This window comes from Dromiciops gliroides, chromosome 4 (assembly GCF_019393635.1).
Source record: "Dromiciops gliroides isolate mDroGli1 chromosome 4, mDroGli1.pri, whole genome shotgun sequence".
NCBI lineage: Eukaryota > Metazoa > Chordata > Mammalia > Microbiotheria > Microbiotheriidae > Dromiciops > Dromiciops gliroides.
In genome coordinates this window covers 324307145-324595502 of record NC_057864.1, presented here as the reverse complement: position 1 = coordinate 324595502, position 288358 = coordinate 324307145, and the positions used below count along the sequence as shown (strand labels likewise).

The following is a 288358-nucleotide window of genomic DNA, read 5'->3' as shown; positions in this document are numbered from 1 at the left end:
ATATTTCATGGACCAAACGGATGACATTTTTTAGCTCACAGTGACCCTTTCAGGCTTATCTATAGAGAAATGGGGCAAAAACTGGATAAAGAAGGCAATGTTATCAGTTTCATGAAACTACTCTTCAACATTAAACAGAGCAAAAGACACAATGACATAGTTAGGGGTATACTGGTAAATATTTCTCAACTGGCTCCCAAAATAATAGACAACAAACATTTGTGCAGTGCTTACTATATGCTTACTATAAACACTTAAAATTATTATATCATTTAATTTTTACAACAATCATCACAGGAGGTAGATGCTATTATTATACAAATTCTATAAATGAGAAAACTGCCAAAAAAAAAAAGTTTAATGACTTACCCAGGATCACACAAACAAAAAAATATATATACATAACAAACTTTTAAGTTTAATCCGAACTATTAAAATTTCCCCATCACCTTATTAAACCTGTACCATCATCATCATCATCATCAACAAATAAAGTCCTGGTTTACAGTGTTTGCTGATTTCCATAGTGTAAATATTCATGCTGATCATTTTAAAAGTGGCTATCGGGGCAGCTAGGTGGTGCAGTAGATAGAGCACTGGTCTTGGATTCAGGAAGACCTGAGTTCAAAGTCAACCTCAGACACTTGACACTTACTAGCTGTGTGACCCTGGGCAAGTCACGTAACCCTCTTTGCCCCGCCAAATATTAAAAAAAAAAGTGGCTATCAAGACCTTCTTAAAACTTAGGTGCCCATGAAGAATGCTCAGAAAATTCATATAACTAACTGTTACTGAAGTACAAGCCTCTGGGAGTTCATTTTCTTCTTTATTTTTAAATTTTGTTCCTATTTTCTATAGTGTTGTAAATTTATAAATAAATACTTCAATATACAAAGAACAAGAAAGAGGGTTGTAAAAGGAGCAACTTCTATTTAAAATAATTTAATATATGTAGATATATACATTTATATGTATATCAAATTCAACAAAAAAGTAAAAAATATAATGCCTGTGTTCCCTTCTGTACTTTTTAGGATTGATTTTTCTTTTGGTATATTTTTAAATATCTTACTCATGCTTTTTCAAATTGCACGTCTAGCACTACCCAGGAACACTCAATAGAAGCCCTTCCTTACAGCAAGTATGTCCAGTGGAGCAAAATTTTCACTATCAACTTCACACACACTTTTCTTAAAAAAGAGATATTCAGGAGCTCATTAATAGTAATAACCCTAAACCTAAACCTAAACCTAAACCTAAACCTAACCCTTTGGGGGGGGCAGCTAGGTGGCACAGTGGATAGAGCACTGGCCCTGGAGTCAGGAGGATCTGAGTTCAAATCCGACCTCAGACACTTAACACTTAATAGCTGTGTGACCCTGGGCAAGTCACTTAACCCCAATTGCCTCACCAAAAAAGAAAGAAAAAGAATAGTACTTTATACATGTATCTCTGATGGCTCTCTCTTTGTCTAAAAAAAAAGCATTTTAATACAAATTTTAAATTTTATTAAATTTTATAAAAATGTTAATTTCTTGCTAAACTTTAGTGTTACAAAGCTTTATTGGAGTCCAATTAGGGACAAATTAAGAAAGTTAGGGTCATTGATTTAAATGATGATCAATTTTCCAAAACTTATATTTAAGTCTTAGGTGTCACAATTAGAATTTATTTTAATAAGCTTGGAGGAACATCAACATTATTTCAGTTGAGCTAATCTCGATGAAATGAAAATTAGTTATTATACCGTGCCAGAGTGTACTGTCTTTTTTTTTTTATCGAGTTACCTATGCGAAATTTAGGTTATATTTATAAATAATTTATTTCAAAATTAGGAACAGCTGGTTTTGTGAAAAGAGCACTGGTTCCCAAAGCAGTGGTAACTGAGAAGGTTAATATTGCTCTGTCCTTCTCCTACAACTGAAGTGATGATGAAATAAGAAACAACGTTGGTGTAGTAGAAAGTACTATGGAGCTAGAAGGGCTAGGTTCCAGGTTCCAGAGTCTCAGCTCTGCTTATTCCCTGCATAACATTAGACAAGGCATTTTCTGTGCCTTTGGCTTTCATTAGTAAAATGAAGTCAAACTAGATCTCTGAGTTTTATAGAGCCTATAATGCTCTGATCTTTTGGGTGTTTGGAGAGTTTTAATCAGGTGTGTCTTGTGCAGGTAAGGAATGATTGCCTATTAATGCTTAGACAGGTGAGGTTTATCCAATTATATCCTTTCTGAAGGAGTGGAGATAAACTTTGGGTAGCTTTTGAATAACCATATTTGTGGTCATAAGTTCTCTGATGGCAGGAACCCTGTCTTTTCATCTTGATACATCTAGCCTTTAGCACAATCTTTCACACAGTTGTAGCTGCTTTAAAATAGTTTGTTGAATTGAATCAAAGACAATTGCACATGACAGGTCAGCGTTTGAAAAATTAGCAACAATAAAGGTTCCTATCAACTAAAGAATGCCTGAAAAAATTTAGTATATGAGCACAATCATGTATGTTAAAGTTAAGAATAACAACAAATACAAATTAATAAAGTATGAAAAATAAGAAATGATAAGTATAAGAAATTTAGGTCAACATCATGACTAACATTTATATTGCACTTACTATGTGCTAGGCACCTTATAATTATTATCTCATTTGATCTTTACAACTCTGGGAGATAGGTGCTATCATTATCTCCCAATTTACAAATGAGGAAAGTGAGGCTAACTGACTTGCCCAGGGTCACACAGCTAGTAAGTGACTGAGGTTAGATTTGAACTCACGTCTTCCTAATCCAGTACTGGCATATTAACCACTGTGCCACCTAGCTGCCCTTAGGAAGACTTGTATACATTGATCAGAGTGAAGTAAGCTAAATTAGAACAATATACATATTGACTACAATGAGGTAAAAGAAAAGATCATTCAAAGGAAGCTCTGACCAATGATACTATCATCAATCTAGTCCTGAGGAATGTGCTTCTCAAAGCACCCTATGATCCTGTTAATTCTTTCGTCTATTTCAGTATTTATATATTGAATTTGTAGTCCACTGAAATTTGCAGATCTTTTTCAGTGTCCTATCTAGCCACGTTTTCCCCATCCTGTATTTGTGAAGCTAATTTTTTAAAATGCAAAATTATGCTTGAGTTTATTGCTATTAAATTTCATTCTTATTAGATTTATCTGGGTTTTTTGGAATCTGACTCAATATATATTTATTTATAATTGTTATATTTATTTTTATTTATATAACTTTAACGCTTCATCATATTTATCTAATTACGGCAACCTTAATATTATATATTTATACTTATATGTCTATATTATATTGTCTATATTTATATTTATTTTTATTTCATAATAATGTATTTATTAGTAAACTCTCCTAGCTCTGGGAGGAATAGAATAAATATTATCTTGAAGCTATTATACAAAGAAACTACAATTACTTCATATAGAAAATATCTAGTAACTAAATATAAGTAAATCCAAACTAACATTAAAGTTAAAATTAAATTTTAATTTTAATTTTAAAATAGCACTAGCTGATGTTTATTTGCAGATCAGTGCCACAGACACTCCAAATCTTGTGATCACTCCAACTTCTTCAAGTATTTAGAGAGTTGTCACATGGAAGTGGGTTTAGATTTCTTTTGCTTTTCCCTAAAAGGCAGTGCTAGGAGCAAGAGATGGAAGTTGGAAAGGCAGGTTTTGATTAGATGTAAAGAAAAAGACTTCCTAATAACTTCCAAAAAGTGGAAGAAACTACATCGGGAAATGGAGGTCTTGTTATACCTTGTCAGACCACTTGTCAGGAATATCATAGAGGGGATTCCTCCTTGTGTATGGGTCTGAGGTTCTTTCCAAGGCTGAGATCTTGGATGATTCTGTGAAGTATCATCGTCTTCTTCTACTACTGCTGCTGCTGCTGCTGCTGCTGCTGCTACTGCTACTACTACTACTACTACTACTACTACTACTACTACTACTACTACCACCACCACCACCACCACCACCACCACCACCACCACCACCACCACCACCACCACCACCACTACTACTACCACCACCACCACTACTACTACTACCACCACCACCACTACCACTACTACTACCACCACCACCACCACTACTACCACTACTACTACTACCACCACCACCACCACCACCACCACCACCACCACCATTCCCACATAACACACACAGCCTCTCCCAAAATCCCATATTTCCTAATCCTTCATTTGGCTAATTGGGTACTGCTTCTAATCTGATAGTGGCAGTTAGGTGGTGGAATGGATTGAGTGCTAGACCTGACTTCAAATCCTGCCTCAAATACTAGCTGTGTGTCATTGGGCATGTCACTTAACCCTATTTGTCTCAGTTACCTCATCTTTAAAAAAAAAAAAAAAAAAAAAAAAAAAAATCTGGAGAAGGAAACAGCAAACCACTCTAGTACCTCTACTAAGAAAACCCCAAATGAGGTCACAAAGAGTTGGACAAGACTGAACAGTGAGTCTATTCTGATGCATACATACATATACATGCATACATTCATCGTCATCATCATTATCTTTTTTTTTTTTTTTTTTAGTGAGGCAGTTGGGGTAAAGTGACTTGCCCAGGGTCACACAGCTAGTAAGTGTTGAGTGTCTGAGGCTGGATTTGAACTCAGGTACTACTGACTCCAGGGCCAGTGCTCTATCCACTGCACCATCTAGCTGCCCCCCATCATTATCTTTCTTGACCACCATGTCCTCCTGGATAATCTTTCTTCTTTTGACTTTTTGGGACACCAATCTTTTGTTGTATTTCTTCCTACCTCCATTTCTTCTGGGTTTTTTTTTGTTTTTTGTTTTGTTTTTGTTTGTTTGTTGTTTTTTTAGTGAGGCAATTGGGGTTAAGTGATTTGCCCAGGGTCACACAGCTAGTAAGTGTTAAGTGTTTGAGGCTGGATTTGAACTCAGGTACTCCTGACTCCAGGGCCAGCGCTCTATCCACTGCCCCACCTAGCTGCCCCTTCTCCATTTCTTCTGAATCTCATTTGCTGTATCATTATCCATGTCTTGCCTCTTAACTATGAGTATACCATAAAGCTCTGTCATAAACTGTCTTATCTTCTTTTTCTATATTCTCTCTTGGTGCCCTGATCGGCTCCAGCGGGTTTAATTATCATCCTTACACGTAATTCTCAAATCAATATATCTAGGCTTTGTATTTCTTTCTCCTCAATGCCAGTCCTAAATTACCAGCTACCTAATGGACATTTTCAACTGTATGTCCCATAGGTCTCTCAAATTCAACCTGCCCCAAATAGAACTTATCTTTGCCCTTCCCACTCCTAAAACACACAGACTACTTATGAACTAAGTCACCATCATCCTAAGTCACCTGGTCATCCTCAACTCCTTACCACATCCAATAAGTTGCCAAGTCTTGGTGATTCTACCTCCACAACATCTTCCATATCCATCCTCTTTTCTTCCTCTACATGGTCATACATCAGAGTCCTCACCTCTTACCTGAGTTATCACAAAAGGATACTAATTGTTCTCCTTTTCTCCCATATGTACTCTCTTCAATCAACTTCCATAGAGCTGTCAAGGTAATATTTCTAAATCACAGATGGGACTATGTCTCTCCTTTGCTTCATCAGTTCCTGTGGCTCCACTTTCTTTGTTTAACATTGAAAGACCTTTAAAACCTTAGCTCCAACCTCCCTTTCCAGCTCTATTATACATTGTTCCCCTTCACAAAATCTACAGTCCCGCTAACTTATTCTTGCTTTTTCTTACATAAAACCTTTAATCTCATGCTTTTAAAGCATGTAATGCCCTGTAATGCTCTGTAATGCCCTGCCTCTTCAAATAATAATATATAATAATAGCTTACATTTATATAGTGCTTTAAGGTTTGAAAAGCACTTTACAAATATCATCTCATTTATCCTCACACCTGTCTTAGGTGGTATTATAATCAAAATTGTACAGATGAGGAAAGTTAAGTCACTTTCAGAGATAGCAAATGTCTGAGGCTGTAGTTGAACTCAATTTTTCCTGACTCCAGGTTCAGCATGCTATCTACTATGCTATCTAGCTCCCTTCTAAGCTCAACTAAGGTGCCTCCTGCTGCACAAAACTTTTCCTTATCTCCTCCACTGCCTCTTCAACCCAAAATTAACTTGCATTTATTCTATGTATATATTTTTATACATGATGCTCTCTCTCTCTCTCTCTCTCTCTCTCTCTCTCTCACACACACACACACACACACACACACACACCAAATAGAATAATGCTCCTTGAGGTCAAGGGACTGTCATTTTTGTCATTCTATCCACAGTTTATTCTGGCTCACAAAGGCCAGTTGTTAAACTTTCAGTGTAAGTATTTACACCTGGGAAATTGGCTAATGTTACAAATCGGAGCTTGATTGCTTTGTGGTTCGTTTAGACTTGAGAAAGTGATGGAGAAAATGTTAATTATACACATTATACTTTAAAATGTGTCATGTTTACATTTGTATATCAGAGAGCTGGTTGTTAAACATTTACCAGCACATGACTAATTATGGCCCTTCTCACAGTTCTATTCTGACACCGGATCTGCTTATGACTTCCCCCATCTCTTATTCTTCAGCTCTCTCTTTTCCCAAAGTTAGCAGGCTCAAAACTGTACCCCTCAGATATAGCACATTCACCGTTACTGTCCAAGTACCAGAACTGTTTCACAATCCCACTGTATAAACTCTATCTCACAGAGTGACCACATAGTAGAGAGGGACTTGTCTCTACATTCCACCTTAACCTCCCACTATCCCCCAACCACAAGTCCACTCCACAGGCAATCCCAGCTGGCCTTCTAGAGTTCTACAACCAAAGTTGCCCACATACTCTTGGTTTTCTGCACCCAGACTTGCCTACAAACTGCCAGGTAAATGCACTTGAAACATCCACAAACTACTGAAACCTCTAAATGTAGCAAAACAAAACAGGGGAGGTGGAGTCAAGGAGAGTTTTAGACTCCAAAACCCCTCTGAGACTTACTCAAGACACTCAACCTCTCTGCCCTTTGGTTTCTGCATCTGTAAAATGGGAAGAATCCAACAATACTTACCTCCCTTAGCCATTGTAAGGATCAAAGGAGAAGATGTCCATTAGGTGCTCTGGAAGCTTTAAGTACTTCAAGAAATGTCAGTTATTACTGATATCGCTTTCACACACTCATGTCAATTTGTTTGAAATGTTTTCTTTCTCTCTTCACTCACTCTCATTGACTGACGTACTGTTTTCAGTATATTCAGCCTGGAAAGTAATTAACAGCTTCAGACAGCAGAGAACAGCTGCTCTTCCTACAGTCACTGGAGCAGGGGTGGGAGTGGTGAGGAGGAAGAGGGAGGAAGGCGAATGGAGAGGTTGTCAGGGGGTCCAAACTAGTTATGAGCAATCTGGGGGGTGGGAGGGTGACAAGTTTTATCAATAATACTAACAAATGCTCCAGCTTTTTGCCCACTCTGATAATGCCTGCATGGTTGTGAAAAACAGAGAATGACTGAACCTCTGGGCTGCTATTTAAGCTGGTCCATTGTTAGCCACCACACCAGTGGCTAATCTATGTTTTTTGGGGAAAGGGTAAGGAAGAAAGTAGGCAGGGGGATGGCACAGAGGATAGAGACCTGGGCTTGGAATCAGGAAGACTCATCTTTCTGTATTCAAATCTCTCCTCAGACACTTAATAGCTGAGTGACCTTGGGTGAGTCATTTAAACCCGTTTGCTTCAGTTCCTCATGTGTAAAATGAGCTGGAGAAGAAAATAGCAAATTAATATCTTTGCCTAGAAAACCCCAAAATGAGGTTACAGAGAGTCAGACACAACTAAACAACAAGGAAAAGAATCAGGTAAGATGTTGTGGTAAGATGATATAATTCTGGAAAGTTTGGTTCCCTAGTTTGACCGCCTTAGCAGCTTTCGCCTGGCCAGTTTCAATTGTCTCCTAATCACTCTCGTTGCATCCACTTTTGGGGGGAGGCAATCCGGTTTAAGTGACTTGCCTAGGGTCACACAGCTAGTAAGTGTCTGAGGCTAAATTTGAACTCTGGTCTTCCTGACTCCAGGGTCAGAGCCCTAACCACAGTGCCATCTGGCTGTACCTTTTTTTTTTTTTTAATCCCCAGGACCTAGAGCCCAGCCTATACTAAATGCTTTCTGGATTGGATTTCTCCAGTCCTTTCTCCAATCCATCCTCCACACAACTGCTAAATTGATACTCCTCTATAGTGTATTTCTGCATGAGACGCTTCAATGGCTTCCACTTGCCTTTAAGTTAAAATACTAACTACTTTTTTTTTTTGGCATTTTTTAAACTTTCAGTCTATCTCTAGCCTACCTTCAGAGGCCAGTTATATTTTATTACCCCCTCATTCATTCTAAACTCCAATCAAACTGGACTGCTTCCTTTTTCCAGTACACAGCATTCCATCTCCTACCTGCCTTGACAAAGCTGGGGACTCTCTCACATTTTATTTTATTCCACCGTTTGGAAGGTAAGGAGATTCAGATTCAACCTCCAAGATTCAGGTGAAATACATCTCCTTGGAGAGAACTTTGCTAATTATCTCAGCTTGTAAGTGTTCCCCACTCCCATCTCCCATTATCCCTCAGGAGGAAATATACCCTTTACTGTCTGTGGCTATGTTGTCTCCTCTAATTGAATATAAGCTCCTTCAAGGTAGAGACAACCTTTCTTATATATTTGTATCACCTAGAATAATTAGGATGGGGTTGATTTCACTACAAGTTGATGTCATTCCAACTGGCCCTCAAAAATAATGGTCAAAAGGGCCATCCTTCTATGTGTAAGGGTTCTAAAAAATATACGTGAGATGCTGTTAACCTTCATTTCAATGTAGTTGACTCTGGGTCTGATCTATGTGTCTATGTTTGTTCTTCATTCTCAAAGAGAACCATAACACTGGGGTGATGTCATGACTTGTAATGAATTGGATTTAAGTGAAGGAAAGTTGTCCAAGGTCATCAACCTCACTCTCTCCTCCAGAACTATCTGAGTAAAATGGCAAAATATTCATGAGGATGACTAGAGATGGCCCTAGATGTCTAAGGCAATTGGGGTTAAGTAACTTTTCCAGAGTCACACAGCTAGTAAGTGTCTGAAGTGAAATTTGAACTCAGGTTCTCCTGACTCCAGGGCCAGTGTTATATCTACTATACCATGGAGCTGCCTCTCTGGGTCTGATAGCTTTTAATAAAAGGCACCTACAAAATTGATGGAGGACCCCAAATCTATGATGGTGGTTTCAAAAATGGGATCCTCTCTAGATAGAATTGGAGGAAAAAAATGAGCACCATTGTGTATTGTCCCTTACCAGTCATTCCCTCACAGGCCAAGATAAGGTTTTCCACCAAGGGTGGGAGTTCAGGGACCTCAGAATAGTAAAATTACAGAATCAAGAAGTAGAGATTTGGAAGGGACTTAATTCCCCATCTAGTCCAACCCATACGCAAAAGGATTCTCCACTGTAACATACCTAACAATGGGATATCCGGCTTCTCCTTGAAGACCTCCAAGGAGAAACCACCACCTTATAAGTCAGCTAATAATTACTTTGAGACAACACTAACTGTTAGGAAATTTTTCCTGATTACTAAATCGAAATTTTATTTTTATAAACTTATACTCATTGTTCCTAGTTCTGTCCAATAGGACCAAACAGAACGAATCAAAATTCTCTTCTACCTGACAGCCCTCCACACATTTGAAGACAAAGACCATGTCCTGCCTATTCCAGGTTAATTATTGTCATTTCCTTCAAGCACCCTTTCTATGACAGAGTCAACACCCTTCACCATTGTTTTTTTGCCCTTCCCTGAACACTCGTCAGCTTGTCAATGTCTTTCTTACATCTTGGTTTCTAGAACTAAATTTAGTACTCCAGTTGGGGTCTGATGAGGGCAAAGTGTATAAGGACTGTCACTTTCCTGCTCCTGAAAGCTACACTTCCTCTTTAAATGCAGCCCAAGACTTTTATCTTTTTGGGTTGTGGTACCATTCATTCTATTGACTTAAACCAAGCTTGTTATCCACTAAACCCCCCAAATCTTTTTCAGAATGATTTGCCAGCTGTGTCTTCATAGGAGGAGCAAGCAACCAAGCAAGCAAGCAAGTGAACTAGCTTCCCTGCCTGACTGCATATTCCTGGTTGCTAGGATAGCCAACTTCTGGGCCTTCCTGCTGCCGTAGCTGCTGCTGCTGACCCTGATCTCTGCTGCCCATGCATAGTGCAAACCCTGCCTCATTGGCAGCCTCACCAAGGCAAATGAGAACTAGCTAACCTTGCCTCCCCCATCTTATACAGGTGAAGTTGATGTGTTTTTGTATACAAATGCAATATTTTACATATCCCTACTGATTTCCTCATCTTACTCAACTCAGTTATCTCTATTATCTCCAATGCTCTGTAGTACAGAGTTTCCAGGTATGGTGATAGTCAAGTCAAATCAAATCAACATTTATTAAGCACCTACTATGTGCCAAGCACTGTGTTAAGTGATGGGAGTGCAAAGATATACCTGCAAACAAACAACATCAACAACTTTAAAACTGGGACCCAGGGAAGTTGCATGACTTGCCTAAGGTCACTCACACAGGTAGAAAGTGAAGAGCTAGGATTCAAGCAGAGGTACTATGATTCCAAGTTCAGCACTTTCTCCCCCAAGCTCTTGTCTATTTCTTCAGATGAAGCCTTATCTAAACTCTGTACCCCACCCCAGCTTTCCCAGTGCCTAATATATTGTTTGGTATATAATTCATACAGCATAAATATTGCATGAAATTAGCTGAATCATTGTCCTTGACCTTGGCATATTTTTGTTTAATTTTAGCTACCATAAAAGTCATTCACTCTCTGTGTCCTCCCTTTTCCAGATTCAGCATTTGATGGCCTGGCCCCTTTCAAGTACAATCAACCTCTCTGCTTTTGGCCCTTCAGAAACTTAGCTTGTCTGCCTATCACCCTTTCTTTGCTGCCTGGTCCCAGCACCCATAGCAAAAAAACTCACAAATTCTCTCCATGAAGCTGGAAAGACCAGGGAGGTGTGTGTGTGTGTGTGTGTGTGTGTGTGTGTGTGTGTGTGTGTGTGTGTGTGAGTGTGTGTGTGTGTTTAATGGACTGCAAGCTCAATATGAATCAACAGTATGATTGAATTCCTTTCATAACTAGGTTACCACCTGATCTCATCAATATGGGATCTTTTCCTAGTGATGAAGATCACAGCCTCTCTACTCTATTTCGTCTAGTACAACTTGTAATCTTCTTTATGGAAATGTTCTGACCTTTAATAATTCAGGGAGTTAATAAAGCAGTTTGGGGACTTTCCATCTGTGATCCCTTATGCTTGTTACATAACTAGGTCACTTCCTTTTCTATATCCTCCCCCCTACCCCCATGCAACTCATCATTTTCAATGTGCTGCAGCCTACTTACATTCAACAAGAATTTTTCTGTTGCCCTTTGGGTCACCTAGTGCCAAATTCTGCTTTAACCATTCTGTGCACCAAAATGTCTCCCAATCATATTGATGTAAAAAGATCATACATAGCCTCTGATCTTGTCTATCTCAAACAGACCCTGGCCTGGCTGTGTTCCAAGCTACAACTACAACCTGTAATCTCTGCTTTCTGTCCTTGTCTGTCTCAGACAGACTCTGGCCTTAAGGTATCCCAGCTACAAGTCCAAGCCTCCCTTAACCCTCCTCCCTTAATGGTACCCCAGCTGCAATGACAAACCTCCCCTAACCACTAGGCGCTACTATACATCCTTTGTTCTGTGAATAACTGACCTCATCTTTGTTTGATAAACTTGCCACTATGCCATGCCTACTCTTTTTGTATATAACCAGGTGGGCTACAAGACTCACTGCCCATTGATGGAGGATTGAAACCCACTTTGGGCCCCCACATAATAAACTCTCTCTCTCTCTCCACCTCGAGTACCTGGATGAGTATTTTCTGTGTCAATTGTGCCATAACAATATGTTAAAAATCATATGGGCAGCTAGGTGGCACAGTGGATAAAGCATTGGCCCTGGATTCAGGAGGACCTGAGTTCAAATCCAGCCTCAGACACTTGACACTTACTACCTGTGTGACCCTGGGCAAGTCACTTAACCCTCATTGCCCCACAAAAACAAACAAACAAAAAATCATATGAGAATCTATAATAAAAGTGACTATAGGGACAGCTAGGTGGCGCAGTGGATAAAGCACCAGCCCTGGATTCAGGAAGACCTGAGTTCAAATATGACCTCAGACATTTGATACTTACTAGCTGTGTGACTCTGGGCAAGTTACTTAACCCTCATTGCCCTACCCAAAACAAAAAAGTGACTATATATTGTAAACTTTCCTCTCTCCCTTTTCTATATTGTTATTAACATATTGTTGGTTAGCATAGGGTATTATATTCTGTTATTTTTTACTGTTTCATCAAGGAAACACCCTGTGTTTCTTGAAGAAACAAAGGGTGGACTGTAATGATTGGAATAATGCCACCTGATGGAGTGACACTGTAGAAAAGCTCCACCATGAGAAGACCTCTGAGGGCAAGGTATGCAGTCAAGGCCCTTCGCATCAGGAAGTGACGTTTGTTCGTGGGTACTGTCTATCAAGGCTACCAGCCAATCAACTTGAGGAGCCTCCCATTTCTGGGAGGAGGGCATGAAGGAGGAAGGAGACGCTTGTGGGACTGTGCTTCCTCTTTGGCTGCAAGACATCGGCATGGTGGCAGGGAACTACAGAAGTGGGAGATTAGGAAGGCTAGGATTGCCAGGTTATAAGAAATCTCTTCTCAATCTTTCTCTTTCTTTTACTTTCAATAAACCCTTTAAAAAAATTCTAAACTCATTTATCATGATTTTAGTCAGTTTCCCCCTCAAAACTGGGGTGGGGGGGGACAGATTAGAACCCACATTTAGAATTTTAAATTACACAAGATATAGCTTTGCTTGACGATCTACTGAGTATTAATAAGAAGGTATAAAGCGGGGAAACAGGCTCACCCATGTCATAGAAGATGTCTTTCAGAAAGAAGACAGGAATATTTTCATGTAGGAGGTAGCATGTGAACAAATAAGGAACCAGAGGCCCTGAACCTTACTATGCCACTATCAGTCACATAGTTAATAATTTTTTTCCTTTTTTTTTTTTTTTGGTGAGGCAATTGGGGTTAAGTGACTTGCCCAGGGTCACACAGCTAGTAAGTGTCAAGTGTCCGAGGCTGGATTTGAACTCAGGTCTTCCTGAATCCAGGGCTGTGCTCTATCCACTGCGCCACCTAGCTGCCCCTCATAGTTAATAATTATTAAAGCAGAACCCCAAGTCTTTCTGATCCTTCAGCTGGAGCTCTTTCCATTATAAAAGCTTGTGATTTTTTCCCCTTTTATTTTAATACATACGTAGTTAAGTAGTATAAGTGCATGCTTTCAAAAGTGTGACATAAACACACCCATCTCTATTTCATGTTTGCCTGGCAAAAGACATTCCCATCTTTGTGACATTGCCACTGAGGACAGAGGAGCAGCCCATGGGTGAGAGGGACAAGACTTCCCCCTCTCGATCAACTTGCACTGGGTACTCCAACCTCACAAGCTTAGTAATTCAGAGACACACTGATAGGTACTGACAATAAGCATATTGAATTCTTAGTGGGCCACCATTATACATGTCTGGCCCCTCCCTGGCATCCTGCCGAGATAGCCATTTAGTTCAGCATAGCAACATTTGAGCAAATTCTATTTTATTATAGAGTAGACTAACATAGCTCATAGCTCTTGTTAAAACAATTATCCCAAGAATTGTAGAGAGTTAGCAGAACCTAGTGGAAAGAGTACTGGAGTTGGAGACAGAAGTCTAGTGACTTCATAGATTCATAGGATCTTAGATCTAGAGCTGGAAGGGAACTTTCTAATTATATAGGCAACTCAACCCCATTCATATTAAAGACCAGGAAACTGAGACTCAGAAGTTGCCATGTCCCAGGTCATAGAGGTAAGAAATAGCAGAGCTAGGATTTGAATCAAAGTCTTGTGGCTCTGACTTCACTACTTAATAGTCCTGTGACCTTGAGCAAATCATGTCACCACTCAAGGCTTTGTTTTCTCATCAGTGAGATGAAGTTCATAATAGAATCATATCATCTCAGAGCTGAAAAGGACCCCAGAGGTCATATATTCTAACCCATACCCAAATAGTATCCATCTGCCACAAACCTAAGAACTGGGTGCCCAGACTTTACTTAGACATCCTGTAGGAGTGTAGAGAACAAATTCTTTAAGAGCTGTGACTGCTTTGTATCCTTAGCACAGTGCCTAGCATATAATAGGTGCTTATGCTCCTTGAATGACTGATTGATTAACAGAGAACTCATCACCTTCTGGGACAGCCCATTCTACTTTTTTTCTTACATTCAACTTAAATGTGTTTCTTTACAACCCCTACCCATTGTTCCTAGGACAATGGCCCCCCTCAGGGCTAAGCAGAACAAGTTTAATCTTTCTTCTACAAGGCAGAGCTTCCAATATTTAAAAGACTGTCAACAGTTATGTCCCCTCTATATCTCCAGGCTAAACATTCCCAATTCCGGCAACCAATTGTTTGTTTTGTTTTTGTTTTTGTTTTTTGCAGGGCAATGAGGGTTAAGTGACTTGCCCAGGGTCACACAGCTAGTAAGTGTCAAGTGTCTGAGGCCGGGATTTGAACTCAGGTGCTCCTGAATCCAGGGCCGGTGCTTTATCCACTATGCCACCTAACTGCCCCCCCTGCAACCAATTGTTGCACAGAATGGTCTTGAATCCTATTACATCCTGGTTGCCTTCCTTCTGGCACTGTTTTTTGGAAGGAAATGAACATAGATTAATTTTTCTTTTGAAAAAATAGGTGGCATCACTGAAATTCAAGGCCGTTTAGTAAGGAGTAATAATCAGTGTAAGTTGCTATGCAACAATGATCATTTCATTTGGGGTGGGAAGAGTTGCCTCAGTATCCAAAACTATGATTTAGTTCAGGGACTAGTCTGTAACTGATAGTTTAGAAAGTTGTATGGAGCACTAAGAAGTTGAGTGAGGTGTCCATTGTCATGGGGAAAATGGGGTAAGGGGTAGGGGTAGGGCATAGGGGTTTGGGGTCCTTAGGAATTCCTCTTTAAAGAATTACACCCTCTTGCACACAAAAGCAGTTAGAATAAGATGGTAGTTTATTTAGAGGAAGGGGAAGGGAAGGGAAATCATGAAAGAAGTCCTTGGACTACTCATGGGGTGAAGACATGGCACAGAGTGTGGCTCTGAGATACCAATCTCCTCGAGCAGGAGACAGGCAGATACTTTTATAGAGGACTGATGGGGGTGACCATCTGACTGTGGAAAGTTCCTTTAGTGAGGGAGCACCATCCCCCACTGGTGGTGGCTGGAGGAATTGGGTGAGGGGTGGCTGCAGATCTCTCAAACCATCTCCTCTGGACACAAAGGAAGCAGCCATACCTAATCTTATTGCCCCAGGGTTGAGGGAGACTAGAATGAAGGGTGGGGGTCGCTGAGCTGGAGCTAGCCCAGCTAGCTCAATCCAATCTGGTTCCACTTATCTCTCTAGGTGTGTCTGTCCTCTGGTTTAGTTTCTCAAGGAGAAGGTTCTTTAATGTGCCCAGAGAACTTCTGGGCTACTCTGGGCCCATAACACCATGATCACACAGATAGTTTCTATCAGAGGCAGGACTTGAACAGAGTCAGTCAGTAAACATTTATTAAGCTCCCTACTGTGTACTAGTCATCATGCTAAATTCTAGGGATACAAAAAAACGGGGGAGGTATCAGATAGTCCCAGTCCTCAAGGATTTTACAATTTAATGGGTGAAGAAAACAAAGGGGATTATTCAGGTCAAGACCTTCAGCCAAAGTGGGAAATAATCTGAGGAGGTGTGAGTTACAGAGGTGATTCCATCTTGCAGAATAACGAATTTCTGGAGATCATAAAATCCAGGAGATCAACCAGGTGGGAAATGATATAGTGAATTCCCTGAATAACCTCTTAAATGGCAAAGGATTGGGAAGAGGTCTCCAATGTTCACCTTCTACCCTCTCAAAGCAGAGATGGGGAGGGGTCCCAAACATTGGCATTTCTTTTTTTTTTTTTTTGCAGGGTAATGGGGGTTAAGTGACTTGCCCAGGGTCACACAGCTAGTAAGTATCAAGTGTCTGAAGCCGGATTTGAACTCAGGTACTCCTGAATCCAGGGCTGGTGCTTTATCCACTGCGCCACCTAGCTGCCCCAAACGAGAACTTTTTTTTTTTTTTTTTTGCAGGGCAATGGGGTTTAAGTGACTTGCCCAGGGTCACACAGCCAGTAAGTGTCTGAGGCTGGGTTTGAACTCAGGTCCTCCTGAATCCAAGGCTAGTGCCTTATCCATTGCGCCACCTAGCTGCCCCCAACATTGGCATTTCTGATTCCAAGTCTAGTTCTCATTCGTTAGTACCCATTTTAAATAACCACTGGATCAACATACTGAAGATGTATTAGAAATGCTGGGAGGAGGATGGGAGAGAGAGGATTTCAATAGGAAACAAGTGTAAGATTCAACTAGTTTAGAATCCATCTCCTAGACTTGAATCATTGAGTGTTGGAGCTTAACGGAAAGTTAGAGGTCATTGAATGCCTCATTTTACAGATAAGGAAAGTGAGGCTCAGAGAAATGAAGGGATTTTTCCAAGGTCACACAGCTATCTATTGACAGAATCTGTGCTAGAACTTAGGTCTCATAACTCTGAGTTCACAACTCTAGGCCACCTCCACAATAAAAATTTTAAACCTGTTAAATCTTGTTGATTAAAATCATATATAAAGCACAAAAAGATTAAATCAAAATCTTTCCAGGAAAAAAATAAAAAGACAGTACTCTGAGTTGGCCACTTTAAGTAGAGCATTGATCCCGTTTTGACAGACTAATGTACTTAGTAAAATGCTTACCTTGCTCTAGGGAAAAACCTACACAACTAATGCAGTAAATTTGTTTGGGGGCAGACTTACAATTAAGTGCTCCCTCTTGAGAGGATACCCAGCTGCCATTAAGGATAATGGTGACAAATGCATTTGCACAACAGTGTTCAAAGAGGAAGTGGACACATGGAGCTGATGTACAACTATGCCTTGTTTTAAGCCAACTTAACATATGAAAATCGAGATTTAGGTAATATCTATATGGAGCAGGGTGGTGGAACTGTGGCAGTGAGTATTCATTTTATAAAGGTATTCACAGGGGCAGCTAGATGGTGCAGTGGTTAAAGCACCGGCCCTGGACTCAGGAGTACCTGAGTTCAAATCCGGCCTCAGACACTTGACATTTACTAGCTGTGTGACCGTGGGCAAGTCACTTAACCCCCGTTGCCTAAAAAAAACCAAAAAACAAATAAAGGTATTCACAGTTTGAGAAACAGCATGACTAGAAAGCCAGTCTAGTAATAAGGAAGACCTAGTTTCAAATCTAGTGGTTGACAAATATGACCTATATGACCTTGGTCATATTACAACCTCTCAGTGCTCCAGGTAACACTCTGTCTTTAATTATAGACAAGTTGTGTATTTGTTTTGATTTAGGGGATTTTGATGCCATGAGCTCCCTACAATGAAAAAAATCAAGAGGAAAAGAAGAAAAAAAACACACGCAAAACAGTCCTCCTGCCCTCCCTTTGATGGATTCATTGAGCTACGGCACAGTGGGAAAAGTGCTGAGTTTAAATTTCCAGGACCTGGGCTCCATTTCTTGCTCTATCTCTTATTAGGTGTTTCTTAGTCATTTAATCTCTCTGGGCCTCAGTTTCTTCAACTATAAAATAAAGGAGCTAGACTAGATGATCTCTAAGGTCACTTCCAAATCTAAATATATGATCCCATTTTCCTAAGGTATAATTTCTATAATTCAAATGCCAAGTTTATTGATAGTATTATTTAACTTGCAAAAACTAGATCAATGTACAAATACAATCAATGTATTGCAGAGAGCAAAGTACACATATTCTGCAATATTCTAGACTCTGCTCTGCTTTCAGGAAAATCACGAATTAGGTTAGAATTTTTAAAATGTCTTCTGTATTGTGCCACCCCTCACATGAGTCAAACTTTCTCCAGCTATGACCATGAGACTTAGAATTAAGAACAACTTGTTCAGTTCTTGGCATTACCACAAACTTGCTATGTAGCCTTGGAATAGGAGCTGGAGCTCAAGGATCCTCATTTCATATATAGAAGGAGGAATACATTACAGTGCTTAATTCAGCACAAGCTCCTGCTATGTGACAGGCATGGTGCAAAACACTGGGGATACAAATACTTTTGTATTTGTACATGAAACAGTTGCTGCCCTCAAGGAGCCTACATTTGGCTAAGACAAAGCGCGGAAAGAACAACATGTAAACAATTAAATATAATACAAGGAAAATTGAGGAGAAAGAACATGCTAAGGACAAGAATACCAACCATAGGGGGCAGCTAGGTGGCGCAGTGGATAAAGCACCGGCCCTGGATTCAGGAGGACCTGAGTTCAAATCCAACCTCAGACACTTGACACTCACTAGCTGTGTGACCCTGGGCAAGTCACCTCATTGCCCCGAAACAAAGAAACAAAGAAAGAAAAAACATACAAACATCTTCCTGAAGGTATTATCTGAGTTGAGCCTTGAAGAAAGAAAATGATTTTTTGAACTGAGATGAGACAGAGGAGTATTCCAAGCATGGCTAGGGTAGAGGGTGGGAGGTAAGGGGGAGGGTAGCACATGGGAATGCACGGAAGCAATAGGTGAACTCTGAGGAAAGTTTAGTGGCCTGACTTGGTAGGAATGGAGTGTCTGAAGGCTGGAAAGGTAGGTAAGAACAAGACCATGTAAGGTTTTAAATATTAACACAAGGAGTTGTATTTTACCCTTCAGACAATTTGAAGGCACTGAATGTTTTTGAGCAGAGGAGTAATGTGGTCAGACCAGAAACTTTAGGAATATCACTTTTGTAGCTAAGTGGAAGATGGATTGGAGGGGAATAAAAAGGGGAGTGGGATGGCGATGAAGACAATCTGGAAAGCTATTAGAGTAGTCTAGGTCCAAGCTTCTTAAACTGTGGCCTGTGACCCCATATGGGGCCTCAGAACTGAATGAGGGGGTCACAAAAATTTGGCAATATATGTTTGATTTGTATACCTATTTTATGTACCTATAAACCTGGAGTCGCGTAAAAAATTTCTCTGGTGAAAAGGGGCCAGGAGTAGAAAAAGTTTAAGAAGCCTAGTCTAGGCAAGAAATTATAAGGCTCTGAATTATGGGGATGACTGTATGAGTGGACAGATAACAAGTGAAGAGAGTATTTTGGAGTTGAATTCATAAAACTTATTGACTAATATAGGGAAATGGAGAAGGATAAGGAAGGAGGAAGACAATGTTAGGAATGACTCAGTTTTCACAACTGAATGACTGGAAGGAAGATAATGTCCTTTACAAGAATAGGGAATTCTGGAAGAGTAGAATGTTTAGGGAGGGAGAGAATGACTTAGTTCTATATGAAACATACTAAGCTTGAGATGCCTGTGGAATATGCAGGGGGACATATACAACAAGAAGATGTGAGATTGGTGTTCTGAGGAGAGAGAATTGTGTCCTTTGCATCAAGATAATACTTGAACCCATAAAACAGGTGAGAACAACAATGGAGAATACAAAGGGAAAAGAAAAGAGGGTCAAGGTCAGAGCTCTGAGGTACACCAGGTTCAAAAACTTGGTGTCATCTTCTACTCTTCACTCTCACCATGATCCCCATATCCTATCAGTTGTTAAATCTTCTTGTTTCTTTCTCCTTGGTATCTCCTATCTACATCCCTTTCTCTCCACTCACATAACTACCACCCTACTTCAGGCCCTCATAATTTCCTTACCTGGATTATCGTACTAAACTCCTAATTGATCTCCCTGCCTCAACCCCTTTCTCATTCCAAATGATCCTACACACTACCACCAAAGTAATTCCTGTAAAACACTGATCAAGTTACCCTCAATAAACTTCAGAGGCTATAAACTCCTCAGTTCAGCATTTAAAACTCTCCACAACCTGGCCTCTTTCTACCTCCTTAAATATTACTCACTTCCATGCACTCTGCAATCCCACCATACTGCCCTACTTTTTGCTCCATAACTGTACTAGTAGTCTCCTATGCCTGGGATGCTTTCTCCTCACTTCTGCATCTTGGAGTATCTGGTTTCCTTCAAGAAAACTCAAGCACCATTTTCTTTTCTTTTTTTATGTTCTCTTCATCCCACTCCTTCCAATAAATTGCTAGTGCCTGATTATAGGACTAAGTATGGCCATTTAAAGTCTTTGTGCCTCATTTCCCTCATCGCTAAAACAAGGAAATTTGATTAAATAATCTCTGATGCTCCTTTTCAACTTACAAATTCTATATTCTAAGCTCAAATTACAGGCCTCTTAAGCAATATTTTACGGAGGTACTGCTCACCAGTACCTGCTTCTAGATGCATGCAAGTACTCACCTCACCCTCTAGGGAAACCTTTTCTTTTATGGGGCTTCAGTCACTGAAGGGGTTGCTTGGGTGACAGCTATTTATTTGGAAGCAACACAATCTCTTCTTCATGTCAAACTTTGAAACCTGTGAGCTTAATTATCAATAAATAGGTCATTGAAATTCAGTGTGATTAAAAGACATACTGCTTGGATTTATTTTAGAACTACAATCCAGTAGTGGCAGCTAGATATATGGAATTGAATGCTAAAAAGAAATACAATAGAGTCATATCTTTAATATTTAAATATAAAAAATGTATATTTTCCTGGGATTTACACTAGATTATTGGTTAATTTAGCTACCAAATCATCCAATGTATTAAGGTGATTTTTAATTGTTGAAAGTATTTTGAAATGGGCGGCTAGATGGCACAGAGGATAGAATGAGGAAGTTGTAAGGAAGACTAATCTTCCTGAGTTCAAATCTGACCTCATACATTTACAACCTGTGTGACCCTGGGCAAGTCACTCACCCCTCCGTGTCTCAGTTTCCTCAAAAGGACCTGGAAAACCAAATGGCAAAATCACTCCAGTACCTCTACCAAGAAAACCCCAAATGGGCCAAACACTACTGAAACAACTGAACAACAAAATTTTTAAATGGTCAGTCAAGCAGACTAAGAAAATAATTTCATTTTTCTAAAACTTTGCATCTAATTAATAAATTGTGTGTTTCTGACACTGCACAGAGAACAGGTGCTTAATAAATAACAATAGCATAGAAAAGTCTAGGTATTTTTCTATGTACTAACTATAGCTATTTTGGAAAGTAATAAGTAAGAGTTAGAAAATCAACCATAGGTCAATAAATCAGAAGTTTATAAAATCAGGGCTTCTTAACTTAGCAGTCCATGAATAATATCAAAGGGGTCTGTGGATAGATTTCAGGTCTTTAAATTTGGATAAGAAAAAAATTATCTATAAAATTGAGCATTTCTTTCAAATATTTAATAATCATTAATGGAAAGAGCTACCTTTATATAATGCTTTAAAGTTTGCAAAGCACTTCACAAATATTAACTCATTTTATCCTCACAATAATCCTGAAAAGTAGCTGCTATTATTATCTTCATTTTTCAGATGAGGAAACTAAGGCTGAAAAATATTAAGTGACCTGCCCAGAGACACAGAACTACCAAGTGTTTGAGGCAGCATTTGAATTCAGGTCTTCCCGACCCCAGATCCAATGCTTTATGCACTGAGCTGCCTTAAATGATTTATTAACTTAAAATTAGTAATAGTTAATTAAGAATTAAAACTAGAGTCAAATTAATAATTATTTTAAAAATATGATTCTGAGGAGGCATGCATAGGCTTCACCAGACTGCCAAAGAGGTCTATGACATAAAAAAGGCTAAGAACTCCTGAAATAAGTAAACCATGAGTATCTAGAATAATCATATAGGAGGGGAAAAAAAATTAGTCCATTCCTTAGCCCAAGGGCTGGAGTTCCTACAGGTTATATTGTCACACATCACCCTCCTCTACTGCCTCAAGTGACTTTTGACAAGTTTCTGTATCCATAAAATGAAGGCATTGGATTAGCTTTTTGCTACCATCCTTTTGAACTCTAAATCTACATTCCTGTGATGTCCACAAATCAAATTGAGCAAACTCTTTATAACTGGCTAAAGGCAAAGTTTCCTAGGATGGCAGACTTGGGCTCCCTTTTCCCAGTCTCTGGAAGAGCAGGTTACCTTACAGCTACCAAGTTGTTTTCAGTTACATACTGAAAAGGTTCTGTCAGCCAGACTAGTAAAGAAATGATGAACATTTCAGGATGATGTTGTGGAAAAAGATCCAACCTCAGTAGCAGGGAAACTTGCCTCTATCATATACTGGCTGTGTAACCCAAGGTAAATCACTTAACCTCTCCATGTCCCCAGGCAACTCTACATTGGTGGCAGTTTTTTCACCTGGGAGTTCCCATTGGTATCAATGAAATCACAAATCCACTCCCTATTTCTATCTTATCCCTTAGATTTATTCTGACATTCCTTTAAGGAAGGAAATTAAATTATCAAAAGTACTGGTAATTATATAAAGTGTTTGAAATAAATATCTCCATTAAATTCCTCTTTTTGATTCCTTGTTGTATCATAGAAATGACCAAAGGTTGTGGCAGTGGAATAGCAGCTCTAACAGATTCTATCAAGTGAGAAAGGCACGGTGCCAGAAGACTAGGCTATGTCATCCGAACACAAGTTCTGCTAGATTCATCATCAGGTTAGACATAAAATGAGGAATTTTTCAGCTATCAGAACTCTCAAAAAAAAAATCTAGCAAACTTTAGAGAGATGGCAATCTGCACTGGCAGAGGTATTACCCCCACCAATGATATAAGATTCAAATAGAAATTCCTGCTGCCCACATATTGACTTTTTAAAAAATGTTACAAATGTTTTATTGTATTTTTATTTCTTTTGTTAACCATTTGCCAATTACATTTTCATCTGGTTCAGGTCACACTTGTGAGTTTTGGTCACATGCAGCCACATGGGCTTCAACCTGCACTTCTTTTTGTTGGTTTCTGTTTTTGTTTTTGTTTTTGAAGGGCAATGAGGGTTAAGTGACTTGCCCAGGGTCATACAACCAGTAAGTGTCACATGTCTGAGGCTGGATTTGAACTCAGGTCCTCCTGAATCCAGGGCCAGTGCTTTATCCACCCAGTGCTTTATCCACGACCTGCACTTTTAAAAGCCAAAATCTTCGAATCCCTGAAGGATGAAGTTGACATAAAATATAGTATTCTGAGACACTGAGATATAAAATAAGCATAAAAGGTAACTGTATGATATGGGAGTTTTGTCAGTTAATCAGGTTATAAAGCAGTCGGCCACACATTAATAAACTATATAGTCACTTACTAGCTGTGTGACCCTGGGCAAGTCACTTAATTGCTTAAATAAATAAATTGCTTAATTGCTTACATAAACAAACAAATAAATAAGTGAATGCATAAATAAAGAGATGGATAAATGAATGAATGAATGAAAGAATAGATAAATAAATCAGTAAACAGATAAATGAATGAATTAATAAAAAATAAACTATATAGTACCAGAAATTTCAAATGTGAGAAAAGCTTCTGATAACCAGAACCCAATAAAACAAAATGCCTTGAGAATGGAATAGTGACCATTTAAGGTGTTAAAGAGACAACTGGATTATCACCCCCCTCCTATTCAACACACTTCAAGATTTATTAAGTAAAGATATTAGTGACTTTTCAGCATTTCTTTTGTTTTTTTAAAGTTTGGGTTAGGAAAATCTAGCAAAGGGAATAAGCATCTCACTTCCGCAATCAAATATAAAGTCCTCTGTTTGACTTTTTTTTTTTTTTTTTTGCAGGGCAATGAGGGTTAAGTGACTTGCCCAGGGTCGAACAGCTAGAATCAAGTGTCTGAGGTTGCATTTGAACTCAGGTCCTCCTGAATCCAGGGCTGGTGGTTTTTCTACTGTGCCACCTAGCTGCCCCTACACCTTTCTTTAAAATGATGAGACTCTTAATACCTATGTTATTAGACAATAGATAATCATTCATTGCAACTCTAAGACCCACCAGCCAGGTAGGACCCCATGCTGTTTCAATTTCCTCCATACCTAGAATTCTCTCCTTTCCCATCTCTGCTTTCCTGCTTGCCTTCCTTCCTTCAAGTCTTCCTTCAAATCCCACCCCCTCCAAGAAGGCTTTCCTGGTTTTGTTTTTGTTTTTGTGAGGCAATTGGGGTTAAGTGCCTTGCCCAGGGTCACACAGCTATTATTAAGTGTCTGAGGTCACATTTTAACTCAGGTTCTCCTGAATCCAGGGCTGGTGCTCTATCCACTGCACCACCTAGCTGCCCCTAAGAAGGTTTTCCTAATCACCCTTAATGCTATCTCCTTCCCTCTGAAACTATCTCCAATTTACCCTGAATATGTTGTGCATGCAGTTGTTTATATGGGTGTTCCTTGAAAGCAAGGACTGTTTTTCCTCCTTTTGCTCTTTATCCCTAGTAATTAGTACCCTGATGTGTCAATAATCACTTAACAAATGCTTGTTGACTTGACTTGTGAGTGATGTAGTAGTTATTGCTTCTATAACTCATATAAGGAGAGCAAATTAAAAGATTATGAGGCTGTGACCTGAGTTTACTTTGAAAAATTGAAGAAACCATGGACAACTTGGTTGGAGCCCACTTCTGAATTCATATTACAGAGAGCAGTTGCACCATTCAGTGGGGAGAGACTCCATGGCCAGTGAAGTAGAATCTAATGATTCTGTGAATAGTTTGGGGAAAATTTGTTTCTCCTTTTCAAACTGCTTTGTCGATACCAATTCAGTGCAATAGCACAAATAGCTTACTTTCTGTTCTACTAACTCTTTATCTCAATAATGTCAACATGCTGGCTTTATTCCACTATTGAGTAATGCGTTCAATACCACTCTTCAATACCATCACACCACCCTGAATGCTTTTGCATAGGATACAAATTCACACACACAAATACTGTATTTTCTTTGTATCTTTTGAGTTGCTAAGATGCATACATGTAGTTGAAAAATCAACACAAGAACCCACCCACTCAAAATTGATGGAACTATCTAAGTCCTTCTTGATAAAAGAGAATATGAATTTTAGAAAGAGCATATAGAGTTACAAAAGGAGAACAATGGGGTAATAGTTGCTAGGTTTTCAGCTTTTTTAAATTAAGAATTCCTGGGGCAGCTAGGTGGTGCAGTGGATAGAGCACTGGCCCTGGAGTCAGGAGTACCTGAGTTCAAATCCAGCCTCAGTCACTTAACACTTACTTGCTGTGTGACTTTGGCAAGTCACTTAACCCCAATTGCCTCACTAAAAATAAAAATAAATTCCTAACCCTTTTCATGTCTGAAGCACCTGACTACTTAGAAATCAATCAATAAGAATTTATTAAGCCCCAACTATGTGCCAAGTACCATACCAGGCACTAATAGATAGAAAGACAAATGAAATTATCCCTGCTCTCAAGGAGCCTAAGTCCTAATCAATTTATGAACCATTCTGTGAAGTGACTATAAGGGAATCTCTAGACCTACTGTGATGTGTTTGGAATCAATTCCATCATTCCCCGGGCAACATTCATTTTGCATCTATCCTCTTTATCCCCCCATAATATGCATGATATCTTTTCAGTTGACAGTATTTGGCATCTTACTTTGATGGAAGAGGTAGAGAAACAAACAGGTGTGGAATGAACATTACCCACAAGGCAGGATATCTATAAAAAGCTTCTAGATTGAGAGATAGTGGAATGTGTACCTTGATTACCACTTCTGGCAAGATAATTTCATAAACAGAGAGTGTACCAGAAGACACAACGCAACCTGGATTAATTTCAGCTATACCCTACCAAAACATCGATTGATAAGGATGTGCCAATTACAAATAAAAACAAAACCATTCAACTCACAGTGCTCCATGCAATGATCTGCACATTAGAATGAAGATCCACAAAATTTGAAAATCAGAAGCTCATAATACTATATATCCCTTCGTGTGATGAAAAGGACAACACACAACACCTCTCTGTGAAGTCACATAACAAATGAGGAACTCTGCAAAAGCCCCATGACATATATCGGATCTGACCTATCTTTTAAAAAAAAACTATGGTCTGAAAATATAGTGTGTATAATGGACAACTATGACGCTAACATTTTAGATCTTGAGGTAAGTCAGGAAGATCAAACTTAATGACTTAAGCCAATCATTTGACTATATAGAAAGAGAGGCAAACCATAAGTATGGGATTATCTATTATACCATTGAGTGGATCTGTCTTCTCATCATGATCAGTAATGACAGCTACGAACCAGAATATATAAAAAACAAATGACAGGTACACTAGATGAGGTGGGTCTAGAGGACAGAAGAGAAGGATAAAATCAAGCAATTAGAGAACAAGAATTTGGAATAACAATTCCAATACAAGTAAATGCAACCTATGTGAGAAAGTGCCCTGCCCCACACATGGCCTGGCCCAAGAGTGGGTTCTACAGCACTTGGTGTCCAGGTGTCTCCTTCCAGAATGGCACTGAGATTTGAACTAAGCAAAGAGTGGGACAGAGGGTTAAATGAGATCGAGTGTCAAATGATTTGTTCATGGGTACTAGTATGGTGATTTGTCTGAGTGGTACTGAAGAAATCAGTACTGGCTGGCAGAAATCAGGTCTGAGAGGGCAAAAAGCAAAAGACTGTGTCTATGTGTAGCAAGAGTAAAAATTGTTATCAGGGGCAATGAAATCAGAAAAGGCAAAGATGAAATGAAAATGGAAGGTCATAGCAATATGTCAGAGAAACAGGAGACAAGAAGCATCAAAGACAAGTGTTCCAAATAGCAGCAAGGAGCCTGAGGCAATTTCCTTCACTCAACTGGGGCACTCTATCAGCATACTTTTAAATTGGGTGCATGGAGTTAGCCTTACCTACCCAGTCTACCTAATGTGCTTCAATTTCAACTTCAAGAACCATTTAATAAGTGCCTACTATGTTCCAGGCACTGTGCTAGTCACAGGGGATCCAAAGACAAAAACAAAACATGCCCATTCTAATGAAGGGGCACCACATGTATTTATATAAGTAAATACCAAGAGAGGAGAGGAGAGGAGAGGAGAGGAGAGGAGAGGAGAGGAGAGGAGAGGAGAGGAGAGGAGAGGAGAGGAGAGGAGAGGAGAGGAGAGGAGAGGAGAGGAGAGGAGAGGAGAGGAGAGGAGAGGAGAGGAGAGGAGAGGAGAGGAGAGGAGAGGAGAGGAGAGGAGAGGAGAGGAGAGGAGAGGAGAGGAGAGGAGAGGAGAGGAGAGGAGAGGAGAGGAGAGGAGAGGAGAGGAGAGGAGAGGAGAGGAGAGGAGAGGAGAGGAGAGGAGAGGAGAGGAGAGGAGAGGAGAGGAGAGGAGAGGAGAGGAGAGGAGAGGAGAGGAGAGGAGAGGAGAGGAGAGGAGAGGAGAGGAGAGGAGAGGAGAGGAGAGGAGAGGAGAGGAGAGGAGAGGAGAGGAGAGGAGAGGAGAGGAGAGGAGAGGAGAGGAGAGGAGAGGAGAGGAGAGGAGAGGAGAGGAGAGGAGAGGAGAGGAGAGGAGAGGAGAGGAGAGGAGAGGAGAGGAGAGGAGAGGAGAGGAGAGGAGAGGAGAGGAGAGGAGAGGAGAGGAGAGGAGAGGAGAGGAGAGGAGAGGAGAGACACAGCAAAAGAAAATAATTTCAAGAGGGAAAGAGAACTGCCACATGGGTAGACTCAGCTTGCCTCCTCATTCTTCAGAGGATGTCAATGATGGCTTAGATGTAGGTTCAGAAAATAACCCACATTTATATATGTTTACTTTCATTTATGTATTATAAAATATATTATATATATAATGTATGCATGTATTTATATTTTTTATTTTTGCAGGCAATGAGGGTTAAGTGACTTGCCCAGGGTCACAAAGCTAGTAAGTATCCTCCTAAATCCAGGGTCAGCGCTTTATCCACTGCACCACCTAGCTGCCCCCATATATGTATTTATAAAGCACTTTTGTCACAATAATGCTGTAACTTAGGGAAGTCAATTTACACATTTGGACCTTAGTTTTACAATCTGTAAAATGAGGAGTTTAGACTAGATGATCACCACGACCCCTTATTGCTTTAAGTTGATAATACAATAAGGTAGATAGTAAAAGGATAATTTTATCCAGTTTACATACAAGGAAACAGAGGTTAAGTGACTATACAATGTCTGAGGCTGAATTCAAACCAGAGCTGTAATGAAGGCAGGGCAACTAGGGCTTTATCTCAGGATAGAAAATTTAGAGATTGCTAACAGTTTGCCTCAGCCATATACCAGCTGAGTGACCTTAGGCAAGTCATTAAATCTCTCTAAACTTCAGTTTGTTCAATTGTAAAATGAGGGAAATAAAAACATCTATCTCCTAGGGCTATTGTAAGGATCAAATGAAATGTATATAAAGCAGTTTGTAAACCTTAAAGTGGTAGATAAATGTGAATTTGTTGTTGTTGTTTTTAATTTTTTTTATCAGACTCTTGCTTTTCATTAGAGTAGGAAGCTTCCAAAGAGGAACAACTACCAGGGCAAACCAGCCTCTTCTTTACAACTTCTCATTTTAGAGAGGTGCCTGGAACACTGAGGATTTAAGTGACTTGCCCAGGGTCAAATAGCTAGTATCTGTGGTAGGGCTTGAAACCACATTTTCCTGAATCTGAGTAACTCTCCAATGTAAATCATTACTATTATATCAGGGTAGGTATGAAAATCCCACCTGAGGCATTCCAACTAATGGTGACATCTTTTTTGGTGGGGGGTGTGAGGCAATTGGGGTTAAGTGACTGGCCCAAGGTCACACAGTTAGTACGTGTCAGGTGGCTGAGGCCGAATTTGAACTCAGGTCCTCTGACTCCAGGGCTGGTGCTCTATCTACTGTGCCACCTAGCTGCCCCTAATGGTGACATCTTGCCATCCTCTATCATACAACTTCCTTCTGCCCTTTATTCCTTCCTCCTTTTTTCTTCCCTTTATTCCTTCCTCCCTCCCTTCCTTCTTTTTCCCTACTTTTGTTTTTCCTTCCTTCCTTTCTTCTTTCTTCCTTCTTTTGCTTCTTCCTTTCTTCTTTCATTTTCTTTCTTATTTTCTTCTTTCTTTCCTCTCTTCCTTTTTTACTCTTCTTCATTCCTTTCTTCCTTTCTTCTTTTCTTCTTCTTTCCTTCCTTCTTCCTTTCATACATTCTTTTTTTCTTCTTCCCTCCTTGCTTTCTTTCCCCCCTTTCCCTTTTCTCCATTCTTACCATTTCCCCACTTTTCTTCTTCTCTTATTCCCTTTCTTTTTCCTCTTCCAAAAGAAGGCATTTGTCTGCTATGGTCTGCAATCACAAACTGTACCTCAGAATATTATTTGCCAGGAATGTTCAGGGGCATTTAGAAAGAAGAAAGGGAAAGGAAGGACCTTCTGCTGCAGTATTTCCACTGGCTATGGTGGTATCATGTGGCCACAGACCCAAAAAGAGAATGAAGCTAGAGAAGACATTAGGAAATAAAAATAGAAATATCTTGAAAATGAGAATCTCAAGGAAGACATGGTCTAAAATAGCTACGAAAGAAATTAAGTTGCCAGACATTAAAGCTATGAGGAGCTGCCAGACATAGTTCTAAATTAAACTTTTTCCCCTCTCTGAACTATTTTGAAAATTAAAAATATCTGATGAACCACTTCAAAGATTTATGAGAACAAATCCACTAATCAACTTACTCTGAGGCAACATCCTTCATTTAGACAGAGCTTGGACCTGGAGTCATGAAGACCCCACCTCTGATGTTTACTGGTTTTGTAACCACAAACAAGTCACTTAGCCTCTAAACTTCATACAACTCTCAAAGACAGATCTAATCTCATTTGCATGATAAAATCACAGATAATCAGTTTACCAGAGTCATGTGTGGAGGTGTGCTGACAAGTGAAACCAGTACTAGAAAAAGTAGTCTTGAACTGTTTAACTGAAGCATTTATTAACATTAATATTGGGGGCAGCTAGGTGGCACAGTGGATAGAGCACCGGCTCTGGAGTCAGGAATACCTGAGTTCAAATCCGGCCTCAGACACTTAACACTTACTAGCTGTGTGACCCTAGGCAAGTCACTTAACCCCAATTGCCTCACTAAAAAAAAATACAAACAAACATTAATATTAAATGATAATTTATTATTGCCTTGTGCTAGGCATTGGAGAATCATAGAGAAAAGTGGAAAAAGTCCCTTCCTTCAAGAAGCTTACACTCGCTAGAGGAAGAAAATCTATATCCATATAGAAGAAAACATATGTACATTTATAAGTATATATAAAATACATAAAATGTGGTTTGGGGGTACAAGCAACAGGAGCTGAGGCATGCAGGAAAGGTATTGGATGGATTGACGGATGGATGGATAGCTAGATAGATGAGACAGAGAGATAGATGATAGATGGATGATAGATTAGATAGATAGATGTGGTAGTTAAGGATAATTTTGAAGGAAAAAGATTCTAAGAGGCCAACAGGAGGGAGGGCATTTCAGTAAGGGGATCAGGCCACTCTGTGCAAAGACACAAAGCCAGGGGATGGGTGGAATGAATGTCTATCATGTATAAGAAATGCAAGAATGCCACAAAGTATGTGAAGGAGAATAAGATCTAAGTTTGTAAAGGTAGGTAGAGAAGAGAAGGGTGTGGAAATGATGGCATGTAAAAGTTTTAAGCCATCTGAAACACTGAAGAATATAATTATAAAGTATAAGTTAACATACTATTGTCCAAAAGGTAGATGAACTAAAGAATTGGTTCAACTATGATGCCATAAAACATAGCCACAACTGTGTGCAGAGTACAGTGTTAGGTGCTAAGGGACATATCCTTACTCCAATGGAGGAAAAGCCTAATAAAAGAATATACAATGATATCAACATCAATGGAGATAGCTGATGCCCAATATTATCAATTAATCAACAAGGATCTCTTGTGTCCATTATGTATGAGGCACTGTGCAAGGTGCTAGGAATAAAAACATAATCAATGAAACCATTCCTACTGACAATGAGCTCATATTCTAATGGGGGAAGAAAAAAAGAACCAGATAAGTACACAGAGAATAAATATAAAGTGAATGAATACATAAAGTATTAAATAGTTAATTACAAAATAGTTTGGGGAATTAGCAGCTAGGGGCATCAGGGTGCTGCTTGACTTGCATCTTGAAATCAGGATGGCAGTGCATTCCAAACAAGGAAAGATGATCAGTTCAAAAGCACCAGACAAGATATGGAGTGTAATGTGTGAGAAACTTGAGAGAAGGCCAATTTGGCTGGATCACAGAATGTAGATGGGGAAGTATTGTGCAATCTGTTTGGGATGATAGAGTGGGGCCAGGTTATGAAGGGATTTAAAACCTAAATGGTGGAGTTTACGGTTTATCTTTGAGGCATTAGAGAGCCACTGGAGATTATCAAAAAGAAGAGTAATATGATGAGTTCTGTGCTTAAAGGAAATATTGCATGATAAGTATATTATATGTCTAAACGTGAAGTATGAGAGGGTAAGTTATTATCAGTGAGTAAAATTAAGAAGTTTCATGAGGGGGAAGACAGAATTTTATTTTGGACTTTAAAGGATAGAGGAACATTTTACAAAGTTAAGGAGGAGAGAACATTTCCAGGTATAGGAAAGATAAGCAACGGTATGGATGAAAGAGAACAGAGATAGAAAGATCAGGAAGGAGAGTTGCCATAGACTAAATGGGTAGGAGTTAAGGTTTATAAAAGACTGGTTCCAGTGGGAATAGAGAGAAATGAGATGGACCTGAGAGACATTGCAAAAATGTGGGAACAGGACCTGGGGCATAAATGGATATGACAGAAGGAAAAAAGAAAGTATCAAAGATAATCCACAAGCACAAAAAACAAGGTGAGCAATGGTTACACAGTCAGAAGTAATGAAATCAGAAGTATAAGCATATTTAGGAAGGAAAATCGTGAATTTTAGTTTTGTCATATTAAATTTGATGTGGTAGTGGACATCCAAGGGAAGATATCCTGTAGGCAGGAGATGCATTTCAGAAAAAAAGAACAGACTGGTCATAGAAATTTGGGAATCATCTATCAGAGATATTAGTTAAAGTCATGGGAATGAAGAAAATTGTCTAGAGTATAAAGAGGGAATGGCCAAAGACAAACTCATAGAGAATATGTGGATTAAGAAGCTGAAATGTGAATTATTATAAAGTCCTATAAAAAATTGAAGGCACATGTTTTGTTTTGTTTTAAGTATGAAGATCTAGTCAAAGTAACAACAAAATACATAAAATATAAAGGGGTGAAGGATGGTTTTGGGGGGGGGTTGCTTTTGTACAGCTGTTGCCACTCATATGAACGCTACTCTTGATAACTATGCCAGAGTAGGGTGTGGGAGTTGTCATTGGGGAAAGGGGCACCACAATACTGAGGCCTGAGTCTCTTCCACTTTGCCCCTGCCTTGCCCCTCCTCACCTCAGCAACCCTGCCCTGTGCCTTATATGCCAGGTTGTGGCCCCTATGGTATATGCTAGACTGGATCTTTAAGGGGGAAGGGAGGATATTTAACTACTCTGATAGGTCAGGTATAAAAAGATGCAACTAAATAAGGATTAGTGTCAGAAGTTTCACTTGAAGTCCTGTTGTGCTCCTGGGAATGTGTTCTGAATCTAACTGACTCTGCTGCAATGACTTAGGGGAACAAGGAAGGAGAGGAATAGGATTCTATTTTGACATTATATTCTTTTAAATTGATTATTTTGGGGCGCCTAGGTGGCGCAGTGGATAAAGCACCAGCCCTGGATTCAGGAGGACCTGAGTTCAAATCCGGCCTCAGACTCTTGACACTTACTAGCTGTGTGACCCTGGGCAAGTCACTTAACCCCCATTGCCCTGTAAAAAAATAATAATAATAATAATAAATTGATTCTTTTAATCTCTTATTAGTACGACCATACATTTCGAGATCAAAGGGACCCTCAAGCTCAACGTTGTCATGTTACAGGTGAGGAAACTTGGGCCAAGAATGGAAGTGACACCCAAGTTCACATAAGTAGTAACAGAGAGGGAATTCAAATCCTCCTGCTCTGATTCCAAATCCAGTGTTCTTTCTCTTATATCACACTAGGGTTTTAATTGTATTTTGTGACCCACGATTGCCTCATTGCATTGTAACTCTCAAGCCTGACTTATCTAACTAGACTAATTTAGGCTTGTCCTACAATATAATGTTAAACTGCTAAAATATATTCAAGACTACACAGCAGTCCTCAATTTTAACTCATATGTATAAACAAGGAGTTGGGTGAAGTGCAGGGGAGATAGCAGGACTAACCTACAGTTACACTTGGTGAATGTCTTAAGCATGACAAATTTTGTAAAACTTTCCAACTGTTCTATTCTGTCTACCTCCCTGGTGATCTATAGACATATCTCTTGCCTCTGGCCCATTTATTGAACTCTCTATTTGCTGACCTCTTCACTTTTCATTAACTCTCTCCATTACCTCTAGTCCCTTAAATTTGGCCTATGGCACACTGTCTCATGAGACCTGAGCCTGCACCACGAAGGATCCCCAATTGCACTAATCTGCTTAGTTACCCATGATACTGCCCCATTCATAACCAGAGATGACAGGAGAAAGGCACCCTATTAATCTATTATAGTTTTTCCTTTTCTAGGAAAGAGAACCTACCTCTTCTGTACCTGATCACAGATTGGGTGGGCTACTGCTCTCTTTCTTTGAATCCAACCCCTGCCATCTATTCCCTCTGCCCTAAGACTCACAGATATATATATATATATAGATATATATATATATATATCATATGTTTTTAGTAGAGTGATTTCCTCTTTTCTACTCCACTTTCATTTAATACCTCATAAGGCATCTGTGGTAAAATATGAAAGTTTTTAACAGTCGGTTAGGATAAGTGAAAGACGCCAGTTTTTCAAGGACCACCCTTTTGGGGAGGAGATGAACAGTCTGCCTGCTGCGCATGTCAGACTGCCTGCCGGGTACAGTCCGCCTGCTGCGCATGTCAGACTGCCTGCCAGGTACAGTGCGCCTGCTGCGCATGTCAGACTGCCTGCCGGGTTTTTTTGACTTCCGGGGTGGAGAGAACGGGGGTAGCCTTTTTTGCCGGCTTGGCGGGACTCCGGGCGGCGCGGCACAGACGGTCTGACTCACTCCAAAGGTGGCCTAAATCGGTTTGGTGAGTTTTTATAAGGAATATAGACAGCCTAGATTTAAGACGATTTGTACTGTATTTCTGTTTTCCTATCCTTCTAATCAACAACACCTTATATACAATAAAGGCTCTATCTAGAAAACCAGAAGCTTCTTCCATTTACTAGTCTGGGAGATGAATTAAGGGAAGGGTTAAGTAGGGGAGATTTATGATCTAATATCCAATTTTAAATCTCACAGTTTGGCGACCCCGAAGGGACCTTAAGGACCCTCCCACCCTCCCTAGTTTGGCCATAAACCGGCTAATTCGGTGGATTTTCCAAATACCCCCCCCCCCCCCCCCCCGCGGACTTTCCCTTTGTCTAATCTCCCTTAAAGACTTTAAGCCTCTAAAAGTCTTGCTTTAAACAGAAAAGCCAGCCCAGTTTAAAGGGCAAGATGCTCGAATATTCTACCATCCCTTTGATTTTTCTCATCGGAATGTATTGGGACAGCATAACATCCCGACTTAGAGGAATAGTTTATTCAATGGTCCTTCATAACATTATTGGTTTTTTCCTCATTCAGGCAGCAAAAAGTTTTTTGTATAATAGTATACGTGAGAATCTTTGGGAAAATACGTTTAATATAAGTAGAAATTTTATGCCTGCAATTGAAATACCTTTTAATACCACATCCATAGTTCATACGACTAAGGATTTTATTTTTTTTTGTTGTTTTTTTTTTGTTTTTGTTATTATCATTGTTTTTGTTATTATCATTGTTATGATGTGGGGGAAACTCTCACATATGGAGAGAGACCTCAAAATGGCTGTTTCTACTAGAGATGATCCAAGTTCAGAATCAGATCAGCAGAAACTACTCCCTCTGCAGGAAGCTATAGAACATAGTAAGAAGGGAGTGCCAATTCAAGTCAGAAAATATAGCCCCTTTAGACCAAGTGACTTGAGCGCATGGAAATCAATCATCCCTAGTTTTGAGAAAAATCCAAACACTGTAATTTCACAGTTAAGGACTATATTTAATGCATATCAACCCAGTTGGGCTGATGTTACTTGCCTTTTGGAAACTTTACTGTCCCCAACTGAGATTACAGATATTATCTCAGCAGGAAATGCCCTTGTTGCGAAAGGTAAGGCCGATGTGGAATGGCCTCTAAAGGATCCAGAGTGGAATTATAATGATGATAGGGATTTCCAAAGATTAAAAGATGCTAGAGAAACACTTCTGAAGGGAATGGAATCTTGCTCTAGAAAACCGGAAAACTGGCAGAAATTTTTAAGCCTACCTCAGGAGGCTAATGAAAGACCAAACAGATTTTATGATAGACTTTGTGAGGCCGCTAGACAGTACACCAGATTGGATCCAGTAGATTTAAGAGATTCCTGTATCATTCTCAACACATTTGTTTATAATTCACTGCCAGAAATACGCAGATACTTTCTGAAACAATGTCCAGACTGGAGAAATCTCTCAGTAGATAGAATTAAGGAACTTGCAAATTATGTCTTTGACTCACGTGAGGAAGATCCAGATCACCCTAAACAGAGCATTCTGGCACCAGCGATTCCTAGTCAGCCATGTGGACACCGGAACAAGGACACTAAGGTGTGTTGTTACTGTCGTAAGGAGGGGCATGAATTGAGAGAATGTAGGACTTGGAGAAGAAATTCTAATTCTAATTACAGGCGAAATCAAAATAGAAATAGATCTTTTTGGAGGAATACAGAAAGGCAGTACCAGAATAATGGTAACCAAGACCCCCCTCAGAAGAGGACACAGGAATGATGGTGTCTTGGGGAGGAATGGAACATAGATAATGAAAGCCATATATTCCCAGATCCAGATTTTTTGAATGCACTTGTGCCAGTCCATTCACCTCCCCAGAGTAATGAACCACATGTCACCTTAAAAGTGGGGGAGACTTATTATGATTGTCTGCTAGACACAGGAGCCTCTAAATCAGTATTAGTAAGCAAACCAGATGCTGGGTGTAGACCTGTAGGATTTTTGAATGTAGTGGGAGTCTCAGGAAAGAGCCAGAGAGTGGCAAAATTGAATCCTCGCATGGTATCTATGGGGCCCTTAACAGTGGAACATTCATTTTTACTCATGCCTGATGCCCCTGTAAATTTATTAGGTCGTGATCTCCTTTGCAAGCTTAGAGCAACCATATCTTGTGCTCCAGATGGGGCTGTCTCCTTACAATTGCCAGAGGATACTGTTCATTTATTACCAATTTTACTTACAGAAGCTCAAGGAACAGCAGGGGAGGTATCCAAAATCCCCTCTGACATTCCTGAGTCTTTATGGGCCTCATCCCCTAATGAGGTGGGGCTCCTTAAGTCTGCCATGCCTGTTACCTTTAAAGTTAAGGGGGGACCACCCCCCTCCATTCCACAGTATCCATTGTCTAGGGAAGCAATAGAAGGGATCACCCCTATAATTGAGGCTTTGAAAAGCCAGGGTATTATTATTCCATGTCATCACTCTCCATGCAATACTCCCATTTTGCCAGTTAAAAAACCCAAGCCTGGGCCAGATGGTAAACCTGTTTATCGCTTTGTGCAAGATCTTAGAGCGATTAATAATTATGTTATTCCTAGACATTCTATAGTCGCAAATCCGGCTATGATAATTTCCTCAATTCCCTATGAATCTACATGTTTCACAGTGGTAGACCTTTGCTCTGCCTTTTTCTCCATACCAGTACATGAGGACTTCCAATATTTATTTGCTTTTACCTGGAAAAATAGACAGTGGACCTGGACTAGACTCCCACAGGGATTTGTAGACAGTCCCACATTATTTTCCCAAATTTTACAGCAGGATCTGGCCTCTATTACCTTTAAGGGCTCCACACTAGTACAATATGTAGATGACTTACTTTTGGCCTCTCCTAATGCTGAAATTTGTCAGGAAGATAGCCGTCACTTACTGCTGGAGCTGCACAAGAGAGGACACAAGGTTTCCAAGACAAAGGTACAATGGTGTTTGCCCCAGGTAGAATATTTAGGATTTATTTTGGCTGCTGGAACTCGCTCTGTCTCTTCTAAGAGAGTCCAGGCCATTCAACAACTCTCTGCCCCCACTACTAAGAGGCAGTTGAGAGCCATTCTGGGAGCAGCTGGGTACTGTAGACAATGGATACCCTCTTTTGGTGAAATTACTAAACCCCTCATAGCTCTTACAAAAAGTTCTGTTCCAGACAGTTTACAGTTGGATCCCCAGCATCTCTCAGCCATAAAAGAATTAAAACGGGCCTTGTTATCAGCACCTGCCCTAGGACTGCCAGATTATAGTAAGCCTTTCACTCTCTTTGTGCATGAACAAAGGGGGGTGGCTTCTGGAGTCCTGACTCAGTCACTGGGGCCTAACCAACGTCCTATAGCCTACTATTCAATTCAGCTGGACCCTGTAGCGGCTGGAGCGCCACCTTGCCTTAGAGCAGTGGCGGCCACAGCGCTTTTGGTAGAAAAAGCCTCTGATTTGGTCCTAGGTAACCCTCTAACTGTGCAATGCCCTCACGAAGTGGAGGCTCTCTTACTACGTCACAGGACACAAGCCTTTTCAGATCAAAGGCTGGCTAAGTATGAAATAACCCTGTTAGGTAATGAGAATATCACTTTAAAACGCTGCACAGTTCTTAATCCAGCAACACTACTCCCTAACTTACCATTCTCGGGGGAACCGTTGCATGACTGTGCTTCTTTAGTTGATATGGCTGAAAAACCCCGTGATGATCTTTTTGATACACCTTTAGAAAATCCTGATCTTGTCCTCTATACAGATGGTTCCTCATTTATGAGAGAGGGAACCCGTTTTACTGGAGCTGCTGTAGTTTCTGATTATGACACCCTCTGGGCAGCTTCTCTGCCTTCCCATTTTAGTGCACAGGCTGCTGAACTTGTGGCTCTTACACAGGCCTGTAATATAGCTAAAGATAAGAGTGCCACCATTTTTACTGACTCGAAATATGGCTTTGGCATATGCCACTTTATTGGTATGATTTGGCGTCAACGAGGCTTTCTAACATCCTCGGGCAAGGCTATTGCCAATGGGGACCTTATCAAGGACCTCTTAGATGCCCTAAAACTGCCTTCTTCCCTAGCCGTTGTACATTGCCCTGCCCACACAGGGAATAGTGATCCTGTTTCAAAGGGAAATGCACGAGCCGATTCTGCAGCCAAGCTTGCTGCATTAGAAGCTCCTGAACATGTATTTAACCTTTCACCTTCTGAGGATATTCCTTCCAACCTAACCTATGACGATTCTGAAGTAGAAAAGTGGAAAAAGAAATTTAAGGCGAAACAGATCAATGGCATCTGGGTGTCTCCGGAAGGTAAGCCATTTCTTCCCCGGAAATTCTACCACCAGGTATGCCTCTCTGTTCACAGAAAAGGCCATTTTGGTACACAAGGCATTGTAGACTCTATTAAGAGAACCTGGATAGCACCAGGTGTGACTAATACAGCATCTCGAATCTGCTCGGGCTGCTCCACATGTCAGTCTTATAATCAGTATGCTTTTAAGGTCAAAGCTTATGGAGGGCGTCCTCTAGCATATACACCTTTTGAGCACTTACAAATTGATTATATTACTATGCCAAAAGCAGGACATTATAAATTTTGCCTTGTTATAGTTGATCAGCTCACTCGGTGGGTGGAGGCCTTTCCCAGCCCCCGAGCCACAGCTGCCTTTGTTGCCAAAATTCTTCTTAAAGAGATAGTACCTCGTTTTGGCCCACCAGCCCGCATCGATTCTGACAAAGGCACACATTTCACTGATTCGATTTTATCCCAAATCTACTCTTTCTTGGGAGTGACTCCAAAATTCCACACGCCCTACCATCCACAAAGTTCAGGCCAAGTCGAACGTATGAATAAAGAGCTTAAGAGTATGATTGGCAAATTATGTACTGAAACCCATTTGAAATGGCCTGATGTTCTACCATTGGCATTATTCTATCTACGAAGTAGACCAAGAGGAGAACTTCATATATCTCCTTATGAAATGCTTTTTGGTCACCCTCCTATCCAAGCTAAAACTTTTTCCCCAGTTTATACATCACTGGTGGGAGGTGATACTTCTGTTGCTTCCTATATACAGGAATTACAGACCAGGCTACGTGAACTCCATGAGGCAGGAGCTGTGGTCCAGGCAGGACCATTAGACTTTTCATTGCATAACTTCAACCCAGGAGATAAAATATATGTAAAGAATTTTCAGAGAACCAGTGGAACTCAACCTGCCTGGGAAGGACCTTTTCAGGTATTATTGACAACTCCTACCGCCATTAAAATTGGTGAAAAAGACTCATGGATTCATTGCTCTCATATAAAGCCTGCACCATTCATAGGTGAAGAGATTTCAGATAGACCTGAGGTAGACGCTAAAGAGGTAAAAACCCTAACGATAGCAACTGTTAAAGAGCAAAGAAAGTTCAGAGGAAACAGGAAGTTCCCATTTAAGAATCCCACTGATCAGTTAAATGCTTTGGGACTCAGTCTTCGTAAAGTATCAGGAGACGGAAATTGCCTTTTTAGGGCTTTAGCAGACCAGCTAGAAGGTCACTGTAGAAATCATCTCAGACACAGACAAGAAGCTGCTTCTTATATGATTAACCATAGACAAGAGTTTGAGTCTTTTATAGTAAATGACTCCCCTTTTGAAGAATATGTTGATGAATTAAAGAAATTTGGAAAGTGGGGAGGAAATGATACAATTGTAGCATTTGCTAAGCAGCATCAGCTGAATGTTGTGGTTCATCAATTAAATCAGCCTTTATTGAAAATCAGTGGCACAGACAAAACTGATGCTACAGAACTCCACATTTTCTACCATAAAGAACATTATGACAGCATTAGAAAGATCAATGACAATTCAGAAACCCCTGCCACTTTGGCATGCAGAGAATTGGGGAACCAGTTAAAACAATGTGGCATACCCCAAACTCTAGCAGCTTAAATACCTTATAATTTAACAAGCATTTCCTTCTACAGGCAAAAGCACTGAAGTACATGGCCTAGTTTTCTGGCCTACCTCAACTATTTTTTTTTTTTATTTTATTAATTTTTGGGTTTTTTTGTTTTTGTTTTGACTTTTGAAAGGCACTGAAAAGACCTGGAATTGACTGCACCTTTAAGTTCTTTAAGAGCACAAAAGGGTGCTTAGCGAATCTTTTGCTTTTTATTTTTTATTTTTGGTTTTGCTTTGGTTTTTTTTTTTTACTTTTGTTTCTTTTGCTTTTCTTTAAAACTAAATTTTGTAAACTAAGTGATTATTCAAAGACATTTTAAGTATATGCTGTGGGTGAGGCTATCGGGCCTCAGAAGCTACCAGAATTCTTCTTTTTTTTTATTTACTCTTTCTTTTTGAGAGAACCATGAGTTCTAATGAGTTTTGTTTTATTTATTTATTTTTCTCCTTTCTCTTGTATGTTGTTCTGTTTAACTAAAAAGTACCAGAAATTGCTTGATACCTCACTGAAAACATTGAATATTGAATCTTGCTAATTGAAGTCTTATTTCTTTTTGATGAATTAATCACCACTTTAAGTATCTGCTACTGTTATACCAGAGAATTCATGTATAAGATGATGTGGTCTACTTGCTAAAAGAAGATTATGTAATAATGTCTAAAAGAAGATTATGTAACAATGTCTAATATAATCAGCTATTTACATTCGTTTATTATTTATATGTCATTATACTCTGGGTATGGTTTGGAATTATTGTATATATCACTAATATATTCTCAGTTATGCAGCATAGCACACATTTTTACCATCATATTGTCTTTGGTGAAATTAATGAGATTTCAGAAATATGGAAACTTATCATTTCAGAGACTAACTTGCTGTGAACTCTGACGCAGGCCCTGGAGAGAATATATGTGCAACAAAAGGAGAGACAGGTATACGTAAGTCCATGGTTTGCTTATGATGGTGACTATGTAGAGCACAATTACTAGGCACAGTCCAGTATTCATCCTCTCTCCCTCCTAATTTAACCTAATTTAACTGAACTTATTTATCTTTTTATCTCACTCAGTTGAATTCACCTGTGGCCTAGCACAATCACTGGCTGTCTCAGAACCATGAGATATGGTATGATAACCTTTCCATAACATTTTCAGGTGTCATGAACACATACTAAATTTGGCTTTGATCCAGACACATGGTGGTAAAAAGTGTTACACATTGCATAACTACCTCAACCCTCTATTACAAGTCTAACCATATAAAGGAGGGAATGTAATGGAATTTATTAATTTGATCATTGACAATGCTATGCTAAGGTTTTAAAAATACAGCAATTCAAACAGTTAAAGAAGATAATCCAGCTTTCCAGACCAGAGTCCAGAATCCAGTTTTCCAGACCAGAATCCAGTTTCCTCCTGATGACATCTTACCACTTCAAGAAGACAAGAGAACTCAGAGACTTTATATGAACTGTTTTGCTTTATTAGCTTTTACTATCTCCTTTCTGTTATATACTATCTGTAACATGTACTCTCTGCAGAGGCTCTCCCTTTGCAAGACTAATGTCAAAGCGTCGGTTCATGAGGAAAGAAAAAAAATCGCCCCTCTGGACAAAACTTTCCTCTCTTCCTTTTCTGTATTGTTGTTCGCATATTATTAGTCAGCAAAAGTTATTATATTCTTTTTACTGTTCCATCAAGGAAACATTCCGTTTCTTGAGGAAGCAAAGGGGGGAAATGTGGTAAAATATGAAAGTTTTTAACAGTCGGTTAGGATAAGTGAAAGACGCCAGTTTTTCAAGGACCACCCTTTTGGGGAGGAGATGAACAGTCTGCCTGCTGCGCATGTCAGACTGCCTGCCGGGTACAGTCCGCCTGCTGCGCATGTCAGACTGCCTGCCAGGTACAGTGCGCCTGCTGCGCATGTCAGACTGCCTGCCGGGTTTTTTTGACTTCCGGGGTGGAGAGAACGGGGGTAGCCTTTTTTGCCGGCTTGGCGGGACTCCGGGCGGCGCGGCACAGACGGTCTGACTCACTCCAAAGGTGGCCTAAATCGGTTTGGTGAGTTTTTATAAGGAATATAGACAGCCTAGATTTAAGACGATTTGTACTGTATTTCTGTTTTCCTATCCTTCTAATCAACAACACCTTATATACAATAAAGGCTCTATCTAGAAAACCAGAAGCTTCTTCCATTTACTAGTCTGGGAGATGAATTAAGGGAAGGGTTAAGTAGGGGAGATTTATGATCTAATATCCAATTTTAAATCTCACACATCCCCATATCCCTTTTGAAGGAATCCTAGAATATCTTTTTTTTAAACAGATAGAAAAGGGTTTTTTTAAAACAAAAGATCTAGGTCCTAATGCAAACTCTTCCACCTACTATTTATGTAATTTAGGGCAAAACAAGTTAATCCCTCTAAGACTCAATTTATGTACTCAATATAGACATACACACATATACATACATAGATACATATGTGTATATATGCACATGTGTACATGAGAATCTATAATACTATTGATTACATCAAATCCAAATTCTTCAGTTTACTATTTGAGCAAGTCTTTTATCATTCCCTCTTCCCCCAAACATTACCCCAGCCTCATCCCTTGATACTTCCTAATATTCAGGGTATTCTATTATACCATCTTCATTCATGCGTATACACATTTATGTATATGTATATATCTTAAACTTCATACACATATATGTATATATGTGCATGCATACAAACATATATATGCTACATATTCATTTTCATCACTACCTCTCCTTTTATGCTCTCTACACTCCTTTAACCATAAGTCGTTGCTCCTAATGTGCCACTTATAGAATTGCAATAATTTGGTTGGCTTCGTTAGAATAGGAGTTCCTTGAGGGTACAGCCTATTTTTGCTTTCTCTTTTCTATTCATAGCTTTTGACTGTGAGAAAATAATTCTTGATAATGGATTTCTTAGGGGACACAGGGACCCAGTCTTGATCAGCTTTCTCTTCACCCCCCACTTGCTCTTTTGGGGCCAGCTCAGGTCCATGGGTGGATCAATAGGAATGGAGATTAAAACCACACCTATCTTAAAACACCTTTACCCTTAGGGGGTCTGTCTTTGCACTAGACCCATATGTCAGCATGGTACAACTTATTTTAATATGGATCACCCTCAGGTTATGTCAACCAATGGAATTGAATGATTGTAGCCAATTAGCTTTGAGGAGTGTGTAAGAGCCACCTCTATTGAAGGAAGAAGGCATCTGGACTGCAAAAGGCTGGCTCTTTTGCACCTGGGACCCACTTGAACTAACCACTAGTTCTCTTCTCTCCCACTTGACAAAATGTGCTGGGTATTTAACTAGTGGGGAAGTTAGTCAGACATGCGGTCAATACTTTAGTAATAGGTGATCTTAATTGATAATAAATGCTAGGGGCAGCTAGGTGGACACTTAACTAGTTGTGTGACCCTGGGCAAGTCACTTAACCCCCATTGCCCTGAAAAAAGAAAGAAAGGAAGGAAGGAAAGAAGGAAGGAAGGAAGGAAGGAAGGAAGGAAGGAAGGAAGGAAGGAAGGAAGGAAGGAAGGAAGGAAGGAAGGAAGGAAGGAAGGAAGGAAGGAAGGAAGGAAGAAAGGAAGAAAGGAAGAAAGGAAGAAAGGAAGAAAGGAAGAAAGGAAGAAAGGAAGAAAGGAAGAAAGGAAGAAAGGAAGAAAGGAAGAAAGGAAGAAAGGAAGAAAGAAAGAAAGAAAGAAAGAAAGAAAGAAAGAAAGAAAGAAAGAAAGAAAGAAAATGCTTACTACCTAAACTGGTGCAATAACCTTTAATTTATAAGTAACAATATATTAGAAAAACTCCAGCCAAGTACCCCAATAATTTAGAATAGAAACCTGCTAGTCCCACAATATTTTAAATGACACATAACATAGAGCCTGGCTCCTAGTTAGCACTTAATAAATGCTTGAATGACTACAAGGGAAATCACCAAAATTTGTGTCTCCCTCTGGGTCACATGGTATCCTAATTTCTTGACATATTAATTTTGTACTACTGTCCCCTTGGTCTTTTTTTTTCAGTTGTTCTTATATTGAGAGTAGCCACCTACGCTTCCTACACAATGTTCCCCATAACATTACACAGACTTCTGAATGTATAGTAACCACTCAAACATCTGTTTATGGAATGAATGACTGAATGTCACCAGAAACTTCTGTATTTGGTCTTTCCTCATTTAAGTCCATTCCACATACTGCTGCCAGCCCAATCTATATTTAATGTTGTTTTTACTTCATCACAAGTACATGAGAATCTATAATATTATTGACTATATCAAATCCAAATTCATCAGTTTAATTTTTGAGCATAGTCTTTTATCATTCCCTCTTCCCCCAAACATTTCCCCAGCTTCAGCCCTTGTTACTTCCTAATGTTTCAAGGTATTCTATTGTACCTTCATCATTCTGAATGCTATTCTCACATAAGACTTTCTCACCCGTTCTTATATGGCTACATGCCATTCTCTTCCGTGAAAATGCCCTCTTTTTTTCCTTTTCTACCAATCTATGTCCTGCATCTCCTTCAACATCTGCCTCAAAATTCATTTCCTCCAAGCAATTTTACATGCAAAATACTACCTCATACCTTTAGGCTACATATCTCTAGCAATTATGCTTTCAATCTGTACTTTTAATTTTGCACTTGTTAATGGGTTGTTTTGTGGTCCATTTTATGCTATTTCATGTGCTTATATTTTATCTCCTCAATTCAATTATGAGCTCCTTGAAGCAATTTTTCTGTCTTTTGTCTTATAGTACCTTCTATAGTGCTCTGCATCCTGCATGTTCTCCAAACTTAGTAACTAATTTAATAACTAACAGCCAGACTGACTGGTAGAGGAGAGAAGAGGAGTAGAGCAGCAGATCTTTGGCAAGGAAGAAGAGGCTAACAGAAATTTTTCTCAGCTCTATTTTACTGAGACAGGGAAGGCAATGTTGTATAGTCAAATGAATACTCTCCAACGGTCTGCTAGTAAATGTTTAACAGACTCTCTGAAATACAGGACATACTTTTAAGTTTAACCTGCATAATTAACATTTTCTCCATTATATTATCAAGTCCTTATTTGTAGCATATACCAATTTCCAAGGAGCAAATATTCTCACTGAAAATTTAAGAATTGGTTGAGCTGGTATGACCTGGCTCCAGCACACCCCCGAACTGTCCCTGAAATTAGAGAGTCTGAGTTCAAATTTTGTCTCTGCTTTTTATTCCCTGTTGGACCTTGGGCAAGCCCCTTAACATTCTTAGTCCTCAGTCTCTTCACTGGTAAAATGAGGGCTTTGGACTAAATGATGCCTGAGTTCCTACTCTGATCCCATAAAAATCTCTCTTGTGAGATGTTAATATGTCTTTTCAACAGCCAGTACCTCCCAGCCTCTGGTGAAGGAACACAAGGAAGTACGCACTTTTACAGATAAAAATCAGGAAACAAAGAGTTCCTCTGGCCTCAGCAAAGGGACTTAATAAAACCAAGTCCTGCAAGTAGCTTAACATAATCTTGTACATAGAATATACTTGGTATAGAAACTCCTTCCAGGAAATGGCAGGCACTTTGGGAAGTTGCATTGATCTTTCAGGCCCATTAAATCATCTTATTAGTGTATTAAATGAATTAACACAATTTACAAAAGTGCTTTTTGCTTGAGTTTCATTTTAGCCTGAAAGACTTTTTTGATATATCTGCCATTTAGCCAGGGTCCTTGCCCTGGGCACTAGAAAAATTCATTCAGCTTCCAAAAATTCCTCATATTCCCAGGAAGGAGTTTGTACTCTGGAAAATATGAAATTATTAACTGTATCAATTATAATAGACAATGAGCATATAGTCATTAGGTTTTTATCCTTTCTTGACCTTGCACATTTTAACACCTTAAGTTCTTCCAAGTCTGCTCCTCAATTTTAATTAATGCTACTGCTTTACATTTGTATAGCACTCTACAATTTTTAAAATGCTTTTAGATCCATTACCTCATTTCATGGTTATGAATTTGCCTAGAATCCATGATTTTATTCTGCAAAGAGAAATTCTAGTGTTGGAATTCCCTCCATTGAGGCAAATTGCAATCCTTATATAATTTGGTAGGTTATTGCCTGAGATACACATAAAAGTTAGAAGAATTGCCCAGGGTCACATTACTAGTAGAATTTGATCCCAGGTCTTCCTAAGTCCCAGACTGTCATTCTATCTACTATCTCATGCCATTTAACTTCAGAGTTTATAAGAATCTACAAGTTTTTCTAGACCAACTCATACCTGAAGCATTAATCCCTCCCTCTACATCCCTAACAAGCAGTCATTTAGCCGCCCCTTGAACCTTGGCAGGGATTAGAAATTCCCTGCCTCATCAACATCACTTGTACATTGTACTTTAAGGTACAAATAACTTTCATTACAAGTCCCTGAGCTAGCCAGTACAAGTATTATCATTTACATTTTATATATGAGGAAACCGAGTTTGAGAATTGTCCAATATCAAATAGCTACTATTAGTACCAAGATTCAAATCTAGGTTTTCTAATACTCAGTCTTTCATTCTTTTCACTCTGTTTCCACAATGTTCCATCTATGCACAGTTTTAATTTTTTTAGGAAAATTTTCCCTGAGCTGAAAATGGCCTCCCTGAAACTTCTACACAATGATTCTAGTTCCACCCACTGAAATGAAGCAGAATAAAGCCAATCCATGTGATAACCTTTCATATAGTTCAAAATAAAAATCCTTGAATGTTGTCTTCTTTAGGCTAAAGATCTCTAGCATTAGTAACCCTAGAGCTAAAGGAAACAGCCAAGCTAGGGAAAAACAAAAAGTCTGCATTACAACTCTTCCACCATTATTGGTTTATAGGAGAGGTGTTAATAGATGATTATCTTTAAAGAAGATACTGTGTAACCCCAGACAAGTCATTTAATGTATCAGTGGTACAACTAAAACTTCCAAGTTGCAAAATAGGTGCCAGCCAGCATTGGCAGAGGGAGGTCCTTGTACCAAAAAATTTATTTAAAAATTTATATTGATGTAGGCTAGTGGCTACTCCTAGCGGATTATAAGGTGATCTTCAATGCTGTTGCCTTTAAATGGATTTTGTTATCTGTAGAGTGGAGACCAAAATCAGGTAAGTCTCCAGAACTGAGGAAGCTCATCATTCATCATGTATGTCACCTGGGGAATTTCTTTTCTATGGGTATATTTCTCAAGCAAACTAACCCATAAATAAGCGAATATGGTTTGTGTACTTTCCTCTATTGGATAATTTGGGTGCTTTGATGGTACTTGTTTCCTTCCCATTTATGGACATCAGTTTACTAGGAAAAGTTAATTTATGATGATTATATGTGGAGATACAGCCCAAACTGAATTTACGATAAGGTAATTACAATGGAACTCATCTTTGTCACAATAAGATTGGGCCTAATAAACAAAACAAAACAAAACCAAAAACTAGATTGGGCCTAATAACCTGAGACAACCAATTTCTTCACCTGATTCTCATTAAAATAGTTTTAAGTTTCCCCTTTTCTTCACCTTATCACATTACCACTGAATACAATCCAGCTTGCCAACATCCCTCTTAAAATGTGATAATCAGAACTGAACAAAATAATCCAGCTATGGATGATGAAGACAGGGAACAATGTAAATATCAGCTGCCTTGTTCTAGGCACTAAACATCTATTAACAGAGTCTAAGCTTTTGTATTAACTTTTGTAGCTGCTATGTTACACACTGTTTACTCCTACTATGCTTGCAGTCTATAAAAACCCCTCAAGTCTTTTTCTTCTCCCCTTCTTATTCCTGACTTCCAGACTTCAAAACTATGCCCCAGCCACCATCCTATCCTAGAATGTCCCTCAGTCCCTGGGGCTGCCTGAACCTGGACCATCTAACACTCAGACCTTCTTAACCCGAAATATTCCTCTGTAAGATCTGCCCCTTTTTCCCACTGGTGATTTCTTCCTGGAGCTCTCATTTTGTGGAGGGGCCCAGGCCATTCCTTATTCCCCTTTCGGCCCACTTCCTGGCTTCTGGACTCCAAAACCATGCTCCCTTCCCCTGATTTTCAGCTTCCCTTTGCATGCTGTCTTCTATCCTTAGAATGTAAACTGCTTGAGGACAGAGAATGACTTTCTTTTTGCTTATGGTTGTATCCCCAGCTCTCAGTACAGTGTTTAACATATGGTAAGCCTTTAATAAGTACTTGTTTCCTTCAGAAACTGTTGTCCAGAAATGTCTTCCTCATTCAAGGATTTTTTTAAAATCATGTTTCACACTTAATCTGATTAAATTTCATCTTATTTTAAGTCTCATAACAATCTTGTGAGGTAGATAAGGTAGATGTTATTATGAGGCTCAGAGACACTAAATGCTTTGCTCAGTGTCATATGGCTAAAAAGTAAGATAACCTAGACTCAAACCCAAGTCTTCCTTTGCCTGTTCCAGTGTTTTTATTTATTTATTTGTTTCTTTATTTTAATTTTTGTGGGGCAATGAAGATTAAGTGACTTGCCCAGGGCCACCCAGCTAGTAAGTGTCAAGTTTCTGAAGGCAGATTTGAACTCAGGCCCTCCTGAATCCAGGGCCAGTGCTTTATCTACTGCATGACCTAGCTGCCCCCCAGTGCTTTTATTACTACATGAAACACGCTGCTTGCCCATACATACATACATATATATGTGTATATGTATATATTCTCTTGGTTATTTTTATTCTAATATATAACCATATCAATATCCAACTGGGGGATGATAATAATTAATGTTTGAGGTAGAAGGGGGAGGCTTGCCTGCAAAAATATGGAAAGAGATTACAGTAAAAAAGAAACAAAATGAAGCAAAAGAAATGAGGTTACTATTATTGATCCCATTTTTTCTTTTTATACTTTCTTGTTCTTTGTAAAGAGGAGGCATGGGGAAAAAGAGAGGGAAAGTATACAGGGATATAATGGCAAGAAGAACATAAATAATCATATCTGTGAATGTCAATGGGATGAATTCACCCATAAAATAAAGAAGAGCAGAGTATATTCTAAAAGAGAATCTAATAAAATGTTGTTTACCAAAAAAATACTTGAAAAACAAAGATGCACACAATTAAAATGGCAGGGGAGATGGGGAAGAACTTATTATGCCTCAGGCAAATTTTTAAAAGTAGTAATGGGGCAGCTAGGCAGCGCAGTGGATAAACCACCAGCCCTGGATTCAGGATGACTGGAGTTCAAATCTGGCCTCAGACACTTGACACTTATTAGCTTTGTAACCCTGGGCAAGTCACTTAACCCCCACTGCCCCACCAAAAAAAACAAAAACAAAAAACAAAACAACAAAAAAAGTAGTGAAAATCATGATTTTAAGGCAATAGAAAAAAATAGATGTTTAAAAGATAAAGAGGGAAATGTATTATGTTTATGGGTACCATAGATAAATATATATATATATATATATATATATATATATATATATATAAAATTGTAATAGTAATACTCCCAATAGCCAAAGATATGAGAAAAAAGCTAATCAAATCACAGGGATAAATAAATAACAAAACCATAATGGTTGGGAGAAATTAAAGACTTGAACATAATTTTAGAAAAATTAGATATGATAACTTTCTGAATAAGAATTGAAAGGAGCATTAAAAGGAGTATTGCTCAGCTGTACATAACACATTTTCATGGCTTATTTGCTCCTGGGCTAGATTTTTATTGAGACCTTTTCTTTCTGTATCTATGGTATTTTAGCTTTCCCTGTTATTTACTCTATGGTCTCTCTTGCTTCACTAGAACTATAAACACTTAATACTAGGTTACAAGATGACCATAGCCTCCTCAGATTTGGGATACAGGGTTTTCTGGTCTGGGTCACTACCTTTAGTAATGTCTTAGGTATTGAACTGGTGCCATCTATAATTTTCTTCAGACCATCTGCCATTACCTGTGAAGGACAATGATGATGATATGGCTAGTTTTGTGATACCATTATAATAGGTATTCACCAGATGCTATGTCTTCTGATTCTTTTCTTCAAAAAATAAAATATACAGAACATACAAATTTAAGGACTTTGGGTAGTCAACAAATCTTTGGCCCCTTATATTTCTTGATTCTGAGCTACATTTTCCTATATATTTTTTAATCATCAGTTCAATTTAATTCTAATAAATATTATTTAGTGCTGTTAGATTCAAGGCTCTATGCTAGGTGCTAGATCCTCCCACCCTGTCTGCCACCAGCTTGTATTGGAGGTACTGCATATTATTTTCTACTTTGGAGGATTTTTTTTCAAGTTCTTTATTACAGAGATCAAATTGTTTTATCCTCCATTGATGCTAAAGTGGAAATTATTTTCATGTTGTTTCCTTTTTTTGTTTGTTTTGTTTTCTTTTGTTTTGGGCGGGACAATGGGGGTTAAGTGACTTGCCCAGGGTCATACAGATAGTAAGTGTCAAGTGTCTGAGGCCGGATTTGAACTCAGGTACTTCTGAATCCAGGGCCGGTGCTTAATCCACTGCACCACCCAGCCGCCCCATTGTTTGCTTTTTTAAAAAATTACGTTTGCTTTTAAAGTATCTCATCAAATGGTGTTTCTTCTTGTCTTCCAGTGCATTTTTTTTTGGATGGGACAATGAGGGTTAAGTGACTTGCCCAGGGTCACACAGCTAGTAAGTGTCAAGTGTATGAGGCCAGATTTGAACTCAGGTCCTCCTGAATTCAGAGCCAGTGCTTTATCCACTGCACCACCTAGCTGCCTCCTTCCAGTGCAATTTGAAAACAACTTCACTAACTCCTTTATTCTCCTTTCTAAGAATAATTTGGGAGCTGTCCTTCCATTTAGCTATAACATCTAACTTCATTTATGAGAATATTAATATATTACAAAGTGTGCAGTGTTTCCCAAACTATTTTTGAAATGTGTAATTGCCCTATATACACATTTACTCAAGCCCAACTTCCCACTACAAAGAAGGTAAAGTTCAAGGTTAAAGGGTACGCTGGCCTTGAATTTTCTAACAGACACTAGAGTGCTACATCAATATAAGGTCCACAGTGATGGGAGGGGAGGAAGTTGTTCAATGAACTCTTTGCTTTAGCAAAATTCTGTGAAACTGTGAATTAAGAGAAATAAATTAGACCTTTCATCATCTACTGGACTACTGGATCCCACATCAACTCTCAACTGATTTGTGTTGATAGATAGATATAGATAGATAGACGTAGATAGATGTATGTATGTATGTATATATATATATATATATATATATATATATATAAAATTCAAATACTTTTATTTCTTTGCATCCATTATGAAATCTAAAAGTAGCATCTCCTCCCAAGCTACTTTCCCAAACTTTTATACACTCTAGCAGGTCAGGTCCCCAGGTGGGCAGTTGCTACTCTCATAGTTATAGGGAAAACCTTAAGAGCCTGCAGTTTCTAGTACTGTCACTCACAGGCCCCCATAGGTATGCTCCCCATTAATAATTAGCCATTAGCTATCAATTACCTCCTTAATAGAATAACTGATAAGATGAACCAACAACAGTACAAAACATTCCCCTAAACCAGAGGCACACACAAGGTCTTTAGGGAGAATAGGCTCAAATATAAAGTACAGTGATAATAAAGTACATGTGTAGAGAACACATGTGGTCCAAAGGCCACGACTCATAACTCTTGGTTCCTGAAAATCCTTTCTTGATCAATAGTCAACATTTCTTCTCTGATACAAGAGGTCATAACCCTTGAATTTTTTCCTCCCTCAGGTGTCTATCTTTATGTATATTTATGAATCCATGTTTGTCCTCAGTGTGACCTGCTACTGGTCTCTCAGATCACATGGTCAATGGGAGAGTAGGGTACAGTGTACTCTATCTGCACTGACTCCTTACATACCCCTTGCTGCCCTTTGGTACAAGCAAAAGGGTCTCCTTCTTCAAGGTACTCCCAAGCCCAAAGTCCTCTATCACTCAATTACCCCCATTAAACTAATTGCTATTTCTAAGTATAGATGCAAATTGTAATTTGATTTTTTCAATCAAGCATGAAATATTTCCTTTGTGGTATCATGTACTTATTCAATGGTTAAAAGTCCTGTGGTACTCTAATCACAAATTGATTAAGCACTTGTGTGAAAATTATAATAAAATGATAGAATATTTTCATAATACCTAGTTTATTCTGGTGATTTACTGGGGGAAGGGACAGAACTCTATCCTTATGTACACTTAAAAGTTAAAAGTTTTTCCAAATATTTATGATTCTAGATAAATCACAGGATATTTGACTAAAAGTCAAATACCATCAAGGGAAATATGGCAAATTCATCAACATAAGTCTTGTTAATTGTAAATTATTCATTTATTTTGGACCAGCTACTCTTTTTTTTTTAAGTCATTAGACTCATACCTAAATCACAAAGTTTGGATTTCATAAATACTTTGGTCAAATTTCTCACTACTAGCTACATACGCCTTTAGGTATAAACAATGCAAATACTTTAAGGATTTGGAATCTGAAAATCCTAATGTTTAATCCCAAGAAAAAAATGCTTCTCTAAATTGATAATATAAAGCTGGTCAAGAAAGATGGATAATTATTAGTGCCTCCATTTCAATAAATTGATTAGGTCCCTTTGGTCAAATCAAATTATCTTCAACTACTTTTACCTTCATACAACCTGTTATATTTAGGTGTTAAAAGCCTTGGATTTTTTTTTTCCTAATGTTTACCTACTTACTGTGTTTACATGTGTTTTTCCTCAACTGCTACACAGAAAGTAATCTCATTTTTTCCAGTCCCTGTCTATCACTATATATAGATTATCAAAGACTATTTTGGTAAACTAACTATATTACTTATAATCATGATATTACCTTTGGCCCTGAGAAGTTCTATTATGCCCACTTACACAGCAAGATTTGTCCCTGTTGTAACATAACTCTTTATGCTCCTACCCCTCATCCTCCATACTGTCTGGGCATTCTAGGGCATCTATTTGAATGAGTACTCTTATTTCCAGATTATACCTGGTCAAGATTAATCCCAGTATGTGAAATTTTACTTAAGTCCATAACTATGACACCTGAGGATTCATAGCCCTAAGTGAAAGTTCTCTTTGTCACTAGACCTTTTGTCCCCTTATGTATTAAGTGGTTAGGGAAATGTTGTGCCGAAATCAATCTAAATTAATTGGATTGGAGCTCCTTCAGCTCTCAAACAAAATAAAAACAAAAAGAGAAAACCTTGCATGTCATGTTTTTCTGTCCCACTGCTATAGTCTCACTTCTAACCAAAATATGCTTTTAAAAAAGTATTTGAAGTTTTAAAAGCTCTTGATACTTTGATCAGAAGATTTTCTGTTAAGTAACTTCTGGTTCTGAAAGATACTACCATATTTTGGGAGTGGCGTTTAAAAGAATTCTTTAAAAAATTTTTATTAATAACATTTTCACTTTCTTTAGTCTCCTTTTTTTTTCTTTTGCAGGGCAATGAGGGTTAAGTGACTTGCCTAGGGTCACATAGCTAGTAAGTGTCAAGTGTCTGAGGTCAGATTTGAATTCAGGTCCCCCTGAATTCAGGGCCAGTGCTCTATCCACTGCACCACCTAGCTGCCCCTCAGTCTCTTCTTTCTGTTTCAAATTTTACCCTTGCCAATAGGCTTCCCAATCCATAGCACCTCCACCCTGCCAAATGAGGAAATCTACAAAAGGAAGTTTTAGAAACTTGGGATACTTCAATAATTCAGTTGATTCACTATCCCACTGGCTTAACTTGTCCTTCCATTCTTGCAAGTCACAACCCATGCATACTTTTTCATTCTGTGTGATTCTTGTCCATGCCTTTCCATAAATTCTCCATAAAGGAGCTACCTAATGCTCTGGAGGCCTTCTGTGTCATTATGATTTCAAGACTACCTAGGTGACTCTCAAACTGTCCACCTTTCATTTACCAGAAGGTCCTCCTTTTAAAAAATAATACAGAGCTAATAACTTAAAAAAAAAGTTTCAGAAGAATTTTAACACAGAATCAATGAAATGCAAACATAAAGATATAAATGTGAATTTACATATGTGCATAAACATTCACTTTAATTAAGTGGCAAAAGAGACCAGCTTATTAACAATTCACATTTTGGGGTTATAATGACACCCCTATTTAAGTTCCTCATCTGTAAAAGTAGTGGGTTAGTCCCTTTGGCTTTAATATTCTATGAGCATGTGTCAAATTGAATAGGATACCTTTAATTAAATTCCCTATATGTATACTCACAAACATATATATTCTATGGATGTATCTAAGACAAGTTTACTATAGCCTCAAAAGTAATGCAGTGATTTACTCGTCTAAAGTTCTGTGCATCCCCAAATAATTGTCAATAAACTAGAATAATCCATAAAAGTGACAATTAGCCAAAGCAAAGTCACTTTAATCTTTAAGGAATATCTGGCAGGCACAAACTTCCAACAGTACTTGGAACTTACTTTCTTCCCTAGGTTCACTTTGTGCTCCCTTTGATTTTCAAAACTTCCATAAGCAGCAAGTGTGAACAAAGCACTGAGTGAGGCTTCATCTCCATTTGGGCTTGTAACCCTTCTCCAAACACAATTATGGCCAAGCACTATTGTAACCTGATTTGCATTTTCACTAACTGAGTTACAAAGCATATTGAGAATGCCTGCTATGCATAATAGAGACTTGTTAGAAGACTCCATTGCTTGGCCTCTGTGAACGCTAATGAAACATTTTTATCTTTCCCCCTCTCATCCATTGAAATTGTGCAAAAGCTTCACCTGCTGCAACTTTGTTCAAATACAGCCTTCCAACATGTGAGCTGAGCTAGGCAAGTATTTCAGGTGGCAGGATTCTGTATCCACAGTGGACAAGGCCCCAGGGACAAAGTTTCAGCCTTAACTTTGAGCCTCCTTTGCTTTTGTTGTGTTGTGTTACAACCTTAGCATTATCTCACCCTGGACTTTTTATCTGTGAATATCTAAGTCCTGTCTTGTGGAAAACTAATTACTGAACCACTGAGAGCTTCATAATGTCCTGCATTTAAGTCCTGAACATCATACATAATGCATAGGAAGCAGTCTCTGCACTCTGATTACAGAACACTGTCATTAAGTGAGCAAATTAAAGATGTGAATAATTCACTGGCTGAGCTTATTGTCAGTGCTGCATTGTGAAATTAGAATTTCTAATAAGTACTGCAATTTTTTTAACCCAATTAACACAGAGAACATCTTGAGACTGATTAGTACAATAAAAATTATTACCTTATTCTTTTGCTTCACAACAGCCAAATTAAATACTGTACTTAATTATGCAGCATTCATTCCTTCTCTGCTAAAGGAAAGAGGAAGAAAAAAAAAACAACTATCGTTTTAATAAGAGTTCTAATAGCTGAACGTGGGCTAGAAATACATCCCATGCATCTATGGCTCACTGTCTTTTTGCAAAGTTTTTTCACCAGGGGTAGACTATCTTAACACTAGTCTATTCTCAAACAAAATATTTTTTCTTTAAAAAAAAAAACACTATACAAATAACTAACAAAGTAACTAACCTTTCCAGATTGAGTTACATAGAGTCAATCTTTGCTTCTTGTTTTCTTTAAAATGCAGCTCAAACACAGATTTGCCCCCACTACACCTCCTGTCTATGTTTGAGACTGAAAAAAATGCATATTTTAAAAATTCATTCATTAGGAAAATCAAGAAACTGAAACAGTGTGCCTTACCTCAGGTTCTCATTTCGCTCACAAGAATGTGTCTTCATTCAGCCAGGCTGGTGGAAAAGTCCAGCTAATGCACAACATATTGGTCCTTCTCATACAGGGTGTATGCTGCCATGTTAAATAAGGAAAATGATCATTTAAATCGGGGCTTTTGTCTCCCAATATTTCCTCCTGCTGCCCCTTTTGCATCAAAGACCAGAGCAGCCGGCACATCTGGTGGCAGTCATTGCCACTGGCTGCAGCTGCCCATGGGTTAGCTTTCCCCTTTCCTGCCCAGCTCCTTTGCATCTCCATTCTGGGCAACTTCAATTCCACCCCCCCCCCCAATAGGGGAAAAGAAACGGTGACATTGCGTTCAGAATATCAGATTATTTCCCCCAGTCTCTGCAGCCATCTCCTTTCTGTCTAGATATTTTATAGAGAGGGAGAGAGTGAAAATAGCGAAGGTGCTCTGGAAATCAGGCAGACACAATGCAATAGGGAGATAGAGAGGAAGGAAAGGGAGATGAGAGCGAGAGAGTGAGAGGGAGAGAGGTGGGGGGGTAGCTGTCAGTGCAGATAAATCTGCATATGGAAATCAAGGTTATCCTGGGTACAGTTTTATTTAACTATGATCTACTGTTTTTTTAATTAGACTGGAATTTTAGAGAGGGAAAAGGAGAGTCTTACAACCCAGAGAGCAACTTCTTATTCAGTAGAGTCTTAGAATCTTATTGCAGTAACAGAAGTTTCAGGGAGAGAGAATGGAGAGAAAGAGATTTTAGGAAATGAATGAGAGGAAGAAAAAAAGGATGGAAGGAAACAGAAAAAGAAGGAAGGAAGGGAGAGAGAGAGGGAGGGAGGGGAGGAACATGGGAGGGAGGGAAGGAGAGGGAGAAAAAAGGAAGGAGGGAGGGAGGAAAACAGGAATCAGAAGACCTTTTGTGATAGGAATAAAGTGTTCATTTAAAACTGAGGAAGAATCACAGAATTGAAAAAAGACCCCAGTGTCTATCTAATCCAACCCTTAATAAGAATCCTCTTTAAAAGGTACCCAACAAGTGGTCCTCAATGCTTTGCCTATTTGGTATGATGAAGAGAACTCACTACCTCCATAGGTTTTGTTGCTGTTCAGTCATTTCAGTCATGTCCAACACTTCATGACCCTATCTGGGGTTTTATTGGCAAAGATACTGGAGTAGTTTGCCATTTCCTTCTCCAGATCATTTTACAGATTGGGAAACTGAGGCAAAGAGCCTGGGGTCATACAGCTAGTGTTTGAGACTGGATTTGAACTTATGAAGATGAGTCTTCCTGACTCCAGGCCCAACACTCTATCCATTGAGCTACCTAGCTACCGCAGGTAAGCTTAAAAAACCCTCCCAGCTCTTAAATTTATTGTTATTTTTCAGTTCAAGGATTTTCTTGGCAAAGATACTGGAGTAGTTTGCCATTCCTTCCCTAGCTCACATTACAGATGAGGAAATGGAGGCAAAAAGAGTTAAGTGACTTGCCCAGAGTCACACAGCTAATAAGGGCTGAAACAGGATTTAAGTTCATTCCAATTTCAGAAAGTTTAATGGTTAGAATTTTGTTTTCTTTCATGAAGCCAAATCTACCTCTTGCAACTTCTAACCATCACTCCTCATTCTTCCTTCTGGTGCCAAGCAAAACAGTCTAATCCCTCTTCATAATAGTTGAAAAACCTCTTCACAACTTTCCTAATTTTCTTTCCCTGTTCTTTGTACTGAAGACTACTCTACTTTGGTCAGCACAATCCCTGACATATAGTGGCTGCTTAATCAATCAATAGACATTATTAAGTGCCTACTATGTGCTGGGGACTATGCCAAGCAATGGAATACAAAAAAAGGGGCAGAAGACAGTCCCTTGCCCTCAAGGAGCTTACAATGTAAGAAGGGGAGACAACAAACAAATGAATATATACAAGCAAGCTATATACAAGATAAATAGAAACTAACAGAGGAAAGTCACTAGAATTAAGAGAAGTTGGGAAAGGTTTTTTGTAAAAGACAGGATTTTAGTCAGAAAGTCAGGGAAGTTAATAGGCAGAGATGAGGAAAGAGAACGTTCCAGGCATGGGGGACAGCCAGAGAAAATTCCCTGAGTCAAGAGATGTAGCGTATTCGTGGAACAAGAAGGAGGACAATGTCACTAGGTCAAAGAGTAGGGAAAAGTAAGGTGTGGGAAACTAAGGAGCAAGAAGACTGGAAAGGAAGGAGAGGGTGAGGTTATGAAGAACTTTGAATCTTTGATTTGTATTTGATCATGGAGGCAGTAGAGAGCCACTGGAGTTTATTGGGGGGGGGGGGTGACATGGTTGAACCTGTATTTTAGGAAAAGCACTGTGTGGGTTGAACAGAGGATGGTTTGAATGGGGAGAAATTTGAGGTAGGGCACACCCTCCAACAAGCTATTGCAGTAGGTCAGATGTGAGGTGATGAGGGCCTATACCTAAGTGGTGGCAGGGTCAGAGGAGAGAAAGGGGCATATATGAAAGGTGTTGCAAAAGTGAAATTGACAGGCCTTGACAATAAATTGGATATGAGGAGTGAGAGATAATGAAAAGTTGAAGATGACTTCTAGATTTTGAGCCTGTGGGACTGGGAGAATGGTGTTGCCCTCCACAGTAGTAAGAAAGGTAGGGTGGGGGGCAGCTAGATGGCGCAGTAGATAGAGCACCGGTCCTGGAGTCAGGAGTACCTGAGTTCAAATTCAGCCTCAGACACTTAACACTTACGAGCTGTGTGACCCTGGGCAAGTCACTTAACCCCAATTGCCCCACCAAAAAAAAAAAGAAAAGAAAGGTAGGGTGGGAAAAGGGTTTAAAGGGAAAAATGAGTTGTTTTGGACATAATGAATTTAATATGTCTAGTGGACATCCAATTCAAGATGTCTGAAAGCCAGCTGATGTGAGACTGGAAGTCAGCAGAGAATATGGAAAGGAATGATAGATTTGAGAATTATCACCATAGAGATGGTAATTAAATCCTACAAATCTGATGATATCAAGTAAGAAGTAGCATATTTAGCCCACTAGGATTATCTAGAGGACCTCAACATCTAAAAGTAATCCCTTTTTGAGTGGGATCCTGGTGAATCTCCTCCATGACAGTGGCAAATAGCTTTGGGGAGCATAATTTGGCCTGTTTTATGCTTTGTCTGATATTAATGATCAAAGAGTCATCGAACAATGTTATCTCTAGTGTTCTGTCTTTCAAAGAATCTTTTATAATTTTTATATAAGTATGGAAGAAATTGCTCCAAGTGTTTTGCTCTACCACATCAAATGCTCTTTTTTTTTTTTAACAACAATCACAGTGATATCATGTATTTTGTATATATTCCTGGCAATTGTGTGATTGTAAAGATGTAGTCCACTATGGAATATTGTTTGAGAAAGCCTGCCTGCACCCTCATCAAGAGTGACCTTGTCAATTCATGGGTAGATTTTGCCATAAAAATTGTATATACACAGAAGAGTAGGTACATGAATCAGTAGATATTGACGTTCTCTCTGTTATTTTTTGGCTTTATGGATTTTGAGCGGTTAATAAAGGTAAAGTTTTGTTTTTTTTTCTTATGCCTTTTTTGATACACATTACAAAGAAATACACATACAAATATATATTACAAAAACAACCAATAACAACAGATGATTCCATTTCAATACTAGCCCATCTATCAAATTTGCAATTAGAGAAAACCCTAAAAGGAGGAAAGACAATGACTCTCCTGAGCTCTCCCCAAGACCCTTCCAAATACCTTTAATAATGCCATATAATTATTCCTGGAGTAGGAGAATCCACATAAGGCCAGGGCAAAATAATTTTCGAACCAAAGAAAATTTAGAAGGTTGACAGGAAAGGTCTGTTGTAGAAAAAAAAAAAACACTAAAGTATTTCTCCTTGAAAAATTTGGAATATAGCAAATAGTTACCAAAAAAACTCCACAACTTGAATTCATAATTGACAGAACAAATATTCCTTGCAAGGTAAATTAGTACTTGAGTACGTCTATGGATTGGTAGTTTCATTCAATCTAGTATTCCCTCCAACTGTGCATACCAGTAGCAATTCACGTCTTCCCATTCTCCAAATCCTCTGGTAAATCCTTCATAGAGAGTCAACCCCTCGGTCTTTGACAACCTTCTCGACATCTCTCAAAATTCTTTAGATACCAGTAAATTATGTAGGCTGCCTGTTTGTCCTCCACTGTTCTCCATAATAGCCAGAATACCTTTTTTCCCAGATAGACATTTCACTGATGACACCCTTTAGGCCCCTTATCTCACAGAATTCTTCCTTGGTGGTGTGTTTTGACCTACTCATACTCATTGTGCATCTCTCCATTGTTCTTTCAATGACCTACAGCTTTGATTCTTTGGAGACTTTGATGTTCCATGACTCTCATACAATATTCTTGGCAGGCTAACTAGGTCTCATACAAATTTTAATAGATTTTCTATTTCACTCTCCACAAAAGATGCTCAAAATATGCTTGTCTCCCATGGCATGTTCTTTCTCAATACTCAACTAAGGACTTTGCCTCATACTTCACACACACGTAGATACACACACACACACACACACATGCATACACACACGCACACACACAGCCATCAGTCATGAATTCTACTGTAAAGAATTAATTGTTATAGGGGTTGTAGCCGTCACCATGGCGCCGGCACCTCACATCATCACCACTCGCCGACGCCTACAGGGGCCTGGCAAAATTATAATGGTTGGAAGCCTAGTGAGGGCAATCATGTAACTGCCAATTGGCTGGCTGCTCTGACAGTCACATGACTTCCCTCACTAGGCTTCCGATCATTATAATTTTGCCAGGCCCATGTAGGCGTCCGCAAGTGGTGATGACGTGAGGTGCCAGCGCCATGGCGACGGCTACAACCAGTGGGTGGAGCATTGTGCCATTTGCAGAGCCCCAGAGGCCAGTGCATGCGCTGAGGTGTTTTTTTTTAATTCTAGCCAAAAGATGGGGTCATAAAAACCTCAAATAACAATTAATTCTTTACACTACCTACATCCCTTTCCTTCATATGACATCACTCAGACAACTTTCCCCACTATTTCCTCCTTTACTCTGGCTGGTCTCAAATAAAGAGGTGGCCTTTTCCTCATCAGGACCATCTCTTCTATATGCCTTGATGAAGCCTCAATGAGGAAAAGGCCACCTCCTTTACATGTACCTTTAATGCTATCCCCTAGATTAACTCAACTGTCACCTTCAATATCTCCCCAACTAATGGATCCTTTTCTCCATCCATTAAAAAACCCTTACTTGGGGCAGATGGTGGCGCAGTGGATAGAGCACCAGCCCTGGAGTCAGGAGTACCTGAGTTCAAATCCGGCCTCAGATGCTTAACACTTACTAGCTGTATGACCCTGGGCAAGTCACTTAACCCCAATTGCCTCACTATAAAACAAACAAAAAAAAACCCTCACTTAAACATATTATTCTACTAGTTATCCTTTATTTTCCTCCCTTGAAAAGTAAAGTTTTGAGAAAGCCCTCTATTCTTGTTACCTACATTTCCTCTCCTCTTATTCTCTTCTAAACCCTCTGCAATCTAACTTCTGACCTCATCTGTCAAGTGAATATGGTCTCTCTAAGGTACCAAATGATCTGTCAACTTGCCAAATCTAATAGCTTTTCTCAGTTTTCATCCTTCAACTCTTGGCTGCATTTAACACTAATAATTACCTTTTCCTCCTGAAGCTCTCTTTTCTCTCTCTGGATGTCTCTTACACTCTTCTCTCCTCATTCTCTTATTTGTCTTTCCCCTCTCAGTTTCTTTTACTAATCCTTCAACCATGGCATGACTACTAACTGTGGTTGTCCTCCAAGCCTCTATCCAAGCCCTGTTCTCCTTTCACTACATTCTTGGTGATCACTTGGTGATCTCTTTAGTTCCCATGGGTTGATATATTATCTCTGTGCAGGTGATCTTCAGATCTATATCTCTCCTGAGCTAGAGATCTGCATTACCAACTACATTTTTAGATGTCTCAAACTGAATGTTATATAAACATCTCAAATTCAACATGTCCAGAAGAAAGCCCATTATCCTTCCCTCAAAACCCTGCCCTCTCTTCCAAATTTTCCTGTTACTCTCTAAGCTACCACTAACTTCCCACTCACTCAGATGTCATCCTCAATTTAGCACTTTCACTCACCCTGCATATTTAATCTAAACCCTAATCTTATGAACCCTACCTTCACAACATCTTGTATGTATCCCCTTTTATCCACTCATACAACACCATTGCAGTTCAGGTCCTCATCACCTTTTGCCTGGGCTATTGGAAAAGCCTCCTAAATGATTTCCCCTGTCTCAAGTCTCTCCATTGCAATCAGTTCTCCACTCAACTGCCAAACTGATTTCTCTAAAGCTCAAGTCTGACCAGGACACCCCTCAAACTCAATAAACTTCATTAGTTCCCTATAACCTCAAGGATCTTAGTAGTTAAAATTTTCCATAACTTGGCCCTTTCTACTTTTCCATGATTATGTTTTACTTGCCTCCATGAATTTTCCAATCCAGCAATACTCACCTAACACTTCACATGCTGTCTCCATGACTATACTGACTATCCCTCTTACCTCCTTCTTGAAATATTCTCCCTTTTTTTTGGTGAGGCAATAAGGGTTAAGTGACTTGTCCAGGGTTACACAGCTAGTAAGTGTCAAGTGTCTGAGGCTGGATTTGAACCCAGGTCCTCCTGAATCCAGGGTCGGTGCTTTATCCACTATACCACCTAGCTGCCCCAATATTCTCCCTTTTAACTTATGCCTTTGTTTCCCTGGCTTACTTCAATATTCAAGTTAAGTCTAATCTTCTGCATGAGACCTTTCCTGTTCTCCCCAGCTAGTAGTTCCTTGACCTGTGAGACTTCAAATTCCTTCTCCAACAGTGACTAGTGTGTCTGACCCTGGGGATGTCATTTAACCTTTCCCTGATAGCCTGTTTTCTCATCTGCAAAGTGGAGATAATAATAACATGAACTTCCCAAAGTTGTTGTGATAATAAAATTCATAAAGCATTTAGCAAAACTTAACAATCTGTATAAATGTAGCATGCATTCTCTGACCTCACTCTGCTAAATCCAGTTAAACTATGTCTGCCCCTTTGGGTTCTAGGGTTACCCTCAGGATTGGATAGTACCTTCTACTACCATCAGCTCAAGTCCCTACTAGCTGTGCTTTCCTCATTAATAGGTGCCAGTATCTGACTACTCAGTTCCATTTAATCACTTAACATCAATTTACTTTGAAGATATAGCAATAACAATACAGTTGGGCCTGCTTTCCCCTATCGCATATGTCTTTGGGGAGATGGCTCACTCTTAACTCATTTTCTATAATAAATTTAGCCCCACAAAGTTCATGTCTGGAGCCAGCATGATTGATGGATATATCCTTATCTTAGCTACCCTTGAGTTTCTTCCAGAAGGCTACACTTGTGAGTTATTCTTTGTTCCTCTTGGCAGATACTAGGAAGGTTGCAAAGCCCAGATGCTAGGATGTCAGGACACCTTTCTCCCTTCACCTAAATTGGAAAAGAACAGATGCCAAGGCATGCAAAGAACCCAGACATATATTCACAGGGTTATAGGGCCTTGGAAGGGAGAAAGCCAAAGGTCTGTCCCTTTATAGCATTGTCTCTCACTACATATTACCAATGAAATAAAGTATCCTCTAGTTAATCTAGTAAAAGAAACATTAGGAAGGGCTTATAAATTGTGATTTTAAGTGGATGTTGACCAAAAATATACCTTTGGCCTGGGATAGCTTTCAAATGGCCAATAATTTAAAGGACCTTGAGATACATTAATAATCAGATGGTCGCCAGGCAAAATTATCTGATGTTCAATCACTTATTCAACAGTTAAATTACTATGTGCTAAGTAACTTGTTAAGTGCTGAAGATAGAAAGAAAAGCAAAAATAATTCCCTCAAGAAGCTCACATTCTAAAGGGGTATATACAAGATATAATAGCAACAACAACAACAATGGCTAGTATTTATGTAACAGGGACACCAGAGGTATGTATAGAGATACATAAAACACCTCTAATGAAACATGCCATGTGAAGCAGTAATGGACAGAGACAGGATTTGAATACAGGTTTTCTGATTCCAGAGCCATCATCCTTTACACTGTACCATTCTGCCTCCTTATTAGAAAATCCAATTAAAAAAAAAAGAAAAGAAAATCCAAGTCAATGTTTTTTTACTTTGTCCATTTCCCAATTTTCAGAATCAAGAGCTTATCTGAGTAGGTCATAGTTGTAATTATATACAGTTGGAATAGTTGTAATTATATACAGTATCTTCTCATATTTATATTTTCTTCTGAGTTAGTATAACTCACATATGTTATGACTATATGTAGTCTATTCAGAAAGGACTCCCACATCAAGAACTGGAGTTTTTCTTTTCAGATAAGATGTAGTCACTTTCTGTGTGTGTGTGTGTGTGTGTGTGTGTGTAATGGACAATATATACCATTTCCAGTGCCTTTCTTCTTGAAGAAACTACTTGTGAGAATAAGACATGAAACTTCTGAGTAAGCTAAAAACCTTTTGCCCCTTTCATTTCTTCACATATATTCCAAAATATTTTTAACTGCCCTGCACTGCTTTCAACTTCACATTGAAGTCATTGAGAATCAAAGTATGCTTTGGCTTGATTTGGAGAATATTAGAGTCTCCATTGTCAAATTGCTCTACTTCCTCATCCTCTACAAGAGATGTTGTTGCACAAGCTTCTAGTATCTTCATGGTATTCTTTTTGTTTATTATCATCATGAGCAATCAAAAATGAGATGACCACATATCTTATGAAATGGTATTTCTTGTTGCCTTTGGGTACGTGATGACGCGAACTCTGCCATTTCCTTTATTTATCCCTTGCAGGAAAATATATTAACCATCCTTCCATTTACCTACAACTTTCTTGAGATGTATGCAATCAAATGTCTTAAAACAATATGTCCTTAAGATACCATTAGTCATTCTTAAATTACTAAGTTCATTTGCAAAACTCAATGTACATAGCCAATACAAAACCATTTTTGAAAACTTTTTCTGTGCAATTTCACTTGTCCTTCAAGTACAGTGAAAGTTGTGTACAGAGATGGCAATATTGCTTGATTAAGAACTGTGAATGACTTAACTATTCTCAGCAATTCAACGATCTAAAACAATCCTAAAGGACTAATGATGAAGCATACTATCCAATACCAAAGAAACAACTGATAGCTATTGAACACAAACTGAAGCATGCTATTTTTCACAGTTTTATGACCTTAGACAAATCATTTAAGTTCTTTGAGCCTTGCTTTCCTTATCTGTAAAATGAGAAGTCTGACCATCTGACTGCTATGGTCCTGTTCAAGTCTGATACTATATGAGACAATGAGACAACAATCTTTATAAATCCCCTCCTCTTCCGATCTTTTTCCTTGCCTTCAATGGAAGCTGAGTAGTGACTCTGGGATATATAAGTACATATAACCAACCCATAAGTTTCCCTTCTTCTTACTCCTTATCACCAAGATAAAGAAGTAGGGATTCCCTTTCAAATACCTCTCAGGCTACATATCATCCTTTTGAAACTCTTTTTACCCTGTAAGACTGCCCTTGAGCATTCTAATGTGACTTCACATGGTTTATGCATTTGGTGTAATGATTAATGTAAACAGAGATAGAATTATAACATCTTAGAGTTAGAAGGTTTCTTAGAGGTCATCTATTCAAACATCTACTTAGAATATGAATCTTAACAATGATGTTATTGAATCTCTGGTTGAGCAGATCCAGCAAATCAGAACTACCTCCTTAATTAAATTCAACATTTATTAAACACATAAATAACTGTGTACAAGCATTGTGTCAGGTGCTTTGGATACAAAGTGAGAAAAAAAACAGCTCCTGTTCTCAATGATCTTACAGTCTACTGGGAAAGATGACAGGTACAGAGATAAGAAAATACCAGATAATGTGAAGAGGGGAAAAGCACCAACAACTTGGGAAACACGAAAATCTTTGTAGGAGACGGCAGGTAAGCTACATTTTGAATAAAGATGTGGTTTCTACAAGATGGAGTCTTTAGGGAAAGGTGAACATTCCATATATGGGGACAGCCTCTGTAAAATGGAGTGCAGAAGATGGATTCAAGTTTAGCATCTCCAACTGCTTATTGGACTTCTCCAACTTGTATGTCCTGTAGAGATCTGAAACTCTACAAGTCCAACACTGAACTCATTATCTTTCTCACTGATTATCTCCCTCTCCCTAACTATCCTATTACTATAGAGGGCACCACCATCCTCCTAGTCACTCAAGCTGGCAACCTAGATGTCAATCACAACTTCTCACTCTCTCTCACCTCCCCCATACACAATTAGTTAACAAAAACTATCAATTGTATCTCTGTAACATCTCTCATATACACTCCCATTTTCTCTTCTGAGAAAATGCCACAACCCTGGTACATCACTTACTACCTAGATTATTACAATAATCTGCCACAATATTATATTAAGCTGCCACAAATCTCTCCCCAAACCAGTTCATCACACAATGAGACAATGAGACAACAATCTTTATGCATCCCCTCCTCTTCCCCATCTTTTTCCTTGCCTTCAATGGAAGCTGAGTTATTTTTTTTTTTGTGGGGCAATGAGGGTTAAGTGACTTGCCCGGGGTCACACAGCTAGTGTCAAGTGTCTGAGGCTGAATTTGAACTCAGGTCCTCCTGAATCCAGGGCAGGTACCTTATCCACTGTGCCACCTAGCTGCCCCACTGAGTTATTCTTAAAGCATGAGCTTTAGATTGTTATCCTTAAAGCATGAGCCTGACCATGTCACTCCTCCAGTTAATAAATTCCAGTGACTCCATAATACCACCAGGTTCTTAAATTAAATTCTCTGCTTATGATTCAAAGCTCTTCATTATCTAGCCCCTACCTACCTTTCTAGTCTTCTTATACCACATAATATGTGATCCAGTGATGATGGTTTCCTTGCTGTTCCTCAAACAGAACAGTCCATCTCTTGACTGTGTTTTCTCTAATTCTTCCCCATGATTGGAATGTTGTCTTTTCTTATTTCTACCTCCTAGCTTCCCTAGCTTCCTTTAGGTACAAACTAAAATCCTACCTTCTACAAGAAATCTTTTTCTAATACTCCTTAATGCTACAGCCTTACCTCTGAAATTAATATCTAATTGATCCTGTATACATCTTTTTTGTCAGCTAAGAATTGGAAATCAAAGGAATGCCCATCAGTTGAGAAATGGCTAGACAAGCTGTGATATATGATTGTGACAGAATATTATTGTGCTATAAGAAATGCCAAGCAGGATGATTTCAGAAAGGCCTGGAAAGAGTAGTATAAACTGATAAGTAGTGAAGTAAGCAGAACCAGGAGAAAGTTGTGTACAGAGATGGCAATATTGCTTGATTAAGAACTGTGAATGACTTAACTATTCTCAGCAATTCAACGATCTAAAACAATCCTAAAGGACTAATGATGAAGCATACTATCCAATACCAAAGAAACAACTGATAGCTATTGAACACAAACTGAAGCATGCTATTTTTCACTTTCTTTAATTTTTTCTTTTGTTTGTTTTCTTGTACAAAATTACTAATATGGCAGTGTTTTACATAATTACACATGTATAACCTATATCTGATTGCTTACCACCTCAGGGAGGAGGGAGAGGATGGAGGGAAGGAAGAATAGAATTTGGAACTCAAAACTTTAAATAAAAATGTTTATTATCACATATATATGTGTGTGTGTATCTTTTTTGTACAAAATTGTTTTCCTCTTGTCCCCTCCCATGAAGTTGTGGGGCCCTTGAAAGCAGGCACTGTTTTTGCCTTTCTTTGTATCCCCAATTCTTAGCACAGTGCCTAGCATGTACTAAGCACTTAAATGTTTGTTGATTTGACTTGATTAATGCACCACTGGTGGAGCTATGAATTAGTGTGATTATTTTGGAAAGTAATTTGGAACTCTGACCAAAATGTCACTAACCTATATGTATATACCCAACAATACCATTCCTTGGCTTATAACCCCAAAGAGAACAAAGAAAGAAGAAAAAAATTCATATGCACAAAATACTTATGGTGGCATTTTTTGTGGTGGTAAAGAACTGGAAACTAAGGAGGTAGCCATGAATTAAGAAATGGTTGTGATCAGTCAATTATGGTATTTGATACAATGTAATAATATTGTGTTTTAAGAAATGTTGAAAAGGCTTCCCCAAAGGTTTGGAATGGGGCAGTGGGGTCCATCTAACTGTCAAGATGACCTTCTCAGGATGGAGCCAGTGTGGGGTCATGAGGGTTGCACTTAAGCATAGGACCCAGAGGATTAAGGACCCTGTGAGATGGGTATGCCGGGGATTATAATCCCCATTTTATAGCTGAGGAAACTGAGACTTTGAGAGGTGGAGAATCATAGCCAAGAAACATCTATCTCTGTTTTAGGTGCCAGCAGCAGAAGTATAGGATGAATGGGAAACCTTTTCATATGTAAAAGGGAAGATGACTACAGAGGTTCTGTGTAAACCCTGAAGCAAAATCTAACTTTTTTGTTGTTGTTTGTTTTTTTGTTTGTTTGTTTTTTTGGTGGGGCAATGGGGGTTAAGTGACTTGCCCAGGGTCACACAGCTAGTACAAAATCTGACTTTTGTGGAGCCAAGATGGTGGAGGAAAGGCAGTGACTTGCCTGAGTTCTCCCCAAGACCCCTCCAAACACCTTCAAATAGTGCCATAATATAATTCCTGGAGCATCAGAACCCACAAAAAGACAGGGTAAAATCATTTTCCAGACAAAGACAACCTAGAAGGTTGGAAGGAAAGTTTTGTTGTATTGGGGTGAGAGTGGAACACTGCCCAACACAGGCAACTCCATTAGACACAGTGCAAACCCAGTCACAGTCATAGGAAGCCAGGAACAGGCATTGGGAGCCTCTGAATCAGGGGCAGCAACAACTGCTTCTGGAGCTCAGCCTACAGATGGTAAGGGGGTTGAACAACTGGCCAGAAGGAGATTACAGGGATCTCTTTGCCAGCACTGAAGCAGGAATGTTGTTTGGCCCATACTCATGTTGTGGGCCCAAAGCACCCCAGAAGTTCTCTGGGGCACATGGAGGAATCTTCTCCTTGAGAAACTAAACCAGAGGACAGATGTGCCTAGAGAGATAAATGAAACCAGATCAGACTGAGCTAGCTTTGGGACCTCCACCCTTCATTTTGATCTCCCTTACCCCTGGGGAGATAACTTTGGGTGTGGCTGCGGCCTTTGTGTTCTGAGGAGATGGCTTGAGAGATCAGCAGCCACCCCTCACCCAATTCCTCTAGCCACTACCAGTGGGGGATAGTCCTCCCTCACTAAAGGAACTTTCCACAGGCAGATGGTCCACCCCCATCAGTGCCCTATAAAAGTACCTGCCAGCCTCCTGCTCGAGGAAATTGGTACCTCAGAGCCACATGCTTTGTTCCATACCTCTCTCCCCATGAAAAGTCCAAGGATTTCTTTCATGGTTTCTCTCCCCCGGCCTCCCTTCCCTTGCCCCTAAATAAACTACCATCTTATTCTAACTGCTTTTGCATGCAAGAAGGTGTGATTCTTTAAAGAGGAATTCCGAAGAACCCCTAACCCCAACCCCGTACCCATTTTCCCCCATAACACTCAGATGCAGGTCACAGTCTTGGGTGGCAGTCCCAGGCAGGGGAAGGAGCACAAGCACACAAGAGCTTGCAGCTACAGTGTAGCAGGACTCTCCACATAGTTCCAGGGCAGAAAAGCAGGCCTATAGTTGCTTGCAGACCAGAGCACAGGCTAGGAAAGTAGTAAAGATACCTCTTCTTAAGTCATACAACCTTGGAAGAACTAAAAACTTACAAATTCTTAGAATTATCTTCAAAAACAGCTACACAAAGCCCCTGAAGTTTGGAACAATGTTCCCTCCATCCTGGAGGCAGTTCCCCACTTTAACAAAGAGTTAAAAGTCAAGAAATAGGCTGGGAAAAGGGGCAAACAGAAAAAAAAATGCTGACCATAGACAGTTTCTAAGGTGACAAGGAAGATCAAAACACACCCTCAGAAGAAGATAGCAAAGTCAAAACTCCTACATCCAAAGCTTCCAAGAAAAATATGAATTGGTCTCAGGCCATAGAAGTGCTCAAAAGGGACTTTGAAAATAAAGTAAGAGAGGTAGAGGAAAAAATGGAAAGAGAAATGAGAGTGATGAAAGAAAATCATGAAAAAAAAAGTCAACAGCTTGGTAAAGGAGACACAAAAAAAATACTAAAGAAAAAAACACCTTAAAAAAACAGACTAGGCCAAAGGGTAAAAAGAGGTACAAAAAGCCAATGAGGAAAAGAATGCCTTGTAAAGCCAAATTGGCCAAATGGAAAAAGATGTATGAAAGCTCTCTGAAGAAAATAACTCTTTAAAAGTTAGGATTGAGCAAATTGAAGCTAATGACTTTATGAGAAATCACAATAAAACAAAACCAAAAGCATGAGAAAATAGAAGGCAATGTGAAATATCTCACTGGAAAAAGAACTGACCTGGAAAATAGGTCCAGGAGAGATAATTGGAAAATTATTGGACTACCTGAAAGCCATTATGAAAAAAGGAAATGTTCAACAACAACAACAAAAAAGAAATGTTGAAAAGGAAGACTTGGTAACTTGGTGAAACTTGTATAAATTGATGCAGAGTAACATGAGCAGAACCAGGAGAATAATTTAAATAATAACAACTACACTGTAAAAATGATCAATCAGGATTCCAAAGAACCAGTAATGATCCATGCTACCCATTTCCTAAAAGAGAGGTGAGGGACTCAAGATACAGAATGAGACATGCAGTTTTAAACATGGCCAATGTGGGGTTTGTTTTGCATGATTATGCATACTTATTACATATGTTTTTTTCTTTTTCTTTTCTTTCTCAGGGAAGATGATGAGAGAAAGAGAAAAATGAAAGCTTGTTATTTTAAAAAATAAATTTAACTTTTAAAAATACCAAGCTGTCCAAAATAAAGATTTGCAATTTCACATACTATTTCTTTTTTTGTTCATCTTTGCATACGGAAAAGTTCATGTTTGCTTATTTTTGTCAAATTGAGAAGAACATATTAAAATTAATATCTTGAGGGGAAAGGATAATAAATAGTGGAGGCTCTTGAATTAATGTTTTGAGAGACTATCAACCCAGAGACTACTTTGAATCTGGGATAGTCTTGTCTGTGAGACCCACTTTGTGAGACAGATTGTACACCTAGGCATTATATTAATCAAGTTATGCCAGCTCTTGGGAATGTACTATTTCCCCTTATAAATGTTCACAAACAATCCCTTCAATAACATATACTGGAATATTACCAGATATTCTCCTGTCTGTAGTTTGAAGTCTCTACTTTCTTCCTTTGTTTCACAGTCAGGACATTAGCACATCATCATAATTTTACAGAAATCCTTCATTTATAGTGGCCTGGCAATGATATTGACCAGATTTGTTTTGTTTTTCAGTACAGTGGTAGAGAAGCAGGTAGGGTCTCTGAGGAGCACAACTTAAAGATTGAAGATTATCTTAGTAGAGATAAGTCATATAGTTAGACCAGACAGAATTACAGACGTCGATACTTGGTCAGTAGGGGGCAACTAGGTGGCACAGTAGATAAAGCACTGGCCCTGGATTCAGGAGGACCTGAGTTCAAATCTGGCCTCAGACACTTTACACTTACTAGCTGTGTGACCCTGGGCAAGTCACTTAACCCTCATTGCCCCAGCCAAAAAAAAAAAAAGTATTCAGTGAATCCTTGTTTGAAATGATAGCTTTTATATAGGGTTTTATAGGGCTTTAAGGTCTGCAATGTACCTTACAAATATTATTCATTTTATCTTTGCAACAGCCCTGGAAAGATAGGTGCTAATATTATAATCTCCATTTTACAGATGAGAAAACAGAGGCAGCAATATCTCTGCATCCTGTGCCTACATCAAAATTCCTGTGACTTGTTTAACTAGAGCATGAATCCTTTTATTTGACAAAAATGAGATGTGATTTATGTGTGTTCCTATCCAACTCCCCAGAACAAAGAACAAAGAAAGGACCCCATTTGCCTAGAAATTATTGCATTAACCTAATAAGGGGTAGACATAGGATCCATGCAACCTGAGTTGATTATACTTGCAACAGACCAATTAAGTGATCTGGAATAATTGATGCCATTCTTGTGGGTACTTCATTCTTTATTGAGACAGTAGAAGTGAGTAAGAAAGATTACCCAACTGCAACTCCTGACCTAAATGATACAGAGCCTTCTTAATTGAACAAAAATGTTATGTATCTGAGATCTGGAGGACCTGGGTCCCAGGACAACGATTTGGCTGAATGTCTTCAAATCCTTTATATCCTTTCCTGCTCACTATTATTAAATACATACTGTTTCTGGTGAGACTCTACACCATCTCTCTTCCCTGAATTATTGATAGAACCTGATAACCTGGAACAAAGCAAGAATATATATTTTTAAATTTCTTAACAATTAGAGAAGTTCCAAAGTAGAATAATCTCCCTCAGGCATTAGTAAGCTCCTCCCTTATTACAGGTATTCAAATGAGCACTAGATGATTACTTGTTGGAGATGTCATAGAGCGGAATCCAGGTCTACTGGCCTTCTTGCAGTTCATGTCCCAACTTCATCCATTTATAATGGTTGGTCCCTGTGCCTTTAATGTTCTGCCCCCTCACCTCCATTTCTTGGTTTCTTTTTTTAAAAATGTACTTTATTTTATTTTTTGCAGGGCAATGAGGGTTAAGTGACTTGCCCAGGGTCACACAGCTAGTAAGTATCAAGTGTCTGAGGCCAGATTTGAACTCAGGTACTCCTGAATCCAGTGCTGGTGCTTTATCCACTGTGCCACCTAGCTGCCCCCCATTTCTTGGTTTCTTTAGCTTTGTACAAGGCTCAACTAAGGTTTCATTTTCTACAGAATGCCTTGTCTGGTCCCTTTCCACCAGCTTTGAGGAACTTTCCTTCTCAGACTGCCTTCTATCTATGTTAGTTTAGTTACCTTGACTAAACCTAGTTTAGTTACGTGTTATGTTATCTCTCCCATAAGAATGAAAGTTTTTTATGGTAATGACCATTTTTTTTTTTTTTGGCGAGGCAATTGGGGTTAAGTGACTTGCCCAGGGTCACACAGCTAGTACGTGTTAAGTGTCTGAGGCCGGATTTGAACTCAGGTACTCCTGACTCCAGGGCCGGTGCTCTATCCACTGCGCCACCTAGCTGCCCCTGGTAATGACTATTTTTTTTTTTTAGACTTTTTTTTTTTTTTTTTTAGTGAGGCAATTGGGGTTAAGTGACTTGCCCAGGGTCACAGAGCTAGTGTTAAGTGTCTGAGGCCGGATTTGAACTCAGGTACTCCTGACTCCAGGGCCGGTGCTTTATCCACTGCGCCACCTAGCTGCCCCCGGTAATGACTATTTTTTAAAAATAAAAGTATTTTATTATTTTCCAGTTACATGTAGAGATAGTTTTCAACATTTGTTTATATAAGATTTCAAATTTCAAATTTTTCTCCCTCCCTCCCCTTCCTCCCCCTTTCCCCTAGAAGCGGGTAATCTGATATAGGTTTATATATATATATATATATCATACATACTCATATATACATATATGTATATATATATAATAACATTAAACATTTCTGCCTTAGTCATGTTATAAGAGAAGAATCAGAGCAAAAAGGAAAAACCTCAAAAAAAGAAAAACAGCACCCAAAGCAAAAGAAATAGTATGGTCCAATCAGCATTCATATTCCACAGTTCCTTTTTTTCCTGGATTTGGAGAACCTTTTCCATCATGAGTCCTTTGGAACTTTCTTGTATGGTAATGACTATTTTTACTTTTCTTTGTGTACTCAGCATTTAGCGCAATGCTTGTCACAAAGTAAAGCTTAATAATTGTTTGTTGATTGACTGATTCCCTGATCAGGGATGAGTTAGATTAACTGGTCTTTGATGCCCTTTCTGAGATTCCATAATTCTTGATAGAGGGAAGAAAAAGAGCTAAGTAGGACTCAGTCAGTTAATAAGTCTTTATTTAGTACTCCCCATGTGCCAGGCACTGTGCTAAATTCTAGGTGTATCACTTTCCTTTTATCATTGATGACCAGTATCCCAAATACCTTAATCTGTAGACAAATCCCATCCTTTTCCTTCTTGCTCCCAATGAATTTTGAAAAAGTCTTCTTGTGTTTTAGCCTGTTTGTTCTTTATTTTAGAAGTGTTTCTTAAGTTCTCAGCAACCCCAGGAAACAAGTTGTCTCATTGATTTTCCATGGCCATATCCAGATCAGCATTCTTCATTCTGCTCTGTTCTCTAACTTTTATGTTTTCCATAACTCATACTAGGGGAAGAGAAGGAAGCCTGCTATGTGCCAGGCATTGTGCTAAATGCTTTACAAATATTATCTCATTTGATCCTGTGGTAAAAAGGTTTTTAACAGTCAGTGAATACGGAAAGATGCCAGTTTTTAAAGGACCATCCTTTCGGGGAGGAGACCAACGGCCATGCACAGGCTAAGCACGTCAACCCAGCTGCTAAGCACTCCACTTCTGGGGTGCGAGCTTAAAAGGCAAGGAGAGAACAGAAGTGGGATCTCTTTCCTGCTCTGCTGGTCCCCTGGCTGCGCTTCACGGCCCGGCTTGCCGTTAGCAGCAAGCGCTTGACTCGGTCTCTCTCTCTCCCCAAAGGTGGCCTTGGGCTTTTGGTGAGTTTTATATGGAATATAGACTAAGCTTAGACTTAAGACTATTTGTTTTGTATTTCTACTTTCCTATCCCTCTAATCAACATCACCTGGTAACTACCACACAATAAAAGCTCTAACTAGAAACCAGAAACTTCTTCCATTTACTAGTCTGGGAGATAATTAAGGGAAAGGTTAAAGAGGGGAGATTTATGATCTAATATCCAATTTTAAATCACACAATTCTCACAACAATGCTGTCATTATTCCCATTTTACAGATGAGAAAACTAAGGCAGACAGAGGTTAAGTGGCTTGCCTAGGGTAACATAACCAACTAGTAAGAGTCTGATGTCAAACTTGAACTCAGGTCTTTCTTTTCTTTTCTTTTTTGTTTTCTTTTCTCTTCTTTCTTTCTTTCTTTTTTTGGAGGGCAATGATGATTAAGTGACTTGCCTAGGGTCATACAGCTAGTAAGTGTCAAGTGTCTGAAGCCAGATTTGAACTTAGGTCCTCCTCAATCCAGGGCCAGCGCTTTATCCACTGTGCCACTAGCTGCCCTACCGGTCTTTCTGATTCTAGGGCCAGTACTCTATCCACTTTATCATCTAGCTGCCTCTATTTCTACTTCATTCATTCTCCTTTTAATCATTATTCTTTCCTTTTATTGCATGCCTAGGTTTTCCCCTTGCTCTGTCATTATTGGCTGTCCTTCAGATTATTACACACTCATTTCTTGCTTACCCATCCATTTGCTATTGGCTCCTAAGGCTTAACTTTAGTCAATTAGCTAATTCAATCTTAGACTACATTAAGAGAGACAAAGTAAACCACAGTCATTTTTAACTTAGCTAGGCATGTTTGCACAAAAGGAGGCATCCTGACTTGACCTCTCTAAACTCTAGAGAAATATCAGCCTTAAGATACATTTTTACTGAAAACTCATTTTAAAATTTTAAAGGATTACAAGGCTTTGGGCTTTTTAAGTATCTGTTAAAGAAATTCTTTTGGTTTTTTTGTTTGTTTGTTTTTGTTTTTGTTTTAGTGAAGCAATTGGGGTTAAGTGACTTGCCCAGGGTCAAACAGCTAGTAAGTGTTAAGTGTCTGAGGCCGGATTTGAACTCTGGTACTCCTGACTCCAGGGCTGGTGCTCTATCCACTGTGCCACCTAGCTGCCCCTCTTTTGGTTTTTTGGCTCTATAGACTGCTAAATCACATATAAAGGCAGTACTTTTGTTTACACATAAAGGAATAAAACTTATACACAAAGTCAACTGCCAAGATAAATAGATAGGCCATGAGATATCACTAGATTTCTTTCAAGGGGGTTCCAGAAACCAAGATTCAAACATGGGACAACAAAGTACTGAATAAGGCTGAAGGAATAATTATATCCTCAAACCTTCCTTTCTTCTATTCCTTTCCGTAGTTGGGAATTATAGAAGGTAGAGAATAGAAATTCCTCTTCCTACATTTGGCTGGAAATATCTGGAAGGCTTGAATGGTCCTAAAAGTTCCTGAAATTTCTAAGATACTAAGGAGGAATCTCTGAAGTAGAGACATAAACAAAATTAGACTTTTATGAGAGTCCTCTGGATTTAGAACTTCTAAGGAAGTTCTGAAATAACGCTCTTTCTCTCAGAATTCCTATAAACTAGATCAGCCCTGGACAAAGCCTGGAGTCACATTAGGTGTAGGTCTTCTAAGGTTTCTATTGGTACAGGTACACAGCTTGCCATGGAACTACAAGGACACGGAGCAGAGGCAGCCAAGGTATTGGTTTTGTTTTTTTTTAATGTATAAGGTATTTTTATTTTTTCCGTTACATATAAAGATAGTTCTCAACTTTTGTTTATACAAGCTTTACAATTTCAGATTTTTCTCCCTCCCTCTCCTCCCTCCCCCCTCCCCTAGACAGCAGGTAATCTGATATAGGTTATATCAATATATCTCTATACATATACATATACATACACATATATACACACACATATATATACACATAATAACATTAATCCTATTTCTGCATTAATCCTGTTACAAGAGAAAAAATCAGAGCAGTGATGCAAAACCTCAAAATAGAAGAAAAAAACAACAGCACCCAAAACAAAAGAAATAATATGGTTCAATCAGCATCTATACTCCACAGTTCTTTCTTTCTTTTTTTTTCTTGGATTTGGAGATCCTCTTCTATCATGAGTTCCCTGGAACTCTTCTGTACCATTGCATTGGTGAGAAGAATATAGTCCATCACAGTAGGTCAACACTCAATGTTGATGATACTGTGTACAATGTTCTTCTGGTTCTGCTCATCTCACTCATCATCAGCTCACGTAAGACCCTCCAGGTTTCTCTGAACTCTTCCTGCTCATCATTTCTTACAACACAATAGTATTCCATTGTATTCATATACCACAACTTGTCCAGCCATTCCCCAATTGATGGGCACCCCCCTCAACTTCCAATTCCTTGCTACCACGTAAAGAGCAGCTATAAATATTTTTGTACATGTGGGTCCCTTTCCCCCTTCCATGATTTCTTTGGGCAAAAGACCTAAAAGTGGAATTGCTGGGTCAAAGGGTATGCACAGCTTTATTGCCCTTTGGGCATAATTCCAAATTGCTCTCCAGAATGGTTGGATCAGCTCACAGCTCCACCAACAATGCATTAGTGTTCCAATTTTCCTACAGCCTCTCCAACATTTATTATCTTCCTTTTTTGTCATTTTAGCCAATCTGATAGGTGTCAGGTGGTACCTCAGAGTTGTTTTTATTTGCATCTCTCTAATCATTAGAGATTTAGAGCATTTTTTCATATGGGAATAGATAGCTTTGGTTTCTTCATCAGAAAACTGCCTGTTCATATCCTTTGACCATTTCTCAATTGGGGATGACTTGGATTCTTATAAATTTGATTTAATTCCCTATATATTTTAGAGATGAGGCCTTTATCAGAAGCACTGGCCTCAAAAATTGTTTCCTAGTTTTATGCCTCCCTTCCAATTTTGGATGCATTGCTTCTGTTTGTACAAATTTTTTTTAATTTAATATAATCAAAATCATCCATTTTGCATTTTATAATATACTCTATCTCTTGTTTGGTCAAAAACTGTTTTCCTTTCCAAAGATCTGATAGGTACACTATTCCTTTCTCTCCTAATTTACCTATGGTATCACCTCTTATGTCTAAATCATGTATCCATTTTGACCTTATTTTAGTATAAGGTGTAAGATGTTGGTCTATGCCTAATTTCTGCCATACTATCTTCCAGTTTTCTCAGAAGTTTTTGTCAAATACTGAGTTCCTATCCCAGAAGCTGGAGTCTTTGGGTTTATCCAAGGTATTGTTTTTGCAGAGTCCATATAATGCATGTTATTGCCACTTATAGGCTTCCTGGAGAGAGGGTACCCAATGATCAAACCACTAAAGTAAGTTGTTCTGCCAGAAAAAATCTCAATTTAAATTGAACAAAGTAGAAAGGGAAGGTTTTGTTCCATATTGTAATCTGGTCCTTCAAAACCCCAGGAAGTTACAGTCCTATGTTTTTCAGTCTTAGGGCATATGATAAACATAACCACAACTCTGTTATCTTAGGCCAGGTTGCCCAAATTTCAGCCTGAGAGATTACTCGATTAAGTTTCCTCACCGTGAAGTTGCTTCTACCAATTAAATTATAAATTCAGTCTCTGTTCCTATTCCTTTCTTACTTCAAGTGGAACTCAAAGGTATGGGAATGTTGCAGTGTGATATATATGTAAAGTATGATCAGAGCTAGGACAAAGCATTCCATGCACCAGGTATAGTCTGAACATTGTGTCCAATGTGGGCTGCTAACTAAAAAAAATTATTTTGTTTTAAACATGGATTTTTTAAAACATAAAACTGTCCCTCCCTGTGCTTCCTTGCATTAAAGGTAGTACCTATGTTCCAGTTCTAGCTCCAAGTGTCATGGACCCTGTTGGGTTTAAAAGCAAGTGAGGGGCAGCTAGGTGGCACAGCGGATAGAGCACTGGCCCTGGATTCAGGGGGACCTGAGTTCAAATTTGGCCTCAGATACTTGATACTTACCAGCTGTGTGATCCTAGGCAAGTCACTTAAGCCCAATTGCCTCACCAAAAAAAAAAAAAACAAAAAACCACAAGTCAAAAAAATAAAAGCAAGTGAATCTGAGCTGAATTAGCAGTTAGAGAAGAAGAAAGTAAGAGTGAAGGACTTGGTGCTACCCATTGTCCACTCACTCTACCCAGTGGAACTGAATTGCCCATTCCTACTTTCATTACTAATTTTCAACTTTTCCCATTTATAAAAGAGATCAAATAATCTCATCCAGACTCCACAAATTAACAAAATTATATAACACCAAAAGCCATTAAGCAATAGGTAAGTCATTGAAGGATATGAAAAACTGCAAACTATTAACAATTATATAAAATATTTTTTCAAATAATGAACAATAAAGAGAAATGTGAATAAAAATAATCCTGAGGTTTCATATCACACCCAACAAATTGACAAAGATGACAAAAGACAGACACAGTCAGTAGTGTTGAGGTAAGGTGTGAAAGACACAGTAACATATTGTTAGTTGTACATTATACATATATGTACAGGTAAATATATGTATACATATGTGTAGTGGAGCTATGGATTGGTAGAACCATTCTGGGAAAGATTTGGAATTATGAAAATAAAGTGACTAAAATATACTTACTCTTTGATCTACATATTCCATTACTAGATATATACCCCAAGAGATCACTGACAAAAAGAAACCTACACATACACCAAAATATTTAAGAACTGGAAACAAAGTAGATGCTCATCTATTGGGGAATGATAAAACAATTTATGCTACATGAATTTTATGGAATATTAAAATGCTGTAAGAAACAACACACATGATGAATATAGAGAGGCATGAAAAGACTTATAGGACCTGATACAAAGTAAAGGAAGCAGAGCCAGGAAAATGATATATGTGTCGACTTCAACAATGTAAAGAGAAAGAACCACCACAAAATAATTTAAATTGAATGTTACAAATTTATACATGATAAACTTGGCCCCAAAGAAGAGATTTAAGAAGACACCTCCTTCTGCTCCTTTGCAGAGTCAGAGGTCCACAGGTATGAAATATTGTATATAACATCAGATTATTTTTTCAATATATTTATTGGCTTTCCTGATATTTTTTCTTTTTTCTTTCTTTACATTTTTATTATAAGGAATGACTCTCTGTGGAGGTCAAAGGGCATGGGTAAAATATAGGCCATTTAAAAACAAAAAACCAATAAAATCTATTTTTAAAAATTAAAAAGTAGAGGGACAGCTAGGGGGGAGCACCGGCCCTGGATTCAGGCATACCTGAGTTCAAATCTGGCCTCAGACACTTGACACTTACTAGCTGTGTGATCCTGGGCAAGTCACTTAACCCCAATTGCCTCACCAAAAAAGAAAAAAAATTAAAAAGTAGGATGTAGAAGGAATAATGATTCACTTATATAGCACGTTAACGTTTACAAAACCATTTTATAAGGAGCAGCTAGGTAACACAGTGGAGACACTGTCAAGCCTGGAAGCAGTAGTACTCCTCTTACTGAGTTCAAATCTGGCCTCAGGCACTCAGACCCTGGGCACTTCAGTCATTTAATCCTGTTTGCCTCAGTTTCCTTATCTGCAAAAGGAGCTGGGAAAGGAAATGGCAAACCATTCAAGTATCTTTGCCAAAAAAAAAACCAACCCAAATGGGGTCACAAAAGAGTAGGACACAACTGAAAACAACTGAACAACAATCCCTCACTATAAACTTGTTAAGTAAGTAATGCATATATTGTCATCTCTATTTTACAGATAAGAAAACTGAGACTCTGAGAAATTCAGTGACTAGCCCTTGATCACACTACTATTAAGTATGAGACAGAACACTATCCATTTAGCAATATCGTCTCTCAGAAAAGTAGAATTCCCAGAAAACAGAACTGCTGACATATAAAACATTAGATTCAGCCATGCAGATTGTTTTTACCTAGATCTTAGAAAGAAATAATAAAACTCACCATTATTACTATGAACCTAGCAGTTTGAGGAGGAGGAGGAGGAGGAAGAGGAGGATTTATATAGCACCTTGGGTTTTGTAAAGTGCTTCTTCATTTTTCTGGAAATGTTCATACTTCCCATTCAATACAGCTAAATACAGCAAAAATATAACCCGCCCTTTACATTAGGCAATACCTAGTGCCCTCCTGCCTGTGACATAAAAGATGGGAAACCACTTTATACAAGTCATAACCTTTGGCTAACTCAAAGAACTGCCCTAAGGGGAGGTGTTTCTGACCCACGTATCCCTTAATGATTAGAAGTTTGAGGAGAGGGGATGGCTAGGTGACGCAGCCGATAAAGCACGGGCCCTGGATTCAGGAGTACCTGAGTTCAAATCCGGCCTCAGACACTTGACACTTAATAGCTGTGTGACCCTGGGCAAGTCACTTAACCCCCATTGCCCCGCAAAAAGCAAAAACAAAAACAAAAAAAAAGAGAAGTTTGAGGAGACTGATAAAATTCCAAGAATCTAAGTAAGCCTCTTTAAAAGATCATTGTTGATCATCCCTCCCCACTTCCTATGTTTGAGGAAAAGCAACCTACTGAGGTCTCTGCCATCACCTGGTTGTAACCTTCCTATTGTCCCTGTTCTTAAAATCTTTCTCCTTCATGCTCCTGTCCTGAGCCTTCCTGTATGAGCTAAAACCAGGACGTAATATTCTGTTGCTTTGTGCAGAACTGGTATGGCTGATTCCTTGTTTGTTTGTTTTTTTGTTTTGTTTTGTTTTGTTTTGTGGGGCAATGGGGGTTAAGTGACTTGCCCAAGGTCACACAGCTAGTAAGAGTGTCAAGTGTCTGAGGCTGGATTTGAACTCAGGTACTCCTGAATCCAGGGCCGGTGCTTTATCCACTGCGCCACCTATCTTTCCCCTGTCTGATTCCTTGTGAAACACCTTCAAAGTCCCATAAATGTTATTAAGGCATGGGATACTCAAGTATAAATGTATTTCATTCTTTTCAAAGACACTCTTACCTGTAACATTTCATTTCACAATAAGGACAAATCAATGGGATAGATAAAGAAGATGTGCATTATTATTCTCAAGCAACAAGTGAGGAAGCTGAGGTGCAAAGAAGTTAAGGGACTAGAAAGTCAAATAGCTAGTAAGTATAAGTTTAAGTATGAATTAGAACTCCAGTCTCTAGTCTAGTACCACCCACATAGTTTGTTTTAGGAGAAATTGATAGGAAAAAGGGAGTCAAGGCCATTGCTAAAAGAGTTTCCAGACTCTAGATTCTAGCCCATAGTTTCAAATCAATATCTCATTAGCATAAAGAATGAATTTGCAAATGGAAGTACTTGATTATTAGTAGAAATAGTATTGTCTTTTGTGCACTTGGGATGATCCAGTTAATGTATTCCATGTTGAGAGAAACGTTAGCAAAATAATAAGACAATATAGAATCCAATGAGTTTAGTACCAAATAATGGTTGGGGGGGGAGATTTTTGTTATTTAAATGCATAAAATAGTCCTGTGATTTGATCATTGTGGGCAACCCCTTGTAATATTCCAATTTCCACATAATCATGTCACCCCACACTGCATAATTTTTGTCCATATCTTTTCATTGGATAGAAAAGAGGGGGAAATGACTAGTCTATCCTAGAGTTTGTGATAGGAAACAGGATATAAGTACATGGTCTCAAATGTATCCCAGATTTTAGGAAAACAGATTTCAAAGAGTTGAGGGAAAACTACGTATAAAACATGGAGATGTATGTTTGCTCAAGACTTTTGTCACAGTTATAGAGGGGATCCAGTACAGAGTCTAAATTGAAGAGAATTCCTTACATTGTTGGGTCTTTCAGAGGCTTATATCTGTCGATTACACCGCCCTGATAGCACGAAGCCTCGACATGTTTTACAGGCTTCCCCAAGAAATCCATAAAGCTACATTAGCTTTTTGTAATTTCTGCTTTTCTTTTGAGATGTTTGCCAACCATATCTTTAAGGATATGTTGTTGACTTTTCCCAAGAATTAAAGTGAAGTTCACTTCCCTATAGTTTACAGACTCTATTCTCTTTCTTCCTCCCTCCCTCCGTCTCTGTCTCTCTGTCTCTCCTTCCTTCCCTCCCTTTCTTCCTTTCCTCCTTCCTTCCTCCCTTTTCAAATTTTCTTTCTTATCACAGGGTCACCAAGATGATTATCTCTTATGTCTTCAAAGAATCTTAAATAATATACATGGGTATGGAAGATAACCTTCTTGAAGGAGACCCTTTACCAAATCCAGTGCTTTTTAAAAAATAGCTAAATAATCAGCCGAATGGGATTGTGTATTCTCTACACTTTTTATTTAGTTGGATTATAGTGAAGATGTGAACTACTATTAAGTAGTGCTTATTAAAACCTTCTTGTCCCCCAATTTTAAAAAGTTTATCGATACCTTTTGTTTTTACATTTGTTTCATTTCTAAATATATTATTTCCCCTTAACTCCACCCCCAAGCAAATCCTCCCTTGTAAAAAACTAATCTCACTGAACTAATTTCACTGAAACTAATCAATACATACATGGTCTGATAGTATGTGCAGGATTCCACACCTAGAGTTCCCAACCGGTTTATACCAGTTCCCATCTAATGTCATTAAAAATACTCTTAATGAGTAAATAATTCTTATTAAAGCATATATAAACAGAAAAGTAGATATATTGATCAGTAGTTACTGGTCTTTTTGTTATCTTTTTTTTAATAGCAGTAATAGGGGCTGAGATTTTTATATGCTTTTGATTTTTCTCCCTTTCAGATACCGGGAAAATCAATATATTCTTTCTTTATCCCAACTACTTTTCCCATCATTGTCCCCCCCTTAGTGGCATTGGCACTTTCTTTATAAATATCTCCCACTGCCCCCAGGGGCAAAAAGAATTTGCTTTTTTAAAAAACTATTTTTTTTCTGTTATCTATTGGCTGTCCTCATTCTAGTTAATGTCTTCAGGATGACTTTGCTGAATTTCATGTCTCAATTAAGCTTTTTTTTTTAAATTTCTGTCTCCCGCCAAGGTTTCTCATGTTTTTAAAAGGTAAATTATTCATAATTTTCCATGTTCCTTCCATAAGATTTTACAAATGAGGTTATATTTTAAAACAAATTTGCCTTTGGCAGCCACATCTATCAGCTTGGCTAGGAGATCGGGTATTTGCTGACTTAGGTTTTCTTTTAGTTAGCCTCATTTTAACAGGTATTTTTTGTTTTTTGTTTTGGTGGGAGGAGTCAGTCATATGGACCAGTGATTTCATTAGTGTGGGTAACTCCCAGTAAGGAAACGCCTTCTACCAATGCAGGAAGGTAACTGTTACAGTCTTAGAAAGTTGTCTGAGGGCTCTGAGTGACCTGCCCAAGATCATATAGCTAGTATGTGTCAGAAATGAAGTTTGATCCCAGATCTTCCTGATTTTGATTTAATCAGTATATCACATTGCCTCTAAGCAATTGATATCAATTACATTTTTGAATAATAAATGTTGTCAATGGCCTTTCCTCCATCTTATATCCTCCTTTTCTTTTGGCATCAATAGCTTGTTTACATAGGTCAGGTTGGAGTTACTTTTAATTGTACGTCATAATTTCACTTTTTTACTCCTCCTTTAAACTTTGGTTAATCGATCTCTGCTTTAATAAGTTGGTGGCTTGGCTGTACACGAACATCTGAGACAACTCACTCAGAAATTACTCCAATATGAGTAATGAGTAAGTTCCTCCTTGTTCAAATATAAACAGCTTCATTTGGGGTGACATCATTTATTTGATTCTCACTATAAACAATACTTCCCAATTCTTTTCTTGAAGAAGAATTTGTGACAGTAAGCATGAGGTTTATGGACAGATTACAATTCCTTTATCTTTCTCATTCTTTACTCTATCATGTTCTCTATTCTCAACTATGCCTACCTTTACACTGAAGTGATTGAATTTATGAACTACTCTTCTACTTTGTTACGACTTCCTTTTGTCTTCTGATTTTGTTTATATCACAAATATCAAAACTGAAGGAAACTGGTTCCTTTATCAGAATGTCCAGTAGGGGAAACTAGATGGTGCAGTGGATAAAGCACTGGCCCTGAATTCAGGAGGACCTGAGTTCAAATTCGGCCTCAGACCCTTGACACTAACTAGCTGTGTGACCTTGGGCAAGTCACCTAACCTCCATTGCCCTGCCCCCCGCCAAATGTAGTCAGTCACTGGACAAAGATCTCATAGTTAGAGTTCCAAAATGAATTCAATATTCTAGACTGTCTGAAAACTATATGAAACTTAGTATCTTCTATCCCTATTTGCTGTCCCCACCAAAGAAGTGAAAGGGGACCACAAAGGACTGAAGGTCACTTTCTATTTATTGTTTCCCATGGTCAAAGAATTTTCCCACCAAGTAGCCAGACAAATGGTGACATGACTCTTCTTCACTAGATTTGTCCTCAGAAAATAGACTCAATCTTATTTTAAAAACATATTTTTTAATTGTGTATACTTGTTCTAGAAAAGAAGATTAAGAAATTAAGGTAATGACAGTATGGTCCCATTGTCCTTTAAAGAATATTTAATTTTTAAAGGACTGAAAACTCAATATGAGTCCATAATATGATATGATAGTCAAAAACCTTAACTTCACCTTAAAATTCAATACTTCTGAGATCTATTATTTCCTTGGGGTGGATATTCCCACCACCAACATATATCACCCTTCCTATGTGCCTTAGTAAATAGTTGTAATGGCCCTACCAGCACCCATGCTATATATCAATTTCATTTGCCTGGTTTGCATCTAGATATTTGTGGCAGACAGAGGAGAAGACATAATAAAGACACCAGGGGAGCACAGGGACTTTTGAAGGTGAATTAAAGAGGAGCAAGGGACATGGTGATCAGAACAGACCCAGCTAGGCTTTTAACTCCAGCTGTGGTAAGACTATAATTATTAGACATCATGACCTTTTATATATGTTGGTTAGTTTTGATGATTTCCCCCCATCTTTCATAAATGTTTTATTACAAGAGGTGGCTCTCTGGAAATAGGTAAAATAAATGTTACCACTGGCTAGTATAGGAATGCTCAATTTTCCTTACATGAAACCCTCTGCAACCCCTACCATGTTAGCGGGGATAGCATTTGATTGGTTTCCTGAGTCTTTAAATCTGGTGAGACCAAACCATGCCATCTTTTCTGTTGCCCTTTTTTCCTCACCTAGTCTGTATGCCATGAACTGAAGTTGTAAGAAGGGAGAGATGTGTCTTCCCCTTATCTTTTACCATGGATGGCAAACCCCCAACCAAAGCATGTTGTGTATCTTCCTCGACTTCAGGTGTTGAAGGTGATCCTCATAGGAGAGTCTTGGCAACCTTGGCATCCAAATTAAAGGCTGGGTGGAACAGAGGTCAGAGAAGCCCTGAAGAACCAGAGTGCCTGGGGCTTAAACCTGAGTGGGGTTTTGAATTTGGAAATGGGACTATGCCTTATGGGAATTGAGCTAAACTATAAACCCATTCCCTTTCTCGCTCTTTACCCTCCCCCACAAAGAAAGAGACAGACAGACAGACAGACAGACAGACTAGGGAAGGAAAATTGGCTGGCATCATTCTGTATGTTTGTGATTATTCTTTTGAAGTAAACATTTCTTTGTAAAAGCTCCACTGTGTTACATAAAAAGAAAAAGTATCAATAAAACTTTATTTTAAAATAACAAAAAGTAGTGAAACAACACTCTTTGGGGCATGATTCAGATGCAGGCACAGGTAATAAATGCAACAAATAAATTCAGCAAGATGAGCTGAGAAGTAAGCTATCTAGGAAGATAGCAGCTATAGTGGAGGAAGCCATAGAAGCACTGAAGATAAATCAGAAGGTACAATGAGCCGAGCTATATCAGTCACAATTATATATATATATATATGTGTGTGTGTGTGTGTGTGTGTGTGTATATATATATATGTATATATATATATGTGTGTATATATATATATGACAAGGTGAAGGGATTCACAGACTGTATAGATGTTGTTCTGCAGAGAGGGAACAAATGGGCCTCATCCTTTAATATTCTAGCTATATTCATACCTTCCCATCTTTGCTTGGATAATTAGGCAAAGCAACTTGGCTTGGGTTTGGGGAATCACTAATCCATCAGTTTTATAATGCTTCTACTTATCTGATTAAATATTTGTTTTAACTACACAGAGAGATTTAAGAAAATTGGGAAACCACAGGGAGAGGATGAAAGAGTGAGATATGGGGCTAGTAGGATGGGAATTATGAACTATTGATTTAATTAGATAATAGATTATAAGGTTACATATTATCATTATTAGTATATATGTTTGTGTATTGTGTACTAACCTCTAGACCAATGAGAGAACAGATACCATATGCAAAAGAGTAGCAAAAGCTGAAAATTCAGGTCTCTGGGAAAAGAGAGGTTCAGGTTGCTTCATGGTTATGTTTAGAAAAGCATCTAGTGTGGGTGATATCCATAACACATGGGTTTGAGCCTTTAATTAAAAGTAAAAACTCTAGTACTGATGACTGAAGAAAATCAGATATTGGCTACAGTGCTACTCACACCGTGACATGTTCTTCTTGAATGACTGTGAAAGAAAATAATCATCTGTGGCCAAAGTGGTCATGACACCTTTTCAACTCAGCTAGATTGGTTAGGTAGGTTAGACATACAATATATTACCAGTCTGACTTGCAAAGCTTTTTTAGTTTGTTTGTGGCAAGAATATGAATAAGAATTCTAATTGTTTTTCTAAGAATATAACAACATATTTGTTGCTGGTTAGAGATCTCTGGTTAAATGCACTGATAGCAATATAAATGCTTTCAGAAAGTGACTAAATATCCATACCCTTTGACTCTAGTTTGGTAAAACCAGCCAGAATTTGTTCCTTCTGTTAGGGGCAGCTAGTTGGTGCAGTGGATAGAGCACTGGACCTGAAGTTAGTCAGGAGGACCTGAGTTCAAATCCAGACTCAGACACTTGGTACTACTAGCTGTGTAATCCTGGACAAGTCACCTAACCCTGATCACCTGAAACATCCAAGGCCATCCTTAATCCTGATTGCCTCAAATATCTGAGGCCATCTCCAATCATTCTGATGTATATATTTGCCATTGGACCAGATAGCTCTGGAAGAGAGAGTGAGGTTGGTGACTTTGCACAGCCCTCCCTCAATGAATTGGAAAAAACCAACTAACACATCAACCAAGTCTAATAGTTTAGGCAATATTCTACATTAATAGTCACTTCCCCTGCTCTATCCCTCCTTACACCCACCCCACCTTTTAAATAGAAGGGGAAGAGGTACATTTTCCCAATTATTCTTTAGGCCCTAGCTTGATTATATAGTAATATTGTTTTCAACTTAAATTTGTTCTTTCTATTTATATTGTTGTCATTGTCTACATATTTTCATTGTTTTGTTTACTTTACTTTGCTTCAGTTCATTTAAGCCCATGATTCTGTTTTCTTCATAGCTATCTTTTCTTATGGTACAATAATATTCCATTACATTCATGGATTATAATTTGTGTTCACTCAGTGGACATCTACTCTGTTTCCCATTCTTTGTTCCAATGAAAAGTGCTACTATAAATATAAATGGTTTTCTTTCTATCTTTGACCTCCTTGAGGCAAATGCCTAGCAGTAGGCTTTTGGGGTCAAAGGGGGTGGATATTTTAGTCACTTTCTAAAAGCATTTACATTGCTATCAGTGCATTTAATCAGGGATCTCTAACTGGCAACAAACATGTTATATTCTTGGAAAAACAACTAGAATCATATTCATATTCTTGCCACAAACAAAATGAGAAGACACAAGGAAAGTAAAGCTCACAAGTTCTCTTCATAGAGGCACATTTAAAAACAACAACATTACAGTTGGTTTCTTTGTGGATTCAAAAGCATTTTGCCTTCATGTAATCATGAGTATGAACAAGCTGCACTGGATAGATATATGATCATACTCCCTTATACATGCCTTATACACCCATATCTGCTTCAAAGGATGAAGAAGCAAAGAAATTATAAAGAACTTAATTAGAATAATCAATTAGCATTCATTTATTAAGTGTCTGCTGCAGACCAGGTCCAGTTTTAAGTACTGTGGAAACATACTAAAGAGCAACAGACCTTACCCCTCGAGGAACTTAAATTCTTAATGGACCATTCATTTGTTTTGCTGGGAACATTGTTAACTAACTGAATGAAGTGGGTGGATGATTTCAAATAACTGAGAAGCCATTTTAGAGTAATTTATGAGTATTTCCTACTTCTTAGGGGTCCCTAAGAAAAAGATTATGAAAAGAGAGAGGGGGGGGCAGCTAGGTGGTGCAGTGGATAAAGCATGGGCCCTGGATTCAAGAGGATGTGAGTTCAAATTTGACCCCAGACACTTGACACTTACTAGTTGTGTGACCCTGGGCAGGTCACTTAACCCTCATTTCCCTGCCAGAAAGAAAACAAGGAAGGAAGGAAGGAAGGAAGGAAGGAAGGAAGGAAGGAAGGAAGGAAGGAAGGAAGGAAGGAAGGACGGAAGGAAGGAAAGAGAGACAAATGGGTGGGTACAGTATATGACTTTAGAGAAGAGAAAAGGAAGCAGGGAGGGATTGTAAAAATCCTTGGGATGGCCAAAACCAATTCTGAGATGACCTGAGCCATATTAAAAAAAGAATTCAAAGTGGAGCCAAAATGGCAGAGTGAAACCAGGAACATGTCTGAGCTCCCCCAGAAATTCCTCAGAAGCAACAGTAAATTATACCTCTCAAAAGATTCTGGAGCTGCAAAACCTGCAAAAACAAAACAAAACAACAACAAAAAACCGTAGTGAAACAATCTCCCAACTTAAGATAACCTAAACTAGCTTCAGGAGAGGTCTGTTTCACCTGGGTAAAAGGAGAGCACAGCTCAGTACAGAGAGTGTCTAGGCAAGCCAGCAAAAGGTTCTTCATCACAGCACGATCATCAGTTGAAGACCTGAGGTCCTAGCTCAGCAAGCTAGCAGGCACAGCAGGCCAGTTGTGAGACCTCCAGCTCCAATGCAGAGGGACAATCTGCCAGTTGGAGTATCAGCTACCCAACAGACCCAGCTAGACTGGGCCATTCCATTGCAGTGAGCAATCTGCAAGCTGCTGACACCTCAGAGCAGAAAGCTGATGGAAAGCTTAGGACAGCGCACTTATACCAGGAGCAGAACTCAACCTTAAAAGGCACAAAAGAGGCTAAAATATGAATAAGAAACAATAAAGAATCCTCCCCATTGACAATTACTATAGAAACAGGGAGGATGAAAACAAACTCAGAGGAGGACAGCAATGATAAAACATTTACATGTGAAGCCTTAAAGATGAAGAATTGGTCTTGACACCAAAAAAAATAACCAAAAAAAAAAAAAAAACCAAAACCCAACCAAACAAAAAACCCAAGAATTGGTCTTGAGAGAAAAAAGCCCTCTTAGAAGAGGTCAAAAAGGATTTTATAAACCAAATAAGAGAGGTAGAAGAAAAATTGGGAAAAGAAATTAGAGATATGTAAGAGAGAGTCAATAGCTTGGAAAAAAGGACAAAAATTGTCTGAGGAAAACAACTCATTAAAAAATGCAATTGACCAAATGGAAAAGGAGGAGCAAAAGCTGACTATGGAAAATAATTTCTTAAGAATCAGTTTTGGGCAGATGGAAGCTAATGACTTAAAGAGACAACAGGAAGAAGTAAAGCAGAATCAAAAGAATATAAAAGTAGAAGAAAATATAAAATACCTCTTCAGAAAGACAACAGACCTGGAAAATAGATCCAGGAGGGCCAACCTATGTATTATTCGACTACCTAAGGACCATGCTCAAAAAAGAGTCTAGACCACATACTTCATGACATTATCAAGGAGAATTGCCCCAGTACCTCACAACCAGAGGAAAAAGTAGTCATTGAAAGAATCCACCAATCACCTCCTGAAAGAGACCCCAAAAAGAAAACTCCAAGGAATATCATAGCTAAATTCCAAAATTATCACATAAAGGAGAAAATACTGCAAGCAGTCAGAAAAAATACAACTTAAATATCAAGCAACAACTATCAGAAATACATAGAACCTGGCAGCTTCAACATTAAAGGATTGGATGGCTTGGAATATGATATCCTGGAGGGCAAAGGGACTGGGATTACAATCAAGAATGCACTACCCAGCAAAATTAATCATAATTTTCAGGGGAAAGGATGGATATTAAATGAAATAGGGGATTTTAAAACTTTCCTAATCAAAAGCCCAGAACTGAACAGAAAATACAGTCTACAAATACAAGACCGAAGAGATGCATGAAAAGGTAAAATGGAGGTGGGGGAAACATGTTACTCAATAAGGTTAAAATATTTACATCCCTACATGGGAAGAAGATACTTGTAACTCTTTAGAACTGTATCTCTATTAAGTTAGATAGGAGTACACACTGACAGAAGGTGTGAGTATAAAATGATTCTGATGTGATAATATTAAAAAAAAACTGAAGGGGTAACAAAAATATTATACTGGTAGAAGAGGAAGAGGAAGGCAGAATGGGGTAAATCATATCACATGAAGAGGCACAAATGACCTATTATAATAGAGGGAAAGAAGGGAGGGGTGAACATTGCTTTGACCTTATTCTCATCTGATTTGGCTAAAAGATGAAATAATATACACAAGCAGTTGGGTTTAGAATTTTTACCCTATGGGGAAGTAAAAGGGGAAAGAAAAGGGTGGGATGCTGAGAAAGGAGGGTAAAACTAGGAGGGGAAAGGAGAGAGGATAAAAAGAAGGTGGGGCTGAAAGAAGGGAGGGTAGAGTGAGGTGGCCAGAAACAAAACACTAGTGAGAAGGGACAGGGGTAAGGGAAAGAGAAAAGTACACACAAGGGGAAAAATAGGATGCAGGGAAATACACAATTAGTAATCATAACTGTGAATGTGAATGGGATGAACTCTCCTATAAAACAGAAGCAGATAGCAGAATGGATAAAAAAATAGAATCCTATAATATGATTTTCACAAGAAACACATTTGAAGCAGAGGGTTACACACAGAGTAAAGGTAAAAGGTTGGAGCAGAATGTATTACACTTCAGCTGAAGTGAAAAAAAGCAGGGGTAGGAATCCATATCTCAGATAAAGCAAAAGCAAAAATTGACCTAATTTAAAGAACTAAGGAAGGAAACTACATCTTGCTAAATGGTACCATAGACAATGAAATAATATCAATACTAAACATGTATGCACCAAGTGGTACATCATCCAAATTCTTAGAGAAGTTAAGTGAGTTACAGGAAGAAATAGACAGCAAAACTATATAAGGCAGCTAGGTGGCACAGTGGATAAAGCACCAGCCCTGGATTCAGGAGGACCTGAGTTCAAATCTGACCTCAGACATTTGACACTAGCTGTGTGACACTGGGCAAGTCACTTAACCCTCACTGCCCCACAAAACAAAACAATATTAGTGGGGGACCTCAACCTTCCCCTCTCAGAACTAGATAAATCGAACCACAAAATTAATAAGAAAGAAGTTAAGGATAGAACTCTGGGGAAAACTGAATGGGGATAGAAAAGAATATACCTTTTTCTCAGCAGTACATGGCATATACACAAAAAATTGATCATATGTTAGGGCATAAAAACCTCACAGTCTAAAGCAGAAAGGAAAAAATAGTAAATACATCATGTTCAGATCATGATGCAATAAAAATTATGCGTAATAAAGGGCCAATGAAAGATAGACCAAAAATTAATTGTGAACTAAATAATCTCATCCTAAAGAATAAGTGGGTCAAACAACAGATCATAAAATTAATAACTTCATCCAAGAGACTGACAATAATGAGACAATATACCAAAACTTATGGGATGCAGCCAAAACAGTTCTTAGGGGGAATTTTATATCCCTAAATGAATAAAATAGCAAAAGAGGATATCAATGAATTGGGCATGCAACTAAAAAAGCTAGAAAAAGAAAAAATTTAAAATCCCCGATTAAAGACCAAATTAGGACTTCTGAAATTTAAAGGAGAGATTAATAAAATTGCAAGTAAGAAAACTATAGAATTAATAAATAAAGCTAAGAGCTGGTTCTATGAAAAAAACAATAAAATAGATAATCTTTTGATTAATTTGATGGGGGGGGCGGGGCAATGGGCGTTAAGTGACTTGCCCAGGGTCACACAGCTAGTAAGTGTGAAGTGTCTGAGGCCGGATTTGAACTCGGGTACTCCTGAATCCACTGTGCCACCTAGCTGCCCTGATTAATTTGATTTTAAAAAAGAAAACCAAAATCACCAGCATCAAAATGAAAAGGGTAAACTCACCACAAATGAAGAGGAAATTAAAGCAATAATTAGGGAGCTATTTTCCCCAACTATATGCCAATAAATTTGACAATCTAAATAAAATGATTTAATATCTGCAAAAATATAAACTGCCCAGATTAACAGAAGAGAGGAAATAAAATCCATAAATAAACCCATTTTAGAAAAAGAAATTAAACAAGCCATCAATGAACTCCCTAAGAAAAAATCTCCAGGGCCAGACGCATTTACAAACATTTAAAGAACAGTTAATTCCAATACTATACAAACTATTTGGGAAAATAGGTGAAAAAGGAATCCTACCGAATTCCTTTTATGAGACAAATATGGTGCTGATACCTAAACCAGGAAGAGCAAAAACAGAGAAAGAAAATTATAGACCAATCACCCTAATGAATATTGATGCAAAAAATTCTAAACAGAACATTAGCAAAGAGATTATAGCAATTTGTCACTAGAATAATACACTGTGACCATGTGGGATTTATACCAGGAATGCATGACAAGTTCAATATTAGGAAAACTATCAACATAATCGACCACATCAATAACAAAACTAACCAAAATCATATGATTATCTCAATAGATTCAGAGAAAGCTTTTGACAAAATACAGCACCCATTCCCATTAAAAACACTAGAGAGCATAAGAATAAATGGAGCTTTCCTTAAGATGATAAACAGTATCTCTTTTTTTTTTAGTGAGGCAATTGGGGTTAAGTGACTTGCCCAGGGTCACACAGCTAGTAAGTGTTAAGTGTCTGAGGCCGGATTTGAACCCAGGTACTCCTGACTCCAGGGCCAGTGCTGTATCCACTTCGCAACCTAGCTGCCCCCAACAGTATCTCTCTTAAACCATTAGCAATCATTATATGCAATGGTGTTAAATTAGATATTGTACTAGAAATATTAGCCTTAGCCATAAGAGAAGAAAAAAACATTGAAGGAATTAGAATAGGCAAGAAAGAAACAAAACTATCACTCTTTGCAGATAATATCATACTATACTTAGAAAATCCTAGAGAATCAACTAAAAAGCTACCTGAAATTATTAACAGCTTTAGCAAAGTTGCAAGATACAAAATAAGTCTACATAAATTATCAGCACTTCTATATATGACCAACAAAGTATAGCAGCAAGAAATAGAAAGAGAAATCCCATTTAAAATAACTGTGGACAATATAAAATACTTGGGAGTCTACCTGCCAAGGCAAACCCAGGAACAATATGAACACAGCTACGAAACACTTTTCACAAAGTATCATCCCACAGTGTTGTTGATTACCAACTGCACCTGATATAAGTGGCACAAACTGCAACACAAGGTGGAGACACCACCTTGCTTGGAGAAAGACAGAGAGGTAACTGTGGGGGAAGACCTGATAGGGGACAGGAAAAGAGTTTACTTTAGTGTATCATCTGATTGCTTACTATTTTAACCAATTACTCGTGCTAATACTAAGTTCTGTTGTTGCTAGTGGCTAAAGCACCAGAAGTGTTATAAAAACCCTTCAAAATTTGATGTCCTAGAGCAATGTCTAAGTAAGATCCTTATAGAAGAATATCTCTTGATAAAAATTATAACTAGCATTATATGGTACGTTAAGACTTATAAAACACATGATATATAGTATCTCATTCTATCCTCGTGACAACCTTAGAAGATAGATACTATTAGTATCATCATTTACAAATTAGGAAACTGAGGCACAGAGAAGTTAATAGACCTGGAGAGGATCACACAACTACTAAGTGTCCAAGGGCTTCCTGATTCCAAGGCTTGCCCACTAACAACTATATGATCTAGCTGCCTCTTTTTATTTTATTTTATTTATTTATTTTTTCCATTACATGTAAAGATAGTTCTCAACTTCTGTTTATACAAGCTTTCCAATTTCAGATTTTTCTTCCTCCCTCCCCTCCCTCCCCCCTCCCCTAGACAGCAGGTAATCTGATATAGGTTATATATATATATATATATATATATATATATATAACACCTATATCAGATTATTATATATATAAAGATATATGTATATAGGTATAGGTATATATATAAATATGTATGTATGTATGTATATACATATACATACATACATATATTTATAAATATAATAACATCAAACATTTTTCTGCATTAATCATGTGTAATGATTGGAATGACGCCACCTGCTGGATACTTACTGTAGAAGAGTTCTGCCCATGAAGCGAAGGTCTTTGAGGGCAAGACCAGGAGTCTTTTCTTTGGCGGGGAGGAAGTGACGCAGACTAGTGGGAGGAGGAAGGAAGAGACTGGCGCTCGGTCTGGCTCTCTTTCCTCTGGACTCTGGCGGAGAAGGGAGCTAGAAATGCGCTCTCCCTTTAATAGATAGGAATCTAGACCTTTCTCTCTCTCTTTACCAAATTCTTATTCTCCTTAATAAATGCTTAAAAGTCTAACTCTTGCTAAAGCTTATAATTTATTGGCGACCACTCATTAAATATTTTAGACAGACTAGCTAGAATTTTAGCCCTTAACAGATGGCTGACCACGAAGAGGAAAGCTAACCCTCAGTCTTCTTCTGATCTGCTGGTTGGGTAAGAAATTTCCCCTCCCTCTCCCTTTAATTGCTAAGTACTGGTGTACTGGCTGTGTTTTTCCTTTGAATTTTTTCGAATGGACCTTTTAAACTCCCTAATTATCCTGTTTTTGATTTTGGTCTGTTTAACCAGACAAATGGGAGATAAGATCATGTTAATGCTTTGTTTTTGTGGATTTTCTATTTTTCTTTTTATTTTTGTTAAAAGAGCCAGCAACTTACTCACACAAGGAAATATCTCTCCCTCTCCCAACCATGCTTTTTCAGAGAAACCTGAAGAGATTCCCGCAGCTTTTCCCAGTTCTAACACTAATTGTTGCTCTAATTTTGCATGCCTGGAAGCAATGACCCACCCTCTAGAAGCTTTTAATCCCCTAGCACCTGGAGGCAAAGTGGGGGAAGAGGAATCCAGGCCTGAGTTCAAAATCAAGTCTGATTCAAATTGCTCTGGTCCCTCCCCTCCTCTCCAGACCCCACCCTCTACTCCTCCTATGGCCAAGCCCATTGCTTCCCCTGCCTGGGAAGTCCAGAGATCTGATGCGCATGCTCAACTTTTTCTACCTGCATTTGCAGCTTCAGGCTCAGCCCTTCCCCGGCCTGGCTGTGCTTTTGAGACAATCTTAGAAAACTCTTTAAATTCCAGATATGCTCGTTTTGTTCATAATTTTGCTAACCTGCTTTTGTCTTTAATTAGTAATCTTATAAAGCATTTGTATGGTGAAAAGACTGACAGACAATATAGAGGGGTTAAAGAAGAAAAACTTAAGCTGAATAAGAATGACAATCAACATAGTTCAAGACTCTGCCTCTTTTGCCATGGAAGGGTATATATTTTACAGAAATGTAGAAGTAAGCAGCAAGGTATTGATATGAGTATTGGGGATTTTAGATATCGGAATCAAAGGTGTTCTGAATTCACTCAGAGTATTAATATCAGTTCAGAGGTTACATAGGATTTCTATGCTATTACATATACATTTTGAAATTAATGGTATGGGTTTATTTTCATAGAGATTTTCATGCTTTTGAGATTGTGTTTTATATTTAGTTTTTAAAACAAGGAGAATATTTGTAAAAGCTTTTTATAGTCATGTGATCAAGTTTATATTTTATAATACTCTTATTAATATTAAGTTCACATTCATTTAGACTTCCTTAGTTTGAATTTCATTGTCTTTTATTGTTCCATGTGTATTTTCTTCTATTCATTTGTCTATCTAATTTTGAAACATTGCAAGATGGTTTTGATTTTATTATACAATGTTAATTCTAGGAGTATTGTGCTCCCATATTCTGAGTTGTTTGTTTTTGTTATTTTTTCTCAACTGATTATTTGATCAAACTCTTTAAAGCATTTCCCTGGCAAATTGATTGCCATGGCAAGTGTAAATTGATTCTAGAAGTATTATTTTTGATAAGCATATTCCAAAAAAAAAAAAAAAAAAGAGGGGAACATTTGTAAAAGTTGTCTTTGAGATTGTGTTGTGCTTTAACTTGTATTTAAATATGTTCAGATTTTTCACAAAAGTAATTGTATACTAAGTAAAAAAAAAGATATTATTTGAAATTGTTGCATAACTATATATTGTGTTCTGAGTCAAGATGTATTCACATTTTTTGCAATCATTTATTATCCTCAATTTTTAAATCCATATGAGACTTGGATTATGGGAACTTATCATTTAAGACACTAATTACCTTTATTCTGAGTTATCAGATGCCAGTTGGCCAAGATGCCATCCAATCACAAGAGGAATACATGCAAGAGCAGACACTGAACTGTCACATGAGGGGAGACATGCATGAAGTCAAGGTATGGCCGAGGGAACGGCTTTTGACAAATGTTGAGGTTGGATTCTCTTGGTTTAATATTTTATTTTATTTTTCCCCACAATATTGTACAGATGGCTGGAAGTATTGATCCCACCCATCTCACTTCTACACCTGGCTTCTATGCTCCCTCCTATATGCCTGATGCCATGGACATCTCAATCCCATGCATCTGATTAAGTCTGACTCAGTTTCCTCTAATATGTTCGGTGGCATGGACGTATATTCCATCCACCTATTTTAAGCCTGGCATACTGCATGGGCAGTACATATTGCTCAAATGTGGGAATGCTCATATCCCATCATTTCTCTGTTCTTTTTTGGTAACCCCCATAATTATCTCAGGTGTCATGATAAATAACAGTGTTGAATTTGGCCTTGACATCTGTTACTAATTATATTAGATTTTAAAATTTCTCATAATGGCATGAGGATAATTAGGCAGATGATGCAAAAAGTGATGAAACAAAGATAAAAATTATTTTTAATAATTAATATCGCAGCAATTATCTTCTCAATTACCCTCCATAAGGGGGGACTATAGTAAGATTATAATTTTAAAGAATGTTTCAATTTTTGTTTTATTATATGTTTCATGTGTAACAACTAAGATTCTGTATTCCCTTAGACATGTTTTTGAGAACTTTCATTGTTTGATTTGATTATTGACAAAGCTGTTTTAAAGTTGTGTTAAGCTCAATTTTGTAGGAAATTTTCCTGGCTGATTACCAGCATCCACACATCAACCCCTGAAAAGACTTCCATTCCACGACTACACCTAGAGGACATCTGAGAAAAGACTTTCAGAGACTTTAAATGAACAGTTTTGATTTGTTGTTTTTGTTGTTTTTTCTCTTTCTGTTATAATATACACCATCTGTAACATGTATTCTCTGCAGAGGCCCTCCCTTTGCAAGACTAATGTCAAAGCGTCGGTTCATGAGGACAAAAAAAAAAAATCGCCCCTCTGGACAAAACTTTCCTCTCTTCCTTTTCTATATTGTTGTTCACATATTATTAGTTAGCAATAGTTATTATATTGTTTTTACTGTTCCGTCAAGGAAACATTTTGTTTCTTGAGGAACAACAGGGGGGACTGTAATGATTGGAATGACGCCACCTGCTGGATACTTACTGTAGAAGAGTTCTGCCCATGAAGCGAAGGTCTTTGAGGGCAAGACCAGGAGTCTTTTCTTTGGCGGGGAGGAAGTGACGCAGACTAGTGGGAGGAGGAAGGAAGAGACTGGCGCTCGGTCTGGCTCTCTTTCCTCTGGACTCTGGCGGAGAAGGGAGCTAGAAATGCGCTCTCCCTTTAATAGATAGGAATCTAGACCTTTCTCTCTCTCTTTACCAAATTCTTATTCTCCTTAATAAATGCTTAAAAGTCTAACTCTTGCTAAAGCTTATAATTTATTGGCGACCACTCATTAAATATTTTAGACAGACTAGCTAGAATTTTAGCCCTTAACACATGTTATAAGAGAAAAATCAGAGCAATGAGGAAAAACCTCAAAATAGAAAAACAACAGCACCAAAAACAAAAGAAATAGTATGGTTCATTCAGCATCTATACTCCACAGTTCTTTTTTTTTTCCCTGGATTTGGAGATCCTCCTCCATCATGAGTTCCCTGGAACCCTTCTGTACTGTTGCATTGGTGAGAAGAATATAGTCCATCACAGTAGGTCAACATACAATGTTGATGATACTGTGTACAATGTTCCCCTGGTTCTGCTCATCTCACTCATCATCAGTCCACGCAAGACCCTCCAGGCTTCTCTGAACTCCTCCTGTTCGTCATTTCTTACAGCACAATAGTATTCCATTACATTGATATACCATAACTTGTCTAGCCATTCCCCAATTGATGGGCATCCCCTCAACTTCCAGTTCCTTGCCACAACATAAAGAGCAGCTATAAATATCTTTGTACATATGGGTCCTTCTCCCCTTTCCATGATCTCTTTGGGAAAAAGACCCAAAAGTGGTATTGCTAGGTCAAAGGGTATGCACAGCTTCACAGCCCTTTGGGCATAATTCCAAATTGCTCTCCAGAATGGTTGGATCAGTTCACAGCTCTACCAACAATGCATTATGTGTTCTAATTTTTCCACAGCTTCTCCAATATTTATTATTTTCCTTTTTTGTCATTTTAGCCAATCTAATAGGTGTCAGGTGGTACCTCAGAGTTGCTTTAATTTGCATCTCTCTAATCATTAGTGATTTAGAGCATTTTTTCACATGGGAATAGATAGCTTTGGTTTCTTCATCAGAAAACTGCCTGTTCATATCCTTTGACCATTTCTCAATTGGGGAATGATAGCTGCCTCTTTAATAGACATCCAAACCAAAGCAATAATGCCTTTTCCTTTTGGCAAAGGAAGGAAAGGCTGTATCAACACTGATATCCATAGATCTGATCTATTTCCCTTCACAAAAGAGGTTAGGCAGAGGTAGTACCGGGGCCCAATTCAATTTTTTATCTATGGTGTGATAAATTAATGATGCCACTAGGAACCTGAACACTAGTGTGAAGATTCTTATTAGCTACACCAGAAAGATATTCCATATGAACTAACTATAAACTTCCAATAATTTCCTGAGTCTGATCTAGGTAGCAATAACTGTTCCCTGGAGTAGAACTGAGGAGGATATACAGTTCATTATCTGTCTCAGAAAATTAGCACAGCAAGATGAGTCCACATAAAGCTGATAAAGACAGGTTGTGCACCCAACTTCAATCAGAAGCCAATAGAGTTAACCTAATATGATCAACAGCACAGTCCTAAAAGCCATAACTGAATTTAGGTACCTAAGGAATGTCTTCCTTGATGATACACAATAAGATAACAAGATACTGTGTATTATGTTCAGGGATGGACAGAACCTTTACTAAAAGGTTGCATCCATTTCTGAGCCTCAGAATTTGAGAGAGGGATATCTTGAAGGAAGCCTAGAGAAATGCAAAAATTATTAAAGATAGTAAAATAGGAGGCACAAACAAAATTTAAGGCAACTGGCATTAGACATATAAAAAAAGTATTTGTCATAAAGACCTTGAAGAACTACAAAATGAACAGAAAATTCAGAAATTTGATCAACATGGATCATACATCTAGAGTTGGAATCTACTCTAGTCTAGTTCCATTTTTCAGATGAGAAAATGAAGATTGAGGGAGGGTGAGTGGTTTGCCTAAGGTCATAAAGGGAGTAATCATTAGAGGCAGGATTTAAACACTGGTCCTCAGATTCCCAAGTTAGTGTAATTTGCATTGTATTTTGCTGTCTCCTAACTTTCTGAAAGTCAAGACTATCAACCAGAGGAATAGCTGATAATATTGAGAGAATTTGTGAGATTTATTTTCCTAATGTTTTAAAACATATAGTTAGCAACCTGATGGGCATGTTTAATTGTTCAGATCTGCCCGTCTGGAATGGGATGGCCAAAACACAGGAAGGATTATTTTATAGCAATGACCAATAACCTGCCACAACTCAAACCAATAGCATTACTTCACTATATAACACTGGTGTGAAGGTACAGGATTAAAAACAATAAGATTTATCAAGTATCATATTACAGTTATGTTTTATCCCCTTACAAAATTGTAAACTCCATGAGGCCTGGGAAAATTTATTATCTAAACTTTGTCTCTCATCCAGTGCATAGCATAGTATTAAATATGCTTAACAAATATTGGATTTGAAGTGACATGAATAAACCAAGAATTTTTTTATAAGATTCTTTATAGTATTTCAGGTAACAGTATGTGGGCAGTCCCCAACTTATTTACAAAGACACAACTACCTTAACCCTGCAAATTCCCATCTTTCTCCATCTCCAAACCACCCACTCCACTGATACTGGAGCCACTATAAGAAAACATGGACTGTCTATGATGATAGACAAAAATGGAAGGAAGGGGGCAGATGGACTTCTAGCAGAGAAAGCAATGTGAAAGTTGTGTCAAGCCCAGCTCCCTGTGATCTATCTCACGAACAATGGGAAATAATAGTCATGTGAAGTGGAAGAATAACAAACAGAAGAACTGAATCAATAGAAACAGAAGTGAAGTAAAGAATGACACAACAAACCATGCTATTTGCTATGGACTAGATGCAGTGCCAAGGAGGATTCTATTCTCTGCTTTGTAGCCCCATCCAGAGTTGGGGATAAGATTGGGCAGAAGGCCCCCAGATACAAGGATCCCTACTTTAGCACCTTTGCCTAGAAAACAGAATCATAGAATTTTAGAGGCAGAACAAACTCCAAAGGCTGATTCAAGAAGTCTCCCTGTAACATACCAGACAAATGGTTATCATAGCAGCTTGTGCTTGATGATTTTCAGTGAGGAATGGGAATACACCATGATCCAAGAGAGCCCATTCACCATAGGGAATGCTCCAATTGTTAGAAAGGTTTCCCTAATGTTAGCCTCCTTGAACTTTCATTCAGCACATTGCTCCTGGTTTTCCCTACTTGGCTTAAACAGAACTACTGTCTTCCACATGACAATACTGTATAAATATTTGAAAATCATGTTCCCCTGAAGCTTCTCTTCTTCAGTATAAACAGCCATAGTTCCTTTATATTTTCATTATAGAACATGAACTCTAGGTCCTTCACCATCTTGGCTACCCTTCTCTGGACACTCTCAAGTTTATCAATGTCCTTAAACTGTGATGCCTAAAACTGAACAAAATGCTCTAGATATGGGCTGATAAGGCAGAGTACATTGGGATTATCAACTCCTTATTCCTGGAAGTTTTGCCCTTTTTGTTTTTGTTTTTGGTGAGGCAATCGGGGTTAAGTGACTTGTCCAGGGTCACACAGCTAGTAACTGTCAATGGTCTGAGGCTGAATTTGAACTCAGGTCCTCCTGAATCCAGGGCTGGTGCTCTATCCACTGTGCCACCTAGCTGCTCCAGCTTTGCCTTTCTCAATGCAGCTCAAGATCACATTGGCTTTTTTGGATGTTACCTCAAATTGCTTCCTCATACTGAGACTATAGTCTATGAAAAGCACCAGCTCTTTTTCAGACAAATTTCTATGTCTTCTTCATTTTGTAGAAAGAAAATTATTTCATAAACACAATCATGACTTTACATTTAACCACTGAATTTTATCTCATTAGATTCAATGTTCTAACTTCTCAAGATTACTTTTCCAGTTGAATATAAACTTTTGACATAGTATCCTACTTTTGTATTTGCATCCACAACAGCTAGTAGTAGCCTAAAGTACATCTTTTTTTTTTTTTACCTTTGGTGAGGCAATTGGGGTTAAGTGACTTGCCCAGGGTCACACAGCTAGTAAGTGTCAAGTGTCTGAGGTCGGATTTGAACTCAGGTCCTCCTGAATCCAGGGCCAGTGCTTTATCCACTGCAGCACCTAGCTACCCCCTAAAGTACATCCTTAATAAATGTTTGTAAATTAATTTGTAGCATACTTTCTGAGGCAACTGTACCACCTCCAACTAGCACTGATAAGTAGGGTCATGTAGAGTATGGCCATTATATCCCTCTAGGACTCTAAGGGTAGCCTTGAGCAATTAGGAAGTTGTTTTTTAATACTGTGATTCGTAAGCCCTCATCAGTGTTTTTCCCCCTTGTGATTATCAATTGATATCACTTATTCAGCCAGATTTAATTCGCTTTTAGAAATGGGTAAGAATAGGATAGTGTGAACAGTTGGCATAAAATATTTCCCCTAAGGCCCATAAAACACTCTCTTACCAATACATTTAGAGTCCAGGGGAGAGTGGGCTCAAGCACAGAGAGTAATGCAGCGGTAACTCAGTTTCTGGTAGTCCTTTGGCCAGAGTCTTCAAGATATTTCCCTCATGCGTGGTTTAGGATTTATGTCGGGCTCCTTATAGAACCCTGAATATTTGTCTAGTCTAGCCCTGCTTCTGGATACATTGCCATTAGCTGTTCCAAGTAGGCTCCTAGGAAACCAATAGGAGGACGAGAAATCCAAAATCCTCTTGACCTTCAAAGTTCACAAGATCCTCCTCCGACTCTCACAAGGGTGGAAAGAAGAGACAAAAAACAAGGCTGAGGCTGAGGTCTGCAGCTCTGCTCTTCTAAAGCAATTTCTCTGAGGCTGGTTATTTAGAACATTCTCCCTTTTCTGATGTGAGACACTCAAATCTCTGGGACTCAAACTGGCTTTATGTTTTATGGATGTCCTGTTGATCAAGGATTTTTTTATACTTAGTCTAAAGCCTATGATTGATAGTTTCAATAAGGAAGTGTTTTCACCTGGTTAATTTATCAGGTTTTTAGCATCCTGACACTTAGTTTAAATGGGGTGGGGTGATTTGATTGATTTACTCCATCAACTCCTACCCTTGCAGATTGATTGAAGAATTTTGTGGATCCTGACTCTGTCATCCGCTGTGTTAACAATCCTGCTCAGTTTTGAGTAATCTACAAATTTAATAAACATGCCATTTGTACTTTTATCCAAGTTAATTATAAAAATGCTAAATACCATATAGTTAATCAAAGATTTCTGAGGCATTCTCCTGGAGACTTTCTGTCATGGGGAAACTGAACTATTAATGACTACTATTTGAGTCAGGCCATCTAACTAATTTTGAATCCAACTAATTTACCCTAATATTGAAGATAACAATGATAACTAAAAAAATAATAGCTAGCATTTATATAGTGCTTTAAAGTTTGCACACAGAAAAAATAGAATGAGAGACAATTTAATAATCATCAATTACCCTTGAAATAAAATGTTGAAAACAAAATCCTGGACATCTGATCCCCAAAACAAACAAACAAACAAATAAATACAATCAGCCTGCCTAGCACCACAAAAACCAATAAACAAATCAATTTTAAAAAGTGTCCACTACATACTAGGTGATCAGCTAGGTGTCAAAATGGATAAAGTGCTAGGCCTGGAATCAGAAAGATTTATCTTCCTGAGTTAAAATCTGGCCTCAGACACTTACTACTTGTATGACCCTGGGCAAGTCACTTAACCCAGTTTGCCTCAGTTTCCTAATCTGTAAAATGAGCTGGAGAAGGAAATGGCAGACCATTCCAGTATCTTTGCCAAGAAAACCCCAAATAGGGGGCAGCTATGTGGCGCAGTGGATAAAGCACTGGCCTTGGATTCAGGAGGACCTGAGTTCAAATCCAGTCTCAGATAATTGACACTTAACTAGTTGTGTGACCCTGGGCAAGTCACTTAACCCTCATTGCCCTGCAAAAAAAAAAAAGAAAGAAAAAAAAAAAGAAAACCCCAAATGGGATCACAGAGAGTCAAACAGGACTGAGAATCACTGAAGAACAAACCATGTTGACAGGCACTACACCAGTCACTTTGGATACAAGGACAAAAATGAAGCAGTATTTGCCTGTAAGAATCTTACGTTCTATAAGAAAAAAATAATACATATAAACAAAAGATTGATATAAAGTCATTACAGGAGGGAATCAGTAGCAGCTGGAGGGGTCAGTAAAAGCCCTATGGAGAAGGCAATTCTTGAGTTGAATAAACTGGAGATTCTTGGAGGCAAAGGTGAAATTGGAGTACATTTCAGTCAGAATGGATCAACAAGTGTATAAAGGGGAACAATGTGTAATAAAGCTAGAAATATATATTGAGGCCATGTTGTGAAAGGCTTTAAATGCCAAACTAAGGCATCTATATCTCTCCCATGATGCCCCCATCAGAGGGCTGTGTCTCAGAGAGATGCATGAGGCAATGTGACCAATTAGGATTTTACAATAGGATAGGAGAGAAATGATGAAGACCTGAAATTAGAGAAGATATAGTGTGAGTGGAAAGGAGTTAAATGCAGAAGATGTGGTGGAGGGAGAATTGACAAGATTTGAAGATATGTGACAAGATATGTGAAGTAGGGAAGGTAAGGAGAAGTTGAAAGAAAGAAAGTTAGGTGAACAGAACTAGTTATTCCCATATTACCTGTTTTAGGTTAATTTTTACCTAGTTTGGATGGGAACTAGACAGGAATTTTTCATTGCTAGTGAGATTCTTTTTTCCCTGGGTTTAAGTCTGGTCAAACTTATTTCAAGAGCCCAATATTAAATTTTCAGTGGGGGGGGGGGGGGATTTATTCTTAGAAATTGGCAAATGCTAGAAATCAAGGTTTGTTTTATTTTGTTGTTGTTGTTGTTGTTGGTTGTCTAGACCAGAAGTAAGCAAACTATGACCTGAAGGCCAAATGCATTTTCCCTAGAGAACTAGTTGTTAAACTTTTACCCATATACCCCTGGGTTAACATCCTCACATATATCTGTTTTCTTCAACTTTCGTTTTTTGTTTTTTTGTTTGTTTGTTTGTTTTTTGCAGGGCAATGGCATAAAACATTTCCCCTAAGTTAAGTGACTTGCCCAGAGTCACACAGCTAGTAAGTGTCAAGTGTCTAGCTGCCCCTTTCTTCAACTTTTGAGGGGCAAAAGGGCTTTTCTCTGGAAGATTTACTGGTTCTTTGTGTCAGGTTATTTATTTTTTTGCAGGGCAATGAGGGTTAAGTGACTTGCCCAGGGTCACACAGCTAGTTAAGTGTCAAGTGTCTAAGGCCAGATTTGAACTCACATCTTGGGCCAATACTCTATCCACTGCACCACCTAGTTGCCCCTGATTTCAACCTTTCAACCTTTAAACTTTCAACTCCCCCACCTCCTTTCCTTTGATACTGAAGTGTAGGCCCTCATCACTTCTTGCCTAGATGATTGTAATAGTCTACTTATAGGTTTCTCTGTCTCAAGTGTCTTCTCACTACAATTTATTTTCCACTGAGCTATCAAATAGATCTTCCTTAAGCATAGTTCTGACCATATAATTCCCCTATTCAGTATATTCCAGTGGCTCTCTATTACCCCTAGGATTAAAAACAAAATCTTCCATTTGGCTTTTAAAGCTGTTCATAACTTTGCCCCTTCTCACCTTTCCAGGTTTCTTATATTTTACTCCCCTCCATGTTCTTTGTAATGCAGTGACACTGATTTTCTTGCTATGATTTACACATGGCATGCCTGGCATGCTCTCCTTCCTTACCTCTACCTCTTGGCTACCCTGGCTTCCTTCAGATCTCAGCTGATGTCTCAACTTCTTCTTTTTTTTTTTTTTTTGTGGGGCAATGGGGGTTAAGTGACTTGCCCAGGGTCACACAGCTAGTAAGTGTCAAGTGTCTGAGGCCAGATTTGAACTCAGGTACTCCTGAATCCAAGGCCGGTGCTTTATCCACTGCGCCACCTAGCTGCCCCCTCAACTTCTGCCAGAAGTCTTTTCCAGTTCACTTTAATCTTTGTCCCTTCCTTTTGAGATTATCTCTGATTGTTTCTGTATATATCCTTTTTGTACATAGAGTTTGCATGTTTTCTCCCCATTAGAATGGAGGCTCCTCTATAGCAGGGAGATGGGGTTTTTAATAGGATTTTGCATTTCTTTGCATCCCCAGTATTTAGCAAAATGCCTGACACATAGGAAGTACTTAATACAAAATTGTTTACTGACTGACTTACTCCTGAGTGATGCTATTTCTGATCTAGATATAGTAGAAATCACAACAGATTCACAGGGCAATGAGAGTCTAATTACAGTCTAAAGAATTCTGGTGTCCTCCATTGATTTTTTTTTTTTTTTTTTGCCGGGCAAAGGGGGTTAAGTGACTTGTCCAGGGTCACACAGCTAGTAAGTGTTAAGTCTCTGAGGCCAGATTTGAACTCAGGTACTCCTGACTCCAGGACCTGTGCTCTATCCACTGTGCCACCTAGCTGCCCCTCCATTAATTATTATAGCAAGAAAAGAAATCCTTTTTAACTGTCCTGTGTCCCCAGTTGCCCTAGGTAAATGACCAGATAGATATGTTTAATCACTGCAAGAGTGGATACAAGATTAAAAGAACAGGTGAGTGAACTCCACCTTGGGGTTTTTCCCCCTCATTTGATGTGAGGCATAAGTTTTATATATTATACATAATATGTATGTATGTATATGTATATGTATATGTGTTTATAGCTATATCTGTAATATAAAATCCCATTTTAGGATAATAGTTGAATTTACTGTTCTGAGACAATTTGTCTCTGAATTGAATTTACTGTTCTAAAACAATTTGAGTGTGTAGAACAGTTACCTAAAGGGCTAAAGAATAAGCTTAATATCCTATGAATGAAGATGTGGGAGACCCAGCAAGGCCTACAGCTAGAAAAAGCTATCAGATTTAGTTGAGGTGGTTAGGGTCTACTCATATCTCAAAAGTGAATTGGCTTTCTGCTAAGTAGTGTCATTAGTTACTGATCAGTGATGAGTTATTAAAGAGCCTGTCTACATGTGGTTTTCTTTTTTCCAGGAAGGGTATGGCAGGATAGTGGTAGACAAAGGCATGAGTTAAGGTATATTAATTCCCGATCCTTGTTTCTAGAACAGAATAAAAGTAGCTCAAGCTTTTTACTATAATAAAGTTGAGTATCTTATTAATATTGTGTATAGTGTTTTTTTTTACCATTGGCATGTTGTAATTCCTAAAATGTTACTTAGCCTACATCTGAAGGGGATGGGAGGTGAGGAAGCAAATGATCTGGACTTTTAATTGGTTTCATTTATCATAAACTTACTTTGTAACTACTTTTCTTTTGAATTAGTGAATTTCAGCATGAAAAATAAATGTAACACTAGTAGATGCTACCATGGAAGATAGACTTGACCAGCTAGTACTCAATCCTTTTTACTTCTTAATCCTCCTCAGGCTTTGCCCCTCTTCTCCCTGAGTAGAAGTTTAGGTTGCATGTGGTCACCCTCTCTCTCATTTTACGGAGTTTATGTTAGATAAAAAGTTATGAATATAATCACAATCGTTCAGACCTCTCTGCTACTTTATACCCCCACCCCCTCCACCTTAGGAATATTCCTAACATTTGGACAAAGGTTTGGCTCTCTACCCTAATTTAATTTTGTGTATTTACAGATAATTCCTGGTATTATCTGTTCTTATTTTCTTAGCATGGACTAATATACTATACGAGCTTTCATGATTGACCCCAAGTTTCTTTTTAAACATGTGAAGAGTATATAACAACATCTGCTGACAGGCATGGGTAAGACTGTATATCTTTTTCAATACTCAATTTAATTCAAGCCACTTTCTGGCTCAAATAGTCGAAATTGCTCTCAGGGCTGAGAGGAAATCCTTGTCCCATTGAACTAAAAATCCCAGTATGCTGGTCAGTTCTCAAACATTCATAATATTCAAATTAATAATATCTCTTTTTGTCTAGTTACGAATGCTCATAATTTTGCGGAGAAATAGGTTCTAGCTTTAATTATGTCTATCAATCTCTCCTAGTTACCTTGACACACAATTGCCTACCCCTCAGCTGCATTTAACCCCTAATAAGACACACACACACACACACACACACACACACACACACACAGAACCCATGAGTACAATAAGTGAACACATTAGTTTGGAGAAACCACATTCATTCAAGGCCTATGGTAACCCCTCTTATCCCCGAGATTCTTTTTTTTTTTTTTTTTTTTTTTTAGTGAGGCAATTGGGGTTAAGTGACTTGCCTAGGGTCACACAGCTAGTAAGTGTTAAGTGTCTGAGGCCGGATTTGAACTCAGGTACTCCTGACTCCAGGGCCGGTGCTCCATCCACTGTGCCATCTAGCTGCCCCTATCCCCGAGATTCTTGAGGAGCTCAGTGCTCTCCCCAGAGAAGGTAATAGTAAAGGTAAAGAGTTTGGATGTTATTAGTTTTCTTTCTTTTTTTTTTAGTGAGGCAATTGGGGTTAAGTGACTTGCCCAGGGTCACACAGCTAGTAAGTGTTAAGTGTCTGAGGTCGGATTTTAACTCAGGTACTCCTGACTCCAGGGCTGGTGCTCTATCCACTACGCCATCTAGCTGCCCCTATTAGTTTTCTTAGCAACAGGGACAGCTACAGTCAGGTCTGCAATTGCTCCATAGTTCTGCCATAGTCCTTTACCATTCCTGCTCAGTCATATCCCTCTAGCTACTTTATCTACAATTAAAGTGGTAGCAGCAGTACATGGCGATACCTTTCCCCAATTTTTCCCACTTTATTATATCATCCTCTCTTGAGATCTCTCTTCTCTTTCCTACTACCTTAGGAATGAGGAAAGGTTGTTTTTCCATCTCAGTAGATAAGCAATTGACACAAGGGAAGATTCTTTTTTAAGGGTAGAGTCTGGGATGACATAATTTTTTTTTTAAGGAAAGAAAATCAATAATTTTTTTTCCTTTCTTCTTTCCTCTCCTCCTTTCTTTGCCAACAGAGGGATGGAACAGAAGAAATAGCTCAGGTGAGCTGATGCAAAAAAGAATTTTCCCAGGCATAAGAATTCAAACCCTTTTTCCAAAGAACCTTTGCTCCACATTAGCTGGATTTTAAAATTTCATTTTGATATAATGCCTGAAATCCTTCCAATTATAGATTCATTTGAATTAGGTAACATTTTCTTTAAAAATGCAAATGTCTCTGTGAAGTCTGAGAGGCTAAAATTAACATAAATTAGGTTCCTTTGTCCTAATATTTACCTGAGATTAGCTACACTGAAAAATATGAGTTTTTACTGATCAGAGCTGAGAACCTTTAAAGGTAGAGAAACTTGAGTCCAATGCCACTGTGTAGGGTTAAAGGAATTTTGGGACTAGAGAGAAGGGTTGAACATGTTTTCTCAACTATATTTCCCAAGGAGATATGATATACTTCAGTGGAAAGAATGTTGGATTGGCGGGTAAGAAACATGAGTTCTAGTCCTAGCTCCATCACTAACTAGCTATGAGCTTTTCAGTATGTTTCAGTCTCTCTGGTTCTCAATTCCTCATCTGCAAATGTTTCTGTTATGGGCCCAGAGCACCCCATAAGTTCTATGGGGCACATCAAAGAAACTTCTCCTTGAGAAACTAAACCAAAGAACAGACACAGCTACAGAGATAAGTGGAACCTGATCAGGACTGAGCTAGCTCTGGGACCATCACCCTTCATTCCAGTCTCCCCCAACCCTGGGGAAATAAGATTAGGTGCAGCTGCTGCCTTTGTGTCCTGAGGAGAGAGATGGCTTGAGAGATCTGCAGCCACCCCTCACCCAACTCTTCTAGCCACCACCAGGGGGGATGGTCCTCCCTCAATAGGGGAACTTTCCACAGTCAGATGGTCACCCCCATCAGTCCTCTATAAAAGTATCTGCCTGTCTCTTGCTCAAGGAGATTGGTATCTCAGAGTCACGCTCTGTGCCATGCCTTCACCCCATGAGTAGTCCAAGGACTTCTTTCATGGTTCCCCTTCCCTTCCCCTTCCTCTAAATAAACTACCATCTTATTCTAACTGCTTTCGTGTGCAAGAGGGTGTAATTCTTTAGAGAGGAATTCCTAAGGACGCCAAAACCCAAACCTCTACACCTCATGGGACCACCATCCAAACTCTATAAAAGTATCTGCCTGTCTCCTGCTCAGAGATTGGTATCTTAGAGCCGTGCTCTGTGCCATTCCTTTCTCCCCATGAGAAGAAGTCCACTGATTTCTCTCTTGGTTTCCCTTCCCTTGCCCAGCCCCTAAATAAACTACTATCTTATTCTAATTGCTTTTGTGTACAAGAGGGTGTAATTCTTTAAAGAGGAATTCCTAAGGACCCCAAACCCCTAGCCCCTTTCCCAAACCCCTATCCCTATCCCAAACCCCTACACTATTTTCCCCATGATAGACAAGAATCACAAGATAAGAAGGTTTTTGTCAAGTTATATCTGAACTGATGGAGGAAGTACTAATGAAGAGGAAATGAGTCCATGGAAGAATGAATCCAGGGAGAACAACGAACACGAGGAATCAACTAACTAAAGAAATTAGTCATTTGGTTTGAAAGAATTCATTTTTCATCAACTGGTTGGAGTCAGTTACTTCTTTTTTTTTTTTTTTTTTAGGGGCAATGGGGGTTAAGCAACTTGCCCAGGGTCACACAGCCAGTAAGTGTCAAGTGTCTGAGGCCAGATTTGAACTCAGGTACTCCTGAATCCAGGGCCGGTGCTTTATCCACTGTGCCACCTAGCCACCCCCAGTCAGTTACTTCTGCAACAACTCTACCCAGTTCTCCTTCCATCCCCAACAAAATAGAGGGTATTCATTCATCTTCTAATTCATAGAATCAAGGGATTTGCATTTCCCTCTTTTACAAGTAAGGAAAGGTTTGCTGGACAGAGGGTACTGAACAGAGGGCAAAGCAAAGAATATATTGAACTGAAACAGGATAGATTTAGAATAGCCAGGAAATATCGCCTGGCTCAAGAGGAAAAGATACTGTGTTGTGGTTGCTTCAAAGATTGAGACTGGAAAGTCTCCTTTAATAGATTCTTTTTAAGAACATAAAACTCCTTGTTATATGCCCCCCCCCTTTAAAAAAAATCCAGATCTCTGATTTCATCTTTGTATGCAGCTTGGACCTTATGGTCCTATTTAATGACTGTTGTCTTATTTTCCATCTCTTTGTTTCCTCGAAAACTCTGCCTAAACCCCATTTTATTCAGTAAGCCTTTGCCACCCCCAATCTCCTCCTCCCCCAGCTGCAGGCGGTTTCTCTTCTGAGATAACTTTCAGTCTATGCTGAATAAATTATTAGAGTTGCATGTTTGTCTCTTATTAGAATGTAAACTCTTTGGAGGGTAAGGGCAGTGAATTTATTATGGGCTAGCTACTGTGATTAATAGCGATTAACTGACCTTCAAAAAGAATCCCTAGGCTCCACTCTCACGTGTGCCATTTTACTATGTGACTTTGGAGAAGTCACTTAAACTCTCTGGGCCTCAGTTTCTCCATTTGTAAAAGCAGAGTTTGGATAAGATTTCCAAGCTTCCTTCCCTTGGGTAGCCAGGTGGGGCAGTGGTTAAGAGAGCCAGGAAGACTTTTTGAGGGTTCAAATCAGACCTTAGACATTTACTAGCTGTGTGACCCTTTTTGCCTCGGTTTCCTCTTCTGTAAAGAGAAGGAAATGGCAAATCTCTCCCAAGAAAACTGCAAATGGAGTCAGGAAGAGTCAGACACGACTGAAATGACTGAACACTGAACAAGGTCCCTTCCAGAGTTCTAAATCTATGGTCCTAAATTCCAAGAAAGGATGGGCCCAGGAGAAAAAAAAAGCTCTTGAATTTCGGGAAGGAACAACAGCAGTAAAGCGATGTGCTAAACTAACTTCAGATTCACTCACAGGACTCTTCCTGTTAATCCTATGAAGTGGTGGTTGTACTCATAAGTGCGCACGCGCAAGTCATTCAATTTCCACTCGCAGCTCCGCCCCCAGCCCACTGATTATCATCACTCTCTTTCAATGGGAAAGTCGGAAAGAATGGAGTCCTCGGGAGACCTGCTCTCGCGAGATCTTCCTGTCTTCCCTGCTGCCAGGCCGAGATGCCCGGGCTTTGAGAACAGGAGGAGCCTGAACTTGGGGCGAGGCGTGCTGGCCGCCGGGCTAGGCCCCGCCTCCTCCTGGGCGCGCTTGCGTTAGGTGGCGGGAATTTCACTTGTTCCGGCTCAGGCGCTTTAGCTGAGGTGGCAGGGCTGACCTCCCGAACCCGAGCTGAGCGGCCGTCGTGGTGCCCGGTGGCAAGGTACTGATTCCCTGGTCTTCTCCCTATGCCAAGGGCAATCAGGTCCTGCCTTCCCTCCTCACCCCAACCCCTCTTCACTGTGCGGGACAGGCGCTCTGGGAAGCTGCGCCTAAGAGGTGGGGGGGGGGGAGGGGGGTGGCCAGTCCGGAAACGTGCACAGGCCGAGCCTGCCCGCCCCCTGTGTTTTCCCCCTCCCCTTTTTGGTGTCTTCATACTCGCCTGAACTATTGCAGTGGAAGGGATCGAAAGGGGCCCGTCTGCAGCAACCCCCTTCACCTCCCCATTTTACAGAGAAGAAAACTGGAGTTGCTCTCTGGCAGAACTTGAACTGGTCACCGTCCTCGCCAGTTTAGGAAGCCTCCTTGAAAACTTTGCCATCATTTTCCATTCCCTCAGTTAGACCAGCCTGCTTGTGCCGATTTAAAACCACAGCAACCCGAAACTTTTTTTCAGGTAACGGTGTAAGCAATGGATGGCCACCCCATGGCGTCTTCATTCCTTACTGAAAGTTTGGAGATGGAGCTAGAGAAGGAATGGTGTAGACCCCCTTGCTTTTCTTGTGTCTCTGATGGAAGGAAAAGTTTTTCTCAGGATTCCCACCTGGCAAGTGGATCTCTGAAGAGGTAAGAACTGGGCGACTTGTTCTCCTTCGTTAGTTCATTAATAGCTTTGCTGTCAATGGCCAATTGATAAGAGTTTGTGGGAAAATGATACTGATTCTTGTCTAAATTTTGTTCCTGCCCTTGCCATGCTTAAGAAACACCCTTGGCTTCATACACGCAATCTTACCCTTGGCTTCTTGGCGAGAGCATCCCCAACATGGTTCAGGAGAGTCAAGATATGACATTAGGTAGACTTTTCTGAATGGTGTGAGTTTGGTTGTGGAAGATAGGAGATTTGAGACTCTTAGTTGTATATTAATATAGAGTTGTTAAACTGGAACTTCCTTAGAAGGTTGCTATGTTTTGGCATAGGTTTTTCTCCTCCTCCCCATTTATTTCATTCATTCATATATATGTATATGTACATGATATATATTTCTCCATATATTGACATTCATTTTCAGGCTGTGTGTGTTCACACACACACACATAGCTATATGTATACACATATATGTATACTTAGAGCTTGAAAATGAATGAAATTTTTTTTAAAGCACGTGTGAAATTTATGTATTCACATGAGTTTTGAATTTTGAGGAAATACTTTCACAAAGCTATTTACATTGCTCAACATTTTGTCTCTCTTTTGAAATTGCTTTCAGTTTACTTATCAAGTCAAAGTTTTAACTTGTTACTCTATGGTAACACTTGTTATATTTTTCTTTTGAACTTTTATTTTTATCCATTAACAAGCATTTATTTTTTCCTGTCCCACCAGCCTCCTCCCCCCTATTGAAAAACAAAACCCTTGTAAAAATGTGCATTGCCAAGCAAAATAACTTCCCACATTGGTCATGTTCAAAAATATACTTCTCATACTTTATCTTGAGTCAGTCACCTCTCTCAGGAGATGGATAGCTTGCTTCATTATCAATCCTGTGGATTTGTGATTGGTCACTGCATTCATCAGAGTTCTTAAGTCTTTCATAATTGTTTGTCTTGATAGTGTCCTATAAATTGTTCTTCTGGTTCTGCTTACTTCACTCTTCATTTCATACAGGTATTAGAAGGTTTCTCTGAACCCATCCCTGTCAACATTTCTTGTAAGAGGCACAATAATATTCTATTGTATTAATATACCATAATTTGCTCAGCCATTCCCCACTTAATAGTCACACTTTTACTTTCCAGTTTATTGCTACTATAAAGAGCTGCTGTAAATGGTTTTGTATATATGATCTTTTCCCTCTTTCTTTGATCTCTTTGGGGTATAGGCCTATTAGTGGTACCATTGGATCAAAAGTTATGCACTGGTTAGTGAACTAGGGGGCACAGTTCTAAATTGATCTCCAGAATGATTAGCAATTCATAGCTCCTCATAGTTTTCCTGCAGCCCTTCCAACATTTGACATTTTCCTTTGCCAGAGGTGGAACCTCGGAGTTGTTCTTTATTTTTCTATTAGAGATTTGGAGCATTTTTTTCCATTTGGCTATTTATACCTTGGATTTATACCCTTGCAAGCTGCCCGTTTATATCTTCTGACCATTTATCAATTGGAGAATGGCTCTTATTCTTATAAATTTGAATCAGTTCTTTGTATATCTTGGAAATGAGACCTTTAATAAAGAAACTTGGTTGCAAAAATGTTTTCCTATTAAACTATTTCCTTTCTAATTTTAGTTGATTTGGCTTTGTGCAAGAACTTTTTAAATTCATGTAATCAAAATGATCTATTTTAGCTTGCATCCATAGTTTAAAAAATATTTTTTTTCCTTGGGTCTTTATTTTATTTAGTGTATGACCTTTTATAGTTGTCATGTATGTATTCCTCTGTGATCAATCACATTATTCAACAGTTTTGCTCAGAGTGACTTTTAACTAGATTTCAAAGTCAAATATACCTCTTAACAGAACTAATGCAATCATTAATCAAGAGAGTGTTGTGACCTAATTCTGTTTTTAAAAGATTACTTTATAGGGACACCTTTCAAATTACTCTCTGAGACAGACATTAACTTACAGCACACCAGGCTCCGTATTATACCAGAGTACTTTTATTAATTTTGTTATAAGTTTGTAAGGTAAGTACTTTGTCGCCTGATGCTTTACAAGCTTGAGGGAAGGGGCCATGTTTTATTTATTTTTCTCTCTCAGAACCTTGGATATGGTAGGCATACGGTAGATGTTTTATTTTCTGTCAGTCAATCACCTAGTTTTTATTAAGTGCCTACTGTGTGCCAGTTACTGTGCTGAGCATTAAAAAAAGTCTCTTATTTCAAGGAGCTTGCTGTGTAGTGGGGGAGACAACATGCATACAACTACTTAGATGTGTATAGGATAAGTTACTGGTAATCTCCAAGAGAAGACACTAAGACTAAGGAAGACTTGGAACTGTGGAAGGCTTCTTGCAGAATGAAAGACTTTAAATGAGACTTGAAGGAAGCTGAAAGACAGAGAAGGGCAGGGAGAGCCTTCCATGCATGGGGGATAGACAGTGAAAATTGAGTCAAGAGATGGAGTGTTGTGTGCAAGGATCAGAAAGGATGATGTTATTGAGTGAACTAATGTTGTCATACCATAATAATAAAAAGTTTTGTCATACACCATGTAGCACAATAATTTCTTTGAAGTCTATACCAAAAAGCCGTGACAGAATTCAAATGTTCATATTTCAGGTTGATGCTTAGCTTGGACCCTTTACCAACCAACTTTGAAGAAGATATAGTGGAACTCTTTGGCTTCCAGTGGGTGACTGAAATTGCATTAGTGAATTCTTCTAGAGATCTCTTTTCTTTATGCAGGTATGTGTTTTTTTAGGGGAGTTGGAGTGAATAGCATGGGTGAACAGATAGTGACGAACCTACTACTTTAAAAGCCAGAAAAGTATAGAACTTATTTCAAACATTTTATAGTAACATGAAGATGTATAACAGTCTCGTTTGTGAGATCAATAATCTGTATTATTTATCTTCTTCATCTTGTAGCAAAAGTAAATTTGACTGAATAATCTTTTTATTGTCTTAATAATCCTGTTCTTTATAGCCTTCTATATTTGTTGGGTATTCCATTTGCTGTTTTACAGCTTAAGTGACCTTGTGTAAATCACTTCATCTGTTCAGGCACTGTTTTTTTCATCTGCAAAATATAAGTGATTTGTTGTGGTTTCTAAGGTTCCTTCCAATAATCATATGACTCTAAATTATCTAAAAGTGGGGGAAAATTTTTAAAAGACACTTTGCTTATGTAAACATTGAGTCCTTTTGATGACTTGTGGAGCTTAAGCCTAAAATTTCAAAATCTCTTCCTGGTTCTATAAAAAGACACATGTCAAATCAACTTTGATAATTCTTTGAAGTTGTTGAAGACAGAAAGATCAAGAGAGTGACATCATCCAAAAGCCCATAGTAAAAAAGTATTTCTGATACATGGAAAAGGGAATTGAATAGTCTGGTTCTTTCCTGCATATAGGAGATTATTTTTGGTTAAAGTTATTTCTATGGGGCAAAGATATGGAGCAAGAGAGGATGTTATAGATAGTGAATGTAGGTTGGCTTTTCTAGGAATTATAGGTAAGTAGATGATTTGGGGTAAGGAAGTAGATTTGGGAGTAGCTAGGTGGCACAGTAGATAGTGTGCTGGCCCTGGTGTTGGGAAGATCTGAGTTCAAATCTCACCTCAGACACTTACTAGCTGTGTGACCCTGGGCAAGTCACTTAATCCCAATTGCTTTAAACATCCGAGGCCATCTTGCCACTGGTCCCAGATGTTTCTGGAGGAGAGAACAAGATTGGTGACCTTGCACAGCCCTCCCTCACTTAAATCCAATTCAGTGCAAGTCATGACATCACTCTGATGTCATGGTCCTCCTCAAGAAGGAAGGACCATCACCACCACCAACAAGGTAAGTAGAATTGAGATGGGGGTGTAACAAACTGACAAGTGTCATTGTTTGGCATCTTAAGTTATAGTGCCTTATATAGTGGATAGAATGCTGGACCCATTCAGAAATATCTAGGTGCAGATCTTTCCTTTTGTATTTAATTGTTATGTAAATATGGGCAAGTCACATAAATTCTATTTACTTATTTCTTCATCTATAAAGTTGGCATAATAATACCCAGAGAGCCTATCTCAGAGAGTGATTGTTGTGGAACTCAAAAGAGTTAATGTATGAAAATTATTTGGAAACTTTAAAGGGCTGTATGTATAATAATATATTGATATGTAATAAACTATTATTATTTGCTCAAAAATACCAGTTCTTGATATTTCCCCTTTTTTTAAACTTCTAGTTGCATTATTATAAATACTGTCCTGTTTGATCCAGACCTTATTATCCTCCTTGCAGGAAAGCAAATCACCTGTAATTGCTAGTCTGAGAGAGTTGGCTAGTGGACTAAGAAGTTGGGTGACTTAATTCATGGTCACATAACCAGCATATAGGAGAGGCAAGACTTGAGCCTATTTCTTCCTGACAGCTGGCTTGTTATCCACTATACCTGGTGTTTCTCACTGTACATTTCTTATGTAATTGTTTTATTGTCTCATTATTTGGTGTGTAAAAGTTTTATAAGCACATTCAGGACAAACAAAACTCAAAATGTTAATAGGGTTTGAACATTATAGTTAAGACCTACTCGTCTCCCTTTTGGTTCTAGAAATGAAACGATGTTATAGGTTTTTGTACCTGGAATTCTTTTTTTTTTTTTAATTATTATTGGGGGGGGGGGCGCGAAGCAATTGGGGTTAAGTGACTTGCCCAGGGTCACACAGCTAGTGAGTATCAAGTGTCTGAGGCCAAATTTGAACTCAGGTCCTCCTGAATCCAGGATCAGTGCTCTATCCACTGCGCCACCTAGCTGCCCCTTACCTGTAATTCTTAATAGAATTTCTGAGGCCAGGATGTGAGTTGAAAGAAAATTCTCTATTTTATAGGAAAAACTTCATTACTTCATTATCTGAGATAACCCCATGAGAATTACACACTGATTATGTTCCCTAAATATTCAGTAGGTACTATGAATTTATGAAATATTCATTTAAAATGTTTCAGAAGGAAAAGTCTGATATAAACAAAGGAGGAGCTATGTAGTCTGCAGTATTATATTTGGAAATATTTGCAAGATGGCCTTTCTATCATATAAACTATCTGAACTGACCTTTTCTTTTTATTTAAAACAGGCAACAAATTTACAAATTGGAAACACTATTACAAAGCACCTGTGATTTGAGTAAGTTTAAAAGTTTTAAATATAGCAAAAGTCATTATCATTCAATAATGTGAGATTTCTGGATTTTTTTTTTCAGATTGGGGTTTTGTTATAATAGAGTAATAGAATTCCCATTCTCAGTTTGGAAAACCAGAAGAAGAAAAAGAATTGATAACTAGTTTCTCTGTTCTGAAAAAAAATAAATTAAAAGTTTGTTTAACTCAGAAGAGGGGAGGGAAGGAAAAAGGGTGGGAGGGAGACATTTGTTAAGCACTGAATATAGGCCAGGCACCATGTTAAGCACTTTATAAATAACTCAACAACCCTGAGAGATAGGTGCTATTATTATTTTCATTTTAAAGATGAGGAGACTGAGGCAGACAGAGGTTAAGTGACCTACCTAGGGACTGACAGCCTTTAGCAAGTGTCTGAGGCTAGGTTTAAGCTCAAGTCTTTCTCCAGGCCTGGTGCTCTATCCACTGAACTGTCTGCCTGTAGGACATGTGGGAAATGTCATGCATATACTGTCTTAAATCAGTTTTCTTTTCTGATCTTCTCTGGATCTTTTATTTTGGTAGGTAGTTGAATTTTGGGGAGCAAAAGTAGTTGGGACATTTGATGCAGGGAAGGGAGAATAGGGAATAAAATGGCCAATTATTTAGCTGTTGCACAAGGTAGTTCTTTTCTGCCATCTCCTATAAAAGTAAATATGAAAAAGTTGGGTTCTTTTGTTACATATAGAATAGACACTCTTCCTACAACCTTATCTCTTTGCCTCATTGTGGAAGGTAGAAGGAATCTAAATTGTCTGAGACCAGACCTGTGGGATGAAAGCTCTTTCAAGTCTTAGCACACAGGAAAAGTTCAGCGTTTAGGGGTTTTGAGCATGGTTTCTTGTTTGGGGACTAGCTTAGCCAAATCCAGAGAGGCACATCAGTTTGGCCTCATCATAACTTGTTTTTTGGATACAGCAATTCATGAAGACTCTGCCTTAAGATGTAGAGGGGTTGCGATTTTCATCATTAGAAGGTGTTCCCCCAAAGAAAACATAAATCAAATAGGGACTGTTTTTTCCTTTGTTATTGTCTTTTGTTTTTTCTTTGTATTTCTAGGGCTTAACACAGTACCTGGCACAGAGTAGGTGCTTAATAAAAAGCTTTTTGACTTGTCTTGAAATAATTTTTAAAAATTAAACATTATTATTTTTACAAATTATTTATTCCACTTTTTGAGGGGCAATACAAACAAAATTTATGTATTTGAAAATGAATTGTCCATGGTATAGATAGTCCTATACCGGGTATTAGGGATCTTTATATAATAATAGAAAAATTACGTAATCACTAAGCATATAGATTATTTCCAAATTTTTGCTACTTTAAATCAAATAGTTATGAATATTTTGAATGGATACATCCTTTTTTCCTCCTATGACATTTTAGAATAAAATCCTTCTTAGCGATGGAGTCTCTAAGGGATTTGATCAGTTTTGTGACTTATTTGTTGTTGTATTTTGCTTCAAACTGTGTTTACTAGACTTCCCCTGTCAACAGTGTATTAGAATGTCTAGTTCCCCATAACTCTGTCAACATTTTTTCATCAGTGTTTTTCTTTCAATTTTAATGGTATTCCTTTTGATTGCAAAACATCTCTGTCTTTATATAATCCAACCAGTGTCTTTGTCTCTAATAATTTATTCCATTTGTTTGATAAAAGTGCTTTTCATCTTATTGGTGGAGGCATGCATTCCTTTTTCTTCAATTTTTTTATCATTAAAAAATTAGTGATTTTAGTACCTCTTTTTATTTATTCATTTATTTATTTATTCATTTATTTATTTATTTATTTATTTTAGTGAGGCAATTGGGGTTAAGTGACTTGCCCAGGGTCACACAGCTAGCAAGTGTTATAAGGGGCTAAAATTCTAGCTAATCTATCTAAAATATCTAATGAACCTCTGTAATAATCTTATGGACCAAGGGCCTTTTTTCATTCTGGAGAAGTAATAGAGAAATAAGAGAGGAACAGAACTTCAAGTTCTCAAGACTATTGTCCCTACTTGGTACCCATCAAAAGTAGTAGTAACGAGAATTATTGCTAATTCCTTGAAACTTCCTAAGATCATACATAGCTAAAGGGCTGAAAGAGACATGAAAGGACATTCAGTCTAGCTCTCTCATTTTACAGATGAAGAAACAGAGGCACGACGAGTTTACATGGTTTGCCCAGTGTCACACAGTTTAGTATGTGCTGGAGTTTGGACTTTAATTAAGGTCCACTTGACTCCAAATCCAGTACCCTATCTTCATCAGATAGTGTACTTTGAGCTCATCGATGTGGTTGATTCCTCCCACAGGTGACAACCCATTCATACCCCATGTTCTTTTACACCTCTTGTCCATGTCCTCCTGACACACTGGGAGCCTGCTTCCAGATCTCTTGACACAAAATAGATATCGATGGTCATGGAAGTTATCCTTTTGTTATCCCTTACACTTGTTATATGATCAGTCAATCCCCATTCCCTGTGGTTCATCTTTGATTGTTTTCCCTTAACTTTGCTTTTTCTGCTGTTTTTCTTTGATAAGATATTGTAGCCTATTCAGGTATCTCTCTGCTGCCCTTTGTGTTTGTGCCTGCAACTCTTTAATTCTTTTGAAGTTGGTGTTTCACGAGTCAAAACAATGCAGCATTGCTAGAAGAATATTCAGAATAAAAAGAGGGCACTCTATTTCATAGAGATAGATGCTTGGGGGCCTGACTACAAAGACAGCTCATTTGGAAATGACTCACATCAGTAACCAATCATTTCCTGTTTGCTAAAATCTATTTGTGTGTGTGTGTGTGTGTGTGTGTGTGTGTGTGTGAGAGAGAGAGAGAGAGAGATGTAGTGCTTGCCATGTTTAGGACTTGTTAACCCTCTTCTTGAAGAGAGTATTCTTTATTTGCAGACTTGAGGTTTCTTTATAGTTTAAAAGCTTTTGTACTGTCATATTTTTCATTTTTGAACTATATTTTCCAATATGTTTCACTGTCTTATCACAAGCTCCCTTTTGTATTGAAACCTCCAAACATTAATTTATTTTGATTTAATTTTCAGGGTTTTAAGCTCTTCACAGAACTTTTTTTTTCTACTTCCTTATATTCTGGAATACATTTTAATACCTACACTACAATTATTTTTGTAATGGTAGTTTTACAACTGCTTTTCATGGATTCATTGTGTCATAACCAATGAAATGATGTTTCTTGTTATCTTTAGGTATAGGATCAACCAAACTCCAAACTTTTATGTACCATTTCTAGGAAAACCAGTGAGTCATCCTTCCATTTAGTGGCTATTTGTTTTCTGGTTTAATTTATAGTAAGAATGTCAAGATTAAGAGCAGCTAGGTGGCAAAGTGGATAAAGCACCAACCCTAGATTCAGGAGAATTTGAGTTCAAATGTGGCCTCAGACCCTTGACACTTACTAGCTGTGTGACCCTGGGCAAGTCACTTAACCCTCATTGCCCCGCAAAAAAAAGCGTCAAGATGTCTGTCCACTCTTTGGTCACAGGACAAGGATCTCATATTCATCAGTTAAGTGAATTTTTAGAGGAAGTAAAAAAAAAGACAAAACACTGATTCTTAGCATCCTCTGCTACTTTCTGACCTTTCTTCTTCTGTAGGAAGGACCAAAGGACCAAAGGACTTTGTGTGTTTTCTTTATTTCATGGGTCTCTTTGGCCAAAGAATTAATTGCCAGGTGATTATGTGCTGGAGATAAGCCTCTCCATCCTTAGCTTGGCTCATCCGTGAAGAACAGATAGTCTGTATTTGAAACCTTTACAGAATGGCAGTGCATTTGCTGGCATTGGCTGCATGTCACTATAAGGTATCAGAAAGGACTTTGTGAAGAGTGTTAAGAGCTTACAAAACTTTCTACCTACATTATCTCATTTGTTCTCGAAAGTACATCTTACAAGGGGGTTAGGAAAAGTATTATTTTCCCCATTTTACAAATAAGGAAACTGAAGCTTAAAGGCAAAATCTCATAGTAAGTAAAAGAGGCAGAGCTCACACCAACTCTTCTAACCCTAATTCTATAAGTAGGATTCTCTAAGTGACCATAAATTTTTTTAGTATCTTTTTATTTAATTTGGTAATTTTCATTTGTGCAGAAGTTACCATATTGTCAAATTTCTGCAAGCTATCTGAAATTAATGTACAGAAATTATTTTTCATGTACTCTTTTTCTTTTTTTTTTTTTAGTGAGGCAATTGGGGTTAAGTGACTTGCCCAGGGTCACACAGCTAGTAAGTGTGTGTTAAGTGTCTGAGGCCGGATTTGAACTCAGGTACTACTGACTCCAGGGCCGGTGCTCTATCCACTGCGCCACCTAGCTGCCCCTCATGTACTCTTTTTTAAAAATTAACATTTTGATTTAAAGTTCTGAGTTTCAAATTCTATCCCTTCCTCTTTACTTTCCTCCTCTCCCCACTCCCTGAGAGGGTAAACAATCAGATATAGATTTTACATGTCAAGTAATGTTAATGCACTATTTGTGTAGTTTCATGGACTAATGAATTAGTAAGTTTGGAATTTTAAGGGCCTTTCCCCCTTTTTAATAAATCTTAAAAGTTCACATTGATCATTCATGGTATAATAGAGATATTGTTTTTCAGTACCTCATCAGTGTTTATATAACCAGGCAAGTTTTATTTATGTAGATATCATTATTTATGGAGTTAATTTATCTTTCTTACAAAATCAATGAAATGGGAACTCTACAAAACAGTGCGTTTGAAATAAGCAGTAAGATACAACAGGCAGCCCATTTCTGAGTAATTATTAGAGCCTTAGGCATGTTATCAGAGTTGGGGTTCAGACTTAACAATCATAGAATGTCAGAATTGGAAGGGGCCTCACATATCACCTAGTCTAACCAATACCCAAAACAAAAACCCTCTCTACAACATCTTGGATTTTGACATTCTGAAAATTTCAGTAAAAACTTATTGTATGTGCTGTAGGTTATTTGTATAGTGATACCACCTCTTGTCACACTTAACATCTTGTCAAACTAGTGGGAATACTATAAAGATTTTTTTTCAGAACTCTGTTTCATATTTGTTAAGGAAATTAAATCTAGATTTATTGTAAGCCTTTTCATCATCACCTTCCTTCTTTCATGACCCCGTAATTAACTCATAGAATGTTTTCTCTTTGGCTTGGCTGCAATGTTAGAATCTCTTAAGAATAATGAATAATCAGGCAGCTGAGGTGGCACAGTAGATAGAGCACCAGCCTTGGATTCAGGAGGACCTGAGTTCAAATCTTGCCTCAGACACTTGACAGTTACTAGCTGTGTAACCCTGAGCAAGTCACTTAACCCTCATTGCCCCCCCCACCCCCCGGAAAAATAGAATAATGAATAATCATACAGAATTTGGACAGTGTGCATATATCTGTTTCCTAGAGGTTATACCTAATTATAGATGCATAGGTCTGGACTTGCTAGGGACCTGAGAGGCCACTGAGCCTAACCCCTCATTTTACAAATGAGGAAATTGAAGTTCTAAGAAATGAAGAGACTTATCCAGAATCACACAGCTAGTAAGTAAGTGCTCAAAGCAGGAGTCAAACTCAAGTAATCTGACTCTAAAAACATTACTTTTTCTATTGGACCACATTGCCTTTCTTTATATAACAGGATATTAGTGCTGGAAGGGACCTTAGAGGAGGCTGAATGAAATGCTTTCGCTTTTTAGATAAATAAACCGAGGTTCACAGAAATCCAAGGACCCAGTGAGTTTGGGTGGGATTTGAACCTTGAACTTCTGAAATGAAATTCAGTGTTCTTTTCATTGTATCATGCTGTCTTTATTGTGACCTTTTCCTAAACCAAATAGTTGAGTGGGACCTTGTGACTAAGAAAGGCCTGTGGCATGGTATAATTGGTAACTGTGTCCTGCTCATCTCTTATATTTTTTCCTTCTGTTCTCTGCAGTCTATCACTGTAGTGAACCTTTTTTCCACTTTGCGATTTGAAGTTGAGTGTAGGACATGATTTCCTTTCTGTTGTATCTGGGACTCCATTTAAATAAGAATGCATATTTACATATATATGTATATATGTATTTATAAAGATTTACTTAAGGATTTGAGACAATTAAGAGAGTTAAAATAGATGAATGATGATTGCAAGGTCATAAATTTAGAACGGGAATGGACCTCTTGTTATCTAGTCCATTCCTCATTGGTGTTCCATGGAGGCTAAGTCACTTGCCTAGTGGCACAGAATTAATGAGAGGGGAATGCAAGGTTTGAACCCAGGTACTCTGTGCTGTTTCCCCCTGCATCTTACTTATGTTTAATTAAGTACTGCACTGTGCACTGACATTAGCTTTAAGCTTCCTGGCAGTTAGGATTAAAAACACATTCAATTATAGAGCTTTTAAAAAATGTAGCACACACTGTAAAGAGACGATCTTTTTGGCACTGAATTCTCGGACTCGATTGCTTGGTTCTTTGTGTAGGAATGTTTGGTGGTGTAATAAACAAGGTCTTCAACTCTAGTTTTGCAGAAAACACAGAAATATTCTTTGAATGGCCATGAAATATTGGTACTCTAAAAAATGAGAGCATGACCACATGTAAGGTAGTTCTGGGGGAGAAAACTTTAATAGTTTAATATGAGTACTCTCTCTATTGGTGCACATTATAAGCCAGGCCTGTTATCTCTCACGTGTGGGTCTTGTCATATTTGCCTTTAAATCCTTCACTAATTTATAGGTCCTCTATTTGGAGCTAAGAAAATGTTATTCAATACTTTGCCTTCTGATGGCCTAACTTAATTTAGGAAATGTAGAACAGTAGATCATTAAAATGTCTTTTGGGGCAACTAAATGGCCCAGTGGATAAAGCATCAGCCCTGGATTCAGGAGGGCCTGAGTTCAAATTCAGCCTCTGACACTGACACTTACTAGCTGTGTGACCCTGGGCAGGTCACATAACCCTCATTACTCCACCCCCCCCCCAAAAAAAAAGTCTTTTCAATTTTATATTTCTCAGTTAAATTTTTTGAATGTTCTGGATTGCTATCTCTTCCCAGTTGAATTCTCTAATGGGTGCCTCTATTTTATATTTGTTGACTAAACAGGGATGATGATGATAATAATAATAATAATTTATAATTTATAGAGCACTTACTTTATACCAAGCACTGTGCTAAAACCTTTGCAGTCATTATCTCATTAGCTGCAGCAAGTTGGGAGGCAAGTGCTCTTAGTATTCTCATTTTACAGATTAGGAAACTGAGACTGCAGAAGTTAAGTAACTTGCAAAGGGTCACTCAGCTAGTAAGCACCTGAGACTGGTTTGGAATTTAGGTATTCCTAACTCCAGGCCTAATGTGCTACTCAGCTGCCCATAAAACATTGGTACCCCGATGTGGCAGAGGCAGAATTGACATTCTCTTTGTAAAAATATAGGAGCCTCACTTATATGCTTAGACAGATAGGAGGGTCATTCTACTTCTTGAGGTTGTCCAGTGAGGTGGCTGTGAGTAAAGCCAAAAGGTTTCCTCAAGGAACTTTAATTTAGCTCAGTCATTAGATAGGCCCTCGGATGAAACCTTTGATTTCTGAATAAACTGAGTTCAGTTCAATAAATATTTATTAAGTTTCTAATATGGTGTAAGGTTTTGTGTTAGATTTAAGGAATGAGAAGCGGGGAGGGGGGAAATGATAAGAATTTTCTCCCAAAGACTTATAATCTAAAAGGGGCATAGGAAAGAGAGAGGCAGTGGCAGAGTGGATACTGTGCTCAGTTTGGAGGCTGGAAGACATGGGTCCAAGTATCACCTCCAAAATGTATAATCTACTGCTCTCTAAGCCTCAGTCTTCTCATCTCTAAAATGGAGATAGTATTTTTTGGTGAAATTTGTAAAGCATAAGAATTATTTGGCCTTTAAAATGCCGTGTAGAATTCATTTGAAAATCCATCTGGATAAACTGGATACACTTGACTCTGAAGGGTTTCCTATAAATTTTTTTCATCCTCATCCGTTTGAAGCAACACTTTGTAAGGCACTTAGAGAAAAGGTTTGTCTAACAGTATTTATTTTGGCATATAGCTTTGGCTATCCTATCTAAAATCTGGTTTTGTGGAGAAGAGACAATGTCCAATTGCTCTTGCTTTGTATTTCATCTGTTTGATGTTATTGGTAAGTTGGCCATGATGCTTCCTTTTTTTTCCCTCAATAAAATGCCATAATGCAAATTTTAAAAAAAGAAAAAAAAAGAAAATCCATCTGGATTAAGTTTTTTTCTTTGGTAGTTCATTTATAGCTTGTTCTGTAGATATCTTTCTGAGATTGTTGATTGGAGTTTTACTTGATGTTTGTTAATCTCAGTATTATTATATTTGTAAATTATTCATGCCTTTCATTTGTTGTTATAATATTTATGTATTATAGTTCATGATGATTTTCAAGTTTCTAGCTTATTTTGTTTTGCTAGTTTGTGTGATTTTTCTAGTTATTTTAGTTGCATCCCCAGTTAATAAGTCTTCCTTCTTGCTCAGTCAGCAAGAAGCACCTGTGTCAGGTACTCTGGTAGGTGCCAGGGCTAGAAAGTCGAAAGTCAAATAGGAAATAGTTGCTGACCTTTCAAGGACCTTACATTCTGTTCTATCAACATGTGCAGAGAGAGACACTTTCCTTTAAAGACAGCATTAGCTATATCCCCTAAGTTTTGGTATGTTTTCTTGTGGTGGACAGTTTTCTGATATTAATTCTTGACTGCTCATTATTTGGGATAACATTTCATTTCCAGTTTAATCTCTTGTTGGGTTCCCTATTGATTCCAGTGTTTATTTTGTCTCTGCTCTATAAAGGATAGGCTTACTATTTGTGCTTTTTTAGAAGTTACTTATCAGCACATTATCCATTTCATAAAGGGTATGGTGATGGCTGAAAAATATACTCCTCAAATTCCCCTCGATTACCTCCAATAATCTGTAGTATCAAGTTTTTTCAACTTTGTCTTTACATGAATATTACAGTTTTTTCTTTCTAAGTCTTTTGCAGTTAGGTTAGTCAGCAGTCAGTATGTGTTTATTAAATGCTTACTAGGTGTCAAGGAATATGCAAACTCTGGGGATACAAAGAAAGACCTAAACAGTGTCTGCATTCAAGGAGGTGGCATTCTAATGGGCAAGAAAACATTCAAGTAACTATGTACTTACAAAATATATACTGTGTCGAGGGACACAGCCTTTGAGGGAAGATACAAGGGGACTGGGGAGAAGCCTTCTGCAGAATGTGGGAATTGAGCTGAGTCCTGAAGGGAGCCAAAGAAGCTAGGAGTGAAAGAGAACAACGGAGAACATTACAGAAATGTGGAAACCAAAGTCTGGAGAGTGGGGGAGGGGCTAGATCATGTGCAAGAATGGCAAGAGGCCACTGTGCCAAATTGTAAAGGATATGGAAGCAGGGCAAAGTGTAAGGAGACTAGAAAGGTAGGAAGGGACCAAGACATGAAGTACTTGAAAAGCCAACAGAGGATTTTATGGATGATCCTGGAGGATGGTAAGAAAGAAGCCATGGACGTTTCTTAAGTGGCAGGGGAATATGCTCAGACTGGTGCTTTAGGAGTTACACTTTTGCAGCTTTGTGAAGGATGGACTGGAGGAGCTTTGAGGCAGGGAGATCCACCAGAAGACTATTTCAGTTAGTTTTTGTTCCTTTGTGAATTTAGATACTATGCTGTTTATGCATGTACATTTAATGCTGAAATTACTTCCTTATACATGAGAATAATATAGCCTTCCTGGTTGTCTCTTATTTAAATTTCATTTTTAAAAATAACTTTAAGTCAAGTGTTTTATGAATGCCATTTTCACTTTTCCTTCACTGGTCATACCTTCTCTCCCACAAGACCTTCTCTTGGAACGAAGAAGTGCAATTAAGCAAAAGAAATCAGTACATTGACTATGTCTGACAGTGTGTTATGCTTCATCCCAAACCTGCATTCTTCATTTTAATTTTTTTTTTTTTTTGCAGAAAGGGAGTCTTTCAATTTCTTGTTTCTTTCTGACAGCATGCACATGTGCACCTGCATATATGTGTGTGTGTACCATATTTTCATATGTGTGCCTGCATAAATATGTCTATTTGTTTTTACCATGACCTTGTCTTGAAATCTTAATTATTGCAACCCTTGCTTTTAGGTATTTAGCTGAAATGTAATTCTACTGTAATTTGTCCTTTTAATTGTATATGAATCCTTATACTTAAAGTGTATTTCTTGTATGCAGTATGTGGTTGGCTTTCATTTCTAACCCATTATGACCCTTTTCTGTTTTATGGATGAGTTCAGCAACGTGACATTTAAAATGAGAACTATTAGTTATTTTTAAGTCCCGCCCCCCCCCTCCATTTAGTCCTGTTTAATTATCTGCAGTTTGCTTGAAAAGGTTCACTTATAGTATCTTCTCCTAACTCATAGCGAAATCTCTACATCTATCTCCCTTGCTTTTTTTTTTTTCTTCTTTCTTCTTCCAGTCCGCTTTAGGTAACTGTTTCTTGTTTGGGTTTGAAGCAGTTTCCTCCCTACTCTTATCTTCAACTCAGATATCCCTCCTCCCCCTTCCCTACTATAGCTCGTAACTAAGAAACCTGGTTAAGAAAACAATGTGTGTACACAGGCCTTGTCCAGGCCTGGAATGTATTCTTTTTTCTACTTCTATGTTCTCTCATATCTTTCTGCTAAGTATCTTTGTTTCTACCCTTGCCTTTGTATGAGTAACTATCACTTGAGACGTCCTGATTTCCAGATACACTGGCTCCCTTCCACTCTTCATGCCAAGAACATTTTCCCTTGAATATCCAAGACTACAGCCTTTTTCTTAGTTTCTTCAATGACCTATAGAAAGTTAACTGGAGGGGAAACTGGTTGTCTCAGAAGGAATTATTTGAAAGGTATTCCATTTCCTCCACAGTAGTAAACCCTGGAAGCAGTTTGTTGTAGCACGGAGAGAGCTGGCCTCAGTCAGAAAGACCTGGGTTCTAGTTCTATCTTTGACATATCCCTAGATGTATGACCCTAGGTAAGTCACTAAATTCTCATTGCCTCTGGTAACTCTAAATGCAACTCTAAATTGGTAGAGAGAGTGTCTTCCCTACGTTCTCCTTATACCAATGAAATCAAAGGTTTTCATCATCCATTCACCCTCCCCCCCAAAAAAAGATTATACTTGATGTTGCAGGACATTATTCTATAGTTAATCCATTTTCCTTTGCTTTTTATTGTTATTACATTTCAACCTTTCGTTTCTTGTTGGATGGAGTAACGCTGATGACTTGGATTGGCATTCTTTGATATGTAATTCATGTTTTTCTGGCTGTAGGATTTGGAGTCAGAAGACCTTGATTGGTTTAGCCAAATCCTGCCCCTTGCTCACTGTGAAAACCCTGAGCAAGCCACTTAACCGCCATGGGCCTCAGTTTCCTCATATATAAAATGAAGGACTTATCCTAAGTGGCCCATAGTGAGGCTCTAATTCTATGATCACATGATTTTTTCTCCCTTTGGTAAATACTGGACCTTCTGTGAAGGCCTCATGGTTTCTTCTAGTTTTGATACCTTTTAGGCGGTTCTGATGTTTCTTGTTGTATCTGTGCATTGTTGAGTTACATCTTATCCCTTTTGTGCATGATGCCCACTGTTTCATTAAACATTTTTCAAGCTTCTCTTCTAAAATAATTGATTTTCTGTGCTTTAAAGTTATTCTTTCATAGGTACTTTCCATCTCTCTGAGGATTCCTGTGGTTTTTCCATGTTCTTCCTTAGTTTCTAGGTGTAGTTATTGCAGTATTACTTCATTCCTTCTCCTGGATATTTTTTTACTCTTTAGTGTTTGTTCACTGTATTCCTAGGCTTAAAAAAAATATTCTCATTCATTTCTTTGGTCTCTGCTGGCTCGCTTGGTGGATTTTCTTGTGAGAATGTCTTGCCTTTCTCCTCTTTTTCCTCCCCATGGTTTTTCTTTTATTTCATTTGGTATATTTTCTGTGCTGTTTTGTGGTGATAAAGGGGAGCTGTTTTAGATCTAATCATTCACTCAGATGTTTTGTTTGGAAATCTTTTGTGGATAACAACACTGTAGGGAACGACAGCCTGGGTCTTGATGAGTAGGAATAATGAATCCTCTGAAGTGAGGAATTATTTGAATTTCCCACTGCTTACTTCATTGGGTTGTAACTAGTGCCATAATTTACATAATCATGATTCTAATAGTGCGAATTAGAAGACATATGACCACTTGTTACTGCTTCAGAGGATTCATTATTCGAACTTATCCAGACCTAGCAGTACCTCGGAGTTATTGTGAGGGTCAAGTGAGGTAATGCATATGAAGCACTTTGAACATTATGTAAATGCCAGGGATTATCATGTGTAAGACAGTTTTAATACAAGGTGTAGAGTGTGACAGGAACAGAGGAGAAATTTAGACAGTATGCTTCAGTAGCATTGGAAGAGAGGGAGAGCACTTTTAACTTTGAGGCAGAATGGGGTGGAGAGTTATTAGATGTTCTATAAAAGAAATACCACTGAATCAATGCTTGAAGGAAAAGAAAGATTTCAACAAGTAGAGATAAGAAAGGAATATTTCTAGGCATAGTCAACAGATGGGAAATATGAAGACAACTTTGGAGAATGGATTGTAGACCAATTTGCTTAGAGTTGGATCACTGCAGTGAATAGTGGTCAAAGTTTTCTTTAAGAGGTACTTACAGCTTGCTCAAAGACTTAGAGAATTCTCAATTGATATCCTAGGGTTTCTCAACATAGTTGTACTTGTTTGTAGAGTACAAGATGGATCGTTATATGAGGTAAACCTGGAAATATAGATTGGGAACAGATTGAAGACAGCCTTAAATGTCTGGTGGAAAAGTTTGACTTTTATCTTATTAGTAGCTATTGAAGGTTATGGGGAGAGGAAGGAAGTGATGGTCAAAACTTGTGTTTTAGTGGAATTATGTTCGGTGTGATCTGAAGGATGGAAGTGAGGATACTAGGGAGGCAAATGAGAGGTGATGAGTGGTTGAACTAGAATGGTGCTAGTATGAGTGGAGAAAAGGGGGACAAATATAAGAGGTAGTATAGAAATAGAATGTTTAGAACTTGGACCAAATAACATATTGGAATGTGGGTGAGGGAGAGAAAAGAAGTCCTGGATAACTCATTAAATTTCTAGCTAGGGACCTTAGAGAATAGCCAGTCTAATCTCCACAGAAAAAGTTAAGTGACTTGGCTAAGGACACATGGAGTGGCAGAAGTAGAATTTGAATCCAGCTCCCCAACTCCAAATTTAGCATTCTTTCCACTATACCAAGTTGACCCTGAGGTTTTGAACTTAATGAGTAGGAGAAGGGATAAGAAATAAGAAAATTAGAGTGAAGCCTAGGTTATGGGAAAATAAGTAGCTTAACCTAAAATCCAGGGGAAAGTGTTTTTTTAAATCGACTGGCCTTGATCTTAATGAACCCCACTATGGTTATATTTTTTTCCAGGATGTATTAACTCCCAACATATACTTCTAAATACAAGCAAGTATATAAATTGAGTCACTGGAAATAAAATTTCTTAGTGACTTGCTACCAAAGGCAACAGTTAATGTTTTACTCCAGATGATGCCAAGTTATTTCGGCTATTATTGAGTGGCTTCAGGTATAATCTTAATGCTGTTCCTAGGTTTAGATAAAATCATGTCATCTGTATAGAGGAAGATGCTTCTCTCTGGAGGCATAACATCCTTTGCTAGTTATTTAAGTTAAAAATGGAGTGGGAGGTCACAGACCTGTTTTATAGTTTTTAGAATGAGAATTACACCTGTCAGTGGCATTTCTAATTCTGGGAGGAGTGTTATAAAGCAGGCTTTGAAGGAGTATTAATAGCCTAGGATCTATTCCAGGATCATTCATTTTGATTCATAGATGGTTATTGTCTGTGGAAGCAAAGGCTGACTAGAAATCAATCAGCACTATTTAAAAGTCTTATGTCTTAGTTGTTTGTTTTTAAACTTTTGGTGAAATTAAACAACAGGTATCTCAGTTGTTAGAAAGTCTGCTTGTTAGATTAAAAGAACAGTCCTGTATTATGTTGACAAGAAAGCTGATGTGGAATTTTGAGGGAAATATCTAAGCAAATTGTTGGGTCACTGTGTTTGGAGAGTTGGAGTATTTTCCATTGTAAAAAACAGGGTAGATTATACTTGAGTCCATTCCCATGGAACTTGTTGGGGGAGGGAAGGTTACAGGGGACATATAGTGCTTAGTATATACTATGCATCATGCTAAGTACTTACAAATATCTCATTTGATTATCACCACAACCCTGTTGTGTAGGTGCTGTTATCTTCAGTTTAAAAGTTGAGGAAATTGAGGCAAACAGAGGTTAAATGACTTGCCCAGGATCACACAGCTAGTGAGCACAAGTGTCTGAGGCAGTGTTTGAACTCAGTTCTTTCCGACTCAAGGCCCAATGCTCTATCTGCCTTAAAGAGTCTGGCAAAAATTGATTCGTTTTAGTTTCTTTATCCCCAGTGCCTAATGAGATGTGGTTTATAGTAGGTGCTTAACAGCAAATACTGGTTGGTTGATTGGAGTAGCCCCAGTAGATTAAGGCCAGTGCATCCTAAGTCAGGTAATCTAAACTTTATAGAAGACTGGATTGGGTTTTAGAGTGTGAGAGTGACCAGAACCCAAATTACAGTTATTGATCTCTTAAGTAATGCTTTTTTCTCCCCCAAGACACCCTGTGTTTTAACCAATCCAGGGGGAAGAATCAACCTCATCTCAGCCACTTTTGTAGGGAGTAGGACTAATTCCTAGGGTTGAAATTGGATCTTAATCATTTCCATTGACAAAATCTGATTCCCTATCCTGAAAAAACAAATTGAAACCCCTAGCTTGCGTGATTCATGTGAGGTGGCCAGTGGGTCCATGGGTCTTATCTATTATTGAGAGTTATGTGGGAAAAGGAAGAACAGAAGCTTTTCTGAAGGAATTGAGGTTGTCCTGTCTCCACCATCCAGTTGTTTCAAAGAAGAAGACTAGTTAGACTCTGAGAGGGGGAATGCTACTGGTTTCCTAAAGTGTGTAGTTTTCCATGATGTAGCTACTTTGTTCAGTGGAATAATTGTGTTTCACTCAGTCAGCATTTATTAACTACTTAGTATGTGCTGGTACTGTTCTAAGTTTGGGAAACAACAAAAGACAAAACAAACAAACTCAGAACTCACCTCCTAATGGGGGGAAATAACATTCAAATGGACTAGGTACACATAAGATATATAGAGTAGATGAAGGTAATTATCTTTTTTCTTTTTTTCTTTTATTTTTTGTGGGGCAATGAGGGTTAAGTGACTTGCCCAGGGTCACACTGCAAGTTTCAAGTTGTCTGAGTTAGATTTGAACCCAGGGTGCCTCCTGATATCCAGGGCCAGTGCTTTATCCACTGCGCCACCTAGCTGCCCCTGAAGGTAATTAATCTAAAAGGAGAACACATAGCAGTTGTGGGGACTGGCACAGACCTTCTGAAGAAGGTGGGATTTGAGCTGGAGTCATGAAAGAAGCCAGGGAAATGAGGTAAGGAGATAGAAGATTTACCAGGGTAAGGCCAGTGTCACTGAATTATAACGTAAGCATGTAAAGCTGTCAGAAAACTGTATAGGAAGGGACCAAGTTGTGAGGAGTTGTTAGATGCCAGGATTATATTTGATTCTAAACTTACTTGAGTTCAGTGTGTGTGTGTGTGGGTGTGTAGTGTGTAGAGTGTAGTGGAGGATGGGAGTGGAAGAGATATGATAAGACCTGTTTTTTAGAATAACTTTTGAGGTTAATAATGTCTACTTTATTTACAGGCCAAGTATCAGCCTTACACTCTGAAGCAAACAATATCAGGCATCAATGTGTTATGTTTCTTCATTATGTGAAAGTTTTCATCTTCAGGTAGGATGTCAGATTCATTTTTAAAAAAATTATGTGACCCAGCATGCATGTGAGATTGATATGGTAGATAACAGTATCTTAAGGGTTTCCAGGTACCTGAGGTTACATGAGACAGAGAATGATGTTCCAGTTCACTCCCATATGAGGCTTTGGAGTCTCAGCTTCCCTCAATATTAGTTGAAGAACATCATGGATTGATCTTATACATTGGCCGTCTGTCTGACCACGCCAGTATTTTTCCAGGAGCATTTGTAGTACACCAAACCAAATAAAGGTTTGCCTTGTTTTGTTTGTTGTTAAAATATAGTTTTCACAGGGAAAAAATAATTTTACAAAATAATTATAGCAACATTGCCAAGGTCACTCTTCCCATGGAAGAACATTAAAGCAAACAATCATTGAAATCAGTATCCTTTGTGTGTGTGTGAGTGTGTGTGTGTATCTGCAAATAACAGTGGAATCTGAGCAAAAAGTTTGCAGAAATAAAATAAAACTAAAATGTACGCACATTTTTTTTTTAAAGTTTCCATTGTCCTTCCTTTAAGGGAGGCTTAGATAAGGGCTAAGAGAGCCTAAGGAAATTTCTCATTTTACTGTGGAGAGCTTTATGGACTTTATTAGCTGAAAAAGTATTTTGCATACACATCATAGTCTCTCAGTGATGATTTTGTGGATCCTTTCTAGAATGTGATTGAGATTTTTTTGTGATGTTTTTAATCATTGTCTTTATTCCTCTTGATTATTGTTATGTAGTCAACTTTAAGAGATCTTGACTTGAAAGTCAACAGAGTAAAGTTTTGTTAAGCATGTTATTCCTGTTAATACATTCTGTTTTCTAACCAAACTGGCCCTACCACCTGTTCATGCATGTTATTTTGTCTTTTGGCTCCATACCTCTATACAGGCCATTCCTCATGCCTGAAATGTTTTCTCTCCTCATCTTTCCAGAGTTTTTAGACTCCTTAGCTCCCCAGTTAGGTACCACCACCCACAGAAGGCCTTTCCTATTTTCTCCTGTTGGAACACTCTCCCATTACAGAAATGGATTTGTATGTTTTCTATATATGAATAACTGCTATATACATGTTATTCCTTCCTCCCCCCTGGTAAAATGAGGCAGGCTCATTTTCAATTTTTTTCTTAATATCGCCATTGTCCAGCAGTGTTAGTCACATATTGATGTTTGATAAAGCTTGTTGAATTGAACTTGAAGAAAAGATGAATGTGAAAAAAGATAATTTTGTGGGTTTTTTAAAAGTGCAAAATGCGAATCCTCAAAACATGGCCTCACCACTTAAAGAACAAAGAATATTTTTTAAAAAAAAAAGACAAACACCTAAAATAAGCCTTGGGGCGGGGAGGGGTATGATTACGTTTTTGTGGCATTAACCACCCAAGTACTATATTTGAATTTCACACTAATGAAAGATCCTGACAAGATGAGGATATCTTAATATCAAATTAATGCTGTCCTCATAAAAAATAATGGCCCCTTAGAAGTGTTTAAAATCATAAAGTGACACTGCAGAAACTTGATAACAATTTGCTTTCTTACTTAGAAACATTCTAAAATAAAAACAATGAAAACTAATGTGATTTTTCTGAGGTGGTTTGCTGATTTGTACCTTGAATGGAAACAGAAAGTTGGAAATGACTTTAAGTAAACTGGTCAATTTTCTTCTAATGCTTTTAGTTAGGTCTACCCTTAAACCAATCTAGTGGGGTGAGAATATATCCTCACTTCAGATCTTTTAGAGAGCTGTTCTAGTGATAAAGGAGACAAAAGGTTTGTCTGTGTTTTTGAATTCTAGGCAGTTAATTGGGTCTTCAACCTATGTGAACAAGGAAAAATATGTGACTTGCTGTATAACACCTATGAAAGTACTGGAAGATCTCAATCATAGTTGATAATTTCTGTTGCTGAATGTCCTTTCACAGCTCTTTCCACCATCATGGCATTTAATACATCTTCATTTGGATATCATTGGCTATTGCTGGAAATTCTTCACATCCTGGGTGAAAAAAGCATTAAGTAAGTCTAAGGAGTGCCGATGTGTTTCTTGCCTTTCCGTTAATTTCTTTATATTCTTTCTCCTGACTCCCTTGCTGAATTATGTCCAGTTGGTTGAAGATTATTTTTGGTTAGGGAAAACTAGAGATTCCTAACAATATCATATCAGCATTAAATTAACATTTAATTATATTTAGTGTCTGTTTAATTCTAGATCCTGACTATTTCAATTTGATTTTCTTGTGGATACTCCCACTGACAAACTGAAATGCTTCTAGGTCTTGGTATTTGATGTTTAAGTTGCTATGCCTAAAAAAGTCGTCATCCTACTGCCAATCTAGTGCCTTAATTAACTTAGTTCTTGACTGATGGATATATAGTTCACTGCTGCTGAGCCTGTACTCAAAGGAAACTTCCTTGCTTTGGTAGGACCTGCCAAGGTTGTGCCCAGCTTGCATAGACTTCAGGAACCCAAGTAGACCTCTACAACCACCATGAGGCATTGGAATAAAAATTCAATTGACAATTACCACAGTACTTTGAAAGGGCATTTTTTTTTCTGTTACTTAAGAAGTAAGCACCTTTTTTTTCTTCTTGTGATATATAGGTCTCTGAATAATTCTTTTTAGCTATAGTGGAAATGGGCTGAATTTGAGAAGATGTGCAAGTTTTGGTCCTCCACCCCCTTCCCCCTCCCAACCTGTTTTGTCCTCAGTTGGACCTCTGATATCCACATTTCCATGTTCTGATAGTTGTATCATCCCTGTTTCAGTCTCACTTTTTTTGACTTAAAAAGAGGCAGAGTGCTATTGTGGATAGAAATCTGGAAGATCAAGATTCACTTCCCTTTTGATCCTGGGCAAATAAATCACCTTATCTCTGTGAATCTGTTTCCTCCTCTGTGAAAGGGGATAATAATTGTGCCTCACTCAGTGTGGTTGAGAATGCTAAATGAGATTGAATTGGGGGGGGGGGCAGGGCAATTGGGGGTTAAGTGACTTGCCCCAGGGTCACACAACTAGTAAGTGTCAAGTGTCTGAGACCAGATTTGAACTCAGGTCCCCTTGAATCCAGGGCCAGTGCTCTATCCACTGTGTGCCACCTAGTTGAACCCGAGATTGATTTTTATAAAGTGCTTAAAGCACTGTATGAATGTTAAATATTTTTGGTGTCTGTTGTTGTTCAGTTGTGTCCATAGCCCAGCAGGCCCTTCTGTACTCCACTATTTCCTGGTCTGTCCAAGCTTATGTCCCTTGCTTTCATAACACTATCCATCTCATCCTCTACCATCACCTTTTCCTTTTGTCTTCAGTCTTTCCCAACGTCAGGGTCTTTTCCAGGAAATCCTCTCTAATCATTATGTGGCCAGAATGTTTCAGCATTTGTCCTTCCAATAAATAGTCTGAATTAATTTCTTTAAGTATTAACTGATTTGATGTCTTTCCTGTCTAAAGGGCTCTCTTCTGTAGCACAATTAGAAAAGTGTTGATTTTGCAGCATTCAGCTGTCCTTAGAGTCCAACTCTCACAGTCACATAATTAGTACTGGAAAAAACCCATAGCTTTGACTATACGTCTCTGCTTTTTAGAATGCCATCTAGATTTGCCATAGCTTTCCTTCCAAGGAGCAAAGGTCTTTTCATTTCATGACTTCAGTTGCCATCTGCAGTGATCTTTGAGCCCAGAATATATCTAACTTTGATTCCTGTCCTTCTCCCTTTATTTACCAGGAATTGATGGGACCAATTGCTGGGATCTTAATTTTTAAAAATTAAGTTTCAAACTTAAACTTTGAAACCTAATTTAAGTTTCAAGCCAGCTTTTCACACTCTCCGTATTTAACCCTCATCAAGAAGCTTTAATTCTTCTTTACTTTCTACCAACAGAGTGGTATTATGTACATATCTGACATTACTGATATTTCTTGGTAACTTAAGTCGGGGCTTTTGATTTGATTCTGTCCAGCCTGTTATTTCACATTATATGCTCCACATATAAGTTAATACATAAGGTGATGATATAACAGCTTTGTCTGCTCCTTTCCCAATCTTAATCCAATCAGTTGGTTCCATGTTTGGTTCTAACCGTTGCCTCTTGACCCTTATACAAGTTCCTCAGGAGACAGTAGGATAATCTGGTACTCCCATCTCTTTGACCATTTGCCTCATTTTTGTTGTGATCCACCCAGTCACAAGCGTGAGTATGTCAGTGAAGCAGAAGTAGATGGTGTTTTTTTTCTGAAAATTCCTTACTTTATTGGTAACCCTATGAATGTTGGCAATTTTGTTTCTAGTTCCTCTGCCTCTTCAAAAACAAGCCTGCTCTTCTGCTAATTCTCAGTTCACATATTGCTGAAGCCTAGCTTACAGAATCTTAAGCATAACCTTTCTGGCATGTGAAATGAGTGCAGTTGTTCAGTAAATTGAACATTCTCTGGCATTACCCTTCTTTAGGATTGGGCTGTAAAATAATCTTTTCCAATCCAGTGGCCACTGTTGAGTTTTCCAAATTTACTGGCATACTGAATACAGCATCATCTTTTAGGATTTTAAATAGCTCAGCTGGAATTCTGCCATTTTCACTAACCTTATTGTTAGCAGTACTTCCTAAGACCCACTTGACTTCATTCTCTAGATCACTATCTACACCATTGTGGTTATAGGTGATGTTAAGATCTTTCTTGTGTAGTTCTTCTGTATATTCTTGCCACTTCTTCTTAATCTCTTCTACTTCTTTTAAGTCCCTACCATTTTATTATGCCCATTTTTGCAAGAAAGGTTCCCTTGGTAGCTCTAATTATCTGAAGAGATCTCTTGTCTTTCCCATCTTGTTTTCTTCTATTTTTTTACATTGCTAATTTTAAGAAAACCATCTTACCTTTCCGTGATATTTTCTGGAATTTTGCATCCAGTTGGGTATATTTTGCTCTTTTTTACCTTTTGCATTCCTTCTTTCCTCAACTATTTATAAAGCTTCATTAGATACCCATTTTGCTTTTTCTTCTTTTTCTTAGGGATATTTTTGTTGGTTCCTCCTGTATAATATTGCGAACCCTGTCCATAGTTCTTCACGCACTCTATTTATTAGAACTAATTTCTTAAATCTATCTAAATCTCTACTTTATAGCCATAAGGGATGTTATTTAGGTCATACCAATAAGTCTGAGGTTTGGATTTTCCCCATGTTCCTCAATTTAAATTTGCAATAAGAAGCTCATGATCTGTCTGAGCCATAATCATGTTTAATACCCTGACTATACAGAACTTCTCCACCTTTGGTTGCAAAGTATATAATCAATCTTATTTGAGATTGACCATCTGGTGGTGTCCCTGGGTAGAATGTGCCTTTGGGTTGTTGAAAAAGAGTGTTTGCTAGGACCAATGAGTTATCTTGACAAAACTATTAGTCTCTTCCCTGCTTCATTTTGTATTTCGAAGCCAAACTTGCCTGTTATAATCAATTATCTTTTGATTTAGCATTCCAGATACCGATGATGAATATGACATCTGTGTATGTGTGTGTGTGATTTTATATAGATATTGTGAGTTCTTCCCTGAAAAGAACTTTAGTCCTCAGTAGTTAGAGCATTGACTTGTATTACTGTGTTGTTACTAGTGTCTACTTATTTTCATTTTGCTTTATTTTTGTGACCCAGCTTGTGGTCAGTGTTCATTTTATATGCCGAATTATATTTAAAGTGGATGGCACATTCAAAAGCGGGCCTTCTTCATAATCTGGCCCCTTCTTGCCTTTCTAGTCTCTTTATACCTTACTTCCCCCAGTGTAACTCAGTGATCAAGTGACATTGGCCTCCTTCCTGTTCCTCACATGAGACATCCCATTTCCCAGGTTGAGCAGTTTCACTGGCTATCTCTCTTGCCTGAAATTCTCTTTCTAATCTCCATCTTCCAACTTCCATGACTTTCTTCAAGTTCCAGCTAAAATCCTACCTTAATGCTGTCCTTATTTTGTTGATTATCACCAGTCTTAAAAAAAAGGCAGCAAGATAGCATAGTGGATAGAATGTTGAACCTGGGAGTCAGGAAGACTAAAGTTCAAATCCAGTCTCACATACTTATCAGCTTTGTTACCATGGCAAGTAATTTAACCTTCAGTTTTCTTCATCTGAAAAATGGGAATAATCACATACTACCTCGCAAGGTTGTTATGATTATAAAAAGTAAGATAATATTTGCAAAGTACTTGTATCCTCTAAAGCTTATGTAAATGTTGGCTATGATAATTATTGTTTATTATTAATCCTGTCTATATCTTGTTTGTACATAGCTGTTGACATATTGTCTTTCCATTAGTCTATGAGATCCTTGAGAATGGGGATTGTCTTTTGCCTTTCTTTATATCCCTAAAGCTTGACACAGTATCTGAACTATATTAGACACTTAATAAATTCTTGTTGTCTGACAGACTGGTTGAAGCCCTTTTAGTTATAGCAAATATTTTAGATAAATGTGTTTAAAGAATATAGGAAAATCTGTTAATTTGCAAACAGCATGAAAGAACTTTTGGTAATGCTTATCAGTAATTGTGGCAAGGAATATGTCCTCAAACTGTATCTTTCTTTGTAAACCAAAATTATATTTACTATAATGCTTGTAAGGAGCAGCTAATGGAATTGAATATTACCACTCTTTTCTGTTAATGAAATTTTATAGGACCAAGGTATAGGATATGTTTTGAAAATATTTTCATTTTTTTTGATTTTCTAGAACAAGTTGTATATAGTCATCAGTTAATGAATATGGTTGGTGAGAATTTGACCAGTGTGAGCCTGTTTAAAGAGCATTGTGAAAATCTCCTTTGTGACCTGATAGGTTTGTCAGTCAGCAGGTATGCCAAGGTAATTGTATATGAGTCTCTTTCACCCTTTTGACTGTCCAGGACTGTTTTTTGTTATTGAGTTGTGGTACGTATTACTTCCATTTACAGTGAGGAGCTTAGTCCCTCAATATTTGGTCAGTATTGCAAATCCCATGAATATTTAGTTAAGTACCTCCTGACAGCTGAATGGGGAAAAAAAAATTATATTAAAGACCAAGTGTACTAGATTCAGAATGAGGCTTAATGCTACTAGATTAAAAGAAAAAGATCTTTCACTTCTCAAAAGGCAAAATAGAATGCCTGCAGTCTTGTTAGGGAATTAGCTGGACAGTTATGGGAAAGGTTAAAAGTTAATTTTCTATTTATTACTTTGAACAGTCCTTCATCAAGACAACTCTTTTCAAGAATGTTAAATGTTTTTTCTCTTGCAGGTGGTAAGAATAGTATATTTGAAGAAAAAAACAAACTCTCCCCCGCAGTTCCCTTCTTGCTTGCTTGCTTGCTTGCTTTTACTCTTCCTTCCTTCCTTCCTTCCTTCCTTCCTTCCTTCCTTCTTCCTCCGTCTTCCTTCCTTCCTCCTTCCTCCTTCCTTCCTTCCTTCCTTCCTTCCTTTCCTTCCTTCCTTCCTTCCTCCTTCCTGTCCTTCCTTCCTTCCTTCCTTCCTCCTTCCTTCCTTCCTTCCTTCCTTCCTTCCTTCCTTTCCTTCCTTCCTTCCTTCCTTCCTTCCTTCTTTCCTTCCTTCCTTCCTTCCTTCCTTCCTCCCTCCCTCCCTCCCTCCCTCCCTCCCTCCCTCCCTCCCTCCCTCCCTCCCTCCTTCCCTCCTTCCTTCCCTCCTTCCCTCCTTCCTTCCTTCCTTCCTTCCTTCTTTCTTCTCCCCCCTTAACAGCCCTTCCCTTAACTACATCTCACTCAACTTTCTAGATCTCTGGAGTCTATAAATTGCTGGCCAATAATGACCCTGCACAACAGTAAAACCGACATGTTATTTAATGGAAAACCTTAAAGTATCGAAACATCTAGGGTTTTGTGATTGTCTCTAATGTTAAATAAGTGAGTGTAGCCCTGTAATGATGTGTTTCCTACACTGCTATCTAGTGATGAGATAAGGGTGAAGCAGTTGAACAAAGATAGCTGACCACTTTGAGAGCTTTGGCTTGATTTATAAAAAGTCCGGGGTCACAAGAGGAGATCATAACATTTTACAGTATTACAGAATTTTTTTAATACAGTAGTATCAGTAAATGGGCATTGATTGTTTTCATATTGCAGACAGTGTTAGAAAGAACTATGTTCTATTGACTTAATTTCAGGAGATGGAAAGTCTTGGGTCTCAGATTTATAGATTGCTATCACTTAATTTCAAAGAACACAGATGAGATCATCACAGACCTATTGAAGTATTGAAGGTTGCTTAATTTTAAATCTCAGACATACATTTAGATCTAAGCTTTGAACAGATCAGGAATTTATTGCCCTTTTCTTACTTGGGTTTTTTACTTTTTTGTACTTTGGGTCTTTTTATGTCTGTGGTTAAGCTTTTACTCTAAAGCCTATGAGCATTAACCACATGTGTTCTTTTAAGGGTAATCCACATGAATACATTCATGCTTATAATTGAAATAATTCATGCTATAATTAAATAGAGAACAGTAATGTAAACCATACAATTAAAATACCTACTATCCATCATGTTAAAATAACGTCTGCCTCCTATTGATTTACAGAAATACAGATTTATGAAACACTGGAAGTTTAATTATTCTTCCTACAAAAATATGTGTGCGTGCATACTTCTGTACCACCCACAGCCATTAGGGATATTTTTGTATTGCAAAAGTATTATATAATTTGGAAACCATTATGTCTTTACAAACTGCACATATCTATTATCAAAAGTTTGTCTTTTACTATCAGATAACAAATTAGAATCCTTCCCAGCTATCCCATTCTTTTCATTAGAAGTCCTTTTTCATTCTGGTAGACTGAATAAATAATATTGAGGCAGATTTGATAAAAGCTTGACAGTAATGCACACTTGATCTTTTGATTATATAATTATTTTTGTTATGTATTGGAGATTTCTTTTAGAAGTTATCAAATGGTACATTTTGCTTTAGACTATTATATAATTGAGCACAAATTGTAAAAGTTATCAAAGGCAGCATGTATAGTCAGAGATCTGGTGTTGGGGACAGGATTGCCTGACTCCCTTTAGCACAGTGCCTGGCACATACTAGGCACTTATTAAATGTTTATTAAATTCTACAGAATTGATTCTGAGTCCTACCTCTTACATATAATGTCTGTGATCCAGGCCAAGTCACTTAACCTCTTGATGCCTCAGGCATCTCAGTAAGACTGTAAGTGACTGAAGAGATACAGAAATGCATTGGTAGAAGGAGTTTCTTCTTCCCAGAGTTCCTTATACCTGTGAAACCACGGGCCTAGTACCTATTCCTTTCCAAAGAAAATTGAGCGTGGAGAATAGCATTTCTTTAAAAACAAAAAGAGAAAGGAAATTCTACTTTTCTGTTAATGATTGCCTTTTTTTCTATTTCCTTTCTCAGGTTAGGCCCTCTGAAAGCATTATCAAGGTCACCACTATCCCTGCTTGTGTGTCAAAGAATTATGGGTAATGCTTATTCAACTTCTTGACCATAGAAGTAAAGGATGTCACACAGAGGTAAGCCATAGGTCATAAATTGTTATATATTGCATTTATTGACACAAACACTTCATAGCTGATATAACTTGTTTCAGCAACCCTGTGAAAAAAGTAATATGTTATTTATTAGCTTCATTTTATAAATGAGGAAATTGAAGCTTACAGAAATTAAATGACTTGGTCACATACACAGGTTATCAGAGGCAAGAGTAATAACTCAGGTTTCCTAACTGTAAATCTAATGCTGGTTTCCACTACATCACACCATTATCTCACCATCTTAACAAGTGGCTTTAGATTGACTACTCTTGAGTATTTAGCATTTTGCCAAGCCAAATATTGTCTTTTAAAATTCTTATTCCCACAACTTACTGTGAATGCATAAATTGGCCAATATTTATGATGTTCATATACTATACAACAGGCAAAAAGAACATGCATTTATTAAGTGGCTACTGTATCCAGGCATTATGCCAAGTGCTTTATGTTATCTCCTCTGATCTTCATAACAACCCTGGTGTGGGGTTTGGGGTGCGTGATTAGCCCAATTTTACAGTTGAGGAAATGGAGAGAGAAAGAGAGGTTAAGTCACTTTTCCCATGGTCACATAGCTAGTAAGTGTCTGAGTCAGATTTGGAACTCTTGGTGTTCCTGAATCTAGGCCCAGTGCTCAATTCACTGCCCCACCTGACTGCCCCAGCTAAGAAAAAAGTTTTTTGTCCGATCCTTTAAGTAACATTTACAATCTCCTGTTCATTTTACTTTCCAATGCCTGCTTGTTTGCTCACCAGAAAGGTTGTTGTTGTTTTTTTTTCCAGGACAGTGAGGGTTAAGTGACTTGCCCAGGGTCACACAGCTAGTGTCAAGTGTCTGAAGCTGGATTTGAACTCTGGTCCTCCTGAATCCAGGGCCCGTGCTTTATCCACAGCACTACCTAGCTGCCTCTAGAAAGCTTTTATGACACAGTACTTGCTTACCTCTATCTACCTCAGGAAAATGGTGATCCAAAATATAAGACAAACTCAGAAGGGAAAGAGTAGCTTGGTTTTCCTTAGTGTTTTCATAATTTAGCAGATTTCTTTTTCTTGCAAGAAGGCTAGCAGGCTAGAGAAATGGGATAATTTCCTACCACCTGTTTTATTAGGTCTAGAATAAAATACAAATGCTATTACTTGTCATTTAAAGTCCTTCATCGTCCAACTTGAGTTTATCTTTACTGTTGTATACATGTTTTTTTCTCCAGTAGATTGTATGCTTCCTTTTTTTTTTTTTTTGGGTGAGGCAATTGGGGTTAAGTGACTTGCCCAGGGTCACACAGCTAGTAGGTGTTAAGTGTCTGAGGCTGGATTTGAACTCAGGTCCTCCTGAATCCAAGGCCAGTGCTCTATCCACTGCGCCATCTAGCTGCCCCGATTGTAAGCTTCCTAAGAGCAGGAATTGTTCTTCTTCCCTCCCCCCATATTCATAGTTCCCAACATAGCAAGCATTTAATATATATTTGTCCAATTGAAATGGAATTGAATTGTCTTCATAGTATGGATTTGTTATTTTGTTTGAAGTATTCTGAATTTTCTGAACATCAGACACTCTTGCAAGTTCAAGCACATAAAAATATTTAACATAATAAAATGCTTTAAAGTAGGTATTCAGAAGTCATTGAATGTGGTGTTGTTTTCATTTGTAGATATCATTGCCTAAACCCATTAACATGCTAGTTAGAGTAGATAAATGAATTCAGAGGGAAAGGAGATTTTTTTAGGGTTGTTATTGTTGATCTCAATTTTAAAAATTGACAGTTGTGGTTTTTTATAGATTTGTTATTTTTATTTAAATTATATGCAGTTATTTACATATGCACAAATTAATATATAATTTAAGTATTTGATTTCAGGATGTTAGCATAGTAAATATTAGTCTTTGTATTCTTGTGTTGTTGTAGACTTTTCTTCTATGAAAAGGTATCATAGCATATTGGATAGGGAATTGGCTTCAGAATCAGTAAGATGTCAATTCAAATCCTGCCGTCTGACACATACTGACTATGTATCTCAAAGGCAAGTTATTTAATGTCTCAGTTGCCAGACAACTCTCTAAGATTAGAAGTTAGACTTGGTGCTATTCTCTGTGTTGGCAGACAGAGTTCTCTCTGTTTAGTGAATAACAGGTAATAAATAATTTATTTATTATTAAAAGTAATAATCTGAGTGGTCATTTTAACAGAATAGTTATGTGAATGGCATTATTTATGGCATATTTTCCTTTACTAGAAACATTTTGCAGATATTTAGACAGTCACCTAATACTACTTGCTCATTGTAATTTAAGAAAGGGAAATTGAATAGTTAGAGGTAGTTGCTGCTTATATGCATCACCCTCTTTTTCAGAGGAAGAAATAGAGACATTTTACAAGGAATTTGGTAGCATACCTCTTCCCGTATTCAACCACATAGCTGGAAATACAGTAACTTCATGCAACGATGGAGGATGATGAAAAATCTGTTGGAGACTGTGATTTGGCATGAGAAACAAAGAGGTTCAAAAATTTTATATTACTCCCAAAGCTCATGCTATGGCCTAACTCATGAATACTTCTTTTTGGAAAAAAAACAAAACAGCAGAAGCTGTACATGCCCAGAACAGCATCACAAAAGAAGAAATTGATGAAACAGGTGCCTGTTTATAGTCAGATCATCCACTGATTAGAACTGAGGTTAATTTACAACAAACATTTATTTTATTTTTTCCAGTTACATGTAAGGGTAGTTTTCAACATTTATTTTCATAAGATTTAGAGTTCCAAATTTTTCTCCCTCCCTCCCGTCCTTGCCCCCTCCCCCCCCAAGACATCAACCAGATTATATATGTACAATCCACAAGTGCTTTTTTTTATCAGTTATTTCTATGGGTATAGATAGTATGCTTCATCATCAGTCCCTTGGGATTGTCTTGGATCACTGCATTGCTAAGAGTAGTTAAGTCATTCACAATTGCTCATTGAACAATATTGCTGTCACTATGCACAATGTCCTCCCAGTTCTGCTCACTTCACTATACATCAGTTCATGAGTCTTTCCAGGTTTTTCTAGGATCATCCTGTTTGTCATTTCCTTATAGCATAATACCATTGCACTACAATCATATAGCACAGCTTCTTCAGTCATTCCTCAATTGATGGACCTTCCCTTGATTCTCAATTCTTAGCCACCACAAAGAGTTGCTATAAATATTTTTTGTACAATTTTCCCCCCTTTTCTCTTTTTCATGATTACTATTGTTAACTGTTTCTCTTCCGTCCTATTCCCTTCCCCATGATATTTATTCTATTATCTATCTTCTTTCACCCTATCCCTCTTCAAAAGGGATTTGCTTCTGTCTGTTCCCTCCCCCAATCTGCCCTTCCTTCCTTTTGCCCCTCTCTCTTTCTCCCCTTCCCCATCTATTTTCCTGCAGGGTTAGGAAGATTACTCCACCCATTTGAGTGTGTATGTTATTCCACTGAGGTTAAATTTAGTAACAAATGAGAAGAATAAATACAAGATGATCTGTGCAGTTACCTCTGCATGCAATTATAACAATTCCAGCCATTTTTATTTCATAAAAAATAAGCTGTTAGTTCCAAAAAATGGGAAGTGGATAAAAGCATACAAATTGATTCTGATTATTCCTATTTTTTAGTGCAACCTAAATATAAAAATAATTTCCATAACTAGGAGTCTTAGAAACCATCTGAGTTAATGAACACTTGATGTGACGGAGAGGGAATAGCACTTGAGATACTTGACCAAATATACACAAAGGAAATCTGTGCTGGAGGTAACATGATTTTAAAGGCACTGAAGGATTCATTGTCATATTTCTAAGAGCATGCAAATTCTAAAGAAAGGAAAATATCACAGAATGTATTATACCAAAAAGAAGTTGACTACAATTCATAGAATCTTAGGATCAGAAGAGACCTCAGAGGCTGCCTAGTTCATGAGTCACTACTAACCCACATGCCTACTTTCTCATCCCTTGAAGATCTTTATGACAATAAATGCAAATATTGAGTTCTCTGATGAAAATATGTTAAGATAAACAGGTAGACTCTTGTGGTTTTCTGTATGAGAGAATCTCTACAGTCTTATAGTAGTATGAGGGGTATAGAAATGAAAAGATTTTGTTTTTATTTATTGTTTGTCGATTACCAAAAAGCACTGGACCTGATAGAGCAATATCCGGCCTGCAAGAGTCTTCAACAGTTTCTTCTATGAGCATGTTAACATCATACAAAAGACCTTGATCAATGCTACTACAGAGACAAGTTTGCTTAGTTATGCTTTAATTATTAGGTGAAATATTAAAGCAGACAGATTGTGTTGGTCATTCTTATGGAAGAGACTCTGGATAGAATCCAAAAGGAGGAGGAATCCCTTTTACATACATGATGGGTCTTTTCACATGTCCCTTTTGATTATTTTGAGACCCAGAATACTTCAGCATCTCCTCAGTAAAATCTATAGGCACGGGGCAGCTAGGTGGTGCAGTGGATAGAGCACTGGCCCTGGAGTCAGGAGTACCTGAGTTCAAATCTGGCCTGAGACACTTAACACTTACTAGCTGTGTGACCCTGGGCAAGTCACTTAACCCCAATTGCCTCACTAAAAAAAAAAAATCTGTAGGCACACAAAAGAGACTGGTCTAAGAGAAAGCAAGTGGATAAAGAATGCATATGAATAAATGAAAGAAAGAAAAAAGTGTATTTCAAGCATGTATTACATGTTGGATACTGTACTATATCAGATTATTTACATGCAATTAAATGAACAACCTGCTGAATTAGTTCATTAGTACATTTACCTTGGAAAGGCACTGCAGATGAATGATGAACTGTGCTCAGAATTTAATAGGAGGAATACAATGGGCTGTCCCCCACTTTTGAGAATGTATGGCACCTTTAATGATCTCATTCATCCTCTTAATACCAGTATTCTCCTGGTGATGTTATATGCTTGTGAATCATGGAATTTTACAATCTCAGAAGACTGATCATAGGAAACTCATAGAACAGTAGAAAGAAACAAGACATTGGTAGTCAGTGCTATAAAATATATTACCAAAAGCACATATGACCACAATAAGGAAATGGGCTGATAATGTATTGAATTCAAAGGATAACAGATGAGAATGTAGCCAGAGGGTTGCACTGGAATCAGTTAAAATTTTAAAGGCCCAGAGCAAGGGCCTTTGTAAGAGGTTTTTTTTTTTGGTGGGGGGAGGGGCAGGGCAATGAGGGTTAAGTGACTTGCCCAGGGTCACACAGCTAGTAAGTGTCAAGTGTCTGAGGCCAGATGTGAACTCAGGTCCTCCTGAATCCAGGGCCAGTGCTTTATCCACTGTGCCACCTAGCTGTCCCCCTAAAGTATTTTTGGTAGAGATTTTGTGAGAGATTTTTAGGATATGTACAAGAAACCCACAAGGTAAGAAGGGATAGATGAGTTTCAGTTTGCATCAGTGTAAGTTAGTTCCCAAATCTGCGAATTTGTGGGTCCATTGAGGTGTTGATATCTATTGATACATATTAATATTCTGCTCTTTGCAGTCTCAAAATAGGGACTTTTTATCAATAAGTTTTAATTCTCTGTCATAATAATTCATGTTAAGGTTACAAAGTGTTACAAATAATCTCTGGTACATGATAGAGAAAGCAGCACTGATCTTTGGAGTCAGAAGATCTAAATTCAGTCTGGCTTCAACATTTGCTAGGTATTTGACCCTGAGTAAATTTCGTGTATCTTCCATAAATCTGTTTCTTCATCTGTAGACTGTAGACAAAAGCATTTGTATTAACTACCATTGAGAGTTGTTCTGAGGAAACCTCTACAGAAATGGGCAATAAGTAAATATATAATCATGACTAACAATAAGTCTTTTTTCTTTGTTTAGTAACCAACATTCATTTAATTTTAGTGTTCACCTATTTGCCATCTGTTTTTACAAAGTATTTGTGTTTTGAATATATATTTAAGAACCTAAATATATTTTCAACAAATTTGGGTTCATTGAATCAGTGGGCAAGTAAACTGTTATTTACAAATAAATTTCAACATTTGGGTATCTTGGGTGGGGGGCAATGGGGGTTAATTAAGTGACTTGCCCAGGGTAACACAGCTAGTAAGTGTCAAGTGTCCGAGGCCAGATTTGAACACAGGTCCCCCTGAATCCAGGGCTGGTGCTTTATCCACTGTGCCACCTAGCTGCTCCCAACATTTGGGTATCTTTAGATTAGATAATAATGCATACACTGTCTTCTTGTCTACTTTTCAAGCCGCAATTGTTGTCTTGATTTGATTTTAACATTCAGTTTTTCATTTTGTATTTAAGATGTGAGCAAAATACAGCACGTTAGCTTATGTAGTTCCTGTGCTTGCAGCCTTTTCTTCTGTGGGGGCTAGAATTTGCTTGCTTTTAAAAAAATAATGAAAACCTGTGATAATTTCAGGGCTTTTCAAAGCTACTGAATAATGAGTGGTTTGATTCGTGTTTTTATGACAATTTTATTATAAAACTCAAAATACATGAACCTAGAAGAATGTTTTAATTTAATTGCATTTGAATCACTTCTGTTTCTATAGCCCTTTTGGAAATGGATGAATAAACTACTAAAGAATCTTTTTAAGAAGCCAAATGATACAGAACGGCCTTCTATTCCTGTTGTCCCCTCCAAGGATCCACTGGGCTTTAGTTGGTGGATTATTACTCATCTAGCATCATTTTACCAATTTGACCGTAATGGAGTGCTAGATGAAAAGGTAATATCTTAATTCCTTTTGCTTTTATCTTGAAATAGTGGGCTTTAACTGTAAAGTGGATGTTTTCCCTTTTCCCATTCCCTTTCACCATGATTGTGATTGAACTGTTTTATTGTTATTTTATGTTCATTTGTGATAATCACATAGGACAGGCCTTAGACTCCTCGAGGGCAGGGATTAATTCATTTTTTGCCTTTGTATATACAGTACCTGACACATAGTGGACACTTAGTAAATGCTTACTGATTGATTCTAAAGGGCAAATATATTCGAAGTTGAAGATTCTTCCATTAGATCATAAAAAGTGCTCTAATTACAAATGTAAATATCTCAGTAAGGGAAAGGTTAATGCTTGTGAGTACTGCTGCTTGGTAAAATAATTCAGAGCCGAGGATATGGCCCAAATGCTGTGAAAGCCCCTTTACCTAATAAAAGACTGTAAGAGCCTTGGGCTGGAAGTTAAATTTATTGAGGGTTTTTGTTCTAGGTTCACCAGCCATCTAGCTGTGTGACTATAGGAAAATCAACTAATTTCTCTGGACTTTAGTTGTCTTCTATGCGAAATGAAGGAACTGAACTAGATGATCATTGAGGACACTTCAGTCTTTAAGTGATTTAGCCACAGTAGTGTCAAGCACTTACATTGCCTGGAAGGCACTGGCTTTCTCTAGACCACAGGAGGAAGGGACTGTTTCAAGAACAACTTTGAGTGAATAAGTCATTTTGACTATTATAAGTACCCAAATTAACGACAAAGGACATATGAAGGAAGATGCTATTTGCAGCCAGAGAAAGAACTGATAAATAGAAGTATGTATAGAATTATTTTGCATATATGCATATGTATATCTAATGGTAACCATCTCTTGGGTGGGGGGGGAAGGGGAAAAAAGAAATTTACATGACAAATTTATCATATTTAAAAGGAATAGCAAGTTGTATTTAAAAGTTGAGACCCTCAGCCCTCACTTTGAATCACAGTGCCATGTTCATCAGGATATTGAGGTGGTTACCAAGGTCATAATCCCAACCTTGCTCCATAATTTATGGATCTAGTGGGATGGGGAAGGTCTTCCTATTGAATCTCAAGATCATTCAGCCAAGCCCTTACTTTCTTCCTGAACCATAGCTCATTGGGACAGCAGTTCAGCTGCCTGGCTGATTGATGCCTGTTATGAGCAATGGTCCATCAGCTAGAAGGAGAGGATACAGGGGGCCCTACAACTGGAACACGAATTCAGAGGTCTGACTCTTGCCTCTCCAGGATGGATGGGAACAACAGTGAGACTGCTTGTCCTTCTCTGTCCATGGAGGTGCAGCTGTCAGGCTGCTTGGTCCCACCTCTTGGTCAGTGGTTAATGAAATAAAGGAAGGTACCTGTGACTCTGTTGTGGCCTGTTGCTCACCTAACTGGTCTATTTGGAACCTGGAAAGAAGGGATGACTTTTTTTTTTGACCAAAATAAATATTATTTTAAGTGAAAAGAGTGAAAAATTAACTGTTCTATGTCTCCCCTTATAATCATTGTGACTCTTTAGACAACTCCCTCCCTTGGCCTTAGCTCCCTTATTTACATGGTATCATCCTGTTAAAATGTAAAATCCTTAAAGGTAAGGTCTGCCTCACTTTTTTTTTTAATTATAAAAGTGTTTTTTTATTTTCCAGTTACATATAGAGATAATTTTCAACATTTGTTTTTATAAGATTTAGAGTTCCAAATTTTTCTCCCTCCCTCACCTCCCTCCCACCTTCCCCAAGACAGCAAGTAATCTGATATAGATTATATATGTATATAACATTAAACATATTTCTGCATTAGTCATGTTAGAAGAATCAGAGCAAAAAGGAAAAACCTCAAAAAAGAAAAACAATAGCACCAAAACCAAAAGAAATAGTATGGTTCAATCAGCATCTATATTCCAATGTTCTTTTTTTCCTGCATTTGGAGAACCTTTTCCATCAGAGTCCTTTGGAACTTTCTTGTACCGTTGTATTGCTGAGAAGAATCAAGTCTATCACAGTTGATCAATACACAATGTTGATGATACTGTGTACAATGTTCTCCTGGTTCTGCTCATCTCACTCATCAAGTTCATGCAAGTCCTTCCAGGTTTCTCTGAAATCTGCCTGCTCATCATTTCTTACAGCACAGTAGAATTCCATTACATTCATATACCACAACTTGTGGCTATTCCCCAATTGGTGGGCATTCTCTCAATTTCCATTCCTTGCCACCACAAAAAGAGCAGCTATAAATATTTTTGTACATGTGGGTCCTTTTCCCTTTTTTATGATCTCTTTGGGGAAAAGACCCAAGAGTGGTATTGCTGGGTCAAAGGGTATGCACAGCTTTATAGCCCTTTGGGCATAATTCCAGATTGCTCTCCAGAATGGTTGGATTAGTTCACAGCTCCACCAACAATGCATTAGTGTTCCAATTTTTCCACAGCTTCTCCAACATTTATTATTTTCCTTTTTTGCCATATTAGCCAGGTGTGAGGTGGTCCCTCAGAGTTGTTTTAATTTGCATTTTTCTAATCAATAGTGATTTAGAGCATTTTTTCATAAGGGAATAGATAGCTTTGATTTCTTCATCAGAAAACTGCCTGTTCATATCCTTTGACCTTTTCTCAATTGGGGAATGACTTGGATTCTTATAAATTTGATTTAGTTCCTGATATATTTTAGAAATGAGGCCTTTATCAGAAGTACTGGCTATAAAAATTGTTTCCCAGCTTTCTGCTTCCCTTCTAATTCTGGATGCATTGCTTCTGTTTGTACAAAAAACTTTTTAATTTAATGTAATCAAAATCATCCATTTTGCATTTCATAATATTCTCTATCTCTTGTTTGGTCATAAACTGTTCTCCTTTCCAAAGATCTGAAAGGTAAACTATTCCTTCCTCTCCTAATTTACCTATGGTATCACCTTTTATGTCTAAATCATGTGCCCATTTTGACCTTATTTATTATAAAGTGTAAGATGTTGGTCTATGCCTAATTTCTGCCATACTATCTTCTAGTTTTCCCAGCAGTTTTTGTCAAATACTAAGTTCCTATCCCAGAAGCTGGAGTCTTTGGGTTTATCAAACAGTACATTACTAAAGTCATTTATGACTGTGTCTCCTGTGCCTAGCCTATTCCATTGATCCTCCACTATTTCTTAGCCAGTCCTAAATAGTTTTGATGAATGCTGCTTTATAGTAAAGCTTCAGATTTGGTACAGCTAAGAAGGAATGACTTTTAAGAGTGAGTGACTGCAGGAGGCTTTCTTAAAGGTACATTGACACTTAACCACCACTGGCAGTCAGTGAATAGACAGCAGTGGTTCTAGAGGTAGTCTGTATAGTAACAGTGAAACCTGTTTAAGAATAAGGGAGAAGGGCAGACCCCAGTGCAGTCCTGTACAGAGCTTTAAGTGATCTCTGAGGGATAAGGGAAGGGATCTCATGGCATCAGCCAAGAATGGGAGACAATCAAGCAAGCAGTCCAGGGACTGTTAGTGATTGTTCTACCGACTGGTGCTTTCATTGTGGTTTTTATAGGATTTTTATGAGCCCCCCACCTCAAAGTGAGGAGGGAACATTTCTTTCTGAGTATCTGAGCCAATATCAGCTTTACCTTCAGATGCAGGGTGCTGGAGGGCTGCCTACTGCCCCAGCTTTGTGGCTACCTTGGCAGTGCTCTTGCTATGACCAGGTTGGCGGCCTAGCAGAGTACATTGGCAGGGGAAGCCAGAGCATGGGAGCTTTAGCAAAGCAGCTCATGTTTCCTTAGCAACTTAAACGGCATCACAAGCCAGAGTTACAAGTTGCACCCCAAATATTGGGATACAGTTTGAGACATCAGAAATTTACCCAGTTTAATAATCAAAGGATTATACAAAGAAACGTTTTCACTATACATAAGATCCTCTGATTTGATAGCTTTATTCATTTATTTATTCTATCTGCTTATTTATTTAGGTCTATACAAGCATTCTTTAATATTAGAAAAACTGCAAATATATTGTAAACTTATAAATGGACTATTATCTTGAGATCTTCTTTAAAATAGGAAGCAGGATCTGTTTAAGCAATATTTTGATGTCTTTTATGATTCAAAGAACCAAAGAAAAATGTTTAGACTTGTTGAGAGGAAGTGGAACAGTGGATAGAACATAGGATTGGAGTTAGGCCCTTGATAGCTTTGTTTAGTTTCATTAACAGGCTTTTCTTTGTTGTGAGAAGGTGAGCCAATGGCAACAGTAAGGGTTATCCTTTGAGAGTAAGTTTATGATTCTTCATTCTCATGTTTTGGGGCTCCATAAGCAAAAAGTATCTTCAAGAGTTTATCTCATTTTTCCTTTGTCGCTAAATACTATTATTCTGACCTTAATTCCTTTAAAATAAAGAATTTTGTTTTTCTTAAACTCCTTGAAAGGACCCCTTGCCTTTAATTCAGCAAACATTTATTAAGCACCTAACTCTCTTTAAAGGTACTAAGTCCATTGTTTGGTGCCATCCTGTCAGAATTAAAGGATACTTTCTTTCTGCTAGCAATTAATAATATATTTTCTAGGGCTCCATTGTAGGCACTTTTTCTTCAGATTTGTGGCCCTGTGTTTATTTTGTTAAAATGTAGCATCAAATTAAAAGAAATAAAAACAAAGCAAAAGATTTTTAAACAGACACATTCTATATCCTCAATAGTAGCCAGCTTCAATTTCTATTAATTTTTTAAACCTGAGGCAACCTTTCTATCCTCAAAGCTCTTTAAAAGGTTACTAGCACCCCACATTCACATTTGATAGTTGTTTATTACTCTAGGATTTAGTTTTTCTGGGTCTACTGACTTGAACTCAGTGAGACTGTAAGCTTCTTTTATTTATTTTTGTTTTTTGTTGTTGTTGTTGGGGTTTTTTTTGCTGGGCAATGAGGGTTAAGTGATTTTTCTCAGGGTCACACAACTATTAAGTGTCCTGTCTGAGGCTAGATTTGAACGTAGGTCCTCGTGAAGAATGCAAGCTTCTTAAGGGTATCCCTTTTATCTTTGTATTCTGAGCTCCTAGCATAGTGCTTATTAATTTCTTATTGGTTTATTGATTGAGAGCATTTAGATGTGACCTAACTGTCCTATAATTTGTGCTGGATTTACAACATCTTTTTTTATTAAGCAGACAAAGACAAGGAAATACAGTGAAATTAAATTATTTAATGACGCCTCATTTCAATTTGCCTCTGCTCCCCAGATTCTCTTCTTTGTTTCTCTGGCTCCCTTTGTGGGGCAAAGCTTGAATAATTTAATGTTCCAAGATATAGACACAAGATAAATCCAATTATTTAATGCTATCTATATACCTTACCTTCTCCACCACTCCTCTACCCTTCTTGATTCTGTGACACTGCTTCTCAGAAACTTCTTTCTATTTACTTAGATGTTATATTCCCTACTAAGGCTTATTTTTCATAAATTCCTATTGGCCTATTAGTCATCACTTCTTTTCTTTTCTTCTTTCTCTTTCTTTCTTCCTTCCTTCCTTCCTTCCTTCCTTCCTTCCTTCCTTCCTTCCTTCCTTCCTTCCTTCCTTCCTTCCTTTCTTTCTTTCTTTCTTTCTTTCTTCTTTCTGGTGAGGCAGTTGGGTTAAGTGACTTGCCCAGGGTCACACGGCTATTAACTGTCAAGGGTCTGAGGCCTCCTGACTCCAGGTCTGGTGCTCTATCCACTGTGCCACTTAGCTGCCCCCACTTTTCTTTCTCAGTGCTCACAGACCATCTGTAGAACTTGATTTCCAGAATTTTATCAGGAATTGATGTCAAGCCTATTGAGCTGTATTTTATTCATTTCTCTATCTGTCCAATAGATAATATTGTTTAGACCTGTCATTTCATTGGTGGAGGAATTTCCTAGTAAGGAAATTCAAATCCTTCTACCAATTCAGATCAGTAGTTCTGCAACATATAGACAACATATAGAGAGTTGCCTGAGATAAGTATTGAATCCAGGTCTTTCTGACTGAGTTCCTCTTTCATTGTCATATACTGCCTCTTACCTTTTTTCTCCACATTCCCTCTCCTTTTTTTGAACATCAGGATACTTGTCCACTTCTAAGCCTGCACATTCTCCAAGGCTCTTTAAAGATAAACAATAAAGTGGGGTAGCTAGGTGGCACAGTGCATAAAGCACCGGCCTTGAATTCAGGAGGACCTGAGTTCAAATCCAGCCTCAGACACTTGATACTTACTAGCTGTGTGACACTGGGCAAGTCATTTAACCTTCATTACCCTGCAAAAAAACCAAAACTAAAACAAAACAAAAGATCAACAATAGAGGCTCAGGATTTGCTTCTCCAGTTCTTTCAATATGTTAAAATGTAGTTTGTCTGGGGTAAGTGCCTTTAGGTCACTTAAAACATTTTGGCAAATGAGATAATATCTCTGAAGAATTTTATAAACCTTAAAGCATCATATAAATGTTAGCTATCCTTATTATCCTCAGCCACTTAGTCAGCAAACATTTATTAAGCACTTACTTTGTGCCAAGCACTGTGCTGTGTAAGTCCTGAGGATGCAAAAACAGTCCCTGCTTTCAAGGCACTCACATTCTAGTGGGAGAGACAACATGATCTTAGGTACATATAAGATATACGCAGAGCAGATGGAAGTAATCAGAAAGGGGAAAGCAATAGCAGCTAGAGGACCAACAAAGGCCTCCTTTAGAAGGTAGAGTCTAAGAGGAGGAGGTGAGGGCCAGAGCCTTCCAAGTATGAGCACAGCCCAGAGGTGAGAGATGGAGTGTCTTAGGCAAGCAACAGCAAGAAGGCTCACTGGGACAAGTTATCTCATATCTTGATTCCCAGGTAACCAATTTTTTTGTTCCTTTTTTTCTAGTCTGAAGATTATTCTCCTTGGTAGAGAATACAGAAGCAAGATAGGGGCTAAAGCGAATTTTACTTATCTTTCTTATTGCTGGTAATTTTCCCATCAACTCCAGTCCCTGTCATCCCTTGATCTTCATTGCTTCTGGCCTAAATGGGGAAAAAGACACGTTTTCTAATGACTCCTAAACTTATTGAAAACCTCAGCTCTTTTGGTCTTTAACTTTCCTTCTGACCTTGTTCTTATCTGATCATGGGATTTAAGAGCTGGAAGGACTTTTAAGACATGGTCTAATTCAAGAATCCTTAACCATTTTTGTTTGTGACAAGACTTTTCTGGCAGTCTGGTGAAGCCTGTAGACTCCTCAGAATGATATTTTTAAAAACCTAAAATAAAATACATAGTATTACCCAAGGAAGCCAGTCATGGTGAAATATATCTGTCTGTCTGTCTGTCTTTTTTAAATCAAGTTCACAGACTCCAGGTTAAGAACCCATGCTGTGATCCACCTTCCCTCATTTTACAGATAAGCAAATTGAGTCTCAGTTAGACCAAGTGACCTGCCCCAAATCACACAGATAATAAATGACAGTAAAAGAACTAAAATTAAACCTATGTCCTCTGACTTCAAATCTTGCACTTCTTTCTAAACTTACTCTTCCTTTATACATTTTCCATGACCTGCCTCCCGCCTATGGTATGGGACAGGATAATGGGTGGGAGAACAGCTGAAATTGCCCTGCAAGACTGTTTCTATATCAGTTTATGAGGTCTTAAGCGATTTCCTGAATGAATGGAGCAATCAGTTAACTAGAATTTAATTATGATAATTATAGCTAGAACTTAAGTAGCACTTTAAATTGGCAAAGGACTTTGTAAATATTATCTTATTTGATCATCACTACAGTTCCCTTGGACATAGGTATTATTATTATCCCTGTTTTACAGATGAAGTAACCAAAGCAGATGAAGGTTAAGTGACTTGCCCAGGATCATGCAGCTACTAAGTGCCTAAGGCTGAATTTATTGTTTTGTTTTTTTTCCTAAGGCTGAATTTAGACTCAGGTCTTCCTAACTCCAAGCCTAGCATTCTACCTACTGTATTATCTACCTGCTTTTAGTTCATTGTGAACAATGTACAAAAGACTCTGATCATGATGATTATGATGATGGTAGGTACCATTAAAGATAGCTTTTATTTATTTATTTATATTTTTTTTTTAGTGAGGCAGTTGGGGTTAAGTGACTTGCCCAGGGTCAAACAGCTAGTAAGTGTTAAGTGTCTGAGGCCAGATTTGAACTCAGGTACTCCTGACTCCAGGGCCAGTGCTCTATCCACTGCACCACTTAGCTGCCCCGATAGCTTTTATTTTAAAACAATTTTTTTCTGTTTAGAATTTTATTTTCCAAATTACATGTAAAAAAATTTTTGAACATCAATTTTAAAGCTTTGTGTTCCAACTTCTCTTCCTCCTTCCCTAACCCCAAGAACCCAAGCAATTCAATATAAATTATATATGAGTAGTCATGGAAAAACATCTCCACATTAGCTAGGTTGTGAGAGAAAACAGATAAAAACAAAACTTCAGATTAAGGAATTGTCCCAAAAAAAAAAAATGTGTTTCAATCTGTTTTCAAATACCATCAGTTCTTTCTCTGTAGATAGATTGCAATTTTCATAAGTCCTTCAGAGTTATATTGGATCATTGTTTTGCTGAAAATAACCATGTGCTTCCCAGCAGATCATCTTACACTATTACTGTTATTTTGTATACAGTAAATTTCACTCTGCTTCAGTTTATGTGGGTCTTTCCTGGTTTTTCTGATAGCATCCTATTCATCATAACTTTTATATAGTACCTTAAACTTGACAAAGAATTTTCTTCACAATAGCCCAGCAGAGTAGGTACCATATGTTTTGCTATTATAGTAAATCATCAATAACTATTTCCCTCTGTCCTATTCCCTTCCCATGATATTAACTTTATTTTTTATCTTATTTTGCCCTATTCCTCCTCAAAAGTGTTTGACTTCTGACTGTCCCCTCCCTACTCTGCCCTCCCTTTTTTCACCCTTCCCTCCTTATCCTCTTACCCTCCCTCTTTTCTGTAGGGTTAAATAGATTACTCCTCTCACTTGGGTATGTATGTTATTCCCTCCTTGAGCCCACTCTGATAAGATTAAGGTCTTTGAGATAATTATGTGTTCTAAATTTTCTTCCTCCCTCCCTCCTCAACCCTCCCTATGAAATCAAATAATTCAATATAAATCATGCATGTGCAGTTATGTAGAACATCTTCACCTCCCTTGAAAGTGTTCTGCTTTTTACTGCTCTCTCCCCCAATCTGCCCTTCCTTCCTTCCCTTCTCCCCCCCACCCCCCAATCTCCTTCCCCTCCCACTTTCCCTCAGGGCAAAAATATATTACTATACCCACTTGAGTATGTATGGTATTCACTCTTTGGGCCAATTTTGATGATAGTATGGTTAACTCACTCCCTTATTCCTTCTCCCTCTTCCCCTCCCCTCCATAAGCTTTTTTCTTGTTTCCTTCATGTTAGCTACTCTTCCCAGTCCACCTCTCCCCTTCTCCCTCCCCCAATCTATTCCAGCTACCCCTCAACCCTATTTTAAAGATGTCATTATGGGTTAGCTAGGTGGTGTGATGTTTAAAATCTAATGTTCGATAACCTCAAGCTAGCTTGCTAATTAACCAACCAGTAAAGCTTTCTGTGCTGTGTTTCTTAGATCAGAGGAGCCTGTGCCCCTCTCTGAGCTGGGGCTCCTGCTCAGGATTTCTTCCTGGTTCCCTGCTGGGGTGGGATAGCCAAATTCCTTCCATAAACACCCCTGTATTTTTCACACACACACACACACACACACACACACACACACACACACACACACACACACCCAGCCATTCATTCCTCTCACCCGACCACAAGCTTAGTTTCAGAAGATGCTTATTTAGAGGCTGGGGGTAAGTTCCTCTGGCACAGCCTGCCTGGGGTCGATGTCGGTGCAGTCATGGCGTTGGGCTCTGCTCGCAGCTCAGCATGGCCCCCTCTAAGCTGTCTTTGGCTCAAAAAAAGTCTCAGCCCGTCTTTTTGTGGGTTTTGTTGCTCCAGGGGTTGTTTTATTATTGTTTTGGGGTAATTGTGTCAGGGAGCTCTGTGCGTTTAATGTCTTTCCTCTAACATCTTGGTTCCATCCCCCCCCCCTTCCCCCCAAGATAGCTTTTGGGTTTACCAATCATTTAAAAAATATTATCTCACTCAATCCTTACAACAACCCTGAGAAGTAGATGCTATTATTGTTGCCATTTTACAGATGAGGAAACTGAAGTACATACAGAGAAATTAATTGACTTTCTCAGGATCACACAGCTAGTAAATATGTGAGGCCTGATTTAAATTCAGATCTTCTTGGCTCTTTAGATCCAGTTCTCTATCTACTATACCTAGATGCCTAAGACATAGAAAACACAGTCTTCTGATGCACTATTTGAAGAAATAGTAACTTTTAAGTGTCTAGGGTTCCAATTATTTACTTAGCAGTTAGTCGTGCCTACAGATTTGCAGGGTTTGGGGAGGATAACAGTCTATTTTTTATCATCATTAATACTGTTACTTTTATGACTAATTCAATTTAATTCAACAAGTGCTAAGCACTAATCTTTTATAGTTTTGAATTTGTTCTTTGTATTACACAGAAAAACCTAGTCAGGATCCCTTTTTATTTTTTAAACAAATAATGACATTTTTGTATTTATCCAAGTTTAAAGTCCATTTTCTTCAATTTTTTTCTAAAAAAAATATAAAAGGTTGTGTTTTTTTTAATCTTCAATTTAAAATTTCCTAGTTTTGTTATGTGGAAAGTATTTGCGTCTTAATTGAAGTGGTTTTTAATTTATTTTTCCATGGAATTATTTTCTCCTTTCCCACTTTATTTTTCTCTTTACCTTCTTCATCATGATTTTTCCCTTTTTATGTCCAGAGTTTTGAATGAGTTCTAAGGATTCCCTGTTCTTTAGTATTGTTAGTATCATCATCATCATTGTTAATGTTAAAATAATTATTAATAGTCATTATTATTATTCTTGTTATACCTTATATTTATTTAACATTTTTAACTTTTCCAAAATGTTTTCACATGAATTACCACTTTCCCCCTCTTAGCAGTCCTTTGAAATAGAAAAGATGAGTAACATGAATCACAGAAAAAGGAGGCAGCATGGTATGTTGGAAAGTACATGGGATATGAATTAGGAGAAGCTGGGTCTGAAATCTCAGCATTTTCTCTACCACTAACTTCCTAAGGAGCTTTGGGAAAGTCATTTTTACTCCTCTGAGCCTTGTTTTTATTCATCTGTAAAATGAGGGAGGTTGGACTCAATGACCTCTTAGGTATTTTTTTCCACCTGTTCTAAATTTATGATCTTCTGATTCTCTGAAAAGTTAAGGGGGTGGGGAGATACTGCTTAATGTCACTGAATCTAAATATTAGGTTAACAACATTAGAAGTCAGACAGAATATGAGAGAATTTCCTCTTTTGTATTTAGTGGAAGCAGACATATTGTAGCCCATTCTTTCAAAGAGATTAGCTTGGGTCTTGGTGATAATTGACTCATTTTGTTATCGGTATCTTGAAAATTCTTCAAATTCTATTTTTTATGGATTTAACACATCCAAGTATAAAAAGGAAATGATTATGCAGTAAACATTCTTTATTCTACTAAACAGTAATCTGGTGGAAGGAGGATGATACGAAGTAATAATGGTTATTCATATATTCTTCAGGGGGAAAAAATGCCTCTAGTCTTGTTTCATCCATGGAGGTGTTTCAATTTTTTAATGTGGACTGCTTTGCCCTAGAGGTTAATGTGAAATCTTTACATTCTAAATAGGTTTTCAGCTGTGGTTAGGGTTTTTTTTTTTTTTAATTTTATAAGTTCCCATAACTTAGACATTTTTATATATGGATTTAAACCAGAAAACTGTAGCCAATTTCTCAGTATAAGAATATAAGGAAACTTTGGTGTCTCATTTCTTATACTTTAGGTTTTAGATTTATCGTACATTTCTGTTTAATGCTTTTCTCTTCTCTTAACCCAGACCCAGAGCATGTTATCCTCTCAAAATCCTGCTCATCTATTTTAAAACCAAATGGAGTGTAAAGAGGAAAATTCACCACTTTTGAACATTGCAGGGGTCAGTTTTAACGCTGCTTTCTCTGTCCAGACCACAGAGAGAATTATTCAGGGCTAGGTGATACTCTTCTTGGAAATGTCTGAAATGACTACCAGATAAAAGATGCAAAATGTAACCCTGAAAGGAGAGTAGAGCCATTCTCCCATATAGACTAGAAATGGAGGGCAGGGGAAGATTCATTTTATTTTCCTGGTAGAGATGCAGCTTATGCAAGACCTTAGTGTGTTTCTCAGTTGTAGTTTTTATAGCAGCCTTGTAAGTACAAAACATCACTCTAAGTGGGTGGTTCCATAATAATTTTATACCACCTGAAAGTCAGTTAGTCATAATTTTACATGTAGAACAAATACTATCACTACAGAAAACTGAGTTAAAACTGCCCCCTCATTCTCTTCCCCTATAAAGGGGAATTTACAGCTGATATTGGTTCTATCCTTTATACATACTCTGTTTCGTAGTGACCCAGATGCTAGTTCCTTGGGATTAGAATGATACTTAGCTGTTTTGAATTTTAGCTTCTACATATCATCTGTCTGTTTTTCCTAGACAAGATATTTGTATTCTATCTGCAGAGTTCTAATTAGTGGAATAATGCAACTTTGGGGAGGCATTAGAAATTTTATCAATTAATACTATACCAATGGAATACAAGTATTTGACTACGAGTCAGTTCCTGGTCTACAAATTCTATTTAAATTAAACTATATACTAAATCATCCACATTGGTAGTTACCATATGCAATTATCAACTCATGTTTTTCCTTGTAAAAATGTTGATTTTTTTTTTTTAAAAGTCATTCGACCAAAAACAGGTTTGTAAAATTCTTACTGTCTGATAACTGCTAGGGCTATCATTATTTCAGATGCACAAATGGATTTTTCAAAAAATACTATTTCTTCTTTGCTAAAATGAAGACTCAAATCAAGCCACAGAGTCTTGCCTACTAAAGGTTTATGTGAAATATATTTTTAAAATAACAATTAACTTACATCAGCATCTTACTGAACCTGGGCACTACTATTTTTGTTTTTCTCACTATGTCCCATGTGTGATTCTTGCTCCTTCTTACTCTTCTTTCACTGCTTAATACTAATGTTTGCATAATATTTCTTTAGTCTGAGGTGGTCAGAGAAGTCCTACTTTGCCTTTCCAAAAAAAAAAAATGATTTAGCTGTCTCAGCTTTCTGGATTATAAACTGAAAACCAAGAAGTAAGCATGCATAATAAAAAAATAAGACCTATGAACAATTAAATCTATTTCACAATGTCCATGCAATGTAGCACACTTTGGTGAGAGGAGAGTCCCCCATCCTCTCACTCAGCCTATTTATTCTTATTTTAGACACACTTTTAATAAGCTTGACTGTCTAGTTTTTCAGCCCACAGTAGACCAGAAATAAGCAATTTAGAAGGGGGCAGAGCTTTGGGAGACAGTCATAATAGCAACAAGAAGACTTCTGACAGCAAGGGAGGAGAATGGAAAAACTATACAAAACATACATGAATTCAAAAAGAACAATAGTCTGGCTTACCTTAATATACCCTGAGTCTATAGCATAGTTTAATAATTTATGTTTATGTCAGTAAACTTAAGTCATTAAGAAACAATTGAATTATATTTATTGTAATCTAAGAATCCAAGAATGTACATGGTAATATATTCATACAGATATTTCATATTTTAGTTTCTATCACAGACTCTATCATGTTAAAATGAAACAAATATTGCTCATGGAAGGCCACATCATTGTCCAATTTATAGCCAGGTTTTAATGTGTAATCTACCTAATCTAGATCATAAGTAAATAATGACTGAAATCATCATTAGTTCCTTGCCTCATTGCATTTTGCTGTTTCAATTAAAGCAAAGAACAAAATAGTTCCTTACCTTATTTGCCTTCTGTTTTAGTAAACTTATGTTCTTTTCACCTTGAAGAGGTGAAGATAGAGGCATCAAATAAATAAATAAATAAATTTTTATTTATATATATTACATCTTCATCATGGGTTGTGTCCTAAGTCTATCTTTATCCTTTGATACAGTCCGTAGCAACATTCAGTTATAAATAACCAATAGCAAAACCCAACCATTGTGAACTGTTAAGTGTCTTGAGTTGTGACATGTACCAAATTAAATAAACTTATTTTGCTTATTTCACTGAAATTTTGTATAGATATGTTTAGAATAGAGAATGATGCAAATTAATCATTTTCTTTTGATCCAAGTGTGAAAATATCTAGTTGTTTCATAAAACATGAAAATCAGTTTGGGAGAACAATATTTCAGCTATGATCTGTACAATGTAATTGCACAGTTAGCTATTGGAAGTTTTATGTACACATTATATACATAATTATGTACATATAACGTACACATTATGTACACATTCCAATTTAATATTAGCAGAGATCAAAATGTTTCCCCCAAATTTTGTGTTATTACAAAGGTTAAATAAAATAAAACAATGAATAAATAAATCCTTACACAGTGAGGCTTATGTTTTTGTTTTAGTATAAAAACTGAAGTGGTTAATAGTTTTTTCCCTCCAATTCCGTCACCTACAAATATGACATGATAGGGGAAAATAATCAAATACGTGTAAAAATGTATCTCCCATTGACACAGCATCAAGTTTTGTGGTGGTAGAAATCTTTTAGGAAATAGTCATTTACTTTTCCTGTCCTAGTTTTGCTACTATTTAATATTTACTACTATTAAAAGTGGTGATTTATTTGATTCAATTTTTTTTCTCTTTCCAGAAACAAATTAATTCAAATTGGAGCTTTGTAGAAGAATTACTGAAAAAGTCAACTAATGTCCAGGTATGTATATTAAGTAGCAAGAATAAATATTGGCATGTTCAATTTTTTGGACATCACATAGGATACATGCACAAGAAAACACAAAACAAAGCTAGCCTTTAGTTACTGTAATTGAAGCATACAGATGTTCTTAGGTTGTTTTGTTTGTTTGTTTTTGCCAAAGTGAAGCCAGTTGTTATGAGATTAGTAACTATCCTTTAAAGATTTTTTTCTTGACACTAAGTTGTCAGATAAAGGATAAAGATAATTATCCCAGTTGGCTATTTTGACAAGACATATTCAAAATAAGGGCTAGATGCTTAGAAACTGTAAGCCATACATTGAATGTGTGGATATCAAGTCTAGGAGACATGATGGGCGAAGATAGTGGCATTGAAAATTCAGCTATATCCTCATCACAGCAGGAAGGTGACTTGCCTTGCTGAGCAATTTGTCTTACAGGCTTGAATCATACTCTTACTGATAAGGTTCTAGTTTCTGAGCACTCATTTCATACCTTATCATTTTTCTTTCTGCAGAGCTGTTAATGCAGTGCTTCATGGCCCAGAGGTCAGACTTGACCTCCTTTTAAAGTGGTTTTAAATATGCTGTTCATCACATTTTTAAACATGTTGCATTGTAGCTCTGTAAATTTGTTCTGAATTTTCATGGTATAAATTGCCTTTTGTGTAATGCCTTTGAGAAAATTAAGGAAACGAATCTTGGTTTGCATTTGGGGAAGAAATTATTTAGCCACTAAGACATAAGACTTTTAAAAATTTCTGAGAGAAATAAAGCAGAAATGTGGCAGTTAATAGACTATTTTCAACCAGTGCATTGAAAACGAATTCTGTGAAACTCACTCAGTTTAATAGCTTATTTTGAGACTTTTGAGACTCCTCTTGGATTGTATATGTAAATTCTTTAAAAAATTAATGTTTCACTAGATGAGTATATAAGTATATTTAGTTATAACACAGATCTATTAATTTTGTAGGTGAGAGCTCAGAATTCTCCCTTAGATGGAATGTTAAAGAACCCTCTACTTGGAATGAATGTGATGTTACCTTTTAATGGTTTTCCTGGAAGTTTTGTCACTGGCTTGCTACAAATTTTTTTTTAAGTACTACCAATATTTTATTATATGTTTACTTCCATAGTCTCCCTTCCCCTCCCCTGAAAAGTTCTCTTTTTGGTTGATAACATCATGATTTTGAGCGTTGAAAACTTTCCTTATATACTAATTTAGTTTTAAGCATTGATTTTAAGACATTTCTGAATTATTGACATGTGATCATTATGTCATTTATATAAACTACTAAGCATGTTTCCCTGATGTTGGTTCAAAGGATCTTTTTTATGTTTTTTGTTAGTTTGTTTTTAATACAGAAAGGCTTTCATTTAAAACCAAAGGAAAGGGGTTTGGGGGTTTGTTTTTTTGCTTTGTTTTTTCCTTTTTAGCAAGGTTAGATTTTATTACTGCTTTGTTGGGATGTAAAGGGGCAATAGATAAAGACCACTTAGATTCTTTGTTTTGTTCCTTTAAGTACTATAGGAAGATAGATAGGTTTCTAAGTATTTCTGTAGAAATTTTGAAATAGGTAGAAAACAGATAAGTCATGGTGAGGAACAAAAATCTAAATATATGTGACAGCAGGAAAAACAGTATGTAGTCATCTCTGCCTTATAGAAATAGTATTATTTTTACTAAGATTGTAAATCACTTTCTATGAGTGTTTTAGTGATTTATTATTATTATTTTCCTTTAGAAACCTAAGTGTTGTTCCTCTCCCCCTAACCCCACAACCCCTAAGGAAAGGCACTATATCGACCATGAAAAAAGATTTTCCTCAGTTGGAATGGCTAATAATATAATAAAGCTTTTATTGACACTGCTGGATTTAACTTTTATAATACTATATTTTTTCTAAGGGTGAGAATTAGAGCTGGTTCTGTAGCATACTGTGTAATTCCTTTTTTGGACATAAGGGTGTTAGATTTTTTTTTTTTAGGATAGCCTATACAGTAAATATTTCTTTATGAAACTAGAGCCAGCACAAAGCAAGATTTTTTACTCATTCAAACTGTGTAATATCTTCCATTTCCTAATATTTAGGAAGATTAAGCCCCTCTCTCCAATACTATCTCAGTTTCATCATGCCTTGCATTGTGTCAAATCATATTCCATAAGTAATATAGAACTACTTGCTGGTGTTCTTGAAACCAATTTTGTGGGTTCAGTAGGTGGTCATAAAGAATAAATAATATGTTTAGATAGAAGTATCATTTTGATTATATCTGTTTTTCTCCCCACTGAGATAAATTAAAATCTGACCGCCCTCATGTTCTGACTTGATCTCCTGCAGTGAAACAGTCCATTTATAGTCTTAAAAAAACACATCCAAAATGTACAATAGTCTTAAGATAAAGTTGATAGAATCTTGAAAGCAGTATTAATTAAGCAAACTATGTTTTTCAAATCATTCTTTTTCAAACCAAGACAGAGGCACTAAGCTTTACTGAGGATTACTGCTACACTCTGCTCATCAAAGTAAAGATGAAAAAGGTTGTTGGGGTGTTATTTTAACCTTTGTGAAAAAAAATTATACAAATAAACTGTCATTTTAAAAAATCAGCTAGATGTATTGAGAATGATGTGGGGAAAAGAGAACTAAATTGTTCATGTACTTTTTCAACCTTAGAATAACATTACTTCTATTTTTTACAAGAAAGAGGTTTATCTTTTCTTTTATTTATTGTTTTGATTTTTTCTTTTCTTTACCTAATTTCAATGAAAAAAAATAAGATATTTTGTAGACAATCTACAAGAATCTTGCAGAAGGGATCCTCTAGCCCATCCTCTTGCCTCAATAGGATATCATACCATGATGAATGAATACGAGTATCACTCCTGTTTTTAATTTCAGGGAGAAGAGTCTTCAAACCCTTTCAGTAAAAACAATAATAGCTAATAACTATTATTAATAATGGCTAATACATCAGTATTAGTGTCAGAAAAAGGATTTGAATTCAGATTCTCTGACTCTAATGATAGTATTCTTTCCATGATACCAAGTTCTGGTGAAACCTTTTAGAATCTGATTATTTTGTCAGTGTAGAAGATAAATTATGGAGGCAAAGCAATGAATAGAAAGAATACTAAATTTGTAATTGGTGGACCTTGGTTCGGGGTACTTAACCTCAGTTTCCTCCTCTGAAAGCAAGAAGTTGGACTTACATGGCCTTCCAGTTCTAAATCTATGATTCTAAAACAGAATGTATTCATTGCATTTTTAAGCATCCATACATTTATGGAAACTTTTAACTTTCTAATTAAATCGGTGGAATTTGAGATGTAAGATCCCAAAGCTGGGTCCATCGTCAGTTATTCAAAATATGAGCCAATGCACATAGAAGGTAAGTAGCATACATAATGCTATTTATCTGGCATATAGATATTAAAATGTGCAAAATGCTTTTCTTGATTTCTCTCATTAGATTGTGAGTTTCTGGATAGTAGGCCTGTTTTTTGCCTTTCTTTGTATCCCCAGCATTTATCAGTAATGCCTCACATATAGTAGGCGCTTAATTAAATGCTACTTGGCTGACTTACTTGAGCTTAACAATACTCCTGTGATGTAGGAACTATGGGAATTCTATCTCTGTCTACGGATGAGGAGCCTGAGGCTCTGAGAGGAAAGGGACTGGTCTATGGTCATACAAATAGCAAGTATCAGAGACAGGATTTGAATTAACGTGTGTAAGTCAGGCAGTCACTATACTATGTCATGCTATGTCATGCTACAAAGGATTAAAAGTCCTAGCGGGAGATTCTGTAAAGTAGGGCTAAGGAGATTTCCAATTGATATTATAATAGTATAGAAAGTAAGTCTTACAGAAACACCTTTCTTACTAATTCTAGTTTGTATATAATTACAAAGTAAATTTTTAAAAACAGTACTTTAGCAAATGCCCATGTGGAAGTATGGAAACTTTGTTTAGAGTACACAGTGTGTGCATCAGAGATTTGTAAGTTAGGTAGGGTATTTTTTGTAATTTGGGCAGTGGCTATATTTAAAATTTGTAAAAAATTTTGTTGTGTGATCTGTGCTGTGTTTTGCAATTTACCTATGAAGGTGTCAGGCAAAAAATTTTAAGTCCTTTTCATTTCAAAAGATAATATGCATCTTAATATTGTTGGTCATTCATTTAATTGCATAAGTAGATTGATGTGAAGGAACTTATTTGTAAGTAATATACAGGTCTTTGTCTTCTGACCTGTTTGCTTTAAGATATTTCCATAGAGTGATTTTTGGTCTGATGTTTTTTTCACCCTTAGAAATCAAAGTGAAGTTTACATGCCTAAATTTTTTACCCCCTTTTCTTAGTTAAATATAGATAAGCTAGTCCTTCATGTTCTCTGCACCCCAACTGATCTTTTTGTTTTAAAAATTGAGTATCTGTTGTTCTGCAATGAGTTTAGTTAATTCCTTAAGCTGATTATGAAACGAGATAATATAGGTAAAGGGTTTGCTATGTTAAGTACTGTTATTAAGCTTAATCAAGATCTGTGGATTAGAATACATCTAGATCTTGGACACCTTTAATTACATCTTCCCTTATTCCACCTTGTTTCAGTCAGTCAACAGGCATTAAGTACTTCCATGTGTTGTGTTGCTCTTCTCTCCTGCAGATTGACTAGTCTTGTTTCCATATCTGTTACCAGGCATAGGCTCATTTAAGATATTTGAATGGAAATTCTGATTATTCTAGACCCCTCATATTGATGATTAGGTAATGGCTTCTAAAACTAATATTTAGAAACATGCTTTGGCCTCATTGACACTTTATTGGCAGAACATGAAATAGATATGATTAATTTTCCTTGAGCCTGTTTTTTCTGTTTCCTTTAGGCGCAGTACATTATCAAATGACAATGTCTTTGTGGTCAGACCCTATTTCCTAGCTACTACACCTTAGTGACTTTTTGTTGATGAAAAGCAGATAACCAGTAATATGGTTTATAGAGAAAATTATTCCATGACAACCTTTGTACTTGAAGTGATGGCATATGTTTGTGTTCAAAAGCATGGCTTGCATGTAATTGAATGTTTCTGTTTTATTAGGATGGCATATTAGAAGAACAGGTGCGCATGTATCTTCACTGTTGCTTGACCTTGTGTGGTTTCTGGAACCCCAACATTCAGGCTGTTACAATTCTATGGGACTACTACAGCAAGAATCTGGTGAGTGAATAGAGCTAAGACTTGTTCCTCCCAATTGAGGAATCAATGCATTTTTTTGTGCACTGAATAACTGTTGTAAAACATTAAAAATGTTGATATTTGTTAAACATAGGTTGAAGCATCCTGTGAACAGTTTTCCGTTCACAAAAACCATTTAAACTTTTTTTTCCAAAAAGGAAAAAAATTTAGCCTTCCTTTTATCAGCAGATTAGGTCTTACCAAAGCAGGTATGTTCTCACTAGCATAACATTCATATGCATTTTACATCTGTTACTAGCACTTTTGAGGCTAGATAAATCTAAAAGATATGAAGACATGTTTTTCTTTGTAGCTTTTAACCCTAAAAAATTTGCTCCAGGCATTCTAATTGTTGGTGCTTTAGCTGTTATGTTTTACTTCCAGGTTTGTTTATTTATTAAGGTGTGTGTGCTCATAGATCTTATGGCCTTAGATGGGGAACAGAGGAGGCAAGAAGGTTATTTGGTATGTTGAAGAAAAGACGGACTACTTGGTGCTTAAGTTTTTTCCATTGGTCTGAGCAAGTTTTTAACTTGATGACCTCTATTCATATTGCATTTCTTAGTGTATTAGACATTTCATTATATTTTGTTATTGTTGAGACATAGGGTCAATTTCTTATTCTTCATAGAACTTAGTGTGTTTTATAATTTGAAGTTTTTATCAGGAGATACAATACTTTTTATTTTTTTCTTTTCCCTCCAGAATAGTTCTTTTACTATTCCTTGGCTTGGTTTACAAGAGTTTGCAAATATTTCTAAGTCAACCTTGTCTATGCTTGAAATAGTGAAGACCTGTTGTTCTGATGACCAGAGCCATGACCTCTATAAATCAAACAGTAGTTATAACATTTTTCTTTGTATTTTGGCAAAAGTTATGAAAAAGGCAGTAGCAACTAATGAAACTCATCCTTGGAATCAAATCAAAGGAAGGTATGTATTTTTTTTCCTTCTGAAAAAAGAATGTCTAGGAGAATGTCTTTACGGAAATATTGAAACTTTAATATTTTTCAAGTTAACCTATTAATCAACAAGGATTTTTAAAAATTGCCTATTTTGTGCACTGCTGAACACTGGGAATGCAAACACAAAAGTGGAGCATTTCCTGCCTCCCTGGAGCTTGAAATCCATCAGCACAGACATGAATTCATTTAAGTATATAGAAAACAAATACACAGGAATTTGGTGGAGGAGGCAGTGGAAACTGGTGGGGTGGCGATCAGCAAAAGCATCATGTAGGAGGTGGAAAGCATGTTCATTTTTATATATTTTCTGATGTTTGCTAATTAAAAGTTTACTAAATTGATAAATCAGGGAACAGATTCAGCATATATAATCTTCAGACTCACTGGTATGGAATTTCATAGCTTCCTGCTCTATTGGTTTAGTTGGGACTGAAATTCCCAGGATTTCTGGAGAACTTTGATTAATTTTAGCATATTATTCATGAAAGTCGTTGGTTAAAATTTGATTATGTAAAAATACCTTGAACCAAAAAATCATCCTTAAAATGTTGAAGGGTGATTTTCAGCTGATTCCGGGGCAGTGGTATTTTTTTCAGGTATTACAATTTCCCTTTCTCCATTTCATTTCCTTTCCCTTGATCCTATTGATCCTTTTTGTGTTTTTTTTTAAGTTTGTTCTTGTTAAAATAAATCTTGTTCTGAAAAAAAAAATGTTGAAGGGTTAGATAGTGGGTTAGACCAAGGAACCCCAGTATCCTCAGAGACTAGAGATTATGCCTTGCCTTGTGGCTCTTGCTGAACATACGTTGCAGAACAGGAAAGTTAGGTTATATCCCAGACTCTAGCATTAATGCTTATATTTTGGATGGAGATACAGGCTGCTAGTTAGATTATTCAAACCCAGTGTTCTTATTTCTCAGAATGGTAGAGACTAAGCTTGTTGTCTCTTGATCCAAATCAGAAATGAAGAAAGAAATTTTGGACCTGAAGTCAAAAGACTTGGGTTTTAGATCTTACCTCTACCGCTTACCAGGAATGTGGCCATGGGCAAGTCACTTATCCTTGTTGAGCCTTAGTTTCCTTATATGTAAAATTCAATTCATCAATTCATTAAACATTTGTTTAAACACCTACTGTGTGCCAGACACACGCTAAGTGCTAGAGATACAAATAGGAAAATTAAATTCTCCTGCACTTAAGGAGCTTATAATCTAATGGGGGAAGACAATACACAAAAGGAAGCTGGAAGGCAGAGATAGGGGAACCTTCCAGGGGGTACCCAGGCTGGAGGCATCATGTTCCCTGGAATTCAAAACTGGCGGAGTTGCAGATGGAAAGTAGAGAGTGAGCTGTATACTAGATAAACTAGTATACTAAATAAACTAAAACCCCACCCAGAGCTGACGTTCTGTAATTCTGTGGCAATGGGTTAGCTCTTCTGACCGCCTGTTCAGAAGCCGCGTGGCAGGGTTGATTGAGACCTAGCCCTGAAACCAGGATAGTCTGGATTCCAGCTGACACATAACTGATCAGTCACTTAAAGTCTCTGTGCCCCAGGCCAGTCTTCAGCATTAGAAATCTCAGAGGTGTTGTGGGCCAGATTTGTCCCACCTCTTCTCCCTACCAGATTAAAATGTAATTGGGAAATATTTAACAAAATAAATAAAGATAACAATAGAACACATTATGTTAATATGTGGTTTTTGAAGTCAGTATGCAGACCAACAAAAACCAAAACCCCCCCAAACCCTCTGCTAGGCCCTGAGCCCTACAGAAAGGGCTCAGCTAAGCAATAAAATACCATGAACTTTTTGCATAATGGTAGCAGCTTATGTTTTCCAGAGCTATGCTAGGGAATCCAGCCTGTGCTATCAAAATATGTCTTGTCTATGGATAATTCTTTAAGGATCCACCAGCTCAGGCTGTTTGCTTGTTCTCCAAAGGGAATGAATCATAAGATCAAAACTCTTCTTGCTGGAAGGATCTTTAGAAATTACATAGTCTAATTCTTTCAGAGAAGTTGTGATCTGACCATGTTTTTTTCTTTTTTCTTTTTTCTTTTTTTTTAGTGAGGCAATTGGGGCTAAGTGACTTGCCCAGGGTCACACAGCTAGTAAGTGTTAAAGTGTCTGAGGCCGGATTTGAACTCACGTACTCCTGACTCCAGGGCTGGTGCTCTATCCACTGCGCCACCTAGCTGCCCCCATGTTTTTTTCTTTATAGATAGGATGGCAAAGTTGGATTTATCTTTACAACCTATGATTTAATAAATTTTAGTCTCTTAAATCAGACTTATGGGTTTTTTCCTTAATTTTTTTTAACTTAAATAGTTATACAACAGAAACCGTATGGAACTTCCCTATCTGTGCATTGTTGTTGTTGTTGTTCAGTCCTTTAGTTGTGTCTGCCTCTTCATCCCTCTGTGGACCATATCTTGCCAAGACTGTCCATGGAGTTTTCTTGGCAAAGATAAGTGGTGTTTTGCCATTTCCTTCTCTTAATATCTGTATATTGGTATGAATCATTCCCACCTGAAATAAAGCAGTTATACAGTTTACTAAGTGTCACAGCCTATAACTAGGATATGAGGATGAATTCTTTTTTCAGCAGCATAAAAGATTTTAATTGGTTCAAAGAGAACATATATATTTAGCTGTAGTAGTTGTCTATTAAATGGCATCTCACTGGTTTTGGTGGTAATATTGTAACCAGGCAAAAAGTGAATTTCTGTCTTACAATTGTAGGGTTTTGGGCAGCTAGGTGGCGCAGTGGATAGAGCACCGGCCCTGGAGTCAGAAGTACCTGGGTTCAAATCCAGCCTCAGACACTTAACACTTACTAGCTGTGTGACGCTGGGCAAGTCACTTAACCCCGATTGCCTCACTAAAAAAAAAAAAAAAAGAAACAATTGTAGGGTTTTACTGAAGATGGAAAGTAAACCTTAGAGAGTGTAAGAAAGAAGATAAGCAAAGGGAGCATACATTATTATTATTATTATTATTATTATTATTATTATAAATTATTTTAAATTGTCTGGTTCATATTGAAATGGACCTCATCATTTCATAATTGAGTGCATATTGGTCCTTTTTTTTGCCAATAAAATAGAAAACATAAGTAAATGTGATAGAGTACAGTAAAAGATTTTTCTAAATCACATAAGCTATAGGATGCACATCTATATAATTTTTTAGGGAAGAATCTACCAAATCCTTTCATATAGTCACAGGTGCTAGGTTTGTAGGTTACTCTGTGACTTTTAACCTTCTTGCTGGCACTCGGCAGGAAGAAAGATAGGAAACTCTTATTTGGAAATTCAGATTTGAATTTTTTGTATGGGTGATGATCTTCTCTGAGCTTGGCATATGGGGAAGCTGTAGAGAAATGTGTTTCCATGGATAAAACAATAAACTTTATTAAAATAGTTACTGTTTATATTTTACAGAATATATTCTAAATTTCATCAAAAAAGAATGGAAGAGCTAACCGAAGTTGGTCTTCAGAATTTTTTAAAACTTTTTCTGGTATTGGCTACTGTTGCAAAGTTGGAAGATGTGGTCAGTCGTGTTCTGGATCTTTTGGCCTCCCTCAGACCTGGGTCCATCACAGCTTCACAGAGGGCGCTCATTTGGAAGGGTCAAATGGCCTTTCTCTTAATGTATGTTCAGAGAAACCTGAATATTGGTGGTTTAGCCCAGAAGCTTTCTGGTGCTTTTAGTGAAAAAGCAAAAAAATTCTTAGTATGCAAGAATGATTTGGAACAGAAGCATGCTCTCTGGACACTTCTTTCTATCTATATGGATGGTGTTCAAGAAGTGTTTGAAACAAGCCGGGACTTGAAACTCTCTGAGGAAATATTGTTGAATGACGGATTCAGTATGCTTCTTCCCGCTTGTCGAGAATCTCATCTCAGGACTGTATTAAACTTTCTGCAAGCTGTTCTGGCCAGAGTCAGGTATGTTTTTCAGTATAATGCAAATATTGATGTCTTGATTTTTTTTTTCCTTTAGCCCAGTAATTCCTGTTGGTTCGGGTAAGAGATGGCACCTTTTTCTTCAATTTCGAGTCTCACAAAATTGCCTATGTCAAAAGAAGTTGTGACTTATCCAGGGTCATACACCTAGTATGTGTCAGAGGCAGTTCTTGAACCTATCTTTCTGACTTCCAGCCTGGCTTTCCATTCTCTGTGCCATGTTGCTGCTCAGGAACTTGTTTTTTGTCATAAAATCCACATAGGATTTTATCTCCTATATTGTAAGATGACCAAAATAGATTACTCAAGGTTTCCCTAGTTAATATGCCATATTCAACATTTAGGGAGAGAGTTATATTTTCATTGCCTAGAGTAGTTGAGAGGAAGTATTATTCTCTTGGATCCTATCTTTGCAACTACGGAGCTAGCTAAGTATTTAAAGAAAGTAATCACATTGGGTCTGCTTTAGGGGCTCTAAACACTACCATGAACACATGTTTAAGGGTGGATTTTGCTATCCTGGGTGGAATTGTAAAAGGAGACCCTTGATTATCCCTTTCCATTTCCTCAGAAACTAAAAATGCTTCAAAAAACCATTCCTAAAACTGTATGCTTTCAGAATTAGTGCTTTTTCCAAAGACTTGTGGCTAGGGATTCTTGAATAACTTTCTTAACAGACAGAGGATGCCACATCTTCTAAACACAATTAATCTTAGCACTAATACATTCATGCTAGAGGCTGAAATTGCACTGAAGCTATTAAGCTTGCTCTAAAATGTTAAAGAAGGAGGATTGTGGGGTGGGGTATGAGGAGAGGTGATAAGTATTTTTAAAATACAGGAAAGACTTTACAGGAAGAAGCATCGTGCCATGGAAAAGGCCTTGGTCTAGGAATCAAGAGGTTTGGTTCTGATCCAGAGAAGCCTAGCTGTGTGGGTCTAATAACCCACTATCATCCCTTTGAAGCTTGGTTTCCTTATCTGTAAAATTAGATTGGACCTCAGGTCCCTAAGGTTTCTTTTAGCACTAAAATCCTATTATTTATGATCCTAGGAATATATTTGTGAAGGGCAAATGTGTGTTTGTTGTGTACCGGGCAACATGCTTGGCACTCAGACTACAAAAACAGACATGAAACAGTACCTCCTTTCAAGGAACTGACATTTTATTGGGGGAGACAGCATGCACACATATAAGCATATAAGATACAAATAATATAAGATATAAATATAATATATATAAGCATATAAGATACAAATAATATAAGATATAAATATAATATATATAAGAATATAAGATACAAATAAATATATGTTATATATATTAAATATTAAATATGACAGATAAAGGGCCTAGACCTATGCTTTATTTGGTAGAGGGAGATCTAGGATTTGGAAACTGCCTCAATCAATGTGTGAACAAAATAATTTTTTTTTTTTTAATTCTGGGATGGGGTGGTACTAGCACTTGGGGGGGGGGAGCTTGAGGGGGTGGTGGTAGCAGAGGTCTGAAATCATGAAATAGCCTGAGAAACTTCTCCTTTCCTAATTCTCCAACATCTTTTTCCCTTCCTTATTCTGGTTTCTTCTCAAGCTAGCAGAAATAAAAATACACTGATTGATTTTTGGCTACACCTAGTGGTACCCTTGCTTATTGTCTTCCTTTATGAATAATCACTGAACATTCATTAATGTATTTAGCAAAAGTACCACTGAATTTTTTTTTAAATTCTTTTCTCAGGAGATTTTTAATCAATAAAGTCAATAAAGTCTGAATTTTAGCAAGAAACTATTTTTAATGATATCTGATTCTACCTATGTGCAGTCTCTTATCTTCTTTTTGCAACTTACAGATCCTTAAACTTTGAGATTTTGTTTGTCAATTTTAACTTAGTGTCATTCGTTCATAGGAAAAATGCATCACAAAAGTAAATAAAGTTATATTTGTAATAATTATTTTAGTTTTGATTTTTTTATCATTATTTCCAACATCTAAATTGTGTTTCCCCAACATACATATAGCTGCTCGTTAATTCACTTTAAGAAAAGACCTTTACCACCAAGGCTAGCACTATTTCAGGAAGGCTGGAAAAGTATCTTGATTTGTCAATCTTTTGCAAGTTATGAGGCAGTTATTGATCTGTGTTGCTGTTCTGAATAGGGATGTAGCAATTGGTGGGGATGGTATAGTGAAGAATACTTGAAATAAATTTATCTGTCTATTTAAGAGTGTCATTTTACTGGAGGGTTTTTTATGTGGAGAGTGTGGAATTAATCTCCTCTGCACATCTAGACATTAAAAAGTGAGTATTTTGGTATAAGTTTATTAGGCATTACCCCCCTTTTTTCCATTTTTCCCTACTTGGGGCAGAGTGGGGGGCATGGTAGGGTTTCTTTGAAAGGAGCACCTGACTATTTGCATTTTGATTGCCAAAATTGCTAGACAATTTTATCTTCAATAGTCATAAATATGACCTTAAAGTGTAAAAAAATTTGAATGACACCATGTTGCTCTTTATAGCTTTATGTTTTTCTCACTGTCAGGTTTTCCCTGAATCTCACCCAGTAATTTGGAATATTAAATTATTTAGCTAGATTATTTACAGCAAACATGCTAGACAAGGTGTGATTTGATCAACCTCATTTTAAGCACTAATGATTAAAACAACATATTACAGTAGAAAGAATGCTGAACCTGGATTCACAGTGCTTGAGTTCAAATTTAGACTCTGCCACTTAATACCTGTATGATATTGGGCAAGTCTTAAAACACTCAGAGTGGGTCTGGTTTTGTTGTGTGGTTTTCTCATCAGTAAAATGAATGGGCTGGATTAGATGACCTTTAAATTGGGTTAGATAACCTCCTTTCTAACTCTAGATCTGGATCCTAAACCTTGCCTTCCCAAGAGCAGTGCTCAGCCACTATAGTTACAGGGTTTTGACGTTGACCATGCATGGTGTTACATACTTGTAATCTCTGCTACTGGGGCAGGTTAAGGCTGGTGAATCACTCAAACTCAGGAGTTCTGAGCTACATACAGTAGTCCAAGCCTATCAGGTTTCCAAAAAGGTAAAACTGTGATGAGCCCTTGAACTTCTACCCTGGGTGAGAGAGGGATACTCAGTCTCAAAAAAGGTGAAAAAGAAAAAGTATTCTGCAGAAGAGAGCCTGGAGACAGAGGACTGATTCTCTACTGTAATGATGATGATAAAAAAATATCCTTTGAAAATTGTTATACTTGAGATTAATGTTTAATTTCTTTAACCTTAATTGTGGGATCATAGTAGAAACCGTGATCACCTAACATTCTAACTGTTTCCTTTGTGTCCTTTCGTATTGCCGTGTACAAGTTAAATACATTTTTTGGTAGTTACTAAAATTTAAAGCAACTGCATTTTAAAAAAAAAAAACTATTCAGATCGGGACCTAGTTTCTTTGAATTTCGGTATAAGCGGAGAAGATTGGCTTACATAGATTGATGATATTTATTCCTGGCTGCATCCCTGACTAGGGAAAAGGATGAAATACATTACTATAGCAATCTCTCCTGTTTTAAAATCCAGGTGGGAATAAGGTAGCAGTCCTTGCATAAATGTGTTTTCCCCCCCTTTTCTGTATACTGTGCTGGGTAATAGTTTTATAACTGTATGACAGAGAATTTACAGGTAGGAAGAAAGTGAGATCACTGATTAAAGGGAGAAGCAGCTCCCCCTAGGCTGTTAAGAAATAATAACTTCATATGCCACTTTCTGCTAACCCAAGATGATGGCTCACAGGAGCATTCTTTATTGCTGATTAAGTAGCATTATGAAAATACTGACTTGGTTATGTTAACTAAATGCCTCAGTATTTAAAGCTTAGAATGTCAAATAGTTTTAGCAATCCTCTTTAACATATCACATTACCTTTCTGGAATCACATTTCTGGTTTTCCACTTGCTTTTATTTGAGGTTATTGTAGAAATGGCAATCTTTCATTTAAGGAGTGAGGTGCAGCCAAAAGCTGTTCTTTAATTATAGCCATTCATGCTGCTATAGTTAAGGGTCTGTCAGCATTTCCATTATAGGCCCTTATTTTCAGAGTTTTATAACACAGCTATGAAAATTAGCTCTGGGCTAAAACTTGCCATATGAGGTCTCATGAGATCACTTTTTTCTTTTTTACTGAAGTAAGGGTGAGTAGTTTGAAATGCCTTTTGGCATCTGAAAATATCATTTGGATTAAAAAATAATAATAAAACAAAACAATAAACTCCCAGGCTTTCTCTGTACCTGTTTGTTCACCCACTTAAAGGAGGCTTTGGACTTGTGAATTTACCACCAAATGGATATTGATCAACTGACAGCCTATTCCCTTCTAGATAAAACATTGGGGGGGGGGGTGCGGCGGTGCTGATTTATTTATTTTTAGGGAGAAGTTTTAAGGCAATTGCAAACTGACCTAAAATTGTTAGGCAGTTCAAAGAGGAAATTCCTTTTTAAAAATTATATGTCCTCACTAACAATTCTCAAGAGATGCTGGCTTTAAAGCAATATTTTCCATTTCATTTAGCTCAGTGAAGATAGCAAACAGATAATCCCAGTGTTACATTCATTTTTATATGGATCTGTTAGACATTTTGAAAATTCAGTTGTAGAAGAGATTCATGTTTTAGGTTAAAGTTGAATTAAGTGATCTTTGAATTCCTTTACAACCCTATAGTATTCTGTGATTCCACCCCAGCCTCTCCACCACCAACTTTATCAGGATTTAGTAATCATTAATTTTTTTGCTCTTTTTGCTCTTTTCGAATGAATCCTAACTTTTCCTCCTTGTTTATTTGAGAACTTATGCATTTTTAGGAGGAAATCATGTTGTTGTAGCAAAATTTGTTCCTTACATTGCTTTCTCATATTGTAGTTTTTATTTATGTGAATAAGAGAAGGTAATAAAATGGAATACAAAATGGATAAAGTATAATACAGCTTCTTTCTGATCACCTTCTTGCTCTTGTGAGAATTAGAGCACTACCAACCTGTTGAGAAAGATACTTCAGGGAAGCTCTGCCATGAAAAGAGAATGCATGTGACTTAGCATCTGGAAGGTCAGATTGGCCTCTTGGAAGTTAGTTGTGTAATTCAGTGCCACCAACCAATTAGATTGGAGCTGTGTGGACAGCCCTGTTTCCTGTTTTACAGGAGGCTTCTTGGAGAAGCCGCGGGGAAGTGAGGCCTTTTTGGCTCTGGACTTTGGCGTGGTGGGGTCTTCACGTGGGTTGCTAGGAAAGGAAGGTTTTTTTCTCTCTGGCTATACTGAATAGATCTAAACTAGGATTTTCCATGCTAGAAGGAATCTGTTTTCCTCTCTCACTCTCTTCACTAACTTCTAATACACTTTAATAAATACGTAAAAGGCTAAACTCTTGCTAAAGCTTCTAATTTAAGGCGACTACTCATTAGATTTTAGACATCACAGCTAGAATTTTAGACCTTACACTCTCTTATCTCTCTATATCCAATCCATTGCCAAGTCCGACTTCCACAACACTGCATTTCTCCCCTTCATATGGTAATTACCCATGGCCTTCATCGCTGCTTATCTGAACTATTTAAATAACCTTTTAATTCATCACCTTACTTAGGAGTCTTAGTCCCTCTCCTGCAACTAGGTGGTGCAGTGGATAGAGTGCCAGGCCTGAAGTCAAGAAAACTCATCTTCCTGTGTTCAAATCTGTCTTTAGACACGTACTAGCTGTGTGACCCCAGGCAAGGCACTTAACCTTGTTTGCCTCAATTTCTTCATCTGTAAAAATGATCTACAGAAGGAAATGAAAAACCATTCCAGTGTTTTTCCAAACAAACAAACAACCAACCAAAAAACCCAGATGGGGGTCATGGGAGTTGGACATGACTGGAAAAATGTCTGTTCTTTACATTATTCTTTCTAAGCTACAAGTCTGACCATGTTACTTTTACATTTCACTTTAAGGTTATCAAAAATATTTAACATAAGTTATCTCATTTGATTTGAGTAAACAATCACTGTCTAAAGCACCAAGGAGCCAAATATACCACATGCCACATCCTGTATTTTGCTTCTCTGAATGTTAGTGTCATACTTGTGGATTTAAATTAGACCAGTATACATAATCAAAGATACACTTTAAGAAAAAGGCATAGCTTCATGAGAATATTGCTATCAGTATTGCAAACATGATGAAATTTCATTGCTAAATTAGGAATTAGGAATGGGAGCCATGAAGAAGGAAAAGGAATGAAAGAGAAAAAGGAAGAAAAATAAAATGAAATGAGTGTGGCACACATGCAAGAGAGGAATACAAAAACTAAAACAAAAGTTGAACCAAGAAACAGTAATACTTAAGACAGGATTACTGTCTTGTTTTGTTCTCTCTTTTTGCCACTTTGTGTTCTACTGCTTTGTTCTTTCAGTGTTTTTTCTTGAAGACCTGTATATCTCTTTCTTTCACTGACTTTACTTGCTCATTGGACAATATCCACTAGTTTCTAAATAGACCAGTGAAACAAGATTTCACCTTATGGATCCTTTTTTAAGATGCCATCTATAGGAACATAAGTGATGCTGAAATTGGAAACTGTCCGGTATATGGAAAACTGAGCAACACCTTAGTTATCCAACAGTCATTTATTATCATAATAACAGAAACTTACTGCTTCCACCACTGACATCTAAATTTTAGCCATTTTTGTTGGAAATCTTGCTAGGAAATGTAATGCACATCTCTTTTCCTAAATTGAAGGTACCGGTAGGAATGTATTTTCTTGGTGACTCATGACCATCCCCGTGAAATTAAATTCAGTAGATAGGTATTGAGACTATGATGTGTATACAGGGTATGTTATTAAGTACTGAGGTAAAAGCAGAGTCGAAGCTCATTTACCACTTCTGTCCTTGATTTCCCCCAGTTGTTCGTCTTCTTCATTCCTTAGAGTGCTAGCACTTTCTCATTTTGTATATACAGAAGGATAGATTTTGAGCTGGAATGACCTCCAGTTATCTAGTCCTCATTTTACAGATGAGGAAATGGAAGCCTAGGTTGGTTCAATCACTTGCCTAAGTTGACAACAGATTGTAAACAATGGAGGATTAGAACCCAGCCCCCCAACTCTAAATCCTATTTTTTCCACTCAACCAGACTTCTAGGTTTATGTTTTACCTCCAGCTCCTGCCCCACTAGAATATAAACTCCTCTGGTTCAGGGAGTGTTTCATTTTGGTCGTTGTTCTCTTTGGCACTTTGTACTGTGCCTTGTACATGGTAGCTTCTTTTTTTTGTTGTTTTTTTTGGTTTTTGGTTTTTGGTTTTTTTGCAGGACAATGGGGGTTAAGTGACTTGCCCAGGGTCACACAGCTAGTAAGTGTCAAGTGTCTGAGGCTGGATTTGAACTCAGGTACTCCTGAATCCAGGGCCGGTGCTTTATCCACTGCGCCACCTAGCCGCCCCCAGCTTCTTGTTTTGGGTTTTTTTATTTTGTTTTTTCAGGGCAATGAGGGTTAAGTGACTTGCCCAGGGTCACACAGATAGTAAGTGTCACGTGTCTGAGGTCACATTTGAACTCAGGTCCTCCTGAATCCAGGGCCACTGCACCACCTAGCTGCCCCCAGTACATGGTAGCTTCTTAAAAGAGGTTTGGTGATTTGAATGAAAAGATAAATAAGAATTAGATAAATCAAAACATTACTTATCATACTGTTTTTTAATAGAAGGATGCCTAAGAGGATATTTAGGTATTAAGGGCTTTATATGATCAGTTACAATGTCAGTTCTGTTCCAGTTAATTATTCTACTACCTACTCTCTTTACTGTCTGTTCTTGAATTCTTGAGGAATTAACAGCCTGCTTTCTCACTGAATTCTCCTCATTTGGTATTTGGTCTTCACTGTTGTGGATAACTGTTCACTGTTGGCATACTATTGCTGTGTGGGGTCCCCTCAGCACCATGTCTTCCTTTCCACTATCTGTTGTCTGCTGCTTCTATTATTGTTGCCTCCCTGCCAGGAATAGAGAGGTTGCAACTAGGCAATTCTAAAAATTGCCTTGGGAAACTAGGTAACTTCACCACAATATTTGGTTAGGTAAAGAAAGGAGAGACTGCTTTGACACCTCCCTTAAATGTATAAAGGGCATTCTTTGTGACTACTGTTTTAATGATAATCTGCTTCTGGTAAACTTTTTGCTTTGCAGTTTGTAGCTGTTCCCAAAGATATGTCATTATATTTCTGAATGTCAGAAGAATTTATATCCATTGCTTAAACTGTAAAGGAAAATAAGGAGTAGAAAAACTTTAGGAAGCAAAATTTGTATTAAGAAATATCTTTGTGCTGAAACTTTCCTTCTTTAAACATTGGTCATCTGAATTGTTTAGGGAATAGAAGTTCCCATGACATTGTACTACATCAGGAATATAGAATATAGAAAATAGTAATACATTAAGATGTTGGGGGCAAGGTAAATGCTACTTTTCTCAATCCTATTTAAGTCACTGTGGTTCCTTGTTTGAACCCCATGGCTCCCTGTAGGTATTTAGACCACCCTGATCTTCAAAGCTTGAGATGAGATTTAGCAGTAACTTTATGGGAAAGAATGAATACTATTCTATTCTATCTCACCACATGGTGCTGTGTTTCTCAAGCCAAAGGAAACAGTTTTGTGTTGTCATAAATAAGTGTAGGTTGATAAATCCCTTTAGTGGAAGGTTTGTTAAACTTGCCTTTTGTCCAACTTTCAACTGGATAAAAATGGTTGGATTTCAGTGCCCATAATAATGACAAGCACATCAAAGGTAACTCTTTGAAAAATATTATATATTCAGTCAATTAGTAAAAAACAAAACAAAACAAAATTAAGCCGTAACTTTACTCCCGGCACTGTGCTAAGTGCTGAGGATACAAAAAAAGGCAAAAGATTGTCTCTTCTTTCAAGGGCCTTACAATCTAGTGAATTGTATTCAGACTGTGTGACTCTAGGCATGTCACTTTACGTCTCAGAGCTCTCACAGGTCTAGTACCAATCCCCATATCCTATATTTACTTACCTTTAAATAGGCTGTTTCTCCCTAGTTTACTGTAAGCCAGAAGAACAGGACTTTCACTTTTTTATTTGTGCACATCACCTGGTACCTTTCTTCCATTGCATATGATGTTGTTTTCTATTTCTATAAACATAATGTCATTATTAGCCTAGTCAAAAGATGAGGAAGGTACATTCAGCGAAAGCGGGGAGAGAGAGCATTCTAAAGCTATAGAACAAGAGTCTTTGGTACTCATGTAGTGTTAAAAGTAGAGGGCCTTCTAGCACATTGGATAGCTCCTGTCTGTACTTTGTTGGCATATGTGGACAGAAACAAGGCTTGAGATATGAGGTTATAATCTATACTATGGGTTCTCAAATTATGGTCTGCTGGGGGTCCCCCATACCCTTTCAGCAGGAAAGGTAAAAATACTCTTTGTTTTCAAATTTTTCAAAATAACACTAAGATATTATTTTCCTGTTAAATACTGCTCTCTCCGAGGCTAGATTTTCTTCATATACTTCAAACAAAATAGTATATTCCAGCAAACTGAATTCAGGAAAAACTGAAAACCAGCTATCTTCTATTACACCAGGCATTAAAGAGATCTTTTTATAAAACTTAAAACAATGCTACTCTTCTCACTAATTTTTATGTTTTGGAAGCGATAGTTATTTTTCATAAAAAATATGTCATTTATGTTAATATGTAATATATTATTATTATTCTAAGATAAATATTTTACAATTTTATCTAATTTATTTTCTAATGTGGTAAAATATCTATAGATATAACCTACATAAACAACAGTTCTTTGGGGTTCTCAGTAATTTTTAATCCCCAAAAGTTTGAGAACTATTGATATCCACCTTTGGAGGGAGTACCTACAATGAATAGATTGTGAACCTCTTAAGATTTTGGTGATTTGAATTCTTATTACCATTGTCTACAATTCCACTTGAACTTCTGGCTAAAACAATCAGTGCAATTTGTCCGTGACTTCAGCATTGTTTGAAGTAGAGAACTGGAAACTTTGGTGGTTCCAGTCACTATTTGCAGTAGGTGGCCTAGCAAGAGGGTTTTAGCAATCAATAGTTGGGATAGTGGATTTGTAGATAGTCTGAAACTTTAGAAGATTACCCCATGGCATTTCTAGAAGGGTACTTGTGTTTATTCTCAGGTGAGAAGACCAATTGGCGTTACCTTCTTTTTAAACCAGATTATATTTTCCAGAGAACCTTTACTATAATTGCCTCAAGTTATGACAAGCCAAAATGTTAGACTAGAGCAAATGGACAGAAAGTTAATTGTTCTGTGAATAGTACAGTCTAGTGCTGGGTATGTATATCTGTTCTCTGATGATTATCCCACCTAAGTTCAGAGATACTTATCAGTAGGCTAGATTGTAAAGTGATGAATTTTTCATTTGTGGTGGAAGAGAGCCAATGCTTATGCAGAGAGTGACTACTCTTAACAAAATCTCAGTTCCTTTCCTGAACTAAAACATTGCTTAAGTATTTTATGCTTTTATTCCTGGATATATTTTTTCTCCCACTGTATCTTTGTTTTAAAGAATGATGTTGATTTTGGTGGGGTTTTTTTGTTTGTTTTTTACATTATCACCTTCTAATGCTACCCTCTCCTCTTTCTTATCCCTCCAAGAAGAACCCTTTCCTCTAACAGAGAAAAGCATTTAAACCAAACGGACACTTTTTTTTTTTTTGCGGGGCAATGAGGGTTAAGTGACTTGGCCAGGGTCACACAGCTAGTAAGTGTCAAGTGTCTGAGGTCAGATTTGAACTCATGTCCTCCTGAATTCAGGGCTGGTGCTTTATCCACTGTGCCACCTAGCTGCCCCTGGACACACTTTTCTGTGTCTAACACAATGTAAAATTCCACATCCATAATCTAGGGGGTGGAGTGGCTAGAGCACTGGACTTGGAGTCAGAAGACCTGAGTTCAAACTCTGCCTCAGACTCTTCATAGCTTTGTGACCTTGGGCAAGTCACAACCTTTCTGGGGATTAGTTTTCTTATCAGCAAAATTAGGGGATTGGACTCTATGATCTCTAAGGTTCCTTTTAGGTGTATAACTGTGATCCTATGATCCCTAACTTTTCAGAAGAGGGAAGTAAGTTTCATCATCTGTCCCTTAGAATCAAAATAGATTATTAAATTAACCTGATTTTGATTGCATTTTTTGTTATTTTCCTTTTCTTTATTGTGATCTTCGTATATATTATTTTCGTGGTTCTACTTTCTTGGCTCTGCCTCAGATCATAAAAGTTTTTCTGTATTCTTTATCTCTCACTTCTTAGGGTATAGTGACATTCCATTATATTCAGTTTTTTTCCAGCCTTTTCCTACTTAATCCGCACTATCTAGTTGTTGCTGCTGCTGGCCCCCTCAAACCAAATGCTATGAATATTTGAGTATACAAAGGAACCTTTCCTTTTGTCTTTCACCTCTATGGGGTATATCACTAGGTCAGAGGGTATGAACAACAGAAATTTTTCTAACCTAGTTTCAAGTTATTTCTCAAAGCTGTTTTGCCTGTCGCCTTCCATACTCTCCAACTTTGACTATTTTCAACTTTTGTCACCTTTGCCAATTTCCTAAGTGTAAAGTAAAACCTCAAGAATTGTTTTAATTTTCATTTCTCTTATTATTAGATTTGAAACATTTCCCCCCAAATGCTTATTGAACATTTGCATTCTTTTGTAAACTGCTTAGGGTTTGATTATTTATCTTTGGGAATGGAACTTGGCCTTATATATTTGTATCAATTCCCCATCTATCTTGGATAACTGTCTCTTATTAGGAATATTTAATACAGACATTTTTCTCTGAGTTGATAATTTTTCATCTTATCCAAGCTGAATTGATTTTACTCTTTCAGAAGCTTTATCTCTTATAATCAAAACTTTGTAATTTATCTCATTACCCTGTCCAGTTTCTGCCTAAGAAATCTCCTTTTAATCATTGTTATCAAAAATATCTTCTTGCATTTTATAATTATTTTATGATTTAAAAAATATAGATTCCTTACCCACTTGGAGCCTATTTTGGCATATGTTACGTAAGATGTTTGTCTAAACCTATTTTCTGCAAAACTTTCCAGTTTTCTAAATAGCTAATGTCAAATTGGGAAGTACTAGGATTCCTTTCCCCATTTGTTTGTATACTTTGCTTTACTAAACACTGGGCCACTATGTTTTATTGCTTTTTAAAATCTTTTAATTGGCCTATTTTTTAACCAGTTCCAAATAATTTTGATGATAACTGTTAAGTGATATAGTTTGAGATTTTATAGTGCTGGGAACATGGCACATCCCTGCAGTTATTAGGGCTTTCTGTATTTCAAAACGGTTTCATATTTGTGTACATGTATATGGATGCTTATGGATGCATGTGTGTTTACACATAAAGTAGATTAACATTTAGATATTGATGCATTTTTAAATTTTTAATGGAATTTCTTTTTCCATCTCTTCCTGGGTTTTGTTAGTAATATATAGGAAGTTTACCTTTGACCTTAATTTTATGTTCTGTCATAGTCTTTTGACTTTTTTTCTTCTTTTTTTTTTGTTACTCAAAACATAACAAACATCAACCTGAAGATGTTCTGTGTACAAAGAATAGAACAAGAAGGCTGAATATAAGGTCATGAATCTATTTCATATACCTTGTGTTTTTAAAAATATTAAATAAATTGAAAGCATCAAATGGCATTTTCCACATCATAAGGAACTAACAACAAAAGTTATATCTCAAAGGCCTAAAATTTCCACGTGATTTTACTTTTCTTAATTATTAAGCACTTTTATCTTGAGTAAATATTACTTAGAAAATATTGGCTTCCAGAGCTTGTCATTTGCAGTCATAATTTTGGTGGATACACATAGAAGTATAATAATACCGTACATAAATAAAATTTCATAGGCTTCAGAAAATTTAAAGCTGGAAGGAATTTGAGAGATCAGCCTCTCATTTTTTGCTTTTATGCCTGTTAAAAACTCTCCTTATCTTCCTTAGAGGTTCACCTCAGTTGCTACCTCCTCTGTAAATGCGTTCCCTGATCCCCTGTTTTTAATGTTTTGAAATGACTTTTTTTAAAAACATTTCTACATACATAAGATGTCCTCCTGGTTGAATGTAAGCTCGTTGAGGGTAGGAACTTTGACTTTTGTTTCACCAGCCTATCAATTAGTAGGTGAGTCATGTATATTATCGCATTAGAGAAAGAAAACTGAAGCACAAAGGTTACATGACTTGCCTAGAGTCATGTAGGTAAGTAAGTCACAGGCTATGTCTTCTGATTCCAAATCCCATTTTGCTTTCTCTACAACATATTCTTTATTTCTTACAATTTTATAAAGCCTAGAATTTTCTTCTGCTCATTATTGTTATTGTGAATTGACTCCGGAATATAATATTTTGGTAGAAATTTGACTTGTGACAAAATCTTTCAGTTTTTGAGTTTTAATTTCAAATACTGAATAAAAGAATAGATACTTATGATATTTTTTTCATTAGTGGTATTTGGTTTTGTTTTTAAGTTTGCATTTTTTAACTTGTCCTCACATAGAGTATTTCTGTAAAATTGGGCATATGGAGTGATAATTCAAACTGTTATTCTGCATGTATTTTATATATAACTGCAAAGGGAATTTCTTTTGTTTTCCCTTTAGTTGTTTCATAGGCATTATTGAAAATGTTGATTGTAGTATCATTTTGTCAAATAACTAGATTCATATTACAGATCAGCTCCCTGAATTTAAACTGAGTTCATCTTGCGAATTACATTCTGGTGAGTTACATATTTTAAGAGTATGAAGAGAGCTGACTGCTTTAAAAGGAACTTTGTGGTAAATTATTCTGTAAAGCAAAGAATGATTCCTTAATTTATTTATTTTGTAAATCAGGATTTTAAGATAGGTTTACATTGGGTATGTTCAAACATTTATTAAACACCCACTATATGCTTAATAAATGGGGAAGCCCTGGGACTCCAAAGACAAAAAATAGGATGCAATTTAAAAATAACATTAGTAAAATAACAACGTATGCACAATAGCACTGGTGATATAAATGGCATTGATTTTAAAAATTCACTTAGATTATTTTATCTTGCTCATTTTAAATTTCCATGTATTGTGCTGTAAGATTATGGGGGGCAGGGAGTAAATTAATCTTCCATGTGAATTGAGCACCTCCTGATTATGAACCTGAAGTTATTTTTTTTTAAATATGTTTTTTGAAGAACATCAGTGCACATTTTTATTTCACTGAAGCAATTTACTTTTGGAACCATATTTCCCAAAAGGAACTTTTTCTCACCTTCCTCCTTCTGCCTTGTGGAGAAGACTCAGTAATTGCTTTCATTCTGCTCTTATTTATTTATTTGAACAAAATTGGGAACACATACGAAATGAAACTAGCATTTGAAACTCTTAATTTCAATTGTTTCTTCTTTACCTTACAAGATATATATATTTTTCTCTCTTTAGGATATCTCTTGTCAGATTTAAGGCTTATTTAAAATGAAAAGAAAGCTGGAGCAATTTTCTTTATTCCATTTCAGTCTCCTAAGGCCTATTTCCCCCTGGTGAGCTCATAGCAACAGGGGGGTTTAAGGGAATTCAGCTTTCTGCAAATTAATGTCTCACATCATGAAAATTCAGGACTTTTTTTTTTTTTATATCTTGAAAAGTAATACAGTGAGTGCGAGTATTATTTCTTGCCAGCGGGTGGAAGATGAATGATTTTGTCACAGTTTTACTGCTTGATGAGCAGTGTCCTGAGGGTCAGGCTTAAGTCTGTGTCACTATGCTGCTCATTACTCTTGAGCTAAATAAGGGCTGATTGGATCTAAATTGCCTAGCACATGGGCCACAGATGAGCTCAGTGAGCAGGGGCTGACCTGCTATTCAGTCTGGGAGTCACCCCGGTGTGCAAATGCTGCATTAGAACACCGTGGGAGAATGAGAGGCTACCGACGGCTGCCAGCAAAAGAAATCGAAATGTAAAAACTCTTTGATGCTGGGATGTTCGAATTTGAAATGTAGGAAGTGACAGGTTGATGGTACTTATCAGCTTTGGCTGGATTAGAGAATAGTGTCATCTTGCTTATATAATGACAGAAGAATGAAGCTAGCTGCTAACTACTGTGCACTGTCGAGATGCTGCTGCTGCTGCTGCTACTACTGCCACTGCCAGTCGTTGCTGCCTCCTACAGGCAGTTTTCTTGGAGAATAGCTAAAGGGATTGAAGAAAAAAGCATCCCTCTTAGCACTGTGGGGCTAGGCAAGCATCTCTTCATTAGAGATCTTAGGAGCTTCTTAGGAACCCTGGTCTTTTGCAACTCTAGGTTCATCTAAGTGAGGGATTCTTCACCTATAATGAAGATAGATTTTTAGGTATCTGTAAACTTTGATGGGGGAATAAAAAACAATTATGTCTTTATTTTTATCAACCTTTGGTTTCCTTTGTAATCCTATATGTTTTATGCATTTAAAGCCGTTGTTTTGAAAAAGGGAGCTTACATTTCACCAGGTGGCTTTGGGAATCCATGGTACCAAACAGGTTAATAACATCTGACCTGGGTGTATTAAGGTTAAAGGTTCATGGTGCCTAGGTGCTATTTAATAGGGATATTAATATATTTAAATTTAGTGAGCTTATTAATAACTACAGTATCAACACCAGCATGGCAAAACCCCTCCATGAATCTTTGAAAAGATGTGACTCCAATGCTGAATAATTGACTTAACATTAGTCTGTATTTTGAATAAAATTCTGCCTTCCCATTTGTCTATTGAGGTGAAACAAGAGCTTAGAGGATTGTGGTTTAGGGGAAGGATGACTGACCTTGGAGTCAAAAGACCTTGACTTAAGACCCTGATCCTTTCTCCTTGTCTGACCTTGGGCAAGTTGCTTAATCTTGCTGTGCTGTAGTATCCTTAAGTGTGAAACAAAAGGGCTGGCTTAGAAGATAGCCAAGGTCCCTTGATAATAAACAGTACTTCAAGGTAACAAAATGCTCTATGACAGCCCTGTGAAATAGTTAATGAAAGAGTCAGTATCCTGATTTTACTGTAGAGGAAGTAGAGAAGTTAAAGTGACCTTACTAAAGTCATAGAGAGGATAAGTGGTGGAGCTGGGATTGAACCTGAATTTTATGATTCCAAGGCCTGTAGTTTTTCCACTATGTACCATGTTAATCTCTTTCCAAAAAGTGAATAGAAAGCATTTCAGGTTCTATCATTCAGGATTTCTAGCTTAACAATTTTAAGAGAGGTATTCTGATTTGAGATAGCATCTTTTAATAGAGTGCTAGAGTTGAAGCCAGAAAGACCCAGGTTCAAATCCTCTCCCTGATAATAACTAGGTGTGTAGATATGGGCAAATGACTTAACTTTTTTGAGTCAGAAAATGCCCCCATACATCTATATGGATGAAGTCATCCCACAATGGGACATTTTTTATGGATGAAAGCACATCTTTGGCATATTGACCAATTTTCAATTAAGACTACCACGGTGGCCTTCCATGATCTTAGCTGTTATCCACGTTGGACCTCAAGATGTTCACCTAACTATGTGCCCAGAAAAGAAACATGATTGAAGAATGATTATTATCTGGACTGTGATATGGTTAGATGGAAAATCCATTGAGCACATTATCGGTACATGTAGATTAAGACATATGCTGAAGATGGGTAATGAGCTAGACCCAGAATTGAGCAGGGGCTGGATTACCTTTTTTTTTTTTTTTTTTTGGTGAGGCAATTGGGGTTAAGTGACTTGCCCAGGGTCACACAGCTAGTAAGTGTCAAGTGTCTGAGGCTGGATTTGAACTCAGGTCCTCCTGAATCCAGGGCCGGTACTCTATCCATTGCACTACCTAGCTGCCCCTTGATTATCTTTTGAAAATAGCCTGGTTCTTTTGTGGAACTCAACTTTCTCCTGAAACAAAGGCTCATATTTAAATAATGTTCTTCTAATGATGATATGTGATCTCAACTGATAATCCATACTAATCTCTGAAGAATTGAAGTTGAGGAGCAATCACAAGGCAGGGAAGAGGTGAGAGTAGGTTGAAGAGGCTGCCATTTATTATAAGCAGGAATTATAGAGGAGAATTGGTATAAACAATGTCATCAAAGAAAAGCGCTCAACAAAAAAAAAGATGAGCTGATAAACTAGTGAGAGCAAGGATTATGGTTAGACAACTCATGTACTATATCAGTGTGTGTGTAATGTTATGAGAACAAGAGATTTGTGGGAAGACATGGAGGAGAGTTAAACAGTATAGACAAGCATGGATGGGTCGTGATTCATGTAGTTGGAGGATATACCCACAACCGTGCTATCAGAAGCATTTTTCCTCTTATGCCTTGAGGGAAGGGGAGCTTAAGGTGTGGTGTCCTTATTACATAAAAGATTTCCTTTTACCTAGTGAAACTTTTCTGAAAAGAACCTAGCAAAAGTAAAGCGTGTGTGTTGAGATCAGGTAAGGCAAAATTAGAAAAATACATACTGGACTCAGGTTTGGTATGTGCAATCATCATAGAAGTCTGTAGTATTTACTGCAAAGTTAACACATGGGATTCCCAAAGAAGGAATGATGGATGGAAACGAAATGATTGAAACTATCTCCTACTTGTGGAATGATTCTGAAGACAGCAAAAACTAAGGATGGCTTTTTCTTAAGCAGTATTTGGATAATTCGTCCTCATTAGAAGGTCTGAGTAACCGTAATGTGGAAAGGACTTGTAAGCCATATCCAGAACCTTACTTCCTTTCTTCTCAGCACCTCCAGAATGGTTTACCCAGTGCCTGACAGTACTGATGTTAGCAGTCTAGCTACCGTATATAACCTCAGTCATTTGTGAATGTCACTAGGCCTCCTCCAGCTGTCTGCAGTTAGGAACTCTTATCTCTGCACTCTACTTGGTACATCTGTCACATTCAGCTGCCATTCGACCCAGCTGCTCCAGTCCTTTCATCTGTCAGATGTTAGTGAAATTCCAAGGATAATAGCATCAGATTCTGGTGCTTCAAAAATATATATATTTTTAGCTTGGTTGCTGATTAATTCCATCACATTTTTATTTTCTCATCCATCCTTTTCTATTGGTCCTAGATTGTAAGTATAGCTGATGGCCATAAGAACACAAGGAAATGCTATAAACAGGGTCAAACTATGGGTCCATGCATACCAATGGTCCCTTTCAAGGGAGACTCACTAAGGGAGACTGGGGTAACTGTCTCACTGATGCTGCTCTCAAATCCTCCTAGGCTTAAACCTTGAACTTCTTTAACTATTCAATGGAGAAGTACTTCCATTTTGCCTGATTTAGAGTTAGCAATTTTTGCTAACAGTTTTAAAGGACCAACAGTGCATTAATTACATTAATAGCTGGCAACTTTAGAATGAGAATTTTTTTTTTTTTTTTAGTGAGGCAATTGGGGTTAAGTGACTTGCCCCAGGGTCACACAGCTAGTAAGTGTCAAGTGTCTGAGGCCAGATTTGAATTCAGGTGCTCCTGAATCCAGGGCCAGTGCTCTATCCACTGCGCCACCTAGCTGCCCCAGCAGCAGAAAATTTAAGAAGAATAGTGATCATAATTCTATTATTAAAAGAAAGTCAACTCAATATTCTGGCACTTACATATGGAAGAGAAAATGGGAGTGGTTGAAGGATTTATAGGTTAGTGAAGAGAAGCCTCACAGGGGAGAAAGAATGATTTGTCTTTAAATATTTGAAAGGTTGATTTAGAAGAGGGATTAGATTTATTGGCAGGGCTCAATAGGTGGAAACTACAGAAGCAAATTTGCAGTTAACATAAGGAAGAATTTCTTAATAATTAGAACTCACAGAAAATGAAATGAGATGCCTTGGGAAGACTGCAAACAGAGGATAAATGTTTGTTTTACAGAGAGGACAGGGCCAAGTGACCTCTAAGGTAGGAATTCTTTGAACAAGGGTCTTAATGTTTTGTTCCTCCTCTTACCTTCACTCAGACCCAATTAGTTAGGTCTTTTTCTCCTCTTTTATTTTTACCTTCTATTGATCTTCAGGAAGTATCCCTGGGAGGAGAAAGTCTATAACTGAACTAAATTCAGATGTTCAGAATTAGACCTAGAAAATATTACATATGTTTAATAAAACTGGAATCAACACTGTTCTCCCATTCCTTGGGATAGGAAGAATTCTCTTAAAGAACTCATTGTTAGCTTAAGTTATACGTTTTATCTAATAATTTGTTGAAATGAAAGACGTTTTCACACACTTAAACTTTCATTCCTGTCTTCTCCTACTTGCCTCCATTTTGTATCTGGAGGGCAGATAGATTTTTAGAGTTTTAAATATTAAGATGATAATGAAAAAAAAATGAAAAAGAAGACTTCAGGTTGATGTTAACATTCAGTTTTTTTGTAGTCACCTAAATTATGAGTCTTTTAGTATATTTAGATAGTCTTGTAGAAAAGAACACATCATGTTAGAGATGAATTAAATTTAGAGGCAAAATAAAACACTACTGTGGAAAAGAGCCCACTGCCACCAATTAGAGCTTTACAAGTTAGGTCAAATCATTTAACCTTTCAAAGCCTTGATTTCCTCATCTTGGAAGTGAGAGGGTTGGATTAGATGAACTCTTAAGGTCCTTTCCAGTTCTAAATCCTTTCTTAAATGTTTTACTTTTTCAAAGTATTTCCTTTACAAATTGTACTGTGAAGTGGAAAAAATGGTTCCATTGAGACTGCTTTACACAATTTTTTCCTTTATAACATGTAAATAATGAAATTAATTATGTGAATTTTTCTTTGATAATTTTATTTTATGTCCTTCAATTTGAAGCCCTTTCTTTACATGTTATTTTACATATAGCATACAAAATTAGAATGTACAAAAGTTTCTGTAATTCACCAAGTGATAGGAGACTTTTCTAAACAAGAAATGAATGACAGGAAATAGGAATGTAATTGACATATATCTGTGATTTGTAGTAGATAAATTTGGTTTGATTTTTTAAAATATTCAACACAAAATTGTGAACCGTGAGATGCTGTTGTGTGTAAAGCCCAAAAAATCCAAAGAATTATTCAGCAAAGAACGTATATGCCCTACTTGTTGAAAGGGAGATAACATTTTTTTTTCTACTTAGCATATAGAAGGATTATTAGAGACAAGATAGATCTGGATAATTTCATTAAAATGAAAACATTTTCACACAACTGACATTTGTTGTCATTATCATCACAGTCATTACAACAACAGAAAGTAAAATTAAAAAGAAAACACGTTTATGGAAAAAGATTTGTGGCAAATATGACAGAAACATGACATTTAGAATACTAACAAACTGAAAACTCCCAAAACACAGTGGATAAATGACCAAATGTTAATGAACCATTTAAAAAGAATAAATATATATGTATTTTTAATAACACTTGAATAAAATGTTCAGGCTCACTAGTAATCAAAGGGGTATAAATTTAAGTAACTGTAAGGTAGCATCTCCTACTTATCAAATTGGCAAAAATTATTAAAAGCAGCAAAACTCAGTGCTGGCAGTTTTAGAGAAGCAGGTATACCCATTTTTTCCTGATGGAATTGCAAACTTGTAGAATTTTATCTACTACTGTCTGGCAATATAAAGTGAAAATTAGAAAAACTAAGCATACCCTTGGGAATAAACATCAGAAATGTTATTAAAAAGAACAACAAAAGTATCATCTGTTAAAAGATTTAAGAGCATTGACTTTGGAGTCAGGAACCTGGATTTGAATCCAGGCTTTTCTACCTACTTATCACCTGTCTGACTTTAAGCAAATCTCAGACTTGTGGAATCTTCCCTCCTATATAAATCAAGGGGGTTGGACTATATGACCTCTAAATGACCCTAGATTACCTCTTCCACCAATGTGGCTATGCTCTGTATTAACATTATTTGCAGCCTAAATGCACAAGAAAAGGGATGTTGTCAAATAAATTATCATAACAGAAGACTGTAACAAAATTATGGCCAAAAATTTTAAGAAAGATAATGAAGTCCAGAAAGAATTTTGTGGAATAATGCAAGTTTTGGAGGTGGGGTGGGAAGACCAGAAGAACAATGTATGAAATATGACCATCGAAGATGAAAAGTGAATGAGAATAAGACATTTTGATGAAGACTTAAGGAGAGTGAACAAGTAGTTATGACATCATATGTGTTGTTTTGCTTATTTTACTGTAAATAGTCGAAGAACTAATTTAATCATAAAGATTTTAATATCACTGAGTCTATCAAGGACTATGGGTTGAAAGAACCTGTCATAGGGCAACTAGGTGTTGCACTGGATAGAGTGCCAGGTCTGGTTTCAGGGAAGATTCATCTTCTTGAGTTCAAACCTGGCCTCAGACACTTAATAGCAATGTGTCGCTAGGCAAGTCACCTTCACCCTGTTTGCTTCAGTGGCCTTATCTGTAAAATGAGCTATAGAAGGAAATGGCAAAACCACTCCAGTATCTTTGCCAAGAAAACTCCTCATGATGTTACAGACAGAACTGAAACAACCCAACAACAACATAGCCCTCTCAGTACTGTACTTGGCATCCTAAGGGATAAGATAAAAGAATATAAATGACCCTGCACTTAAGAAACTTAAAATTTATTTGAAACACACATGAAACAGTTATCAAACAAATAGTGTTTGGTACATGGTAAATACTTAAATACTTGTTGGCTTCCTATCTCCAATATAAGTAGATGTCATACAATTTGTCACCTAGTTATAGACTAGCTTTGAAATATATAGGAGTTCAGAAAAAGGAGCAATAATGAAAGTTCATGGAACAGATGAAATTATACGTGTGTCTGTACATATATATATGTGTGTGTGTGTTTTTATATATAAAACACATATTTATAAATTGATATAAATATGATTATTTTGAAGGGCATGAACAGGGCAGCTAAAGGATTTGAGATGATTGGCATAGTATGAACAGATAGAGAGGAAGGAGAAAGCATTCTGAGTAAGGAGTCCGCTGTGAGGCATAGGGGGCATCAGTAGCATATATTGTTACTAGGAACAATGACCATCCCACCCAAGATGGCTATAATGGAGTGAATGCTTTGGGGTCTAGGGGGCAATAAGCTGTCATAAGAAGTGTACAACCAAATTCCGAAAGGTCCTGAAAGGTAAGAAGAGAGCTCAGTACACAAAAGAGAGCACTTAAAGGTTCTGCACATAGGAGTAACATGGGAAAGCTGGAGTTTAAAGATTGGTCTGACGGTGGAATGCAGAATGAATTGGAGGGGGAAGAAACCAGAGTAAGGAGAATGTTCTACTAATTTAAGCACGAGATTATAAGAGCCAGAATAGGAAGGTTGTGGTGGGAATGGGGGAAGAAGGATGAATCTTTTCAGAAGAGGAAGACTGTTGGTTTTAGTGTTAAATGAGGACCTGGGGTTCAGATCTTAGTTGTACTTATCACCTGTTTGACATTGGACAAATCACTTGACTGCCATTTCCTAATCTCTAAAATAAATGGTTAGACTCTATGATCTCTAAGGTTCTTTCTAGCATTGTTGTCACTGGCCAATGACCTCTCTTTCCCTTGCCCTGCTTCCCGTTCCTCTTGTGGAACAAAGATAAGTTAGAGAAAACAAAGAAATTTATTGGCCGCATCTGACAAAGTATTCCTTGTTCCAGGTCCCTAGTCTACCGTCTCTCTGAGGAGAGTAGGGAAACATTCTTCACTGCAAGTATGAACCTAGATTTTTCAAATCAGAGATAGCTTATGAGTTTAAATTGATTCCTGTCAAAATGATAACAAACATTAAAAGCATAGTTTTCAGCAATGTTAAAAAAAAAAAAGTGGTAGTGATTTAAAATCAACATGGATTCATTAAGAACAAGTCGTCCCTGGAGTCAGGAGTTGAGTTCAAATCCGGCCTCAGACATTTGACACTTATTAGCTGTGTGACCCTGGGCAAGTCACTTAACCCCCATTGCCCCGCAAAAAAAAAAAGAAAAGAAAAGAACAAGTCGTGCCAAATTAACCCTATTTCCTTTTTTGACAAGGTTACTAGACTGGTAGGTGATCAGAGAAATATCAGAATGCCAGATGGTTGGGTTTTTTTTTTTTTTATTAATAAAGTATTTTATTTTTTTCCCGTTACATGTAAAGATAGTTCTCAACTTTTTTTTTTACAGGCTTTACAATTTCAGGTTTTTCTCCCTCCCTCCCCCCTCCCCTAGACAGCAGGTAATCTGATATAGGTTTTATATACATATATATACATAAATATATATATACATATACATATACACACACACACACACACACAATAACATTAATCCTATTTCTGCATTAGTCATGTTATAAGAGAAAAATCAGAAGAATGCCAGATGTTTTATATCGAAATTTCAGCAAGATATTTAACATAGTGTCTCATGAGATTGTTGTGGACAAAATGGAGAGGTCTAGTTTTTGAGCTGGTTGAATGATCCAACCCAATAACTGGTCTTTAATAAATATCAACCTTATTCAAGAAGCCTTTGCCAATTCCCTTTACTACTAGGTAGCTAGGTTTATTAGTGGATAGAACATTAGACCTATCGGTATGAAGACCTGAGTTTGAAACTAGCCTCAGACATATACTAGCTAGGTGACCCTGGGCAAGTTGTTTAACCTCTTCCTGCCTCTGTTTCTTCATCTGTAAAATGGGGAAAATAACTCAGAAGTCAAGACTTCACCCTTGTGATGTTATTGGTCCCCTTCGAGAATGAAGGATGAACAACAATAACAATATTAACACCTACCTCCCAGGATTATTATAAGGATAAAATGAGATGGCACTTGTAAAACACTTTGCAAACCTTAAGGCACTATATAAATGCTAGTTGCTATTTTTATTATTATTAATTCCTTTCTTCTAAGGTGATCTCCAATTTATCTTTTTTTTTTTTTAGTGAGGAAATTGGGGTTAAGTGACTTGCCCAGGGTCACACAGCTAGTAAGTATTAAGTGTCTGAGGCCGGATTTGAACTCAGGTACTCCTGAATCCAGGGCCGGTGCTCTATCCATTGCGCCATCTAGCTGCCCCCCAATTTATCTTTTATATATCTGTTTGCATATTGTCTTTTCCGTTATAGCATGAGCTTCTTGAAAGCAGGGACTTTTTTTTTTTCTCCCTTTCTCTGAAATCCTAGCACTCAGCACAGTTCCTGGTATTTATAGGCACCTAATTGTAGACTTGACTAGTGCCATAGAAAATATTCTGGCCCTGTTTTATTCTATTTTTCAAAAAAGTAAGTTGAATAAAAATATGATTGACATGATTATATCTATTGCTGAGCTTATACTCCAAGCCCCTCTCCTTAAATAACCTCCAAGCATCCAGAATTATCCCCCCACCACAGTGAGGCATTGGACTAGGACTTCAGTGGAAAAGTAAAAAATGAATAGCATACATGTTTGTAACATGTATAGTTGTTCATTTGTGTAGTAGATTATGGACTGAACTTGGAGTTAGCAATAACTGGGTTTCATATTTCTCTTTAGAAACACTTACTAATGATGTGACTATTGAGAGGTCCCCTACCTTCTCTGTGCCTCAGTTTCCTTATCTGTAGAATGACGGGGTTGGAATTGATGGGCTCAAAGGTCTTTTCTAGCTTTGAATAAATATATGATTTTCTGATCAATGAAACCATCTTACTCTATTAATAAACATTAAGCACCTACTACATACCAGGCACTATGCTAAGTGTTGGGGATACTCAAGGAGTATATGATCTAATGGGGGAGACAACATGCGGACAATATATAAACAAAGCAAGCTATATACAAGATAGGAGATCAAAGGGAAGATGCTAGAATTAAGAGGGGTAGGGGAAGGCTTCCAGTAAAAGATGAGATTGTAGTTGGGATTTAAAGGAAACCAAGACGGTCAGTAGGTGAAACAGAGAAAGGAGAACACTTCAGTTATGGAGGACAGCCAGAGAAAATGTCGGGAGATGAGAGATGGAATATCTTGTGTGTGGAACAACCAGCTTTCATTATCTCTGGCCCCCCTGAACTCCTACAACACTTAAAGTTTGTATAGCATTCTGTGCCAAAGATAACTAGGGACAAATGGTGGAAGTTACAGAGAAGCAGTTTGGCTTAATTTAAAATTCAAAACAAAACAAAAAAAAAACTCTTTAAGAATTTGAGGTGTTCAAAATGTAATGTGTTTTCTTGGGAGATCATTTCCCCTAACATTGTTGGAGGTCTTGGATGAGCACTATAGAGAGAGGGCTTTTGTAGAATGGATTCTTGCATCATTTGGACGGCATGACCTGTGAAGATGCTTGCAGCCCTGAGATTCTGTTTCTGTGATTGGATAAACAGATGAAGAGGAAAACAAAACTGAGGTGATGAATGTGATGTCATTGACTAAGACAGGGAGATTCCCCAAAAATGGCAATTCAGTACCAGCAATCTAATTTGAATTTGTGTAACTGACATTGGAAAAAATAATGGGAATTATAAATAGTCTATAATACATGTATGGTATTATACGTGAATGTATTTTAAAATTTATATCTTGTTTTGCTAATGGCCAGTTGAATAGCAGTATGGATTTCACCATTGGGAATTTCCTGCAGTGCTAGGAGTTCAACAGTGTCTGGTTCCTTCTTCCCACTTGATTCACTGTATCAGTTAGTCCTACAGAGGAAGGGTGGGTTCCATGAGTGTGTGTGTGGGGGAAAGTAATAAAGTGAGGGGAAAATAGCCTTGCTGTTGCCACAGAAAATGCCAACCCCCAGATTTCTATTACTTTGCTTCAGTACTAAGTGGCAAGGTGGCAAGAAAGATACACAGTAGGGTAGAAGGTCAATCCAGGTCTACCTTGTCTTTTTTGGTTTGTTTTTTTGTGGGGCAATGAGGGTTAAATGACTTGCCCAGGGCCACACAGCTAGTAAGTGTCAAGTGTCTGAGGCCAGATTTGAACTCAGGTCCTCCTGACTCCAGGGCTAGTGCTCTATCCACTGCGCCACCTAGCTGCCCCTACCTTGTCTTTTACTAGCAAAACCTCAACCCTGCTCTCATGAAGTCTTCTCACATCTCCATCTGTCATGAGTATTTTTCCTTCTTCCCATCCTTATTCCAAAACCCATCCCCCAATTTCTTAGCCCTGTGGTAAAAATTATTTGTGGTAAAGATTAATATTGCAGTTTTTAGCTGACTCATTTGGGAGGGGCCACACCTGGCCCACCCTTAGGTTATGTTTGCTACTGAGATCAGAAGGAGCACTGTCCATAGGCAGTTTTTGAAGGATCTCCCCTTTTGGGGGGAGGAAAGATTGAACACTCCCTGAAGGGAGTCAGAGGGTTCTTTGGGGACACTAAGTGACTTCCGGAATGCTAGGTGTCTTCCGGAAGGCGGTCTCTCGGTCTTCTGCCCTTGCGGTGGTGGCACGTGTTTGCTCTGTCTTGGGTGGCTGTTTTCCTTGGTGGCTCAAGCAACTGTAGACTGTCCAGGTGTTAGTGAGTTAATTACGGAAAACCCTAAATTCCTTTGAACTAGCTCAACTGTAAATGGTCCCAGGGGGCTTCTGGGAGAAGTGGCTAAGGAGTGGGGTCTTTTGGTTCAGGAACTGGCTGAGCGGAAGGAAGACTCTTTCTCTTAGATAGCTAGATGAAGGCAGTTTTTCCCCTCTCTCTCTCTCTCTCTTTGCCAACTCCTAATATACTTTAATAAATGTTTAATGCCCAAAAACTGGTGCTAAAGCTTTTCTAATTTAAGGCGACCACACATTAGATTTTAAACATTACAGCTAGAATTTTAGGCTTTACAATTCCCTGTGTGCTAGGGTGGTAGGTATCAACTTGAGTTGTACAAAAAATGATCATGGCAATCCTCATTGAGGTTTTTGAGTAGTTTTTTTGATATCTGCTCTGAATGTCTGTCATCTTCATATATTTATTTATTAAGTGCTTGCTATGTGTCATGCACTGAACTAAGCACTCAGGGACATAAAGAAATATAAATAATCCCTGCCCTTAAGAAGTTCACATTCTAATGGGGGAGGTGGCATTTAAATAACTAGATTTGGAGTAGTTGGGGGTGGGGCAGGACATGAGAGGAAAACGTTAGTATCTGAGAGATTTGAGCAGTCTTAAAGGAAGCCAGAGTGATTAAGAGGCTAAAGTGAGGTGGAAAAGGGTTCAGGCAAGTCAATGCAGAGGCAGGAAAGAGATCGAGGTGGGTATGTAATGTGTTAAGAATAGCAAATAGACCAGTGTGGCTGGATCTTTGAGTTTGTGGAGGTGTGAGAAAGGTTCAAGATATGAATGTTATTTAAATGCCAAGCAAAAGGCTTTATATTTGAGCCTGGAGATAATAAGGAACCATTGGAATTTATTGAGTGGGGAGTGGGAAGGAGTGAATTTTGCAAACTCCACTTGAGAAAAAAATCACTTTTGATAGTTCAGTGGCAAATGGATTTGAATGAGAAGAGGAAGACCAATTAGAAGACCATTGCAATAGTTCAAACAAATGTGTAATACTTGAAGAGTTTTAGTCTAGTCAGAAAGCATTTATTAAGCACATACATACTGTGTACCAGGCATCTGTTTTGTAATATTTTCATGGAGGAAAAAGACTTTTTCTGAATTTATTAAGTGTTCAAGAAAACCTGAGTTTCATTCTTATCTTTGCCATTTGCTAAAACTGTGACCTAAGTCATAAGATGTCTCTAAGTCTCAGTTTACTCACCTGTAAAATAAGGTAGTTACACTTGAAGGCCTCTAAAGTCCTTTCTAGCTTAAAATCTTTAATGCTATAAAACTGCATTCTTTTTCTTTTTAATTCTTTGTTCTCAGTTTCCATTATATCACTGTGTAAAGTGAAGAGGGAGTTATCTTCCTAACAGCATTCTCACTTCACCCAGATTTCAGGTTGTCTGGTTTCTTCATGACTACAGAGTTTTAGAGCTTGGTGGTGTGAGAGACCCATCTTTTGTTTTGTATTGTTCTCTTCCTATATGCTGACTGTGTCAGCTATTCTCTTTTCCCTGAGTGAAGGTCCTGTTTATCTCTAATCAGGGTTAATTAAGCCTTAGGGCAATGTTTAGAAAGGGACAGTGTTGAGATCTTGCCAATAACTGGAAGATACAGACTTCATCAAACCATTATTCCTAACCTAGGGAAGCAAAAAGATGGTGGTCTTCCACTGAGTTTTGTTTGGTTCTGTTCTGTTTTGTTTTTATTTATTTAATCTTCTATCTATCTCTCTCTTTCTCTATTTTTGTGGGGCAGTTGGGTCCTCCTGACTCCAGGGCCTGCGCTTTAGCCACTGTGCCACCTAGCTGCCCCTCTCTTTCTTTCTTTCTTTCTTTCTTTCTTTCTTTCTTTCTTTCTTTCTTTCTTTCTTTCTTTCTTTCTTTCTTTCTTTCTTTCTTTCTTTTCTTTCTTTCTTTTCTTTCTTTTCTTTCTTTCTTTCTTTCTTTTCTTTCTTTCTTTCTTTCTTTTCTTTCTTTTCTTTCTTTTCTTTCTTCCTTTTCTTTCTTTTCTTTCTTTCTTTTCTTTCTTTCTTTCTTGGCAATGAGGGTTAAGTGACTTGCCCAGAGTCACACAACTAGTAAGTGTCAAGTGTCTGAAGTTGGATTTGAGCTCAGGTCCTCCTGAATCCAGAGCCTATGCTTTATCCACTGCGCCACCTAGCTGACCCTTGTTTTTAAATAGTGTCTGGGAGCTTTCCATTTTAACTAGGACAGATACAGTTTTGACAGATAGTTCTGTTCATTTGATAATTTATGTTTTTCGGTGGAAAAAAAATAACTTCTCTTTCCCTTTGTTTCCTTCTGAAATAATATCATTTCTAATGAAATTGTTTTCAAGTGAGAAACTCACCCTGATTCCTGTGATTCACATTCATAAGCCAAAGCCTCCCCACACTATAACAGATATTAGAAGCAAGTATAATAAACCTATCACTTAATGTATGTTGTTTTAGGAATATCTGGATAGTAGAGGCAGGCTTTCGAGTCACCTTTTCAGTGAATCACATCTAAGGAAAATAAAATGTATAAAACTGCCTTTACACAATACAGCCAAACTGACCTAATAGTGTTCTCCACAAATAACATCCCATCTTCTCTCTCCAACGTGTCTTTTGCAAAGGCTGTCCCCATGACTGAAATGCTTTTCCTTCTCATCTTTGTCTCCTGGGAATTAGTTTTGGGTAGAGCTGAGCTCATAGACCATCTCTTCCATGAGACCTTTCTGGATCCTATTAGCCACTAATGTCATCCTCCTCCATTATTTTGTGTATATTTTGTTATCCCCATCTAGTGTAAGTTTTAAGAGCATGGTTTGCTTTTTGTATCTGTGTCTCCATTGCCCAGTGCAGGGCCAGTCAAGTCAAGTCCACAAGCATTTAAACACCTGTGTGGGGGGCACTAATCTAAGTTCTGGGGATACAAAGAAAGGCATATAGTAGGATTGTAAAAGCTAAGCACTTTGTCTATATTATCTCATTTGAGGCTCATGGCAACCCTGAGTTAGGAGCTAAAGGCCTGTTACAGGTAAAACAGGCAAAGCTAAGAGAGGTTAAGGAACTTGGCCACAGTCATGTAGCTCATGAATATAAGAGGCATCATTTGAATGCAGATCTTTCTGACTTTAGGCCTGGCACTACAGCTAGTTGTCAGAGTCTGGTTACCCTTTTATGGTTTCCATGGTTGTTACACACACACACACACACACACTTTCTTTTACAGCAATCATGGCAAAGCTGGAGGTTCTCATAGAACAGTTGACAAAATAAAATGATAATAATTAATCATAATAATGAAAGCATTTATATAGCTCCTATGTGCCGGACATGGTGTTAAATGCTTTACAAATTTTGTCTCATTTGATCCTCACAACCATGGGAGGTAAGTGCTGTTATTATCCCCATTTTACATTTGAGAAAACTGAGGCAGACAGAAGTTAAATGATTTGCCCAGGGTTATCCCACTAATGTGTGTCTGAGACTGGATTTGAACTCAGGCCTTCCTGACTCTGGGCCTAGTGTTTTATCCATTGTACCACCTAGCTGACTTACTGTTCTTGGCCTAAAAACTATGCTTTCTTTACTGGTCTCTTAAAACAGCATTAACAATTTTTACTTTAACCCTGTCTAGGGTTATAAGCCATAAGTTTACCGCCACAGTGGTCCAACTTTTACTTGGCATTTAGTGTTGGGGGCAATTAGGTTGCACAGTGGTTAGACCACTGGGCCTGGGGTCAGGAAGATGAGTTCAAATTTAGCCTCAGACACTTAGCTGTGTGACCCTGCAGAAGTTAGTTAACCCCTGTTTATTTCAGTCTCCTCATCTGTAAAATGAGAGTAATAATAACACCTGCCTCTCAGGGTTCCTGTGAGGATCCAATGAAACAATAATTGAAAAGTTCCTGGCCACTTAGTAAGTGCTATTTAAATACCAGTTATTATTTTTTTTTTATTATTAAGTTGGGAAAGAGGGTATGAAAGGAAGTATTCAAGGCAAAAATATTCATACTACTTGAAACTTTCTTTCTCCAATTCTACTGAATTTAAAAGCATTTTAACACTATCTTATGTCACTACTTATTTTCAAGACACTGTCACCTGAAGCCAAAAAAAGTGATACTGTTGTGAGCACATGCATACCTCCTTGTTGCATGTAATCAGTGGCTGCTGATGGCTTTAGTAACTATTTAAGTGACTTGCAAAATAGACATATTTATAATGCTTTGCAAACTGTTCTTTGGATGACTTATCCCTTCCTCCAAAAAAGAAATCATACATGGTTTTTGGGGGGGAATAGTGTGTGGGGTATTTTTTTGTTTGTTTTTTGAGGAAAATATAAAATATAAATATAAAAATATATTTTTATAAATATAAAATATAAAATGAGTACCCCCTGTTGGGTAGTGTGTTATTGTTTTTTCTCTTTTTCTCCAATCAAAATAGGCAGGTAGTATTTTTCCTCTTCTTAATCCCCTCTCCCCCAAGCTCGCACTCGCGCGCTCTCTCTCTCTCTCTCTCTCTCTCTCTCTCTCTCTCTCTCTCTCTCTCTCTCTCTCTCTCTCTCTCTCTCCACACACACACACACACACACACACACACACACACACACACACACACACACACACACACACACCCCCTTCGGAATGTTTTGACAGAAAAAGTAGTTGATGCAGTTCCTCTTGAACTTCATTGTCTTCTGTAAGATCAGAATATGAGGATATGAAACAATTCCATTTCATTATAATTCATTAAAAAAGAAATTCCACTGTAGAGCTGATTTTGAACCTCTGGAAATTCTAGCAGTCTTTAAAGCTGCCTTTGGAAGATCTGAAAATTACTGTAACATTTTTAATGTATTTTTCTGTAAGTGATCAGAAATAGAGATTTGTGTGTGTGTGCTTGCGCGCTCATGTGTGTGTGTGAAAACTCTGTAGCACTCATCTTTCTGTTCAAATTAATACTGTAAATTGCGCTAGTGAGGTAGGAGGGAGTATGGTGGGCCGAAAGTAGAGGAATTAAAATCATTCCAATAAAATGGTTTAATTTATGCCTCTGCAGTTAAGCAGTGCTCCTGGTTAACAGAAATACCCTTCAGCTACACAGGATTTTGGAGGGTTGGAGGGCACTCATTTGCACATAAATAGCCATTAACTGATAAATTCCCAGAGGTCTCCTGTTGCATGTTAGTGGTTCTGACCTACTTAGCTAGCTTAAATTTGTTTTACAGAATTATTATAATTCCATCCTTGGTACTTAAACTTTGTGATTAATGCATGCCTCACAATACAATTAAAGTATAATTACACAGTTTTGCAGTTTGCTATCATGGTGTTATTATTATTATTACAAAGAGCTGGGTTTTGCAAATATTAGAAGAATTAGGGTTCTGATACTCATCACTTTTGCTGTTATTATGTGATTATGTTAAATGGGACCCCTTTATGTCTGAAGAATGGATTGGAGAGAGGTGAATCATTAAATAGCACACCAGATTGTTTGAAAAAAATATTGAGCCACAGAAATGAGAAATGTGGTTATTTCTGAAAGATGTTCTGGTTGACAGGTGGAAACTCACTTGCTCACCAATCATATGTCCCTGAAATACATTGGAACTTTGTACAATTCATTGCTCAGGTAGTGTTGGACTAAATTTTTGGAGGCAGCATTTGTAGTGCAATAAATGTTGGAAATTGGAGTCAGGAGATCAAGATTTTTAACCTGCCTTTGTTACTGACTGCTTATGGGCCTTAGTTTCCTTATTTGTAAAATTACATGTTGATCTACATCATATCTAAGGCACTTTACAGCTATAAAATTCATTGATTCTTAATAGAGTTGTTTTGAAATGTGCTTTTGTGTGGTGTTTTATTTCTGATAGATCAGTTCATGTAGCTTCCTTGATATTGGTTGAAGTCAGGATTTGCAATTAGTTCCTTCCTTCCTTCCTGTTACAAAGACCTTGAAATCATAACAACTATGGGGGAAATTCTCTGTAAAATACTCATTGGTGATAGTGCCCATTGAAAGTTCTGGAAGCAAAATATTTAGCTTGTTTTCACTTTTGAATTATTTAAAAAGTTATATGGCGTACAGTAATTTAGGGGGAAATCATTACAAATTTCAATTGTCATAATATTCTTAAGTGACTAGTTTTGGTCAATTTGTCTTTCTTGTTTGAAAACAATATGGATTTGAAATGTCACCAAGATGTCCTGGTATCTGGCAAACACTAGTTATTGTTATTAATTAATAAATGGAAGTAAATGACTTTATCATCACCTTTAGTTGGTGGAATTTAGCATTCCCATAGTATTTCCTAGTAAATAAATTTTTTTATAAAGTAGTATGTTTAGAAGTTTTGTTTGATTTTGTTTCTATTCATCAACACTACAAACCTGTTAGGGTTTTCCAGAGAGGAGAAAACTGGTCAGCAATAGAAGCTGCTTTGTGAAGTTGGCTTACAACAACCAGCCTTCTATAAAGAGAAAACAGTTACCATGTAATAATCAAGACTGATGAATTCAGAAATCCATTGATTGTCCCAGCTCTGGGTAGATTAGGTGCAGACTTGCTTCAAGGAGTGGAATTTATGAAATGTTTGCTGCATCCAGCAAGCGGAGCTGCTATAATACAGCTGCCTCCTCAGTGGTTTGCTTTGATCCTGTGGAATGAAAGGACAGGAGGATCAGCTCAGGTCTAAATGAGATTACAGCTGGTTCTGCAGCTTATCTGGTCTATTGCCAACTAGTGTGGCTTTGCACGTCCTAAGGGGTTTACAACAGAAACTGTTTATTGAGTATCATCGGTTTACTCAACACAACAGGCTAATCCTTCCCAGCCTCAGCATGTTGTAGAATTGTGCAGGAGCCAAACCAAAAGCTGGTGTAGCCAGGGCCTCTAGAGCCCTTTGTCTCGCTTCATATTGATTTTTACCTGAGTTAAAGACAGTCAAAATAAAACCGATAACCAGCCCTATTGTGAGCAAAAGGTTAATCTTACCGAAAATCTTACAAAAAAGCGTCTGTTAACCCTAGAAGGGACATCAGCCTAGCTTTGCCTTTCCACTCAAGAGGGATTTTCTAGTTTTGAATTTTGAAGAACAAGATAAGAAAAACAGCTTAAAAGATCTTGCCAGGCAGCCCAAGTTAAATGCTTAAGTCTCCTTTAGCAGTGCTGTAACAAATGGCTTTGTATGTGGAATATGGGACGATTTGTTGTTGTTTTTTTAAACAGTAGCTGTTTTTGCTTTGTATTCTTTCTGAAAACCCATACAGTTTTACTAAAGTGTGGCAGAGAGAATTCATGAAATCAGAGAAGGCAGATGTGAAGGCGTCAAAAGCGTCTCAGTTGCTCCTATTTATTTCCAGCGTACTAAAGTTTGTTAGCTCGTGATTCCTTGCTAAGTGGCACAATTCTGGAATAGAAGGCAGGTGATTAGAAACAAGTATCAGAAATGCAAAACCCTGATAAATACAACTGTGTATTTAATTATTCTGCTTACTAGAATGCTTTGTTGGGCATGATGTTTTTTTCATTGTGGGGACACTTCTCCATTGAAGATCACAGACCCTCCCTGCTTTCTCATCCTTTGGCATTCTCCTCCTGTGTATCTTTTCATAAAGTTGCTGTAGAATATCCACTGTGAACTAGAGGTATTTTTTTTTTTAATTTTAGTTTTTATTTGCATTTCTGGTTCTTTTCAACTATGATGTCTTTTATACCTTTTTTTTTTTTATGTATAGGTCTCATCCTTCCTAATGTCCTTCAGCCTACCCTAAAAAGGTACCATTGCTTTCTGGCTTACATATCATTTTATTTCTTCGAGGGCCATGATATTGGGTGATTTTTTTTTTTTGGCCATGTAATTGGTGTTGAAGAGATACTCTTTTGTGGAATCAAGCAAGTGGAGAAATCCAGCTGGATTTCATTTGCCTACTCCATTTCAGGCCCAGTTCATTGTCTCTTTGTGGCACATATTAGGAATATATGTATGATTGAAAAATCTGTAATTTTCTCAGAATGGAAAAGTCCATCTGCCAACACACCTATCCTGATTTAGTAACTAGTTTGTTTGGGTTTTTTGTTGTTGTTTTTAAAGTAGCTAATTCTTGACAGTTTCAGTGGCTTGAAATTATTGTGGCCAACCTGGTAATGTAATTTTCTGCCTTAGTTAGAGAAAAGACATTCATTCAGTCACCATTCCTGTGCTCTAGGCTTCTCCATGTCTGTAGGACATGACAATGCTTTGCTTTAAAGGGCCCACAGTCACCCCATACCATAATGAAGTAATGGTGTGGGACTTTAACAGAGTACCTGTTGCATATGTCTTATATTAGGGATCATGGACCAAGAATTGGAAGAGATTTCAGGTGTCTTCTCTTCAACCTCTTTTTTTTTTTTTTTTTTTTTGTGGGGCAATGGGGGTTAAGTGACTTGCCCAGGGTCACACAGCTAGTAAGTGTCAAGTGTCTGAGGCCGGATTTGAACTCAGGTACTCCTGAATCCAGGGCCAGTGCTTTATCCATTGCACTACCTAGCCGCCCCTACACCTCATTTTTAAGATGAAGAAAACTTTACCCTGAGGAGGTGATATAACTTTTCCAAGGCCACTTAGGTAATAAGTGTCAGAGGCAGGATTGAACTAGGTCCTCTGAACCACTGTTTTGTTTTTTCTTACTATATCACACTCTTCAGCACCTGCATAGTAGAAAACTTCCTTAATGAAATCCATTGTCTACTGTTCGCAGTAGAGTTGGAAATTGGTAGAAAATGGATGAAAAATGAATGCTACCTAAATTGAGTTATAGTTTGATAGACAGTCATCAGAGTTCATCTAAGCTGATAAATTATGTTAAAGTTATATTAGAAGGGACCTTCAGTTTTTCTGTAAACTATGCTTGTATATCAAATGTCTCACCTGAAATAGGCGTACCTTTTTTTTTTTTTTTTTTGCAGGGCAAGGAGGGTTAAATGACTTGCCAAAGGTCACACAGCTAGTAAGTGTCAAGTGTCTGAGGCCGAAATTGAACTCAGATCCTTCTGAATCCAGGGCCAGTGCTCTATCCACTGTTCCATGTAGCTGCCCCGAGGCTTACATTTTTAAAAATAATTCTTCCAAAAGTCTTAACATAGTAGAATCGAAGTTCCTTGAGGGCTGAGACTATTTTTGTTTTTGTCTTTGTACTCCCAGTGTTTTATACATAGTAAGATGTTGTTGAATTGTACTGAATTCCCTGAACCTTTTGGAAGTAGCTGAATTGGCTTTTCATTTGTATGTTAGTCTCTGTAAAAAGGAATTCTTAAACATTTTTGTGTCATAACTGTCTTTGGCAATCTAGTGAAGCCTATGGATCCTTTTTAGAATAATCGTTCTAAATTCATAAAATAAAATCTATAAAATTACAAAGGGAATAAATCATATTGAAATAAAAATGGAATTTTCTCCCCAAACAAGTTTATATACCCCTTGAAATCTATCACTGTGTGCATGAACTCCAAATGAAGAACTCGTGCTCAAAAACCATGACTCAACCCAAGAATTATTCAATAAGAAAACTGACTTTATAATACATTACTTTAAAACATATTACAATATAACAATTCAGTTTCCTTTTAACCAAATTAGAAAATGGTATAATGATACCCTAAATTGATTAGCTTAATCCAGACACTGGTGATTGGTAGAAATCCTATGATACAAGTAGTAGAAGAAATTAGTGTTATAGATAATCCCTTTGGTTTTGTTTCTTTTAATTTTCATTATAATCTTTTGTTTATATCATCTTAATTTCCATACATGTATATATTTATATGCCTCCCCTAGCCTTCTCAGAGAGCTACCCCTTATATTAAGAAAGAAAAAATAATTCATCAGAACTAAATAACACATCAGCTAAATACAACATTATAAGCAGTATTCCACATCTATAGTTCCCCACCACAGCCAAAAAGGAAGGGAAATGCATTCTCCTATATGCTTTTAAAGGCTCCGCTTTCATAGCATTGTTTTGATTTTGTTGTTGTTGTTCTTTACATGTACATGGGTACCTTGTTGTGGTCATTGTACATATTCTTTTCCTGGTTAAACTTACTTCACTTTATGTTCATTTATATAAAACTTCTGTGCTTTTCTGTAGTCTTCATCTTTATCATTTCTTGTTGCACAGTCATATTCCATTAAGTTCATGTTGTTCACTTTGTTTAGCTGATTCCCAGTCAGTGGTCATCTACCTTTTTCTCCAGTTTATTACCACAAATAGTGTTCCTGCAAATATTTTGGTGTACATGGGGCTTTTCTTTTTATTATTGACCCACTTGGGCTATATAGCTAGCCATTTAATCTCTTGATCAAAGTATTAACATTTTAGTTCACTTCTAAGCATAATTCTTAATTATTTTCCAGAATATCACAATCAGCTTGAAAAATACTTCTTCTCTGTGCCTCAGAAAACAGTCATTTGCTTCTTCATTGTCTGGAACAGGCAAATAAGGAAGGAGACCATTGGTTCACAGATACCCTCTCTTTGGGCAACTGGTTAAACCTAACATCATTTTGTAAAGCCGTGAAGAGATTAAGAAATATTGATCAAACTTGAGTTTACGATTTTGAATAGTAAACTCTTATTTTTTCTTTTCACTTGCATAGTCTAGTAATAACCATAACACTAACATCATTCTGTAGTACTTTGAAATTTAGAAAGCACGTTCAAATTTAAGACAGTGCTGGATGGTGCAAGTGAGGCAGCTCTACTATGTTGCTTCTCGCTTGAGTTATTACTTGATTGCCCTATAAGCAGTGTTAGAGATGGATGGTCCTACCAGCTGCATTTATTGCTAAGTAAAAGAAAAGGTGACAGCAACAGAGACTTTAAGGGGATTTTGGCACTACCTCCCAGTTCACCTAATTGGGAATGAACATGTATTCTCAGCTATAGGTAAGCAAAAAAATGTTCCTTTGGAAATATTTGGAGGCTTTCTAAATGGACTCTGTGATGGAATCAGTAAAAACTGATGTTTATCTTAAAATGTAAAGCTTGTCCAACATTTAAACGTAATGGACAAGATGTGTACAAGTTGAAAATGTAATATTTATCCAATCATTTCTATTCTTTCAAACCTGGCTCTAAAGCAATAGGTTGTACTCATAGAGTAATAAATTTTTAGTGCATTTGGAGATAAAAGCTATTGGTGGTGATTGCTTAAACTCTTTTTGTTCAATCATCTGAATGGTGCAAATCAAAGCATTTTGTCAGACTGTGAGAAGTTTCACCTAGATATTGCTTCCCACACACGCAGGTCACCATATAAATTACGTTCACGGTTTTACAGCATAGCCGATGTTGGAAGTTAAATTGATGCCCAGTGGTGGAACTCGTAAAACATTTTCCTGTTAACACAACCAGGCAGAGTTGACATTGTTGATGGTGGCTTCGATCTAATAAACCATCGGTTCTAACAGTGATTTTTACTGTGTTTCAGAGGTGATGATGATACAAGTTTAGCAAGCCTATGGTTCTTCCTGAATGACAGAAAATTAGCTCTACTGTCTATATTACCAAATGCTGGGAAGAGTCTGAGTAGGGGGTGATTGGAGTCTAATGTAACCTCACTCTCTGAAAAGATGATGAATTACATGAACAAAATCCTTTAACTCTAACTCAATAGACACCTTCTTTCTTAAAGAATAACATTGATTTTTTTTGAAAAGGATGTGCAATATTTCACCTGCTGGAAATTCGGAAACAACTTATTATCTGGTTATCATATATGCAAGTTGTCTCCCTTTCAACATCTCTCATGCAGATGGTATTAAGTGACTCACTACTGAAGAGAGAGACATTTTGTTGCAAAGGGTTGCTGAAAATTGACCATCTCTTTTTGACTTGTTTTCTCAGAACATTTGACATGATTGTTTTCTGGAGAAACCTCAAGTTTTTGGAATCTCTGAAATTTTGATTCGCTATAATGTTCAACCGGCAGATTTGCACAGAAGAAAATACACTTCATATGTAGCCATCTGTAGAGTAGTGGTGAACAATGAAAATTAGTCTAGTATATGTTTTGGAAGATTTTCTTTTATTTATTAGGCATATGAAGTTCATCTTTTTGTATGCAGAAAGTAAATTAGGTGTAAATAATTTCCAATTAAAAAATGCTACATGTAAAAGGCGGGGGCCGGGGGAATCCCACTGCCTTGTTTTCATAATAAATATACATCTTTCCAATACTGATATCTAGCTTTTTTTTTAAAAAAACTTTATCTGCTCCTTCAGTACCTTTGCACATGACTATTGGTGATCTTCCCATAATTCAGCTCCATTTTGTGGGAAATGGCATATCTTTTATTCACTGCTTTAACAGTTCTCATCTCAGCATATGGGTGAATTTTTTTATATCAGGAGATGGGCCTTTTTGATGTGCAGATAAATGTTATCAATGGTGCCATGCAGATGAGACTAGTCATGTACAAATAGCATGTATCAAGCCCCAAGCATGCAGAACCAGATAAATCGGCTCATTTGCTGAAGCCTTGCAGAAAGAAATTAGTGATATAACAAAAGCCTTTGAGGCTTTCGGCCCTAATAACAGAGCTGTATAATAATGCCTACAGCTCATTGACTCAGCGGATAATCTTTTAGGAAAACACTTTTCCTTTTTCTTTCTTTTTTCCCATTCTTCCTTTTAACTTGCAGCAGTAGTGGGTAAGTAGGACCTCTAGAGAGGAATATTTATAACTACATAGCTGAAATAACTGGAATTTAAATTTAAGAACTATTTTGCATGCTTAATACTGATTTATTTTAAATTTTTTTGTTTTAATTTTAATTTGTCCATTTTTACAAATATATACATATAGCAGCTTTTAAAAAAAGTATAGGTTGCTCCCTGTGTTAAACTTTTCACTAATTCAGATCTATGTGTCACTGAGAGGTTAAATGATTTCCTAGGGTCTGACAGACAGTATATTTCAGAGTAGGACTTGAATTCTAGTCTTTCCAATTCTTAGTCCAGCTTTAAAAATATCATACTATGTCACCTTTTTTTGTATGCATGTGTATATTATATCTATAGATCTAAATCTAACTATATCTATGTGTTTCTAAATCTATAGAAGTATATAGTCGCACTTGTCTCCTGCATTATCTTCAGCCTCCTTTGGGAAGAAAACTGGTACCTTCCATTCAATAATGAATGTAGTCACACCTGGTTATACGTTGCACATCTTAGTGATTCTGAACCCCAGTAGATTATCATTCAAACCCTACTCCCTATCCTCTACCACCCAATTTCTTATTCTCATCCTCTTCAACCTTCCAAACTCAAAGTCTTATTCAGATGCTACCCATTCCTTCCACTGTGCCTTCTGGAATGCTTGCTCCATTGGCAACAAATGAGGGCTCCCTTATATCTCTGATGGTGCTCTGCCAAGCCTGAGCCCTGGATCATTCACACCATCCACCACCTTCACTCTTACTTAACTTGCTGCTGAGTAAAGGTAGGGAAAATCACACAACTGTTTAACTGGGTATACTACAACTTTGTGTTACACAGCCTCAACTGGGCTCTTACTGCCCCCAGGTAATACTTCTGTATTTCCCTTATCAACTCACTATCCTTCCATAGCAGCTCTTCCAAACCCTTTCATGCCTCTTCAAATCTTTCTCCTCCTCATTATCTGTACTGATAATCTTGTCTAATATATTACAGAAAAAATTGAGGCCATTTGCCAAAGGTCCCTCTTCCTCATTTCCTATCACTCAGATGCCTTCTACCACTATCTCCTCTTGTTGTTCTGTCATTTCACTCCTGTCTGACTTAGTGACCCCATTTGGGGTTTTCTTGGCAAAAATACTTGGTTGGTTTACCATTTTCCTCTCCAGCTCATTTTACAGATGTGAAACTGAAGCAAACGGGGTGAAGTGGCTTGCCCAGGGGAACATAGCTAATAAGTGTCTGAGGCTGAATTTGAACATGGGAGGATGATTCTTCCTGACTTCAACTAGCACTCTCATCCACAATGCCACCTAGCTGCCCTCCTTCACCCTTGTTTCATATGAAGAGGTAGCCTTACACCTTACCATGATAAACCCCTACACTTGCTCAAGTGGGTCAGCTAGGTGTCACAGTGGATAGAACACTAGGCTTGGAATTATGAAGACATCCCCATGAATTCAGATCTCCTTAGACACTATCTGTGTGAACCTGAGCAAAGTCACTTAACCCTGTTTACCTCAGTTCCTCAACTGTAAGATGAACTGGAGAAGAAAATGGTAAACCACTCCAGTATCTTTGCCAAGAAAACCCCAAAAGGAATCATGAAGAATCAGACATGACTGAAATGACACAACAACAATAAAAACCTGCTCAAGTAATCCCATTCCGTCCTATCTCCTCTAACAGAGTGCTACTTCTATCATCCTGATTCTCTTATCTTCATTCTTTCCTTGTCTACTAGCTCTTTCCTTCCTGCTTACAAACATTTCCATATTGCCCCTAATCCCCCACCCCCCACCTTCACTTGATCCTTCTGTCACTGCCAACTATTATCCTATATTTTTTCTGTCCTTTATAACTAAATTCCCCCAAAAGTCTACAAAAGGTGCCTCCACTTTCTCTCTTCTCATTCTCTTCTTAATTCTTACAATCTGGCTTCCAGCTTCATTCCATCAAAACTCTCTCCAAAGTTACCAATGATTTTCTCTTGACGTCTCCCATACCCAAAATGCACTAGCTCCTCTTCTCTGCCTCCCGGCTTTCCTGGCAGTAAGGCCCATCTAAAATCCCATCTTCTACAAGAAACCTTTCTAAACTTTAATTCTAGTGCCTTCCGTCTGTTGATTCCCTCCCCCTTCTCCATTTATCCTTTAGTTTATTTGTACTTAATTGTTTGCTTCTTGTTTCCCCAGCTAGAATGTAAACTAGGGGCAGCTTTTTGTATCCCCAGCATTTATTTATTAGCACAGTGCCTGGCACATAGTAGGCACTTATACATGCTTATTATTATTATTATGATTGACTAGATAGATAGAAATGGTTTATATACACACTCATTTTTTGGACTAGACCTATAATTTCCGTGGTACAGAGAACTCCCTTAGAGAAAACTACTTCCACCGTGTCTACCTGTTGTGGTAACTTTATTGCCTAAAGGCAATAAGAGGCTAACTAACTTCAAAGTGTCATTCAGATTATATGTATCAATCAAGACTTGATCTGAGGTCTTCTAGTTGTACCTTGCTGGCGGAGTGTGTTTGTTTATCTTTGTCTGTTGTGCCTGTGTCTATACAGATTATCTCTAAGAAAGGTATACTTGCATTTTTATACTTCAGAGAAGTTAAGGGACCTGCCCAGAGTCACACAACCTTAATGTGTTAGAGTTGGGACTTGAATCTAAGTCTTTCATTTCTGGTCTGGATTACCATCAACTTTGCCACACTATACATCCCAAAATGCTTTTCTGTATTATAATAAACGGATAATCAGAGTCATAGTCAGACTTAGGAACACCTGGGTTCAAGCCCTGTCTTTGACATGTACTGGCCTTGTCACCCTAAATGTGTCCCTTAACTGCTTTGATATAGATATATAGACATAGATATATAATATATTTTAAAATAAGTACAGGGGCAGCTAGATGGCATAGCAGATAGAGCACTAACCCTGAAGTCAGGAGGACCCATGTTCAAATGCCACCTCACACACTTACTAACTTTGTGACCCTGGGCAAGTCACTTTAGAGGCCCCAGTTGCCTCTAAAAAGAGTACACACCATAGTTGATTGCTGCCTTTCCTATATAAAATCCATATTTAAGTATTCTAATAATACTTCTAAATATAATTTACAAGATAAGGGAGACTATGGCAGGTAGTGCATTATAATGTGATGGTTAATAAAACTTGCTAAACAAAGTGTTGTTATGTGTCCCCCCCCCCCTCGGGGAAATGGGGGTTAAGTGACTTGCCCAGGGTCACACAGCTAGTAAGTGTCAAGTGTCTGAAGCCGGATTTGAACTCAGGTACTCCTGACTCCAGGGCCGGTGCTTTATCCACTACACCACCTAGCTGCCCCCTAAACAAAGTTTTTAAAAGTAAAAATTTTAACTATTATAGTTATCATCATAGGACTGTGAGGTTCTCCCCTCTCTCACTACCTTGAAGAAAATTTGAAGACCATCCCATGATACCCTTGCAGTTAGGGAGGAATAATAGGTCCATTTGATTTAGTATACAGTGGAATTTTAAAACTTGTCCCTGCTGAGGCTGATAGGAATTTTCTTTTAATCCATTTTCATAAGTGGCAAGGATCAGTTGTATCTAGCTATGTAATTTGCTGGATTTCCTGAGTGTGGGGAAAACACTATGGATCAGAACATTTAAGAGGTTTGGAAACTACATTGACATAAGAAGACCACTTTCCCCAGTGCATTAGATATTATAATTATGTATTGGTTACAAGCTGTTGACATAGACTTAGGTTTGATTTAAAGGAGAGAAAAAAAGGACTGTGGATATTCCTGCTATTTATTGATACACTGAGTCCATTAAGCTAAATTATAGAGCAGATTTCACCATGACAGCAACATTTGGGTTGCTCTAGTTAAGAATCTGTCAACATTACCATAAGACCTTTTCTTTTTAAGAATTTATTACTGGCAATTTAAAAAAATATGCTTTCAGATGGAATTTAATCCTAGTCTACTCTTGCAGTGCTCATTTGTCCCTCAAAAAGGGTTGATGTGCTTACATTTGGCAAAATTGTTCTTTATTACATGATTATACTGTGGGCCAAATCATATCCTTGAAAAATATAACAACTAATTATACTAGAAACCTAAGATAACAGTCTATTTTTTATTCAGCCCTGTGATTTCCTTTTGTATAGGGAATTTTGTTCTAATGAAGATCGGCAAATGCTTAGCTACTTAGCACTTGGGGAGCACTGCAACTTTAAGTGAACTGTCTAGGGTCATATATTCATTAGAGGTCCAAAAAAAAAAAAAAGAACTAGAACCCAGATCTTCCTTACTTTGAAGCTATCTCTCTGTCCACTGTGTCATCTTTTTTCTCAGCAGAATCTCTGGCTATAATAAAGAGAGCTACCTTGTGACATTCTTAGGATCATCAGGAAAATGACCTAGTTTCAAATTCCATCTTTGACAGTTACTCTTTAATCCTGGGGAAGTCCTTGAAACACTCTGAGCTTCAGGCAACTCTGTAAGACCATAAACCATAGGCAGGTTTTCGTCAGCATTGGTTATCCATGGTTCCCACACCAATGTAGTCACAAGTCTGACTATTAATATATGCTAATAACAGTTCACCTTTATGTGGTACTTTCTCCACAGTGACCCCTGTGAGCCTGTATAAGTATTTTTGTAGATAACCTCTTTGTACTTCATTTTCCTTAAGTGATCTGTTCCTGGTTGCTGGGCTGGTAAATGTTGGAGCTGTTCTTTGCAGTATACCACCCTGCTGGAGTTTCTTACATGTTAGTCCTGTCTCTCAATACTAGCATTATAAAAGTTGTCAAACCCCATCTCCAACAAGGTGAATTAATTTTTATCAGTATTCTTACAATTGAATGACATGTATGATTTTCTATTTTATTTTTGGTGGGGTTTTTTTTGATTAATAGAATAAATTTGATTTAAAAATATTCATACTCTATTAATGATTTTGAAATTAAGCTTACTCCATTTGAATGAGTGATGCCTTTGAAAATTCAGAATGTAAAGATGAACAAGATTGGAAGGTGAACATAGTTTCATCAAAGATGCATTTCCCTACCTTTTTTAACCTCCTTACTCCCTCCTATCCCCACCCCACTCCTAGAAAAATTCATAACTCTTCTTGGTCTTTGAGGAGATATGGGTACGGAATTATAGGAATCTAGCTCTTAATTTACTGTCTAAGCTATATCCTCAAACTCATCCTCCATCTTCAAGGCCCTGACTTGGTGGGCCAGCCCCAACACCTTCATTTATTAGCTCCTTTTGATCTTCTTCAGCTAGCATTCTGCCTGAGAGTAATTCATTTCCATGTAATCTGAATGACCATAGTATTTGGTATCTCTCTCATTAATTCACATTTTGCTTTGTAGTAAAACTTACTTGTTTAAAGGCTTAGCACCTATCCCAGGGTCTTGCTAGTAACAAATCCTTAATAAATAGATGTTAAGTGAATAAATTGAGGAATGTATGGTATATACTCTTCCATAATCATCCAACCTGGTTCAACAAGTAATACTCAAAATGGCAAAACATCACCAAAATTGATGAGCAAAAGAGGAATGTTTAGTTGAAATAAAGTTTTGCTCCTTCTTATCTTCCTTCATTAGTAAATTAAAAGTGGCTCAAAGTTTCATTTCTTCTTATGCTCCAGTAAAAGTACAAGAAAATCATTTTAAATAATCTCTTCTTTTCTTGTTAATTTTGACATTAGAAACTATGTTTCATTAGAAAGAAGGAAGGAAATTAGCATCAATAATAACTAACCTTTACATTATGTGTCAGGCCATGTGTTAAAGCATTTTATCTTATTTAATCTTCCCAACAACCCTGCAGGATAAGCAATATTATTACCTACATTTTATGGTTGAGGAAACTGAGTCAAACAGAGGTTAAGTGACTTCCCCAGGCTTACACAACTAGTATGTTAGTGTCTGAGGCCAAATTTGAATACAGGTCTTCCAGACTCTAGGCTCTATCTTCTTCATCACCTAGCTGCCTTTTGGAGGTAGTGTGGTGTATTGGAAAGTTCACTGGATTAGAAATCAGGTGGCTTGAGTTCTAGTACTGTGTGGGTCACTTAACTAGTTTTATGATGTTGGACAAATCACTTAATCTTGCTGAGTTCAGATGAGGAAGTAGGCTTAGTGATCCCTAAGGCTCCCTCCAAATCTAAAGTTTTATGATGTATGTTCTTTCTTCACTTTAAAAATGGTAAGAAGTTTTGGGAAGATGGAGGTTCCTCATGCATCAGGAATGTGGAATACAGGTCTTGTCCAGCAGAGTTGTCCTTCTTTGCTGATGGGGAGGGAGGGTGAGAGAAGGAATGAAGCCCACAAAACTCCTCAGTGAGATAAGAACCAGATCCAGATGAAATGGGGAAATGTTAAACATAATAAATAAATAAAAAATACAATGTAAATAGTGGTAGTTTGTGATTGTCTAAGTCAACTAGTGACCTGCATGAATCTATTTCTGTTTGAGTTTAACATCACTGTTTTACAGTACCTGTCATATGATAGATACTCAATAGGTAGTGATTGATTGGTCAATTGAACCTCCTTTATTTGTTGAGAAGATTCAAAAGACACATACAAGCAACCTTTCTCTTTATATTGGCAAGACTAATGTAAGAAAGAAATGAGGTTTGAGAATGGTCAAATCACAAACTATTGTTACCTGTGTGGGAGATTGCCAGTCCCTGGTCCAGGATGAAGCACTTTAAAGATCTCTTTACATGCCCTAGAAATTGAAACTTTCCCAACAATTATTGTCATTATGATCATAGCTAGCATAAATAATAGCTCTTTTGAGGTTTTCAGAGTAGTACTTTATTATGTGTTACTTCATTTGATCCTCAAAACAACCCTTTGAGGTAGGTACTGTTTTAATCTCCATTTTAGAGATGGGGAAACTGAGGCTGAGAAAGATTAAGTGATTTCCTTAGTGTCACAGAGCTAATAAGTGTCTGAGGCAGGATTTGAACTCATGTCTCTTGGACTGGCGCTTTATTCACTGCTCCTTAGAAAATGAGACCTAGATGGTCAATTTATTTTGAATATCTGCTACTTAGAATTTGTGATTTTCATCTTTTCTCTAGCTTCCAGTTCCCCAATTAGCTTTATTCTTAAACTTGCCTGACTAGGAAATCAGTGCTTTCATTTAATATTAAGAAAGAAAACAACACATACAAGTTGTTTAAGATTTGGCCTCCATTCACAGTAGACCCACTTTTATACCTGTTTCTAGTTAGAGCCCAGTTAATATTAAGGGAACTTATTTGAAACTAAGAATCAGAAAATCATTCAGATGAGAAAAAGATTTTTCATCAGAAACTTGCAAAATTATATGGCCTATTTGTTAATATTGCTTACAAAGGTGTTGCGCTGTTAAGTTCTAAATGTTCATTTACTAATAGATATGTCCTCAGTTACTAAGATTGGCATCTCATTTTATTCATTTTGATCATGTAAAAATAATGTTTCTTTTCAGCCATTCCAAATAGCCAGTTTTTAATCTTGTGAGCTAGGCCACTGTCCATTCCTTTCTTTCACACATGAGTAAAGCGAGACAAATATAGGTTATATTTCTTAGATAATAATATTTACTCTTGGTCATAAATGAAAGGCTTAAGAAGTAGAAAGGCCTTATTCTGCTGTCAATAATGCCTGCAATTTTTATTCACTTCTTTTATCTACAGAAAGGATCACAAATATTCCTTTAGTTTGTGTTAAGGTTTCAGGAGTAGCGGTATTGTCAATAACATACCAGAGTTCTGTTCTTATCTTGAATCTTTCTGCATTTGTCAGTAGCTAAGTTCACACTTTATATTCCAGTAGAAATATTGTAACCATCAGGAACAATTTATCCATGGGACATCTGATGGATATCTGTGTTGACCCTTTCTTTTTTTTCTCTCGTTATCACTAGCCCTGACCTCTCTCTCCCTCTCAATCTCTGTTAGTTTCCCATATCCAAAAGCCACAGAAAATTTTTGCTCACATGTTCTGTGGTCACTTTCAACTCCACAAACATAAGACTAAACTCATCTATCCTACAAATACTCTTGTTTTTTATTTCCATTAATGGTCCCATTGGGAGCACTGTGAAACTCCCTTTCCTCTCAACTCAGGCTCTTTTCCCCACACCCATTCCTTACTTATATCTACTCAGTTACCAAGATGTTTTCATTTGTAATATTTCTTATGTCCATCATTTCCTTCCTGTTCTCACTTCCAGGAGTAAAAATGAAACACAGGCCTTTATCACCTAGTGCCTACAATATTACAGGAAACTCCTAACTATGTTCCCTACCTCTAGTCACTCTCACACCTCCTCTATCCTGTACATGTCAACAAGATTAATCTTCCTTAATGCACAGCCCTGATCATGTTACTGTCCCATTAGGAAACCTTCAGTGATTCACAATTTACATTTAGGATACAATCTAAACTCCTCAACCAGGTATTTAAGGCCCTTTTCAATTTGGTCCCATCCTGCAGTAGTGACTTCCAACTAAGAACATTCTCATCTAGTCAGATTCATTCCCTATACTTACCTAAATCTTGTCTGTCCTTCCTGAAGCCATCTGAGGTACCATTCTCTCTCTGTCAGAATGAACTCTCTTTGCTGAATTTCTCTAGCAATTTTGATCCATACTGTTCATATGGCATGTAACCATATGCATTGATGTACCAATGCTATGCTAATTACACTCTCCTAGATATTTGCCCTACATTGCAAAAAAGCAGTCCTAGATTCAAAAATCTGTGCTTATTTGAATTTGCCTTCATTTTTATCATTCTCATATATATATGTATACATATATATATTCACAACTTTATTATCTCCTTGCCCCTTAGTATTTAATAAGCTGTTCGTTATATGTAACCAGATTCATAATACCAATGTTGTGTCACATCTACAGTTCCTTTGTAGCCAGTGCTATGCCCTTTTTATCTGTTGGCGTCCTTTGATCAAATTCACATCATGGTAGAGTGGGAAAAGGGCTGGCCTTAGAAGCAGCACACCTGGGCTCTGGTTCTTTTTCTGCCCCCTTACTAGATGTGACCTTGGGCAATTCAAACTCTGATCCTCAGTTTCATTTTTATAGCTACAGTTCATTCAAGCCTTAGACTTGTGTAATTTTTGAATTCCTTTTGTTTAAATCTGAATATGATAAGCTTTAACTCTAGAAAAAGCAACCAAAGTGTGAAGTCACTGAATGAGCTTGTGGCCTTCAAGGTCCTTGTTCTAGCAGGAGAGCACTGTGTCTGGTAGGGGACTTATAAAATCAAATGTTTGTCACAAAATATCACATCTTTTAAAGCACTTCTGATATTTGGGTCCTCAAACCTAATGGCAATATGGTAATAAAGTTTTAAGGATATATTCTTTATCATGTTCTAGCACAAGTAAACATTTGAGCTGGTTTTAAAATAATGATAATGATAACAACTACAACTTAAATTCACAGAGCATTTGCTATGTGCCATGCACTGTGCTAATTGCTTTACAGTTATTTCATTTGATCCTCACACTAACCCTGGGAGGTAAATGTTATTATTATCCCTTTTTACAAATGAGGAAACTGAAGCAGAGGGTCAAGTGACTTGGCCAAGTTCATATAGCTACTAAGTGTTTGAGGCCAGATTTGAACTCAGATCTCCCAGACTCCAGGCATAGTGCTCTATCCACTGTACCATAGATAGGTAGGTAGACAGACAGACAGACAGACAGACAGAAATAGAAGTAGACGTGTGTGTATGTGTGTATGTATTCCTCTATTGTAGGACTCACTAATATTTTCAAAAGATACAAGGGGAAAAACACTGAGATAATGGATTTTTTTAAATACTGTTATTACTCTTTACTATACTCTCCAAATAACCAACCGTATTCATATATTATGCTGTTTTCTCCATGTGGTCCATAGGTTGGCAGTCAATTGATGTTTTCCTTTTCCTTTGATGAGTCAGAGGATAGATATTCATATGTGTGTGTATGTTTACAAATCTCTGTGTGTGTGTGTATATGTATATATCAATATCCATATATATATTTTTTAAATTATTAACCTCCACCAACTTTTTTTTTTGGGGGGGTGAGGCAATTGGGGTTAAGTCACTTGCCCAGGGTCACACAGCTAGTAAGTGTTAAGTGTCTGAGGTCAGATTTGAACTCAGGTCCTCCTGAATGCAGGGGCGGTGCTCTATCCACTGCACCACCTACCTGCCCCTCCTCCACCAACTAATTATCAATGGTAGCACCAACTCATAAGTCATAGTTTGGGGACAGGAAGCTGGGACCAAGGCAACTGAAGTTCCCTGGTGTCAGAATTTCAAACTAAGTGTGGTTAAGAGCCCCAAAACACCTTTATTGCAAGTTAGAAACATGGTAGACAATCAGAAAAAAAGCATACAGAATACTAGAGTGAGGTAAGAAATATGTCAAAGACCAAGCATTCTGGTAGAAACTAGGAACACTCAAATGTTAAAGGATATAAAGCACTGCAGGTGATCAAATGTCAGGATTTATGTTAACTAATGGAGAAAGGGTGAAGTGGACAGGAAAGTGGATGTGCAACATTAGTGCCAGGCAGTGTTGTCTGGCTTTAGCCAGAGACTTCTATGTGTTTCCTGCTAGAATAAGAACTAGTTCGCAACATGACTAGCCTAGGACATATGGAAAGAAACAGGTAAATGGCTAGGGAAAATGTCAAATGTCGATGAGATCCATAACATCTATTTGAGCCTTGATTCTATTACCATATCTTGACATTGATTTACTTTCTAAGTGTATGTCCCAAATTTGTAAATGTCTCTAAAATATATTTTAATTAAACATGGGTATTGGTGGCTCAGTGCTGGACTTGGGAGTCAGGAAGACCTAAATTTGAATCTTGCCTGCAGACACTTAATAACTTTTTTTTGTTTTTTTTTTTAGTGAGGCAATTGGGGTTAAGTGACTTGCCCAGGGTCACAAAGCTAGTAAGTGTTAAGTGTCTGAGGTCACATTTGAACTCAGGTCCTCCTGAATCCAGGGCCAGTGCTTTATCCACTGCGCCATCTAGCTGTCCCCACTTAATAACTTTTTGATGCTAAGCAAGTCACTTAACTTTTCTGTACCTCAGTATACTCCTTCATAATGTGGGAATAGTAATAACATCTTTTTCCTAGAGTGGTTGTGAGGATCAAATGAGATAACATACATAAAGTACTTTACAAACCTTAAAATGTTACATAAATGTCATTATTATCATCATCATCATTACCTTCAATTCAGTCAAGAACCATTTATTAATCTACTTTGTTTAAGGCAATTGACAGACACAAAATTTCTGTTCAGCTATAGCATGAGCCTGCATCTTTTATGTTATTATGTTGGTGTTTGTTTATTTTTATTTGTTTTGTTAAATATTTTCCAATTACATGTTAAAAAATTAACATTTTTTTTTAATTTGAGCTCCAAATTCTTTCCAACCTTCCCTCCTCTCCCCTTCTCCTTTGAAAAGGCAAGTAATAGGCTATCGATTATACATGTGGAATTATGCAAAACATTTCTATATTAGCAATGTATGTTGGATTTTGTCTACATGTGACATCTCACCTTTTCTGAAAGTCTATCCAAAGAAATCTACTATCCCATGTTTTCTCTTGTATGTATTGAAGTGGAGGGAGACAATAGTAGCTTTTAAAAATAGGCAGGAAGTAAGAACAGCTAGTCTAAAATTAAATGTCATCCTTTTAGAAAAACAAACAAACCTGTTGTTTTCTATACCTTACATCATGTTTTCTACTAAGTTATCAACTGTTACTCTCTTCTATGTAAATGTACCTGCAGACTAGTATGCAATGGATACAGCAAATCTAATTTGGCCCTTGTGCATTTCTTCTGGTCTAGAAAAATATGGGCTGGGGTTGGGGGGGGCTGATAATGGTTTTTCGGAAATTACGTGAGAATGATAAACCCTTTTCTTACTATTTACCTGTGTTCAGAAAATTTATTCTGTCCTTTCCCCATCAGCTGCCAAAGCAGTGTATTTCTTTGACGTGTCTTGCTTTTGTCTAATGTCTTTATTTTGTGTTTGAATAAATTGTTATAAAGTCATTTTTAATGTTTTCTTTGTGGTAAGGATAGGGTCATCTTAAAATAATATACTATAATATTATATATATTATATTGTATATTATATAATTTTATATTATATATAATAACTCAATGGATAGTTAAACATTTCACTTATGAAGTTTTCTGCATATTCTCTGGTATGCAGCTTCATTTTTAGTTAATATTAGATAGATAATAGTATTTTTTAAAAAGCAAATGTTTATAAAAAGATCACTGCCTTACGTTTAATTGGGTTATTTTATAATGCATGGTTTCTATCTAGGAGATTCTACACACACACACACACACGATTTATATATATATATATCTATATATATAGATATATATCTGTGTGTATACATGTATATGTATTTGCGTATATGTACATACATATATACACACACATATATTTCATCTAGTTTGCTGTTTTTTCAGTGATCTGAATTTTTTTCTTTGAAACAGTTCACTGGTCAGCATCTTACCATTTTTCTTTAGGTATGTCAGAAGGGATAAATTTGCTCAAGAATAATTTCTTTTCCCCCTACTATCAACCTCAATGTCCTAATAGTTCCCTAGTGTCCCCTTTGGCATTCTTTTCCTACATGGAATACTAGCCATCATCTCTGCATAAAGCAGGGCAGCCTGTGGTTAATTTAGCCACTATTGCTGGTTTCTTCTTTATCTCAAGGAGGAACAGGGTAAATTTTGTGAATATTTGACTAACCTTTGATTATTAATATAAAGAAGGTGTTAAATGAAAACATCTGTGCCATAACCTAATCCTTAATCTGCACGTAAGGAAAATATACTTCTATCTGTCGCCAACTACTTTAATATTCATTTACTGCCTTTTAAAAAAATATTTAATTTTTATTTTCACTTCCAAATTTGCTATTGCTGTTCTCTTTTGCCATATGTTTGTATACCCTTTATTATAAATCTCTGTCGTTTTAATGTAGCGTCCCAAAAGTCTTAGTGCAGTTTTAAGCTGTAAAGTTTACCGCTAGTTTAAGATACTAAGGCTTAAGCCTGCACTAAGACTTTGAGACAACCTATATATCAGAAGTAATTAGGTGCTTAAGTGCTTTTTTTTTTTTGGTTATTGTAAGCTATGAATGTTTTATGACCTAAAAAATAAAGACAATGTGGCATAGAGAATATATTGCCACACTTGTAGTCTGGGATATGTTGGGTCAGTTGCTGCTTCTGACACTAGGTATAGAACCCTGGGCAAGTTGCTTAACTGCTATATGTTTCAGGTCCCTTGCTAGGATTTACCTAAGTCAGAGACCACTGGGATCTTTACCCAGGTTCCAAAATGGTTCCTTCAGTGCTAGTCTGACCACAGTACTATCCTACCCAGTAAACTCCACTTGCTCCTAGCTCAATCAGTAAACATTTGTTAAGCACATACTATGTGTCAGGCACTATGCTAATTACTGGGCATACAAAAAGAAGCAAAAGATAGTCCTTGCCTTCACAGAGCTTACAGTATATTATTTAGAGCCCTTTACAACATGGCCTCAAACAACCTTCTCTTATTGTTCTGATCCTGCTATCTGGCCAGACTGCCTTTTTGCTGTTCTTCATGCATTTACATTAATTCTCTGGGGCTTTGTACTTGCTGTCCCCCATGCCTGGAAATCATTCTTAGGTCCCACCCCTTACCTTTTAGAATACATTATTTTCTTCAGAACTTTGATCAAGCATCATCACCTTCTTTATGAAGTTTTTCTTGTTTCCCTACTCTGCTAGTGCCTTCTCTCTCAAATAATTTATTTTGTATATATTTATGGCCTCGAAGTTCTTTGAGGACAGAGACTACCTTTGTTTTTGTGGGTTTTGCTCTCTGTGGCCAGTATACTGTCTGGCATGTAATAGGAACTTAATAACTGATTAACTTGTAAAGAGGAGGGAATTTCTACACCAGGAGTTCCTTAACTTGATGAAGTCACAGATGCTTGAGGTACTTCACATAGGAAATTAAGCAATTAACAAAATCTCTTATTGATAAATTTCAGTCCCTATGTAGGATCCTGCCCTTTTGAAGCTATATTGACCATATCTGGAAATGGTCAGGTTGCAGATTGTTCCTTCCTAAAGTCAGAATTAAGAATTATTGAGACAGGGGCCTTTGAATGATTTTAGTTTTGCAAGTGTTGGCCTCTCCAACTTGAACTAGTAGGTGGAACAAAACAGTAACTACATGAAAAGATGCCGGTGGAGGCTGGTGTGGTGCACAGCCTTATAATCTCTGCTACTTGGAAGACTGAGGTTGATGGATCTCTTGAGCTCAGGAGTTCTGATCAGCACTGTGCTAAGATGATCCCTGTGTCTGCACTAAATCTTGCATTAATAAGCCAATCCCCCTGAGTGAGAGGGGCTTAGCTACCATGTCCCCTGGGTGAAGCATCCCAGGACAGAAGCAGGGGAGGTCAGAGTTGTATAATCAAGCCCATGAGTAGCCTTTACATTCCCAGCCAGGGCCAGATAGGGAGAGGCCCAGTCTTTTTTTGTTTTTTAAAGGTAGCCAAACTGGCTGCATAATATTTGGGCACAGCCAATCTGGCCTAACTTCAGATTGGGATCAGTGCTAGACCTCTGATTTCATTGGTAATAAGAACTCTGGGTTGAGGAAATTCCCTTTACTAATGTAAGTTGACACCTTCTCTGCAATTTATATTCTTTGAGTTGCTTAGATCACTGAGAGATTAAGTCATTTGCCCAGGGTCAGTCATTATGTGTTAAAGGTGGAACTTAAGCCCGGGTTTTCCTAGCATCAAGGCCAGTGCTCCATCTACTACCCAGGGTTGTCACTTAAGTTTTACATATCAGTGTATAATCTACTTCAGTTTTTGCTTACTTATTTTGCAGTTATACGACATGTAGTAAGACTTGGCCTTGCATCTAGTCTGCTCTTTATGTAAAATTACTTTATTACCAGTGCACTTGTCCTAATGAGTCTCATGAGATGTTCATTTCTTTTAGAATGCCCAATTCCCCCAGGGAGACAATTAAAAAAACCAACCCCAAAAGAATAGTAGAATGACTATAGTAAAACATTTTCTGTTATGACTACCAATAGTTTTTCTTAATGTTATAGTCTATACATATTAGTGCTCTGGCAAGTCTCTCTTCTCAGCTCTATGCCATTATCTTATAAATATCTCCACTCTGACTTTACAATGCTGTTTATAGAATTTAATAAGGCAAATGTAATAATGCAGCCTGTGTTTTAATGCACAATCTCAATTGAGTTGACCACAAGATAAATAGAAACAGAAACGATAACTTGTTCCTACATATTCTTTTTAATAAGCATGTTATTTAGTTGATCAGCTTCCTGCAATAATGCCTTCTATCCCAGTCTCCCAGACAAATTGGCTAATGCTTTCTCACGCTTTTACTCTGGGAGTATTGGTTCCCTGAAGATATTTCTGTATTAAACTTCTAGAAAATCCTAACTTCTATATTAGGTTAAATAGAGAAATATGACTGTAGAGGAATTAAGAACGGTAAAGGCATTATCACGTTCATGTTGCATTATTTCAGAGTGGAACTTTTTTGCTTGCTGTTTACAAGGTCATGAGTAAGAAGCAAGACCTTTGACATAACCAACATACAGTTTTGCATTTAATTTCTGGCATGTGCCTTTTTTTAAAAAAAGAAACATGGTTTAATATAAAACACCACTGATGAGTCAAATGTACATTCATTTTTTGATACACTCATATGCTTAAGCCCACAAAAGAAAACTGGTGTGTGTGTGTGTGTGTGTTTTTAAGTTCATTCCTCGATTGGAAGTAAAATCACTTGTCATGCCAGCTAGCAGTTGCAAAATGCAAACCTTCATTCTGTAGCTGCCTATTTCTCATTTGGTTCTGACATATTAAAAAGCATATAATTAATGGTTGACATTAGTAATTAACATTAACTTTATGGTGCTTAATATGCCATCATTCATCCATCAAATAACCGAGGTGCATTAATGTCTTGGCATAAAGGTTTTAATTATATAAAACGGTCCTTCAGTTTTCATATGGAATGTTTGAAAGAAACCCAAAATGTATTAACAAAAAAAAAAAGGAAAAAGATTTCTATAAGCATTTGTTGAGAGTGAGTGGTTATTTTTATTTCTTCTTAGGAGTGTGTACCAGCAGTCATGCAGGGAACTTCTAGGAGAGAAAGCAGGCCTGAATGTGCCAGCCTCATCAGTGGCTAAAGAGCACCACCTGGCTGCAATTGCCCGTGCACTCTGGAGAAATTTCTTTCCATTCCTGAAGAGCCAGAGAATGTCACAGGCGGTGCCTATCCCTCAGCTTGCTGATACAGCTGCAGGTCAGCATTCATCCTTTATTTACTGTTGGTTATTTACTTTCTGCCTTACAGACTGCTGTTGTTTTGTCAGTATCATCTTGCCTCCACTAAATTTCTTACTACTGTAGCCATTTGAATGTTAAAACATTTTGACAACCACAAAAACGAAGCTGCCTATTTTAATAGGATCCTTTTATTTTTTATCCAGCTATGATTTATTAGAGACAAGGCTTGTTTTTGCCTGAAATGAAAGAGGTGTTATTAGTAGTATTGATAAAACTACTACTGATGGCAACAATTGACATTTATATAGGGTTTTAAGGTTTATAAAAGCACCTTTCTCACAACAAGCCCAAACTTCTCTTCTTCACCTGAAGAAGATTCATATTAAAAGAACTGTTTGATTGGTATCTCATGTTTTCAGAAAGCATCATTGCTGTGAAAGCAAATGATTTTTACAGTTGAATTGCTTAAATCTAAACCCAATCTTAAGCAGATTATTTTGTATGAATAACTGTTCTGTATGGAACATATAGCAGTGGAAATAACATTGGTTCTCAGTCAAACTGAGTATATCAGTTTGACTACTTATGTGACCTTGGGCAAGTCACTTAACCTCTATGGGCCTCAGTTTCTGGATTTGTAAAATGAGAAGGTAGGAGTAGATGATCCTGAAGTTACTTTCTGCTCTAAATTCATGATCCTATTCATGTGTCATCTGAGATACTTAACAAGAATACCAATCAAACTTTAAGAAGGTGAGAAGGCAGTAGTGGTGGTGGTGGTGGTGGTGGTGGTGGTGGTGGTAGCAGCAGCAGCAGCAGCAGCAACAGTAGTATTAATAGTAGTAGTGGTAGTGATGGTAGTTTTAGTACGTGATGAATAAAAATGTTGGCATGATAATCCCATATTATAATTGTTATGATTTTATAATGTAAAATTTTGATTTTTAAAAGCATAAGCACTCAACAAATAAAAGCAAATAAATTATGGAGTATATTCTCAAAGAAAGCATAAAATTTAAGCTACTTACATTTTAACTAGAACAATGATAAAGATATAAATTTTTAAAACTACTAATTTATTTATTTTGTTTTTCTAAAGCCTTTAAAAATAAATATTATTTTATTTTTAATTCAATTCAATTTTATTTTCATTTAAACATTTAGGTTGAGGGTTTCAGCTTCTTTTTGGTTAGTCAGAGTTTTAAATATTGTGGAAATGAAGCATATTTTGGAATATAGTGGCTAAAATTTCTTTTTACCTTAATGTGACTAAGCAAAGATGAATTAAAAGCTCCTTAGACGGAAGAATAGAAAATTTGAGTTTCTGAGCTATTGTGTCATTTCCCTAATTATATCTTTAGAATAGATTTTAATAAGGTAATGGCATCATGCTATGGAGGCACTTATAAAAATCACTTAGTCCAGTTTGGACTATATAAAAGTCACTTAGTCCAATAGAACTATTTACAAACCATCTATTGACAGTCTCTTTGAGTCTTTTCCTGTTAGTTAAAGATCTGTGCCCTCATTTCTTACTGTTCAGGTCCTTTACACGCATTCTTCAGTTTTTGCATTGTACCAGTCTGTGCAAAAATACAGTCTAGGTTCTAGGGAATTGGGATACTGATCAATCCATCAATCAATCCATCAATCAATCCATGATGTCCCTACTATGTTCTAGTTACTATGCAAAGTGATGGAGATGTAAGTACAAGATTTAGTGGAGAATTGGAGAAAAAGAATACTTAAAAGCATTTAAAGGGGGACATACCATTAAATGCAAATTGATATAGTGCAAACTAAGCACTGGGGGAAAAGAGTGAAGGGGTGCTTCATTGGAGCCAGTTACAGAATAGTAATTCCTGAAGGAGATAAGTTTGAAGTTGTTGTTTTGTTTTTTTCAAACAAGTATAATACAGTGTTCCAAACAGTTTTAGGAGAGCAAGTGTTAAGAGTAAAGAGAAATGACATTTGTGAAAGAGGGAGGTTCATTGTAAAAGGTTGGCTGAGTAATTCAAATTTGAGGGAACCTCTGTCAGTTCCTGAGTGAACTGATAAACACTATGTTTGTATGGTTTATTTTCTACACATAATGGAAAAGATGTGACACTGCAGCAATCAACCAAAATAAGACAGTCAGCCATTGGATTAGAGCCACTGGAGAGGATAACGGTGTTTTCTCCCATTGTGCTGTATATTTTAAAAAACTATTAAAATTGTATTTACTTATTATATTACTATCAGTGGTAACTTTTAATAAGGGAGGAAATGAACATTAGAATTTTTTCCCCCACTTTAATAGCACCAAGAGTTTCTCTTTCTTTTAAATCTAGGTTTTACTTGTCTGGCTTTGGACATGTCCAGAATGGCTCCCTCAGACCTTCAGCCTCAGCCAGTAATATCGATGATGCAGTTATTTGGCTGGGATGAAATGATTTGGCCCCACCTTGTATCTAGATATTTAAGTCATCTTATACAAAACAAGTAAGTACTTTTTGATTCTTATTCCTCTCATATGCTATCATTGAATTCCATAGTAAATGAATTGGGATGGGGGGGGAAATTATTGATACCTTTTGTTTTTCCATCACCTTCATTTCCATATATATATTCCATTCCCATCCCCTACTCAAAGAGATATCTCCTATAACAAAGGAAAAGGAAGGGTAATCAAGTAAATCTGGTTCAGTACAAATAACCAAGTCTAACTGTAAATTCATGCATCCATAGGGCTGGCCCCTGCCCCCACATAAAAGGGAAAGAGATGCATTTCCTAAGGTTTTCTTTTGGGCCAAACTTGCTCCTGAATATGCACCATTTTGGGGGTGGTTCTTTCCATCTACATTGCTAAATTGTTGTAGTCCTTGTGTGTGTTCCCTTACTTGTTCTGCAAACTTCACTCATGTAAGTTTCCTCCACTTTCTCTGTGTTTTTTCACGTTCATAATTTCTCATAGCACAGTGTTAGTCCATTATGTTTATATGTTTTAATTTAGTTAGCCATTCCCAGTCACTGAACATCTACTTTTTAACCCCACGTCTTTGCTATTACCCGATTAAAAAAAAAAAAAGATTTTGCTGAGTATTGAGGCTTTCTTTCTATCTTTGTCCTTCTTGAGTTATATACCTAGCCATATGGCTCAGAGAATATGCATATTTGAATCATTTTCTTAGCATAATTCCAAACTGCTTTCTAGAATGGTTGTATCAATTTGCAGCTCCACTAACATAAAATATGAATTTAAAAAGAATATCTTTCTTTCTGGTAGATGTGGAGTTGGAAAGGACCTCAGAAGACATCTATCAGCTTCCTAATTTTTCAGGTGAAGAAACTGAGGTCAGAGAGATGAAATAATCTGCTTGATGGTTACACAGATATTAGGCAGCAAAGTCAGGATTTGAACCCAGCACCACTGATTCCAAAACTAGTTTGTTTCCCCCTAACCATGCTGCCTTCTGAAACGGACTTTTTTCTGGCATTTTGTTCCTAGTCACATTATCACTACAGCATTAATACCTGGAGGAAAAATAGGAATATATTTTATAGCATGGTTTTAAAGGTTTCTAAAAATTACTTTTAGAATTTTCTTGAGGCTGTTTTGTTCTTAGTTCAGATTCAGCAGAGTGGGTTTGCTACCCATTAAAAAAAAAAAAAGGACTTTTCCACACCGAGTTATTACACATATTTCACATATTACATAGCTGATTTATGAACGAATATGAAACCCAAAGGAACTTAATACTAGGATTTTGTGCTTTCCAATTTGGTACCCCAGCATGGAACTAAAATTTAAGGACTGGAAATAATCTCATACTAATTTACTGGGTGACACAGGTAATTTACTTCTCTGTTTTGAGTCTCAATTTGTTCTGGCCATAAAATAAGGAAGTTATTTTATTTGTCCTCTAAGGTCCATTCCACACTAAAATTCTGTAACTAATTTTGTCTAACAAATTTTAGGCTGTGGGGGGTGGAAGGGGTGGGGATGAGCAGGTTCTCCAGATCTGTCATTTCATTTACCTAGGGAGCTCCTGATGAAGAAAGAAAACTCCCCCAATGCAAATCAGCCATGGTTCTACAACTTAAGTCTTAGAGAGTTGCCTTTAGCATTGAAAGGTCAAGTCAATTAATGAGCATTTATTAAGCACTTCCTCTGCTAATTGATAGTCCATGGTCACACAGCCTGTTAGAGGTAGGATTTGAACCCAGGCCTTTCTGACTCTAAGCCTGGCTCTCCAGCCACTTCATCACAAGCTTCTTAGTAAGGCCATGTGGTAAGGACAATATTGATTCCAATTCAGATTTCTGTTTGCTTCATCTACATGTTAACTCTAATTTTTAGCAGAATTGTACTTTTTATTATTATTCAGAAAGAGCATTTCCTCCATATTTTCCATAAAAGTATAAATAAGACTTTTTACTAAAATTATTAGAAGAATCACAATTATGAAAAAAAAAACTGGTTTGTGTGCACAAAATTCTTGTTTATAATTTTAAGAGTCTTAAAAGTCAACTTAGAGAATCATGTCTAGAACTCTGTGGATCTGCATAAAGAAAACTAATGATTATAATTCAGTTTTATATACCATGAAAGGAATTAGCACTTTGCTTTGTAGTTCTCTAATGCATTGATCATGTAATGTAATGTACTTTAATTAACTTTGTGTTTTCTCTCTGTATGAATCTATAAAAGTCATGAAGGCGTGTACTTTGTCTTAGCTAAACTTTGTGTCTCCCCCTAATACCTAGCACTGTTATACTTTCTTTTTTTCTTTTTTTTTGGGGGGGGTGCGGTAAACCACCTTTTCAAAATAGAGAAGTTGTTGACTGGTGTTTCCACTATAAAGCTGTTCCACAAATCAAAAACGGTAAAACAATGATACACATTTATAGGGATCAGGGACCAGAATGCAGACACCTCATTTAATAAGGGGCTTTGTGTTATACTTTCTTTAGGAGGTTTGTACCAAATGTTCCATGATGGCTGGGTGAAGATAATGTGCTTTCTGTTTGTCTAACATTTGTGGCATTGGATATTTTAACTTTAATTTACCTGTTTGTAGGCCAGCAACTCATGACCTTGCTCTCTCCATCTAATTCTCTTTTCTCTGCTTCCCTTATTGTGAGTTCAGGGAGTTGAGCCCAAACCAGAACTGAAGAACTAAACAACCCAAGACTCCCTCTACTCTCCCTTCTTTATGGTTGTCCATTGATACCTGCACTAAGTGGCACTATCTCATCCTTTGAGCATTGGGATTTTTTTGGTTTGTTTTGGGGTAATTGTGAAAGTGAAACATGAATTTCCTGAATAAGGAAGAGGAAGAACAAAGCATAAACTTCTCCAATATCAGGTTAATATTGGGTACCTCAGTAAAATTACTAAATGCCATGATGACCTAGACTTAGTACATATCAGATCCAGCTCCAAAGGACCCATTCACCCCAAGAAAAATTTCAATAAAACAATCTGTTCTTTGGAAGTTTAGTATTGTAATGATTTACAAACAGGGTTGGACTTTCTCCAAAAACAGGTCAAGCAGATCATTGTTTATCAATCAATGGATGAATGTTCTAGGTATAACAATTTATCATTCTTCCATTAATATGGCTGCCCTTCCTCCCCCCATTTACCCATAGGATACAGGCTAGCTTACTGTGCATTTGAACTCTGGAATAATTTGATATTCTTTGTGACTTAATTTTATCGGAATAAATTGTATGACAAAAAGAAATTTTATAAATATTTAATGATGCTGACTTTTCACATTAATATGTCTGTTTCTTACACCCTCTTTACTTTTCTACCCACTTCTAATAAGAGCCTCATTCCTTTCTTTAATCATATGATAGAATAAATTCTGGATTGGGAGTCAAGAGCTCTATGTTCAAGTTTCAGTGCCTGTTATTACAAAGTTTTATTGTGCATATGCATATCTTTGGGAAAATTCATCTCTTGTCTTTATTTTCCTTACTTGTTAAAGGAAGAGGTTGAGCATTTAATCATAGATTACCTATAAGACCCCTGACTCTCACATTCTATGATTATAATCTCATAGATCTTCCATCCTCATAATTTTCTTATTACAGTGCATTCAATTTTATAAACCCCTGCCTTCATTTGTAATTCCATTTCCTCCTCACCTTTCTCTTAGTATAAACTCTGTACACAAATGGATTGAGAGGGAGAAAGAACTTTTATGCAATAGGAGACTTTTTGTATTTGGATAGAATGTCATTTTATAGATGTCTATGAATGTGCAGTCTCTAAATGTTGTTTTGTGATATTTTGTTAATATACCTCACACACAGTAAGTGCTTAATAAGAGCTAATTGAATTGGAGCACAAACCCCATGAGTACAATGTAAATATATGTTGCCTTATTAATACATGAGTTTAATAACTGCGTTTGTATGTATATATATAATTTTTTAAAATTACAACCTTTTTCATCAGGACTCTCTCTGAGACACTTTTCCATTCAGGCTGTACATCATTCCAAGCCTTAACTGTACGATCATGGATCCGCTGTGTTTTGCAAATGCACATGAAAGACCTCTCTGAACCCAATGGCACTTTGGTTGATGTAGATGATGAACAAACTGTTGGTAAGTGTTCTGGGGGCCACTTACGATTCTGTATTATTGGCTATGTTTAAGATTCTCAGTTAATTGCATCAACTAATTTAAAAGATATAGAGATTGATTTGTAATTTGGTATGAATATAAACAGAATTATATTCCCCTCTGCTGCCTGTTCTTTTCTTGATGTTTTGCCTGCACCATACATGACAAATTTCTCTCATACAAAGATAAAAGAGCTTGTTTCCTTGGAAGCAAAGAACAAAAACTTGCTCCTGAGGAGACAAGCTTTTTTTTTTTCTCCCTGAAGAAACTGATCAGAAAAAAAGTGAAAATCTGAAGTAAATAACTAGACATCACACTGTGAACTCCCTAAAAAGAAAAATACCCAATTATGAATAATTCTTTCCCATTTTATATTAGATATTTTGCCTTTCTTCTACTTCTCCATTATTCACTGAGTGATACTTGTACTGTTTTTTATCTCTTACATACAGTCTAGTTGTCTATAGGACATATCTTCTCCTGAAGCTATTGTTTATGCCCATTTTGTAAATTGCAGGAAGGCCAGACTGAAAAAATTCTCCAAATTTACTTTGATAACTTATTACACTAGTTGGCTTTACATGAATAAATTTTTGTGCTAGAATGTTTCACAAGTACATGACTTCTTTGAATAAAGCCTTTGCTTAGTGAAAGAAACTTAATTCAGAGTCTTTGAATTTTGTGGAAATTTGAATTTAAGAAGAAAGACAGCTTCATGAATGAAGTATAGTACATTTCCTGCTATATTGTCTTTTTAAACAGAAAAAGAGTACATGGAACAGTTGGCTGAACTGACAAGGTTGCTATTTCAGCTTCCAGAAGTAAAGAATATTCTCTCAAAGGCTCAAGTTGAACATTTAACCATCACCCAAGACCCTCCAAAAGCACTTGTCCTATTCCTTGAGGTATTGTACATTTATCAGCATAATTATATATCTCAGTTAAAGTGATATGCAAGAAAACATGATATATTCTTGAAAAGTTGCCTGTGAAGTGAATTTTTTTAAATCTTGTCATGTGTTTTCCATTGTTTTCTATTGCGGTGTTGAAGCTAAGCTCCTAGAACAAAAATTTGGACTAAAGACATAAAACAATTCCATTCAAGAAGGCAGTGAACCCTTAAAAATAACATTAAATAGAAAATAGTAAAGCACTGAAGTGATAAATCAACACCTTAGCTTACCCTCCGAATCCATGTGGTGGGACTGTCTTGTGTATTAAACTCAGTTTAAAATAAGACTTTTTAACATGCTAGAGACTAAATTCATTTGCACAATTCCCAAGGCAGTTCCAGCTTATAAGTTGGTACAATATGTTAATTATGGGGTTTTAGGATACTTAAAGTAAGCTACAACTTACAAATACTGCTGTAACACAACATATTGTGTCAGAAATTAATTTGCTGAGAAAAGGAAATTATGACTGGCCTTGAGAATTCAGTCTGTGGCTTTATCTCTTTTCCAAGATAAACATTTTCTTTCAAAAACCTCTTGTTTTAAACCATTAATTCTCTACTTAGGTGCTATATGCATGCATAACAGCTTTTCATGCAAAGTAACCTTCTTCAGCCATGTGTGGTCATTTGTAGATGGCATACCTAATGGTTTTACAGCTAGCATTAAGCTAGGAAGTATAATTGACCTGTGACAGGCAAGATGCAAAAAAAGATCTCAGTAGGATAGAAAGTTACACTGAGTCTAGGTTTAAAAGTTTGTAAATAAATTTCAAGTTCAGAATGGAGGAGGTATGGCAAGATAATTGTTGGTCTGAAAGAGACCTTGGGGTTTTAATGAACAGGAAGAGTCAACACTGACATGAAAGCAAAAAAAAAATGCTAATACTAATCTAGGTTTCATTAAAAGATACAGAGAATACAGAATTAAATGGTGATAGTATTGATGCAATTTGACTATACTATAGCAGATTGCATCTGAAGTATTATGCTCAGTTTGGGGTCCTGCATTTAGAAATATATATAATTTTTTTCTTTTTTCTTTTTCTTTCTTTTTTTTTTTTTGTGGGGCAATAAGGGTTAAGTGACTTGCTTAGGATCACACAGCTAGTAAGTGTCAAGTGTCTGAGGCCAGATTTGAACTCAGGTCTTCCTGAATCCAGGGTCGGTGCTTTATCCACTGTACCACCTAGCTGCCCCCTATGGGGTCCTGCATTTAGTGAGAACACTGAAAAGGCAACCAGAATAGAGCAACCAGGATGTGAAGGCTTGAGATCTTGCCATATAAAGATTGCTTAAAGAGCAGGGAATGATTAATTTGGAGAAGTGGGACCAGATAGCTTTAAGTGTTTGAAGAACAATCATTTGGAAGAAGAATTAACTTGTTTAGCCTGGTCCTTGAGGGGAAAAGTATAATAAGGTTTAAAAATTTCACAGAGGTAGATTATGGCTTAAAATAAGGGAATATTTCCTAATTATCAGAGCCATCCAAAAGTGAAATAAATTGCCATGGAAGAGGTAGTGAGGTCCCATTGATGAGAGGTCTTTAAGAAAAAGCTGATTGACACTTGTTAGGTGTATGGTAGAAGTAAAAACTATAGGTGATTATATTGTGGGGAGTTTGGGCTGTCTGCTTAACTGTTTCACAAACTTCTTGGATGCACAGATCATAAAGCCTGCCTTTGCCCCCTCTTGCCTAGTTTCTCATTGCAATTATTTATTAAGGAAATTATTTTTGACCTGTTGTTTAAAAACCATTTTGATTGTAAGAATTGAATCTTTTTGATCCTCCTTTTGATTTGTATTCAAATTTCAGTAAATTTTTAATAGTGAGTTAGAGCTACAGGTTTAAGTAAATGGAGACGGAGTTGAGCAGTACTTTTTGAATGTTAACTAAAAGCTTGGAAAAATCAATCATATTTGTTTCTTCTTTATTTTGCAGGCCATTGGTATAACATATGGTAGCTTACAAACACTTCCTGAGAAGTCTGCCATGGTCACAAAAGCATTAGAATACCTTGGTGAGGTATTGAAATATGTTAAACCTTATTTGGGGAAACAAAGTTCCAATGCAGGTCTACAGCTGACTTACAAAATAATGGGTATGTATTGACCAAGGGTTCTTAACATTGTCTTGGTCATAACTCAAAATTTTGGTTTTGTAGGATGGCCCCTTAATATAGTATCAAAGAATGAAGGAATGAATACGCTGGTCAACTCTCAATTATCAGTGCTGACATTAGAGCAGTAGCAAAAATAATCCCTAAACAGTGTTACTGCAGGTGGTCTGTGAATCTATAGGTACTCCGGCTAGCCATAACTATTATGCACCTTCTTGTCCTCTGTAACCCCTGTTCATGTCTTCCTATACCTGCTAATGCTACCTCCTCAAAAAGAAAAATTACTTTGTATTTGTTATACATATACTTATTTATGTACATGTTTTGTTCTGATAAGTCCCGTGAAGGCAAAGCCTATTTCATTTGTTATCTCTGTATCTTTTGTTCCTGTTATATAATACCTACTTAATTAATAGTTGTGCATTAATTGATAAAGATTCCACCAAATACCTGGGAGAACTTTGATACTTTGATATTATATGGGGACTAGTGAAGAAATTGGCAAAAAGGAGGCAGATCACATGCTTCATCACTGGTCCTTTAGAATCGTGGTTGGACAATGTATTGATCAGAATTCTTAGATCTTTCATAGTCTTTAATTCCTACAATGACGTTATTACATAAATTGTTTTGCTACATTAGTTCATACAAGTCTTTGCAGTTGTGTCTGAAAACATCCTTTTCATCACTATTAAAGTACAATAATATTCAGTTATTAAAATACAATAATATATTCCTATGTCATACTATGTCTAGCCATTCCTTAATTGATGTGCAAAAGGATTTGGGGGTGAGGGAGGGAGTGGGGCTTTGGGAACAGGATCCTAGGCTATCTCCATCCCAGTTTGTCTATTTAATATTTAAACTCTGTTATAAATCATATACTCAGACAATAACTTTTTACCATATTCTTGGTTGATTGTTTTGAATATAAATTTGTTTTAAAATGTAAATGCCCCCCCCCCCAAAAAAAAAACCAGTGTGATGAGAGGTAGGTAGCTTCTTACAGTAAAACAAAAAATGCTATATTTGGAGCCAAAGTACCTGGGTTCACATCCACTCTTGGCACTTAACTTCTTGTCTGACTTTGAGCAAATCTTCTCTCCATACCATCCCACCACCCCCATGTCAGTTCATCTGTAAACGATTGACAAGTAAAGGCCCTTTCAAATCCAAATTACTTTTCTTTCCGTGTTCCTTATGAAGGGGATTGAGAGTGAATTTACTAGAACAGCAGGAATACTTATGCATCAAATTTTGCCATATACAGTTCTGTATTTTTTCCTTTCAAAAATAAATCTTACATTTATCAGCGTTATTATTCCAGAATTCAGCCATCTTTGGAAAGAAAGTAGGTGAATTGACTATTTTTGTTCACCAAAGCCATATTACTTGACCAGAAACAGGCTGGATATAGAAATTGAGAGGGATCATGTCATGAGACAGCATTTTCAAGTTTTCTACAGACTATCAATTCTTTTCATATATGTATATGTATATATATATAATTTTTTTTATATTTTTTTTTTAGCACTTGTGGTTTGGGGGGGAGGGTGTTGTTTTTTTGTTTGTTTGTTTTGCAGGGCAGTGAGAATGAAGTGACTTGCCCAGAGTCACACAGCTAATAAGTGTCAAGTGTCTGAGGTCAGATTTCAACTCAAGTCCTCCTGAATCCAGGGTCAGTGTTTTATCCACTGCGCCACCTAGCTGTTCCCCTTTTTGGTTCTTTATATTCTCATGCCTAATATAGTGGTGCATTGTTGGTACTTTATCAGTATTTGCTGGTTGTGATGTAAATGTGAATAAACCTTATTTCTATATCTGGAAATTTAATCTTTGTTATTAAGAGATGAAGAGAAATGTGAGTACCTATGTTCTCACTCATGTATCAACAAAATGATGCAGAAAGTGGTGGCAACACAAGTATCTTTATTGAGTGAATGACAGACGTTTTAGGAACTATTAATTGATTAATTATTGGGGACTGGAAGATATTTCTGTTTGGTTCTATAAAATTATTATTAGAAATTAGCACAATTGACTGTTATGCTCTTTTTTTCTCTAGTTATTAGATTATGTTATAAGTTGAATGTGTGATCCTAGAGTATGTGTGTTCTTATAGGCCTTTTATTATTACAAAGTATACATTGGTATCATCAGGAATTGTCAAAATAGGGGGCAGCTAGGTGACACAGTGTTTAAAGCACTGGCCCTGGATTCAGGAGGACCTGAAGTCAGGAATTGTCAAAATAAATATTCACTAGAGATATGAAGAGCCAGACATTTTTGAGAGGAAGAATTTTTTTCTTAAGACTTCTTCAGGAAATGGTAAAGTTTTGGCTTAGGATTTTTTCTAGCAATATGATGAATAAAAGTTTTTCATGCCTTGCTACCTGGCCTTTTACTTTCCAAAGATGGTTTCTAAAAACTATGCAATAGGAAGATTTCAGTGAAATGTCTCTGTGAGGAAGCAGCATATCAGAATTCCCAGGGGCCAGGGCAAAATGCATTTCTGCCTACAGGGGGCATTGTCATTTTCATAAGAAAAGGAATATCCTTATTTTCTTCATAATAACTGGTGCTTATTTATTTTTTTGATATTTTATATCACTTAGTAGCATCACTTCTCAGTGACTCCCTGAAGCCCATAGAAACTTCTCTTGTAACAAAGTTAAGCAAAACAAGCCAACCCACTGCCAATATCCCACAAGAAATACCTAATTCCACACCCTTAGTTCATCTTTTGTGGCAGCTAGGTGATGCAGTGGAGTCAGAGAGACCTGATTTTAAATCTAGCCTCAAATTCTTATTAACTGTATGAACTACTACTGCCACTGCCACTGCCACTGCCATTGCCACTGCCACTGCTTGTGTCAGGAAGAATAAGGTATGTTCACCTAGTTTCCTCTCAAGTTAGGATCCGTGTTCTGATCTGACTAGTTTTCAAAAGCCTGGCAGTGGTAGATACTAGCCCAGAATTCTCATCCATATTTATTATATTTTACTACATTATGTTTTACATTTACATGTTACTTACTCAAAAGATCTAGGCTAGGAAGGCATAAAGACAAGCTTAAAGGTTTTGAAGCTGGAAGTCATTTCCTCCTAGCCCATTAATCTCTGGAGATCTACAAAGGATCTAGAAGAAAATATCCTTGTATATTAACAGTGGAAGTTTTATATTTATCTGCATTTATGGATTTATGAACTCACATAGGTGGGTCCTACCTTCAGTGATATAATTCATAACTTGTCAGTTCCTGCCTATCCTTTAGACTCTACAAATCAGGGCTTGACTTATTGTTTTGCTTAGGATCTCATCTTAAGAACGTGATGGAGAAATGGTTAATAATATAGATTAGACTTAAAAGTGTGCTTTTTTGTCCTTTTTTTTGCCCTGGAAAGCCAGTTGTTAAACATTTAACAGAACATATCATATGATCTTTTTAATTAAATTGTATTTTGTTTTCAAAATATAAGCTCCTTAGCCTATAATTTAAAAATCCTCAATAATGGGGCAGCTAGATGGTGCAGTGGATAGAGCACCGGCCCTGGAGTCAGGAGGACCTGAGTTCAAATCCGGCCTTAGACACTTAACACTTAGTGGCTGTGTGACCCTGGGCAAGTCACTTAACCCCAATTGCCTCTCACACACACACACACACAAATTCAAAAAAAAAAATCCTCAATAATCTAGCTCTTAAGTTAGTTGTTAGACTTTTTTCTTACTCTCCTCCATACAACCAAAATGTAAAACTCCAGTTTTATAGCTGGAGTTGTTTAACTCCAATTTTGAGTTTGAAACTGGCCTACCAGCTATTGGACTCACAATTCTGTCTGCTACTTTCATGATTTGGTACTGGCTATTCACCATATCCCTGGAAGCAAAGTCTTTCTGAGTTTCACTTCCTAGAATCTTTAACTTTCTTCAAAATTTAGTTCAGGGGCTACTTCCTTCATGAAATCCTTATCCTCTCAGTTATACCATCTGCCTCTTCAGATTATTTTGTGTTGCCTAGTCTGGCTTTATAACCCCGAGTAGAATGTAAGGCCCTTGACAACAGGGATTGTGTTTTTGTCTTTGTATTCCAGGTGCCTTACATGTACTGTGTACTTGAATAATTGTTAAATATGCCAAGCACCATGATTGTATGAGTAAACAAGTTAAAGATAATGTATGTTTACGTTCCTAAATTAACAAAGTAACTTCATATGTATAAAGGGCTCAAAAGACAAGAAAAGCAATTGTATGTATTTCCATTTTTAATGACCCTCTTTCCCCAATTTCCATTTAAAATAAAATCTCCAGTGACTTCAGAATTCCTGGAAATTTCACCTCTCTGCTGTTTCAAAGAAATGTTTGCCTTTCAGTGAAACGTTAAAAAGTGTGGCAGTAAAATTGATGTATCTTCTCTATGTCCTATGAACCTGTAAAACAGATGGTTCCCTATAAAGTACTTTAACCTTACAGCTGATGAAATTTCCAGTGTGGACGAAATATGTATGCATGTTAGTAGGTACCTATCCATCCCAAATGATCTAGGTGTGACAAATGAGAGTAGAATGAGTCATTGTGAATGTCAGAAATAATGGCAATACCCTTTTAAGAGTATATTAATATGTGGTCTTATAAATGCTTTTTTCCAATAGGTAGAAAAAATGGGGAGTGAGGCAGCATTATTTAAAATATTGCTAAGTGAACATTGAGTTTCTTTATGATTGATCATTGTATTTTCTTTTACACCAGAAGATTAATGTTGTTTGTTGTTCATAGGGGTGATTATGGGTTGACTCTTACACATCAATAACTTCTTCTGCAGGCCTATTTTGTTGCCTTTTTTCCCATTTCAGAACATAAGTATATATGTATTTATTCTATGTGTATATACATATAAACAAACATGCAAACACACAGAGTGAGGCATCTACATCTTTCCCTCTGTTTTGGACCTAGCCTTTTCTTTTTCCTTTTTTATTTTCTAAGATGAGTAAATGATTACCCTTGTGCAGTAGGTTTTCACCTATGCTGTTTGATCCAGCCCTTGCTATAGTATGTTATGAAATGAGACTCTTTTCAGGAAATTTGTAACTCAGCCTTCTTGGTATAATTTATTTGGGAAATATGCCCCTTGTTGTGAATCATCGTAAAGGCTTGGAGTCTTGATAATTAGTTTCCTAAAGAAATTTCCTGGTTTTCTGTTAAAAAACACAAAGCATTTTTTAAAAATTGGTTTGATGCTATTTTCTTTGAAACACACGAATTTAGATTAATTGCCCTTCCCCTTTCAAATAGAGAGATTACAAATGCAGAGTTTCTTAGCACCAAGGAAACTGTAATGTATTTACAAAGGTATTTAAAATGGGATCACAGCATAAGACCAAGGACAGATCCCTGGCATATTTCATCAGAATCTCTGATTTAGAACTAGAGGAAAACTTCTCACCCAGCCAATCCAACACCCATTACAATCCAACTTCATTACAAATGAAGAAATTGAGAGGTTTTAATAGCCTAAGTGATATGCCCAGGTTCACACAGCTAGTAGTAACAAAGACAAGATTAGAACCCAGATCCTCTGAATGCACACCTAGTGCTTTTTCCACCACAAGAAGGAAATCTTAGTCATCTACCAAGCAGAATTCAAAGTTAAACAGCTGATGATTTTATATATGACTGGTAAAGGTGAAAATGAAACGGGGGCAGCTAGGTAGGTGGTGCAGTGGATAGAGCACTGGCCCTGGAGTCAGGAGGACCTGAGTTGAAATCCAGCCTCAGACACTTAACACTTACTAGCTGTGTGATCCATGGCAAGTCACTTAACCCCAATTGCCTCACTTAAAAAAAAAAAATGAAACGGAATCAAAATTTTCGAATTGAAAAAGAATTCAAGAGTCATTTCATTCACTGATTTTATGGAGTTGATTTTATTATTATTATTAAATAAGTTTTATTTATGCTTCTTGATTTTTATTCTACATCTATAAATATAGAAACATCCTTTTCCCTCCACCTTCTTCATGAAATTGAACTGTCTCTTACAACAAATAAAAGTAGTTAAACTATCATTGTATCTTAAGTGCATGCTGCACTGTTCTGTCCTAGTAGATTCCTGCCCCTGGGCTGAAATAAAAGCCAACTACCCTCATTTTCAGGGTGAGAACCCTTTATATAAATAGCGTTCCAGTTAACATCTCCAAAGTCACACCTAGGAAGTTAGAAAACTGAGGCTAGAACCAGCCTTAACTCACTGTCCCTTGCTTTTTTTTATTCTCATACTTGCTGTGATTAGACCTTGCACAGCTGAATAAGAAAATGTTTAGAGTATAGTTCACATTTCCTAATTTCCTTTTCTGTTTTTTCCCCAATGGTTCTGCTGTAGGGGTCCTTGTAAAGTCATGGGCGCTGATTCTAGCCACTTCTAAAGCACAGAACCTCCTGTTCCGTATCATAGACTGCTTGCTTCTTCCATGTGCTGTGCTGCAGCAAGAGAAAGACCTGCCCACAGGTATGCTGACTGCTATTCGGAAAAGTCTTCCTCTCTACCTTCAGGTAAGTTGCATTTACACTTAAGCTGCCCATAGGTAAATAAACTTTATTTTCATTCTGGAACATTTTATATTAAACAAAGATAATAAAAACTTGTATTAAAATCTTACATACACTGAGATTGAGGGAAGGTAATTTTTTTGTTCTTTTACTGACCACAAAAATTGAAGTTCTTTTGGAGGTATATATCAAAATCTCAAAAGAACCTTGAATGGCTTAACTAAATAGTAAGTTTACAGGAGAACTTGCCACAGGGTCCCAACATGATACCACCTCCTTATAGAATTACTACGAAAGAAAGAAGAGGAAGTTGAGGTAGGTGTTTTGGTGTTTGTTTGTTTTTAATCTTGAATTTCACTTCATGATGCAGTTGATAAAAGGTAGGGCCTGCCTTAAGACCTGAGTTCAAATTCAGCCTCAGGTAATTCCTAGCTGAGTGACTGACCCTGGCTAGTCACTTAACCCCTGCTTATCTCAGTTCCTCATCTGGAAAATGGGAGAATAATAATACCTAACTCCCAGGGTTGTTGTGAGGATTAAATGAAATAATAATTGTAAACTGCTTAGCACAATGCCTGGCATGTAGTGATGTTAGTTATTATTAATTAATTAAAGTAATATTTTAGATCTGCCATCTTTTTAAAAAATCTTTTTAAAATGCAATAAAAAGATAAGTACTTTTATTGTTTTCATTTTGGACAATGGAATTTTGATGTCTCCATTTGAGAAAAATCATTCATCACTAGCAATCAGTGATTCCAAAACAAGATATAGGAAACAATAAAATTGGTAATTAAAAAAAAAATTAGTATTTTAAGAATGAGAGGCAGTGTGGTAAAATGGATAGAGACCTGACTTCAGATGCAAAATGTCCTGGCTTTAGGGGCCACCTCTTCCACTTTGGGGCTGAGTAACTGAGCAAGGAAATTAACTCTTCTAGTGACTCATGTTGCTCCCTAGGATTCTAAATTCCAATTATTTATTTATTTAGAGTTTAACCCAAGTTACATGTTAAAAAAACACACACACATTTTTTTACATTGATTTTTTTAAAAATTTATGTTCCAAATCTTCTTCCTCCCTCCCTTCTCACCCCTCCCTAAGAAATCAAGCAATTCAATATAAGGTATACATGTGCAGTCATGCAAAACATCTTCACATTAGTCAGATTGTGAAAGAAAACAGACAAAATATCTTTAGAAAGAGGAGCTAACAAATAAAATTATACTTCAATCTGTATTCAGATACCAGGAGTTCTATCTGTTGATGGTTTCCATTTTTCATACATCCTTCTAATAGCATCCTGTTCATCATTTCTTTCACAATTACTATTGCTAACTGTATTACCCTCCATCCTATTTTCTCTCCTTGATATTTACTCTTATTTTCTATCTTCTTTCACCCTATCTTGGATCAAAAGTGTTTTGCTTTTTACTGCCCCCTCTCCCTTCCTTTGCCTCTTCCCCCTTACCCCCTTACCCTCTCACTTTCCCTCAGGGCAAAATATATTACTATACCCACTTGAGTGTGCAGGTTATACCCACTTTGAGCCAATTTTGATGAGAATGAGGCTCACTCACCCCTCCGCTCCTTCTGCATCTTCCCTTCCACTCTGTAAGCTCTTGTTTCTTTTATGTGAGCTACTTTACTGCATTCCACCTCTCCCTTTCCCTTTCTTCCAGTACATTCCTCTTACCCCTTACCTTTATTTTAAAGATGTCATCATGGGTCAGCTAGGTGACAAAGTGGACAAAGCACCAACACTGGACCCAGGAGGCCCCAAGCCCAAATCCAGTTCCAGACATAAGCCACGCGCTGCCCCCCCCCCCCGCCTGCCCCACAAAAGCCAAGGATAAGCAAAAAATAAATTTTTTTAGAGTTATCATCCCTTCATATTCAATTCAAACCTGTTTCCTCTAAGTATATTCTTTTCAGCTGCCCTAATACTGAGAAAGTTCTTATGAGTTAGAAGTATTATCTTCCCATGTAGGAATGTAAGCAGTTTAACTTTTTAATATCCCTCATGGTTTCTTTTTCCTGTTTACCTTTTTATGCTTCTCTAGGACCTTGTATTTGATAGTCATATTTTCTATTCAGTTCAGGTCTTTTCATCACGAATGCCTGAAAGTCGTCTTTTTCATTGAAGTCCCATATTTTTCCCCTGAAAGATTATACACAGTTTTTCCTGGTAGTTGATTTTTGGTTGTAATCCCAGTTCCTTTGCCCTCTGGAATATCATATTCCTTGTGCTCCAATCCTTTAATGTAAAAGCTGCTAGATCTTGTTTTATCCTTACTGTAGCTCCATTGTATTTGAATTCCTTTTTTCTAGCTGCTTGCAATATTTTCTCTTTGACCTGGGATGTCTGGAATTTGGCTGTAATATTCCTGGAAGTTTTCCTTTTGGGATCTCTTTCAGGAGGTGATCAGTAGATTCTTTCAATTTCTATTTTACCTTCTGCTTTTAGAATATCAGGGCAATTTTCCCTTACAATTTCTTGGAAGATGATGTCTAAGCTCCTTTTTTTGGTCATGATTTTCAGGTAGTTCAATGTTTTTCAAATTATCTATTTTCCAGGTGACCTGTTTTTCCAAGGAGATATTTCATAATGCCTTCTGCTTTTTTTATTCATTTGGATTTGCTTTATTGTGTCTTGATTTCTCAAAGTCATTAGCTTCTATTTGCTCTATCCTAATTCTTAGGCAGTTGTTTTCTTCAGAGAGCTTTTGTATCTCCTTTTCCATTTAGCTTTTCAAGCTGTTGACTTTTTTCTCATTACTTTCCTGCATCACTTTCATTTCTCTTTCCATTTTTTCCTCTACCTCTCTTATTTTATCTTCAAAGTTCTTTTTGAGCATCTCTATGCCCTGAGACCAATTCATATTTTTCTTGGAAGCTTTGGATGTAGGAGCTTTGACTTTGTTATTTTCTTCTGAGGGTGTATTTTGATATATCTTGTTGCCAAAGAAACTTTTGATGGTCTGCTGCTTTCTCTGCCTGCTCATCTTGCTGGCGTATTTTTTGGCTTTTAACTCCTTCTTACAGTGGAACCCTGCTTTTAGGATGTACTGTCTCAAGCTACAGGGGGTCCCAGGTGGTATGATTTAATGAAAGGCTCGTTCTCAGCCCACCTGGCCTGTACATAACCATGGGCCCTGCTTATTCTTGTGCTTTTTTTTTTCTTTTCTTTTGTGGGGCAATGAGTGTTAAGTGACTTTCCCAGGGTCACACAGCTAGCTAGTGTCATGTGTCTGAGGCCGTATTTGAACTCAGATCCTCCTGAATCCAAGGCCAATGCTTTATCCACTGCACCACCTAGCTGCCCCTGCCCTGCTTATTCTTTAACCCAGAAGCAGAAATCTGATTCTCTGTGGTTGGAAGCTTGATTTGTCTGTGCCCCTACCCCACTGGGCCACTGCAACTTGAGTCTGTTTACTGGTTCAGAATATGGGCACTCTGTCTTAGCTCTAGCAGAGACCACAGCTGTTTCCCCCAGCCAACCACTGGGCCCCCTCACCAGTCTGTGAGCGGAGCTTCAGAAGTAGCTGCTGACTCTGATGGTTCTGAGGCTCTGGAGGCGCAGCCTGCCTGGGGCTGGTGCTGTACTCCTCTCTCGGCCTGGTTCCACAGACCTTCCCTGTTGCCCTTTTAAGAAGTCTTTGGCTGGAAAATGGTTTCCCTCTGTTCTTTTGTGGGTTCTGCTGCTCCAAGAGTTGTCTTATGGCATTATTTTGAAGGTATGTGGATGGTTTGTGTTGGGAGCTCCAAGGATCACAGCCCTTCCTCCTCCATCTTGGGTCCACCTCCTAGGACTATAAGTTTCAAAGAAGGTGCTCACCTTCATTGGTTGAAGTTCTCGCAATGACAGTTTATTGTACCAATGAAATCACGGGTCCAGTCCTTATACTTTAATAATATTATTTTCTGTTTTATTACGTGTTTACTACATGTTAGACACTAGGCCACAAAGACAAAAATGAGACAGCTCCTGCCCTGCAGGAGCTTATATTCAGAACAGGGAGAAAACATGTACATCCATAACAATATGCAGAATATATGCAAAATGAATGAATACAGGCAGTAGGCAAAGGAATACATCTGGGGAGGAGGGAATCAAGAAAAGTTTCATGTAGGAGTTTATGCTTACATTGAATCTTAAAGGAAACCAGAGACTTCAAGAGGTAAAAATGAGAAAGAAATGCATTCTAAGTGTAAAGAATAACCAGTTCAGAGACATGTAGATTGTAGATGGACTCATGTGTATAGAACAAGAGGCCAGGATGAAAGTTGTAGAATGCATGGAGGGGAGTAATACGCAAGAAGGCTTGAAATGTAAGAAGGAGCCAGATTTTGAGTAGATTTAAATGATACAGGTAATAGGGAGCCACAGCCATTAATAAGTAGAGTGGAGAATGACATGGCCAACCAATAAGCAGTCTTTCTTTAAGGACTTGCTATGTGTCAGGCACTGTTATAAGTGCTAGAGAGACTAGAAAAAGTGAAAGTAGTCTCTGGCTTCAAGGAACTTACATTTAAATGAGGGAGACAAAATGTACCTAAATAGGTATATGTGAGATATAGAGAAAGTAGATACTTGATAGCATAGAGAAGAGAGCACTAGCAGCTGGAGGCACTGACAGTAGCCTTTAAGTGCCCATTATGTGCCAAGCACTGTGCTAAGAACTGGGGATACAGAAGAAGGCAAAACAAAAATCAAAAACCCTATTTCTCAAGGAATTCACTCCAATGGGAGAGATAACATGCACATAACTCTGTACAAATAAAATATGTAGAGGATACTTTGGGGACAGTTTCAGAGGAAAGTCACTAAGATGAAGGAGGACTGGGGGTGGCTTCTTGCAGAAAGCAGGTGTTTTAGGTAAGACTTGAAGGAAACCAGGGAAGCTAAGAAAGAAAGAAGGAGACCATTCAAGCATGGGGCACAAGCAATGCAGCTTGCAGGGTCAGGAGATGGAGTGTCTTGTGCCAATAACAAGAAAGACAATATCATTGGGTATAGGAAGTAGAGTAGGGAGCCCAGTTATGAAAGACTTTGAATGCTAAATAGAGGATATTCTGTTTGATTCTTGAGGTAAGAAAGGGCCACGGGATTTTTTTGGAATTAGAGGGGGGGTGCCCTTCCAATACATTATGCTCTGACCTTCATTTAGGAAGTTCAATTCAACAGCCAAATGGAGAATGAATTGGAAGTGGAGAGAAACTTGTATTAACAAGACCGATCAGCAGGCTATTGCAATTGTCCAGGCATGAGGTGATGAGAGTCTGCACCAGGGTGGTGGCAGTGTCAGAGGAGAGAAGGGGGTGTGTGTGAAAAATGTAAGGAAGGTGGACACAACAGGATTGGATATACTAGATGAGAGAGGATGAGACCTAGCTTGTGCACCTGAGTAACTGGGAGGATGGTGGTACTCCTCAACAGTAGTTGCTGTTGCTGTTGTTGATTCTTCATTCTCAAAGAGGAGGGTTACATTAGGTGGTGTCATGGCTTGCAGTGATTTGGATCTAAGTAAAAGGGCTGTGTAAAGTCACCAATCTCACTGTCTCCTCTAAAGTCATCTGGGTTCAGTGGCAAGTTACATTTGAGGACAACCGAAGATGGCCTTGGATATTTAAGGCAATTGGGGTTAAGTGACTTGGCCAGTGTCATACAGCTAGTAAGTGTCTGAGGTGAGATTTGAACTCAGATCCTCCCAACTGCAGGGCCAGTGCTCTTTCAACAATAATGAGGTTAGGAAGAGGAGAAGGTTTGGAGGGTGAAATAATGAGTTTGGTTTTGGACAAGTTGAGTTTAAGATGTATCCAAGTCATCCAGTCTGAATAAAAAAGGTATTTAGAGATATGAAATTGGTGTTTGAGAGAGAGGTTATTGCTGAACAGGTAGACCTGAGATTCATCTGTAAAAGAGATCATGATTGAATCCAAGGGAGCTAATGAGACAGCCAAGTGAAATAGTATATGGAGAAGGCCAAGGAGAGAGATATGGGGTACCCCATCTGTTAGTTGGTCATGATGAAGATCTGCCAAAGGAGGCACAGGAGTGGCCAGACAGGTAGGAGGAGAATCAGAAGAGAGCAGGGTCACAAAAACCTAGAAAAGGGGCAGCTAGATGGCGCAGTGGATAGAGCACCGGCCCTGGAGTCAGGAGGACCTGAGTTCAAATCCAGCCTCAGACACTTAACACTTACTAGCTGTGTGACCCTGGGCAAGTCACTTAACCCCAATTGCCTCACTAAAATAAAAAAATAAAAGCCTAGAAAAAAGATGATATCACAGTGAAGAAGTGTGGTCATGGCAGTTCAAGGGAATGATAATGAGTTCTACTTTGGCCTTAATGAATTTAAGAAAACTACAGGCCATCCAATACAAAGAGAACTCTGGGTTCTTGAAGGGCTTGCCAGAAGAGTGTAATCTCTGGTGGGTCTCACTATACTGGAAAGGCTTCAGCCACAGTCCCAGTGACCGAGACTGTGTGTGTGTACTGTCTTAATAGCCACAGGAAAACACAAGGATGATGGTTAAGAGTGATTGTACTTCACCTCTTTGGAGAAAGTACTCACTTTGATGAAATCATAGATCTTGAAATATGGATTAAACAAAGAAACATTTATGGGCTAGCTTAGGATTCCATTCAATGTTTATATCATTGTTCCTATAGGAAAATATGAATTGTAAATGGTTTACTTGTAAATGAAATATAGGAAAACAGTCTTTTCAAGTTCGTGACTGTATTTGGTCTTTTATAATGGGAGTGGTCAATGACAGACAAGTTTTGACCATTTTTCTACTTAATTTTATGTGTAGTTACCTTTAGTTTCTGGTCCTACTTCCATTATATTATCTTTTATGTTTTTACTTTATTGTTGTTGTCCTTCAGAGTATAATATTGACTTAAAAAATACTCATAGCATGGTAACATGTCTGACAGATATTTTGCTTGAGGAAAACCATAATTCATTGATGTAAAACCTAATGAAATTCCCAAATGATGTTATTTCATCATTCCTGTGGTAAAACAGACTCTGACTCTGTGTGTGTACATGCACATCTCTCTATATGTGTGTACGTGCGTGCATGTATATATGTGTATAGTAACTAAATATATATGTATATACACATAGATGGTACTCTTTTTTTTTAATGTGTTGCACATATGCTAAAATATTTTTACTTTTACAGCATATTGTTTGGAGCTTAGTCCAGACTTACTTCCTTGTGGAAATGCAAACAGATTCCCAGTATTTCCAGCTTCCACTGACTCAGCTCTAGAAGTTTTTCACTTGAGAATTTGCTCTAGAAATTCTCAGAAATATCCCAAAAGGTATTTTGACCTAAGGCCACCCATAGTCTGTTAGATGACCCCTTTAGAGTTCTAGTGTTTAGCAGACAATGGAGTGGAAGATTCTGGACCTTGTCCTGACCTTGTCATTGCCATATTCCTGTTATTCAGATAGTGGTGTTGGACCTACCTTAGGATCAGGGTAAATGACTTCCTTTTGCATTTAGCACAAAACCACATGGGGTAGAACTAGAAATCATCTGATCTTATAAACCATATCTCTATTGTTTATTGTTTTAAATTTTCAAACTACAACAGAGTATTATATACATTGTCAGATATGATCACTGTACCATCCAAGAAGTATTTATTAGGCACTTGCTCTATGCCAGTTCCTCTGCTAGGTACTGGAAATACAAAGACAAAAATGAAACAATATCATTATGTACCTTAAAATTAGCCAAAACATTCCTTGATATGAAAACTTTTTACCATGAATGGATTCATTCTCTCACTTTTTTTTTTTAATGACCATCTGAAAGTGGAGTTAAAGTATGTTTTGAAGCAGTCTCTTACAGGGTTTTTTTCTAAATTCCTCTCCAGTGATGAGAGGACACATGCACTCTGAATATTGAGATGGAAGAAAAATTAAAGGGTCTCTGCACCCAAATAATCTATACTATATATTTCTTCCTTTATATAAAAAATAATGCAAAAATAGGGGTCATTATTTTGCTTCCAAATATGCATCTGCCTCATGCTATGGAATCTTTCCAAGGACTGTACAAGCTCAGTCCTTGATCTTAGTAACTTATATACTCTATATTCTATATTAATGATGGAATGTGTTTGGCAACTTAGAAATTGCAACAAATGAAAATGAGCATAAATGGCAGCATTAGTTCTTTCATCTGATGTATCCTTTACATTTCATCTCTCCTTTTATTTCTCCCTTAGGGCATGTGTGTTATCTGTAGTCATTCCCAAACTCAGAATGCCTATTTGAACCAACTACTGGGAAACATTGTTGAGCAGTATATTGGGCGTTTCCTGCCTGCTTCCCCATCTCTTCAAGTCCTTGAACAACATCCTGTTCTCTTGGCATTCAGCAGATCAGGCACCATACCCAAGATTGCATGTCTTCAGAAAATTGTTGTGCAAGTTATAAGGTAACAGTAAATATAGGGGAAAAAGGTGATAATTTCAAGCCACATTTTCCTTTAATGTTTTATTGTTAAAAAGTGATTAGAAGGAGCCATTACATAGAGCAGAAGCAGCAGCAGCAGAGGTGGCAGCAGTTACAGAGCTGCACGGCCAAGATGTGTGACGTCAACGGAGGATCAGGCTGCTGAGGTCAAAGAGGCCTTCCAGCTGTTTGACCGCACAGGGGATGGAAAGATCTTATACAGCCAGTGTGGGGACGTGATGCGGGCCTTGGGCCAGAATCCTACCAATGCTGAGGTGCTCAAGGTCTTAGGGAATCCCAAGAGTGATGAGATGAATGTGAAGGTGTTGGACTTTGAACACTTTCTGCCAATGCTGCAGACCGTAGCAAAGAATAAGGACCAGGGCACATATGAAGACTATGTAGAGGGGCTTTGGGTGTTTGATAAGGAAGGGAACAGTCATGGGCGCTGAAATACGGCACATCCTTATCACTCTGGGTGAGAAGATGACCGAGGAAGAAGTGGAAGTGTTGGTGGCAGGGCATGAGGACAGCAACGGTTGTATCAGCTATGAAGAGCTAGTCTGGATGGTGCTGAATGGCTGAGAACAAAAGTCCCCTTTCCACAAAGAATCCCCTAACTTTCTCAGTGTTAAAATGATCCTCTCTCCCCTGAAGCAACTAACTATATTGTCAGGGTTACCAACATTCTTCCAACCCCTACCACATGCCCTCTTTGGCCTACCTGCTCTCTGCTTTCACCAAATTAAACTTGCTTGCTAACTGCTCCTTTAAAAAAAAAAAAGTGATTAGAAATGATTGACAGCTCTAAAATAATACTTTAAACTATTTTAGTGTTTAGTGTTTAGTGGATTCATGTTTTTAAAAAGTTACTGTACCTTACTACTAGATATAATAAAGAGCTTTAAATGCCATAGCTTTAAACGTTCATACCCTTTGATCCAAGGAAGTTAAAGACATTAAGTTAGAGTATATGTTGAAATATTCACCCAAGCACACCTTGTAGTACCAAAAAGACTGGAAACAAAGTGTGTGCCTATAAATTGGAGAGTTGCTAAACAAATTGAGCATGTAAATGCAATGAAATACTCTTATTATGGGGGAAAAAATGAATATAAAAAATTCAGAGAAACACGGGAAGAATTGTAAGAATTGATTCAGAGTGAAGTAAACAAAATCAGGATATTACTAGCATAATATAAGTGAAAACAGTACCAAAAAAAAACCCCAAAAGATTATTTACAATGACCAGACTCCATCCTAGAAAACAGGAAAAAGTGGGAAACTGTGAGGATTGGTTGGAATGCTACATATGATATTAGATAAGATTGTTTTGTTGACAATTTTTGCTTAAGTGTTTTTCTTTGTTTCAAGGATTCATTCATTTTGGAAGCAGGGGGGCACATTACATTAGGAAATTGATGTTAAAAAAGTGATCATAGAGGGGCAGCTAGATGGCGCAGTGGATAAGCACCGGCCCTGGGTTCAGGAGTACCTGAGTTCAAATCCGGCCTCAGACACTTAACACTTACTAGCTGTGTGACCCTGGGCAAGTCACTTAACCCCAATTGCCTCACCAAAAAAAAAAAAAGTGATCATAGAAACTTAAACTAAGATTGAGAGAAACGACTGGGTGTATGTCTATTTTAAGTGTTTCTGGATGTTTAAGTGATTTTTGTGAAAATCGGTTACAACTCCGGATTCTCCTAGCACTTCTACTCATACCTATTAGAATTCATTGTTTTCAGGCTTTCTACCTTCGAGAATTTTCTCATTCCGCCCCTAATTTTTTAATTCTTTAATCAAATTTCATTTTTCCACAGTCATTTTCCTGGCATATGTGTGTTTCCTACGTAAAGCCACCCTCATCTTTTCTTTCTGCCGTAAGGTTATATAGATACTGCAGTTTAGGACAGAATAAGATCCATCTTTAAAAAAACAAAGACAAAAAGTGACGTTCCTACTAAAGTGGCACCCAGTGTTAACCCTATGACAGATACTATTATATCCTCTATTCAGCTGGTGTTTTCACTTTGTTTTTAGTGCTTTAGGTAGGTCTTTCATAATAAGTAGGTTTTGAAGAATCTGGAGAGGCAGGGAATCACATCAGTGTAAGCGAAATGGTGAAAGGTGATAATGAAAAGGGCAGCAATTTGAGGACCAATTCAGTTAGTCTTTTTTGTGTCAGTAATTTATTTCTTTCCAGGAACTAGGTTATAAATCAACATGCAATTCTTTGGACTTTTTTTCTACTTTGTTTGAGGCCAAAGATTTTGCTAAACCATAGTTCATGTGTTCAAGCATTGGAAAGAGTCAGGAATAAAATAATCTAATCAATTCCCCACCCCACCCCCTTAGTTTCTATTCATGGAATATGTTAGTTATCGATCCACTTTTTATCAAACCCTCAGGTAGAAAATATTCTTAAACCATGCAGCAAAATCAAAGTACTCTAAATTTTTAGAACTAGAATACTTATTTTGGGTCTTCCAATACAATTCTCTCACCTTACAAATGAGGTAACTCAGGATCAGACGAGTAAAGTGAGTAACTTGTACTTTTTATAGTACAGAGGCCCTTGTCATTCCACAAATTTGGACATAGTGCAGTTCAAATCACTCTTGGATAACATAGAGTTAATTTCTTTAACCACCCTCTCTAAAGTCTTTGTCTTCCATCTGCAGCTCTAACTCCTCTCTTGAATCCCAGTCCAATTTCTAACTGGCTGCTAAACATTTGCATTGGACTATATATCATGCTAATACCTGAAACTAGTCTCATCTAAGTCCAAGCATTTATTTTCTAATGTGAAAGCACCCCCCCAAAAAAGTTTCCCTTTCTACCTTTGCTTCTTTTTTTTTTTTTCTGTTTTTCCTGTACTTGGATTCTTTCTTATATACCTCTAGGCTTGAAACTTAAGTTATCTTTAGCCCCACATTCCTTGTCTTTCATATTTAATTGGTTTTATTGATTATTCTTTTATATCTCGATTTCATCCCTGCCTTTCCATTCCCACTTCTGTTGTCACCTCATATTTAGACCACTGCAGTAATAAGCTTCTGTCCCCAGCCCATGCCCCCTCTACTCATTCTTATACACCACTGCTACATTAATCTTCCTTAAGCACCACTTTCAAAATGTGATACTTGACTCAAAAATCTTTGAGTTCCCTGTTGTTTGTAGGTCAGAATCCAAACTCATTAGCCCAGTCTTGCTACACCTAGCTTTCTTTTTCTGTTTCTAGCAATTTTTTTCCCTTTAAGATACAAGGGTAGATATGGCTTTCATGCTCTAGTTTTCAATAAAAAAGAGATTACTATTCCTTGTCACAAGACAGTTTGTCTCCACAATGACCTAATGCTCTAAGCATCATAGAGTTGGAGGGATCTTAGAGGTCACCTACTCCAGTCTTTTTCATTTTACAGATGAGGTCCCAGCCCAAGCCTCATTTGGCCATTGTGTGGGGTCTTGATAGCTGAGAGTGAGTGTGAATAACAATTATTTCTGTTTTGGCCAGAAATCCTGAAGGTCTTCTCCTCCCAGATTGATTTTTTTTTTTAAACTAGGTAAAAAAGGCCATTCTTTGCCTCATTTTTTACCTAGTCTTAACCATTGTTGTTGTTTGTCCTTTGTTGTTGAAGAGGACCATGGCATCAAGGAGGTAATGCCATAACTTGCAGGGAATTAGATTTAAGGGAGGCAGGACTATGCAAAGTCACCAACCTCACTGTCTCCTCCTGAGCCATCTGGATCCAGTGGTAAGATATACCTCCTGACGCCTTTTTTTTTTCTGATAAAAGTATTTTATTATTTTCCAGTTATATGTAGAGATAGTTTTCAACATTTGCTTATATACGATTTCCAGTTTCAAATTTTTCTCCCCCGTTCTCCTAGACAGCAAGCAATCTGATATAGGATAGATATATAGATATATAACATTAAGCATTTCTGCATTGGTCATGTTATAAGAGAAGAATCAGAGCAAAAAAGGAAAAACCTCAAAAAAGAAAAACAACAGCACCAAAACCAAAAGAAATAAGATGGTTCAATCATCATCCATATTCCACAGTTTTGTTTTGTTTTTGTTTTTGTTTTTGTTTTTCTCCTGGATTTGGAGAGCCTTTTCCATAATGAATCCTTTGGAACTTTCTTGTACTGTTGTATTGGTAAGAAGAATCTAATCTATCACAGTTGATCAACACATAATGTTGATGATACTGTGTATAATGTTCTTCTGGTTCTGCTCATCTTACTCATCATCAGTTCATGCAAGTCCTTCCAGGTTTCTCTGAACTCCTCCTGCTCATCGTTTCTTATAGCACAATAGAATTCCATGACATTCATATACCACAACTTGTTCAGCCATTCCCCAATTGATGGGCAACCCCTCAATTTCCAATTCCTTGCCACCACAAAAGGGCAGCTATAAATATTTTTGTACATGTGGGTCCTTTTCCCTTTTTTATGATCTTTTTGGAAAAAGACCCAAAAGTGGTATTGCTGGGTCAAAGGGTATGCATAGCTTTATAGCCCTTTGGGCATAATTCCAAATTATTCTCCAGAATGGTTGAAGGACGACTCTTAATTACCAAATGAGCATTGCCTCAGACAAACTGAGACCTGGGAAAGACCTTAGCTTAAAAAAGCCAAGGTCTCCCACTGCTTCCAGGGCCATCTCCAGTCATCCTGATCTACATTTTGCTGCTGGACCGAGATGGCGCTAGAGGAGAGAATGAGGCTGGTGACTTTGCACAACCCTCCCTCATTTAAATCCAATTCACTTGAAAGTCAGGACATCACTATCCCGATGTCACGGTCCTCTTTGAGAAAAAAGGATTAACGACAGTAACAGTTTTACAGATGAGAAAACTACATGTATAAGTATGCACATAATATATACAGAATAAATATGAGCTAGTTTGTGCGTAGCATGTACCAGAAACTAGGGGGATCAAGAAAGACTTCCTTATAGAAGGTAGTGCTTAAGCTGAGTCTTGAAGGAAACCAGGAATTCCAAGAGCCCCAGGTGAGGAAAGAGTTATGTTCCAAGTATGTGGGACAACAGCCAGTGCAAACACTTTGAAATGGGAGGTGGAATGTTGTATGCACTAATCAGCAAATAGGCCTGTATGGCTACATGATAGGGTGCATGGAGAGCCATGTGTGAGACAAATGGAAAGGTAGAAAGAAGCCAGATTTTTTTGAGATTTAAATACTAAAATATATATTTGATCCTAGAGATAATAGGGAGCTACCAGAGTTTGAGTGGAGGAGATGACATGGGCAGATGTATTCTTTTTTTTTTTTTTTTGTGAGGCAATTGGGGTTAAGTGACTTGCCCAGGGTCACACAGCTAGTAAGTATTATTAAGTGTCTGAGGCCGGATTTGAACTCAGGTACTCCTGACTCCAGGGCCGGTGCTCTTATCCACTGCGCCACCTAGCTGCCCCGGCAGATGTATTCTTAAGGAAAATCATGAAAATCATTTAGGCAGCAGAGTGGAGAATGGATTGAAGTATGGAGACACTTTGAGGTGTGTAATAGTCCGGGCAAGTGACAATGAGGGCCTGAATTAGCATAGTGTCTATGAGTAGAGAAGACTTAAAAGTATCTCTTATATTTGGACAGTGAGAATCTAATAATTACCATTATTAGTAGAGATGGAAATTTAAGGGCTACCTCTTTGAGTATAGGCATTATATCTAAATGGAAGATTCCCTTAGCCTACATCTTAGTGTGTCTCTGAACATCAAAGATAGCAAATTGCAACTGGTTCACAACTATCTGTACACTTAATCAGCTGTAATAGTTCTAATTTTTCTATTTCTTATGTTGTTCTAGAAGCCAGATTCCTGTTATGAGCTAAGACTAAAATTGATACTTCTCTGAAGGAGAATTCAAGTTTAGGAATTATAAGAATTTGTTTTTCAGGCTAGGTCCTTAGCCTACCAGTTGAATGATAGGGTACACTGTGAGGGGAGGGTGTTAACTCATATATGGAAGTTCTTTGTTTATATGAGGATGGTAGAATCTATGTTTATCTCTTCCCCATCTCCATTCCCCTATTTTCTTCCCTCCAAAGAAGATCATGAGAAGGAAAGGTTTCTATGTTACTTTGGAAAATTAGTTGTACTCTTTATAGAAGAAGCAGGAGAATGAGACTTGTGCTATGAAAAAAATAATCAGTTCACAGATAAAGCCTTTTAGGCAAAGTATCTGACTTTATTTGCTCTTAATCACCAAACTGGGCCATTATAGAATGAATGGTTGTGTAGGTTTGTCTTTTCAATTATTTTAAAGCCCATTTGATATCTGAGTTCCTATATCTAGATCCATGATGGTCCAGAAGAACAAAAACTTAAATGTAGAGAGGTGGAGAATTTCTAGGATAGAATGTGGTATCCATTGTCAGACGTGATTACTGTAAGAGTTTGGGTTTTTCCTTTTCCCAAATAGTTTGGGGTTTTTTTTTCCCCCTTATAAGGGAAGATTCAGTTTTAGGCTATATTTATATGTGGGGCATGGTAGTATTTCCAGTAATAGTGGTTATAGAAAAACAAAAAGCAACTTAATTTTTAAAAAAGTTTTGTCAATATAATCATGGAGTTTTCATATCTGTTATGCACCAAAGTGACATTTAGTTCTTCAGTATATCACTCAATCTAAGATGACATTAATATGGGTATTCCCTCTGTTGATACATATTGCAGCTTCCAGTTAGACAATCCTACCTCCTCTCCCACTCTTCATGGAGGAGATCATACCTTTACCTGTGGGTATTCTGTCCAAAGGAATATAAATTCTGATTTCTGAAACCTCCAAATATATTTTAGGATTTACAACTAGATTTCTTTTTTAAGGACCTGAATCACTCTGGCTCTCATTGATTGGCCAACAGTAGTTCCCAGCCCAATCCTCACTGGGTTGTTTTTTGCATTCTGATGACTCAGAGTAAGTGTAAATGGCAGTTGTTTCTGTTTTGGCCAGAAACCCTAATGGTCTTCTTCCCTCCCAGATTGATTTTTTGGGGGGTGGGGTTGGATAAAAGAAGCCATTTTTTGCCTCATTTCTTACCTAGCCTTAATCACTGAATGGGTATTGCCTCGGGCAAACTGAGACCTGGGAAAGACCTTAGCTTAAAAAGGCCAACATTTCCCACTGCATCCCTGGCCATTTCTGGTCCTGATCTATATATTGCTACTGGACCCAAATGGCTCTGGAGGAGAGAGTGAGATGGTGATGTTAAGGGCTAAAATTCTAGCTAAACTGTCTAAAATATCTAATGAGTGGTCGCCAATAAATTATAAGCTTTAGCAAGAGTTAGACTTTTAAGCATTTATTAAGGAGAATAAGAATTTGGTAAAGAGAGAGAGAAAGGCCTAGATTTCTATCTATTAAAGGGAGAGCACATTTCTAGCTCCCTTCTCCGCCAGCGTCCTCAGGAAAGAGCCCCAGAGTCAGCGCCAGTCTCTTCCTTCCTCCTCCCACTCGCTCGCGTCACTTCCTGACTCCTGGTCTTGCCCTCAAAGACCTTCCCTTCATGGGCAGAACTCTTCTACAGTAAGTATCCAGCAGGTGGCGTTATTCCAATCGTTACAGTGACTTAGCACAGCCCTGCCTCACTTAAATCCAATAAACTTGTAAGTCAGGAGATCACCTTCCTCATGTCATTGGCCCTCTTTGAGAATACAGCTAACCAATACCTTTCACCTTTATAATTCTCATGCATTTTCTTCTGTATATCTTCTTTCAGGATGCTCCTCTGGGGAGGCCACTCTCTAGATAGCTTTCCATTTTGTGGATATCAGCAACCTCCTTAAATTTTTTGTTTGTAGTCTCTAGCTCTCACCACAAGAGGAGAAAAGGGAGAGGGATAAGTAATTAAGTACCTACTGTGTCTCAGGTACTCTGCTTACAAATATTATCTCATTTGAGCCTACCTCCTATTTTACTCTTACAGTTTTCGTAGATAGCATTCTTTAGACAGTGATTGCGCCTAATTGGTCTCAGACCTTGCCCTGAATAGCTAAGTGACCCTGACTTGTACTTTCTAGGCCTCAATTTCATCATTTGTAAAATGAGGGGGGTGAACTAACTGACCTTTTAAAATCCATTCCAGCTATAAATCTATTCACTGGAAATGTCATTTCTTGCATTTAAGGACATCACTAGGAAATGCAGTAAAATATGCTCACAGATATTTAAAAGGGGGTTAAATTAACACTTTAAAACAGTTCACTATTTATTTTGATGTTATCTTGAAAGTGTATTTTGTTTAGTTCTGCCATAATCAGAATGAAACATGGACACATTTCTTTTTTTTAGGAAATCTTACATTCAATTTAAAGGATCTTCACCACCTCCTCGATTAGCATCCATTCTGGCTTTCATTCTTGAACTTTTCAAGAATACCAACATGGACATTTGTGACATGGAACAGCTCTTACCTAGTGTGTTGAAATGTTTGCTGTTGGTCAATGAACCCCATGGTGAGTTCACTAATATAGTTAGTATTTTTATCATTGTAGTATAATGGCAATGTTTATGCAGTACTTTTAAAGGTTTGCAGACTGCTTATATGAGACATACATTGCCTCTTTGTTCATAATATTTATTTGTTTATTTTATTTATTTATTTTGGGGGGGGTGAGGCAATTGGGGTTAAGTGACTTGCCCAGGGTCACACAGCTAGTAAGTGTTGTGTCTGAGGCCAGATTTGAACTCGGGTACTCTTGACTCCAGGGCCGGTGCTCTATCCACTGTGCCACCTAGCTGCCCTATTTGTTTATTTTTTAATAGTATTTTATTTTGTTTTTTTAAATAACACGTAAAGATAGTTTTCAACATTCTTTTTTGTAAGATTTTGAGTCCTAAATTTTTCTCCCATCCTCCCTTTCCTCCCTGTTGAAGCCAGAAAGCAATCTGATGTAGGATATATATTACAGTCATGTTAAATATATTTCCACATAAGTCATGTTGTAAGAGAAAAATCAGAATAAAAGGAAAAAAAAAAACCACAAGAAAGAAAAAACAACAACAAAAGTGAAAATAATATGTTTCAATCTGCATTTAGACTCCATAGTTCTTTTTCTGGATGTGGAGAGAGTTTTCCATCATGAATCTTTTGACTTTGTCTTTGATCATTGTATTGCTGAGAAGAGCTAAGTCTTTCACAGTTGGTTATCACACAATGTTGTTGATACTGTGTATAGTGTTCTGTTGGTTCTGCTTATTTCACTCAGCATCAATTCATGTAAGTCTTTCCAAGTTTTTCTGAGATCCATCTACTTATCATTTCTTATAGCACAATAGTATTCTGTTACGTTCATATACTACAACTCGTTCAGCCATACCCCAATTGATGGCCATCCCCATAATTTCCACTTCTTTGCCATCACAAAAAGAGAAGCTATAAATATTTTTGTACATGTGGGTCCTTTTCCCTTTTTTATGATCTCTTTGGGATATAGACTTAGTAATGATTCTGCTGGGTCAAAGGGTATGTCCAGTTTAATAGCCTTTTGGGCTCCAAATTGCTCTCCAGAATGGTTGAATCAGTTCACAACTCCACCAACAGTGCATTAGTGTTCCCACATGTTCTCCAGCATTTATCATTTCCCTATTTTGTCCTATTAGCCAATTGCATAAGTGTGAGGTGGTACCTCAGAATAATTTTAATTCGTACTTCTCTAATCAGTAGTGATTGAGAACATTTTTCATATGGTTGTAGATAGCTTTAATTTCTTCATCTGAGCACTGCCTGTTCATATCCTTTGACCATTTTTCAATTGGGCAATGATTTATATTCTTCTAAATTTGATTCAGTTCTCTATATATTTTAGAAATGAACCCTTTATCAGAAACACTGGCTGTAAAAATTGTTTCCCAGCTTTCTACTTTCCTTCTAATCTTGTTTGCATTGGTTTTGTTTGTGCAAAAACTTTTTTTTTTTTTGGTGAGGCAGTTGGGGTTCAGTGACTTGTCCAGGGTCACACAGCTAATAAGTGTCAAGTGTCTGAGGCCGGATTTGAACTCAGGTATTCCTGACTCCAGGGTTGGTACTTTATCCACTGCGTCAACTAGCTGCCCCCGTACAAAAACTTTTTAATTGAATGTAATCAAAATGATCCATTTTGCATTTCATAATGTTCTCTATCTCATCTTTTGGTCATAAATTCTTCCCATCTCCGTAGATCTGACAATGAAATTATTCTTTCCTTTTTTAATTTGCCTATCATATCACCTTTTATGTCTGATTCATGTACCCATTTTGACTTTATTTTGGGATATGGTATAAGATGTGGTCTGTGCCTAGTTTCTTCTCCCATACTATTTTCTAGTTTTCCCAGAAGTTTTTGTCAATTAGTGAGTTCTTATCCCGGAGGCTAGAGTCTTTGAGTTTATCAAACAAGAGATTGCTATAATTATTTACTGCTGTGTTTTGTGTGCCTGACCTATTCCACTAATCCACCACTTTATTTCTTAGCCAATATCATATAGTTTTGATAGTTATTGCTTTACAATAGTTTTAGATCTGGTACAGCTACGGCACCTTCCTTTGCATGTTTTTTCAGTTTTTTTCTTGATATTCTTGACCTTTTTTTTGTTCTTCCAGATGAATTTTGATACTATTTTTTCTAGCTCTATGAAATAATTTTTTGGTAGTTGGATTGATATGGCACTGAATAAGTAAATTAATTCAGGTAGAATGGTCATTTTTATTATATTAGCTCAGCCTACCCATTTTTCCATTTGTTTAGATTTGATTTTTGTGTGTGAAAAGTTTTATAATTGTGTTTTTGTAGTTCCTGGGTTTGCCTTGTCTGGTAGACTTCCAAATACTTCATATTGACTACAGTTATTCTCTTGCACTTTGCCATATATAGAAATGCTGATGATTTATGTGATTTTATTTTATATCCTGCAACTTTGCTAAAGTTGTTAATATTTCAAGGAGTTTTTAAGTTGTTCTTTAGGATTCTCCAAGTATACCAACATATTTGCAAAGAGTGATAATTTTGTTTCTTCCTTGCCTATTCTAATTCCTTCAATTTCTTTTTCTTCTTATTGCTAAAGCTAACATTTCTAGTACAATGTTAAATAAAAGTGCTGGTAAATGGACATCCTTGTTTCACCCCTGATCTTATTGGGAATCCTCTTAATTTATCCCCATAACATATAATGCTTGTGGAGCAAATTTGGTGGGATTCCTTCTTCATCTGTTTTTCCAAATAGTTTTTATAGTATTGGAATTAAATGTTCTTTAAATGTTTGGTAGAATTCACTTATAAACCCATCTGGCCTTGGAGATTTTTTTCTTAGGAATTTCACTGGTGGCTTGTTCAATTTCTTTTTCTAAAATGGGCTTATTTAAGGATTTTATTTCCTCTTCTGTTAATCTGGGCAATTTATATTTTCTAAAATATTCATCCATTTCATTTAGATTGTCAAATTTATTGGCACATAGTTGGGCAAAATAGCTCCTAATTATTGATTTAATTTCCTCTTCATTGGTGGTGAATTCACGCTTTTCATTTGGTAATTTGGTTTTCTTTCTTTTTTTTTAGAATCAAATTAACCAAAGGTTTATCACTTTTATTGTTTTTTTTTCATAGAACCAGCTCTTAGCTTTAATTATATAGTTTTCTTACTTTCAATTTTATTAATCTCGTTTAATTTTTCAGAATTTCCAATTTGGTATTTAATTGGGAAATTTCAATTCGATATTTTTTCCTAGCCTTTTATTTGAATGCCCACTTCATTGATCTCTTCTTTCTCTTTTATTCATGGTGGCATTTAGACATATAAAATTTCCCCTAAGAACTGCTTTGGCTGCATCCCATAAGTTTTGGTATGTTGTCTCATTATTGTCAGTCTCTTGGATGAAGTTACTAATTTTATGATTTGTTGTTTGACCCACTCATTCTTTGTGATGAGATTTTTTAGTTTCCAATTAACTTTGGATCTCTCTTTCTATGGCTCTTTATTACACATAATTTTTATTGCATCATGATCTGAAAAGGATGCATTTACTATTTCTGCCTTTCTACATTTGATTGTGGGGTTTTTATGCCCTAATACATGGTCAATTTTTTGTGTAGGTACCATGTACCACTGAGAAAAAGGTATATTCCTTTCTATCCCCATTGTTTTCTCCAGAGGTCTATCATATTTAATCTTTCTAAAATTCTATTCACCTCTTTAACTTTTCAAATTTATTTTGTGGTTAGATTTATCTAGTTTTGGCATGGGGGTGGAGGGCTGAGGTCCCCCAATAATATAGTTTTGCTGTCTATTTCTTCCTCTAACTCACTTAATTTGTTCTCTAAGAATTTGGATCCTGTTCCACTTGGTATGTATATGTTTAGTATTGATATCACTTCATTGTCTATGATACCTTTTAGCAAGATGTAGTTTCCTTCCTTATCTCTTTTAATTAGGTCAAAATAGAACTTATTTTGCTTTATCTGAGATAAGGATTGCTACCCCTGCTTTTTTAACTTTAGCTGCAGCATAATATATTCTGCTGCAGCCTTTTACCTTTACTCTACATGTATCTCTCTGCTTTAGATCGGTTTGTTGTAAATAACATATTATAAGATTCTGGTTTTTAATCCACTCTGCCATCTGCTTCCATTTTATGGGAGAGATCATACCATTCACATTCACAGTTATAATTACTAACTGTATTTCCCTACATCCTATTTTTCTTATTTATACTTTTCTCTCTCCTTTCACCATGTTCCTCACAAGTGTTTTGCTACTGACCATTGTCTCCCTCAATCTGCCTTCCCTTCTATGAGCTCTCCTTCCCTTTTGCCCTTTGCCCTTTGCCCTTTTGACTCCTAGTTTTGCCCTCCCTTCTATTAGCCCCACCTCCCTTTTCTTTTGCCTCCTAGTTTTACCTTCCCTTCTATCAGCACCCCACCCTCTTCTTTTCCCTTTCCCCTCTTACTTCCTTATAGGGTAAAATAAAATTCTATACCCAAATGAGTGTCTATGTTATTCCCTCTGAGCAAAATTAGATGAGAGTAAGGTTGAAACAATGCTCAGCCCTCCCTTCTTTCCCTCTATCATAATAAGTCTTCTGTGCTTTTTTATGTGATGTGATTTACCCCATTCTGCCTTCTCTTTCCTATTCTCCCAGTATAATCCTTTTTGTCACCCCTTAAGGTGTTTTGTTTTTTTATCATCACATCGAAATCAACTTATACCTACCCCTCTATCTATGTGTACTCCTCCTATCTGTTCTAATAAAGATACAGTTCTCAAGATTTACAAGTATCTTCTTCCCTTTTAGGAATGTGAACGTTTTAACCTTATTGAGTAACTTGTTTTCATTTTTTTCCCCATTTTAACTTTTTATGCTTCTCTTAAGTCTTATATTTTTAGATTGAATTTTCTGTTCATTTCTGGACTTTTCATTAGGGAAGTTTTAAAGTCCCCTATTTTGTTGAATTCTGATCATTTGCCCTGAAAGATTATGCTTAATTTTGCAGGGTAGTAAGTTCTTGGTTGTAATCCAAGTTCCTTTGCCTTCCAGTCCTATCATATTCCAAGCCCTCTGATACTTTAATGTTGAAGCTACTAGGTCCTGTGTAATCCTGATTGTTGCTCCTTGATATTTAAATTGCTTCTTTCTGGCTGCTTGCAGTATTTTCTCTTTTACCTGATAATTCTGGAATTTGACTACAATATTCCTTGCAGTTTTCCTTTTGGTATCTCTTTCAGCAGGTGATCGGTGGATTACTTTTTCCTCTGGTTCTAAGATAATTGGAGCAGTTCTCCTTGTTAATGTCATGAAATATGCTGTCCAGGCTCTTTTTTTGATCATGGCGCTCAGGCAGTCCAGCTATTCTTAAATTGCCCCTCTTGGATCTATTTTCCAGGTCTGTTGTTTTTCTAAAGAGGTATGTTAATGTTTTCCTCTACTTTTATATTCTTTTGATTCTGCTTCACCTCTTCCTGTTGTCTCATCAAGCCATTCACTTCCATTCCCCAGTAAGCTTTTGCATCTCCCTTTCCATTTGGCCAGTTGTATTTTTAAGGCATTATTTTCTTTTTCCAAGTTGTTGACTCTCTCTTGCATAACTCTCATTTCTTTTCCCAATTTTTCTTTTACCTCTTTTATTTGGTTTATAAAATCCTTTTTGAGCTCTTCCAACAGGGCTTTTTCATCTTGAGATTAATTCCTCTTTCCCTTTAAGGCTTCACATGTAGGCATTTTGACATTGTTGTCCTCTGTGTTTATGTTTTGGTCCTCTCTGTTGCTATAGTAATTTTCTGTAATGAGAGTTCTTTTCTGCTTCTTATTCATATTTTAGCTTATTTCATGCCTTTTAAAGTTGAACTCTGCTCCTGGTGTATAGCATGTACTGTCCCAAACTACTTCTTCTAGGTCAGGGACCCAGTCACTGGCTTTCTGCTCTGAGGCCTTAACAGCTTGTAGATTGCTCACTGCACTGGGGGCCCAGCATGCTTGTGCCTGTTTGGTAGTGGATACTCCAGTTGGCAAATTGCCTTCTGCCTCACACCTGGCTTGCTATGCCACTAGCTTGCTGAGCTAGGACCACTGGTCCTTAGCTGCTGATCTGTGCTGTGGCTAAGGACCTTCTGTTGGCTTGTCCAGTTACCCTCTCTTCTGAGCTGTGCTCCCTTTTTACTCAGATGAAACAGACCTTTCCTGAGAACCTTTTAGGTTTATCTTAAGCTAGAAGATTATAGGTTCTACAGCTCCAGAATCTGTTTAGAAGCTTAATTTAACCTTGTTTCTGAGGAAAATTTGGAAGAGTTCAGGCAACTTCCTGGCTGCTTTCCCTCATCTTGGCTCTACCTGCTCATGCTATTTAGGGTAAAAATTGACAATATAGGTCATTTTATTTTATTCTTGAGACTTGGTCTCCTGTCTTACTCAGGCTAGAAGTGGAACAGCCCTTCATAGGCCAAATAACACTACTGATCAGCTTAGAAACTGTCACCTGCTTCATTTCTAACTTGGGCTGGTTTCACCCACATTTAGACAGCCTGGTCTTCCCCTTACCCCCGAGGCCCACCATGTCGGTCCCCTATATAGTGTGGACCCTTAATTTTATTTAGCCCTATTGTAGTTCAGAACTCCTGAGCTCAAGACAGCTACCAGCCTTCCTTATGACCTCTACCCTCACCCCACCCCTGCTTCTTTACAGTATCAGAAATATAAGCATGAGCCACCAGGTAAAACTCAAATATCGAGAAGGGAAGTAAAATGTCCAGAGTTATACAAATGGTAAATAATGGTACTGGTTTCTCATGTTCCAGAGTACCCCTAGCTATTATTTCCCAGCTGTACAAATGATGGTAATGATGAAGAAAGGCTGGTATTTATATGGTGCTTTAAGGTTTGCAAATTGTTTTGTATATTATTTCATACAACCAAATAACTTAGATGTATATGACCATTTACTATTAGTATGTCTTATCTGAAGAATTTACTCTATTTACTATCAGAAACCAGGCAAAAACAAATGGTATTTTCTTTATGATCTAGAGTCTTTCCTGAAAATTCATAAATCTGTTTTGATATAGCTTTTGTTCTCAGGGTCACAACCACCTTTGTCATTAGTGTTTTCTCAAAATAGCCACCACTGGAATTTACAGTATGTAAAGCACTGTAATAGATTTTGTAGTGACAACCCAATGTCCACAGTGGTGGAACTTACCATTTCAAGACTATAGGGCAGCTAGGTGGCGCAGTAGATAAAGCACCAGCCCTGGATTCAAGAGGACCTGAGTTCAAATCCAACCTCAAACACTTGACACTTACCAGCTGTGTGACCTTGGGCAAGTCACTTAACCCTCATTGCTCTTCTCCCCCCCCCCCAAAAAAAAAGACTATAAAGCTTGACTGAGTATTGATTGACTAGACTATTGCCATAGCCTGTTGGTAAGTCGGCCTGCCTCAAGTCTCTCTCCACTCCAGTTCACTCCATTCAGCCATCAAAGTGATTTTCCTAAAATGCAAGTCCAACTATGTCACTCACTCACTCACTCACTCACTCTCTCTCTCTCTCTCTCTCTCTCTCTCTCTCTCTCTCTCTCAACTCAACTCAACTATTGCCTCTATACTATGAAGTACAGTATCCTCTGGCATATAAGGCCTTCATAACCTAGCCCCCTCCTACCTATTCGTCTTCTTATAAGTTACTCCCTACCGTGTATGTACTCTTTGCTCCAGTGACACTAGCCTTCTTGCTTTTCCTTGAGCAAGACACTCTCTCTCTTATCTCCCTGCATTTTTTCTGGCTGGTCTTCATTCCTGGAATGCTCTCTGTCCTCATTTCTCCCTACTGCTTTCCCTAGCTTCTTTTAAGTTCCAAATAAAATTTCATCTTCTACAGGGAGCCTTTTCCAACATTTTAAATTCTTTTGGGGGGGGGAGGGGCAATGAGGGTTAAGTGACTTGCCCAGGGTCACACAGCCAGTAAGTGTCAAGTGTCTGAGGCCAAATTTGAACTCATGTCCTCCTGAATCCAAGGCCAGTGCTTTATCCACTGCGCCACCTAGCTGCCCCTAACTTTTTTTATTCTAATGCCTCTCCTATTTTTATTTTTTTCAGTTTATCCTATATATAGCCTATCTGGCATATTTGTTTCCTCATTATCTCCCCCATAAGATTGTGAACTCCTTGATGGCTGGATCTATCTTTTGACTTTTTATATCCTCAGCACTTTGCATGGTGTGTGGAACCTAGTATTCCCTTAACAAATGTTTATTTATTGACAAGAAGTAGTTATTTACATATTTGTTTTTAAATATATATTGCTTAAGAAGGAAATATTAACACTTATAAAAACAATCAAGTGGGAATGAGGGTTATAATCTCGAGACATTTAAGTGGAACAGTAGTTATAGTGCTCTGACCATAACATAATCTGGCCTCAGACACTTACTAGTAGTTATGTGATTTAATCTGTCTGTCTCAATTTCCTCAATAGAATAATAGAGATAATAATAGTCCTTAACCTTCCTTGGTTGTTGTGGTGATAAAATGAGATAATACTTGTAAAGTGCTTAGCACAGTAGCTGGCAGAGAGTAGGTTCTTTTTTTTTTTTTTTTAAGTGGGGCAATTGGGGTTAAGTGACTTGCCCAGGGTCACGCAGCTAGTAAGTGTTAAGTGTCTGAGGCTGGATTTGAACTCAGGTACTCCTGACTCCAGGGCCGGTGCTCTATCCACTGTGCCACCTAGCTGCCCCGAGTAGGTTCTTAATAAGCATTTTCTTTGTAAAGGACTTAAGATAGTGTCTGGCCCATAGTAGGTGCTTAATAAGTTTTTCCTTCCTTCCTTATAAATTACAGTTTCCTAATGAATGACTAGAATGAGTAAAATAGAAGCATGTAGACCAGTTTCCTTTCCCAGAATCTTTGTTTTCATGGGGAACTCACCTATCCTTTGAATTTCAGTAAAAGTGGTTTCTGGTGTACATTTCTAGACTTTTAAGACAATGAAACGATTTAAAAATACAAGATGATGATCGACATATTGTTTCAAAGATTGTAATGTGCTCTGTCATGAATGGGATCAGGGTTCAAGGATTGAATTTTGCTGTTCACTTCTTGCTAGTAAATGGATCTTATCATCAACATTGGAAGTGTATGGGATTCTCTAGGGGTCCTTGCATTGATTTCTTCTGCCAGCTGAAGGAACAGCATTAAGCACTGACTTGTGTCCTTGGCTAGAGAGAAGATTGTTGCTCCATGAGTGTGAAATGGGCCATTTGGAAGATCATAGAAAATGCTTGATTTCTCCCCAAGGATATATGGGGAGGAGAAGAGTGATTTTATATTAATTAAATGAAAATTTCAAGACACTACATATGGATTTTTAGAAGTCTTGTTAAAGATAATTATTTTTTTTTGCCAAGCATAAATATTATTTGTCTGCCTTGTGTTCTGGCAGCTTTGTATACTGTGATGTTAGTAAATCCATGGCTTTGTAGATGGCAGTCTAATATGCTCTTTTCCTTATGTTTTTCTTGCCTCATAAATCTTTATGTGCCCTTTAAGAAACTAGACATTTTTTCCCATAACACATTATCCCATTTTAGATACCACCTCATATCTATAGGGAATCTCTCTTCAGTTTGGATCATTAATGAGGTTTTTTGGGTTTTTTTTAACATAATCGTGAATTTAACAGTCATCAACAAATTAAAACATTTCAGTATACCCAAAAAAGTAAGAAAGGGTTATATAACAGACTTCAGGCATGAACAGTTTTTAAAGTATATGTTTATATGTGTATAAATGTGTGAATGAATATATGTATATTTGTACAAATGTAATATATATGGAGTTTAGAAGTAGTAATGAAATTTCTCTGTTATGTCCCCTTCTCTACTTTTTTGTCTTTGCATTTTAAAAATGTTTTATTGATCATTTTTATATCTTTTTATCTATCCACTTATCCACCCATCCATAAACTTTGTGAAACCTCTTTACCCTCATAATATATATGTATAGTCTAGCAAAACATAAAAATTAAAATGGACAATTTTGACTAAATCACTTCTAAGATCCATTCCAGCTCTAGATTTATGATGATGATAGAGAATCCACATGAGACATCCTCTATAAAAATGACAAAAACTTTTTGTGTTTCCCTAGCTTATGTCATAACTGATTTTAATTATCAGAGGATTATCTATCAGTCATATATTTCTCAAACAGCATAATCTTTTTTGATGTGCCTACCAGGAAAGAAATTTTGTATCTTCTTAACATCTATGGGTGACGTCTTATTAGTCATTCAGCAATGGAAGGGAAATGAAATAAGCATGTGCATGGCAATGTGGTAAGCACTTTTTACAAATATTATCTCATTTGTTCCTCACAACAATTCTATCAGTAGGTGCTATTATTCTTACCATTTTCCAGTGGTGGAATGTGAGGCAAACATAGGTTAAGTAACTTGCCTTTGGTCAGCATCTGAGCCTGGATTTGAACTTATGTCTTCCTGGCTCTTGTTCCACTGCTCCGTCCACCGAACCACCAGCTGCCTCTGAACAAGCATTTAAATAGAAGGTAGTCTCAGAAGGAACTAGGAGAGAGTGAGGGGTAGCAGGAAAGGCCTGAGATACAAAGTAGGATTTGAGCTAAGTCTTAAAGAAAGCAAGGGGATAGAGAGGATACTAGACAGGGAAGACAGCCAATGAAAAGTCATGGATTCTGCAAGTGGAATCTCACGTGTGAGGAAGTAGCAAGAAGGACTATGTTGTTGGATTATAGAAGATGTAGCGTTGGGTAAAGTATAATAAGACCAAAAAGGTAGGAAGGGGAGTCAGCTAGGTGGCGAAGTGGATAAAGCACTGAATCACTTAAATTCAATTAACTTGTAAGTCAGACATCACCTCCTGATGTCATGATCCTCTTTGAGAATGAAGGACAGGGCAGCTAGGTGGTGCAGTGGAAAGAGCACTGGCCCTGGAGTCAGGAGTACCTGAGTTCAAATCCAGCCTCAGACACTTAACACTTACTAGCTGTGTGACCCTGGGCAAGTCACTTAACCCCAATTGTCTCACCCCAAAAAAATTTTTTTTTAAAGAGAATGGGGGCAGCTAGATGGCACAATGGATAGAGCACCGGCCCTGGAGTCAGGAGTACCTGAGTTCAAATCCAGCCTCAGACACTTAACATTTACTAGCTGTGTGACCCTGGGCAAGTCACTTAACCCCAATTGCCTCATCCCAAAAAAAATTTTTTTAAAAGAGAATGAAGGACAAACAACAAGAATAAGAAGGTAGGATTTGAAACCAGGTTTTCCTTACTTCTAAGTCTAGTGCCTTATTCACTATATCAGTATCTGGAAAATTACTCTCTTAATATACTCAAAAAGTACTCTCATATAGAGTACTTCTGTCTCTACTTGGCCTGCTCTAGCTGTGTTCCCTGTTTTTGATGTCTTTATTGCTGTTTTCAATTTCTTAAACACTACACAAGGCACTGTGATATCAAAGTCCAAATGTGGTGGCTGTACTGTTACTGAAGGATAACATTGATGATGATGATGATATAGCTGGCAATTATAGGGTGCTTTAAGGTTGGGAGATTGCTATACATAAGTCATCTCATTTTATCCTCATAACAGCCTGGGTATTATTATTATTCCCATTTTACAGATGAGGAAACTGAGGCTGAGAAATGGTAACTGAGTCGCCCAAGGTCAACAGGTATCTGAAATGGTATTTGAACTAAAGTCTTCATGATACCAAGGCCAGTGCTCTTACCTACTGTACCACCTACCTGATGTGAAAATTTACAGTCATTTCCATTTTTCTGGGGTTTTGTTTGTTTTTTGTCTTTTTTTCAGGTTTAAGTTTTAAATGTTCTCAGATGTGATCTAGTTTGTTTATGTCTCGTGTCAAGCTTTTTATAAACTAATTTTTCCCTACTTCTTTTCACTGGCTCAACATTGTTCACAGTTCCCTACCCTTCTCCTCTTTAAAGGTTTTGCAGATGAGTTTATATTCTAAGCTGGTGGTATCTTTAACTTCAATTTCTCTTTGATAAGTAAACAGCCAGCAATTCCTTCTTGAAAGGATTTCAAAGCAATTGTTTTATGTTAGTTTAACTTTTAAGGAAATGGAATATGGTCTCCATTGGAATCTGCTCCAATTTATTGGAGTCAGTGACTTGTTTGAATTGGTCATATTCATTTAATGCCATATTTTCTTATCTTTATTCTTCTAATTTGGTATTGATCCTGATATTTGCCCTAACCGGTTCATTTTGACAATACATAGACAACTCATTCATAAATTACATCCACACCACTATTCAATTGTTTCCTACCTGTTAAGAAAAATAGACGATTCAGCTTTTTTTTTGGTAATGTTATTCAGTGGTTTCCCTTTGAACACCTCTCAAATCTCTTCTTGAAGAAAGAATTTATGACATATGTAGGTGTGAGGTTTCTGCCTAGTCTATAGAACCCTGAGTAACCTCTTTTATTTCTTAATCCTAAGCCATATTTTCCAAAGCCTTACCTTGTCTTCCATTATGTCTACCTATTCTTGGAAGTCACTGAGTATTAAAGCATATGTTTGATTTAATTAGTTGGAACTTAATGAGTTCTTCTCTGTGTGTGTGTGTGTGTGTGATTTATGGTTCCCATAAAATAAAATTTCTTTTTGCCTTTGGACATATAATAAAATTAATACTGTCTAGTCCTTTATTTTCCTTTAAAACAGTAACCTGTTAGCCATCCTTTCATGTATAACTATAAACTCCTTTTGATCTCCTGATTCAATTGAGAATAAGAATATCCACATAGATATGATTGCATTTGTTAACTATGTTGACTCTGTCATTGGACAAGGATCTCACATTTCATGTACCAGCAGTACCCCCTCTACCACCTTTTCTGCCTTTGTGCCACCATCACTAAACAAATACAAAAGTTTGAAATGGAACTTTTTCTTTGTTCCATGAGTTGCTGTGGATGAAGAATTCATCACTTAGTAACCAGCCTATTGATGGTACCTCAGTGCTTCAATGGTAGATTATTTTTGTAAAATTCACAGTTATAAACAGTTCATCATCTGTTGGCCAAATCTGTGGGGGTGAGCATCTTTCTTTGTTCATAGATATTATTCTATCCTCCTTCTCTGTGCCTTTATAGAGATGGTACCCTCAAGTCTAAAATGCACTCCTCTTACATCCTTCCCTAATAGAGTCCCTAACATCCTTCAGGTGCTACCGCCTACCTCACAGTTTACCTGATTTCCCCAGTTTTTCTCCCTCTTGAAAATACTTTATATTTACTTATCTCTGTATATTGATTTGGGGGGGGGGACGGGCATTGGAGGTTAAGTGACTTGCCTAGGGTCACATAGCTAGTAAGTGTCAAGTGTCTGAGGCCAGATTTGAACCTCAGGTACTCCTGAATCCAAGGCCAGTGCTTTATCCACTGCACCACCTAGCTGCTCCCTGTATATTGATTTTTAACAGAGTTATCCTGGATCTGGGATTGACTATATTCACTTATAAGTCACCCATCACCCTACTACTTGACCCATTGCCATCATTATTCTAATCCTCAGTTCTAGAGTAATTCCCCATGAGTCACTTTGGATATTTTGGTATTAAAATTGGAATATCTTCCTCAATCAGCTCAGAGCCTCCATCTGAACTAATTAACAATCATTTAATAAATTATAGAAACCTTTTTTCCACATGAGCAACTGCTAATATCTCAATATCAAAACCCCTAATATCCTAGGAGTAACTCAATATTAAAGTTACCAGCTATGCAATTTATTAATAATCAATAATAATTGAAAATCATAAACATTTACAATATTTTAGCTATCAGAAAGACCACAGGGTAACCTCTAACCATCATCATATTACAATTCTGTCATTCCATCCATTTAAGGAACAAAGCAAAGTCTTTTATCATAAATTCTTTTTATCATAATCTTACAAGCTAAAGGTTAAAACAATTCCATTAGGAAAGAAGGTGCCTTCATCTTATCTCCAGCTTCTTTACAGCTATGACAAGAAAAGATTCTTAAGTTTTTCTCAACTTGTTACTCTTAAGCTTTTCCCAAACTATTCATAAAATCATAGTTGAGACCATTCTCACAACAAAGAATTTTTCCTTCACCCTCCTTCTGTCTCTACCACAATTTCTTCCAAACTATCTCTATTGACTATCCTCTCAGTTTCTTAACAACTGCCATTATGGAACTGCCATAGAATGACAAAACTTTTAGTCTCAAGAAATCCAAGCTATTAATAGCCATATGAAAAATGCTCAAAGTCAGTAATATTAACAGAAATGGAAATTAAAACATCTCTGAGGTACCACCTTACACCCATCTAATTGGCTAATATGAGAAAAAAGGAAAATGGTGAATGTTGAAGGAGCTGTAGGAAAACAGGTACACTAGTTGGTAGACCTGTCAACTAGTCTAACTATTCTGGAAAGCGATTTGGAACTATACCCAAAGGGCTGTAAAACTTGTGTATACCCTTTGATCCATCAATATGCTTGCTAGTTCAGTGCCCTAAGGAAATCAAAGCAAAAGGACCTATGCATACAAAAATATTTATAGCAGCTTTTTGTGGTAGAAAAGAATTGGAAATTGAGGGGATGCTCATGATTTGGGGAATAGCTTGAACAAGTTAAGCTATATGAATATGATAGAATACTACTGTGCTGTAAGAAATGGTGAATGGGGGGGTAGTTAGGTGGTGGAGTGGATAAAGCACTGGCCCTGGATTCAGGAGGACCTGAGTTCAAATCCATCCTCAGATACCTGATAGTTACTAGTTGTGTGATCCTGGGCAAGTCATTTAACCCCCATTGCCCCGCAAAACAAAAACAAAAAAATGATGAATGGGATGGTTTCAGAAAAACCTGGAAAGACTTATATGAACTGATGCAAAGTGAAGTGAGTAGAACCAGGAGAACATTTTATATAATAAAAGTGATATTATAAAGATAATCAACTTTGAAGACTTAGCAACTGTTCAACACAATAACTCACCACAATTCCAAAGGAGTCATGATGAAATATGAGAGCTGATGGACTCAGGGTGTAAATTGAAGTATATTTTCTTTTTTTTGGTCGGGTGGTAGGGCATGAATAACATGGGGATTTATTTTGCATGACTATACATATACTCATAATTTTTCACTTGCTTTCTCCGTAGGCGGGAAAGGAGGGAGAGAATTCAAAACAAAATTTTTTTAAAAAAGGAAAGAAACTCTGGAGGAAAAAACTATTACTTTACAAACTTCCCTTCTTAAAAAGACAGCAACAGTAACTATAGTCTCTGTAGAAGTCTTTCGAAATGTTATTTCCCTCTTGAAACTACTTTGTATTTATTCAATTTATATACTCATGGATCTGCGATCTCATTAATTTGGGACTTCCCTCCAGTGATTCAGATGGCAAATCCATCCATCCCTGGCCATCATGTTCTACTCCAATTCATGTCCTCTTACATGTTTGCCATAGAGAGCCCACTCGGTATACTAGAGGCATTCCTCACTTTCTCCTGAATTGGTTAGGGTACCAATAAAACAAGTTTGTTCATCCGTCTCTCTTCCCCTTTTCTCACCACATAAACAGTTCATCTTTTCTTTCTCTAATATAATTCCTTGGTAATATCCTTTACTCTTTTTCTATTAAGGAATTCCTCATTGGTTATATGTTGCAGGCAGCTTAAACCCTCACTATGCCTCTCTACTGTCCTCTGTGTGATGTTCATCTTTAATATTTTTTAAGTTCCATCTTTTATTTTCTCCAGTAGAATAAATTCTTAAGGCTAAAGAGTGTTTGGTTTTGGTTTTGTTTTGTTTTGTTTTTTGCCTGTGTCTACTGCACCTATCACAGTGTCTTGCACTTAGATGCTCAATAAAGGATTATTGAATTGAGCCCTTTGAAATCTCATCCTCATTTTTTATATTAATTTGAATTACTGAGAAAGGAGTATAGCATTCCTCAGTTGCCATTTCCCTCTTCCCTCCTTCCACCCTCAACTTATCTGGCTAAAGAAGGAATTTATTCTCCTCTTTAATTAAAATATCCCTTTTGATGCCCTTGGCTTCTTTCATTATCTGTCATAAAAATTTCAGAGAACACCCCAAAAAGTGAACTCATTATCTCACTAGTTGGGTTATCAATTTTACATTTCAGGTATATAATAGCCTTTTCACAATGTCACCAGAAGTTGTGTATTGTATAGATTTTTTTCATAGAGCATCTGCATTATGGTTCTAGCTATATTTCATGTATTATTCGCTTTTATAGAGTTTTTCAGAAACTATGATTTTTAACCTGAAATCTTTGGGCTGGCGCTTTTAACAGAATAAACTTCAAAATGCACTATTAGATTCACAGGCTGTTCCAAAGCAACCTATTTTCAGTCAATCTTTGGTATATTTGAATACAAATGTTGCTTTATGATTTCACTGCCATATGTTCCGAGGGAAGATGGGTTGGGGAGAGAGCAGTTCCATAAATGAGTCCTTGTGGGGGAAGAGAAGCTGAGCCACCTTGCAAATAGCTTGGTGCCCACATGCCTGAGGCCATTGACAATTTGGGGTGGACCAGTAACATAGAATGTTCCTTTTATGTCGTTTATTACCTCCATATTAGGGAAGGTAGTAAGGGGACAGGGCACAAGTTGGATTATGCATGTAGACCTAAAAAGAATAAATAAATAAAGCTTATCAGCCTTTGCTTACTTGATCCTCAGCTTGAGAAAACCAAAAGAAGGAAGTATATACTTTAAGAAAACAGCCTATTTATTTTTCTAAATCAAGAGAATAAAGTCTTCATAAAAATTGGTATCCAGATGGTCAATTCAGACACACTGTGTAATGCTATAATTTTTCCTCCTAGTTAAAAGGCTAGCCACTGAGAACCTGGACTACATTGTAAAAGCCTGCCAAGCAGGGTCAGGAGGAGAGCCTGCCACCCAGCTGACTTCTGTGTTTAGGTAACTGGAAAATATGCCAACTGGCAAGGAAACTATTGCAAGCCATTTGACAGCCAACATGTTTTTTAAATAACTAATTATCCCAAACATAATGTGTTACTATTTGTTTATAGCATTTCAATTGTTGTCTTCTTGGCAGTTTTATTACCCTGTAGTTTTCTTTTAAAGTCGTCTGGGAAAAGGTACCTGAACTGACTTTAGATTACCTGTGGATTTTGTAGAGAAGAGATGCTGACATGGGTTGGGGGGGGAGGGGCTGCAGTCATCATGACAGGTGCACAGACTTTAGGAGCTTAGTAAATAGGACCCTCAGGATCAAAAATAGGAGTCTCTGGAACTCTCTTTACTGTACATACTTTAGTTAGGGGGAGCACATAGAAGACTCCATTTCTCTTTCCTTCTCAATCTTTTGGACACGGGTTAAGATAATTCTTTTTTCTTTTTTTTCTTTTTTTAAGTTTGATGCTTTTTGTTTTTCCAAATATACACCTCTCCCTTTTTCTACCCACCAAGCCTTCTCTTGTAACAAGGACAGTGAAGAAAAACAAACAACCTTATCAGCTGTATCTAACAGTATGTGCCACATTTCACACCCATAGTCTCCTACCTCTCCTACTAAAAGAGGGAGATGCAGTTCTTCATCTGGTTTCCAGGACTAAGATTAGTGATTATAATTATCTGGGGTTCAGTTTTACCACACCTTATGTTTATATGGCATTTTGAATTTACAAAACGTTATCTCCTCAACAACCCTATAAGCTAGGCTGCACAATTTCCCTTTTACAGATGATGAAATTGAGGTTAAAGGTAAGTTGTGAATAGGCAACTCTACCATAGCTATTCACTATCAGAGTTACCATTTAAACACTAATTTCTTGATCCCAAGTCCAATACTTTTATTTTTTCCTACTCTACCCTTTGATGCAATGAATTAAAAATGAATTCAAAGGGGGCGGCTAGGTGGCGCAGTGGATAAAGCACCGGCCCTGGATTCAGGAGTTCCTGAGTTCAAATCCGGCCTCAGACACTTGACACTTACTAGCTGTGTGACCTTGGGCAAGTCACTTAACCCCCATTGCCCCGCAAAAATAACCAAACAAACAAACAAAAAATGAATTCAAGAGCAGGGTACTACTGCTGCACCTCTTTTTTTCCATATAGCCTTCAGATTCTCATTTCTCTTGCCCAATGGTCTGCTCAGAATTTAACTTGATTACTCTATTTCAGAATTGTATCAAACTAAAAATGCAGATTTTTCTTTAAAATGTGAAACAGGAGAAAGGGGGAATTCTGTGGAAAACAAACAAATGTGTATTGTTTATGTACAAGGTGCCATGTTGGATAGTTTGTTTTCTTTTGAGAGGAAAATGAAAATTGGGTGGGAATTAAATTATATATATTATTAAATTTTTGACATAGTCTTTAAACATAAACATGAAGGCCCAGGGGAAAATTTTCAAAGCTGATTTTTTTTCTTCTCCCATTCATTTGGGAAAGGGGGAACAGGACAAAATGGGAATTTTTAGAGGTCAGTGGAAAATTTTTCCTAAAATTTTCCTTGCTTTATCCCCTGTAATCCCCACCTACACCAGAATAAAGCCTTTTTTTCTTTTACTGCTCCCATATATACAGTTACACTTTAATGAGAATAAAAATAATCTGCACTTCCTCGTAAGAATTATATTTCTGCTAAAATTCCTAGAATCCCCATCTAGAAGTGAGCTTCCTAGTGTATTCAGACGACAGTGCACTAACAAGCAGAAACTGTACTGAGGAGTAGCACCAGAGATCATCCTAAATATTCCTGTTTTCTTTTTAGGCAGTTTGTCCAAGACTATAGTACGACATATGAGCAGCAAGTCTATAACGTCTTAGGAATTGTGGCAGAATTGGACCAACAGATTGTTACTAGTTTGATTCCCACACTCACTCAGTGCCTCAAGGACTCTGAGCTTAAACAAGGCCTTGGCAGAAATATCACACAGAGGTATGTTTTATCATTTTATTTGGGTCTTTGGGACGATGATAATAAAAGACACCTTCGTTTTGGAGGAAACAAATTTCTAGAATATAAATTTATAAAGTAGTGTTTCTAAATTGTGTCGAGCAGTCTTTTGAGTTGTGAAAGTTTTATCAATTTAAGCATGCATAAAGCAGTGAGATTCATTTTTTTTAGCCTAACTACTAAAAGTTGCACTTCCAAATGGGTGTCGTCTGTTTCAAAGCGAGTACATTTGAAACTGCACACTCATTATATGATGCTGCTATTACTTAGAATGTTTTTGGAAGCCCTCTTTTGGAATTACCTATAGTGCGTATAGTGTTAAATTAGTTTACAGTATCTGGCCACATCAATGGCGTATCAGTGTCTTTTGAGGGTAGATTTGTGTTTTATAAATGACTAAGTCACTGCACACAAAGTCTAGAGAATATTCAGGTGAGTGACCAAGTTATCTCGTGGAAAGGGTGGAGTGGAGGAGGCAAAATGATGAGATTGTAAAGCAAATAGGACCTGCTCTCTCACTTACCTGCTGAGCTAACTCTGAAGGCAAACTGTCAATCTTTGGAGTTTTTATTGATAGAACATTAGCCATATGTGGCCAGCCCATCTACATTGACTATTTTGAAAAGCTCATGGGTAGGTTTCTATATGTTAGAGTTTAAAGAGACCTTAAATGTCATCTATTCGAAACATCCTCACAGCTAAACACACACACACACACACACACACACACACACAATTTTATAGATGAAGAAACTAAGGTCCAGGGAGGTTCAATGGTTTGACCGTGGTTATAAGGTAGAAAGTTAAAGAGCCAAAATTAGAACTCATGCCCTCTGACTCTAAACCCGGTGGTACTCCTATGTATTCATCCAAATGTTTGGTTGTTTGTTTTTTTGGGGGGTGGAGGGGGGTCACTTTTAAAGTCATAGCAGATATATATATATATATATATATATATATATATATATATATGCATGTACATAACAATTTTCAACTTGAAATGAGTTTGGCCTATTGAACACCATCATTCAATTTGTTCTTAATGTTAAATAACAGTAATATTATTTAATTGGATCATATTGCAATAGAAAAGGCACCATACTTAGAGTCCAGTGAGTTGGTTTAAACCTTCATCTCCAGGTTTTCTTGACTTCCTTCACGTCTCAACTCAAATGTATGATCCCACCCTTCACTCTACCAATAATGCCTTCCCTAAAAATTACCTTCCATTTACACCACATATAGGACAGCCGGGTGATACAGTGAATAGAGCAGTGAGTCTGGAGTCAGGAATACCTGAATTCAAATCCAGCCTCAGATAACTTACTAGCTTCATAACCCTGGGCAAGTCACTTAACCCTGTTTGTCTGTTTCCTCATCTGTAAAATGAGCTGGAGAAGGAAATGGCAAACTGCTCCAGGATCTTTGCCAAGAAAACCCCAAAATGCAGTCACAAAGAGTTTGGCATAACTGAACACTGTATATATTTTGTATGTACAAAGTTATTTTCATAGTTATCTTCTTTATTAGAATTCGAGTTCTGGGGCAGCTAGATGGCACAGTGGTTAAAGCACTGGCCCTGGATTCAGGAGTACCTGAGTTCAAATCCAGCCTCAGACACTTAACACTTACTAGCTGTGTGACCCTGGGCAAGTCACTTAACCCCCATTGCCCCGTAAAAAAAACAAAAAAAACCCCAAAGAAAACAAAAAAAGAGAATTCAAGTTCCTTGAGGTCATGTTTTTACCTTCCTTTGTGTCCCCAGTACTTATAACCATGCCTGGCCCTTAACTTTTTGTTGAGTCATTTCAGTCGTGTCCAAATCTTTGTGATCCCATTTTGGGGTTTTCTTGGCAAAGATACTAGAGTAGGGGGCAGCTAGATGGCATCGTGGATAAAACACCGGCCCTGGATTCAGGAGGACCTGAGTTCAAATTTGACCTCAGACACTTGACACTTAGCAGTTGTGTGAGCCTGGGCAAGTAACTTAACCCTCATTGCTGCCGCCCCCCCCCCCCCACACACACACACACACACAAAAGATACTAGAGTGATTTGCCATGAAATGATTCTTGCCTGGCTCTGTCACTTAACTCTTTGTGTACCTTTGGGCAAGTCATTTAAGTCATTTCACTGAAGTCCTTAGGCCTTAGTTTCCTTGTCTGTTAAATCTGTTAAGTTTAGAAGGTTCCTTCCTGGACTAGGTGACTTCTGAGTCTCTCTTCCAACCCTAAATCTGATTATTCCATGATTCTAAATTTATGTACTAATTTGTAACTCAAACTTTATGAAGGAATTTTATAAGCCAAATGAAAAAGCTGTAAGTAGTTACTCTATCTTTAATTTATATTTTTTAAGTTAAAAAAAAAGGGGGATGAATGGAAACATTATTTATTTAAAAGCTTCTTTCAAGAAGAACTGCCCTATAATATGGCAGCAGTAATTATTATTCGCTGGAGTATTTAAAATAAATCATATTCTTGGAATAAGCTTTTTAAAATGTTTTATAAACAAATGAAGTTTGGTGGTGGTGGTGTTTTTTTTTTTTAAATCTAAGATGGTAGAGGAGAGCAAGGAGTCTATAGAAAGACCATGATAAAATCCTCCAGTTTATCCTCCCTTTACTATTTATGCTTGTTACACTAAAAATTTGCCATTTGATTTTGTACCTTTATTATCCACTTAATGAGAATTAAATGATAAATGTCATTACCTATTTAAATCCCCTGACTCTTTAATGCCATATTATTTCAGTAGATGGATGAAATTTTCCAGGCTTCTTTGTAACTTGGATTTCACTAAGGACCACTCTAAGCCAAACCAATAAGCTTTCGATAGTTCTTAATTATAACAAAACAGTAAATATGCTCCTCCTGCACCTATTTCTCATATGTCATTTTTCACAGGGTCTCAATTTGTAGGGACTCTAAGTGGAATGGAAGGTACATAATATATTTTGTTCATTTTTGTTTTTAACAGGGAAGCCTACAGTCGACTTTTATCCTTCCTAGGACAACCAGGTCAAGAGGAAAGGCTGAAACTGGAAAATGAGAACACTTAGTGTTATTTTTTGTGACTTGCACTTGTCTTTGGGGACTTCAGCATACTGTTGCTACTTAAAGCCACAATATGCCATTTGCACTTTCCAAACTCCTATTTTTGTGAGCTGAATAATCTTCTAATAATGTGTTAAAATAAAAATCTGTTTTCTAGGATTTTCTTCATATAACTGTTTCCATAAAGCACATCACTGAGGAAGTGGGAATTGATTCACTAGGTAAAGCTTTCATTAAGTGTTTTGGAGAATTTTTATGTAAGGGGAATGAAAAAGAGCCATTTTCTAATAGAGATTTTTTGCTCCTTTCATGAGATTATAGGTACACTGCTACACGAAAGCCAGTCAAGCAGCAAGTATTTATTAAACTCTTGCTGTATGTCAGGTACTGGGGTAGGTGATCATATTTGGTACTATGCAGGATGTTTTTCACAAAAAATAATTCAAAGTTTGAGGATAATTTTTCCTGGAGTTCTTTTGTAATTTGTATTTAAGAATGCTAAGTATTGAGAAAATCCAGGCTGCCTTGCCCTGCCTTTTTGCTCCAACAGTAGAGTTGTTGTTTTTCTTCTGGCAAGATTGTCAAGTACAACTAATTTTCAACTACAAAGAGAAGATAGCTGCATAGAATTAAATGAATACATAATGTTTATTAAGATAAAACCTTTTTTGCCTTTAATTTCAACCCCCATCTCTCTGAATTACATAACCAGTTCCTTTTCTTTTGGGTCACAATCAATCAGCACACATTGATTAAGTGCTCAGTGTGACCAGAAGCTAGGCAACAGCTT

The 288358-nt window shown here is 37.4% G+C and overlaps 1 protein-coding gene and 1 pseudogene across 1 annotated transcript; both read left to right on the top strand.

Moving 5' to 3' along the window:
- Positions 1-113219: 113219 nt before the first annotated feature.
- Positions 113220-288103, top strand: MMS22L (MMS22 like, DNA repair protein). The gene is given in 30 exon segments (XM_044004415.1): positions 113220-113372; positions 113826-113995; positions 116651-116776; positions 119157-119206; positions 135097-135184; positions 135277-135319; positions 135322-135444; positions 135447-135458; positions 137123-137162; positions 137165-137209; positions 138222-138227; positions 141922-142052; positions 144601-144621; positions 144624-144716; positions 151313-151489; positions 166318-166380; positions 171486-171605; positions 172329-172555; positions 176033-176542; positions 232115-232308; positions 234626-234776; positions 238747-238898; positions 239679-239821; positions 241811-241970; positions 248369-248538; positions 256790-257001; positions 265344-265507; positions 282411-282507; positions 284327-284494; positions 287492-288103. Coding segments are annotated over 29 exon segments (3723 nt in total). The 5' UTR covers positions 113220-113372; positions 113826-113840; the 3' UTR covers positions 287574-288103.
- On the top strand, positions 257120-257603 carry LOC122753478 (annotated as a pseudogene).
- Positions 288104-288358: the final 255 nt, after the last annotated feature.